The 243,531-nt window shown below is 34.6% G+C and overlaps 5 protein-coding genes and 1 pseudogene across 8 annotated transcripts; 2 read left to right on the top strand and 4 right to left on the bottom strand.

Annotated features, from left to right (window-relative positions):
- The first annotated feature begins 2,955 nt into the window (after positions 1 to 2,955).
- On the top strand, positions 2,956 to 75,054 carry LOC136034037 (sorbitol dehydrogenase-like). 4 transcript variants are annotated; one of them, XM_065715103.1, is made up of 9 exons: positions 2,956 to 3,086; positions 24,135 to 24,276; positions 28,597 to 28,630; positions 35,840 to 36,004; positions 51,262 to 51,421; positions 55,553 to 55,737; positions 68,043 to 68,218; positions 68,924 to 69,045; positions 74,804 to 75,054. In XM_065715103.1, the coding sequence occupies exons 2-9, from the start codon at positions 24,229 to 24,231 to the stop codon at positions 74,958 to 74,960; spliced, it is 1,047 nt and encodes a 348-aa protein (XP_065571175.1). In that variant the 5' UTR covers positions 2,956 to 3,086; positions 24,135 to 24,228; the 3' UTR covers positions 74,961 to 75,054. The 4 variants fall into 4 exon arrangements, with proteins under 4 accessions (XP_065571175.1, XP_065571176.1, XP_065571177.1 ...); XM_065715104.1 differs by having other exon boundaries at positions 3,009 to 3,028; XM_065715105.1 differs by lacking the exon at positions 24,135 to 24,276 and having other exon boundaries at positions 3,030 to 3,086.
- A 21,497-nt stretch (positions 75,055 to 96,551) lies between these two features.
- Positions 96,552 to 173,054, bottom strand: LOC136034035 (uncharacterized). Its single transcript, XM_065715096.1, has 5 exons — positions 172,987 to 173,054; positions 161,716 to 162,159; positions 153,441 to 153,635; positions 119,414 to 119,548; positions 96,552 to 99,365 (listed from the first exon to the last, which is right to left on the bottom strand). Exons 2-5 carry the CDS (start codon positions 162,103 to 162,105, stop codon positions 99,057 to 99,059), a joined length of 1,029 nt encoding a protein of 342 aa, XP_065571168.1. The 5' UTR covers positions 162,106 to 162,159; positions 172,987 to 173,054; the 3' UTR covers positions 96,552 to 99,056.
- Positions 173,055 to 182,667: 9,613 nt separating this feature from the next.
- LOC136033516 (zinc finger protein ZFP2-like) lies at positions 182,668 to 194,611 on the bottom strand. The gene is made up of 3 exons (XM_065714263.1): positions 194,545 to 194,611; positions 187,454 to 188,188; positions 182,668 to 183,407 (listed from the first exon to the last, which is right to left on the bottom strand). The coding sequence occupies exons 1-3, from the start codon at positions 194,609 to 194,611 to the stop codon at positions 182,668 to 182,670; spliced, it is 1,542 nt and encodes a 513-aa protein (XP_065570335.1).
- A 4,049-nt stretch (positions 194,612 to 198,660) lies between these two features.
- On the bottom strand, positions 198,661 to 225,941 carry LOC136034032 (zinc finger protein 436-like; annotated as a pseudogene).
- LOC136033515 (uncharacterized) lies at positions 223,697 to 230,866 on the top strand. Its single transcript, XM_065714262.1, has 3 exons — positions 223,697 to 223,761; positions 226,814 to 227,078; positions 229,343 to 230,866. Exons 1-3 carry the CDS (start codon positions 223,697 to 223,699, stop codon positions 230,552 to 230,554), a joined length of 1,542 nt encoding a protein of 513 aa, XP_065570334.1. The 3' UTR covers positions 230,555 to 230,866.
- Positions 230,867 to 231,136: 270 nt separating this feature from the next.
- On the bottom strand, positions 231,137 to 236,805 carry LOC136034033 (uncharacterized). The gene is made up of 3 exons (XM_065715095.1): positions 236,657 to 236,805; positions 233,337 to 233,530; positions 231,137 to 231,603 (listed from the first exon to the last, which is right to left on the bottom strand). The coding sequence occupies exons 1-3, from the start codon at positions 236,793 to 236,795 to the stop codon at positions 231,208 to 231,210; spliced, it is 729 nt and encodes a 242-aa protein (XP_065571167.1). The 5' UTR covers positions 236,796 to 236,805; the 3' UTR covers positions 231,137 to 231,207.
- Between the last annotated feature and the right edge of the window lie 6,726 nt (positions 236,806 to 243,531).

The raw sequence follows: 243,531 nt of genomic DNA, 5'->3' as shown, positions 1-243,531 counted from the left end.
CGCTTGTCCCCCCTTGCACTTCTTTTGACTAGTTTATCCAGATCTCTGTACAGTTGGTTCTTTAGGACTGTGTCGTTGTATTCACCACCATTAAGAAGCTGCTGTTTTAGGTTGCGTCGGTCACCAATCAGGTTCCATGTCCTCTCGGATAGCCATTGGTCTTTGGGCCTCTTGGCATACCCAACCGTAGCAGCAGCCGTTTGGCTGTAAACCTCCTTGATGGTGTTCTAGGTCGACTCCAGACTGGTGTCAGTGTCATCATCAAGGGCGAGGGCTTCGAACTTGTTAGAGAGTGTAAGGGCAAACACATTTCGTATTTCCGGAGTGGAAAGCTTTGCAGAGTCGAAGGCGGGGCTTGCCTTGGGACTGGTCTTCGGTGCAGCCTTTAACTTCAATGATATCCTGGCTATTGGATTTCAAAAAGCGTGTCTGGGGGCGGTCCAAGGTCGTCGTCGTAGGGGTGTCCGGGGATGGTCCATGGTCGGTATCACGTTGGGCAATCATATCACACAAATTGGGAAAAAAACTTTGGCTCATTTTGGATGTTTCTATAGCATAGCTTTCTTCTAGGGGCAGGCTGCTTGGCCACCGCCAAACCCTCCTCCTTTATCCAGGCTTGGGACTATTCGACAGTTGTCATTCCAATGGGGCTCTTTCAATTTGTAATTGGTGCCAATTTCGAGAGTGTTCCTGTTTTTTTCCAATTTTTATCAGTCTGTTTTCCTTAGAAGCTTTTACTGTTTATGTAAACCAAAATAATAGTTTCTTTAGCCTTGTGTTACCAATCAACTTGAAAAGGTAAATTACTCTGACTACACAGTTTTTTTTTTCAAATACAAGTTAAGTTTTTAAAGCCATATACCCCCACGGACTCTTTTCCTCAAATATATTGGAACCAAATTTGAAATTTTTGAAAAATGGCCATTTCCAAAATAAACTTTCCTTTCCCCTAAAAATTTCAAAAATTTTATTCTTTTTTTCCATCGCACATTGTATCAAAAGAGATGTCGCAACAACTTCAAAATGAGCTCATTTGATGAGAAATTGAAAGCTTTAGCTCTGTATTTAAAGCTCAAAGTTATCAACGGGCAGTCAGCTCCCAACCCATCCCCCCAAACCCACACCATTTTACCCCATATGTTTCCGACCGAAACTATGAGACAGTCTAAAAAGTTAAATTATGGAAACATTTGGAAACGAAGGTTCAGTTAGCCATGGGTCACTTTTTATTTTAGACAATTTACTTAAATACTACAGGCGCGTTTAGTGTAATTTTTAGGCTCCTTAAATTGTTTTTCAATTATTTATTACTTTGTTCAAATTGGAAGATTAAAAATTGCAGTACTGAGCATATGTTTATAAGATGACAATAGCAAACGGATCGTTTCATTTGAGGTGGTATCGTATGATAATAAACACCCAATTATTTTTCATGTATAAACAATGCATCATTCTGGCTCTGAGTATGTCGGGGTCCATTTTTTCTTTCTAACTTGATAATATACTTCTTAAGGCTTAAGAATATTCCTTCATATGTAAAAAATGACGTGGACACAGCGTATCATTGATTTTTTGTTTTTTTTTACAAAAGTATTTTGTACAGAAAGTTTTTCAAGGAAACTTTTCTTCGAATGAAGATCAAAAGCTCTAGTTTCCTATTGTAATGTAAAAAAAATGATCGGAGCGCAACCTTCCCCTCGCTCTTCTTCTATTAAGATAGGCTAGACTGAACTAACCAAGTACTTTATTATTTCTAATAAAATTTAATGACCCCTCTCATCCAATGCACCAGAAATCATCTGTGAGTCGGAAATAATTATTCTATTCTGCATAAATATAATATGTTTTAATTGTAGTACTTTATTTTATCTGCTGATGATATACATTGATCTATATGATCAAAATATTCAGTATTTTTGTCTAGTTCCTCACTTTTTAATAAGAAGATTTTTATTTGTTTGTCATAGCAAGGCAGTCCAGTTTTTTGTAAAAAATACCTAGGGCATATAAACGGGGATGATAGATCAAGAAAAAACGAAATTCTACGGAGGTGCCATAACTTTTTGAAAGTATTGGCCCCTGATGCACCTAAAAGTTTACCCCATAACCTCACACGCTTAAAGAAAATTAAAGTATTCTCTTCTCAAATTTTCATGAATACTGCTATAAAGCCATACTTTCAACAGCTGCCTCTTTTTCTTTTTAAAGAACATGGCCTTAGTGAACTAAAAAATCGGTTGCGAAACTTGCTTCAGGTGGACGGGGTGAAAGAATTCTAAAACGAGGTCCCAGGGAATGTAGAATCATTATGGTTTGGCGTTAGCAATTGAAAGGGATGCTAAATCACAGACCTTGTTAGACAAAACTCGAGCAGTTCCTTAAGTCTTAAGCGTATAGATCAGCCACGCCTTCATTGAAAGAGTGTTTTCTGTTATGAATGTTGTCGAGTGCAAAATTCGAAACGGGATCCAGCTGAAAATGCTTAACTCTACTGTGGGCATCCAACTTTGGCTAAATTGCCCTTGAAAGTATTGTTGGGACCTCGATCTTACGCCGGCTATGCTAAATAGATTTGGTAATGACATGTATAATGACATAAAGAAAAACAACCAATGAGAATGAAAATGAAGAAAACATTACTAGGAATAATAATTTCTATAGGACTAAATAAAACATCTTAGGATTAAATTTCTTAGAAAATGTATATTTTCTTTCTTTGTCGCCGAAATTTTATAATGATCTTGAATACTAGTCAAAAATGAATACTATATTTGATTAAAAAGTGTGCAAAACTAATTAAAATTTCATTATAAGGGAAAATAAAATAAAATAATAATTTTCAAGGTTGATAACCTTGCCAAGCTGATTGTTGCTTCATTTGTATGTTTTCGGCTTCTGTTTCTTAGTCCTAAAAAAAAATCTAAGAACATCGTTTCTGGCCTGCAATTTTATAGATATTTTATTAATAACGGCAAATCTGATTTCTTATTTTTTTGTTATGTAAATGACATTTTTGAATTTGAATAATGTGAGTAATTAAAAATATGTTTAATCTTGGAGTGTTATTGACGCCAACAAATTCATCAGTAAGTTGTTTATGTTTGCGTTACAAAGAAATGAACGATTCAGGTTGCTACCAATGAGTAATGAGTAAAAATGAGTAATGAGTAAAAATGTAATGTAAAAATGAGTAATGAAAGTTGGTTGCACTTGCATCTAGCTTTGTTTTTAGTAATTCTCATTTGGTTTTTGTTTACTCTTTAGATAAATTTCGAAAATAGTTCTCATGCTTGGTAAAATTTTAGATGAGAACTTTTGGTTGATATAGACTATTGGAAAGTTTGCCATTAGTATACCCTACAATTAGGCCTACTCAAAAGAAAACACTATAATATCTCCAAGACAACTTTCAGAATTCCCAAACTACTTACTTAGGCATATAGTATTCATGAAATTGCAAAATTTTACAAAATTTCACACTCCCTTCCCTCCCTAACATTCCTCTATATAGGCCTAGCACAAATTAGCCTATATATTTCTCTGGTGTTTGTCTGTTTCAAAATTTTGTTGGTGTTACGTTTTTGCTGTCAAATCTTTTTGAACAAAAAAGTAGCCTATTGCATCACAAATTGAAACAAAGTAGAGGAAATAGACCTAGCCTATGTAATGTTGACTGTATATCCACATTGGCCTATTTGGGTTAGGGTAAAGGGTAAAATTCTAGTTAATTGACTTCTTGCTATCTCGGAAAGGGTTTAGGTTAGGAAAATGAAACTTTCAGAGATGAGTCTACAGGCTAAAGTATGTCCCAGGAAGATATTTTGAAGTAGCCCCCTCCACTCCTTCTCCCTCTAGAGGGCCCTGAAATGTGCCTACATGACAGGTCTATACCTATTGAAATTTTGACAAAACAACATTTTACCTTAATTTTCAGTTACTAGTTGCTTTTTCTCTGCCTTTAGTTCTGAAAATGCAATTCCTGTTATTTGAGTAGAATTATGAGCCTTATCAATGTTTTTTTTTCAAAATTTAGGAAATGTATTTGTATATCTTTAAAACCTTATAAAATGGAATTGAGCAAAGTTATGAAGCTGAAAACAATTTTGTTGCACTTCAATTAAGCAGAAGATCTATTTTTAAAGGTTTCACTTTTATAACACACATATTTTAAAGGTCATCAAAGGTCAGGGCCCTCTAGAGGGAGAAGGAGTGGAGGTAGTTGCTTCAAAATACCTTCCTGGGACATACTTTAGTTTGTAGATCCATCCCTGAAAGTTTCATTTTCCTAACTTAAACCCTTTCTGAGATAGCAAGAAGCCTATTAACTAGAATTTTACCAGGCAAAGTAATGTGATGTGCTTTTAGAAGCAATAGAATTAAGTATTTAGGACATTTTGAAGTTGTTTTCAGAAGACTATATTGTTTCCTTTGAATAGTCTAGTTATAACTATCAAGCAATTTACAGTAACAAACTGTAGTAAGAAGCAACTCAGCTTGATAGTAACCAATACTCTAAACTGAATTTGGATACCAATAGTTCCATCAAAAGAATTGCATTTTAATGCTGATTTTAAATGTATAAGTTTCATCAAAGTTTAGTCTTATCCATCAAAAGTTACAAGCTTGAGAACATTTGCCTTATTTTATAAAATACAGGGAAACACCCCCTAAAAGTCATTGAATCTTATCAAAAATCACACCATCAGATTCAGCATATCAGAGAATCCTACCATAGAAGTTTGAAGCTCCTATCTACAAAAATGTGGAATTATGAATTTTTTGCCAGAAGACATATCACAGATGCATGTTTATTTGTTTTCTTGTTTTGTTTTTTTTCCCAGGGCTGATTGCATCAACCCAGTGGTCATAGAGTATCATGAGTGGGCTCATTCTAATGAAAATTAAAAGTTCTAGTGTCCTTTTTAAGTGACCAAAAAATTGGAGGGCACCTAGGCCTCATTTTATTCAGTATAGTTGAAACACCTAATAACTATGTCTTTGGGGATGACTTACTCCCCCACAGTCCTGGTTGGAGGGGCTGCAAGTTTCATATTTTGACCAGTGTTTACATATAGTAATGGTTATTGGGAATTATACAGACATTTTCAGGGGGATTTTTTCTGGTTGGGGAAAGGAGAGACTGAAGGGAGGGGACTTTGTGGAGTGATCTTTCCATAGAGGAATTTGTCATGGGGGAAGAGAATTTCCAATGATGGAAGTGTAGGATTTTCTAGCATTATTTAAAAAAAAACAATGAAAAATAAATATGAGAAAGTTTTTTCAACTGAAAATAAGGAGCAGCATTAAGATTGAAAACAAACAGAAATTATTATGCATATAGGGTTCACCTCCTCCTAACACCTTGCTCTTTACACTAAAGTATTTTTAGTAATCTCAATTATTTATTCTATGGCCATTGTGATTCAGGGTTTAATCTTGAGGAATTGGGACAAAATTTTAGCTTTAATGTAAAGAGCAAGGTATTGACGAGGGGGCAAACCCCTCGTATATGTAATAAAAACATATTACTATACAAGTTCATTACATAAGTTAATTCATAAGTTATGTATATTTTTTTACTAATAAAAAAGTTTGTAAAAAATCAAAAGTTCTAGTTACCTAAATAAGTAACCAAAACATTGGAGGGCAATTTGGCGTCCTCCTCTGCTCCTTTTTTCTCAAAATCATCCAATCAAAACTATTAGAAAGCCATTTAGCCAAACAAAAAAAAAGTGCATATTTTGTTGCAATTATTCATGTGCAGAGAGCCAAAAATAAAACTTGTATTAATTCAAAAACGTTTAGAAATCAAATAAAAAAAACAAGTTTTTTTAACTGAAAGTAAGGAGCAATATTAAAACTTAAAACAAGCAGAAATTAATACATATATGAAAGGGGCTGTTCCCTCCTCAATGCCCCACTCTTTATGCTAAAGTTATTTTTTATGTTTTAAAAAGTAGAGTTGAGAGAAAAAGTGAAACTTTAGTAAAAAGAGCAGGGCATTGAGGATGGAACAGCTTCTTTCATATATGGATGAATTTTTGTTCATTTTAAGTTTTAGTGTCACTCCTTACTTTCAGTTAAAAAACTTTTTTTTTATTGAATCAATGGCCTACCTCAGATCCTGTAACTGACATGAGACAAGGAGAACACACTACTTGATTTCTTGTTTTTTCTCTTTCTAAACAACCTATAATAATTGATTCATTTTAAATGCACCCCCCACCCTAACCGCAAACAGTTTCATATATAGAACTAATAACATACATCTCTTTTACATCAATCAGTAATATATTATAGCCTTTTTATATTAAACCAATTATATTCTTAGTCTTGAATTTGATTATGTGCATAATATTGTGTTGACATATCTGAAATGCTTTTGTTATGGGGTGGTTTAGTTGAATAATAAGTTTGGGTTGTGATTTTATCTTAAGGGAGGGTTTGCGTTGAGGTGCTTGAGACTTTTCTAAGTCTTAATAGCTTAACGTGGATATGGGAGCTAAATTATTAATAAAATAAAAAGGCTTCGTATATAATCCCCAGTAACCTGGGAGACAGAACCATCTCAGTGTTGTTCGAGGTCTCCTGAAGCAAGTATAGATTCCCTTGGGACCGTACCTGAAGGCTAGAGGAACTGTACCTGATGCCCTAATACATAGACAGAAGATGATTAAATACAATAAGGTTTATTTACTTACAATATACAACTATTGACAAAATAGCTTCAATGACTTATTGCATGAAAAGGTGAACATGAGCAATTGATCTAATGCATTCGAATCTCTACTTAAAACTGACTATTCGCCCTTGCGTTGGGCTCATATATCCAACGCGCGATTTCTCTAAAAAACACTCGCCGGACAGGCTTGGTGACCTGTGGAAGTTGACCTCCACTACTATTGGTAATATTTAATCATGTGACTAGTCCTGCATCCAAAAGTTGTTTGAATGGCAAGGATTTCCCTTTTGGTTTTGAGTTGAAAAACCCAGGGGTCAGAATAACTGGTTACTTAACTTGTTAAGTAACATTTAACTTATCTAAATGCACGTAGTCCAACTGCGTTGGACTATGCAGACTGTTAAATTTAGCAACTGTTAAATTCTAAATGATTTTATTCAAACCTTTTTCTAATTGAAATTTACTAAAGGGGTGTGACTGAGAAATTTAGTCTGAATTTAAGAGTTCCTAGAAGAGTATGGATGAGAGATTTGGTCCTATATTTGAGGATTTCTAAGGGGGGTGTGAATGAGGGATTTGGTCCTGAATTTTATAGAGGGGAGGGGGCTGGTCTATATGTTACATATCCCCTTTCCCGTTGTAGAATGATGTCCCCATCAATCAGTCTAATCTCTTTCTTTAAATATTGCATTTATTCCTTATTGTCTATAAAAATTTTATTATAATTCCACAACCTTGTAAATGATGATTAAAATTTAAGAAATATTTTCCTACACCTTATATATATATGTCCTGCACCTTGCACTAAAAAAATTATTTAACCACAACACTTGACATTAACTGTTATTACACACGAATACCTGGTTCCAATTGTTTATTTTTACTTGAAGTTTTAATTGTTATATTTGAATTTTAATTGATCCCAGGTATTTTAACAATAAAAATAAAAATACACAACGTAATATAAAAAGATTTCCACTGGCACTTTTATTTACTTAAATTTATAATTCACTATTTGGCACTTTTTAAATGTTCATCACTTATTAGTTCTGGATATTAGTTTCACACCAATCACAATTTTCGTGTCCTTGCCCTATTTACTGATTGAACAAATATAATGTCATTTTCTAATTTATCACCATTTAGCAAAAGTAAAGACTTTTTGTTTTTACGCTTCTACAAAATGGGAAGCACGGGACCAAGGATCACCTATCCCCAGCAGTTTAAGTACAAAGGTACGGCCGGTACTACGGTTCTTCTGTCCTGCTCCCGCTCTCTCCTGCATTTAAGCGTTATCTTAATTGTCTTTGGTGTTATCTTAATTTAATTCAATAGACTGAAGTACTATCTAAGACCTTACTTGGTAGTTGATTCCTAAGTTAAAAAATTAGGGTTTAGGATCTCCTGTTCTAAATCTTCATTAGGTCTGTGAGGGTTTCCATGTTGAATTGGGTTCACTAATGGTGTTTTTGTGGTGGGTATGTTGTGGTTGTACCCGCTGGCTGGATGTTTCGTCTTCTCTAGTCTACATTATTCAGTCAGAAATGAAAGATGATAGTAAGTAGTTGGTTTTATTTGGGATGTCGCTTGGGTGATAGTTGTACGGTTGAATCAGACGTGTCTTGGGCATTCTTCGGTGGTTGATAAATCATGATAGGTGTTTTGTAGTCTTTGACCATGACGTTTGTTGGCCAATGTTAGTAGTATGCCAAATTCTGTAATAAAAATTTCCCAGCAGAATCAAGTTGTTAACATATAAAATGGTACTAGTGATACGATAATATAAAGCATTATTGTAATATGAAATTGCATAATAATAGCACATAATTGCATAACAGTAATATTATTTTTTTTCAAACATTCAAAGGGAAATTGAATGTACGATTTCTTAAAAGAAGTTTAAAATTCTAATAATTTTCAGGTACATTTGAAGTAACGTGAGGTATATTTGGCCATATAGTAATTAAAAATAGTTTTATTGGTACTACACTATTACTATATTATTATGATTACATGTAAATATAAAAAACACGGCACTAAAGAGGGTTATATATATATAAGATTATATAGAGGTCTTAATGTTCTGGATCATACTTTAAACCAAAAAATTTTGAACCTCCAATGCGTGATTAGTCGAAAAGTAATACGTTTTGCATCATAGCCTTTCAATTATCACGCCTTGGAACGTTTTTGTCTTGGAATAGATCAGCAAAATTACAAGAGATGACCTCTTAAATCTCTTGCACATAAAAAGATAGGAACGAATTTTTTTCGTGCTTGTTAGAGGTCTATATTTACATAAAGATTTTCTGCCAAGAGTATTTTCGATGTATATGCTAAAAAGTAATACAGTATTTTGTATCATAGCCTTTTAGCTGTTATACACCAACAACACTTCCTACAGTAGGGAAAGGATGTTAACGTACGGGGAAAGACCTCTCAATTTCCCCGGATTATTATATCCTCCCTGTTAAAATGGCTTAAATATCATCAGGAGCAGTAGGGTTCAATTGATGCATCTCTTGTGCCTCAATTGCATCAGTATTTATCTTTTTCTCTTCAGTAGTTTCCCATAGTTAATTGTTAGTAGCGCTCTTATTGAAATAAGAAATACCATGAATATTGTGATTATAATATTATACCATGAGTTTGGTGAGAACAAACCGTATTGGCTCTCCAAGTATTTCAATCTTTGGTCTTCGTCAGTGAATAAGGGTATTTGCATATCTAACGCTTCCTTTATTTTTGTTAATTGCATTGTACCTTTAATCTTTTCTATTTTTGGCCATATGGATGTTTTAGATTCTTCATCATTTATATTCGGAATCGTGAAGGACAAGTTTATTCCTTGAAAATTTATTATCTTTGGGCTCATGACGTTAGTGCTGGTTGTGATTAGAGGTGTTTGGACGGTTGTTTCTTTAGTTACAAGTCTGCAACCTTGTTTGATTGTAATAGTCCCAACGTCCTGTAATAATATTTCGGTTCGATAGCTGGGGTCAATTTTTTCTGTATTGTTATAGCAGGATAGGGTTCCTACCGTCTTCTTAGGTACTGTAAATAACCATAAGTCGTTCCGTAAATTAATGAAAGTTTCTCTTTTGGTATTTCCTATTAAGGCTTCACAAGAATCAGGAATATTTTGTTGCTGCGATTCCTTTAGGAATTGATCTAGCATGCATGATCCTATCTTTACGTTATATATAGGTAATGTTAGTTGGCAGACCAAGTTTTTGCTTGCTTGTAGTCCCTTGTCTGATCTTAAGAATTGAGAAATTGATTGTTTCAGGTCAAATGTATTTTTCTCCAGTCTTATAACTTGTTGGAATAATGTTTCAAATGGCTAAGGGTCTAGCTTTATGAATATTTTCCAAGCGTTGTTAATAGTTAGAAGTGAATTTTCGTGTTTGAATATTATCCCATGCTTTACGACATCTTGTGTATGGGCACCTATACACATGGTCATAAAAAATGTTAAGATCATCATTCTTATCTGTAATTAACATTTAATAAATTATTTCTGAAAAAGTATGATAGAAAGAAAAAACGGATTGCGTGACGCTGAGATTTATTAAGTATTAATAGAGTTGTTGAGGATAGATTTAAGGGGCTAATACGCTATTGTCATTAAGAAATAGTATTAAAAAAATCAATTTAAAAAATATCAATAATTCTAAATTGGAGCTGAGAAAGGAAGTTATTTTTTTTATAGAGTCAATTAATACTTAAGTAGTTTGTGGTAACAAACTGTGATTAAGAGCGATTTGGCTCAATAGTAACGAAATTTTAATGTCTAATAGCAAATATTTTAGTAGCCTCGAGAGTAATTAATATATATATTATCCGTGTACAGACGTTGGCATGGGTTAGGACAATTTGGCTTTAAGAAAGACCTCTTGATGGATACATTGCCAAACAGTAGGTGTATATACTGCCTTGTTGGTTACAGGGCGGTAGGCAAAATTTTCAGATGCATAGTTGAGCAAAAATAATTAAAGAATTTAATAGTATGTGTTTTTTACAGCGAATAATGTTGGCTAAAAAAAAATTAGTTGTTCAATAAACCTTAATTTTTTTGTTTAAATTGGGGATATGTAGTTTTCAGAATCGTAATGGTCATATTACTATTAAACAAAAGAAATGAAATAAAACCTTAAATGATAACAAGTTATTAGCAATCTTGGTTGAAATTTCGTTTTGAGGTCTGGTAGAGGATTAACTTTTATTTCTGTTAGTTCTTCATTTCCATCTGTTAGCTAATATAAGGAATTAGGGCAAAGCGAGTAAACGTTACCATATCAGTTCATAAAAAAATTATTATATATATTATTTTTTAATTTAATAAAATATTGGGTATGTCAGTGGTAAATGCTATTAGGGTTATACTACTTGATAATTTAGTATTTTAGTTAAAAGTAGTATTCTTTTTTTTTTTTTTTAATATCAGATAAAAGTATGAAATGATTATTTGTTTATTATGGCCTAAAGCTTAAGTTACTAATTTGTTATGGAGTAGAAATTTATTAGCCTATGTTGTTACAAAAATTTTTGATTTATGGTTTAAATTTGAATTTAGTTTAAATCCAATTATAGATGTCTTAATATAGTCTAAAGCTTAAAATGAGGGTTTGTTATTACATAATAAGATTATAAGGCCCAGTAACTATATCTCAAAGAAATAGATCACAGCTTTCCTGGTATGCACTTTGGGAGATAATTATAGCTATGCCAAACTGGCACAAATTGGCTGAGGGTGTTATATTGAGGTATAAGGGTTTGAATTCCGACATGTTAGCGTTGTTTTATTCTTGAACTCCTTTCCGTTGAAAATTAAGTAGCCTAATTGGTAGAAATAAAAAAAAACTTTTAACCACTAATTTAAATTCGGTCGAATTTTAGCCTACTTTAATTGAAAAGTCGTAGGTTATTAGTTGCTTTGTATACATAAACTTATATTGTCTCATAATTAAGAAGAGATTGTATCATAATCATTTAAGAAGAGTTAAATTATTAGAAAAATTTTCAATTTTTTTTTTTTTATTTACAACTTTCCCCCTTTTTTCGTTTTGCTTTCAAAAAATATTTGTTATAAATCACACTTTCCAAACCGAGTTTTAGACAAAGAGTTTTTTTAAACTATTCTGGCTTCTAAAGTTTTGAAGGCGAAGAAAAATTATATATATATTAATAAGCATACATACATGTTGTTCATTATGGCCTATAGTTTAAAATAATAGCATTTTTCTTCATTTAGGTTTCCTAAAGACAATTTTTGGGCTATAATTTAAAGGAGAATTTCGTTTTAGGCACTCAGGAAAGTGGTGTTGAATCAATAATGTTGAAGGAAATATGTATCCGACCATGAATTAAGTTCCCTAGGCCATTTATTTTCAAATGATAAAAATGTACTTTTCGAAAAAACATACAAAATATGCTAAATTATAGCATATAAAAATTTGTACGTCGGTTTAATTTCTAACCACAAGTCATATTTCCTCAAATAAGACCTCTGCTAATGGGGTCTGCCCTTACGGGGTAACATCCGCTCCGTTGAATATTATTGAGAAGCATTATTGTATCAATTTGTTTAGGTTAAAAGGAAACCAAATTACCTTATTACTATATGCACAGTTTTTCAGCGCATAGTGTATTTTGGTAAACACAAATTTATTAAAAAAAACTCTTTTTTTTTGCAGCGCATCTAATTTTAGTCTTATGCGGCACATAGCGCAGCGCGTAGCGGCACATTCTTATCTTAGTTAAGTTTTACTAACTAACATAGCGCAATATGGCGTAATTTTATACGGTTTATTAAATGTTTCTCATTAAGTTTTTCCTTATATAAAACCTTCAGTTTAGTTAGGAAATAGATAAGTGTGTTATTTTCAACTTGATTGAATAAAGAAAAAAATAAGCATTTTTCATTAGGTAGAAATACATTCCTATCTCAATTATCTAGTCGGTTGAAGATGTCTAGTTGGTTGAAGATAAATACGGCATCTTCGATAAACCTTTATTTTTAAAGTGCTTCCTATTTAGATAAGATCTGAACATTACTCAAGTTTGTTCTTTTTTTTGTTAATTACGTGGATGCCAAGCTATAGGCAAATAAGGAAGCTACTTTGTCTTCCGGGTTCTTTTTTTTGTCGTTGTTGGCAATGACTTATATAAGAAAACTGGAATTTAAGCCTTGATTGTTCGTATAAATATTTTGAATGCTCGCGTTTAAATATCAGATGCAAGTTTGACAATTTTTTGTCAAATATGGATGCTACTTTGTCTTCCGGGTTTTTTATTTATTTTTTTTTTATTATTTTTTTTTTTTTAAATACAATAAGGAATAAATGCAATATTTAAAGAAAGAGATTAGACTGATTGATGGGGACATCAATCTACAACGGGAAAGGGGATATGTAACATATAGACCAGCCCCCTCCCCTCTATAAAATTCAGGACCAAATCCCTCATTCACACCCCCTTAGAAATCCTCAAATATAGGACCAAATCTCTCATCTATACTCTTCTAGGAACTCTTAAATTCAGGACTAAATTTATCAGTCACACCCCTTTAGTAAATTTCAATTAGAAAAAGGTTTGAATAAAATCATTTAGAATTTAACAGTTGCTAAATTTAACAGTCTGCATAGTCCAACGCAGTTGGACTACGTGCATTTAGATAAGTTAAATGTTACTTAACAAGTTAAGTAACCAGTTATTCTGACCCCTGGGTTTTTCAACTCAAAACCAAAAGGGAAATCCTTGCCATAAAAACAACTTTTGGATGCAGGACTAGTCACATGATTAAATATTACCAATAGTAGTGGAGGTCAACTTCCACAGGTCACCAAGCCTGTCCGGCGAGTGTTTTTTAGAGAAATCGCGCGTTGGATATATGAGCCCAACGCAAGGGCGAATAGTCAGTTTTAAGGAGAGATTCGAATGCATTAGATCAATTGCTCATGTTCACCTTTTCATGCAATAAGTCATTGAAGCTATTTTGTCAATAGTTGTATATTGTAAGTAAGTAAACCTTATTGTATTTAATCATCTTCTGTCTATGTATTAGGGCATCAGGTACAGTTCCTCTAGCCTTCAGGTACGGTCCCAAGGGAATCTATACTTGCTTCAGGAGACCTCGAACAACACTGAGATGGTTCGGTCTCCCAGGTTACTGGGGATTATATACGAAACCTTTTTATTTTATTAATAATTTAGTCCTACCGATAATTATATCCTACCGACCGCGCCATATGTTACGGGGTGGTTTAGTTGAATAATAAGTTTGGGTTGTGATTTTATCTTAAGGGAGGGTTTGCGTTGAGGTGCTTGAGACTTTTCTTAAAAGTCTTAATAGCTTATCGTGGATATGGGAGCTAAATTATTAATAAAATAAAAAGGCTTCGTATATAATCCCCAGTAACCTGGGAGACAGAACCATCTCAGTGTTGTTCGAGGTCTCCTGAAGCAAGTATAGATTCCCTTGGGACCGTACCTGAAGGCTAGAGGAACTGTACCTGATGCCCTAATACATAGATAGAAGATGATTAAATACAATAAGGTTTATTTACTTACAATATACAACTATTGACAAAATAGCTTCAATGACTTATTGCATGAAAAGGTGAACATGAGCAATTGATCTAATGCATTCGAATCTCTCCTTAAAACTGACTAATCGCCCTTGCGTTGGGCTCATATATCCAACGCGCGATTTCTCTAAAAAACACTCGTCGGACAGGCTTGGTGACCTCTGGAAGTTGACCTCCACTACTATTGGTAATATTTAATCATGTGACTAGTCCTGCATCCAAAAGTTGTTTTTATGGCAAGGATTTCCCTTTTGGTTTTGAGTTGAAAAACCCAGGGGTCAGAATAACTGGTTACTTAACTTGTTAAGTAACATTTAACTTATCTAAATGCACGTAGTCCAACTGCGTTGGACTAAGCAGACTGTTAAATTTAGCAACTGTTAAATTCTAAATGATTTTATTCAAACCTTTTTCTAATTGAACTTTACTAAAGGGGTGTGACTGAGAAATTTAGTCCTGAATTTAAGAGTTCCTAGAAGAGTATGGATGAGAGATTTGGTCCTATATTTGAGGATTTCTAAGGGGGTGTGAATGAGGGATTTGGTCCTGAATTTTATAGAGGGGAGGGGGCTGGTCTATATGTTACACTTTTTAAAGGTAAATAATGATGGAAAGAAATACAGTAATCTGATTAATAGAGAAATCCTGCATCAAATAGATTAATTCATCCAATTGGTAACAAACTTTAAGTAAGGAGAAACACAGCTCAATAGTAACTAAAGCTCTAAAACATACAGTTTTGATAACAATAGATAAAGTTACAAGCTAGAGAAAATTTGCAACATCCCCAAAATGTCAAGAGATCTTACTTAAAATCACACCATCAGTCTTTTTAAGTAGTATTTTTAAGCAAAGTTTTCAAGTGCCCTTTGTAAGTAACCATATAGGTTGGAGGGCAGCTAGCCCTACTTTCATGCCCTCTTTTCCCCCAAATTTTGTCTGATCAAAATTTGAAGATTGGCATTTTATTCAGCATTGTTGAAAGTTCCATAAACTCTGTATTTAGAGATAACATGACCCACTGCAGGGCCTGGGGAAAGGGTAGCAAGTTAAACAATTTACATGTTGTTTACATGTAAAGGTAAAGGATACAACATTAGACTTTACATTCCCTACCAGCAGTGCTGATCTCCATTTCTTAGCCCTTCAGCCAGGAAGTGCAATGGGGGGTTGGGGGCCAGCCATCCTGTGCTTTCGCACACCCTTCCTGTTCACCTTCCCTAGATTTCTCCAGGCACCCATTTAGAGCTGGGCCGACTCTGGCTAAGCTTACAGAGTCACGCCACTGACCCCCATCCCAAACTGAAGAATTGGGTACACTGGGATTCGAACCCGCGTCCTCTCACACAAAGGATCCGGAATCCAGCACACCAACCCACTCTCAGCCAGGACGGCTTTTTTGGCCAGGACGGCTATTTGTTATTTGTTATACGGCTATTTGTATGCTATTTGTTATTCAAAAGTAGCCTGTACAGACCTCCTTTTTTCAGGGGAGGAGGGCTCAGAATTATTCTTGCTCATTAGAAAAGAGACTTAACAACCTGTCAAGGGACTTTTGGGGTTTGAAAAAGGAACCAAAGTGGGAAGGGATTTGGATTGTCATTCATGGTCAAATCATTCCTTTGCTCATGAACTAGAAGTTGTTGCCAGTTCACCCTAAGAATCACCATATTCATGAGCCTTGGAAGGAACTGATTTTCTTTGGAGATGGGTCAGTTGTCTTTGTTTTATCATTTTCTTCTTGTTCAAACTTTCAGTTATATTTACTTAAAAAAAGAAAAAGAAAAGCAACTTCAAGAGTAGAGACAAGTAAAAACAATCTGTAAGCCTTTAGCTTGCAAGCCAACTGAGTTACTTCTTGACATTCTTCAAGAGATTGGTGAACTTGCTTATCAGGTCTCACTTCCTCTTTTATATGTCCTTTTCAGTACAAACTTTTTTGTCTGTTTTTTTTTTTATCTTCTTGTGTTTTCATGGCACTCTCTTGAAGGGAATTCGCCAAGGCAATGTCCATGAAATCCTTTGAAGGAAAAGGACAAAATGAGAACTAAGTTTTTTAGATTAGCATGAAGCACATGCAGAAGAGGGGGGGGGGAGAGTAAAAAGCTCAGATTACGTTTCCAAGAATTCAAGTTCTGCAAGCATATATTTCTTTTTTAGATTGCTTACAGTCTTAAGGTACTTTGAAGATAATGTGGGATTCTTCGATTGTTTCTTTGATGGTGCATAATGCAAAAAATATTTCAGCAGTGCCAGCCACTGATCTGTTGCTCTGCAATCAGCAGGACCTAACATCAGCCATCTTGTTGAGATGTGATGAATGAAACTATTGCATGGGATGCCATTTGTTTTCTGGCATTCTAAAAAATCTTTGCATCATTCAGGCCAGCCAAGTAAGAAGGGCCTCAAGATAACAACAAAAATGAATGAATCCTCTCCAAATTCCTGGAGCCCATTCATGATTGCATTCTGTACAACATTGATGTTACACATTCCAATGCTCAAAAGCTCTTTTGAATACTCTTGAATACTTGCATCTTTCAGGCAAGCCAAGTAAGAAATGCCTCAAGATGACAACAAAGTGGAATGAATACTCTCCAAATTCCTGGAGCCCATTCATGATTGCGTTCTGGAAAAACATTGTTGTTACACATTCTAATGTTCACAAGCTCTTTTGAATACTTTTTCTTCTTCAATGCTTTCGTTTGCAAACATACTTATTGACATTAGGCCCATTTCTGCCTATCATTATTAGTGTTTCAAGAGGTAAATTCTTTCTCCCAATGCATGACATCAGTTTTTTTTTACTATGTCCTCACCAGTTGCATGTCATGAAATACCTCACCTGACAGCAACTCACAAATTTATCTCTTACAGAGGACCAAAAGCATACTCTAATCTGTAGCTCATTTTTTTTTACCAGGATTTACTTAACTTGCTTCCTCTGTTTTTCTGTCAGTCTGTTTGAGACCAAAATTTGAGATGTTTATTTCAACCCCTTTCTCTGATTTGGGTCATTTTTGTATATAGCTTTGCTTCTCCTAAAATTTTAATATTCTGATATATTTTAATCTCAGAAATACTTAATTATCCTACAATTTAGTCTATTGCTCCAGAAGAAACATGATTCACCGTGCGTTTCTTAGTTCTATTTGTTATCCAAGAGTGGCTTGGCCCAGCAGAAGCACACTGGGCCCATAACCCACAGATTGATAGGTCAAGACCACTAGTTGCTATTTCTTTTGTTTTTAAGAAATTAAGACCAAAAAGAGTCAAATAAATACTTTATAAAAAAAAAACTTAAAAAACCACTTTCTATAAATGGATTAGAAAGGGGAAGATAAATTTTTTGGTTCTAAAAAACACTTCTGTCATACATACACTTCAAAATTTTATGAATATTTGGAATGCAGTGAACTCTTTTACTCAAACTTGTAATAAAAAATCAAATGTGGTGTGTATTTTATAATAGATACATTTTCAAAAGGTAGTTGACTGAAAATACACATAACATATAAGTTTTTACAAGTTTGAGTAAAAGAGTTTATAACATTCAAAAATTAAGAAAATTTTGAAGTATGTATATCAAAATTATTCTTTCGAACCAAAAATTTTATTTTCCCCTTTTTAGTCCATTTGTAAAATGTGCTAAAAAAAATAAAAAAAATAAATTTTAAAGTATTCATTTCCTTCACTGTTTGTTGTTTTGTCATATTCAAGAACAAAGTGAGCTTCACCCATGTCCTGTATAAGATTCTGTTTACAGTCTTGGTGAAGTGCATCAGTCACAAGTGAATAACTTTCTTTACACTCATGCTCATCCTGTATGGTAGCTTACCATGGAACATGGCCTCAAAGATATGAATGATTCCATCACACAAAGCTGCAGACATCAAAGGTTGCAAGGACATAAGTACCCAGTTGATCTCTGATTTTTATGCAGTATCTTTGTTGAAAAACTCTTCATGAGGTTGAGATGGTTTGCAGCCTGTTTCTTGTGCTTGTCCTGTGAATTATTGTTGATTCAATAATTGAATCAACGCCTTTGTGATAACAAAGGTTTTTCTACATATTTTGTAGTAAAAAGAACACTCATCATCACCAATTCTACACTATTTGTCTTTCTCTCTGCCAGTAATGCCTGCTTTACTTAACAAGGAGCAACAAAATTTTCTGTTGTCCATGATATTTCCTAAATAAATTCGGAAAGACAAGTAGGTCTAAACACAGCAAAAAAACAATTGATGCAAGATTTTTGCTGTCTGAATATCCTCTCACAGTAGCATCTTCTCAGTTAACCCGCTATCACTCTATTAACCCATATTTCGAGGGGAAGAATATATACTTTGAACAATTCAAATACAAATTAATTCAAAAAAATTCATGCTGGTGTGGAGTCATTTTATGGAGCTGCAGGAAATTATCAATCCTTGAACGTTACCATGATGTGACCAATCCATCCCAACCACCCTATTGGCCAATATTACTTTCTTTCCTTATTTGGTACATCAATGGAACCCATTTAGTCCACCCACCATTTAGGCCAATTTTTTGCTGTTGTTAGCTGCCAATGTTAACGACAGTTAATAGACACCTTGGCCAAAGACATACCCCCCACTGTTTTCTTTCTTCTTACTGGACAGTAACAGCATAACAAAGAAACCAGTACAGCCATATTTCTGGAGAAGCTATCTTATCTGAAGTAAGTGTTTAAAATATATTTTGCTACAGTGTTCAAATATACCATTCTGCAAAATAGGGAATTTTAGGGACTTCTTGGTGAGTTAATTGAATTTCTGCTAAAAAAGGCATTGGAAGGGACTTTAGCCCAAAAAGGGACTAATTCCGAGCCCTGGGGGAAAGGCGTGAATCTTCTGCTTTTTGGGATTACCTATGGTGAAAATTTTCCAGGGGTGAGCTTTCCAGGAGAAAGTTTACACTGGGAGAATTTGTTAGAATTCCTGTACAAAGTTCTTTTTATTTGTCTTACTTTGTCTTTGCTTTACCATATTTGACTTGCAGAAATGTTTCAGAGGAATATTTCACCAGGGTTGGGGTTGTCTAGAGGAGTTTTCACAGGAGGGGGGAGTTGCTGAAGGAGAAATTCTACTTTCTGCAGAAGGAACATTCCACTTGGGGTGATGGAATATCTGGGTAAAATTTCCATGGAAGGGAGATATCCAACAGGATTGAAAAAAGATTAGAAAATCTATTTTTTTTTCTAACAGGAGTATGCTAAGAAGGACTTTTTCGGTAGAATTGCCTGTAAAAAATTTCTCTAGGGATTTTCAGCAAAGGTGGATTTGTCCAGTAAGACCTCTTGTCAAAGTAGACCTCTCAAAATTTTGACTTGATGTTTGTCTTAGAAAATGATGGTCGTCGGAGGGGGGGAGCTGGTTGCCCTGAATTTACGTATGACTCTCAAAAAGAACACTTAAACACTCAATTTCCAGTCAAATGAGACCTATCCAAAGTTTATGCAACCACCCATTCCACAAAAACCTTTTGTACCTCTTGGGCATAACTGAAAATCTTTTCCCCCAGGTTTTAAGGGGCTATTTCAAATGATGTTTCAAATGATCTTCAGACATATTTTGAACAAAATGGATATCTCAAAATTTTTTGTCCTGTGCACTTGGTGAAGCAAAGATGTGGGGTGGGGCTAGTTGCCTATCACTTTTTGCTCTTGAAAAGGACAATAGAACTTCTGATTCCCAATTGAATGAACCATATCTGAAGCTTATATGACCACCCTTTCCAAAAAAACTACCACTGGGCAACTAATATAACCTATAGCCCTTGCCCAGAGGGCTGTGGGGGGAGGTTCTGATCTCCAAAGACATAATTACTGGATCTTTCAAATATCCTTCATAAAATGGCTATCCCAAAATGTTGATCTTTCAACTTTGCTGAACAAAATAGCTGCCTCAAAATTTTGGTTGGGTGTATTTGGGAAATTATGAGGAGGTTGTGATATCCAAAGACATAATTACTGGATCTTTCAAATGTGCTTAATAAAATGACTATCCCAAAATTTTCCTGTATATGATTGGGGAAATGATGGGTGAGGGAGGGGGCTTCCTCCAATCCCTTTATACTATTAAAAAAGGCACTAGAACTTTGAATTTCCAATACAATGAGCCGTCTCCGAAGTTTGTGTAACCATCCTTTCCATAGAAACAATATATGCCCCTGGGGTATAACCTATAAACTTTGCCCTGAGGGCTCTGGGGAGGGGGTTAATCTTCTGAGTCACAATTACTGGACCTTTCAACTTTGCTGAACAAAATAGCTGCCTCAAAATTTTGATTGGGTGTATTTGGGAAATTATGGGCGGGGGGGGGGAGGCTGGTTGGCCTCCAGTCACTTTTGACTATTAAAAATGGCAATAGAACTTGCGATTTTCAATTGAACGGGGCCTTTTGAAATTTCTACAACAAGTCTTTCTATACTAAGCTCCCTGGGGAAAAAAAAAAAAAAAATACATTGTGCCCACATTGCTCTTTACTTATGCAGTCTGGTTGTGCTGTATATGACCTTCAGACTAATTTTTGAACGAATGGCTCTCAAAATTTCTATTAGATGCATTTCGGGAAAATACGACGTGGGGGGGGGGGGCTAGCTGCCCTCTCATCACTTTGATTCTGATAAAGGGTACTAGAACCTCTGACTACCAATCCAATGAGTCCCCTCTGAGGTTTATGCGACCACCCTTTCTATAAAAACTTTATATGCCTCCAGGGAATTACTTACAATCTTTGATCTGAGGGCTGTGGGAGGGGGGCTGTCATCATCAAAGACATAATTTACAGACTTTTCAACTACTCTGAACAAAATGACTAGCTCAATATTTTGATTGGGTGTGTTTTGGGAAATGATGGGTGTGGGGAAGGGCAACTGGTTGCCCTCCAATCAGTTTTGAATGTTAAAAAGAGCAGTAGCCCTTTCAGTTTTCAATGAAATGAGCCTCTTTCGAAGTTTCTATAATAACTGCTTGTATACAAAGTGACCAAGTTTTAAAAAACAGATTGTGCCCACGTCACTCTTTACTTAGGCTTTATCGTGCTGCTTATGATAATTAGGCCTGCGTCTGAGTGAATATTTTGAAATTGGTAATTTGTTGTTATTGGTTTAATTAAACAGAATGAAATTGTACTTTTTGACAGAATTCTTGTCGGCATACCTTATTTGTTACTTTTTTATTTCCTTTTACTGTGAATCAAAAACTATTTTGACAAAACACTTACTACCCTGAATTTTTGAAAAAAAACAAAGAAAATCTTTTGACATAACTCCAGACCGATTTACCGATGTGGTCTGCACATGTTGTCATGCATTACACATAGACCACACATCAAATTTATCATCTGTTTTCGAAACAGGCATTAGAACCTACAGTTTCCAATCAAATTAGCCCCTTCAAAAGCTTAAATGAACTTGGTAGCTATTTTGAAGGGATGTTGTCTACAATACTGCTTATATGCCCTATTGAAATCCTGCATGAATATAGTTTTTTAAGTTTAATTGAAGCTCCCCCTAAGCGTTTCCTAAAAGTCTCACCTTAATACCCTTAGCGTCATTAGTTACGGTAGCTATAGTAGTAATATTAATAGTATAAAAGTAGTGATAGTAGTAGCACTAGAACTAATTATAGCAGTAGTATTAATGTGTTGCTTTCTGGTCATTTGATTATCACTCCCATTAAGTCCTGGAAGTTTTAATTTAATATAATCAACCGTTGCTATGATATTGTTCATATATCCTTTTGATAACCCGTATACTCTAAATTTCTTGTAATTTTCATCTTAATGCTCTTAGTCTTACAAGTAGTTGCAATATAGGTAGCACTTGAAGTAGCAGTTGTAGTTGTATTAAATTCAATGAATTGTAGCAACGGTTGTAGCATTAGCAGCTGCATAAATAGAGCTTTTGCTCTTATAATATTCTCTTTTAAGCATTCTCTGAAAGTTCTGACTTAATGCTCCAATTCAATCTTGAGATATGCTCTTTTGACAATGTGCCTGCATATAGTGTCTTTTGATGAAGTTCAAATTTCACCTCAATATGTTAAATGTTGTACAGTGGTTTTAATAGTAGTAGTGGGAGCAGTAGTAAGTGTAGTAGTAGTGCGCAATTATTGCATTTTTGTTCAATTGACCATTCCCTTATCATTTTCTGAAAGTTTCAAATTAATATACTTTGTCATTTCTGAGTTAAGCCGTTTTGACAACCCTTATACACAATACGTGTTTTAGTTTAGTTCAACACTCCCCAAGACCATTTCTGAAAGGCTCACGTGAATGTCCTGTGCCTTTTGGAAAGAAAGGTCAAAGATGCATACCTTTCTCAATAACATATATTATGTATTAACAGTGAGCGAATTGCATAGCTTACAACCCTTGTCCTGGGGGCTGTGAGGGGGTTGACATCCCCAAAGGCATAGTTACTGGATCTTTTAACGATAAGGAAGAAAATAGATGTCTGAATATTTTAATTAGATGTTTGTTTTGCAAATTGATGGGCATGGGGAGAAGGGGAGTGGATGAAAACCTTGCATGCATCCAGGGTATAACTAACAACCCTTTGCCCCAGGGCTCTGGTGGGTTATATCAACCCTGGTGTCTTTGTTATATGTTCTTTGGACTGTTTTTAACAAAACGACTATCTCACATTTTCGATCAATGTCGTTTGGGAAAAACAGGGTGTCAGGGAGGACTAGTTGCCCTCTATCACTTTTTACTCTTAAAAAGGAATATAGTATTTCCAATTTCTTATTAAATGAGCCTCCTCCTTAGTTTATATGACCACATTCCATGAAAACCTTGTATGCCTTTGCGGCGTAGCTTACAACCCTTGCCCCTAGGTTCCTAGGGGCTGTTTCAACCCCGAAGGCCTTGTTATATGATGTTTAGACTATTTTGATTCTCAATTTTTATCGGATTTATTTGGGGAAAAGAAGACGAAGGAAGAGGTGCTAATGGTCCTACCTTCACTTTTGACTTCTAAAAAGGACACTACGACTTCTGATTTTCAATCGAATTAGCAACATCCCAATTTTATGCTTTTATTTCAATTTTGGTCTAAAGCATTCGGGGAAATAAGGGCATGGAGCAGAAGAGCTGGTTACCCTTTCATCACCCTTGACGTTTAAAAAGGGAGATGGAATTTTCGAATGGTTGGCAGGGGGGCTGGTTGCCCTCTCATCACTTTTGACTCTCAAAAAGGGCGCTAGAATTTGCAATTTCCAATCAAAACAAATCCTTTTTTATAAGACAAATCCTTCTATACGAAGTGCCCTGATCTTAGAGAAAAAACATTGTGCCCAATAGCTCTTTAGTTACGCTATATATATAATAATATATATATAATATATATATATATATAATATATATATATATATATATATATATATATATATATATATATATATATATATATATATATATATATATATATATATATATATATATATATATATATATATATATATATATATATATATATATATATATATATATATATATATATATATATATATATATATATATATATATATAATACCTATTACGCTACCTATGACTGGCATTTACTTCATATCCCATCTAATTTTTTTTCCATCAAGTTATTACTACCCCTCTTATGATGCCTTAGTAACCATATTTTCAACCTTAGTAGCCGTAGTTAAATAGCTTTCTTTCTTTGAAGTCTCCCCTTCCCATGGGAAAAAATTTAAACATACAATTCTGAGCATTTGTCTAGGTAGGATTCCATTACTTGTATGTATTCCAAATGAAATTTAAGGCAATCAGTTTTTTTTATGACTCTTATCTCTAGCTAAAAATAAAAAAAAATATTATTTTCAGAGGACTTTATCTCTATTTCGGTGATGTTTTCAATGTAAGATCAGACTTAGAAAATTGGTCAGTATTTACAGGACATTGAAAGGTTTATCAAGCCATGGAAAATATTGCAGCAGTTTTATATGGAAATAACGACATTAGGCTGGTTTGTAGTTTACTTTAATGTATTTTTGCCTTTCATTTTAATCATTATTAAGTTTTATCTCCGTTTCATTTGTTTAGCGTTGTTTATTTACATTCCGCTATTTCATTTTATTTTGCTCCTGTTCCATGGTTCTCTTATTATTTTATTTAAATTGATGGAGATCCCTTTTACAGCAGATCAATATTGAATTGCTGTAAAGGTCTCTTTTTTGTACAGTTATAAATCTCAATCAGCCTACCCCAATTGTCAAATATTTAAATAATCCTTTGTAAAAGTGATAACGTGTTTAGCTGCAAAGGTCTTTGCGTTGACCTTACGCAGTTGAGATCGAACTCAGGTGCTGTAGTACCAAACAGGGTTGCCAATAGCGGTACAATTGTACCATTTTTGTACATTTCACCTCTAAAGGTACATTCTGGTACAATCACAAATTTTCTGGTACATTTTACAAAATGTGGTACAATATGGTACAATAAGATTTGACTGGGCGTCAGGACGCAGCGAGCGGAAGGAATTGTAGTTTTTATATATAGGTGAGCCGCTATTTGGAGGAGTGACGCCAAAATAGTCTTTGCAGGAGAAAGGAGGTCTCCCAAATATCTTTGAAAGAAGATACCTGATACTTTGTTCTCTTTATTGTAATGTAAATTTCCGACCGCCCACGTGTTGTGCGTAGCAAAAAAAATATTTTCGTCTTGCCCGTAGCACAACACGAAAAAAAAAATAGATATGGTACAATTTTTGATCAGTGGTACAATTTTAGGGCGTTTTGCGGTACTTTTTCTTCCAAAGCGTTGGCAACACTGGTACCAAATAGATCAATTCATTGCGCCATCACAGACACTGTTTGCGAGAGATACAGGGGAAAGGGGGAGGTAGAAATAGAATAAAAAAAAGAAATGTATATTAAAAGATATATTTAAGGTGATAATATTCGGAATCTCATCTGTTCGAAGTGTTTTCTCGAAACTATATTTAAATAATATGAAAATATTATAACAGGTAAAACTGACCTTGTTTGTAAATATGGAGTTGGGGTAGGGTGAATTATTAAGCCTAAATGTTATGCTATTGGTTTGTTTGATCCCATTTCTTCTGCTATTGCAGCCTCTGAATTCCTCGACGCTATGACTTGGACCTATATGCCCGTTAATAGCTTCACAAGTGTCTGCAGGTTGACTTAGAAAATGGCGGAATGCTTCCATTATTGGTCTGAAAGACCAACCTCCATAAATATTTAAAGTATTTAGGCCTACAGATTAAATTATCTTCTCTTTTTCCATAGCCAAGCAGGGGCACTGATTCACAATTTTCTTTTTTTTGGTGGGGGGGGGGTGAATATATTTATCAAAATTTAAGGGGGGTATTTTGTTGATTCTTAATTTTTTTAAATGAGAGCACCAGTAAAGCCATTTTTCAATGAAAATACCGGAAAAAGTATTAAAAATCTAGGGAGGGGCAAAAATATGAGGGCAATTAACCCCTAAGCCTCATCCTTGCTCCCTGCCCTTTTCCCTAAAAAGAAGAGAAACATAACCCTTAATTCGTTTCTACTATTTTACTGATTGTTTATAATTTTGACTGACGCTTTTATCTAAGAACATTGAATTTGTCAACTCAGCAACAACAACAACACCTAAATGTTTAAATGAAAATGACCAATGAATATCAAATTTAGGAATTTTTTCTTAATCTGTGGTATCAGCATTCTTAAAGGAGGTAAGAATAATTAACTTTTCCCCCAAATTGCGCTTCAGGAACAATAGCGGGAGCGAAAAATGCAATAAACGCGTATGATGAAGAAAAACGTAAGAGTTTTTGAAGTCTCAGAGTTGAAGAAAGTTAGAATTAAAAATAACTGTGTCAAGACCTAACGATACGCCTTCAAAGCCAGCTACAGAGAGAAAGAAATGTAATCTAAGCCTGCTAGATAACTATGACCAAAAATGAGAGGTTTGAACGAAAGATCATTCATTACAGATTTTAAGTAGTACTGCCCCAAAACTCTGCCCCAAATACCTGTTAAGTTGATTAGAGATGAAGGTCAAGTTTGACATCAGTAGACCAATTTTTTTTTGCTATGGCGGGGAAAAAATAGTGGAAGGTATGCCTCCTTCCTCTTAAGTAACTTAGTAAGCATCCCTATGAGTATCCTCAATGATACTCATAGGGAGGGTAGCAAAGAGGGTGTGTAACGAGCGCTAATTGACTCGGGTACTACAATAATTGTTCAATTTTAATGTGTTTGTGTAATTTCACCACCGGTGTAACTTGGTTTGAATCCTTTTTTTCAGTGGGTTCCTTCTTTTGCTGTAATTTAGGGAAATTCTAATTGTAAAAGTTACCGCTGATCGTGATGGAAAATTCAGTTTCAGAATAAGTAATTGAATTCCTTCGCAAAGTCTTTTTTGTCGCTTCCAATGGAAGATTCCTATTCTTTGTCAACAGTTAATTAACTCGAGTACAACAATAAGCATTCACTTTTAATATATCTTGTAATATGCTTACTGTAATTTACATCAAAATTAAAGCAGTTGTTTGTTTGAGGAACAGTATGAAGCTGAATACGTTTGTTGAGCTGAAATTACACGAAAAATTATGAAATTTAACTAAAGCTTGAGAAAAAAAAAAGAGTTCCAAGTCCTCTGCATCCCGTAGAAACAAACAAAAAGTAGAAACAATAGGGAATTTTTTCCTAAGACAGTAGAATTCAATTCAGTGGATATTTCAGCCCTATGTTGTGTAGTGTATATAGTGGATATATACAGCCGTCTTCAGCACAACACAAGATATATATATATATATATATATATATATATATATATATATATATATATATATATATATATATATATATATTTATATATATATACATGTATATATATATATATATATATATATATATATATATATATATATATATATATATATATATATATATATATATATATATATATATATATATATATAAATATATATATATATGTAAATATAAAAATATACACCAAATATATATATATATATATATATATATATATATATATATATATATATATATATATATATATATATATATATATATATATATATATATATATAAACTTACATTAAAATGTGAGAATTAAAACTAGTAATGTTTTCAAAAACTTTTCAAAAGTCGTGGTTGAACTTTGTTGAAGCAAGAATGCTAGGGCTGTTTTTAAACATTATTAGTTTTAATTCTCACAGTTTAATGTAAGTATATATATATATATATATATATATATATATATATATATATATATATATATATATATATATATATATATATATATATATATATATATATATATATATATATATATATATATATATATATATATTTCTGGTGTTGTGCTGAAGACGTCCCTTAGATTTAGGGTCGAAATATCTACTGAATTGAATTCCACTGTCCTATAAATAAAATCCCTATTGTTTCTGCTTAGTGTTTGTTTGATATGGAAAGGTAGTGTGGTCTTCGTTGCTATTTTCATGTAGCTTGCTGACTTTAAACATCTAAAGTTTGAATAGCCCTAATTAATTTGCTGTAAGCATATTTTGTTTCTTTTGTCCTTTTCTAGGGTTAAGATCCCCTCAATCTTTCTGCAAGCTCCTCCTTTTAAGTAAAGCTATTGTGAAAAATGCTTAGAAAATAACTTCTGTCGTAATGAAAGTTATATATTCAGATATGCAGCAATGGAAGCTACAAACTCCATTGACCTAGCTAGAGTTTTAGAAGTATGATAACAGCAAAAAAAATATTCAATACCGGGATATAATGATATATATTCACTTTCAATGTATTTATGTAATTTTGTCCATGTTTAAATGTTTTTGTTTGTTTTAGGAAAAGTATGAAGTTGAAGAACCAAAGGAAAACGGTAAATTCCAGTGACTTTTTATTATTTTATTTAAGTATTAACGACGCTTCTTGACTACTAAGGTCCCTGCGTCGGCCCTGCAGTGCATTACTGTAGCGTGATAGTAACTATTTATTTTTTATGTCTATAAGATAGTTTAAAACTAGTGGGTCTTTGAGAGACCCACTATCAATAGGTATATAACGTCATCAATTACGTTATCAATGACGTAATATATTTATACGTCATCAATGACGTAATGTATTATACGTTACTATTCAGAAATGCAGCAGTGAAAGCTAAAATCTCCATTGACCTAGCTATAGTTTAAAGGTATGATAACAGCAAAAAAAATATTCAATACCGGGATATAATGATATATATTCACTTTCAATGTATTTATGTAATTTTGTCCATGTTTAAATGTTTTTGTTTGTTTTAGGAAAAGTATGAAGTTGAAGAACCAAAGGAAAACGGTAAACTGCAGTGACTTTTTATTTTTTATGTCTATAAGATAATTTAAAATTAGTGGCACTCAAAAACATTAATAAAACCCCTAATAACATTGCTTCAAGCGATTCCCATGCGTCTTCTCTTTGTGGGCAGAATAAAACTTTATATATAGACCATAGAAGAGGGAAGAACAGAAAAATACCCATATATCCCAATGAAAAGGTGATCGGAATTCTGGAAAGTATTCAACTCGAGGAGAACCTAAATCAGTCTTGCTTTCATAATACTGACTTTACCCGTTATTTTTCCTATATTTTAGCCCTGTATTTTTCAGATATATTCACTTTCTTCGCATTTTTTTAAAACTGAATTGATGGATTCTGGATTTTAGTGGGCAGTCTCTCTTTAAATGCAAACAGACTTACAAGTACGTCCGTTTGTACGTTTCTGTTGCCGTTAAGTTGAGTAAATATCAGCTCAAATTTATACGATATTTTTGTATGTTATAGAACAGTAAGTTTGACCATAAGCTCTTTAATAATCCGCAAAAATGGCCAGTTTGAAGGGAAAACGTAAGCCAAAGTTTTGGTCTGAAATTGCCTTAAGATTTATTAGCCTAATTCCCACTGAACTGGAGTATGTTTAAGTTAAGACCTAGTTACTTTGGAATTAGATTGATGATCTAGTTTTAAGTGTATTTGAGTTACCTCATTCAATCTTTTAAGTTGTAAATATTGTATATGATTCAAATAACTACGGCGATTGTTCTTAAAATGGGATTCATTTTTGCATATAATTTTGGGATTCATTATTTTGCATTTAATTTGCCTGTTTTGCTTTCATACATAATTTAACTAATTTAAACACACCATAACGTGACTTATCAATGTAAAAGTTTTATTTATCGAAAATATGGAAATACATATTACCATGAGGCGTACGTAAAATGTTCGTATATTGTCATTGTCAATCAAGCGTGCACTAAATAGATAAGCAATACCGCAATAAAAACTGATCTAAAATTAGTAGTAGATAAGCCCTAAATAGATAAGCCAAATTACTAAATTGTCTTTTTGAAAGTATTTTCAAAATCACTTCAGTCTGAACAAAAGTCACATACTAAGAATTAGAGAGAGGTTTTTTTTCCCCGTCTCTCTCAAATGTCAATTTTAAGATGTTGCATCATCAAGGGAATATGTGAAATTACCAAAAAAGAGGAAACATTTTTCTTAATCAAACAGTTCGTGGTAACGAACTGTAGTAAGGAGCGACCCGGCTCAATAGTAACCAAAATTCTAAAAAATGGAATTTTGATACCAATAGCTACATCAAAAGAATTGCATTTTAATGCTGATTATAAATATATAAGTTTCATCAAGTTTAGTCTTGTCCATCAAAAGTTACGAGCCTGAGAAAATTTGCCTTATTTTAGAAAATAAGGGGAACACCCCCTAAAAGTCATAGAATCTTAACAAAAATCACACCATCAGATTCAGCGTATCAGAGAACCCTATTGTAGAAGTTTCAAGCTCCTATCTACAAAAATGTGGAATTTTGTATTTTTTGCCAGAAGGCAGATCACGGATGCGCGTTTCTTTGTTTGTTTATTTTTTAATTTCTTTTTTGTTTTTTCCCCAGGGGCGATCGTATCAACTCAGTGGTCCTAGAATGTTGCGAAAGGGCTCATTCTAACGGAAATGAAAAGTTGTAGTGCCCTTTTTAAGTGACCAAAAAAATTGAAGGGCACCTAGGCCCCCTCCCATGCTAATTATTTTCCAAAGTCAACGGATTAAAATTATGAGATAGCCATTTTATTCAGCGTAGTCGAAAAACCTTGTAACCATGTCTTTGGGGACGACTTACTCCCTCACAGTCCCCGTGGGAGGGGCTACAAGTTACGAACTTTGACCAGTGCTTACTTATAGTAATGGGTATTGGGAAGTGTACAGACGTTTTCAGGGGGAGTTTTTGGTTGGGGAAGGGTTGAGAAGAGGGGGATATGCTGGGGGAACTTTCCATCGAGGAATTTGTTATGGGGGAAGGAAATTTCCATGAAGGGAGCGCAGGATTTTCTAGCATTATTGAAAAAAAACAATGAAAAAATAAATCTGAAAAAGTTTTTTCATCTGGAAGTAACGGGCAGCATCAAAACTTAAAACGAACAGAAATTATTACACATATAAGGGACTCAACTCCTCCTAATACCTCGCTCTTTACGCTAAAGTATTTTTACTAATTTCAACTATTTATTCTACGGCTTTTGTGATTCAGGGGTCATTCTTAATGAAGTAGGACAAAATTTAAGCTTTATTGTAAAGAGCGAGGTACTGACGAGGGGGTGAACCCCCTCATACATGTAATAAAAACATGAGAATACAAAAGTTCGTTACGTAAGCTAATTTATAAGTTAAGTATATCTTTTACTAGTAAAAACATTCGTAAAAAATTAAAAGTTCTATTTGCCTTTTTAAGTAACCAAAAAATCGGAGGGCAACTAGGCTTCCTCTCCCGCTCCCTTTTTTCTCAAAATCATTCGATCAAAACTATGGGAAAGTCATTTAGCCAAAAAAATTAATATGCAAATTTTGTTTTAATCATTCCTCTGCGGAGAGCCAAAATCAAAACATGCATTGATTCAAAAACGTCCAAAAGTCAAATTAAAAAAAAACAATTTTTTTTTTTAACTGAAAGTAAGGAGCGACATTAAAACTTAAAACGAACAGAAATTACTTCGTATATGAAAGGGGCTGCTTCCTCATCAACCCCCACTCGTTACGCTAAAGTTTTTTACTGTTTCATAAAGTAGAGTTGAGAGAAAGAGTCAAGCTTTAGCGTAAAGAGCGGGACGTTGATGAGGAAGCTGTCCCTTTCATATACGAAGTAATTTCTGTTCGTTTTAGGTTTTAATGTCGCTCCTTACTTTCAGTTAAAAAAACTTGTTTTTTGTTATTTAATCAGGTGCCATAAGATGAAAGTTTATTTAAAAAAAAAAAAAAAAATTAGTAAAAACTCTGAATAAAGTATTATGGAAAGAATTAAATGGGTAAAGAAACGCTATAATTAATGATGTTTAAGCTAATTATGTATAGTTTATTATCATAATTGATAAATACATCATTGTAATTAGACAGGTTGATAAAACTAATTGATTCATAACACTTATAAAAAAGAGTAACTAGAGTCAAGCAAGGAATAAGATCGGTATGTTTACAGATAAAGAGCATACAGATACAGCGGTAAAAAGCAGGGATATGCAAAAGTCGTCGAACACGATTCGGAAGCGGCCAGACTTATGCAACAAGCTTTGGAAAGAAGAAATCCAAGGAGAAAGAAATACTGTCAAAAATGAAAATTAATTTAGAAAGAAACATTTCTTTAACCTGTAATTAAATGGAGATAAACATGGGCGAAAAACGGAACTTAGACTGTAAATGAAAATAAGGTTCTAAATAAAAGACAACTGAAACTGGACAACTATTGACATGCTCATTGATATACTGAACCCAACTATTTCGATACCTCCCTGTCCAGTTATGGATTGGGGAATAAATAGGGACTTAGGGGGAAGTTTAGTCCAGGATATCTGAGTTTATCAGGATTATGGGAGCATACTATTAATAATAATAATCTTTACTTAGGCAGTGCTATTGCGTTGCCTATGACAATAATAATAACTCACTGAAGCACCAAGCCACCTGAGGGGAAAAAGTTACGCATGCTCTTCCTCCCTCTTTACACCCTCCCAAGAAGTTCAAATTTCCCTTAAGTCTTTATTTACGAAATACATTCGGGGGCATTCTACTTTCGTTTCATCCTAGATGGATGGCTGACAAGAGCGATCTTTGGCAATCGGTTATCCTTCATGGATAACATATTAACATAGATAAAAGTTTTTTTCTATGGCTTCTTACTCCCCTTGCAATATTAAAGCTCTAATCTATGATTAGAAATATTCTTCAGATAATACCTCTACTTTTTTTGTCTGCCTTTGCCTCTTCCCCGTTCCCTTGACATGTTTCATCTCTCCAAAATAAATTTCTACGTACGTGTCTTAGCTGACGATTCTCATACCCAAGCTTGTTTATCACGAGATAAGTCTTAAGGGTTGGTTCAGTATGGTTGGATCAACCTTGTTCATAAATTTCAACACATAATTTTCCCGGCCATTGCTTGCAAACTCACTGAAATGCTGAATATTAGCAACAAGTGTTTATTTTTGTTTTGTTTAAAACAAAGGGGATAGTTTCTGCTTTAGCCCTGGCATACATGATCAAGATTATTGTCATATTTTATTTGTTTTTATTTTATTCGTAATTTTATCCAAAGAACGTAATGTGGGACATCTAGGTGCTATTTTCAGAAAAGTTTGTAAGGGGGATGGGGAGCGGCTCCTTTCCCAGGAGTCTCAAAATTTGTACGAATACTCAAAATTTGCAATGCTCCTGCGCGTATTGATCTTTTTTAATTTGTTTTATTTTATCCTTAGATTTTGTTTTTTTGTTATGCCGAAAATCGATTTACTATTTTCGAAAATAGATGTTAAGTCGTTAAGTCAAAAAATGATATTAAGTCGGAATTCATTATGTTCGTTATTGCTAATACTACCAGCTACCAGCATTACCTCAAATAGACTGTCAGACCGGCTAACACTCCTCTTTCATCACTTTCTATAGGGGGTAAAGGTAAGGTAAAGGTAAAGGATACGGCATTAGACTTTACAGTCCGTACCGGCGGTGCTGATCTCCGTTTCTTGGCCCTTCAGCCAGGAAGTGCAATGGGGGGTTGGGGGCCAGCCATCCTGTGCTTTCGCACACCCTTCCTGTGTACCTTCCCCAGATTTTTCCAGGTACCCATTTAGAGCTGGGTCGACTCTGGCTAAGCTTACATAGTCACGCCACTGACCCCCATCCCAAACTGAAGAATTGGTACACTGGGATTCGAACCCGCGTCCTCTCAGACAAAGGATCCCGAATCCAGCGCAACAACCCACTCGGCCAGGACGGCTATAGGGGATATCTACTATTCCCACCTCCTAATAACTTATCAAAATATCAAATCGATTTAAACGCTTTTATTGAAGTTGATAGTTTGTCTATGTAGGTTAAAAAAGCGTGAGGATCAGATTTTATCATTATTCCATCGATTTCCCAAGGTCTGGCTGAGTGATAGATTGTGTATGGTTTGAGAACACAGGACAGTGGGCAAATGGTTCTTCCAACACTCCTCCTTGTACCCCAAATATCTGTGGTTAGATTGAGACCTGTGTACCGCGAAAATGTGTCTAGTAATTTAATAACGGTTCTTATTGCAGCTTTTGTGTTATTACTTTATGATTGGCTGTCTTCAAATTGGCTGTCTCCAGGTACCCATTTAGAGCTGGGTCGACTCTGGCTAAGCTTACAGAGTCACGCCACTGACCCCCATCCCAAACTGAAGAATTGGTACACTGGGATTCGAACCCGCGTCCTCTCAGACAAAGGATCCCGAATCCAGCGCAACAACCCACTCGGCCAGGACGGCTATAGGGGATATCTACTATTCCCACCTCCTAATAACTTATCAAAATATCAAATCGATTTAAACGCTTTTATTGAAGTTGATAGTTTGTCTATGTAGGTTAAAAAAGCGTGAGGATCAGATTTTATCATTATTCCATCGATTTCCCAAGGTCTGGCTGAGTGATAGATTGTGTATGGTTTGAGAACACAGGACAGTGGGCAAATGGTTCTTCCAACACTCCTCCTTGTACCCCAAATATCTGTGGTTAGATTGAGACCTGTGTACCGCGAAAATGTGTCTAGTAATTTAATAACGGTTCTTATTGCAGCTTTTGTGTTATTACTTTATGATTGGCCGTTACATTGTGCTTTGTGTTGTTACTTTATGATTGGCTGTCTTCAAAAAGAGTAGCCTATGCGCGGTTAGTTCAAGCTCTTTAACTGTTCAACAGTGTAACTGTTGAAAAGTTAACTAAAGTCTAAAAGATAAACTTTTAAAGATAAAGTCCCCAGGAAGATCGTTGAAGCATAACGTCAAGTGAAGCTGTTCTTCAAGTACTCTGTTCTCGGTGTATTAACTTTTATTTGTCTCAGCTGTGTTCCTTGATGTCATAATTGTCGGTTGGACAGTGAAAGGTACAAAAAGAGGAAAATAGTGAATGATGTGAGTTTATGTACTTATAGAAAAGTCATTGACGCTACATTGAACTTTTCTCCTACAGACCGGAGAGAGACCCAAGGAACGGCTGAACCTGCCATGTTAATCATGTTCTGGATCTTTGGAAGTGGTGCCAAAAATGTTTTTGAAGCACCAGCCAAACACAGTGGGCATCCATGCTAGGCAATGAGTCTGATGGAAGAGTTGTTAAGTGGGATAATCGTATTGGGCAGATGAAGTCTTTTGGAACGAAGAGGGGTCTCCAGCTTTCTTGCACAGTAGGTTCTCATCCACTCGAGGTGAGGTTTTTGAGAGATATCTATGGAGAAGTGGATTTAAATCTCAGTGTTAAATTTTTTTTTATTTTTCTCCTAGTAGGAAGAGAACAAAATTGGGGTTTTAGCATATTCCAAAATAAAAGTGAATATTTTATATATTTCAGTTTTTTATCTTATCTCATCCTAATCTTGGGTGCCTGTTTTTTTATGCCTATGCAAGCTAATTTTAATCTTTGAATATGGGCAAAATTTTGCGTGGACACAGTATTTTTGTTCATCCCGAGCATTACTCAGATCTCCTAAGCTACTGTTCCGGGGGCAGCGTTTGGAAGCACCAAGTGTTTCTGTCGGAACACCATTGGTGAATTTCGAAATTTTAGCAGAAAGTGGGAGAGCTGCTGAAGACCTGGTACAAGATCGCGACAAATGGGAGTCAGTCATACAGAGTCTTCTAGATGCCAGGTAATTCCCTTATTTAAGCGTGATCTCCTGCTTTATTATTGCAAAGACAAGAAAAGGACCTAATAAAAGGGAAAATATGACAAGAGGAGGGGAAATCAGTATTGATTGTATACATCCTGATGCGTTTATGTATGTTTGACACAATATACAGCACTAAGGCCCAAAAAGTTATTGATGTTCAAAAAATTGCCAATAAAGCAAAATATTTTGTTAAAAAACGCAAACATTTTGTATAGGATATTCATTTCAATGACTATATAATACGCTAGTCCCATATAAGTAATTAGTTAATTAATTTGTTTTTATTAATTTTTTCTTTCTTTTCATATTTTACAGAAGTCTTAATACAGATGGCTTCTGTTGGAATTTGTGGATCAGACGTTCATTATTGGACTAAGGGTAAAATTGGCGATTTCATTGTAAAGGAGCCCATGATTCTTGGTCACGAATCTGGTGGCATTGTTGCCAGATGTGGTCCTGGGGTAAAGAACCTTCAAGTAGGTGGGTCACTTTGATAAGTAATATTATTTTATATATTTGTATATTTCTGAGTGTAGACCAAGGATATAGACCATATTGTTCCCGCAAGAATTAATGGTATTTTTTATCTTTTTTTCTCAAATTTCCAATATTTCATACTCCAGTCCTATTTTAAACTTTTGGCGAAATCTTGTTTATATTTTTGGACTATATTTTGGACAAAAAAAAAAATTGTGAAAATGGAAACAGATTTGTCTGATTCTCCTCTCTAATCGCCTTCAATTCAGCGTCCTTAATTGCCATGAATGACTCCAATCTACACTTTTGAAAGTAGCAGATTTTTCTGTTTTGTGTTACTTTTGTGTTTTTTTTTTATATTTGGCTCTGCTTAAGTTAAAGGCTTAAAAAAGGAGAAAAAACGTACAGCTAATATTTTTGGCTAGGTTTTTATATAACTTTGTAACGCCCGTGAGTTTTCTTTTTTAATATTATTATTTTCCCTATTTTTACGTGAATATTTTCCCTCTCTTAAGTTTTTACGTCAAATTTTTGCTTTAATCTCTAGAAACAAAGATAAAAAAATGTTTTTCTTAAGGCCAACGAAAATTCTGAATGAAAAGAGTGAAGAGTGAACAAAATGCGAACAAAACAGCTTGATATAAGTAGACTAATAAAATGAAACAACGCGGAATGCCAGCAAAAAAAAATGAAAGAATTAAAAGTCTAAACAGCAGCATTCTCTCTTTTCGTCCAATATTTTCATTGACCTAAAAAAAACATTATTGATCTTTATTTCTTCAAATCTGTTTTTGCGGTGGCAGGGTAATGTGGTTAACAAAATTATCGTTCCTTAATTGCAGATTGTTTTGATTGGTTTGCTGCAATTTCGTTTAAATGTGTAGTATTCCCATTCCGTTTTACCGCGATTCCCGTTTCAAAAGTCTGTATCATTTCTTGCCCAAAAATTTGCATACTTTCTTAAATTTGTGTTTCATGGTTTGTCATTAAATACTTGTCAAGATTTCGGTTTCGATTTTAGTTTTGTAATTATTAAAACTTTTCACTTTATATAATTATTACAATAAAGGTATAACAATAAGTATTACAATAAGGTATTACAATAAGGTAAGGTATTTTATATGCATGTAAAATTTGTTTTGTGAGGGATTTTTGGCAAAAAGCATGAAATAATCAATACTTTTTTGTCCGCTCTTAAAAATATTGACAAAAGGGAGTAATGGAAAAGAAGAAAAGCGAAACAAGAACATTTCAACAATAGAGAATAAAACAAATATTTAACTTCATTTATTCATACTCGAAGATAAGTTGTAAAGGCAAAAAGTAACATCAATTGTCCTTTTCTTGGTATTTCTTTCAGAGGACGGCACAATGTTAATCGGGTCCACCATATTCCGGAATTTTATAACAAATCTGTTTCCTTCAGGGATTGGTTTTTATGGCACTTGGTATTAACCAAGTAACATTAGCGATCGCAAATTCTGTCGGTCGGTCTGTCTGTCCTGGTTTTGCTACTTTAGGGACTTCCAGGTAAGCTAGGACGATGAAATTTGGCAGGCGTACCAGGAACCAGGCCAGATTAAATTAGAAGTTGAATCGTTTCCCCGATTCGACCATCTGGGAGGGGGGAATGGTGGGGGGACCGTTAAATCGGAAAAATTAGAAAAAAGGAGATATTTATAACTTACGAATGGGTGATCAGATCTTAGTGAAACCTGATGTTTGGAAGGAAATCGTGTCTCAGAGGTCTTATTTTAAATCCCGACCGGATCCGGTGACATTGGGGGGACTTGGGGGGACGTAAAATTTTGGAAAACGCTTAGAGTGGAGAGATCGGGATGAAACTTGGTGGGAAAAATAAGCACAAGTCCTACATACGTGATTGACATAACCGGAATGGATCTGCTCTCTTTTGGGGGAGTTTGGGGGGAAGGGTTAATTCTAAAATAAAAAAAATGAGATATTTTTAACTTACGAAGAAATGATCGGATCTTTATGAAATTTCATATTTAGAAGGACCCTGTATTTCAGGTCTCTTATTTTAAATCCCTACGGATCCAGAGTCATTGGGGGGGGGGGTGGAAATCTTGGAAAACGCTTAAAGCGGAGAGATCAGGATGAAACTTGGTGGGAAGAATAAACACAAGTCCAAGATAAATGACTGACATAACCGGAACGTATCCGCTCTCTTTAGTGGAGTTCGAGGGGGGGGGGGGTAATTTGGAAAAATTAGAAAAGTGAGGTATTTGTAACTTACCAAACGAGTGTTAAGATCTTAATGAAATTTGATATTTTGAAGGATCTTGTGCTTTAGAACTCTCTAAAAGAGTTGAGATTGGGGAGTTGGAGGGGTAAACTGGAAATCTTGGAAAACTCTTATAAATGTCGTAGATTCGTTATTGGCGTGACCGGACTGGATCCGCTCTCTTTGGGGGATTTAAGAGGGATTCAGTGCTTTGGCGAGTTTGGTGCTTCTGGACGTGCTAGAACGATGAAAATTGGTAGGTGTGTCAGGGAGCTGCACAAATTGACTTCATAAAGTCGTTTTCCCTGATTCGACCACCTGGGGGCCATAAGGGAGAGAAAAAAATTAGAAAAATTGAGGTGTTTCTAACTTACGAATGTGTGAACGGATCTTAATGGATTTTGACATTTAGAAGGACCTCGTGACTCAGAGTTCTTATTTTTAATCCCGACCTTCATTAAGCCTCTGATTTTCCTTTTAAAGCAATCTATTCATTCCTAAAATTTTGCTAGAGCTCATTCCATATGAGTTCTTGGCTCTTCCGACCTCGTCACAAGTGCCATATGAGCTCTTAGCTCTTTTTTTTAAGTAAAACCTTCAAATGCTTGCTGTAAACAGAACAGAGTTTAAGTTTCTCAGTTTCAATGAACCAATCCAATATCGACGACATACGCAGCCAATGAGGAAGAGCAACAGCTTCGTAAAGCTTTTAAAGAATCTTCCAATAAAATTTCAAAGAGACAAGGTTGCCGTAAGTTGATCGTATACTTTTGGTTATATCCTGGTAAGGAGTAAATTCTAAAAGCTCATTGTTTAGCGCGTTAACTCGTATCCTCTTTCATATCCAGCAATCAGACGCTATTCTAAAAAAGTAAGATAGCAGCTTGATATTAGTAATTCGTCCGGATAGCAGACTAAAAGATGCTCCCTAAATCCTTCGTCAATATTTTCAGTTATACCAGATGTCCGGGTGTCTAACAGGATGTGGTTCAATTCAAATCCTTGTCGGAAACCTCGGAAAGGTCTGTTGGGGGATAAGTGATATATGAGGTTGATTTTGGGATGCTAAAATAAAATTTGAAAAGGGCGAATGGTGAATCGTTTCTAGTTTTCAATCTAATTTTGTTTAAATTAGAAAGTATATCCCCAGTAAAAATTTGTGATTATATAGTTACCACTCTCAGCAAGAATCTGAAAAACTCCAAATACAATTTTCCCCGGTTGCGACTCTTATTAGCTGTCTATTAGACATTGTCGGTTATGTTTCAAACCTAAGTCTAGGTCGCCCACCTGCGATTCCAACGGACTTAATCAGTAGACTAATCCTAGACAATATAAAAATGTAAGTTGTCCTGTCACCATTAAGTCCAATGGATGTTGTCGGTCATGAATTTTTGAATTGTTAGTTTGTTTCCAATTGCCTTCAAGCGGCTCGGAGAACCGATGTACTATCTGATTTACCCTTACTACTCGTCTATCTTCCTTAATTCTGCTTTAAGGCTATAAACTATCATGAAGAAGTGTAAATAAACATTTTTCATAGCACTATGAAACAAGAGCTAAGAGCTCATCACTTGTGACGAGGTCGGAAGAGCCAAGAGCTCGTATGGCATGAGCTCTAGCAAAATTTTAAGAATCCTTCAATCCCCCCCCCCCCCCGCAGATGGTCGAATCAGGGAGAACGACTTTATCAAGTCGATTTGTGCAGCTCCCTGACACACCTGTCAATTTGCATCGTCCTAGCACGTCGAGAAGCACCAAACTCGCCAAAGCACTGAATCCAATACCCTTAACTTCCCCAAAGAAAGTGAATCCAGTCCGGTTTCGTCAATCACGAATCAAGGACATTTATAAGCGTTTTCCAAGATTTCCGGTTTCCCCCTTCAATTTCCCCCAATCTCAACACATCTAATCGGTATTTGAAATAAAAGCTCTGAGACATGAGTTCCTTCTAAATATTAAATTTCATTAAGATCTGGTCACTCGTTCTTAAGTTAAAAATACGTCAATTTTTCCAGTTTTTCTCAAATTAATAACCCACAGCTCCCCCATAGAGAACGAATCCCTTCCAATTATGTCAATCATGTATCTATAGCTTGTGCTTATTCTTCCCATCAAATTTTGTCCCGATCCCTCCACTCTAAGCATTTTTCAAGATTTCTGGTTTCCCCCTCCAACTCCCCCCAATGTCACTGGATCTGGTCGGGATTTAAATTGAGAGTTCTAAAGCACAAGATCCTTCTAAATATGAAATTTCATTAAGATCTAATTACCCGTTAGTAAATTACAAATACCTCATTTTTTCTATTTTTTCCAAATTAGCCCCCCCCCCGACTCCACTGAAGAGAGCGGATACGGTCCGGTTATGTCAGTCACTTATCTTGAGTTGTGCTTATTCTTCCCACAAAGTTTCATCCTGATCCCTCCGCTTTCAGTGTTTTCCAAGATTTCCGGTCCCCCCCCCAATGACACTGGATCCAGTAAAGATTTAAAATAAGAGATGTGAGTTACGAGGTCCTTCTACATATAAAATTTCATAAAGATCCGATCATTTCTTCGTAAGTTAAAAATACCTCATTTTTCTTATGTTTTAGAATTCACCCTTCCCCCCCCACTCCCCCAAAGAGAGCGTATCCGTTCCGGTTATGTCAATCACGTATCTAGGACTTTTGATTGTTTTTCCCACCAAGTGTCATCCCGATCCTTCCACTCTAAGGGTTTTCCAAAAATTTAGGTTCCCCCCAACTCTCCCCAGTTTCACCGGATCCAGTCGGGATTTAAAATAAGAGCTCTGAGACACGATTTCCTTCCAAACATCAAATTTCATTAAGATCTGGATTACTACTTCGTAAGTTAAAAATATCCCCCTTTTTCTAATTTTTCAAAATTAACCCTCCCCCAACTTTCCCAAAGAGAGCGGATCCGTTTCGGTTATGTCAATCGCGTATCTAGGACTTGTGATTATTTTTCCCACCAAGTTTCATCCCAATCCCTCGACTCTAAGCGTTTTCCAAGATTTTAGCCCCCCTCCCCTAACTCCCCCTAATGTCACCGGATACGGTCGGGATATAAATAAGAGCTTTAAGACACTATAACATTCGAAACATGAAATTTCAATAAGATCCGATTACTCCTTCATAAGTTAAAAATACCTCATTTTTCAGAATTAACCCTCTCCCCAACTCCCCCAAAGAGAGCGAATCCGTTCCGGTTATGTCAATCACGTACCTAGGAATTGTGCTTATTTTTCCCACCAAGCTTCATCCCGATTCCTCCACTCTAAGCGTTTTCCAAGATTTTAGGTTCCCCACCCCAACTCCCCCCAGTGTCACCTGATGTGGTCGGGATTTAAAATAAGAGCTCTGGGACACGATATCCTTCCATACATCAAATTTCATTAAGATCCGATCACCCGTTCGTAAGTGAAAAATAACTCTTTTTTCTAATTTTTCCGATTTAACCGTCCCCCATCCCCGTCCCCCAATTTTTCCGCGTTCATTTTGTACAGGCTATATTAACGTTTATCAGCAAATTTGCCAATATGTTGTTGGTTTTAAACTAGGATCTTTATAGACAATTTTTTCATAATTCTAAACCGTTGGGCTATCTCAGAAGTTTGGGTTTGCATTATTTTAGCCTTCTATGGGGCCTAAAAATTTGTCTTACAGCACACAAAAATATTTTGCAACACAGATTGGCCCATTCTGCGGCGCCACTGAAATTTTGGGGGATATCCCCTACCTTCTATACCAATCACTACTACTTTTTATCTTACAAATTTTGATGAATAGATATTTTTTGGCAAGTTCGTCCCAGTCTAATTAGAAATTCTTGTGGTTATCTTCTTCTTTACGAGTCACAGTAATTACGTGTTATAGCGACCACACCAAAGAAGTGAAGTTAGGTTAATCCCAATGAAACATACCAAAATATGATGAAAATATTTTATCTCGCTTCGGCTATGCTGATTATCTCCGAGTTGAGACAGAAAACCGGTTTATCGCTATAAGTGGCCGCAAAGTGTGGTCGCTATAACAGTAAGTACTTGAATTACTAATAAAGCTATGTTAGGGAGTCTGCCTTAGTCACCTAGATCCCCCCTTGTTTCCTAATGCATAGGTAGTGCTTCCTGAAGATGGGAGGATTGGGAAGCGTGTCATGAAATTACCTCTGAAACCGATCTAAACTCCCCCCACCCCCTCGCCAACAAAGAAACAGTGGTAATACAATATTTTTATGTTTTCGGTCTTCAACCAAGGGAACATTACTTGCCCCTCTCCACTGAAGAAGTAAAACTCGTTGGCACCTATGCAGATAAGGATATTTGATTGAATAATGCTGAAGTCAATCAAAGCTATTAAGTTTATTGGTCTATCTTCTTTTTATCCAGTTCAAAACATAAAAAGTCACGTCTAATGAATTAGATGGGAAACAAGATGCTTCTAAATCCCAAATTTCATTAAGATCTGACCACCCATTCGTAAGTTACAAATACCTCACTTTTTCTAATTTTTCCGAATTAATCCCCCCTCCCCCCAGCTCCACCAAAGAGAGCGGATCAGCTCCGGTTATTTCAGACAGGTATCTTCGACTTGTGTTTATTCTTCCCACTAAGTTTCATCCTGATCTCTCCACTTTAAGCGTTTTCCAAGATTTCTGATTCCCCCTCCCCCCAATGACACTTGATCCAATCGGGATTTGAAACAAGATATCTAAGCTATGAGGTCCTTCTGAATATAAAATTTCATTATGATATGATTACTCCTTCGTAAGTTATAAATACCTAAATTTTTCATTTTTCAAAATAAATCCTAGCCCCCCCCCAACTCCCCCAAGGAGAGCGGATCCGTTCCGGTTATGTCAATCACGTGCTAGGACTTGTGCTTATTTTTTCCATCAAGTTTCATCCTGATCTCTCTGCTTTAAGTGTTTTCCAAGATTTCCTTCTAAATATCAAATTTCTAAGATCCAATTATCTATTCGTAAGATAAAAATACCCCATTTTTCCCGTTTTCCAAGAATTCCGATTTCCCGTCCAACTCCCCCCCAATGACACAGGATCTGGTCGGAATTTAAAATTAGAGCTTTAAAGCACAAGATCCTTCTAAATACCAAATTTCATTAAGATCTGGTCACCCTTTCGTAAGTTACAAATGCCTGAATTTTCAAAATTACCCCCTCCCCCCAACTCCACCAAAGAGATCAGATCCGGTACGGTTATGTCAGTCACGTATCTTAGACAGGTTTTTATTCTTCCCATCCAGTTTCATCCTGATCTCACCACTTTAAGTATTTTCTAAGATTTCCGGTCCCCCCCAACTGCCCCTCCCCCCAATTATGCTGGATCCGGTTGAGATTTAAAATAAAAGATCTGAGTTACGAGGTCCTTCTAAATATGAAGTTTCATGAAGATCCGATCACTTCTTCGTAAGTTAAAAATAAGTAATTTTTTCTAATTTTTCAGAATTAACCCCCCCCCCCCAATAGAGGGGATCCGTTCCAATTATGTTAATCACGTATCTAAGACTTCTGTTTATTTTTCCCACTAAGTTTCATCCCGATCCCTCCAATCTAAGCGTGTTCCATGATTTTAGGTTCCCCCACCCCAAACTCCTCCCAATGTCACCAGATCCGGTCGGGATTTAAAATAAGAGCTTTGAGACACGATATCCTTCTAAATATCAAATTTCATTGAGATCCTATCACCCGTTCGTAAGTTAAAAATACCTCATTTTTTCTAATTTTTCAGAATTACCCCCCCCCCACAATACCCCAAAGAGAGCGGATCCGTTCCGGTTATGTCAATTATGTATCTAGGACTTGTACTTATTTTCCCCACCAAGTTTCATCCCGATCGCTGCACTCTAAGTGTTTTCCAAGTTTTAGGTTTCCCCCTCCTAACTCCTCCCAATGTCACCAGATCCGGTCAGGATTTAAAATAAGGCCTCTGAGACACGATATCTTTCTAAACATCAAATTTCATTGAGATCCGATGACCCGTTCGTAAGTTGAAAATACCTCATTTTTCTAATTTTTCAGAATTACCCCCCCCCCAACTATCCCAAAGAGAGCGGATCCATTCTGGTTATGTCAATCATGTATCTAGGACTTGTGCTTATTTTCCCCATCAAGTTTCACCCCGATCCCTCCACTCTAAGTGTTTTACAAGTTTTAGGTCTCCCCCTCCCAACTCCCCCCCCAATGTCACCAGATCCAATCGGGATTTGAAATAACAGCTCTGAGACACGATATCCTTCCAAACATCAAATTTCATTAAGATCCCATCACCCTTTCGTAAGTTAAAAATACTTCATTTTTTCTATTTTTTCCGAATTAACTGGCCCCCCCCCCAGATGGTCAAATCGGGAAAACAAATGTTTCTAATTTAATCTGGTTCGGTCCCCGATACGCCTGCCAAATTTCATCGTCTTAGCTTACCTGGAAGTGCCTAAAGTAGCAAAACCGGGACCGACAGACAGACCGACAAACCGAGAGAATTTGCGATCCCTATATGGCACTTGGTTAATATCAAGGGCCATTAAAACCTATGCCAGCTTTGCCTCTCACAGAGACTATCTGTCTTGGCTATACACTAATCAGGCTTTTAAGCCTTTGATCACTCTGACCAAATTTTTTACTTGGACTGGACCGGACCGAGCTTGAGCTTTTCAAATGTCTAGTCACTTATTTGTCTCACAATTTTCGTAGTTTTTATTTAAATAGTTTACCAACAATAATTTAGCATAAATGTTTTTAATTACAGTTAAGTTTTAAAACTGAGTCAAGACTAAGTTTTGAGATGCATTTTTTAAGAAAAGAATACTTTTTCATTTAACTATATTCAATTAAAGATGTTAATTACCCTTTATGATCTGTGTAATAAACTTGCTGCTAGCTATTGATCTTCAGCTGTGAAAACAATCGTAAGACGTTATGCAACATGTACCCAAAGCCTGTAGCAAGCATTATATAGTATAATAGTATATAGTATACCATATATATATATATATATATATAGCATACTATATATAGTATATAGTATAATAGTATAATTATATAGGAAATAATAAAATTTAATCTCATTATATAGTAAAATAGAAATGCAGTATGGTCTAAAAAATAATTCATTATGCAGCTATTAGATTTCCCTAGATTGGTGACGAATCTTTTGTGTAGTTTTAGAAAGTCTAAAACTTGCTAAAACTGCAATCCGCGCAGGGTTGCAGTGCCTGTTGAGAGACTTTGGCCGGTACGCTGTGCCCACCAGGGGTTAGCGAAGAGCTTTATTCCTAGTTTTGTAAAAATGTATAACGAAAGTCAGGAGGATTGATTAGTGTTTTTGTGAGCTGGGGGAGGGGGGCTTCAACTTATAACTAATTTCAACAAGAAACATGGAAACGAAGATTAGAAAACTAACCTTAATAAAGTAGATAGTAGTTGGAGAATTTTTTTTACAACTAGAAATTGTTCATGTGACCAAAATTTTTCCTGCTTTAAAAATATGTTCTAAAAATTTAGTTGGTTCTTTCCTAGAACTCTTGGTTTTAATTCATTAGAACATAGCTTAAGTTTCAATTAATTTTTTTCGGAAAAACATAGACTCAACCTCATATTACTTCAAATATAAGAAAATGAAGCAATTGTATTTTGATTACTCCTTCTCAGACACGTATCAGTTACAATTGTAGGGAGCCCAGCTTCGATTGATCTACCTTTCCCAAAAATCTCAGAATTACTGCCACATTGCAACTGCATTCCCTCAAGTGCTTGTTTATCCTTAGATTCCCTATGCACGCTCCCTGCTTGAGAAAGCTTAAAATAAGAACAAGGGTTTTTGAAAATTTAGTTGCCCGCTCGAAGTCAGCCTTGAGACTTAACACGCTGCCTCTTACATCCCGATCACCCATTGTCAAAACTGGTTTGCAAGCTTTCAAATCTCAAGGTGATTACCGAAGGGACTCACTCCGCCTGTGTAAAGATGATAGTAGTAGTAGTAGTAGTAGTAGTAGTAGTAGTAGTAGTAGTAGTAGTAGTAGTAGTAGTAGTAGTAGTAGTAGTAGTAGTAGTAGTAGTAGTAGTAGTAGTAGTAGTAGTAGTAGTAGTAGTAGTAGTAGTAGTAGTAGTAGTAGTAGTAGTAGTAGTAGTAGAACAATTTTATTAGAAATAAACATTTCTTAATCAATAGCACAACATAAGCGAAGCTTTCGAGGCTGTGCTAAATTCAAGGAAAATAAAGAGAGAATATGGACAATGAGACCACATACCGAAATCAACAAAAAAAATATAAACAATAAATTACCTTGCGTGACCAATTTGATATTAAACTCTATTAATATATCTCATTTATCCCCTTTCATGAGCTTAGGTCTGTGCTTTCTGAGTTGCCCTTTCTGACTTGATTTGCCCTAAATGGCTTGGACAGTTTCTGTTGAGGTTGTCATTGTTTCTTACTGTTGTGAGTATTGTATTAATTTTTTGAATTTTGCATCTGAAGGGGATTTCTTATATTGAAAATGAGACATAAAAGTGTTTTTTGTTATGGCACTTGGTATTAACCAAGTCACATATAGCAATCTTAAGTTCTGTCGGTCTGTCGGTCTGTCTGTCGGTCCCGGTTTTGCTACTTTAGTCACTTTCAGGTAAGCTAGGACGATGAAATTTGGCAGGCGTATCAGGGACCGGACCAGATTAAATTTGAAATAGTGGTTTTCCCGATTTGACCATCTGGGGGGGAGTGGGGGCCGGTTAGGTCGGAAAAATAGAAAAAATGAAGTATTTTTAACTTACGAACGGTTGATCAGATCTTAATGAAATTTGATGTTTGGAAGGATATCGTGTCTCAAAGCTCTTATTTTCAATCCCGGCCGGATCTGGTGACACTGGGGGGAGTTGGGTGGGGGAAACCTAAAATCTTGGAAAACACTTAGAGTGGAGGGATCAGGATGAAACTTGGTGGGAAAAATAAGCACACGTCCTAGATACATGATTGACATAACCGGAACGGATCCGCTCTGTTTGGGGGAATTGGAGGCGGGAGGAGAGTTAATTCTGAAAAATTAGAAAAATGAAGTATTTTTAACTTACGAAGGAGTAATCGGATCTTCATGAAACTTCATATTTAGAAGGAAATCGTAGCTCAGATCTCTTATTTTAAATCTCAACCGGATCCAGCGTCATTTGGGGGGGGGAGGGGCGGAAATCTTAGAAAATACTTAAAGCGGAGAGATCAGGATGAAACTGGATGGGAAGAATAAAAACAAGTCAAAAGATACGTGACTAACATAACCGGATCGGATCAGCTCTCTTTGGTGGAGTTGGGGGGGGGGAGTGTTAATTCGGAAAAATGAGGTATTTGTAACTTACGAACGGGTGATCAGATCTTAATGAAATTTGATATTTAGAAGGATATTGTGCTTTAAAAGTCTTATTTTAAATTCTGACCAGATCCTGTGACATTGGGGGGAGTTGAAGGGGGAAACCAGAATTCTTGGAAAACGTGAAAATTTGAGGTATTTTTATCTTACGAATAGGTGATCAGATGTTAATGAAACTTGATATATAGAAGGATCTTATGTCTCAGATGCTCCATTTCAACTCGAATTGGATCCGGGGATATAGGAGATTGGAGGAGGGAAACAGAAATCTTGGAAAACGCTTAGAGGAGAGAGATCGGGGTGAAACTTGATGGGAAGAATAAGGACAAGTTCTAGATACGTGATTGACATAATTGGAACGGATCCATTTCTTTTTGGAGAAGCTGGGGGGTGTTAATTTAGAAAAATTAGAAAAATTGAGGCATTTTTAACTTAAGAACGGGTGACCAGATCTTAATGAAATTTGATATATAGAAGTAATTGAGGTCTCAGAGCTCTTATCTCAAATCCCGACCAGATCTGTTGACATTGGGGGGAGTTGGAGGGGGAAATCGGAAACCTTGGAAAAGGTAGAGTGGAGGAATCGGGATGAAGCTTGGTGGATAGAATAAGCAAATGTCGTAGATACGTGATTGACGTAACCGTACTGGATTCGCTCTCTTTGGGGGAGTTGGGGGAGGGGTTAAGTGGTTTGGCGAGTTTGGTGATTCTGGACGTGCTAGGACGAGGAAAATTGGTAGGCGTGTCAGGGAGCTGCACAAATTGACTTGATAAAGTCCTTGGGGGAGGGGTTAAGTGGTTTGGCGAGTTTGGTGATTCTGGACGTGCTAGGACGAGGAAAATTGGTAGGCGTGTTAGGGAGCTGCACAAATTGACTTGATAAAGTCCTTTTCCCAGATTCGACCATCTGGGGGGCTAAAGGGAGAGGAAAAATTAGAAAAAATGAGGTATTTATAACTTACGAGTTCGTGATCGGATTTTAATGAATTTTCTGAATTTAATGAATCGCGACCGGCACTTAGCCTCTGATTTTCCTTCTAAATCAATCTATTGATTCTTAGAATTTTGTTAGAGCTCATACCATGTGAGCTCTTGGCTCTTAGCTCTTCTGGCCTCGTCACAAGTGCCATATGAGCTCTTAGCTCTTGTTTTTTGAATGAGTCAGTCTTAGAATACTGTTTGATACTGTGTTTGTTTTACTGGAATTCCAATTGAACTTTAGTTATATTAACACATGTTGCCTCTACCATTTCATAACCTCATAAGTGTGACATGTGTCTAAACGTAGTAGATTTTTAAATGCGTTCTTTCTTTCGTAGTGAGGTTACCCTGTTTATCCTCAATAATAAAAAGAAAATAAGTGAATAAATAAAAAAAAACATCCAAATTTGAAAATGCTCCTTTCTGATGTTTTAGCCTTGATTTTTACCTAATCATAAGGAAACAAAAGGTATAACCTTTTGGGTTTTGGGTATGAACCAAATACAATTAAGTTTCATGAAGTTATATTCTCTTTGTATTGGCTTTCAAATAACTTTAATCAATTCTAGGTGACAGAGTGGCCATCGAACCAGGAGCTCCTCGGATCTGGTGACATTGGGGGGAGTTGGGAGGGGGAAACCTAAAATCTTGGAAAACACTTAGAGTGGAGGGATCGGGATGAAACTTGGTGGGAAAAACAAGCACAAGTCCTAGATACATAATTGACATAACTGGAACGGATCCGCTCTGTTTGGGGGAATTGGAGGCGGGGGGAGAGTTAATTCTGAAAAATTAGAAAAAATGAAGTATTTTTAACTTACGAAGGAGTAATCGGATCCTCATGAAACTTCATATTTAGAAGGAACTCGTAGCTCAGATCTCTTATTTTAAATCTCAACCTGATCCAGCGTCATTGGGGGGGGGAGTTGGGGGTGGGTGGAAATCTTAGAAAATACTTAAAGCGGAGAGATCAGGATGAAACTGGATGAGAAGAATAAAAACAAGTCTAAGATACGTGTCTGACATAACCGGACCGGATCAGTTCTCTTTGGTGGAGTTGGGGGGGAGGGGTACTTCGGAAAAATGAGGTATTTGTAACTTACGAACGGGTCATCAGATCTTAATGAAATTTGATATTTAGAAGGATCTTGTGCTTTAAAGGTCTTATTTTAAATTCTGTCCAGATCCTGTGACATTGGGGGGAGTTGGAGGGGGAAACCAGAATTCTTGGAAAACGTGAAAATTGAGGTATTTTTATCTTACGAATAGGTAATCAGATGTTAATGATTGGTATATAGAAGGATCTTATGTCTCAGATGCTCCATTTCAACTCGAATTGGATCCGGGGACATAGGAGGTTGGAGGAGGGAAACAGAAATCTTGGAAAACGCTTAGAGGGGAGAGATCGGGATGAAACTTGATGGGAAGAATAAGCACAAGTTCTAGATACGTGATTGACATAATTGGAACGGATCCATTCTCTTTGGAGAAGCTGGGGGGTTTTAATTTAGAAAAATTAGAAAAATTGAGGTATTTTTAACTTAAGAACGGGTGATCGGATTTTAATGAAATTTAATATATAGAAGTAATTGAGGTCTCAGAGCTCTTATCTCAAATCCCGACCAGATCTGTTGACATTGGGGGGAGTTGGAGGGGGAAATTGGAAACCTTGGAAAAGGTAGAGTGGAGGAATCGGGATGAAGCTTGGTGGATAGAATAAGCAAATGTCGTAGATACGTGATTGACGTAACCGTACTGGATTTGCTCTCTTTGGGGGAGTTGGGGGAGGGGTTAAGTGGTTTGGCGAGCTTGGTGATTCTGGACGTGCTAGGACGAGGAAAATTGGTAGGCGTGTCAGGGAGCTGCACAAATTGACTTGATAAAGTCCTTGGGGGAGGGGTTAAGTGGTTTGGCGAGTTTGGTGATTCTGGACGTGCTAGGACGAGGAAAATTGGTAGGCGTGTTAGGGAGCTGCACAAATTGACTTGATAAAGTCCTTTTCCCAGATTCGACCATCTGGGGGGCTAAAGGAAGAGGAAAAATTAGAAAAAATGAGGTATTTATAACTTACGAGTGCGTGATCGGATTTTAATGAATTTTCTGATTTTAATGAATCGCGACCGGCACTTAGCCTCTGATTTTCCTTCTAAATCAATCTATTGATTCTTAGAATTTTGTTAGAGCTCATACCATATGAGCTCTTGGCTCTTAGCTCTTCTGGCCTCGTCACAAGTGCCATATGAGCTCTTGGCTCTTGTTTTTTGAATGAGTCAGTCTTAGAATACTGTTTGATACTGTGTTTATTTTACTGGAATTCCAATTGAACTTTAGTTATATTAACACATGTTGCTTCTACCATTTCATAACCTCATAAGTGTGACATGTGTCTAAACGTAGTAGATTTTTAAAATGCGTTCTTTCTTTCGTAGTGGGGTTACCCTGTTTATCCTCAATAATAAAAAGAAAATAAGTGAATAAATAAAAAAAAACATCCAAATTTGAAAATGCTCCTTTCTGATGTTTTAGCCTTGATTTTTACCTAATCATAAGTAAACAAAAGGTATAACCTTTTGGGTTTTGGGTATGAACCAAATACAATTAAGTTTCATGAAGTTATATTCTCTTTGTATTGGCTTTCAAATAACTTTAATCAATTCTAGGTGACAGAGTGGCCATCGAACCAGGAGTTCCTTGTAGAGTCTGCGAGTATTGCAAGTCTGGACGATATAATTTGTGCCTGGACATAATCTTTTGCGCCACCCCTCCAATTCATGGAAGTTTAAGAAATTATTATACTCATCCAAGTGATTTTTGCTACAAGTAAGTCACATGTCCATACTCTATTGGAATAATAGTATTTATAAGATAAATATAAAGGCAAGTTTTATTAGTTTACTTAGGTTACGGTTTTGCTAATTATACTTCTATACCAACCTTCCAATACAGTCTTTTTTCAGTAAGGTAAAGCTAATGCAGTGGATTACGAACAGTAACTGACGACCTTGTTTTAATATTATATCTCAGTTACGAGATCAGGTGCATAACTCTTCAACTAGACCAGCTTCATCGACGAAGCTGTCTCGTCCTATTGCTCCGTTGAAATGATGTACTTTTTCTTTTTGTTACATAGGACCGAATTGTAAGTCAGATGTACCCGAAGATATAAAACATATCAAAGAATTGTCCGAGTTGGTGATTAGAGTTAAAGGACTTTGCTTTACTATATCTGGGTAAAGGTTAGACAAGCTTCACCGACGGAGCTTGTCTAGTCCTATTGCTCCATTGACGTGATGTACTTTTTATTTTCGTTATGTAGGACTGAATTGTTGGTAAGATGTACCCGAAGATATAAAACATGTTAAAGCATTGTCCGAGTTTGTGATTAGAGTTAAAGGACTTTGCTTTACTATATCTGGGTAAAGGTTAGACAAGCTTCACCGACGGAGCTTGTCTAGTCCTATTGCTCCATTGACGTGATGTACTTTTTATTTTCGTTATGTAGGACTGAATTGTTGGTAAGATGTACCCGAAGATATAAAACATGTTAAAGCATTGTCCGAGTTTGTGATTAGAGTTAAAGGACTTTGCTTTACTATATCTGGGTAAAGGTTAGACAAGCTTCATCGACGGAGCTTTTCTAGTCCTATTGCTCCATTGACGTGATGTACTTTTTATTTTCGTTATGTAGGACTGAATTGTTGGTAAGATGTACCCGAAGATATAAAACATGTTAAAGCATTGTCCGAGTTTGTGATTAGAGTTAAAGGACTTTGCTTTACTATATCTGGGTAAAGGTTAGACAAGCTTCACCGACGGAGCTTGTCTAGTTCTATTGCTCCATTGACGTGATGTACTTTTTATTTTCGTTATGTAGGACTGAATTGTTGGTAAGATGTACCCGAAGATATAAAACATGTTAAAGCATTGTCCGAATTTGTGATTAGAGTTAAAGGACTTTGCTTTACTATATCTGGGTAAAGGTTAGACAAGCTTCACCGACGGAGCTTGTCTAGTTCTATTGCTCCATTGACGTGATGTACTTTTTATTTTCGTTATGTAGGACTGAATTGTTGGTAAGATGTACCCGAAGATATAAAACATGTTAAAGCATTGTCCGAGTTTGTGATTAGAGTTAAAGGACTTTGCTTTACTATATCTGGGTAAAGGTTAGACAAGCTTCATCGACGGAGCTTGTCTAGTCCTATTGCTCCATTGACGTGATGTACTTTTTCTTTTTGTTATGTAGGACTGAATTGTTGGTAAGATGTACCCGAAGATATAAAACATATCAAAGAATTGTCCGAGTTGGTGATTAGAGTTAAAGGACTTTGCTTTACTATATCTGGGTAAAGGTTAGACAAGCTTCACCGACGGAGCTTGTCTAGTCCTATTGCTCCATTGACGTGATGTACTTTTTATTTTCGTTATGTAGGACTGAATTGTTGGTAAGATGTACCCGAAGATATAAAACATGTTAAAGCATTGTCCGAATTTGTGATTAGAGTTAAAGGACTTTGCTTTACTATATCTGGGTAAAGGTTAGACAAGCTTCATCGACGGAGCTTGTCTAGTCCTATTGCTCCATTGACGTGATGTACTTTTTATTTTCGTTATGTAGGACTGAATTGTTGGTAAGATGTACCCGAAGATATAAAACATGTTAAAGCATTGTCCGAGTTGGTGATTAGAGTTAAAGGACTTTGCTTTACTATATCTGGGTAAAGGTTAGACAAGCTTCATCGACGGAGCTTGTCTAGTTCTATTGCTCCATTGACGTGATGTACTTTTTATTTTCGTTATGTAGGACTGAATTGTTGGTAAGATGTACCCGAAGATATAAAACATGTTAAAGCATTGTCCGAGTTTGTGATTAGAGTTAAAGGACTTTGCTTTACTATATCTGGGTAAAGGTTAGACAAGCTTCACCGACGGAGCTTGTCTAGTTCTATTGCTCCATTGACGTGATGTACTTTTTATTTTCGTTATGTAGGACTGAATTGTTGGTAAGATGTACCCGAAGATATAAAACATGTTAAAGCATTGTCCGAGTTGGTGATTAGAGTTAAAGGACTTTGCTTTACTATATCTGGGTAAAGGTTAGACAAGCTTCATCGACGGAGCTTGTCTAGTCCTATTGCTCCATTGACGTGATGTACTTTTTCTTTTTGTTATGTAGGACTGAATTGTTGGTAAGATGTACCCGAAGATATAAAACATATCAAAGAATTGTCCGAGTTGGTGATTAGAGTTAAAGGACTTTGCTTTACTATATCTGGGTAAAGGTTAGACAAGCTTCATCGACGGAGCTTGTCTAGTCCTATTGCTCCATTGATGCGATGTACTTTTTCTTTTTGTTACATAGGACTGAATTGTAAGTCAGATGTACCCGAAGCTATAAAACATATCAAAGAATTGTCCGAGTTGGTGATTAGAGTTAAAGGACTTTGCTTTAGTATATCTGGGTAAAGGTTAGACAAGCTTCATCGACGGAGCTTGTCTAGTCCTATTGCTCCATTGATGCGATGTACTTTTTCTTTTTGTTATGTAGGACTGAATTGTTGGTAAGATGTACCCGAAGATATAAAACATATCAAAGAATTGTCCGAGTTGGTGATTAGAGTTAAAAGACTTTTGCTTTACTATTACAGGGTAAATAGTGATGTTAGCCGTGCCCTTGATTGGGGACTAATGCATTGGACTTAGGCACTGGCCTGGATAATAAACTGATACTCTTTTTCGGCCAGATCGTTTAGTATACTTTTATATAAATATAGGGAAAAGAAAGAAGCAGAAAAGAAACGAAAATGCATCGAATGATGATGGCCCATGGAACCACTCCATATTTGATATTTCGGATGCATCAAGTGGTTGAAATTCGAGGTTTTGAATGCTAATGATGAGTGATCTTTAAAATCTTTGGCTGATAATTTCACTCAGATGTTAGAAATTGTAAAAGATAATAAGAAGGTTTTGGAGCCAATTGGTGGTAGATTAAAAACTTTGGAATGCCGTATTTCAAAAGTAGAACCTGGAGACACAAATTTAAACACAAAAGTTAATCTTGTTGATGCTGAAGTTACTAGTGTGAAAAGGGAAGTTCATGAGCTCAAGAAACATTTCTGTGTTGTCTTGGAAGAGGCTCGTTTCTTCAGAGATTCTACCTGTAATTTATCAAACCGCATAATGTCCCTTGAATATAGATCTAATGACAGCAACCTTATTGCGTGGAATGCTCCGTGTGAAAGCCAAAATGAAGCTAAAGTCATTTTTGAAATAATTGTGAGGACGGTCTATAGATGTCTGAAATACAGGAGTTCTCTATTCTGAGGTAAAGAAGGAGAAAAAATTCTTTAAGGTTAATGTTTGGTCATCTGATGCTAAGGTGGATATATTAAAAGGAGGTAGAAGGCTGAAAGGCGAGTCAGTAGCCAATCACATTAACATTCATTTGAGTGATGATGCACCTATTGCTATTCATCTTGCTGGAAAAAAGTTATTTGAAATGAAAGATAAATTTGCTGCTCTGGGTATATCGTCTAGGTTTTCATTAAAAGTTTTTTTTAACAACAAATTTGTTTTAATTCTGAAGAAAATTACTTAAGATAATTCACCAAATTCAACCACATAAACCAACATAAAAAACTTCTGAATTGGTATATCATCATAGTATATAAATTGGTATAGCGTAATAAAAATAAATATTTTATTTTTGAAGGCATTCATATGGCAGTATATATATATATATATATATATATATATATATATATATATATATATATATATATATATATATGTATATATATATATATATATATATATATATATATATATATATATATATATATATATATATATATATATATATATATATATATATATATATAATATGTGAGTGCATGTTTGTAAGTGGAATTTCATTTTATTTCGAAACACATTAAATTTTTTTTAAAGATTGCCAGAGCATGTGTCTCTTGAAGAGGCTGCACTGTTGGAGCCACTTTCAGTTGCAGTTCATGCCTGTAGGCGAAGTGGAGTAACCGCTGGGTGTTGTGTTCTAGTCCTTGGCGCTGGTCCAATCGGTCTGTTAAACATGATGGTCGCCAAAGCATTTGGAGCCACCAAAGTATTTATAACTGGTTGGTTCTTCATTTTATTCAATGTTATATTGAGTATTTCTTCTGTGTATTTCTGTTCATGATGCTTATTATTGATGTTTAATATCCTTGTCGGTGAGAAATTGTTCCAAGCTTTGCATGCAATCTCAGACGCATTGGTAATGCCGTCAGTTTGTATTTAAAATAAAATAATAGGAAAAGATAGATTTACACGTGCAATCATAGGCAATGCAAACCGTGCTGGGCTAATTACCCCCCCCCCCCCGCCGGAATATTGCCTCCGTGGCAAATCCCCTCCCCCTTAGAAAATTCTCCACTGGGTAATTCCCCCTTTGATACTTACTCCCACAGACACAATTGAGTAGCCACAAAGAAAGCACTATAAATAAAAATGACGAAGAAACGAAGGAATTTGGGAATACTCTGCCAATATTCCAAAATATAGGCAGAATATGGGGTGTAGAATTTCTTATAGTATTTATTTTTAAATTTAAATTTTATCTTAATTCTTTTGTGTTTCTGGGGGTTGAGTTATCAGAGCAAGGTAAGACAAAGTTTTACAATGGGGCTATGGGTTTTGATATTAACCACGAAGGCAAACTTTTTAGACATATCAAAGTTTTTGAACAAAATAGTTATGTAAGATTCGGTTCGGTATCATAAGGGTTAAAGGAGGCCGGGATAGCAAACAAGAAACTGCGAGGGAAGCTGATTGCCCTCCAGTAGCTTTTGGCCTTTAAAACAGATACAAGAACTTCCAATTTTCAGTCAAATAATTCTCTTCCCAAGTTTAAAACAGCCCCTCCCCCATTTAAAGTGAACGGAAAATAGACATATGACACTTTTCTGGCTCTTTTTCAGGCTAAATTTTGATGGGAATTGATATTTATTGTATTTTTGCATTTTTGGGAATTATATTTTTGTAGAAATTGCCAGAAACGATTGTTTCTCTTTTATTAAATACACTCTTGCTATTTCACAAGCAATAGGAGATCAAAAAATTCATATAATATTCTTTTATTATTCCAATTTACTAACTATAAGCTAAAAATGTTTGTACAACAAAATTTCTGTGTGTGTGTATTATAGACCAGTAAATGTAGCTCTTTTCAAAGTAAAAATATATTTAGCTTCTACTTCTTCCTTTATAATTCCAATAACTGATGTGAATGCCTATTGAGCATTTTATTTTAAATGCCACCATATTCGAACTTAAAATGGTATTAAAAATTTTCTATCTGCTATTGAAATCCCAACCATTTTGATGTAATAAAACCTATTTACGTTGAGCATTACATTTTTTCTATTGAAAAGTATATAAATCATAATAATATCAATAATCTGTTGGACGTCAAACACGAATCATTGTTTAAAAAATGTTTTTTCTTGCTGGTTAAATTCCAGCAAAAAATTTCGATGGAAATCGAATTTGTTTACAGTTTTGGGCCCCTAACCTCTTCCCCCTTCGTACAGAAAAATCTTCGTGATGTTTTTGAACAAGAAAATAATCCCTGAAAGCTTCACACCACTGGAATCGCAATACTAAATATACCCCCTCTTTTCTTGCTCTATACATTAGTGAAACATATTTTCTTCCTCTTATCTTACATCTATAAAACATTTACAATTCGCATGATTTACAACCATCATTCCAGGGGCTCTGATCATCCTCTGATATATATTTATTGATACGTTGAACTGTTGTGAACAAAATGGGCACCTGCAATTATTGATCATATGTCCAAAGCTCTTATGAAAGACCCAGATACCAAAAAAGATTGTTGCAAGTAGTGAGGGGGTTCCAGTTTCCATGACACAGGTATCCCTTTGAACCCCGATCCTGACACTTTTTTTTAAAGTTTCTTCAGAACGCAGGTGCTTCTTATGTATTAGGGTGTTTGTTACATAATAATGTTTTTTCACTGACTGATTAAGGACCTAGATTGTTGGAGAAAACCTTCAGGTTGGTGCATAGTGATGGCACACACATGGGTTATACGTAATGACTGCATACGTGAATGTTACGTAATGATGGTGCAAATGTGGGTGTTACATAATACTTTGGGGTATGCTTTTCCTAAAGATTGTTATTTATTTTAAGATTTATTTTCTTCAAGACATTTTCTTCAAGATTTTTCACTCGGGGAACCTTTATAATCATGCACCAAAAATTTTTGTCTGGTGTAGGAATCGAATTTAAGACCAGAAACTTCCCGATGGAATGTTGCCTTAACCACCTGTAGCAAAAAATTTCCTAAAATTATGTTCCGGGGAATACACTCAATGCAAATGCTGTCATTGTTTCCGGGAATTTCTTAGTGCCATCCCGACGATGCACATAGCGTAATGATTTTTGCTTGAGTCAATATGATTCTCTATTGCCGTTCTCAGTGAGCTATGGATTGCGTGTTCATTATCAATGGAAATAGCTCACATGGAAGGAGGAAAATCGATTGCTGGAATAAGGTTTAGATTATATTATTGTTTTACATTTGGCACACAAGTGAATGTTACATCATAGTATTTTCATAATTTTCCGAGCAAAACTACAGTTTGAAACGTTGAATGCATATTTTCTTCGATTTTCGAACATCAACGTCTTTACTGGCCGATCTTTAAAAAACGAATTTTTTGTTAAATAAATCTTTCTTTTATCTTTTCAAAGAGCTCTAAGCGGTTTGAGAGACTCTTTTGCCTGATTCCTTGTGTTTTTTATTTACTTGGCGCTCATAAAAAAAGCGAAGATTTTGTTAAATAAATGATTCTTGTATCTTTTAAATTGGCTTTAAGGGGCCAAGATTTTTTGTTAAAAAAATAATTCTTGTATCTTTTAAAAGAGCCTTACGGGGTTTGAAAGACTGTTGCCTGATTCTGTTCGGTTTTGTCTTTACTTGGCACTCATTAAAAAGCGAAGATTTTTTGTTAAATAACTGATTCTTGCATCTTTTAAGAGCTTTACGGGGGTGTTTTAATAAGCGCAGCCTCGGCTGGGGCTACACAATCTTCCCCACCTAATGTCTCAAACACATCTACCAACTGTATGGTATTATCATTCCTAAGGCTTTTTAAGATATTGTCATGGTAGAAAATGCTTTATATCCATTGGTTCGTGTTTTGTAAGCCATCCCGACGTGATACACCACATGGTAGAAAATGCTTTATATCCATTGGTTCCTGTTTTGTAAGCCATCCCGACGTGATACACCAGGTTGCCCGGGCAAACTGGTGTGGCACTACGTCTATTTTTGAAAATCGAAGAAAATATGCAATTAACATTTCAAACTGTGGTTTTGCTCGATACATTATGAAAATACTATGATGTAACATTCACTTGTGTGTCAAATGTATAACAATAATACCCTCTAACCCTCATTCCAGCAATCGATTTGCCTCCTTCCATATTTGTTATTTCCAAGGATAAGAAACACACAAACCGTAGCTCACGAAGAGCGGGATAAGAGAATGATATAGATTCCAGCAAAAATCATCACGCTACGCGCAATGTCGGGATGGCGCTAAGAAATCCCCGGAAACAGTGATAGCACTTGCATTGAATGTATTACACGAAAAATAATATTAGGAAAGGTTTCGTGGCACAGGTGGTTAAGGCTGCATTCCATTGCGGAAATCTCTGGTTTCACATTTGAATCCTACATCAGACAAAAATCTCTGATAACGGATTATCAAGGCTATCTGAGGAAAAAATCTTGAAGAAAATGTCTTGAAGAAAAAATATCTTAGAAAATAAAAAAATGTTGAAGAAAATGAAATCTCGAAGAAAAAAAAAATCTTGAAAGAAAACGCCATGAGAAAAAGAAAAACATCTAAAGTATTTCGTGAGACCCACATGTGCACTGTCATTACGTAACACTTACGTGTCCACCGTCATTACGTAACATTCACGTGTGCGCTGTTATTACTTAAAACCTAATTTCTCGCATCCTCAGTTACAACCTGGGGTTCCCCACTTGACTAGCGGGCTCTTAGCTCTAACGGGTCACGCGAGATTATGTCATCCTCAGTAACAAACGGTAGTTCCTCAAGGGCCGTTAGCTCTAACATGTCTCGCGAGATTACTTCATCCTCAGATATAACCAGGGGTTCCCCACTTGACTAGCGGGCCCCTTGGAGTCTTGCCAGGGGCTCGATGAAACTGGATGCTACGGTCCCGCTGGAATTGACTGCTAGAGACCCCGTTGGAATTGGTTGCTAGGACCCTAGTTGAAATGGGTAGCTAGGACCTTAGCTGGAATTGGTCACTATGGCCCTGGTAGAATTCCTCGCTAGGGCCCCCGATGGAATTGACTACTCGAAATTGGATGCTAGGGTCTCGGTGGAATTGATTTCTAGGTCCCCGTCAGAATTGTCTGCTAGGGCCCCCGTTGGAATTGGTTTCTAGGGCCGGCGTCTTGAAGGTTACCCACTGGTGGTTTTTGAAGGTTTTTCCAAAGGTCCTTAGGTTTTTGAATTACCAAAGAAAAAACTATTACTTAACGTCTACGTTTAAATCTTGACTAATGGGCCCTGAAGGTTATCTTCTATATTCTTAGGTTTTAAGTTATCAATGAAAAAACACCACTAAGCAACAAACACCAACATCTTGAAGAAAACATCCCCTATTACGTTACAAGCACCTGCGTCTTGAAGAAAATTTGAAACAAGTGTTTGGATCGGGGTTCGAAGGAATACTTGGGTCATGGAAACTGGAACCACTTCACTTCTCTTGGATAGGGGGTGGCTGCTCTCTAATCAATTTTTCTGGCTCATTTTAGGGCCCCTAACTGCCCCTCCTTCAAACAGCAAATCTTCATCATCTTTTTGAACTAGAAAATAATCCGTTAAAGCTTCATCCCACTGGACTCCCAATATCAAATTTGCCCCTCTCCCTTTTCTTCCACCATAAAATATACTTGTAAAGAAATGACAATTCGCATAATTTATTTCCCTTATCCCAGGGGCTCTGATCATTCTTGGATGCAAATCTATTGATATTTTCAACTACATTGAATAAAATGGGTACGTCCACTATTGATTAGAGGTCTTAGGGGACCAAATATCGAAAAAGGCTCTTGAACAGGGACTGCTTCGCTCTCCAATAACTTTTGACTTTGAAAAAGGGTACTGTAACTCAGAAAAAGGGCACTAGCGCATCCTCTGAAGTTTTAATGACCACAAAAGAAGAGGGTTGAATAGAGAGCAGCCCTCCTCCTAAATGGAATAAATTCTGCTTGTTTTAGGGTTTAATGCTACTCTTTACTTCCATAATAAAGGCATAGACAAGAAGTATTACGAGAAATCAAGAGTAATTAGTTACCAATTTCCATCTCCCTTTCCCTAGAACTAGTTTACCTAAAGGCTCAATGAGAGCTAGAATGTTCTGCCGTTAAAATACACTCTTTAAGGCATCTGTCACACCCCCGCCATCAAAATGATCCACCACCCCTCCTTCATAATAGCTGATGCGCATCTATGCTCTATTACATGCAATTTTGTGAAATATGAGGCGAATTAGTTCAGTTACATGAATAAACGTTAAAATATACGTCAGAAACATTTTTCTCCAACAAAAAGGAAGGCATCTCCCAGCATTATTCTGATCCAAGGTTAGTCTATATGAATGGAGATAAGAGGTAAATTCCTATCTTCTCTGCATAACCCTTCCTATATTTATATGAATGTTCCTAGAGATTTAGACAATCTGGGCATTGAAGTGTGGTCTTTTAGGCATCTGTCATTCTTTCTCTCCCTCCGCCTACACATCGACTCATCTCCCCTCCTCATAATAGCTAATTTACAATTATACACTTTTATTTGTTCTTTTTATTTTTCATAATTTCCCCTTGGGTGCTCAATTTTATACTTGGGGAAGATAGGAGAAGGTGAACTTTATAGGGGGATTTTCTGTGGGAGGTTAAATTAAAATAGAATAGTTGTGGGAATCAAATCATGGCTAATGCTAGAAAAAGCCAAGACAGATAGTCCAATTGAGTGAAAAGCAAAGTTGGCATTAATTCCCCCCCCCCCTTATTAAGATTGTATCAGAAAGAGGTTAGTTCATTTGTTAATAGATATATCTATCTATTATCCGTCCATGCGTCATTGCTAGGACAGTAGAAACAAGGAGCTAAGATAGTGATAGAACCTATAGTTTTCCAAGTGTTTGGTTAATTTGGCACGGATAAACGGCGGGAGTACGCGGGTGCCTCTCTTTTTGGACTAATACACGGTTTGTTATCTTTTAGCAAGTCATGCCTGCCTAGAGTCTCAGGCAGGTTGATCAAGAATTTAAAATTGACAATGGACCATTAGATTGCCTGAAATGAGAGATAAATAAGGGGCGCTTACCTTATGGTGTTAGACAGGTTGAACCAAGAATTTAGAATTGAAACATGAGACTAGAATCATGATTTGCCTTCAATTAGAGGAAAACAAGCGTCTTAGTTCAAATGGGGGTCATTCCACAATGAGTGTCAGGTTAAATAACATTAATTTAATGTTAGTTGAACAACAAGTTAGCAGAAATTGCACAGGGGCATAAGCGTTCAAAGCCTACAAGGGCCTCATCTCTGCCTCGAATGTTTTTCTAATGGAATCTTCCGCGGAAGGGGGAAATATTCCAGGGGTAAAATTTCTATCAAACAATCGAAAGTCCAAAACAGTGTATCCCCATGAGCAACTTGATACATTCAGCTCCATAGACAAGGGCTCTAAAGTATGAAGCCTGCTTAAATTTGAAGCTTTTGGGTCTATTTTAGTAGACAATGGATAAGTTACACCTTTTAAAAATCAGAACTATCTGAGGACTTTTATTCAGAATTATTGGATGGCCCAAAGCGGTGCCGTTGGGCCCATCAGAACTATTTTTGCATATTTCGGCAGGTCGTACCTCTTTCAGTTCATCATCTTTGCTGTTAAGGGTATGATTCTGTATGATCAAATTGGGTCAGGATGACTGTTCTAAATCAAGAGATACTTACTACATGTTTTACAGATGAAGTTTTATTCCCACCAAAGCCGATATTTAAGAGTTTATGAGACTATTGATTACAAATCGGAGACTAATGTTAATGTCCATATATCTGGAATCAAATTATGGTAAGTACGCATTTCACAAGTGGTTTTTGAGTTTGACCAAAGTTGCTATTCAAATTTCGGAACACACTAATTGCAAACAAGAGTCTGTAATTGGAATTTGAGAGCTGTACAAGAAAAGGTAGTTTGTAACACAAGGGCACAGAGATCAGGTCCTGTAGGGGAAGGGGCTATTATTTTGCCTAGAGAGGCTGGCACGTACGCAGGGGTGGGGGCTTTCGGCCCCGCCCCCCCTAAATTTTGTGAAATGTTTTATTTTCCCGTGGTTTCTTGGAATTTCTGGCAAAAATAGGACATTTATTAAGAATCTAGATACATGTGAAGCCTTTTTGGGGGGATTTTACAGCACGCAATTATCCGGTCAAGTCACTGCCTAATTATTAATTCATTGTCTGTCTAACTTTTTACCGTCTTTGAAGTAATTAGAAATTGTACTGATATTTTTTTTGTAAAGAGTTTGCTTTCCACAGCAAAATAGAATTATCCTTGATATTAGGGCGTTTATCTCCCCCCTTTTTCAGGATAAAGTACAGCGTTTAATGGAAACTATCATTTTTCATTAAAATCTACGTTTTTGCAATAGAAGAACTACCCCCCGCAGCACCCACATTGCACTGTTAACCCTATCATTTCCCTTTCAGTGGGATATAATAGATTAACAAATAGTTTTAAGTCGCTATGAACAAAACCTGAGCCTAAAACGTACTTTTGAGGCCTCTGTCTTCTTTCCCCCATCCGCTACAATACTACAGATTAAAGTTAATCTGTATTTTCCGATATACGTTCTTTTTGCATTACTAAATAAAAAAAAGTGCTACTTTATATCTGCTGTTTCGAAGGTTTCCCCCCCCCGAAAAAAATTCCTGCGTACGTGCCTGTAGAGAGGTCAATAAAATAAGAAAAAGTGGCATATTTTGGCCAGGTATTCTTTGTAATTCCATCAATGCAGGTTTTGTTATGAGATGTAAGTCCAATTTTTATCACAGTAGCCTATGTTTTGAAGTACTACTGAGCTTTTGAAGTATTCTGCAAATATTACAATAAGAAGGGTGTTTGAAGTCGCTGTTGATGGATGTCAGGCTACTTTTGTATTATGAGTGTCCTAAATTATAATCAAGTATGTACCTTCCATGTTTAAAAGGGTTCCTATTCTCACCAAGTGGTAGTCTCATCATACACATGCCTGAACACCTCCTACTGGGTAGCGAGTCAATTACCGTTTCATCTCATGTCGTGTATCTGGGTTTACCCATAGGCCGTAACCTTAATGAAACTCGTCTACTGCTCGCGGTGCGGAGAAAAAACTCCGCACCGCGTATGGGTCTATCGTCGCCAGCAGACTCCTCTTATGCCGAAAGTATCTCGCCAATATGTATAACGCTGTCGCACTCCCGCATATTTTATATATCGCGTCATTTTGGAATTTATTAACTGACACCCAAAAACGCAAGCTCCGGTCCCTTTATTTCAGGTTCGCGAAGTTCCTGCTGCAATGCCCCTTGTGGACGAGAAATACTTATATGATTGATAAACATAGGATTGCAGACCCCAGTATCGCGGTAAACCGGTTGCTTTCTAATTTCCAGGCAAAATGGAACCACCCCTGGCTTAGACATTTCTACAGTTCTTGATTATGTATTTTTCCATGTTGTGTCTTAAATTTCTCTCCGTTTTTCTTCTCTTTTTTTCTTTTCTTTTATTTGTTTTTTCATTGTACTCCGTTTTGTTCCATGTGAAAAATACGGGTAATAAATATTTTACTTACTTACTTACTTACACAACGTTATACGTGTTTCACGTTTCGCGTTTGATTTACAAACACTAAGTTTGTTTGATTTGTTTGACACAAAATAAACATCTTTGTTCTATTTCGATCAATATTGGGAGATAATTAATTATTAAGTTACCAATTACAAGTGTAAAATTCAAATTGGAGCATTAGCCTCCTATAACAAAACCCAGGTGTGCATTCGAAAATTGGACAAGTGGCTTACGATCTCTACCATAATTTGTTTATAAGAATTTCCTAGGTTATTCATTAGAAAAATCAGAGGCTAATAATCGTCATGAAAGTTTTAAACGCTGTAATATTTCACTAATGATACTCGATTTTCAAAACAACAAAAATAGTTACAACTGCTCCTACCATGACCACCATATTACTGTCAAATACGATACATGTTTTTAAACATAGAGGACCACGTACTGTGAAAAGTAGATCTCGGGTATTTGGTCGTACATTAAATAGAACTAACACGTATAAATACAAAATGTAAAAATATACTAACGCATAAAATGGAAGGTTAGATGTGAGGTCGGGGAGTAGTGGCACCTGACGAACGTGGACAAACGGGAAGAAATAGAAAGAATGGCTAGTCTATAGATTACTTGTGTGTAGATCAACTATCTCCTCTGTTGTCTTTTCATAAAGATGAGGACATGATTGATGGATGAGAGCATAAAACATGAGAAACATGAGTTTGATCTTAGGAAGCTTAGGGAGCAGTAGCCTTATTCCTGTTTGTGCTTATTTCTGTTCGTTTCGATTTTTAATTGATTATTCAGTTTAATTTCTGTTTGTTTTACTTATCATTGATTTGATCTATAACAGTTTCAGCTGTCTTTATGCTTGATGTAATTATTTATTTCATCTCCTGCTAGTTTTGCTTTTCATTCCCTACTATAGCAATTTCTGTCCGTTTTACGTTTGAATTGTTATGACGCTTTATTTCTGTTCGGGATTGGTTTGATATTGGCATTTTACTTTTATTTCGACTTTCGAAAGTGTGTTTTTCAATTAATGAGATGACATAACCATATTTTTGCTTGTATCAGAGATGGGTTGTTTTGCTACAATTTACTCAACTTAGTTTTATTGAAACAAATTTCGTTTTTTAGTTTTTCTTATTTTGCTTTACTCATTAATTTCTAAATTTCTCATATATTTTAGCAATTTTTCAACCTGTATTACTCCATAATTAATTAATTACCAATTTTTTATTTAAGTGGCGAGTACTTTACGGATTTTTACGATACCTTTTTTATTTTCCATAAGATTTTCCTTTTTCGAAGTTGATTCGAATGGCATGATTTAGTTCAGGCTTTTATGATCGATTGTAATTTAACTAACGGCGACTTGATGATTTTTTCCCATAATATTTTTTACTTCTATGTAATTCAAACACATCCGTTTTTTTTCAACCTTATCACTAACTTCCTGCTTTTATGACCAAGCTCTTATGGAACAAGTCCAGAAAAAAAAATATTATCAACGGATTTTTTTTTACAAACAAAAACAAAAAAGTTAAAACGTTAAAACCAACAAGACAGTTATATTCCCTGTGTCCCGGTCGTCATTTGTGTCCCGGTGTCCCAGTTTGTAATTTCTCTTTGAGTGTCCCGGTCGTCATTTATATTCCCCGTGTCCCGGTGTCCCGGTCGTCATTTGTGTCCCGGTGTCCCGGTCTGTAATTTCTATTCGAACAATCCCTGTGTCCCGGTCGTCATTTATATATCCCGCCTGTGCCCCCGGCGTCGCCGTTGTAGTTGTGTCCCTGTGTCCCGGTCGTCATTTATATTCCCTGTGTCCCGGTCGTGATTTGTATCCGGGTGTCCCAGTCTGTAATTTCTCTTTGAGGTTCCCGGTCGTCACTTATATTCCCTCTGTCTCGGTCGTCATTTGTGTCCCGGTCTGTAATTTCTCTTTGAGTGTTTTTTCTTTTTAGTTTTTTTTTAGTTTTTTACCTTTTTTCTTTTTTCAGTTTTCTTTTTCTTCTTTATTTTTCTGCGTCACTATGAAGTACATATTGACGAACCTTTGTTTTTTTAACTTAAATCTGGTAGGCATTGATGACCTTATCCAAGTCAAAATCCCAAACCCAATCATCATCGCTATCATTTTCAGTTTTGATATGTTTTGACTCTCGCTATCCAGGTGGATTTTCATCTAACTGCGCGGTTTTGCGTTCTTTAGCCGCAAGCCTGTTTTCTTGCTGTTGTTGTGATTCCCCGGCACGCTTTCTTTTCTTACTTTCTCTATCAGCTGCAAGTTTTTTGGCATAAACTCTTTGAGCAGCTTCCTCGGCTGTTGCCATTGTAGGTTCTTCGGTCATTTTACAATTAAACATTTTTCCGTGAACAAATGTCTTAAATACCGTTAATGACGTCACCGTCATAGCAAAAATGACGACAACTAACTTCATGACGTCAGTCGACACAGAAACATGACGTCACCTGACAGACAGACACACAGACAGACAACTTATTTTTATATATATAGGTATATACATATATATATATATATATATATATATATATATATATATATATATATATATATATATATATATGTATATGTTTACATTTTTTATTGTTCTATGTTTTATTTCACTTATTTTACGTTCATATTTTAATTCGATTATATTTAAAATGTCTGCGTGGTCTAAAAGACTATTCAGTTAATGATACTCTACAGTTTATCCTAGAATTCTTTCCTTTTGGTTTCATTTCACCTCATTTGTGTTTCATTCCACCTGTTTCTGGAATTTTTCTAACTTTACGACTAAGTCCGGATGAATGATGATAGATTATCAAAAATTTTGCGCTTTATCAATCTATATGGTGCCAAATAAAGCAGGATGTATTTGAACGCAGTGAGAAGAGACTGCAAGAGCATGTTTATAGGAAATTGGAACTTGCATTGATTCAATAAAGTTCAACTTTCCAAGTTAGGTCATAAATCAGATTAATGTCCTAAAATAATTATTATTTTTGATTTTGCTGCCAGGTTATTTTTTTAATTTTTTTGCTTTGATTTCGAAGATATCTTAGATGATCCACTTAACACGGCCTGTTTTTTTTTAGCGCAGATTTTGATCGGAAATACAAACATAGTGATTCAGATAGCCAAAAATCCTGTATTAATAAAATAGTCATATTGACTATATAACATATTATACGTCTATATAACATATTTAGACATATTAACATATTAATAGTCATATTAAGTAATACAACAAATTGGTATTTCCGAAGCGTATCGGGAATACACAAATAATGAGGAACGCCAAAAATCATTGCTAGTGAAATCTAGAAATCTTTTTCCATCAATTTTTTTTTGGGGATGTACTTAAAAATGATTAGTCAGTTTCTATTTCATATAGTTCAGTTAAAAGTCAGTGTCTAGAATTTTTACTGATGAAATGATGTTATGAACAACTGTTTTTGTTTCGCAGATATATCAGACAGTCGACTTGATACTGCTCGTTCTCTTGGTGCAGACTATGCTGTAAATATTAAGAATCATACGGAACTTGAGATGATAAAAGAAATTGTTCAAGCGACAAATGGTGGACCCAATATTACAATTGAATGTTGCGGTGCAGAGGCTAGCGTGCGATTAGGAATATTGGTATTTTTATGCTTTCTTATTTTGTTTCCATTCTCTTTTATGGAGGTGCGGTGGGGAGGGGGGTGATTTGCGATACGAGTCGTATAATTGTTAAGGTCATTTATCTATAAGTGTATTAAAGGGGGGGAGGCAGTGTTTCACTATAGACATTCGTTTTGGTATTTTCTTAGGTTTTTTAACATCAGTGTTGGAAGTTTGTTTATAATGTGAGTTTCTTATTTATTTATTGTTATTATATTTTTTTTTCTTCTTCGTGTGTTTTGTAGTGTTTTTTTTTGTGTGTGTTGTGTTTTTAAAAACATTTTTTTCTTTTTGTCGTACTTTTTTTTCTTTTGAGAAATGGCTCCCGGATGTGGGACCGAAATATATACGCTCCCTATTTTATGTTCTGATAAATACAATTTATGTATTATTTGCATAATATTACATATTATACAGTATTTGCATATTATTCGATTTATATATTATCATTATTGAAATTTTATTTGATTGTATATTATTAAATTATACATTCTTATTTCTAAAATTTTATATGGATTATTTTATAAAAGCTTTTGTAAAATATAATAATTTTATAAAAGAGTTGTAGATTTTACATAAAAGTTCAATAATTTAATTTAAATAGTAAGCCCTAAAAATCAACTATAGTTGTTGCTTTTGATCAAACAGTTTTTATAAACTTCTTTTGTTGATCTTTTTCTTCAGTCTACAAAGTCTGGTGGTGTTATATGCCTAGTTGGCTGTGGTCCAGATGAAGTGAAAATTCCCATTATAAATGCATCGGCAAGAGAAGTTGACATTCGTGGGATTTTCAGATATGCGAATTGGTAAGCTCTTACACACTATATCCATTACGCTCATTTTTATTGAATTAAGGACTAACAAAATTGGTAATATCGAATTTTCAACAAGGTCCAGGGGTATAAAGGTGTAGAAATCTGACTATTCTCTGTCAAGTCTCAAAAAGTGAGTTTTTATTCTCTATTTGGGATGGGGTTGGGGATCTTCCTGGTGTATATAGGGACACCTTAGATTTAAGATGAGCATTAATTTTTAGCAAGATTGTAAGGTTATGGATTATTATGTTATTTTTATATGACTGTTAGGTTATGTTATGGATCAAACTATGGAAAACTGTTAAGAGCAGTATCTTGGGTCAAATTCTTATAGAAAAATTTCAATATTATCAGTTAATACCGGCTTGACTATAGTACTTCTATTGCTGCTACTGCCAACTCACTGCAACACAAAGCCGCCTGAGGTCAACACAGCTACGTACGATCCTCCTCCCTCCCAATTTATTCAAAACTTCCCTCTTTGCACCCTTCCAAGGAGTTTCAATGTCCCTTAAATCATTCTCTAGAACTTCTCCAACTCAATTCGGGGAATTCAAGCTTCTCGTATGGTCTGAGATGGATGGCTGAAAAGGATGATCTATGGTAATCTGTCATCTTCCATCCGCAGAAAGGGTCCTAGCGTTCTTAAACTTTGTCTCATTATAGCCCTAGGAATTGGTATAGCACCGCATATTTCGTACAGCTTAGTGTTGAAGTACTTTAAGCTGACATTAAATCTAACAAATCCCCCTCCGTCTTTTCTAGTGCCCCTGCTTCAGAGCCATCTTTGACCACTGTCATCAGTGTAGCTTCCAATATTCTAATCTTGGTTCGCACGCTTATCTTCCTATTCTCCCGAATTGTTTTCAACTGTTAAAAATACCCTTGGTCTTAACCATTCTGCTTTTAATATCTTTACTGAATTCACCATCCTTACTAATAATATTACCAAGGCAAGTGAAGCTTACCTTGGTAAGCTTCACTTGATTGAAGCTGTCCACTTGATTGATCTTCTTGTTACTCAACATCAGTTCTTCATCTTCACCAATTCCCAGTCTTTATGATTTAGTCTTCACAACATTAATTTTCAAGTCTACTCTTGCACACTTGATTCTCAAAACCTCTAAAAGCGAATTCATTTTGCATACATTTTCATTTAGGACGCTCAAATTATCTACATAATTTGTATATTATATTTTAAATGTATTTAAATATATTTAAATGAATATATTTATATTTTAAATTTTAATTTGTATATTATATATCAAATTATCAACATAATTTGCATAATCAAAATTATCAACATAATCAATAAATTATCAACATAATTTGCATAATCAACAAATTATCTAAGTCTAGCAGAGTTTTGCTTTCCGATTTAACTCCATGCTCTCCCATATCCTTTGTCACGTTCTCTACGATAAAGTCGAGCAAATTAATACATATAAAAGGGGGGTAGTATGCATCCCTGCCTAACTCCTGATTCAGTACAAACCCAGCTACCAACCTCATTTCCTACCTTAACCATTGCAATGCTATTCTCGTACATAACACTAATCACGTTAATGTATTTATCTGTTATCAAACAGTTCCTGGTAACGAACTTAACGAAAGTCACACCATCCGATTCAGCGTATCAGAGAACCCTACTGTAGAAGTTTCAAGCTCCTATCTACAAAAATGTGGAATTTTGTATTTTTTGCCAGAAGGCAGATCACGGATGCGTGTTTATTTGTTATTGTTTTTTTCCCAGGGGTGATCGTATCGACCCAGTTGTCCTAGAATGTAGCAAGAGGGCTAATTCTAACGGAAATGAAAAGTTCTAGTGCCCTTTTTAAGTGACCAAAAAAATTGGAGGGCACCTAGGCCCCCTCCCACGCTAATTATTTTACCAAAGTCAACGGATCAAAATTCTGAGATAGCCATTTTATTCAGCGTAGTCGAAAAACCTTTTAACTATGTCTTTGGGGACGACTTACTCCCCCACAGTCCCCGTGGGAGGGGCAACAAGTTACAAACTTTGACCAGTGCTTACATATAGTAATGATTACTGGGAAGTGTACAGGCGTTTTCAGTAGGATTTTTTTGGTTGGGGGGAGGGTTTGAGAAGAGGGGGATATGCTGGGGGAATTTTCCATCGATAATTTGTCATGGGGGAAGAAAATCTCCATGAAGGGAGCGCAGGATTTACTAGCATTATTTAAAAAAAAACAATGAAAAAATAAATATGAAAAAGTTCTTTCAGCTGGAAGTAAGGAGGAGCATTAAAACTTAAAACAAACAGAAATTATTACCCATATGAAGGGCTCACCTCCTCCTAATACCTCGCTCTTTACGCTAAAGTATTTTTAGTAATTTCAACTATTTATTCTACGGCTTTTGTGATTCAGGGGTCATTCTTAATGAATTGGGACAAAATTTAAGCTTTAGTGTAAAGAGCGAGGTACTGACGAGGGGGCGAACCCCCTCATATATGAAATAAAAATATGAGAATACAAAAGTTCTTTACGCAAGCTAATTTATAAGTTACGTAAATCTTTTACTAATAAAAAGATTCGTAAAAAATTAAATGTTCGAGTTGCCTTTTTAATTAACCAAAAAATCGGAGGGCAACTAGGCTTCCTCCCCCGCTCTTTTTTTCTCAAAATCATTCGATCAAAATTATGAAAAAGCCATTTAGCCAAAAATAAAAATATGCAAATTTCGTTTTAATTATTCCTCTGCGGAGAGCCAAAATCAAAACATGCATTGATTCAAAAACGTTCAGAAATTAAATAAAAAAAACAAGTTTTTTTAACTGAAAGTAAGGAGCGACATTAAAACTTAAAACGAACAGAAATTACTTCGTATATGAAAGAGGCTGCTTCCTCATCAACGCCCCGCTCTTTACGCTAAAGTTTTTTACTGTTTTAAAAAGAAGAATTGAGAGAAAGAGTCAAACTTTAGCGTAAAGAGCGGGGCGTTGATGAAGAAGCAGCCTCTTTCATATACGAAGTAATTTCTGTTCGTTTTAAGTTTTAATGTCGCTCCTTACTTTCAGTTAAAAAAATTTGTTTTTTTTATTTAATACTCTACATAGATAAAACCTCTGCTAAAGTTCTTCTATTTGCTGAACCAAACGCTTGCTCATAATCTATAAAATTAAGGACTAAAGGGTTATGGTGACTCGAGCACTTCTTAATTATTAATCTAAGAGTGAAAATTTGGTGTACACATCCTTTCCCTTTTCAAAAACACACTATTTTTCTCTTTAAATTTCATATTGAGCATCTAAGTATAAAAAATGTTGACATACTAAGTGATTTGCTTCCTACAGAAAACAAGCTAATCCCACTTTAATTACCACATTCACTCTTATCACCTTTCTTATAAGGGGGTCTAATAAGTTGGCGAGAATAGTGAATTTCTTAAATAACGTTTTACTCTCGTATTTGTGACGATTTTTTGTAGTGGCCTTAAATGATGAATATTTTGAAAATTACGTTTAAATTTTCTGTTTTCTTTTCTTACCCTGAAGTTTAGATATTATTTATAAAAATAATGCTGCATTAATCTTGACTTAAAATAACTTTTTTTAAAAGAAAATTTCGGATATTTGTCAAAATAAACAGTTTTAATTTCATTTTTTAACTCTCGAAAATGTTATTTTTAGCGCTATATTTTGAGGTATGCCAGTAACGTGAACTTTAAGCATATACTATACTAGACGTCTGTTTGATACTATGATAGGTTAATGACATGTTTTGCTTGCTTTTTATTTACATGGCTGTATTTTTGTGACGCAAGATGGCCTTGCATGGCACATTTAGTAAAAAAGGACGCAGAGGTATTGCCATTGAATCGGTTCATAGAGATGCAAATGACTTAAATTGAAATATTCTATTGGGAAGAAACCAGAATAGAAAATTTGGAAGCAAATGATTTCTGGAATGTTCTGTATCTTGCTTATGCATAATAGAGGTGGTTTTAGGAGAGGGACAAATGCTGCTTTTGTGTCGGGTGCAGAAATTTTAGGGTGTAAAATTTCAATTTTGATTTTCAAAATTGATTTTCATTTTGTTTTGAAATGTTAATTTTATTAAAATAAAGAAGATGGCACAGTTAATAAATGAAAATAATTAATGAATTATTGATTAATTAATAAAATAAGATAAAAATAACTTTACAAAGATAACTAAATAATTTTAATTTAAATAATTATTAATAACGAAAAATTTTCTGTTGTATGCATTTGTAAAACGTATATGCTTTTCAACAGCCTGATTCTCAAATTTCAATGTAGCTGGGTAACCGACAAGGCACTAACGGTGAATTTGATGATCTTAATGATCATGATGATGATCGAGCTGATTTTGATCATCACATGATCAAAGAGTAGACATAACTTACCTTTTAAAAAAAGCAAAAATTTAGAAATATTTTAACGAAACAACATGGATAAGAAGACACAGAAAAAAACATAACGAAGATACGGGTAATAGGATTGAACCAATAGATCGAGTGTGTTGATTTTAGTGGGGGTATAAATCTAAGCAAGATGAATATAATATCATATTATGCCTTCATAACCAACTTTTTGATATATAGTTTATATTCAATTCAGTTACGCTCAGTGTATAAAATTTTAATGATCGCGATTTTTTCCGCTCCAAAATTAGAAATTTTCGATTTTCCAGGTCTTTACACAAATAAACATATTTAAACAAGTAACTATGGATTTTACCTGATAATTTTAACGTTTTATCATCCCAGGATAGCGTCACCCATCCGAATGATTTTCCTATTAATTCTTTTTTATTACCACTATTACTAACAACTCACCGCAGCACCAACCTGCATGAGGCCAACACAGCTAAGCACGCTCCTCTTCCATCCCAGTCTATTCAAAGCCTCCCTCTTTACTCCCTCCCAGGAAGTTCCTATTTCCTTACAATTTTTCTTTATGAAATCCTCCCAACCCAACCGCGGACGACCTGCTTTCCATTTAGCCCTAAAGGGTGGGTGAAAAGGATCACCTTTGGTAATCTGTCATTCTTCATCTGCAGAACGTGCCCTAGCCATCTCAACTTTTCTCTCATTATAGCCCTAGAAAGAGGGATTGAACCATACCTTTTGTACAGCCTACTGTTTGAAATATGCTCAGTCAGCCGGGCACCCAGAACAATTCTTTATATTTATATATATGTCAAAACGTGTAAGATTTTTTGATTGTCAGAACGTGATCATATCTTTTAAAGATTGTATACGTCCTCAGCGTTGAAAAGCAAAAGAACTTAAAAACGCTGACGACGCTTTACACACGCGAAGAACTGGTTGGATTACTTTTCTTCTCTGTTTTCCTTCTGCTGGCCAGAGACCCGTTGTTTTCAAAATTCACTTCTTCGGTTTTGTCATGGTAGACCTTCCATGAAAGTTTCAAGCAGGTATAGCAGAGGGAGCTCACAATTAGTAACGTTGCTTGGTTGCTATCGGCTGCCAATATTTTTTGATTGTCAAAACGCGGCAATATCTTTTAAAAGCTTCCTAGTAATCAAAATATCAGTTGGAAGAGGTCAGTATGTACATTTGTCTAAATAATTTTCTGTTTAAAAAGCTATATTAAATTTAAATTTTTTTTATTTAACTTATAGTTTTATATTTACTTTCAGTTACCCAATTGCTTTGGATATTAAATTTATATTATATATTAAATTAATATATTAATTTTTATTTTTTTTTATTTAACTTATAGTTTTATATTTACTTTCAGTTACCCAATTGCTTTGGATCTTGTCGCAACAGGACGAGTGAACGTAAAACCATTAGTTACTCATCGATTTAGTCTCTCAGAAACAGTAAAAGCCTTTGAAACAGCCAAAGAAGGGAAAGGAATAAAGATCATGATTAAGTGCTCCAATGCTGCATAGTCGTCTCTATACCAAGCCGTGTACGAAATAGAAAAATTATGTGTCATTTTTAATCTGGGAGCGTTATAGATATTAATAAACGTTAAATTAAGAACCAATGGGTAAACTAACGCACTTAGGTTCTGGTTTTCCAACTCCGGAAGCATAACGCTATTTTGGCGTTATCTATATCTGATGTTATGGATATTAACAAACATTATACCAGGAATCAATTAGTACACTAACGCGCTTAGATTCTGGTCTTCCCGCTCTGGATCAAAAACAACGCTATTTTGGCGTTGTTTAGATCTGGCGTTATGGATATTATTACACGAAGAACCAATGAAATAGAATGCCGTATGTCTGCTTTGAGTGTTTTCTTTATCAAAACGTTCTGCTTATTTCATTATTGGTTTCATTCCTTAGTCATGAATATAATTTGAAAAATGTGATACGCACGAATAAAGAAGAAATGAGATTCTCTAATGATTAGTAGATAGTACATGGCGAGCTGGAAAAGAATTGGTGATTAGACTTCACAGCAGTTGACTTCACAGGAATAAAAAATGTTAGCTAGAGCTATGATGCATTGCCGTATAAGTAAGCTGAAGAGAATTTTCAGCTATGGATGGCTACGTTAGGTTAGGCTGAGTTAGTTAAGTTGAGTTGAAGTTAGTTAAGTTAAGCTGAAGAATAGTTAAGCTGAAGAGAATTTTTCAGCTATGGATGGCTACGTTAGGTTAGGTTAGGCTAAGTTAGTTGATTTGAAGTTAAGTTAGCTAAGTTAAGCTGAAGAATAGTTAAGCTGAAGACTATTTTCAGCTATGGATGGCTACGTTAGGTTAGGCTGAGTTAGTTAAGTTAGGTTGAAGTTAAGTTAGTTAAATTAAGCTGAAGAGAATTTTCAGGTATGGATGGCTACTTAATCTGCAAAATTAGCTAATATTTGGGACTATGATGGTGTTTACAGAGATTAAATAAAAAAACAAGGTATTTCAAATGCAAATAAGGAGCAGGATTCAATCTTGAAAAGAATAGAAATTATTCTGTACATGAGAGGGGCTGCCCCTTCCTTAACCCTTAATCTTTACGCTAAAGTCTTAGAGTTCTTAAAAATACTTCCCATTCAAAACCAATGGGCCTTGTGTTTGAATAGTCTTTCCTATAGAATCATGACAAAATGTCAAACATTAGGGAAAAGAGCGAGGATTGAGGAAGCGGTAGGCGCCTTCATATACGAAATATTTTTTATTATTTTTAATTTCTAATCTGGCTCCTTAATTCCTGTTGGAAAAAACTTGTTTTATTTTATTTAGTCTCTGACCAATTTTCAGACCATACCAGGAAATCACTTCCCCTTCCCTCCTCTCGACGTGTGAAAAAATTTCCTTCCTCCCCGCAGAAACTTCAACCGGTGGACCTTCCCTACCCGTAGAAAATCACTTGAATATTTTCTGCATATTTCTCAACAACAAACACTATATGAACAAAATAGGCATGGTAGGGGGCTAATTGCCCTCCAAATTTTTCGGTCAATTGAAAAGGGCACTAGAATCTTTTGATTTTCGTTCGGACTATCTTCTAATTTCTTAGTACCACTGGTTCAATGATCACCCCTGAGAAAAAGATAAAAAAAAACAACAAAATAAAAGATCTGTGATCTTTATTCTGGCAAAAAAAATTAAAAAATTCCACATTTTTGTACATAGGAGCTTGATAGCTTAATAGTAGGCTTCTTTAATATAATGAATCTGATAGTATTGTTTTCATTAGGATTGCTTGACTTGGGGATGTTTCCTCTCTTTTTCAAAATCAGACAAATATTCTGCGGCTCGTAGCTTTTAATTGGTAACATTAAATTGAATAGATTTTACATACTTGGAATCAGCACAAAAAGCCAAGTGTTTTGAGATATTTATTAAGATTAAAATTCCGGTTTTAGAGTTTTAGTTACTATTGGGCCAAGCTGCTCCTTACTTACAGTTTGTTACCACGAATTGTGAAACCAGATGAATGAAAACAGATGAATGATGCCCGTTTATAGATTTCAAACCATTTCAAGAGATAGATATAAATCTTCATTGGTACCAAATCCTTCTTACAAACATCCTATGAACAAGCAACAAGTCCTGTATCCAAACACCAAAATTTAGTCGTGGTTAAAAAAAATGGGATATTTAGTAAAAAAAACAAAAAAAAAACAGTATATGGATTTCGCGTTAATTCAGAAGATGTTTTGCGTTCTCCGTTCTGTCACAAGCTCCTCCCTCCATCCCTGTTCCTGAAAGGGAATCCCTGGTGACATGCCCTCATAGTGAAGAAGGGTGGACCTATTTTGACAATATCTCTTTGACCTGTCGACCTATTTTCATAATATCCAAATATCTATTTTTATAATTCAAATATCTAATTTGAAGATTTCTTTACCTTCATATATTTGATGTAAGAGCTTGATTCGAGAGGTTTACATAGAACTAGGACTATGGTTTTAGCTTGAGCCAAACTAGAGATTAGGGTCCAACCGGTATTATGGGGTCAATATGAGGGTTAGTGTCATTATCGGATATCGGGAAAAGATATCGGTCGATATATATGTATATAATTTTTCACGCTCAACTTGCCCAGAAGATGGCACCAAATTTCCTCAGGTATTTTTTGCTTGTCCAGTCCTTGGGTGTGGAGCCACCAGCTATGTCTGACCATGGCGGAGAGTGCAGTAGAGGTGAATCAACTAAAGTCTAAGTATATTTGTAGTCAATTCTTGTCAAACACATGATTCAGCAATGTTCTAGATGTCTGGTGACTCCAAGAGCGTACATCTACTAAACAAACGAAACAGAATACAATAAACAAGGCCTTCTCAAACTATGGGTCACGACCCCAAATGGGGCTACGTAGCAAAATAATGGGGCTGCGAGAGATTTTGATATCAGATATTTAAATACATTATTGTATAACATCTAGATGTTTATTTGTGGAGTTACACTTACACACCTGCACAAAAACAAAGGTTGGAGTGCGTGCAAACACCCGCGGTGAGACAATGATTTAATAACAGTGACTGTAATGTGAACTATTGTAGTATTGATGCTCTTCTCAGTGTGGCCATGTTGGCTTATTTCCTGCCATATTGGCTTATTTTAATGGTGACTGGCGGGAAAATTTTTAGAATCTACCCACCAGCTTAAATCTTCGCTAATTTTATTGTGATCTGACTTATTTTTTGGCATTAACTACTATTTCGGCAAAAAATTATTTTCTTCAGCAATCTATACATTATTTCAATCCAAAAAATTTCACGTCATGTAACGAAGCTGTAATCTCTGAGCAAGAAAAGCTGGCGAGGACGAACTAAAAGTTCTTCGTTTGTCAATTCTTCCAGTATGTCCAGGATTATGTTCTTGGAGATTGGGTTGTGCGCTGTAAAGATTGTATTTCAAGGCTCTGGCTTGTTTTTTGGTTCACCTCCTGGCAACACTGGGTTTTCTGCTTTCTGGTGTTCTGCTTTTCTGCTTTCAGATGATAATGCAACAAAGTCTCCTTGGGCAGGACAAAGTTTAGAGAAATAGGCTTCTAATGTGCGAAAAAGATAAAAATATGATGGTTCTTTTCTTTAATTACATAAAAAAACTAGTTTTTTTAACTGAAAGTAAGGAGCGACATTAAAACTTAAAACGAACAGAAATTACTCCGTATATGAAATGGATTGTCCCCTCCGCAATCCCTCGCTCTTTACGCTAAAGCTTTTAATTGTTTTAAAAAGCAGAATTGTGGCAAAGAGTCAAACTTTAGCGTAAAGAGCGAGGGATTGCGGAGGGGACAATCCATTTCATATACGGAGTAATTTCTGTTCGTTTTAAGTTTTAATGTCGCTCCTTACTTTCAGTTAAAAAAACTAGTTTTTTATGTAATTTCTGAACGTTTTTGAATTAATGCATGTTTGATTTTGACTCTCCACACGTAAACTATTCAAATGAAATTTGCATATTAATTCCTTTTTTGGCTAAATGGCTTTCTCTTAGTTTTGATCATACGATTTTGAGAAATATGGGAGGGGGAAGGAGGCCTAGTTGCCATGCAATTTTTCGGTTACATAAAACGGCAACTATTAATTTTAATTTTAACGAATTTTTTTATTAGCAAAAAATATACGTAACTTTAGAATTAACTTACGTAACAAACTTTTATATTCTTTAATTTTTATTATGTATATGAGGGGGTTTGTACCTTCGTTAATACCTCGTTCTTTACACTAAATCGTAAGTTTTGTCCCAATTCCTTAAGAATAACCCCTGAATCAGAAAGGCCGTAGAATAAATAGTTGAAATTACTAAAAATACTTTAGCATAAAGAGCAAGGTATTTATCTCCTCCTAAATACCACGCTCTTTATGCTAAAGTATTTTTAGAACCCCTCATGTGCGTAATAATCTCTGTTCGTTTTAAGTTTCAATGCTACTTCTTCCTTTCATTTGAAAAAAACGTTTTCATGTTTATTTTTCATTGTTTTCTTATAGTAATGCTAGAGAATCTTGCGCCCTTTTCATTGAATTTTTCTTCCCCCATGACAGATTCCTCCAAGGAAAGATCCTCCAACATAGCCCCCTCTCCTCAGCCCCACCCCCAAACAAAAAAGATCCCCCTGAAAACGTCTGTACACTTCCCAATAACCATTACTATATGTAAACACTGGTCAAAGTTTGTAACTTGCAGCCCCTCCCCCAGGGATCGTGGGGGAGTAAGTCATCCCCAAAGACATAGTTATTATGGTTTTCGACTATGCTGAACAAAATGGCTATCTCAAAATTTTGATCCGTTGACTTTGGGAAAAAAATGAGCGTGGGAGGGGGCCTAGATGTCCTCCAATTTTTTGGTCACTTAAAAAGGGCACTAGAACTTTTCATTTCCGTTAGAATGAGCCCTCTTACGACATTCTAGGACCACTTGGTCGATACGATGACCCCTGGGAAAAAGAAAAAAAAACAAAAACAAACAAACAAATAAACACGCACCCGTGATTTGTCTTCTGGCAAAAAATACAAAATTCCACATTTTTGTAGATAGGAGCTTGAAACTTCTACAGTAGGGTTCTCTGATACGCTGAATCTGATGATGTCATTTTCGCTAAGATCCTACTACTTTTAGGGGGTGTTTCCCCTGGTTTCCTAAATAAGGCAAATTTCTCAGGCTCGTAACTTTTGATGGGTAAAACTAAACTTGATGAAACTTATATATTTAAATCAGCATTAAAATGCGATTCTTTTGATGTAGCTATTGATATCAAAATTCAATTTTTTAGAGTTTTGGTTACTATTGAGCCGGGTCGCTCCTTACTACAGTTCGTTACCACGAACTGTTTGATTTGGCTTTACATTACAAAACTGTAAGGGTTAGGAACAACCACTTTGTTTGAACTACACTAAATTATTGGCTCTGGAGACTATGAAACCATTAAAATTAAAAAGACATCTTGAATCAAAGCATGTTTCGAATATCAGTAAAACCAAAATAATATTTTGAAAGACTGTATAAATCTTTAAATAAAAAGAAAATTAATGAAAAATATTTACTAGGGGCATATGGATTGTCATACTGCTTTGGTAAAAATAAAAAGCCTTTCACCATTGGAGAAGATCTTGTACTGCCTGCTGCTATTAAAATTGCAGAAATACTACATGGAAGTAAATATGGTGATGATTTTCAAAATATTCCTTTGTCGAATGACACTGTCTCAAGTAGAATTTCTGATATTAACTTTACTGTTACATGCAGAAGTAAGGTTGATGACAAAAGGTCAAAGTTTAAGAAGATTATTGTCATTAAGGAATGAAATGAAAATATTTGCAGCCAAAGGAAAGTATTTACTTGTGTTTTTTTTTCAAAATGGCTTATGGCTATCCAACCTGCGTTATTTGTCAGAGTTCTTTGCAAAATTAAACATTGTCAACTATCCTCTTCAAGGAAAGAAATTGCGATATATTTGCTTCGAATGGCAAAATTGAAAGTTATAATTTAAAAATCAATACTTTGAAATTAGGATAGAAAACTATTCGTTCAAAATGTGTCGATAACTTCATAATTGAGAGAAATCCTTGTAAAATTTTATTAGAAATATTATTTTAGATGAGTTAAAAGCGCTAAAAACACAGTTCCGTACATTTTTTTTCTTAAGTATTGATTTCAAAAAGGTAGCTTGGATCGAAAAGCTGTCTTGGATTGTCTGAGGTGAGATTGGCCACCGTTCACTTAAAGCTCAAAAGGAGTTTGCTAAGCTTTCGAGCGACTCAAGCTCAAATTATAATTAAAAAAAAGCATTCACTGAATTCCGGATCAGAACCGATCAGAATCAATTCTCCCACAATGCTGATATGGTGTTAAACAATCTTTTGCCATTCTACATAACATATTTATGTTAAGTTACTTTCTCAGCTTAACATGTATTAAATCCCAATTTCGTTCATCGCTAAAAAATGTTGAAGATGTCTTTTGTCCAGCAGTCTCATACATTCCACCAAGAACTAATTTTTTATGCAATAAAAAAAACAGGCACATCCATGTCATTAGATTTTTTCTTTGATTTTAAATTCATACTTGCCACTCAACGATCGCGTTCGAATATATTCCAGTGAACAAAGACGTTCATAAAATTCCCTTTTATTGATTTTTTTGCAAAAAAAAAATTCAATTTTTATGAAAAATAGGGCATATAATTTTTTTTATAACTATAATGAATCTAATTTTACAACTTTTTGTGCAGTTTTTACTTTAGATTTTTGTATATTTCTAAACGGATTCTAAAGCTGCACATTTTCATGTCTATATGTACATTGTTACCTAATAAATGACAACCATTAAAATATATTTATTTATCTTTCTTTTGTATCTATATGGGGTCACCAGGAAACTCAGAATCACAAATGGGATCGTGAATGAAAAAGTTTGAGAAGCCCCTCTCTATATCAGCTATTATTAACGCTTGAAACTGATTTTGGAGATTAAACTTCACAACAAGTTACACCTTACTAACAAAAGTTATAAATTTAAACATTTTGTACAGTAAAAAAAAGTTATATATTTTACTTTAAATACATCTACAAAGACACAAAACCTGACCATACTCGCTACCACAGAAAAACTACTAATATTCTTATATCGTTACACACTACGTGTATACCCAAGGCTACTTAAGTGTAAACACGATATTAAAAAATAAACAAATAAAGTATAACAAATAAAGAAAATGTCTCCTTTATTCTGACTTCCCCGAAATTTATCAGTGTTTTTCTCATAAATTTATATATATCTTAGCACCATTCCGGGTTTGAAAATTTTCCAACTTTTGCTTGAAATAGTTAAAAAACCATGGAGACTTTGACACCATTTTGGGTTTAATGTTACAGCATGGTACTGACACTTATTTGATGTTACGTGGTTGTGATTTGACCTTTCTATATTCTGATGAGGAAAACAATATCTTTATATTGCAAAAAACTATCACTGACTTTCGATCAAGAGATCATGGGTTTTAGAAAGAGGCCCCGAAGGCGTTGTCTGGTTTAAACTCTTGCGAAAAATAACATGAACAATCATGGCATTTCACTTGAGTTGCTGAATTTAGCCCAAGGTAGAGATTATCACCATTAGGATTGCTTGCAAGATTTTTTTAGGGGAGAGGGATAAAAAATGATCTTACAGGGGGATATTCATTATAGGGGAGTCTATAGGAGATATTTAGGGGGCGGAGCATTTAAAAATAAAAAACCCTAAATACGCAAAAATTAAAAGAAACAATAGGAATAATCGTACATTTCTTAATCTTTCAAAACAGGGGTGGGCGTGTCTAGGTCAAAACCCTCACCCCTTCCATTTGTACGAGTCTACACATTATGCACGGAGCATTACCAGACATTATTAAAAATAGCAATTATTGGAAAGGCGAATAAAGAAAAGGGGGAATACAGAAAAAAAAAACAATAGAAACACAAATTTGGCACACTAAAACAGGATTATTTCGAAACAGAACAATAAATGAACCAAATTAGAAGATTCACCATGCCTCTTTTTTGAAGAAGCATTTATAAATTATCGTATCAAAATTCCCTATCTGACAACACGCAAATTAAGATCTGTTAAAATTTTGGCTTAATTTTGTAACAAAAAAGGAACTTGACTCACTGTTGACTTGTCTCAAATAAAAAATAACAAATCAGAATATATAGTACACTATTCAACACATCAAGAGAAAAGTTTTAAAATCCAAGATTAATTTTTATTTAGAGGAACAAATCAACTAGTTGATCTGTAAACACGTGTATATGATTCAAAACGTTAGTTGAGCTATTATGAAAAAAAGGTCACCACTCGCACAAGCAATAGTAAAGCCCATTTTTTGTTGTTATTCAAAAATTTTATTAGCAAAGCTTAAATAGAATATGGTTCGTGTGAACGGAATCGGAAACTTGCACCATGAATGTGTATTGACCCTTCGCTACAACAATTTCTAGGATAGGCAGATTATAGATGACATAAGAAGTGCCATGAAGTTTCTCGGTATGCCAAACCGCCTAAGAATAACTTTAGCTAGTTGCCGAAGGTACCTGGGCTCAACTCCCAAACCAGTGTGTATTCTTTGATAAAATTTTCTTTATTTGGCAGCACTCTTATGATGGGAAATACTATACCAAATACTATATGGGTTATGGGTAAGTACCTCTCTGCATATCAATACGTATTTGAGGTTGAACTATTTTTCCCCCAGTATACTATCCTTAAGACTTAACAGAACGGTTAGATTGGCAATAATATCAAAGTATAAACATTAGGTATGTTATTTTCCTATGTCGTTTGGGGTTTGCCAAACTTACGGAACGACGATGTAGATTCTTTCTAAATTAGTTTATTTTTTGCTGTTGTTCATATAGTTTAGTTCTTTACTGAAAACGGCTACCGAAATATTCATTTAAATTTTATTTAGTCGCTGTCTTCATAGCAGATTCCATTCTAAACAATTTCTAACATTTGTAGTTAGAAGTTAACATTGTACATTTGTAGCAAGAAACGGCATGCGTAAAATTACATTGATGATTTATTTTGTAGACTCTAGCGGCAGTTTTTTTCTTTTGTAAGTTACCCTTATTCTCTGCCCTATTCCAAAAATTCGTGTTTCAGCGCAACTCGAAGAAAGTAATAAAGGAAGATATAAAATTAAATATTCAACTTGATGATTATTTTTTTTTGTGAGATTAATGTCTTGTTTTTGGCCATTTTAAATTATCAACATTCCCTAAAGCATAATTTTCCATCTTCTACCAAAACACTGCAAGATAAACTAATCATTTCCTTCATCATAATATAGTTAACGTCGGTTTCAACTTCAATTGAGGCTTTTGTATTGACTCTATATTTGAAAATCATCTATACATACTCAATTATATTTACTTTAAGAGTTATATTTTATTTAAAGTCTATATCATCTAGATTCTGGGTCATACGCATGGCCATAGGATACTTCAGATGCCATTAAACATGATATTTTTCATCACATTCAGGCATCGTAAAAAAAACACCTGCTACTATTAATCGCTATGAATAATTCGGAGAAAATCCATAGTTACCAAACATCACAAATAATATATTTCCCGGGATATATTACCTCTTAACCAGGAGCATAATAATTTTGGTAAATTTTTAAAAACGAACGATTCAATATAACAGTTCATAGAGCTGGTGGTGCCTGGGGAAAATAAATTATAGCACCCCCTTTCCACTCAAATATAAACAACAAAAGCCGCGTCAAAATAAAAAATCTGAGAGAAGTAGGCAATCTCCCAACCACAGCTAGGATGCCCGGGGCACCTGACACAGTTCCCCCCCGGAACAACTCTTAATAGAACTGTTTTAAATAAGTCAATTTCATTTTAGTTATTAAGATACGACATTTGGTGGGCACTATATGAAAAGCTGTAAGCACCACGAGATATTGGCTATAAACTATGTGATTTAAAATTGTTGTTGTACAGAAACTCAAGATCTCAAACTCAAGAAACTCAAGGTCTAAGAAACTCAAGTTAGATTTTTACAACTGATGAGGCTTGAGTATCATCGATAGTGAAATCTGAATATTTTTCTTATTGACGAGATTCATTTTTGCACAATCTTACTTTTTAGTAAATCAAATCGTAAAAATGATAGGCCGTACATGCAAGGCCGTTTCTGGGGGGGGGGGGAGTGGTTACCAATTTTAATCGATCGCTCTCAAAATGTTTGTCCGAATAGTAGAAACAAAACAAAAACACATATAAACGAATTTTCGATGAGTTTTAAGCTATTTTTGTACCCCCCACCGAAAAAATCCTGGATACTGTCTTGCTTACATTAAACAGGATGTAGTGAACGGACTAGAAATATTTTTTAGAAGAATAAATTGCAACTACATTCTTTAACGAGGTGCAATTCGGGATTTAAAGCTGTAATATAATTTTTTGGTCAGATTTTTACCCCCCTCCCCAGAAAAAAAAAATAAAAATTCAGCCTAATTCTCCTTAGTATCAGCCTTTTTGTATTGGTGCCCCCCCCCCCCTCCATAATTTTACAGACATTTGCAGGTGACTATAAAAAAACAAAACAAAGATCGTTGACTATTTAAAAATAAACAATCCAATAGTATAGTCATTGTCTCACCAAATTACAAAACAACTATAAGCTTATGCAGTGCTTTTTCACAGACGTTCATAGCCTTTAATTTGATGGCAAGTTCATATAGCGAGGTAAGCCGGTTCTTTCCCCGTTTCAAAAACATACACGTTTGAACAATTAGGCCCAGAAAAGCTAGCATTTTCTTCGGAAATATTTTAAACTTGAAAAAGATGGACAATGAGAAAACACAACTCGTTACGTTCATGCTTCATGAAAACATATTAGATGAGATTCGAGCTTAAAATTTTCAACAAAAAAACGTCCTCCTCAAAACAAGCTTTTGAAATGTTTAAAAGTCAATCTTCCAAATTCAGAAAAGTCAGCTAAAACAATTACTTAAAATGAGTGTTCTAGCGGTGTTGTGACACTGAAAATAAGGTTCAAAATGAGCAATTCCAGAAATAAATAACTCTGAATTCAAATCTAATTAGTTCCATTTTTTGGATTTCAGCTTCAAAGTGTTTGACGTGCACATTATTTTGTGCAATTAAGAAAACAATTCAAGAAATCAATTTAGAAACAATGAATTGTAACAGAACTATAAACAAATTTGTCACCGAAAAAGTTGGCAAGAAACATTTTTTAGAAGCTAAAGTGCTACTTTTAATTTTCTCTTGCTTTATTAATATATTTTAATTAGAAATAATTAAAAGTAAAAATTATAATTAAAATTAAAAGTATTATAATTAAATACTTTTAATTTAGAAATAATGAACTGTAACAGAACTATAAACAAATTTGTCACCGAAAAAGTTGGCAAGAAAAATTTTTTAGAAGCTAAAGTGCTACTTTTAATTTTCTCTTGCTTTATTAATATATTTTAATTAGAAATAATTAAAAGTAAAAATTATAATTAAAAGAAATAATTAAAAGTATTATAATTAAATACTTTTAATTTAGAAATAATTAATTTTAACAGAACTATAAACAAATTTGTCGCCGAAAAAGTTGACGAGAAAATTTTTTTACAAGCTAAAGTGCTACTTTTAATTTTCTCTTGCTTTATTAATATATTTTGATTAGAAATAATTAAAAGTAAAAATTATAATTAAAATTAAAAGTATTAAAGTTAAATACTTCTAATTTAGAAATAATGAACTGTAACAGAACTATAAACAAATTTGTCACCGAAAAAGTTGGGAAGAAAAATTTTTTAGAAGCTAAAGTGCTACTTTTATTTTTCTCTTGCTTTATTAATATATTTTAATTAGAAATAATTAAAAGTAAAAATTATGATTAAAATTAAAAGTAATAATTAAAAGTATTATAATTAAATACTTTTAATTTAGAAATAATTAATTTTAACAGAACTATAAACAAATTTGTCACCGAAAAAGTTGACGAGAAAATTTTTTTACAAGCTAAAGTGCTACTTTTAATTTTCTCTTGCTTTATTAATATATTTTAATTAGAAATAATTAAAAGTAAAAATTAAAATTAAAAGTAATAATTAAAAGTATTATAATTAAATACTTTTAATTTAGAAATAATTAATTTTAACAGAACTATAAACAAATTTGTCACCGAAAAAGTTGGCAAGAAAATTTTTAGAAGCTAAAGTGCTACTTTTAATTTTTTTTTTGCTTTTAACTTAGCTGGAGTACCATTGATTGCCAAAGAAATTACACAAAATGATTTGAAAGGAAAACAGTTCTTTGAAATGAAGTTATAAGTTGCTTTGAGATTCTGTAGTATTCACTTGCTACAAATCGGTCACATTTTATATCAGCATCATTCATTTTGGCAAGTCTTGCGCTATAAGACTTATGAACTGACCATTCCCTACCCAGATTTTAATGGGTAGTGAATAACAGGCGGCACTATCTACGTAAAAATATGGTTATCCTTCTTAGTTAAGGTGGGGTTGGAGATTTGCAACCATGAGACTGAATAAGGAATTCATAATAATTGTAGCAAATAGAGAATAGAAGATGTCTGAAGATTTACCCTAGGATCTGGATAAACTTCGATCTTACTGGAATAGTTTGACGAGTCACGTAAGAAGTATTTGAGACTCCGTTATAGTTCAAAAAGAAAATTAAGGAACTGCTTTTTGTAGATTATGAATTTTGATTGATTCATTTATTTTATTTATTGTGGGGGTTATGATGATATGTATGTTCCCAGAGGAAAAGTAAAGTAATGATGGTTTTTTTTCATATTCATAGTTGAGTGTGCTGGTATTAGTGATGTTGGTGGCCTAATGTTCTTTTATTTTATGTATTTTGTTTTCTCTATCTCCCCCTCGGAAAAGCTTTGCCTTTTAGGAGAGGTAGTAACCAATTTTTGTTTGTTATCTGTTTAATGAATAAATCCTTCGCTCCCTCTCTCTCTCTCTCTACAAGGAAAAACAAGTAGATGGATAGACCTTTACCGAAATTGAGCTCTGAAGTTAAGAGTTTTCGACCGTTAATGTTCTGATAGCCAGTTAATGGCTTTTAATAAAAGCGACTTCGATGGTGCTTTTTGTAGATGGATAAACCTTTACCGGAATTGAGCTCTGAAGTTAAGAGTTTTCGACCGTTAATGTTCTGATAGCCAGTTAACGGCTTTTAATAAAAGCGACTTCGATGGTGCTTTTTGTAGATGGATAAACCTTTACCGGAATTGAGCTCTGAAGTTAAGAGTTTTCGACCGTTAATGTTCTGATAGCCAGTTAACGGCTTTTAATAAAAGCGACTTCGATGGTGCTTTTTGTAGATGGATAAACCTTTACCGAAATTGAGCTCTGAAGTTAAGAGTTTTCGACCTTTAATGTTCTGATAGCCAGTTAACGGCTTTTAATAAAAGCGACTTCGATGGTGCTTTTTGTAGATGGATAAACCTTTACCGGAATTGAGCTCTGAAGTTAAGAGTTTTCGACCGTTAACGTTCTGATAGCCAGTTAACGGCTTTTAATAAAAGCGACTTCGATGGTGCTTTTTGTTTCCTTTGGAAACCTTTTCGAGGATATTCAGTTTCTTCTCTTATAAAAACTGAAGTATTATTTTTATAAAACCGAAGTATTATTTCAGTTGAATTTGAATGAGAATTACTATTTTCAAAGTGTTAAGCGGGATAATTAGGGATTAATAGACTGTTACTGTAAAAACCCGTTTTTTCTTTTATTTGGGCTACAATGGACCATAGTTCAGTCTTTACTGCATTGAAGTTAATACTGGAACTATCATGGCTACTCAGTGAAAAAAAGAAGAAAATTCTAAAGAGTATAGCCAAAAACCAATGAAACTTCTTATAAGCTTTAGGCCCATATTAACTTATCGATTAAGTCTTTCTCTTTCAAATACTAGGACAAAAAAAGCAAATAGAGCAAAAAAAAAAAAAATGAATCACGATATCATTAGATCTTTTCTTTTATAGCACTAAAAAAATACAGTGGACATGAGCCTTATGAGAATCTTAAATTATTACAAGGTATTGTGACTTAATCAAAAGAAATACAACAGATACAAGACAAATATAGTTTTGACACTTTTTTCAGCCACTATTCAGTCTACACATTGTCAAAAACGAATCTTTAAAAAAAGGGTTACAAGACAAATCACAGTCCAAATCTCTAATCTAATAGATACTATCCTACAAGAATGGACGGCCTAGACCAAATGGAAACGTTTATAAACACAAATAATGAAAAACATTAAATATACACAAAACAATGAAATAAAAAGAAATGTCACTTCGATTAACATCATTTCCGATTCTTTTTTTCACACATAACCTCCTCCAAAGGCATCGTTTCGAGGGGGGGGGGAAGTCACCCCCCAGTAATTCGGAGAAAAATTATTTTTTATATAGCCTATGCCCCTTGACTCTCCGGATACGGACCAGTCTTGTCCTCCAATAAAATGCTGGAACTATGCCCCTGGGCTTGTCAACTCAATTTTAAATAGCAGAAAATAATAGGAATAATCCTCAAAAAGTCTTTATCCTATAGCTTTACGAAGGCAGGGATGGTAATTAGTTACATTTGGTGAATTAAACAAATTTGATTTATTAGTAAGATACGATATGCGATTCAATATAACCAGATTAACATACATAGGAGTCGATGTTTATGATTACTTTTTTCGATTTTGTCGATTCTTTTATGATGTTGTTATATGTTTATATATATAGTTATATAGTATATATTATAGTTTTTATGATGTCGGATAATGTTCATCAGAATTTTGCTTACAGTAGGACGGAGTATGTTTTAAAGTGTTTGAAGAAAAGTGAAAGTATTTTAAAGTACCAAAATGTATGTGCATTGCAAATTCGTATTTTAATGTTATATGTTACAGGCCAAATGAGTGGGAGCAGCCCCTTCCCGCCTTGGGTAGCTAGAATGAGAATTTTGAAACTGTTCTATGGTAATTTAATGGATGGAGAATCGTATGAATGGCGAAATTGTTAAAAAAAAAAAAATAGAAAAAGGTATATAAAATGTAATAGGAGAGAAAAAATTATGTATGTGAGGAATTAGAAAAGTGAAAAGCTATGAAGTGTCGAGTATGAAGTATGATAGATAGGTAGTAAATTGACGGAAATAATAGTGAAATAGCGGTGAATTAGATTACAAAAAAGCAGGGAGTCTTAGATAATAAAAAAAGAAGAAAAAAACAGGAATAATTTTTGTTTTATTTTCAAAAGTACGAAAAGAAAATTATAACTGGTTTGATTCAATCCATTACGTGAAGTATTACCAACCCATCATCAAGAAAACGAAAAAGAAGAGGAAACGAGGAAAGGAAGACTGAATACCTCTGGATAAAAGAAAGAAAAGAAGAAGAATTTAAAATATGCATTAGATAAGGATTTTATATATTTTCAATATTTTAGTTTATTTTTGAATATATATATATAAAAAAGACGGATTATAAATACAATTCATAGTTATAGAAGTTGGCCAAGTTTGCGCTAGCCTTACTGTTGCCCACCCTGGCATCAAACACAATATTATTTGCACCAACTTCGCAAAATTGCATATTGATTTTTTTATAACTAATTTTTTTTTGAGCCCACACATTAAAATTATTAACTTAATTTCGGTTTTGTCTTATAACTATACAAATTCTTTGGTCGCACATTCAAGCATGTCTTTAAATACAAGGTATTTCCTTTCTGACAGTTTATTAGCGCAGAGTAGTCAAGTGTTTCATTCAGATCAGAATCAAAATTGAATTGGAATAAAACCCAATATAAACCAAAGATAAAACAAACCAAAGACAAAACAAAATTCAGCGAAGCTGTTTTTGTTTAAAGTACTTGAGCAAACATTGGTAATTATTCAGAGCATTATGATGGCAACCCAGTAATTAATCACATATCAGCACCGACATAAATAATATAATCCTATTTATATAGCACAAAAGTAATTTCAAATAGGCCACAAAAACAATGTTGTCTCACTCTTTCTCTTGTTTTTTTTTTGCTGCTTTTTTGTAAAATTGTCATATTTGTCCAACCGAATATTTTATCAAACAATACGCTCTATAACAAATGGGGTTTTGTAACACTTTAAGGGGCTATGATGAAAGATAAAATCAAATTCTACAGAAGAATACAACTTTCCCAAATTTCTTTTTTGCCACCCATCAAAGGTCACACGAAAAGTAGAGCATCCTTGAAACCAGGGCGTCATAGGAGGGAGTTAAGAATGGAGTTTTGAATATATTAGAATGAGTAAGATGTCCTGTGGTGGCGCAGTGGATTTGACCTTAGCTTGGTAATACGGGACACAGAGATCGAATCATGCCGCAGCAACGCACTGCAGGGCCGACGCAGGGACCTTAGTAGTCAAGAAGCGTCGTTAATCTGATACAATATAGAATGAGTAGGAGCAAATCTGTTCGCAAAAGGCTGTTTTGTTAGAGAGTAGGAATCAAACTGACTTTATAAGAATCATCAGCGTATGTGGCAATGGGGAGAATTAAGAAAGTGAACTAAATAAACAATCGGAAGACTTTTTGCATGCGTCGGATCTCTGCTTTTTATTTAATGCTTTTATTGGAAGAGATTCAATTCACTTTTTAGTGCAACTGAACAAGCCTTGCTTTGACAACAATCGATCGGCTGACAAATTGGTGGTTTGCAATTAAATCGTGATTTGCAATTAAATCGTTTTTCGTCGTTAGCAAGTTTATTGTTTAATCTTGTTGCTATTTTTCTTCATCGCGTTCCCTTTTGCATCTACGACTTGTAAGGAGTTTATTAAAAGAAAAAAAAAGATAAAATGATTTCAAAAATTACAAAAAAAGTCCTATATTTGTCCGTTCAGAAAATGAATTACTGTACCAAAAGAATGTATTATTGGCATTGTGTTTTAAACAGATATTGAAAGGAATCTTTTTCTCTACAGATATTGACTAGGAAGATTCTAGCAGCATTAGTGTTGTGTTACAATACTAACTATAGCCCCGCCCTCCCCATAGGGTGCGTCATCGAAATTATGAATTATCGAAAAACGCCTTATTCAGATTCGCCTCTCACTCACACGGACTATCTGTCTTGGCTTTTTTTCTAAAATTAGCCATGACTTGATATCTGCAAAAATTTAGGGTTAAAATCAAAGTGGTTACAGCCATCAAACCATGGCCAATAGTGGAATAAGCCAAGTGATAGTCCGAGTGAGTGAGAGGTAAATCTTGGATAAACTCTTTTTAGGACTGTATAAAACGATTTCTTTTCATGACCTTATGCCAGATTCGCCTCTCACTCACTCGGACTATCTGTCTTGGCTTTTTTCTAAAATTGGCCATGGCTTGATGCCTGCAAAAATTTCGAGTTAAAACCAAGTAGTTGCAGGCATCAAGCCATGGCCAATAGTCGAATAAGCCAAGTGATAGTCGGAGTGAGTGAGAGGTAAATCTTGGATAAACTCTTTTTAGGACTGTATAAAATGGTTTCATTTCATGGCCTTATGCCAGATTCGCCTCTCACTCACTCGGACTATCTGCCTTGGCTTTTTTCTAAAATTGGCCATGGCTTGATGCCTGCACAAATTTCGAGTTAAAACCAAGTAGTTGCAGGCATCAAGCCATGGCCAATAGTGGAATAAGCCAAGTGATAGTCGGAGTGAATGAGAGGTAAATCTTGGATAAACTCTTTTTAGGACTGTATAAAATGATTTCATTTCATGACCTTGTGCCAGATTCGCCTCTCACTCACTCGGACTATCTGTCTTGGCTTTTTTCTAAAATTGGCCATGGCTTGATGCCTGCAAAAATTTCGAGTTAAAACCAAGCAGTTGCAGGCATCAAACCATGGCCAATAGTGGAATAAGCCAAGTGATAGTCGGAGTGAATGAGAGGTAAATCTTGGATAAACTCCTTTTAGGACTGTATAAAATGATTTCATTTCATGGCCTTATGCCAGATTCGCCTCTCACTCACTCGGACTATCTGTCTTGGCTTTTTTCTAAAATTGGCCATGGCTTGATGCCTGCAAAAATTTCGAGTTAAAACCAAGTAGTTGCAGGCATCAAGCCATGGCCAATAGTGGAATAAGCCAAGTGATAGTCGGAGTGAATGAGAGGTAAATCTTGGATAAATTCTTTTTAGGACTGTATAAAACGATGTCATTTCATTCATTGATAGATAAGTCTATCTATAATCTGTCCATACGTCATTCGTGGGGCAGTATAGAACTAAGGGATGAAAGATTGGATTGATTTTGGGTTGACGCGTGACGGACAATGTCCACTGGACTTGGATGCAAAGTCTGGGACGGCATTTGCTTGGACTCACAGGGGAACAAGTACAATAAAGCACAATATTTATTATTCTTAAAAATAATCTTTCGGAGGGGTAAACTTATAATGAGGATATATTAAAAGGTAAAACAATACAATGTTTACTTTTGTTTAGGCTAAAAATATTAAATTCTAGAGTTTAAGTATTTAGACAGACGTATATACAAATGAAGAGGCAAATCCTATTATGAATAGGCCTTCCGATATATCAACTAAAAATTCAAATTTAGTCATAGAACGAATTCTACAATTTTCCCCTTTATCTTGTAGTACTTTCATAAAATAAGTTTTTTTAATTACTGCTGTCTTGGCATTTTGGACCCTTTCCTCAAACCACATTACTGGTAATATACGTCTTTTGGTTAAATAGGGAGTTTCATTTTAGTTGAGTGGCAACCCTGAACATTCCTACATATTCTTACTTAGATACACCATGTAATAGGTTTAAATTAAATGGTTTTACAGTGAAAAACATATAGGTTTTAACAATTCTGTCTATTATTGGGTAGAATTTTCATGTAAATCACCTGCTCGTTTTTATTGCATTATCAAATTGAACACTACCCTATTAATAAAATTCCAAAAATATTGTTTTGTTGGTAGCATAGTGAGTTTCATGGAGCGACAACCCTGAACATACAATCGAGTAATTGACGACTTTATATAAAACTTTACAACAAGAAGAATAAGGTAGTAGATTTCTAACATTCTTGTTTAGCAGTGGCATAATTTTGTCAAAATCCTGGTTGGGCGGGGGGGTCAAAATTTCCCCAAATCAAGTGAAAAATTAAAAATGAGTCAGATAGTAGCATAAAGTAAATATATACTAAAGCTGACCCGTTTCTATGTATGCTTGAATTATGCAGGCTTATCTTAGTTTGGACAAGATTTTTGACGAAACTAAACTTCAGCGGGGGAGTCAAACTGGGGTCTGGAAAGGGAAGCCCCCTCACCCATAGCAAATTACGCCCCTATTGCTCAGATACTAGACTCAAATCCAGCAATTTTAACAACCAGAAAATTAATAAAAAGTATTGTTATGGCGCCATCGATAGACACATTATGATTTAATCAATTAACCTACATTTATCAAACAGTCCGATTAATTAGCAGTGTATATCTTTTAAAGAGTTTAAAAAGCAAAAACATAAATTATTATAATTATTTATTCATTACAACCAATAAAATGATATCTAAAATGCAGAGAGGTTACATGAAATGAGATCAGAGATAAATGAGATCAAAGATAGGAGATCATAAGTAGTGTGAAAGATCTAAAGCCGAACTGACAAGCACTGGAAAAAAAACAACTAAACTACCCGTTAAGTCGCTTCAGTGGTTTCATTGGAGTAACTCTATTTAGCTTCTGTGCTACTCAATCCCACCAGCAACAATTCATCTGCTGAGAGCGGTTTTGCCGAAAATAACACTTTTTGTCAAAACCCAGGTTCAAACGCTATGTTGAGTAAAAGAGGCTCGAATGGTCTAATTGACATGGCTGTAAGGCGTACAGTCGACTCTGAAATACAAATGTCAAAATTTTTAAAGTCGTTTTCCCAGAATTTTGGAAAAACAGTTTGGGCAAAACCACTCTCAGCTGAAGAAATATTAAATTTTATTTATTGCTTGGTTTCGGATTTTATTTGAATTTAGGCTAGTATTAGATTTTTTCTTTGTTTTTAGCGTAGAAGACACCTTGTTTAAATACAGGCAAATTATCCGCAGCGTTTTAGCTTGTCTTTTTTCTACTGGCTGGTTCCCAATAGTTTTCTTCTTCTTGAGATTTTTTTTTCTCTTTATTTTTTCCATTTTTACTTCAAGGTTATCAGAGGTAAAACAAAATAGTTGTTTTTTTGTATTTTTTTTTGCTCTCCTGAAAACTTACAATTGTGGAGATACATCCTTTCGATACCCGACTAACGATATATATACCCTATATCTACATAATTAAAACACTTAGTTAAACTCCATCAACTTAATTACATCTCAAAAAGAGCATAAAATCCTCCAAAAGACAAAACAGATCAATGAGATATAGCGTGAAAATACCCCCTTCATTTTTCAGAAGCTAACTTCGACCATTTAGTGTTTTATTTTTGAAATTGATTAAACCATATAGGTGGGTTTACGCGAGTTACCGGCAAACATACTCTTAAGAAACCTTAATACAGTCATAACTAAGTCCAGCCCTGCCAGGAATTATAAGCAAATTACAAAACTAGAAGATGGCAATAAACTTGGCACACTGAAGTCATTTCAGGACGCTAAACTAGCCTTTTGGACTAAAAATATTTACATAAATATGCCAACACGGTAAACAAAAATATTTGACAAGGAGGCTGCGTGAGGGCATTAGAGGTTGTCGGGGTGGGGGGGAAGAGCATATTTACTGAAACGCTGACTGATGTTGGAATAAAAATTAATTCTCTATTGTTGTTCTAATGTTATTATTATAAGATTGCAATCTTAAATGACCCAATTATGATACTGACTCGTTGATACAACTTAGATAAGAATTACAATGTCAAACAAAAAAAAACTTTCTATCTAACTTTCTTAGTCAGCAAGGCTGTATCCAGGATTTTTTTTCTAGGGGGGGACTAATTTTTTTTAAAACAAACCAAGTATTTGTTTATATTCATCTTTGTTACGATTTTTCACGAGTCAGACAGACATTTCAGGGGGGGGGGGTGAAACCTCCTAACCCCTCCTGGATACGAACTTGTTAGTCAGCATTTTAAATCTTCTGTATTTTGGACAATTGTTTTTTTTATTTATCTCATCTTGGTTTTTAGTTGCAAAAGATAATTTCTACACGGCTGTTTAAATATATAACTTAATAACTATGATAATAACTATAAATATATAACTATGATAACCTAGGGTACAACGACACCCTAAGTTTGTTACATATAGTGCCTAATTTTTTAGTGCTACTTAGGTGTGATTTTCGCTTGTTAACGTTCAGCCTTGTACACATATCTATTAGCTATTCATTATTAGAAAGTCTTTTGCAGGTAGTGCCCATTCAGACATTTTACGGTCCTCTTTTACCTCCTCACCGCCAAAATGGCAAAAACTGCATGATTCCAGCAAGGATATTATCCTCCATTTTGCTTTTTCTTCATCAATATTTCTCAGTTATTTATTTATTTGTTTGTCGTTTCTTTTCTGTTATTTTTTACATATTCGTTTAGAACAAAGAGTATTTATAATAGTTAATAATCAATGATAAAATAAAAATATCATTTAAAATTAATTTAATAAAGTTAGTACCATAAAATAAAAAGATACAAATAAATTAATAAAATAAAAATTATTGAACTGAACCGAAATATGAATTCTGACTAATACAAAATTGGAATTGTGTTGCGAGAGCAACACTTTGGTTTTGTCCCGTTTTTTTTTGTTTTTTTTTTTTTTCCTATGCCGCCGATCTCAGCTTATTCCTGGAAACTGGTAAGGGTCTAACCTGTGCGGTTTTCACGGAAAGTGTGGACCTCAGGCCGGATTGATGAATATGACATTACATTTTGGAAAGCTCCGTAGAACTCTTGCCTGGGGCCAAAAAGGATGGTTTTTGCTTGTCCTCGAGCCAGAGCCTATGGTGTTCGAAGTGAAGTGGAGTTATATAGCCTATGTCAGAGAGGAGTATCTGAAGTTGTGCAGCCAAGCTTTCGTTTCATCAAACCATGTTTCTGCTTTCGAGTGGAAAGCTCCGTTCTAGCAGGCAAGCAGGCAGGCACCAGTTTCAAATTGAAGATGGACTAAAATCTATAAGTGTTAAAAATATGCGGTAGTTCCCCGGCCCCACAGCCAATATATCTTCTTTGAGTGATAAATAGAAAAATTTACAGAAACAAAAAAGTGCGATTTTCCCACGGGTCCGAAAGTGCTGCCATCTATTGTTTCTAGCCATTTCTGTTCGTGATTTCAGTTGACTTTACCATTCTTTTTTTTTTTTCTACTTGGGATTGCAATAGAGAAATGGTATCAGATATACCTCTTAAACTTTAAAAGTTCTCTCATTGCTAAAGAAATTAGAGCTTATCCTTTGCTCCTTTCTAAGTGGTGGTGTTAGAAAGTTGGCCTCCGGCAAAAAAGTCAACTTTTGAACTAAGACAGATAGAATTTTTTTTTTCAATGACAATCGATAGACCTTGATGAGCTGATCAAAGTATATGTCATCCATTTTTTGTTACAAAAATTCCTTCATGACATACACCAGTTTGAAAGTTTCAAGGGGTTGACAACTTCAGTGGTAAGGTACACACTTGAACCAAAAAAAAAAATTGTGAGATATGTAGGGGACTTCCAAGCAACAGTCGATTATTAGCTTATAATCATCTTTGGCAATGAGGGGTTTGCAACTTTTGCTGATTGGTGTACCTATTATCTGTTTCTGGTGTAATTGATGGTAAGAACAACTTGGTTCCCGATTGTAAGACATGTAGGGGAGTTGTAAGTAATAATCGGCTGTTAGGCTACAATGACTTCAGCGACAAGGGGTTTGCAACTTTTACTAGTTGGTGTACCCATTATTTGTTTCCGGTGAACTTGGATGTATATCACGGGAGAGAGACTTGTAAGTAAGAATCGGTTGCTAGAGGAGGTTCATCAGAGGCTAAAAATTTGTGCAAATTGGTGCGCATCTATGGTATTTGATCCTGAAAAGTCACGAATAGCTTTATAATACCAACTAGATTATATAAGATAATGTTCCAAGTTTCCATCGGTCACGATGTCTACGATTGAAAAGGATAAAGTTCAACTGGCTGCAAACTCAATTTAGTCCCTTCTTCCGATATTCTTTTGCTGTTCTTTTTTCAACGCTGAAGAACTTGATCATGTGATTACTGATTGTGTTCTGCTTTGAATATGCCGTTTTGAATGCTTTGAAAGTTTTGACAACTTCAGAATTTAACCGATAGCGAAGAAACAAAACCAAAGTGTTGCTCTCGCAACACTTTTATCGGCGAAGCCGACAAAGGTTGCCGCAACACTTCACGTTGCCCAGGCAACGTAGGTCTAGTTTCTATTCAAGTTAGGCTAGAGATGAAGCGCTTCAGTATCATTGTAATTTAACAAGTCCATTAATAATAGGCTAGTAAAAATCTCCTTGGGAGGTAAAGGGTCAGAGGTATAATTTTAATCGAAATGGGTCAGGGGGAATAAAAACCTGTAATATTTAATTTTCTATTTTGATAAACTAGTTCTATTCTTAAAGAATATTGAATATAATTTTTCCTTTGAGACAATATACCATTGATAGAAATAGTGACGTAAAACACATTGCTTTCTCGTAAGTAAATAAAATTCGATGACATAATGAAAATAAATTAAAATTAAATAACGTAGCGGCGTGAAACACAGCTTTCTTGTCAATAAAAAAAAAGAAAAAATCAACCCATCTCACAATTGTAAACTTTGTTCACCTGACTGGCAAAACATTGGTTTTCTTCATATTAGGAAGAAAATATCTTATCAGAACTCATCTTCTCATTGGGACATTGGGACTAACGAACAAATGTCATTTCACATATTATAACCAAACACGAGATGTTATTTCCATAATCCACAAGATACAACTCTTTCAGCCCGATTATTCTTTTTAGCTCTTCATCATTTTCAACACCTTAACCCAAGATGGTATATACGGCAGCATAAGAATCACAAGTCACAACGTCAACCCTAACGTTGTATTGGTAATCCACGACCAAAATATGACGGATGACCATCGCTCCAAGATACCGAGTGTCGAACGAGCGGTTGTGTTGTTGGTCTATAAGGGTTCCTATTTTGGATAGCCATTGCAAATTCGGAAGGACTTTGCAGTTCTATAGGAGCTTCACCTTGCTGTTCATTAGGTGCAGTCTCATGATTATTTATAAGAGTTTCGTTTACAGGGAGTGAAGTGGGTCTAGTTGGACGACGTAGATGGCAGGAAGAGTTTGAGACAGCAACGACGAATGAAGTTATTGCACATATGAAACCAAGAATCTAAAAAAAGAATAAACAGTCCGTCTATTATTTGCTAAACAAATCGTGGTACAAAATTAACATTATAGATTGTATATAGATATATAGATTGATATATAGATAGATATATAGATATATACATCTATATAGATATATAGATGTATATAGATATATAGATTGTATAAAACACAATAATCTATCTGGAGTCTATATGGGATAGACTGAACAAAAAAAGAAATACAATTTCTTTGGTATGGAACCTTAAAGAACAACGAAAAATTTCTCCGGATTCTCTTTATCCCACCCAAATTAAATATTAAAATTAAAAATCATCAACACAAATTAATTACCAATAAACTATACAAGAAGAGGTGATGATAGGCCTACAGAGCGGCATGCGAACAAACAAACAGCTATTAGGTTAGAAGGTTGATATATAAAACGGGCAGTTTTGTCAAGTTTTTTGGCGTCATGGTGGATAAATGACTAAGTCAAAGAATATGGCTAACTTCTGAGAATGGGAACTGGCGCTAGTGTCAACAAAAAGAACCCGTCGGCACCATCTTGCCATCTAGCGTTTGGCTACACTTGACATTTTTTTCAAGCTATGTAGACGTTTTTACGCTATACTCCTTACGCTAGATGACGTTGACAGTTTTTCAAAAATGGCAGCACTTTACTCTTATAATTATCACACTTTTTGAACTAAGTGTCAGTGGTCATTTTGAATGTAAACGCTCTAAAATAACAACGTATGTTGGATTTCTGCAGAAATCAAAGATTTTAATTTTATAAAAAAGTTATTAGGATCTTATGTCTTCCTTATTTCATTGATACTTGTTATTACAGTATAGTTATCAACGTTCACAAGCCATTAAAAAACACCCCTCCCTAAAAGTTATTCTTAAACTTTTGCATTTGGTCCATGGATTATTTCTGAACTCAAGCCTTGACATGCACATTAGTAGAATACGTACTATGAGAACAACAGGGTCCATCTCTTCATTAAAAGTTTGTTTCTGGTTGTGAACAAGAAATGGATAGACATAGTATTGTAATGGACATGACAGGGCTCTATACCCGTCGGAGGGAGGGAGGGTCAAATATTCAGGAGGGGCATCTTTTTTTTACTTGATTTTTTTTTAACTTGAATTATTCAACCTTTTTCTATTTCTTAAAATCACATTAAATATACTTATAACAAAAAATCACTTATGATATTATAATAAAATAGAAAATGAGAATTATTTTTTCAATTTAGAACTTATAACTAAGTTTTCAGGAACTTCAGTGAGAAATTAAACTCCTTTGGAGTTCCCGAGAATTTCCACGGTCCAAAAGGTGGATATGTGAGAGTTACATCTCTAGAGATGATAATCCTCAAAGAGAATGCAAGCCTGAAACTAATAATTTACCACAAGGGTCAACTTCTTGCTACTACTGCTAGAAAAAAGTTGCCCGTTGAAAGACCTTATCACCAAATATCTGGTATTAGCATTCAAAAGAAGATAAGATGAAGATAGGCGTACTTTCCTCCCAATGTCCTAAGGCATATTATATCTATGTGCCGAAACTATAATCTATGTAAAAATAATATTACAATAGACTTTAAATCGTAAATAAATGCTCGTAAAAAATTAGCAGATAATATTACTAAGGAACATAAAGACATCCCAATGAATAGCAAAGCATCGCCTTGGATTTTTTTGGAACTTAGAATTTTTTAAAATCTCTTAAAGTGATAACACCTCGGACAAACGCTAATAAATAGTTAATGAAAATCGTGAACTAATCTATATTTCAAGGAAATCGCAACCAGGAAGAGGCTCCTCCGACATTTCGGATAGAAAATGGTATACATTCTAACACGGACAGGAGTCTGACTTTTCTTCTTCAATAATGCGAGTTTTACGAGTATATCAGGGACAATATTGAACAAGTGTACCTTAGGACAACTGATACACACAGACTACAAGACACTTTAAATGCAACTGTGAAATATATTAATGATAACAATTTGAACCAATATTTTAAAATAGTGTGATAAGTGTATTATCATTGTTTTTTGAAAATATAAATTTTCTGATATAATAAATGAAATAGAGTCTGAGGTAGGTTACCATGGCTCTAACATAGTCTGAAAGAGATGAACAGGGTTTTCCCCCAAAGTCCACATACAGACGCACACACAGATACATACAAACAAGCACAGACACACACACATACGGATTATTTTCTATGCTGCTGCCTCAGTGGTGCTCTCTGGCTGATCATCAACAGTACCTAGTTTACAACATGTTTTTAATCAGTCTTATTCGTACATTGAAAGGATAAACCCATGACTGGAATACATGACACTAAATTTATTGACTTAAAATCATCAGCTTGTGGAGTTATATTATAATGCGCACTTTTGATATTGACTGATGAACACGAAGAAATCAACTGTTATCACTAGAAAGTAAATAATATATTTGACTATGATAAAAGCTTGTGGAGTACTACATTCCAATACTTGAACAGACTAGGATTCTATGACCAATTGATTACACCTTATAATAACAAGAGCCAAAGCTCATATGGCACTTGTGACGAGGTTGGAACATAAATTTAGACTCGGTACTAGAGTTATCAATCTTGCTGTTCGTCGGAAAGCAAGGAACTCACCAAAACACTGGAAATCTCCCCCAAACTCACCCAAAAAGATCGGATCCGGTCCAGTAATGTCAACAACGTATCTAGAACTTGTGCTTATTCCTCCCATCAAGTGTCATTCTGATCTCTACACTCTAAGCGTTTTCCAAGATTTCAAGTTTCCAACATTTCAGCTTCCACCCTCCAATGTTTCCGAATAGAAAAAGGAACATGAGATCTTCCTATATATCAAGTTTCATTAAGATCCCATAACTCATTCGTAAAAATAAACATACCTCAATTGTCACGATTTCCCATTCCTCCAGACCGCCCCCAGATGGTCAAATCGGGGAAGACTGTTATCAAGTCAATTGGTACGGGTCTCTGACATGCCTACCAATTTTCATCGTCCTAGCACGTCAGGAAGCACCGAACACGCCAAACCCCAGTAAATCATCCCTCCCAACTTTCCCAAAGAGAGCGGATCCGGTCCGGTTATATCAATCATGTATCTAAGACTTGTACTTAGTCTTCCCACCCAGTTTCATCCCAATCTTTCCACTCTAGGCAGTTTCCAAGATTTCCGGTTCTCCCCTCCTACTCCCCCCGATGTCACCAGATCCAGTCGGGATTTAAAATAAGAGCTCTAAGAAACGAGGCCCTTCTAAATATCAAATTTAATTAAGGTCCAATCACTAATTCGTAAGTTAAAAATACCTCTTTTTATAATTTTCCGAATTAACCGTCCCTCCACTCCCCCCCGTAGATGATGGAATCGGGGAAACAACTATTTTTAATTAAATCTGGTCCGTTCCCTGATTCGCCTGTCAACTTTCAGCGATAGCTATGTCGACCACGTATCTAGTTTCGGATCTTCTTCATGTAAAATTGGGGTCGTCGGGGATTCGAACCCGGGAAATCTCACACCCTAAGCGATAATTATACCCCTAGAACAACGAGCAACACCTAGGAACAACAAAAATTTGTTTTATTGCAAATAAAAATTCTTCTCAACTATCTCGTTCGCTTGCTCCTCCTCTCAGATGGTCGGATCGGGAGAAGGTATATTTCTAGTTTAATCTGGTCCGGTGCCTTTTTACAAGAAGCAATCACACAGCTAGTTTAAAATTAAGCTATGATGGATGAAAATATTGAAAGAGAAATTTCTTTTTACTGTGATTGCATCATCTGCAAAGGCCATTATCCTGATTTTATCAATTCTCCTAAGCAATCAATTTAAAACATGTGGACATTAGAGTACACGAGGTGAATCTGGATGAAATGAGGAGAAAATTTTTGAAGGAAATGAATTCGGTTAGACGGAAGAGAAACTCAGTTTCAGATTAGTCAAGTATTAAAATAGTGGAAGAAAGAACGTCATTACCGCCCCATGAAAGCTCAAAATCACAACGATGGTCTTGAAAAAGGAGTTACGACATACTAGAAAGACCTCACAAAGAGAAAAATAAAAGATAAAGAAAAGCAGGGTGACCTTACTGGAAATCTTTACATTGCTTAAGAAATAACAGAGAAGAATTGTATAAAAGAAATATGGCATACAAGAATTGATTATCATTCTGGAAGAACTCCCATTTATCAATTTATGTTAAATGTCGTTACTGATGGCTCTTATATAAAATGTTTTGGCCTTTATATTTACAATAAATATTTTTCACCATATTGATCGTTATACATTCATGAAAGAGGTCATACGACAATAAATTGTTGAATTGGAAACATTTTAGATTTAATTCAAGAATTTGTCTTGCAACTGGCCTGTTTTAGGTAAATATTTGACGCGATATGTTAGAAAAAAGCTTGAATCAGGAACAAACCATCATTAATTTTGAAAATTAACGGAATTTTTAACAAATTCATATTAGAAACCGGCTTGTTTTAAAGAAAAGTTTAACGTCGCATTTAAGAAAATTAGGTTTACATAGACTACTAGAAATGATTTATGTTTAAATTTGACTGGTTGTTAGCAAATGGTTCTGTCAAGTGAATATTTTTGGAAGGGTGCCATACGAGAACAGGTTGTTAAATTGGTACAAATTTCGGATTTAAATCATGGATTTGTCTTAAAATGGTGTTTTTTTTTTTTTTTTTTTTGCAAAATACTTGACGTTGCACGCTAGAAAAAGCTTGAAGCAGGGAATGTACCCCCAGAAACCTTTATTGAATTTGAAAATTAAATGGATTTATAAAGAAGGGTGCCAAAAACTATAAAGAATACTTGATGTTAAATGATAGAAAAATGCTTAAATCAGGGAATCTAACCTAAGATACCTTCATTGATTTTGAAAATGAAATGGATTTTTAACGGTTCATATTCACAGACAATTTGAAATGATTTCTGCGTAAATTGGACAGGTCATCAACAAATGGTTCTGTCATGTGAATATTTTCAGAAGGAGGTTGTTAAATCAAGGATTTTTCTCGCAATTGGCTCGTTTCAAGCAACAGTTTGACGTCACACGCAAGAAAATGAGGTTGACATAGAAAACTTGAAATCATTTCTATGTAAATTTGACACGTTATTACCAAATGGTTCTGTCAAGTGATTATTTTTGGAAGGGTGCCATAGGACAATAATTTGTTAAAATGGTACAAATTTCGGATTTAACTCAGGGATTTGTTCTGCAACTTGCCTGTTGCTTGATTTTACATGTTAGAAAAAGCTTGAACTAGGGAATGTATCCTGAGAAACCTTCATTGATCTTAAAATTAATTGGGTTTTTAACACGTTCACATATTAGTAGAAGGGTGCCATAGGACAGATGGCGGTTAAATTGGTATAAATTTCGGATTAGATCAAGAATTTGTCTTGCAACTGACCTGTTTCGGGAAACTCCTTGATGTTACATGTTAGAAAAAAGCTTGAATCAGGGAATGTACCCCAAGAAACCTTCATTAATTTTAAAAATTAAATAAATTTAGACGGGTTAATGTATTTTTGGAAGGGTGCCATAGGACAGCAGGCTGTTAATTTGGTACAAATTTCAGACTTAAATCAAGGATTTGTTTTAACAGGTTCACATTAGAATTGGGCATGTTACGCTGAAAATGAGGTTGACATCGACAATTTGAAATGAATTATTCGTAAATTTGACTGGTTATTAACAAATGGTTCTGTGAAGTGAATATTTTTGAAGCGAGACATAGGTCGATACTTTTTTTCGCAACATAAAATACTTTGGTCAAATACCTACTAACAACATCTATAAATTTGTTCAAAGATGGAGATGTTTTATTTTCCTGTCCAAGTACTGCCATCTTTGTTTTCACTTCAGTTATTGATGGCCTAAAAAGTGATTTTTCACTTAGGTTACATTATATTAGCTGATTTTGAGTTAGTCTCACTTGGGCTCAGTATGCGTGTGAACAAGCTTACTGAGCCAAATTCTAATATCAACCAGTTAAGAATCCCTTTAATTTTCAAAATCAATGAATGTTTCTCAGGGTACATTCCCTAATTTAAGTTTTCTAAACATGTAAAATCAACCATTCATCTAAAACTGGCCAGTTGCAAGACCAACTCTTGATTTAATTTGTAATCTTTACCATTTTAACAACCCATTGTCCTACAGTACCTTTCCAAAAATATTCACTGTACAGAACCATTTGCTAATGACCTGTCAAATTTACATGGAAATATTTCAAATTGTCTATATCAACCCAATTATCAACATACGATGCCCAATTCAAAAATGAATCGTCAAAGATCTATTTCATTTTCAATATCAATGAAGGTTTCTCAGGGTAGATTCCTGGTTTAAGCTTTTTTCTAACATATAGTAAACCAAGTATTTCACTAAAAACAAGGCCAGTTGTGACAAATCCTCGATTTAAATCCAAAATTTGTACCAATTTAACAACCTGTTGTCCTACGATACACTTCCAAAAATATTCACTTGATAGAACCATTTGCTAATAACCTGTCAAATTTAAGTACAAATCATTTCAAGTTGTCTAGGTAAACCTAATTTTCTATAATGCGACGTCAAACTGTTCCTTAAAACAAGCCGGTTGCAAAAACATGTCAAAAGTTACGCAGAACTCATTTCAAATTGTCTATAATAATTTCATTTTCTAGTATAAAACGTCAAACATTTCCTTATAACATGCCAATTGCAAGAAAAATCCATAATTTAACAACCTATTGTCCTATAGCCCCTTCCAAAAATATTCACTTGACAGAGACACTTACTAATAACCAGTCAAACTTACGCAATTTTTTTTTTCAAATTTTCTATGTCAACCTTACGTCCGATTCTAATATAAATTTGTTAATAACCCTTTAATTTCAAAATCAATGATGGTTTCTAAGTGTATATTCCATGATTCAAGCTTGTTTCTAGCATGTAACGTCCAACATTCACCTAAAACAGGCCAGTTTCAAGACAAATCCTTGATTTATATCTGTAATTTTTACCAATTTAACAACCTATTCTCCTACGGGACTATTCCAAAAAATATTCACTTCACAGAATCATTTGCTAAACATTTCAAATCGTCAATGTCAACGTCATTATCCTCAAACCCTGTCCAATTCTAATACGATCCTGTTGAAAATCCCTTTAATTTTCAAAATTAATGACGGTTTCTCAATGTACATTCCCTGATTCAAGCTTTTTTCTAACATGTAACATCAAACATTTAACTTAAACAGGCCAGTTGCAAGGAAAATCCGTGATCCAAGTTTTAAAAATTTTGCAGCCTATTGTCATATGACCCCTTCAAGAATATTTAATAGACAATATGGTAAAAATATTCATTGAAAATATAAAGGCCAAAATATTCATTTAAGAGCCATCGGTAACGGGATTTATCATAAATCGATAAATGAGAGTTCTTCTAGAACGAAGATCAATTTTTGTATGCTATATTTCTTTTATATATAAAAATAAGTTGTCTGTGCGTCGAGTGACGCCATGTTTGTCGACTGACGATATTACAGACCGGGACATCGGGACACAAATGACGACCGGGACACCGGGACATAGGGAATATAAATGACGACCGGGACACTCAAAGAGAAAGCGACCAGGACACAAGGAATGTTCGATTAGCAATCACCATCAACAAAGCACCGGGACACAAATGACGACCGGGACACAGGGAATATAAATAACGACCAGGACACTCAAAGAGAAATTACAGACTGGGACACCGGAACACAAATGACGACCGGGACACCGGGACACAGGGAATATAAATGACAACTGCGACACTCAAAGAGAACTTACAGACTGGGACACCGGGACACATATGACGACCGGGACACAGGGAAACAACAACAACGGGGACGCCGAGGGCAAAGGAGGATAAATAAATGACGACGGGGACACAGGGAATGCTCGATTAGCAATCACCATCAACAAAGGTCAAGGGCAATCATTAGAATAATGAGGTATAGATCTGAATACAGATTGTTTTTCCTATGGACAATTACATGTTGCATGTTCAAGAGTCGGTAGACCTGACAATCTATTTATATGCACAGACAATGGGACAGCCAAGAATGTTGTATATTCGCAAGTTTTACGTAGTTATATATATATATATATATATATATATATATATATATATATATATATATATATATATATATATATATATATATATATATATATATATATATTCACAGGTGGGACACAAGGACACAATTACAATGGCGCGTTACTAATATGGCACGTAACGACTTACGCGCGCAGGGGGGCTTGGGGGGAGGCGAAGCGCCCCCACCAACTAGGTGTTGGGGTGGCGCGAAGCGCCACCCCAACAGCTAGTTTCTTTTATAAGAATCTCCTCTGTTATTTCTTAAGAAATTTAAGGATTGCCTATAGGGATACCCTGCTTTTCTTGATCTTTTATTTTTCTCTTGGTGATCTCTTTCTAGTATACTGTACCTCCTTTTCCAAGACCATCGTCGTGATTTTGAGCTTTCAAGGTGCTGTAATGGCACTCTGTCTTCCCCTAGTTTCTTGCTTAACCTATGTGAAAATGATTTTCTCTCCACTCTAATTGAATTCATTTCATTCAATATTTTTCTCATCTCTTTCAGATTCACTTCATCTATTCGAATGTCTGTATGTTCAAAATTGATTGCATTAGACTTACAAGAAGTGGTATAATCATGATAATGGTTTTTACATATGATATAATCGCATCAAAAAGATATTTCTAGTACAATATTTACATCGATTATAGCTTAATTTGAGTCTAGCTGTGTGATTACTTCTGGTAACAGGCCTAAAAATAAGGAAAGATTGAGCCTAAAGATGTTTGTTACTTAAAGTTCACTAGGTTCACTATTATACATCCATAAAACGAGGTGATACGATATACCATGCTTTTTAATGTGTCGGATGCACATATCTCAATCAGGTATGACCCTTGGTATCAACTGTGCAAAGAAATCAACCTCATCTTTAGGACAGTGATGAACCTCTTCAAATTTGGGGCATTTAAATTCTTCTTAATTGAAAAGTTGAGTTCTGGAGTCAAAATCTTGGATCGAAAGTTTATCCGTAGGCACAATATCAATTGCATACAGCGCTTCAATTCCGTAGAATTGCATATTTCTCAGACTCCTTCCTGAACAGTACCCAGTTCTTTATCCTTTTTAATATAAGGTGTAATCAATCCGTCATAAAATGGCAGTTAGTTTAAATATTGTAATGCAGTACTCCACATGCTTTTATCATAGTCAAACATACTATAGTTCACTTTCCAGTGGTAACAGTTAAGTTCTTTATGTTCTTCAGTCAGTATCAAAAGTACACATTCAAATATAACTCCACAAGCTGATGATTTCAAACCAATAAATTCAGTGTTATATATTTCAATTATGAGTTTTCATTAAAATGTACAAATAATACTGATTGAAAACACGTAATAAATTATGTACTGCCGATGATCAGCCACAGTGCCACTGAGGCAGCCACATAGAAAAAATCCATGTCTGTGTGTGTGTTTTTGTATGTCTGTGTGTTTATCAATCCGTGTCTCTGTATGTGGACTTTGGGAAAAATCCCGTTTATCTGTTTTAGACTATGTTAAAACCCTGTTAACCTATCTCAGACTCTATGCTTTATTATTTCAAAACATTTTTATTAAAAAAAAGTAATAACATACTTATCACACAATTTTGACATTTTGGTTCAAATTATTGTCAAATATATTTCATATTTCCATTTAAACTATCTTGTAGTCTGTGTATATCAGATGTCACAAAGTACTCTTGTTCAATATTGTCTCTGATATGATTGTAAAATCAACAGTATCGAACAGGAAAAGTAAGATTTAGGCCCGTGTATGTATACCATATTCTATCCAAAATGTTGGAGGAACCTCTTTCTGGTTGGAGTTTCCCTGAAATATAATTTAGTTCCCAATTTTCATTAAATTGTTATTAATATTTTCTTTAGTAATTGTCCAAATGTTTTCACTTATAAAAGATTATTTTATTTACGATCTTAGAGTCTATTATGAAATTATTTTTATAAAAAGAGTGCAGTTTCGACACAGAGATAACATATGGCTTATAATATTGGGAGATTACGCCTGTCTTCTTCTTGTCTTTTTTGAATACTAATACCAGAAAGATGGCAATAAGGTCTATAAACGGGTAACGTGTTACCGGCAGTAGTAACACGAAGTTGGCCCTCATCGCCAACTATTAGTTTTAGGGTTGCATACTCTTTGAGTAGCATCATCTCTGAAAATTCAACATATCCACCTTCTTGACGATGGAGATTCTTGGGCACTCCAAAGGAATTTAATTTTTCACTTTCATGAAAATACACGCATACATTTCCAACAAGATCCCTATTAATGCTACGTTTAACTTTATTATGAATGCAAACTTTTTTGATATTTTCTAAAAGGAAAAATCATAGTTAACACACATATATCATTTTCATGAGGTTATAAAAAAGAACTTTAAAAAATTTGGACTTTGACAGAAAAATTAAAAAGCTAATTAGACTAGAATAAAAAAAATTCATTATTTCTGTTAGTTTCTGAAAATTAAGCTCAAATTTCTAACTCCAAGCAAAATTATAAGTTAAAAAATAATTCTGAACCCCCCCCCTTTCTAATAGAAAAATCACGACTGACACATTTATATCATCCTCATTTTGTAAATTTTAAAATATCGCATGTGATTTTTTTTACTATAAGTATGTCAATTGTGATTTTAAGATATAGAAAAAAGGTTAAAACAATTTCCGTAAAAACAATTCAATTAAAAAATATATGTCAAAAAAGTTGCTCCCCTTAATATTTGACCACTCCCCTCCCTTCAAGGGGTATGAAACCCTGTCATGTTCATTATGACGCTATGTTTATCCATTTCTCGTTCACAACCAGAAGAATTATTTTAATGGGAGACGGATCCTGTCGTTCTCATAATACGTATTCTACTATTGTTCATGAGAAAGCTTGGGTTCAAAAATAATCCATGGACGGAATACAAAAGTTTAAGAATAACAAGTAGGGAGTAGTTTTTTATAAACTAATGTTTATATATGATGTACAAACACACACAATTCAGTAAATATTCTTTGTTTTAGGTTTGATATTACTCTTTACCGTCGCCTAAAGGTCCAGGTTCAAAATGTTCCATGGACTGAATCCAATAGCTCAAGAACAGCTAGTAGGGAGGAGTGATTTTAAAACTATACATAGAATTCAGTAACTAAAGGGGACTGTAAGTGTCATTTGATAAACCGAAACTTCATAAAAAACAATGCCCATCCACTAGACATACAAGAGAAATATGTAGATCACAAATCTCTTGTATATTAGAGTCCTTGTCAGGATTCCTTTTATTAGACATCCTCTTAGATTATTTCAGTTCATCTAATGAAAATAACATGGAAGGTCATTCTTTTATATCAAAATATTTGACTGAGATGATGGGGCACTGAGCACTAGAAATGAGGGGCATTGTTTCAGAAAGAGTATCTGACAGGCATTTCCAAGAATTTTCTGATCGCCCGAAAGTTTAGATAACACCATGTGTATCGTAGGAAAGATGGGGTACGTTACGATTAAAGTAACGGGGGTACTGGGCACTTTAAGTCACAGACCCCATACTACTCCAGTCGTAGACCATTTTATATTATAATGTTGAGCAGCTTGCGGTACGAAATCGCAGTGTCTGAACAAAAAAGAATAATGTAAAACAGATTATGGCCAGGGCGTATACAGATTTAATTTTATTGTTGGGGGGGGGGATAAAACTTTGGGCACGCCTTGTACATCAGGTGCTGGAATGAACCGGATGTACATAATGTAAGAGAAAGTGGACACCCTTCAGCTTTATCCACCTATGAAATAACATTTCTGAGAAGTACTTTCCTTTTTTTAGATACAAAAATAAGCTAATAACCTTCTAACTCCTACTATAAAAACAGGATAACCTCCTTAGCACTTAAACCTTGGGTGCGCCGCTTCTCCACCGTCTGGTGTACATCTTATAACGCCACGTATGCCACGCAGTTCTGCCACCCTTGAAACGTGTCCGTCACATTTGGTACACGCCACCTGTTGTGCATGCATTCTGAAAGTGGGCACCACCTCGATTTAAACAAGTCTAGACTACATAAAGTCAAAGTAATATTATAATTCCAACATGATGAAAGAATAAATAAGAAACTAATGAATCCAGTGACATAAGTATCATCTCCTTCGGGAGCAATTTATAGCTGTATCCTTGGGAAGCCGTACATTTCACAGGGAATTTATACTTCACAGTAATACTTCACAGTTTATATTTCACAGGGAATATAAACCTTATGCTTAAGAGAAAATTTCCATATTGTCGACAGGACAAGTGGAAACCGGCAGCGTTACTAGTCTTAATTATTTGCATCTTAGGTCTTGGATAAGGGAACTCTATAGCAACTTTCCAGAATAAACTGTAAATTAGACTAAGAGAGATTAACATTGCGGGATGACACAATTTTTGGAGATATATTTGATATTTTATCACTTTAAAAAATTACGAAAATCAGAAAAGTTAAGCAAAGAAACTATGCAGGCTGAACTGGAAAACTAAATTACAAACGTGTTTGTATACAAAACTTTTTACAAGTGTGTAAAACGACGTTTTATAAGCAGAAAAAAAAAAAAAAAAAAAAAAAAAAAAAAAAAAAAAAAAAAAAAAAAAAAAAAAAAAAAAAAAAAAAAAAAAAGAAGCTTGAAACTTCCGTCGCCAAGCAATCATTTTCAACACCTTATATTTGTTCAAAGAACAGCACAAATAATCGCATCTCGGGCGCGACCGTATTCATGAAGTTAGACAAATTGAGACTATGGCTGAGTTTGACACGGAAGAATTGGTAAAAGCCATATTTGGCTAATAAAGGCCTTAAATCATGTCATTTTATGGATTTAAAGACCATAGTACTGAGGGTTTCTTTATTTACTCTCTCTTGCTTACAAAAAGAGTTTGCTTGAATATAAAAAACAAGAGCTAAGAGCTCATATAGCACTTGTGACGAGGATGGCTTAATGCCGGTCGAGATTTAAAATAAGAGCTCTCTGAGACACGAGATCCTTCTAAATATCAAAATTCATTAAGGTCTCACCACCCACTCCTTAGGTCAAAAATACCTCATTTTTCTAATTTTTCCTCTCCCTTGGGCCCCCCAGATAGTCGAATCTGGGAAAACGACTTTATCAAGTCAATTTGTGCAGGTCCCTGATACACCTACCAATTTTCATCGTTCTAGCACGTCCAGAAGCACCGAAATCGCAAAAGCACTGAACCCCCCAACTCCCCCAAAGAGAGCGGATCCAGTACGGTTACGTCAATCACGTATCTACGACATTTGCTTATTCTACTCACCAAGTTTCATCCCGATTTCTCCACTCTAAGCGTTTTCCAAGATTTCCCGTTTCCGCCTCCATCTTCCCCAATATCACCGGATACGGTCGGGAATTAAAATAAGAGCTCTGAGACACGAGATCCTTCTAAATATCAAATTTCATTAAGATCCAACCAACCATTCGTAAGTTAAAAATACCTCATTTTTTCAATTTTTCCTCTCCCTCCAGCCCCCCAGATGGTCGAATCGGGGAAACGACTGTTATCAAGTCAATTTGTGGTGGTCCCTGACACGTCTACCAATTTTCGTCGTCCTATCACGTCCAGAAGCACCGAACTTGCCAAAGCACTGGAAATCCCACCACCCCCCAACTCCCCTAAAGAGAGGGGATCCGTTCCAATTATGTCAATCACGTATTTAGAACTTATGCTTGTTCTTCCCATCAAGTTTCATCCCTATCTCCACACTCTAAGCGTCTCCAAGATTTCAGGTTTCCAAGATTTCTGTTTTCCCCCTCCAGCCTCCTATGTCCCCGGATCCAGTTCGAATTGAAAATGGAGCATCTGAGACATTAGATCTTTCTATATATCAAGTTTCATTAAGATCCGATCACCTATTCGCAAGATAAAGATACCTCAATTTTCACATTTTCCAAAATTTCCAGTTCCCCCCTCCAGCTCCCCCAACGTCACCGGATCTGGTCGGGATTTAAAATAAGAGCTATGAAGTAAAAGATCCTTCTAAATATCAAATTTCACTAGGATCTGATCACTCCTTCGTAAGATAAAAATACCTGATTTTTTTCTATTTTTTCAGAATTATCCCACCCCCTAACTCCCCCAAAGAGAGCAGATGCATTCCGGTTATGTCAATCAAGTACCTAGGACTTGTGCTTACTTTTCCCACCAGGTTTCATCCCGATCCCTCCACTCTAAGCGTTTTCCCAGATTTTAGGTTTCCCCCTCCAACTCCCCCCAATGTCACCGGATCCGGTCGGGATTTAAAATAAGAGCTCTGATATACGATATCTTTCTAAATATCAAATTTCATTAAGATCCGATCACCCGTTCGTAAGTCAAAAATACCTCATTTTTTTCTATTTTTTTCCGAATTAGCCGTCCCCCATTCCCCCCCCCCCCAGATGATCGAATCGAGGAAACGACTATTTCTAATCTGATCTGGTCCCTGATATGCCTGCCAAATTCCATTGTCCTAGCTTATCTGGAAGTGCCTAAACTAGCAAAACCAGGACAAACAGACCGACAGAATTTGCGATCGCTATATGTCACTTGGTAAATACCAAGTGCCACAAAAAGCACATAAGCGATTATTTATCATAGAATATCCTTAAAAGAAGGAGCTTAAAAGAGAAAAAACGGGCTTGATTTAAATAAAGCAGTGAGAGGCGTACTAAAACGTACTAAAAAAACAAAACATTAACTAATAGAAAAATTCCGAATATCTTAAAACCCACATCTTAATAATACTTCCAGAGTACGGCACAACTGTAATCAGAGATAACACACCAAAAATCTTTTAGTTTAACATCAATCGGATCTTATAGAGGAAAATTATCTAAAGATTTTGGTGTCTTATCTGTGATTATAGTTGTGATGTACTTTGGAAGTTATATTAAGATGTGTTTTATTTATTTGTTTTGTCTTTTGTTTCTTTTTTCCTCTTTTGTTAATGTGTTTTTCTTTTTTTTAGATGATTAACTAAGTTTTTTTTTCTTTTTTTCCGCTGATAAAGGATCTAGGATGTGGATTCAAAGTATTTGCAATTCTTAATTAATTGATGTTTTGTTGTTTCTTTTGTTTTTAGTAGGTTTTAGTACACCTGTCACTGCTTTATTTAAATTAAACCCTTTTTTTCCCTTTAAAAATCCCTCTTGCAGGCTAAATGGATAAGAAGTGTGGTCTAATAAAATATTTACAGAATTCTCGTACCAATTGTGCTATTTTTTTCAGTCATTATTTTTCTTTCACCTTAAAAATCCCAAGCGAACTGACAATATTCCTAAAAAAAAGAAAAAAAAGAAAAAAAAGAAAAAAAAAAGGTACCGTTCTTGAAACAAAGAAAATCTCAGAAACCACATTTGGCCGCCATGACATAAACAAAAAGGGATGAAGATGCAGAACAAGGTTATATAAGGCCAACAAAACACTGGACGAACAAAGGAAACCTGACGAATTTAGATGTTTGGCTTTTAAAATTTTAATTCTTCTAATTTTGGACTTGATTTTTTTTTTCATTCTTGTTGATTGGCTTTTAGACGTAAATACCGGTTTTAGAACGGCTGGTTTTCGTTTCTTATTTCTCCCAGCTTTGTTTAATCTTCTGACTTGTATCTTTTTATTATCCCAATTGCTTCTTCTTGTATTTTCTTGTATTTCGTTCAAGTCTTCTTGTATTTTCTTCTAAATTTGCTTACAGTACTGAAGAAGGGAGGTTGTTGTCCACAAAAAATATTCACTTTATTCGTTAAGTATTTTCGTTGGTTTTAAAAACCCTATTCTCGTTTCTTCACTCCTTAAAAAAAAAAAAAAAAAAAAAAAAAAAAAAAAAAAAAAAAAAAAAAAAAAAAAAAAAAAAAAAAAAAAAAAAAAAAAGAGTTACATACAACTAGTTTTAATGGATCTTATTATTTTTATCTGAATCCGCTTGACCTTATCCCTGAATAGAGGGGGAATATAATCGATAAATGATAGGTATTGTTAGACATAACAGACACTTACACTAAGGACCTTATACAGAATTCTTTGGGGGGGGAGGGGCAAACAAACTTCTAAAAAACCATTAAAAATTTGTTCATATCCATTTTTCGTTACGTTTTTACGAGTCGAACAAAAATTTCGGGGGGAGGGGTTCAAAACCCCTAATCCCTCCTTGGATACGGCCTTGCTTACACTGGTCTTAATATTTCCTAGTTTGGCAACTACAGCAACAGCAGGGTTTTAATCAACCAAATTCAAAAACAGAAAAATCATATCAAACATTTCTCGGTAAAAAACAAAAAAACAAAAAAAACTATCAATAAAGAGCGAATCAGCTTAATAGTAACCGAACCTCCAAGAAAATGAATCTTGATTCAATTTCATTCCATTCAGATCGGTTTTAATACATACAAAAATTAATAAAAATAAAGATCAATACATACAAAGAATTGTGTTTTTATGCTTATCCCAAATATACAAAAGTTATTCAAATTTATTGTTACTCATAAGCTAAGAGACAGAGAACATTTGCCTCATTTTCTAAAAAGGGGCGAAACACTCACGCGATGTCAACAAAATCATAACAAAAGACCACACCAAAAAAATTCACCTTATCAAAGAGCTGTGTTGTAGATATTTCAAGTTTCTATCTGCAAAAATAGCCTATGCAATTTCTTATTTTTTGCCAAAAGAAAGATCACAGATACGTATTTATTTATTTCTTTTTCCTTGGGTATCATATCGATCCAATGGTCCTAGAATATTCGAGGAGGAACCATTGGAACCGAAATTAAAAGTTCTAATGTCTTTTTTAAGCGACCAAATATATCGGAGGGTAAATAGCCCTACACACGCCCCCTTTTTCTCCAAAGAAATTTAATTAACATTTTTAGATAGCGATTTCGTTCAAAATAGTTGAAAGGTCCAATAACTACGCTTCTGGGGACAAAATGTCTCCCCACAAACCTTTGGGAGAAGGCTGTAAGTTATGCAGTTTGCCCATTGGTTACTTTGAGGATTCATTTTGCAAAATATACGGACACATTTCGGGGACGAATTTTCTGCAGGGGGCGGGAATTTTTCACAGGAAAGGAGAAGATCTCCGGATGGGATTGCAAGACGGTCGAAACTTAAATTTATTTTATAATTTTAATTTTTCAACTGAAAGCAAGGAGCAACATTAAAACCTAAAAAAAAAACAGGAATTATTCCATACATAAGAAGGACTGTATTCTCTTCGATCCACCACTCTTTACGCTAAAGTTTGAATTTTTGTCATAATTTTTTTTGAACAAGTCCTGAAATACAAATCTGAACTAGAAACATTTTATAACAGCTGTAAGACTTTAGCGTATAAACAGATGGATTGAAGGGGGGAACCCCAATCATATACGGAATAATTTATGTTCATTTTAAATATGAATAGTACTTCTTACTTTCAGCTGATAAAATTCGTTTTTTTCATCATTTAATGTCGCTAAGATGGGCAGTCACACTAATTTTAAATCCAAAAGCCAGCCATTAATCAAACAGTTCTTGGTAACGAACCGTAAGTAGGGAGCGACCCTGTTCATTAGTAACCGAAGCTCTAAAAAACGGAATTTTGATACTAATACATATTTCAAAGAATCGGATTTTTATGTTGATTTCATACATATATCAGTCATCATATCGATTTTCGATCATCGATTTTCATCATACATCAGTAAGTTTAGTCTTGCCTATCAAAGGGTACGAGCCTGAGAAGATTTGCCTTATTTTCGAAAAAAGGGAGAAACACCTCTTAAAGTCATAAAGTCTTAATGAAAATTACACCATCAGATTCAACGTATCCGAGAGCCCTACTGTAGAGGTTTGAAGCTCCTATCTGCAAAAATGTGAAATTTAGTATTTTTTGCCAGAAGAAACATCACGGTTGTGTGTTTATTTATTTTTTCCCCCAGGGGTGATCGTATATCGAACCAGGGGTCCTAGAATATCGGGAGAGGGTTCACTCGAACGGAAGTTAAAGGTTCTATTGCCCTTTTTCAGTGACCAAAAAGATTGGAGGTTAACTGGACGCCCTCCCATGCCCATTTCCCCCAAAATTATCTGATCATTTTTTTTTTCATTTTCCAAAGCCATTTTGTTCAGTATTGTTGACAGATCAAATAATTATACCTTTAGTTGTAAAATGACCCTCCACGGTCCGTGGTGAGTGGCCTGTAAGTTATGGAATTCGTCCAATGTTTCTGTAGTATTTCTATGGAGAGAATCTTCCTTGTTGATAAAAATTTCGGAGGGGGGGGGGGGTGAATATTTCAGGGGATAAGTTACACTAGGGTGACAGAATTACTATCCGAAATACGTTTTAATTGTCTTATATTCTCTTTGCCAAAGTTTCGGGGGAATAATCCAGGGGCTTTTTTTCGCGAGTTCTGTTTTTAGGGAAATAATTTCCACGGAAGGAGGCATATCTGGAGTGATGGAGAAAACGATTAGTGGTTAAAGTCTTATTCAAATGAAAGAAGGCTAAGGTAAATATCCACAGAACTAATTTCCCCTGTCTTGAAAAGATTTTCCCTATTGTCTCTACTTTGTATTTGTTTATTATTAGAAAGGAAAACTTGAATCGGATCCAATTCTTATACGTGTTTTGTTACAAATTAAACAATTTTTTTCTAACTGAAAGTAAGGAACGATGTTAAAGCTTAAAACGAACGGAAATTATTCCGTATATGAAAGGGGCTGTCCCCTCATCAACGCCTCGCTCTTTGAGCTCAAGTTTTTATTGTTTTAAAAAGTAGAGTTTTGACAGAGTCAAACTTTAGCGTAAAGAGCGAGGCCTTGAAGAGAGGACAGCCCCTTTCATATACGGAATAATTTCCGTTCGGTTTAAGCTTTAACATTGTTCATTACTTTCACTTAAAAATTTTATTTTTTAATTTGTAACAAAAGACGTATAAGAATTGGATCCGATTCAAATTTTCCTTTGCAATAATAACAAGTAAATTTTTGTCAGAATGTTTATCTGCTTTTAAGTGTTTTGCCTGGCAACATTGGGAAATGAAGCTTCTGATCGTGTAAATTCTTAGAAGTATTGGTTCGATTTTAGTCATGGTTTCTTCTTAATCAATAATTCTGCTTAAAAAAAAAATGGAATGAAGATACTGTAAGGCTCAAAGATCTTTAAACTTCAAAACTGTATTAGATTTTTTTTTCTTTTCTTTTACATCTTAAATTTCACTAGAAACGTTTGATCTACCCGATCCACAGCTTCATCTGATAGTTTCACTTCATGAAACCCCACTCCCTCCCATATTGCCCTTTTATAGGCACATGGAGGGTCCTTGTCAAAATTATTCCCAAATAGCAAAGTCAACGTTTTCACTGAAGCCAATCACTTAGGATCTATCAGGGACTCTCTCAGAGCAATTTTCAGGCTTGGAAGCCATCTGTGGCGAAATTCATAAAAGTACATTTACAACTATATAGTTTTCGCTGTCCTTCCCTCAAAAATAATAAAAACTACTCCAATAACCTATTAAGATACAACTTTAAAAAAAATTCCACTCCTACGGATAAATAACAGACTAACAATTCCTAAACACAGTTTGGAGGGGGAAGTCTTGGTGATCACTATCCCCCATGAAAAAAAATACAAAAATAGTGGATTTTGACCCCGTACACAAAATACTCCGATACCTTCCTCCGCTCTCAAGGGCTGAAAAAGTCTTCACTTATGGCTGGAAAACAATTTTGAGAATGGATAAGAATGGTAAGTTTTTTTTATATATTACTAATCATTACCTCCTTTAAAATAAAGATAAAAATCTTGTCATATGATTTTTAAAATAAAATTATGTCATTTGACATGTTCAAAAACTAGAGAGCTTACCGCTGTAACCAAAAATTCATGTTTGGCTTGCTCTGGCAGCCAATAATACCCGTCCATTTTGTAAATCGTGAAACAAATAATGAGAGTTGAAATCAAAATGAAACAGCCACTCAGAGACGTGAAAACCAGGCAATTCTGAAAAGCAAAACGAAGAGGGTAAACAAGAGTCACATAAACAAATAAATTATAATAATGGGACATAATTTAAATATAATCGACTAAAAGACGCACAACGCGCCGAAATACTTGTTCCCTCAAAGAAATAAATCGAGGTATTTTTGAATACCCTATAGTGTTTTTGTTTGGATGGAAGCATCAAAAACCTCTTGACTAGAGTAGTTCGAAATTTGTAAGACAAAATCTTACAAGAAAGCGACAAAGCTGATAAACTATTTTCGGTTTAAACTAGGCTGTTTTTAGAGCGTAGCCTACACACATGGAAATAAAAATTGATACTAAACAATTTTCGTTAAATTTCACCACGTCAAATCAATATGAAAATATTTATGTTACAATACAGAATCCCTTCTTCAATCATCAATATTTTTATTTTTCATTTTGAATTTTTGATTTCAATCATTTAGATTTCCGTAGTTTTTGACTTGGATTGCAAATTCGGCTTTTTTTCTTTCTTTAAGCCCGTGATAGTTGGTTGTCATAAAATATTATCAAGTATTATTTTACCCCCCACCCCCTTCCTGTTATTTTTGCCATAATTAGTAAAAAGTTAATTTTAGTTTTTGGACACGGATTTTTATTCTAATGCTAAGGTAAACTAATTTGTGCTAGATTTTTTTTTTACTATGTTTATGCTTGTTTGATTTTTTAACTTTTGCCTTGCTGTCTAGGGTGTTTCTCTGTTTTCCTTAGTTTTACTGGAAATATAGCTAGTTTAGCTCTATCAGAGCTTTCGATAGTCTTATTGAAAATAAATACTATCTTATCCTATGCCTGTTAATTTGGCCTAAACCCCCGTCAATGTTCCTGAGTCAACCTAAGCCGTACACTTGTCGGAACAAGTTCTGCTTTTTACGTTTTGGTTACCGTTTGGCCAAGTCACTCCTTACTCACAATTCGTCACCACTTGACTTGACTTTATTAAACAAGAAACGATATACATAAATCTTATACAAAGGAACTGTTATACCACATATGTTTGCTACTATGTTACATATGTTTTTTTTACTACGTTTGCCCAAAGCTCGATGAATGTACGTTTCTTTGAATCAAATGTGTGGCTCAAATTGTCTGGCAACTCTCGGATAATTGTCGGATAACTCTCTTTGCTGGCAATACGATTGCGTTTTAATGCAGTGCAAAAAAGTAAAACAGTTCAAAATAGGGCTGAAACCTTTTGATTGACAATGAACAGATATAAAAAATTTTAACTGGATATTTCGAACACATATACAGTGTTCATCATCGGCAGTAAAACATGTTCATCATCAGCAGTTTACTGCTGATGATGAACACTGTTTATGTGATCGAAATATCCAGTTAAAATTTTTTATATCTGTTCACTGTCAATTAAAGGGTTTCAGCCCTATTTTGAACTGTTTTACTTTCGTCATGGAAAGGCAGTGTGGTCTTCGAAGTTATCTACGCAGTGCAAAAAAAGATCAACTCCGACTCCGAGTCGCAAACTATTTGGGCACACACAAACCAAAAGATAACTCCGAGTCACTAATCGCTACAAAGCGCCATCAATGCTGGAAAGCCGAGAAACGAGGTAGATTTAACAGAAACAAAACAGCTAGTAATAGTTTTTTCAAAATCCGCAAGTATGTTTCGAACGTATTTAAACCGACTTAGAGACCATCTAAAAAAATAAAGAAGTAAATACAAATAACGAGTAGAAATAACTATAGCGAATACTGTAACTCAAAATAAAAGTCCAAAAAAGCATCACTTTAAAATAAAACAAATAAATGCAAAGGAGCTGGAAGATTTATTTCGAAGAGTATGTTTCGAACGTATTTAAGCCCACTTAGAGACCATCTACATAAAGAAGTAAGTACAAATAACGAGCAGAAATAACTATAGCGAATACAGAAACTCCAAATAAGAGTGCAAATAGGGATCACTTTAAAATAAAACAAATAAGTGTAAAGGAGCTGGAAGATTTATTTCGAAGTGTATGATAATCTACATAAAGAAGTAAATGCAAATGAACAAACAATGAGCAGAAATAACATGAATTAAAAGATACATGGGCCTAAAGAAAAAATATAACAAGATAGCAGGTGATAGTGCTACATTAGCAAGTAGTAGTAAGTTCAGTTCAATTTGGAGATCTTCTACATAAAGAAGTAGATGTAAAACTGATTTTACCGAGACAGCGTCTTTCTGGGAAAATATTTCGTTCCACTGTCTTAAAGAACTACCAGTATTTGAAACAAATAATTGAGTTTTAGAGTCAATTAAGTAGCGCTAAATACGTGCAGAGTGGCGTTTATCCAACGCATTATTTTTTTTTTAGTCACCTTGTATAAAAGCAATAGCTGTAGAAACTTAACATGGTACTTATTAGATCAGAGGTTGAAACTTCCAAAGTCTAAACTTCTAAAGTTTTTTTATTGTTTAAAAAAGTAGAGTTCTGACAGAGTCAAACTTTAGCGGAAAGAGCGAGGCATTGCGGAGGGGGCAACCCCTCTTTCATATACAGAGTAATTTCTGTTCGTTTTAAAGTTTAATGTCGATCCTTACTTGCAGTTAAAAAAATATCTGTTTAATAAAAGGTAAAAGCCATTGGAGGGCTTACCCAGGTTCTCCTCCTACCCCCTCCCCCCGCCCGCCACTGAATCGTATCGACCTTTTTTAAGATGGACATTTCACTCACAAGAGGCGAATGTTCAAATAAAATGACTTCTGAGGGAGGAGGAAATAACCAAAGTAACCTCAGTGGCAACCCTCCATAACTTTTTTATACCACTTTGGGTGGCTGTCTTCCGTTTGTGGCTGTCTTAATTACCAATCAATATATTTCTTTTTGAATTATCGGGAAGACAAAACCACCTCAAACCCTATTGTTTCTTTTTTTAGCTTAATCTCTATATATATATATATATATATATATATATATATATATATATATATATATATATATATATATATATATATATATATTAATATTGCATTTCCATCGCTGTTCCTTTGATGAATCATATTCTTTTCTTTTGAGGAAAATCCAATTATTCGCACTAAGCCCCTTAACAATAACATGAAATCTGGAACAAAGTACCCCTCCTTTGTCACCTTCCCCTCCTCTTTCCTGAAATAAATGAGAGCGAGACGAGTTAATTCTTGCAAACGACTGAACATAAATCTCATCCCTATTCCAATATGAGCCTTTTTTTTCTTTTCTTTCTTAAGTCATCAGAGTAAAGTGCTTCTAAGCATGTTGTTGTCACTTGTATTAAGAGAAAACTCTAATATCTTATAAATCTTCTCTTAAAAATATCCTTTAGCTGCTAGAATAGATAGACAAAGATTTGCGGATAGGTTAAACACGTATATTCTCTCTCTCTCAAGAAAGTTTTAGGGGTTATCACGTTTATTATATGCATGCAAACTAAAGAAGCGCTGAAATTTGAAGAGTTAAGATATGCCATTTCGGTGATCCTGAAAGCCATACTACAGACACAGATGCACAAGAAAACAACACTTCCAGAGTGAACGGAATCAGATTAGATACTTATCGGTTATATAGTAAACACTCGGGAAGTGAAGTTTGATTGATGCTAATAAAATCAAATAAAATATGTGAAAATAAAATATGATGAAAATAAAATAGTTTAGACAAATTTGGGCTATATATTTGAACATTAGGGGAGGGGAGCATAGCATATATTATACTAACCTAACCAACCAAAATTCTAACTAAATACTTAAATAAGATATAGCTACAATTTATTTTCCAACCAAGCCAAAGCTAATTGTGTGGTATAAAGAAGTTGCTTGACCAGTTTCTTGTGTCATGTTCGCATCATCCGCGATCAAAATTCTATTTCGATATTATTTTATTATATAATTATTTTAAGAGGTCATTTAGAGAATAGTCGAAGGGATTTTTTGAATCTTGGATTTTTTGTTTGTATATGTTGATCCAGGGTAGCAGAGTCTAGCCTCTGCTATTTTTTGCAAATGAAAATTTTCAAAAATAAATCAACCACAAAATACTAGCTCTTTATGAACACAGTACAAACACTTAAAATTAATAAAATTACTAAATTTACGCAGTTGATTATTCCTGCGGAGACCTGTTAGAAATCGAATCAAAATTATTATCGGAAAATAAACCAATGCAAGTTACAATGTAAAATTCAATCGTTTTGACAAAAAAAAATATTGCAACGTAATACAGCTACGTCAAATAAAGTAGAAGAAATTAAATAATACTAAAATCACTAAATTTTCCAGCGAAAATTAAAATGCAATATTGAAGCTTAAAACAAGCAAAAGTGAACTCATATAAGACGTCAAGGTACTTGTCTGTTAAACAGAACACACCCAAGAGGTAAAGTTAGGTTAATCCTAATGAAATATACCAAAACATGACTATAATATTAGAAAAAAATTCTGAAAACTACGACAAAGAATTGTGGAAAGCAGGCCACCCATAACCTAACCTATCCTAACTTAACCTAGCCCTTAGCCACCTCTAAATATTATATAGTTAATTAAAATATCCCTACATCGTAATTTTCTTACTAAAAATAAGCGAATGATAACCGATTCCAGAGAGGCAAACCGGTTTTTGTTAGATTTTAGACACGTAAATTCCTGAGTGTCTTCCGTTTTAGATACAATCCAAAGTTAATTTTTTTTATAAAATAAATTCTATAAAAATTTATAAAATTTTAATTTATAAAATTTAAATTATTTAATTTAATCTATAAAATTTTAATTTATAAAATTTAATATTAAAATTTTTTAATAAATTTTAATAAAATAATTTTTTAATAATTTAAATTTTTTAATAAAGTTAGTGCTGCTACTCTCCACCTGATGACAAGTTCTTGGTTTCAATTTATTCTCAACTATGAGCACCCATTTAGCGGCTTCCTAAAGCAATTCATTTTATAATGGCAACAAGTTGACTACTTATATATATTAAAACTGAAAACTGAAAGATATAAGAAAGCTATTTCAAGGAAAGGTTGAGTCAAACAGCTACGTCAAGAAAAAAACACTTCTGAGGGAGGAGGAAATAACCAAAGCCACCTCAGTGGCAACCCCCCATAACTTTTTTATACCACTTTGGGTGGCTGTCTTCCGTTTGTGGCTGTCTTAATTACCAATCAATCTATTTCTTTTTGAATTATCGGGAAGACAAAACCACTTCAAACCCTATTGTTTCTTTTTTGAGCTTAATCTTTTATATATATATATATATATATATATATATATATATATATATATATATATATATATATATATATATATATATATATATATATTAATATTGCATTTCCATCGCTGTTCCTTTGATGAATCATATTCTTTTCTTTTGGGGAAAATCCAATTATTCGCACTAAGCCCCTTAACGATAACATGAAATCTGGAACAAAGTACCCCTCCTTTGTCACCTTCCCCTCCTCTTTCCTGAAATAAATGAGAGCGAGACGAGTTAATTCTTGCAAACGACTGAACATAAATCTCATCCCTATTCCAATATGAGCATTTTTTTTCTTTTCTTTCTTAAGTCATCAGAGTAAAGTGCTTCTAAGCATGCTGTTGTCACTTGTATTAAGAGAAAACTCTAATATCTTATAAATCTTCTCTTAAAAAGATCCTTTTGCTGCTAGAATAGATAGACAGAGATTTGCGGATAGGTTAAACACGTATATTATCTCTCTCTCAAGAAAGTTTTAGGGGTTATCACGTTTATTATATGCATGCAAACTAAAGAAGTGCTGAAATTTGAAGAGTTAAGATATGCCATCTCGGTGATCCTGAAAGCCATACTACAGACAAATGCACAAAAAACAACACTTCCAGAGTGAACAGAATCAGATTAGATACTTATCGGTTATATAGTAAACACTCGGGAAGTGAAGTTTGATTGATGCTAATAAAATCAAATAAAATATGATGAAAATAAAATAGTTTAGAAACAAATTTGGGCTATATATTTGAGCATTGGGGGGGGGGGGGCATAGGATATATTATACTAATCTAATCAACCGAAATTCTAACTAAATACCTAAATAAGATACAGCTACAATTTATTTTCCAACCAAGCCAAAGCTAATTGCGTGGTACAAAGAAGTTGCTTGACCAGTTTCTTGTGTCATGTTCGCATCATCCGCGATCGAAATTCTAGTGTTACCGACAAGTATCTCAGATTATTTTTCTAAAAGAGGGGGGGGGGCTATGGACGAATTTCGAAAGGGAATACACTTTATATTTTCCTATTTCCTTTATATTTTCCTTAATACTTTCATTAAAAAAAAATTTTGGTCACTTAAAAAGGGCACTAGAACTTTTAATTTCCGTTAGAATGAGCCCTTTCGCGACATTCTAGGACCACTGAGTCGATGCGATCACCCCTGAAAAAACAACAACAAATAAACACGCATCCGTGATTTGTCTTCTGGCAAAAAAAAATACGAAATTCCACATTTTTGTAGATAGGGGCTTGAAACTTCCACAATAAGGTTCTCTGATATGCTGAATCTGATGGTGTGATTTTCGTTAAGATCGTATAACTTTTAGGGGTATTTCCCCCTATTTTCTAAAATGAGGCAAATCTTCTCAGGCTCGGAAGTTTTGATGAGTAAGACTAATCTTGATGAAACTTATATATTTAAAACCAGCATTAAAATGCCATTCTTTTGATGTAACTATTGATATCAAAATTCCAGAGTTTCGGTTATTATTGAGCCTGGTCGCTCCTTACTACAGTTCGTTACCACGAACTGTTTGACACAGCACAAACACTTAAAATTAATCAAATTACTAAATTTACGCAGTTGATTATTCCTGCGGAGACCTGTTAGCAATCGAATCAAAATTATTATCGGAAAATAAACCAATGCAAGTTACAATGTAAAATTCAATCGTTTTGACAAAAAAAAAATATTGCAACGTAATACAGCTACGTCAAATAAAGTAGAAGAAATTAAATAATACTAAAAACACTAAACTTTCCAGCGAAAATTAAAATGCAATATTGGAGCTTAAAACAAGCAAAAGTGAACTCATATAAGACGTCAAGGTACTTGTCTGTTAAACAGAACACACCCAAGGGTAAAGCTAGGTTAATCCTAATGAAATATACCAAAACATGACTATAATATTAAAAAAAATTCTGAAAACTACGACAAAGAATTGTGGAAAGCAGGCCACCCACAACCTAACCTATCCTAACTTAACCTAGCCCCTAGCCACCTCTAAATATTATTTAGTTAATTAAAAATATCCCTACATCGTAATTTTCTTATTCAAAATAAGCGAATCATAACCGATTCCAGAGAGGCAAACCGGTTTTTGTCACATTTTAGACACGTTAATTCCTGAGCGGCTTCCGTTTAAGATACAATCCAAAGTTAGATTTTTTTTTTTAATTACCACTAATAAAGTTAGTGCTGCTACCCTCCATCAGTGCTGCCCCCATGGCAAGTTCTTCGTTTTAATTTATTCTCAACAATGAGCACACATTTACCGGCTTCCTAAAGCAATTCATTTTATAATGGCAACAAAACTGGACTACTTAAATATCTTAAAACTGAAAGATATAAGAAAGGGATTTCAAGGAAAGGTTGAGTCAAACAGCTACGTCAAGAAAAAAGCAATATAAACTTTTCAATCTTAGCTCAGAAATCGATTAGCGTTTCCCAGCTACTAGGCTAGCTCTCCGCTTACTTAGATGCATTCTTACTTTTAAAGATAATTTTGAAGAAAACTAAAAAAAAAAATCTCAATAGCCGATCTAGGCCAGTAAAAATTAAAATCAAGCACATACATTTCACCATTTTCAGCTTAGCGTTTCAGCCAGTGACGTCTGAAAACAATAATCTTCGACTTTTAAAACCCCCCCCCCCTAAGTTTTTTACGACTCGTAAAATTGTGATAAAATGCTTTATAGCAAATTTTTATGCGCTTTTTTGTAGCCCCCCCCCCCCCCGAACAAAAATCCCAAATCCTGGCTACAGCCTTACCAGCGATACTGATCTCCTTTGTTGACCCCTCAGCCAGGAAATGCAACGGATGTTGGGGGTCAACCATTGTACTTTCAAATGCCATTCCAGTTTAACTTTCGAACCCCTCCCCCCACCTAAGTTTTTACGACTCGTAAAATCGTGATAAAATACTTTATAGCACATTTTTATGCGCTTTTAAAGCTTTTTTGTACCCCCCCCCCCCCGAACAAAAATCCCAAATCCTGGCTACAGCCTTACCAGCGATTAAATAAAAAAAACTAGTTTTTTTAACTGAAAGTAAGGAGCGACATTAAAACTTAAAACGAACAGAAATTACTCCGTATATGAAATGGGTTGTCCCCTCCGCAGTCCCACGCTCTTTACGCTAAAGTTTGACTCTTTGCCACAATTCTACTTTTTAAAACAACTAAAAACTTTAGCGTAAAGAGCGTGGGACTGCGGAGGGGACAACCCATTTCATATACGGAGTAATTTCTGTTCGTTTTAAGTTTTAATGTCGCTCCTTACTTTCAGTTAAAAAAACTAGTTTTTTTTATTTAATTTCTGAACGTTTTTGAATTAATGCATGTTTGATTTTGGCTCTCCGCACATAAATTATTGAAATGAAAATAGTATATTAATTTTTTTTTTGGCTAAATGGCTTTCTCTTAGTTTTGATCAGACGATTTTGAGAAATAAGGGGTGGGGAAGGAGGCCTAGTTGCCCTCCAATTTTTCGGTTACTTAAAAAGGCTACTAGAACTTTTAATATTCAACGAACGTTTTTATTAGTAAAAAATATACGCAACTTAAGAATTAACTTACGTAACAAACTTTTATATTCTTATTTTTTTATTATGTGTACGAGGGGGTTTGTACCCTCGTTAATACCTCGCTCTTTACAGTAAATCGTAAGTTTTGTTCCAATTCTTTAAGAATGACCCCTGAATCAAATAGGCCGTAGAATAAATAGTTGAAATCACTAAAAATATTTTAGCATAAAGAGCGAGGTATTTATCTCCTCCTAAATACCTCGCTCTTTATGCTAAAGTATTTTTAGAACCCTTCATATGCGTAATAATCTCTGTTTGTTTTAAATTTTAATGCTATTCCTTACTTTCATTTGAAAAAACGTTTTCATGTTTATTTTTTCATTGTTTTTTTTTTTATAGTAATGCTAGAAAATCCTGCGCCCTTTTCATTGAATTTTTTTCCCCCATGGCATATTTCTCCAAGGAAAGCTTCTCCCACATAGCCCCCTCCCTCAACCCTACCCCCAAAACCAAAAAAATCCCCCTGAAAACGTCTGTACACTTCCCAATAACCATTATTATATGTAAACACTGGTTGAAGTTTGTAACTTGCAACCCCTCCCCCAGAGACTATGGGAGAGTAAGTCATCCCCAAAAACATAGTTATTAAGATTTTTGACTATGCCAAACAAAATGGCTATCTCAAAATTTTGATCCATTGACTTTGGGAAAAAAATGAGCGTGGGAGGGGGCCTAGATGCCCTCCAATTTTTTTGGTCACTTAAAAAGGGCACTAGAACTTTTCATTTCCGTTAGAATAAGCCCTCTTGCGACATTCTAGGACCACTTGGTCGATACGATGACCCCTGGGGAAAAAAAAAAACAAACAAATAAACACGCACCCGTGATTTATCTTCTGGCAAAAAATGCAAAATTCCACATTTTTGTAGATAGGAGCTTGAGACTTCTACAGTAGGATTCTCTGATACGCTGAATCTGATGGTGTCATTTTCGTTAAGATCCTACGACTTTTAGGGGGTGTTTCCCCCTATTTTCCTAAATAAGGCAAATTTTCTCAGGCTCGTAACTTTTGATGGCTAAGACTAAACTTGATGAAACTTATATATTTAAAATCAGCATTAAAATGCGATTCTTTTGATGTAGCTATTTATATCAAAATTCAATTTTTTAGAGTTTTGGTTACTATTGTTGACCCTTCAGCCAGGAAATGCAACGGATGTTGGGGGTCAACCATTGTACTTTCAAATGCCATTCCAGTTTAACTTTCGAACCCCCCCCCCTAAGTTTTTTACGACTCGTAAAATCGTGATAAAATACTTTATAGCACATTTTTAGGCGCTTTTAAAGCTTTTTTGTACCCCCCCCCCCCCCGAACAAAAATCCCAAATCCTGGCTACAGCCTTACCAGCGATACTGATCTCCTTTGTTGACCCTTCAGCCAGGAAATGCAAAGGATGTTGGGGGGTCAACCATTGTACTTTCAAATGCCCTTCCAGTTTAACTTTCGAACCCCCCCCCCTAAGTTTTTACGACTCGTAAAATCGTGATAAAATACTTTATAGCACATTTTTAGGCACTTTTAAAGCTTTTTTGTACCCCCCCCCCCCGAACAAAAATCCCAAATCCTGGCTACAGCCTTACCAGCGATACTGATCTCCTTTGTTGACCCTTCAGCCAGGAAATGCAACGGATGTTGGGGGTCATCCGTTGAAAAGGCATTCAACTTTGAATGCCTTTTAAAAGTTTCATTTAAAAGGCCATGGGTCTTTTTTGGTTCTTTTTGTTGCATTGTCTAGGAGTATTTTTCTAAAATAGGACTGTGATATAGTTAAAGGAAATTATATACAAAAGAATAAAAAAGTTTTTTTTTACAAACTGGAAGTGGTAGAAGATTTCTTTTTCAAGGAGGAAATGTTCACACTACCTAAAGAACTGAAAAATAACAAGGCCTTATTTATGGATAGTGATGTAAAAGAATTTCTGAAGTATGGTGGTTGTGAATCAGGTAAATTACTGAAGGCTATGGTTTAAAAAAAGAGAACTTTAACCTTGAAGAGTCAAACCATTGACTCTCGTTCCAAACCAAATAATCGGTGACAGCAGGACCCGAATCCCCTTCCTGAAGGACAAGTCTAGCTTATTAGCCACTCAGCTAGATTGGCTTTAACAAAGCGCAGTAAGATGACTAGAATGTAGCAAAACGAACAAGTTTTCACTTCAAGCCTAACACATCAAATAGACATAAGCAGGAACGTTATTTTCCCGGCTTTTTTTTAACTTAGAGGAGCAAAAAAACATGGGCTAAAATCATTGCAAAAAAAAAGATATTAACGAGAAAAATTTGTAAAATAGCTTATTGTTGAAGGTAAAGTTATAAAGTAACAGTTATAAGTAAAATAATTAAACAGAAAAAAACGCTCAAATTTCATTGGTTTAAGTCTGAGATGAGTGAGTACATTGATTTACGATCAAATGAACCATCTCCCGATATTCTAGGATTACTGTTTCGATACGATCATTCCTGGGAAAACAGAAAATAAATATAAAAGCTAAGAGCTATAAACTATAAAAACTAAGACCTAATGAGCTAAGAGCTCATATGGCACTTGTGAAGAGACCGGAAGAGCCAAGAGCCAAGAGCTCATATACTATGAGCTCTAGCAAAATTCTAAGAATCGATAGATTGCTTTAAAAGGAAAATCAGAGGCTTAATGTCGGTCGGGATTTAAAATAAGAGCTGTGAGTCACAAGGTCCTTCTAAATATCAAAATTCATTAAGATCCTATCACCCACTCGTAAGTTATAAAAACATATTTTTTTCTAATTTTTCCTCTCCCTTCAGCCCCCCAGATGGTCGAATCGAGGGAAACAACTTTATCAAGTCAATTTGTGCAGCTCCCTGATACACATACCAATTTTCATTGTCTTAGCACGTCCAGAAGCACCAAACTCGCCAAAGCACTGAACCCCACCACCCAACTCCCCCAAAGAGAGGGGATCCAGTAGGCTACGGTTACGTTAATCACGTATCTACGACATTTGCTTATTCTACCCACCAAGTTTCATCCCGATTTCTCCACTCTAAGCGTTTTCCAAGATTTACCCCTCCAACTCCCCCCAATGTCAACAGATCTGGTCATGATTTGAAAAGAGAGCTCTGAGACATGAGTTCCTTCTAAATATCAAATTTCATTAAGATCCGGTCACCCGTTCTTAAGTTAAAAATACCTCAATTTTTCTAATTTTTCCAAATTAACACCACCCAGCTCCCCCAAAGAGAACGAAATCTGTTCTGATTATGTCAATCACGTATCCATAACCTGTATTTATTCTTCCCATCAAGTTTCATCCCGATCTCTCCACTCTAAGCGTTTTCCAAAATTTCCGGTTTCACATATTTCTGTTTCCGTCTTAAACCCCCTATGTCCCCAGATCCGATTCGAATTGAAAATGGAGCATCTAGAAATAAGATCTTTCTATATATCAAGTTTCATTAAGATCCGATCACCCATTCCTAAGATAAAGATACCTCAATTTTCACGTTTTCCAAAAATTCCAGCTTCCCACTCCAACTCCCTACAATTTCACCGGATCTGGCCGGACTTACAAATGTGGGCTGTAAAGCGCAAGATCCTGCTAAATATCAAATTTCATTAAGATCGTATCACCCATTCGTAAGTTACGAGTACCTAATTTTTTCTAATTTTTCCGAATTACTCCCCCCTAAAATCCACCCAAGAGAGCGGATCCGGTCCGATTATGTCAGTCACGTATCTTGGAATTGGGGGAGGGACCGGAAATCTTGGAAAACGCTTAAAGCGGAGAGATTAAGATAACACTTGGTGGGAAGAATAAAAACAAGTCCAAGATACGTGATTGACATAACCGGACCGGATCACAGATCCGGATCACATAACCGGAGCACAGAGTTGCTCATTTTGAATCTCGTTTTGACAAAGCACTAACTCCAATTCTTATTCGAATCCCATTTCAGATTAAACTTAAAAGAGTACAAATAACAGTTCAATATCCTTTTCTTTGAGATTTATCCTTTATTTTTCAAAAATTCATTTATAGAAAAATATTTATTTGGCAGTGAGACATTACAACAAAATATATTGATATATCAGTCCCATATAGGCTACAGTGACTGTCTTCACCAAATATACTCTGAAGACGGTTTATCTGCTGAAGATAGTCGCTATAGCGTACTTCACCGAAATATTCAGATTTTGTTGTTGTTTCACTGTCAAATAAAAGGATTTGTCCCAATTAAACTGTTATTTATACGTTATGGAAAGGCAGTGTGGTCTTCGAAAATACCTAAACCTTAAAGAGAATCTGGCTTTCAAAATGGCTAAACCTTTACTGCTTGACTTAAACATGGAGACCCATCCTCCTTGATTCAAGTTTAGAAATCAATTCTGTTGATTCAAATCTGAAAGTTACTTTAAAAATTAATCAGAAACGCAGAAAAACGCAGAAACGCAGAAAAACGCAGAAACGCAGAAATTTGTTGAAATGGAATTTCATACAAAAAGATGCACATAAAATAAGGCACCACTTAAAAATTTTGAATTTAAAGCAAAATAAGTTGCACATAAAATAAGGCAAGGTAGGAGGCATCAGTTTTCGTATTTAGAGGATTCTATATATTTTAATGAATGTTTCTTTTCTGTTTATGAGCTGTTATTTTTTTTCCAAAATGAACTCAAACTAAATTCAATATAGCTCCTGACTGCATTAGACTTGAGGTTTTTAGTGTTACAAAAAGCTGTATTACCTTTATACTTAATCAGAAAAAAAAATGGTAGAGGTAAAGTCTTAACTTGTCACGGCAGAATTAAAACTACTTTTCATCAGCTACTGGGCTCTGTGAACTACTAAATTTAATGCATTATTTATTTGCAAAATTATCTTGTTTAATTATACAATTTTATCTCGGGCATTTTTACCCTAGGGGTAAGCGAGCAGAGGAACTATCTAGTGCAATACTAAGGAAAAATGGGGAAATTATACGGGATAGGATTGACAGAAAAACTATTTACACATTTAAGGGACAGATAGAAATCCGATTCACTTTAGGTACCAAAAAATACATTAGTTGATTACTTGCGGCGTCCTCTAGCAAAAGGGTTTTAGGCATAGATATTCGCTTGAAGGCAAAGGAACTAAATGCTAAGGATATGAATTCCTGATGCTGAGTTAATGTAGTAATATCATTATTAGCAGCTTGTACTTGGGCAGTAAGAGTAGTATAGCAATAGGCACTCCTGGAGATACACCCACATTTGGGCTTCAAAGATTGCCTATATTAAACAAGAGTATTAACCTACTTACATTACCTACTTCACTGGGTCATTAGCATAATCCAGTCGGCATCTCATTTTCACATACCTCTCTTGGTATGATTAACATGGTAAATTCAATCGAATAAATTTTTTGTGTGGATTGAATAAAACTGGTTTACATTTTTATAGGAATCCTACTTTAAGCGAATATACAGCAGGATTTTAAACGTGTCACATTAAAGTAAAACAGTTCAAAATGGGGGAAACCTTTTTATTGACAGTGAATTATTCCTTGATGGTGTAGCAACTTGTGTCATCATAATCATGGGAATAAGTGGTTATATCAGCGCTTCTTTTAGAGGGGACTTATGGTCATTCATGTCCAACCTCCAGGGGCCCCACTCTCCAACTTTTTACCCCTCCCCCTCCCCACAAAATATGACATTAAAAATATTATTTTTCTAAAACAAAAATCAGCAGATATATATATATATATATATATATATATATATATATATATATATATATATATATATATATATATATATATATATATATATATGATATATGTATATATATATATATATATATATATATATATATATATATATATAAATATATATATATATATATATATATACCATCTTCATTTTGTATTTCAAAAATATCACAAGTGAAATATCATAAGTGAACACTGTTTTTGGCAAAGCTCGATGAAGATACGTTTTTTTGAACCAGAAATATGGTTCAAAAAGTTTTTTTTACTGTTTTGCACAACGCTCGATGAAGATACGCTTCTTCGAATCAAAAGTGTGGTTCAAAATGTTTGAAAATATGTTTTCCCCAAAGACCGATGAACATACGTTTCTTTGAATGAAATATGTGTTTCAAAGTGTTTTTTACTCGAAGAAGATACACTTCTTTGAACCAAAAGCGTGGTTTAAAATTTTTTTGTACAATGTTTTGCCCAAAGCTCGATGAAAATAAATTTCTTTAATAAAACGTGCAGTTCAAAATTTTTTTTTATTATGTTTTGTCCGAAGCTCAAAGAAGATACTTTCCTTTGAATCAAATGTGTGGTTAAAAATGTATTTTTATTATTTTTTGCCCAAAGATTGATGAAGACACGTTTCTTTGAATCAATTGTCTGGTTGGAAATGTTTTTTTTTACTATGCTTTTCCATAAACTCTATGAAGATAAGCTCCTTTGAATCAAATGCGTGGTCCAAAATGTGTGTTTTTTTTACTATGTATTGCCCAAGCCGCAATGAAGATACGTTCCTTTGAATCAAATGTGTCATTGAAAATGTTTTTTTTTACTATGTTTTCCCCTAAGCTCTCTGAAGATACGCTTCTTTGAATTAAATACGTGGTTTAAAATGTTGTTTTTACTATGTTTTGCCCAAAGCTCGATGAAGATACGTTTCTTTGAATCAAATGTAGGGGTGGAAATATCTAGTACTATCTTTTGCCCAAAGTTCGATGAAGATATGTTTCTTTGAATCGAAAATGTGGTTCAAAATGTTTTTTTTACTCTGTTTTGCACAAAACTCAATGAAGATACGCTTCTTCGAATCAAACGTACGGTTAAACTGTTTTATAATATTTTTATCCAAAGCTCAATGAAGAAACGTTTCTTTGAATCAAACGTGTGGTTCAAGATTTTTGTACTAGGTTTTCCCCAAAGCTCGATTAAGAGACATTTCTTTGAATGAAATATGTGTTTCAAAATGTTTTTTCACTCTGTTTTGTACAAGCTCGATTAAGATACGCTTCTTCGAATCAAATGTGTGGTTCAAAATGTTTTGTAAAATGTTTTTGCCCAAATCTCGATGAAGATACGTTTCTCTGCATCAAATGTGTGGTTCGAAATGTTTTGTACTCTGTTTTCCCAAAAGCTCAATGAAGAGATGTTTCTTTGAATGGAAAGTGTGGATAAAACTTTTTTACGCTGTTTTGCAAGAAGATCGATGAAGATACGCTTCTTCAAATCAAATGCGTGGTTCAAAATGTTTTGTACTACTTTTTGCCCAAAGGTCGACGAAGATAATTTTCATTGAGTCAAAAGTGTGGTTCAAAATATTTTTTTTCTTACTCTGTTTTGCATCGATGAACATACACTTCTTTGATGAAACGTATGGTTTAAAATATTTTGTAATATTTTTGCCCAAAGCTAGATGAAGATACGTTCCTTTGAATCAAATGTTTGGTTCGAAATGTTCTGTACTATATTTTCCCCAAAGCTCGATTAAGAGACGTTTCTTTGAATGAAATGTGTGGTTCGAAATGTTTTTTTTAACTGTTTCGCATAAAACTTGATTAAGATACGTTTCTTCGAATCAAATTCGTTGTTTAAAATGTTTTTTACTACGTTTTACCAAAGCTCGATGAAAATACGGTTCTTTAAATAAAATATGTAGTTTAAAATGTTTTTTTTTAATATGTTTTGTCTGAAGCTCGATGAAGATACGTTTCTTTGAATCAAATGTGTGGCTCGATATGTTCTGTACTATATTTTCCCCAAAGCTCGATGATGAGACGTTTCTTTGAATGAAATATGTAGTTCGAAAAGTTGTTTTCAACTGTTTTGCATAAAACCTCGATTAAGATACGCTTCTTTGAATCAAATTCATGGTTTAAAAGGTTCTGTACTATGTTACCAAAGCTCGATGAAAATACGGTTCTTTGAAAAAAAAAATATGTAGTTCAAAATGCTTTTTTTTTTACTATGTTTTGTCCGCAGCTCAATGAAGATACGATCCTTTGAATCAAATGTGTGGTTCAAAAATGCTTTTTTTTTTACTATGTTTTCCCCTAAGCTCTATGAAGATACGCTTCGTTGAATCATATGTGTGATTAAAATGTTGTTTTTTTTTACAATGTTTTGTCCGAAGCTCGATGAAGATACGTTTCTTTGAATCAAATGTGTGGTTCGAAATGTTCTGTACTAAATTTTCCCCAAAGCTTGATGAAGAAACGTTTCTTTGAATGAAATGTGTGATTCGAAATGTTTCTTTAACTGTTTTGCATAAACCTCGATTAAGAAACGCTTCTTTGAATCAAATGTGTGGTTTAAAATGTTTTATACTATGTTTTACCAAAGCTCGATGAAAATACGGTTCTTTGAATAAAACATGTGGTTCAAAATGTTTTTTTTACTATGTTTTGTCCGAAGCTCAATGAAGATAAGTTCCTTATAATCAAATGTGTGGTTCAAAAACGTTTTTTTTTTTACTATGTTTTCCCCTAAGCTCTATGAAGATACGCTTCTTTGAATCAAATGTGTGGTTTAAAATGTTTTTTTTTAATACAATCAAAAAAGGGATCACCAACGCAACTTGCACAAAAACAGAAATAAACATAAACCAAAAACAAAATAAAAACAAACTTAAACAAAAAAGAAAACGGAAGGAGAAAGGAAGACTGTGTTCCTACTTTCGTAATTAATATAGGTCATACTTGAATGAGGCCTTAACCCAACTCATCCATCCAATTATATAGGTCAAACGGCATAGCCATACACAATCAACCATAAAGAATAACCCATGGACATGCATCGTGTCGAAAGTAAGTATAAGTCGTCATTTAGCAAATATTAAAAACAATACAAAAAACAAATAATTCAGAGGCGACAACCCAACGCAAGGGATCATCAGGAGAATACACACTTGCCTACAGGGTTTCGGCACTAAATTTCCTACCCAGGCAAGTGGCGTGCCTACCATAAATGAATATACATTTCATTGTAACAAATGTGAGGTTCAAAATATCACTCTTTTTTGCCCAAAGCTCGATTAAGATGCGCTTCTTTGAATAAAGTTTGTCGTTCAAAATGTTTTGTACTATGTTTGTCCTAAAGCTTGATGAAGATACATTTCTATACATCAAATGTGTGGTTCAAAATGTTTTTTACTATGTTTTGCCCAAAACTCGATGAAGATGCATTTCTTTGAATAAAATGTGTAGTTCAAAATGTTTTATACTATTTTTTGCCCTAAGCTCGATGAAGATACGTTTCTTTGAAAAAAATGTGTGGTTAAAAATTTTTTACTCTGTTTTCACCAAATCTCAATGAAGATACGTTTCTTTTAATTAAATGCGTAGTTCAAAATATTTTGTACTATATTTTGCATAAGCCTCGGTGAATATACATTTCTTTGAATCAAATGTGTGGTTCAAAATGTGTTTTTTACTCTGTTTTGTCCCAAACTCGAAGAAGATATGTTTCTTTGAATCAAATATGTAGTTCAAAATGTTTCATAGTATGTTTGGCCAAAGCTCGATGAAGGTACGTTTTTTTGTTAATCAAATGTGTGGTTCAAAATATTTGTTGTAATGTTTTACCCAAAGCTCGACAAGATACGCTTCTGTGAATCAAATGTGTGGTTTAAAATGTTTTATACTATGTTTTGCCCATAGTTCGATGATGTTAAGTTTCTTTGAGACAAATGTGTGGTTCAAAATGTTTATTGACTATGTTTTGCTCAAAGCTCGATGAAGATACGCTTCTTTGATTCAAATGTATTGTTCAAAATGTTTTGTAATATGTTTTGCTCAAAGCTCGATGAAGATACATTTCTTTGAATCAATTTTTTTGGTTCAAAATGTTTTGTAATATGTTTTGCTCAAAGCTCGATGAAAATACGTTTCTTTCAATCAAATATGTGGTTCAAAATGTTTTGTAATATGTTTTGCCCAAAGCTCGATGAAGATACATTTCTTTGAATTAAATGTGTGGTTTAAAATGTGTTTTTACTCTGTTTTGCCCCAAGCTCGACGAAGATACGTTTCGTTGAATCAAATATGTGGTTCAAAATGTTTTTTATTCTGTATTGCCCAAAGCTCGATGAATATACGTTTATTTGAATCATATCTATGGTTCAGAATGTATTTTACTCTGTTTTGCGCGAAGCTCGATGAAGATATGTGTCTTTGAATCAAATGTGTGGTTCAACATGTTTTGTACTATGTTTTGACCAAAGGTCGATGAAGATACATTTGTCTGAATGAAATATATGGTTCAAAATGTTTTGTATCACGTTTTGCCCAGAGCTCGATGAAGGTACGTATTTTTTAATCAAATGTGTGGTTCAAGATGTTTTTTTTTTATTTTTTTTTGCCCAAAGCTCGGCGAAGATACATTTCCTTTAATAAATTGTGTGGTTCAAAATGTTTTGTAATATGTTTTGCCTAAAGCTCAATGAAGATACGTTTCTTTAAATCAAATGTGTAGTTCAAAATATTTTTTACTCTGTTTTGCGGAAATCCCAATGAAGATAAATTTCTTTGAATCAAATGTGTGGTTCAAAATGTTTTATAACTGTTTCACAACTACAGAAGAGAGAAAAATGAGGACTTTATTTTCTCAAGACAGTGAACCAACAAAATCTGTTTGAATATTTCGGCCCTATATCTAAGGGCCGTCTTCAGCAAAGAAAATAATAAACAATAAAATTCTTACAATAAAAGTTCTCGGTTAAAAATCCATTTTTTAAAAATAGCCTTGGCATCATTACTTCTTAAGGTACGTTCAGACCTTGGCTGAACATTTTTTTACTATCTTTTGCCCAAAGTTCGATGAAGATTGGTATTTGGTTTAGTTTTCATAAAAAAAAAGATCGCAGACGGTAAAAATTCATCTTATTTTTTTCAAAATTTGCACCTTTAAGAAACTTGGGTTTTAGTTCACAGAAATAAGAACAAGCACGTTTAAAAGACATCTGACATTTGATTAATGAATATTAAGTATGTGCCAGCTGGTATATGCAAATTATGTATCTCTTGTAGTATAGGCAATCTGGTTTCTAGGGAAGGTTCATGACCAGATCTGGTTGTTAGCTAGACCGGTTATACGAATTATAATCCTCTCGGCTTATGTAAATGAGGTTCAAATGACCTGAGGGATTGTTCCGTCCGGACCCATCTATAGCATACTACTGTCGATGACAGAAAGTGGTTATCATTTTTGGGTATTAAAGGTACATGATGTTAAAACCTAAAAAAATGTATATTAAATTGGCTAAACTAGCCATTGAAATGCATGTAAATAAGAATTAAACGAGAAAGGGGCGGCAAAAATAATTAAAAAGGCCTAAAAACGTAATAAATTGTTTACAATATACAATAAACTATTGGAAAACTTCAGATTCTCTACAAGGGTCAAGGGGAGGGGAACACCCAAAAGTATATATGCCAAGGCTCATGTGATGACAAACAAATTCAGTCCTTTTTTTATTTGTACTAATATCTTTCAAAATTCATTGAGCTTATTTATAGCACTCAAATTCGGTTCGGAATTCTTTCTAGAATTGAATTTATTTTTATTTTTCCGATTTTCTGTGAATCTGACTATGATATAATATTTCAATCGAATTAACGGATATCTATTTATCGAGTACATAAAGAAAGTCACATTGTATCTCAACTTGGAGTTCGGAAATCAATTAGCGTTTCCCAGATACTAAATTTTTTTTTCTAAGATTTCCGATTTTATTTCAAAGCGACACTTAAAAAAATTGCTTCCAAATCCGCTTCAGCGGCAAATTCAATTTTATATTGAGCTACTCTCTCATTCACAGCATTTGTGACCTCACTATGATACTAAGAAGAAATAAAAGGTTTTCTAAGCACACTCAAGAATTGATAAGACTGCAGGAGATGTTTCATGTCAAGGAGAAAAAAACAAATAAAAACGCATCCGTGATCTTTCTTCAGTAGAAAAACATTACAAAATTCCTCATTTTCGTAGCTAGGGCTTAAAACCTCTACACTAGGATTCTCTGATACATTCAACTTAATGGTGTAGTTTTCCTTGAATTGCTAGGGGTATTTCTCGATTTATTCGAACATCAGGCAAACTGTCTCAGGCTCGTATTGAACTTAAAATTTTCTATATATTTGGAATCAGCACAAAAAGCCAATTTTTCTGGTGTACTCTTCATTATCAAAATTAGTTTATTTATCGTTTCGGTAACTATTGGCTCGAATCACTCCTTACGTAAAATTCGTTATCACGGTGAACTTTTAATAAAAGAAAGGAAAATACACCAAAGAGCTCAAGTTACCTGTTAATGTAACTCAAGGAGCAAAACCAACAACTTGTTTTTACAAAACATTGATAAAAAAAAGAATCTAGAAATAACATTTTTCAAAGAAAAGTTTAAGAGTTAAAGTTTGAATCAAAATCAAATTGTTGTGGTCATCAAGTCATGGCTAATTGTAGTAAAAAAAACAAGACAACATTAAACCAAAAACTAGCCAAAATAAATATAAATAATAATCCAAACTTAAAACGAACAGCAATCATTATCAGTGAATAAATGAGACTCAAGGCAAATAGAAAATGCAACAGAAGACACCTAGAATAGACAAAGAGCGTCAATCATTTAGATCTTTTCGATCAGAATTTAAAAATATTAATCAACTAAAAAAAAATATCCAAAAGTGAAATGAGTTTTAGTAAATTTTTGGCGAATTGAGACGGTACGTTGAACATGTTTCACTTTTGTCCAGATTCTTTAGGAGAGAGTTCTCGAACACAAGTTTCGTTTATTTTGAATGACAAGTATTTTTAAAGAACTTTAAGACTTTAGCGTAAAGAGCGAGGATTGAGGAAGGGGTAGTCACCTTCGTCGACAGAATAGTTTCTGTTTCTTTAAGTTTCAGTGTTACTTTTTATTTTCAACTGAAAACTTTTTTTTGTATTTAATAGTGCATAGCGCACGATACCATAGCTCTTATCACTGGGATGTAAGCAATCTAACATACAAGTTTTTAAGGGGAACTTATAAGAAATCACTAGAGAAACGCTTCTACTAAAGACAAGAGCTTTCGATAGCATTACTTCGCCCCTTTGTATAAGCCTACTTTTAATATTTTAAGGTTCAGGCTCCCTGTAAAACTGGTCTCCCGCTCCCCCTGGTGTGCATCTCAGAGCGCCCCACGTGCCAAGCAATTCCGCCGCGCGTGACACAGCTCCACTTCGTATGGCCCAGTTCCTGCAATCACTTGAGTGGGAGCCCCCTCGTGTCAAAAATACTATTTCTTTGACAAGTTCTATAGCTATAACTCGCGCCACAAGAAACAGATAATTATATCATTGGATTCATTATTTTCAGATCTATTGATTAATCATGGCATTTCTTAGGCTTTTCCTAGAGAGGGTTAAAAAACGGTTAGTGTATTCATTTACCCTACATTTTGCACACGCTTTTCGATGTAGTTCTCCATCTAAAAAAAAGAAAAGAAATTTTCAAGATGGAATTCAATCAATAGACGAAGCTGAAATTCAGTAAAAAATTTTCAGTAAAAATTTGCTGAAAAGTACTGAAAAAATTTACTGAAGACAGTAAAAATTTTCAACTTGTGTTGAGGCTAAGTGCAGGAGTGTAATCGTAGGGGTGCAGGAAAATAACATACCAAAACATTGCAGAGGGAATGTATACTTTAAGCAATACTTTAAAAAAAATTATTGGATCTGTCTTGGAAATGAGAAAAAGGCCCACCCCAGAAATTCCAAGATGACACGAATGCTAGTTTTAATAAATCAAATATAGATAACTTAGAACTGTCATTTTTTCTCCTCTCAAATTTTTCAAATTTAAGTGTCAACTGACTCTACCAAAGAGTCAACAGAGAAATAGATAACCACAAGAAGAATCCCAGGGATAGAGAATATCGATCCCATTAGGAGTGAAGAGGGAACAAATCCTAAAGCAGGAAGTACCTTCTCTTTTGCCGGTCAACAGCAGAATCAAACTGTTGTAAGATAACAATTTAATGAGGATCTCCCTAGGGAGAAGACATCATTGTTATTACTTTGATTCAGGCAGAAAGCTTAGGAATCATGAGTGTCACGGTAATTATAATTTATTACATGCTATCTTTGTTCATGACAAGCAAAATAAAGAAAAAACAATGTTTTTTAAACAAGACAAAAATCTATAATAAAAAAAGTTTTCATTTGGTAGTCATATTGGTTACACAAAAGTTTGGTCATGAACTATTTTCAATATCATCTCAAGGTCCAAAATTGATGCTGATAATGAATTTTGATGTTTTAAGGTGTATGTTCCCTGTGCCAGTTTTGGTGTGCAATTCTTCTGCTTTCCTGCGGCCAAGGCTGTATCCAGGAAGGGGTTACAGGGTTTAAACCTCATCCGGAATATTTGTACACCTCGTAAAAAACGTAACAAAACTGCATAAAAAGAAAATTTTAATGCATTTTGAAGTTCTTTCTGTAGCCCCCCCCCCCGAACAAAATCCTTGATATGACCTAAACTACGGTTTTAGTGTGTCAACGAGAGACGAAAACTTTATCATCATTCTATAGCTAAGACTCAATTCTATCTGTCTACCAAATTTATATTTTCGATTAAAAATACACCAGAAATTGGTTCAAAATCGATAAAAATAAAAAACGATTTTCTCGTTTTTTTAAGCAAGTTTAAATCCTTCTCCAAAGAAAAATATAGGTAATATCATAATTCTGTCTCAGTGAATGGATGGATCTGAGATTCACAAGTCCAATGATGCAAGTATCTTAATTTTTTGGTGTAAGATACAGCCGCAAGCTTATCGCAAAAACTTTTCAGTTTTTTCAGAGGGAATATATACCTTAATTAATGAATAAATATGCCAAATAAATTGTTTTGAAAATCAGGGACGAGTTTTTAAAAAATGTAAAAAAAAAATTGGGTATTTAAACGCCACCGCGGTTTTTCGCCACCGTATGTTTTCCGCCACCCAGGAAATCTTGCATCACCAAGAGGATTAGTTGGGTCAGAATAGACAGGTTAGGTTAGTCTACATCTATGTCTATGTCTATATCGATGCCTATGTTGGTTCTTATGTCTATATCTATGTCTTTTCTGACATACCAGAACCAAAAGGTGGCGGAAAACCGCGGTGGTGTTAAAACACTGCTACGAAAAAAATCTACAAGAACAGTTCCTTCGTTTTTCACAAATTACGCAAAGCCTTAGACATTTTTCGACACTGGCTACTTCGAAAAAATCTCATTGTTAAGTTTGAAAAGGGCATAACCTGCCCAGATAAGCCTAACAACCTTTCATATTTCAAGCTTTTTATAATTATCCTAATAGTTTCCAGTATGTTTCATATATTTATCTAGTTTCTTGTGTTTCTGTTTATTCCTCCCCCCTCCCTCACAATCACCAGGGCAGTCACAGAGGCTTTAACCATACCATGAGGTTCACTTGCAAAACAATCTAAGGTTGAAAAATATTCCAAGATGTTGAATAATGGTAATATGGTAATAATACCATATATTACCAATTGTAATACATTACAGTTCGTAATAATGGACAGCAAATAAGGAGCGACTCGACCCAAAATAAAAAAAAAAAAAATACTAACAATTTGACTTTTTACACTGATTCCAAAAATAAATCAATTAAGTTTAATATTACGCATTAAAAACCACAAATCCGACAAATCTACATGATCGTCAACATACACACCTAGAAAATCAAGATGTGTATCCTAGGGGATACACACCTAGAAAATCAAGCAATCTAAATGACGATCACACCATCAGATTTAGCATACCAGAGAACCTTACTGCAAAGGCTCCTATCTAAAAACAAATTTTGTATTTTTTACCAGAAGAAAAAGAGCTAAGAGCTCATATGGCACTTGTGACGATGCGAGAAGAGCTAAGAGCCAAGATCTCATATGGTGTGAGCTCTAACAAAATTCTAAGAATCAATAGACTGATTTAAAAAGGAAAATATGAGGCTTAATGCCGGTCAGGATTTAAAATAAGAGCTCTGAGTCACGATGTCCTTCTAAATATCAAAATTCATTAAGATCCGATCACCCATTCGTAAGTTATAAATACCTAATTATTCTAATTTTTCCTCTTCCTTTACCCCCCCCCCCTCCAGATGGTCGAATCTGGGAAAACGACTTTAATAAGTCGATTTGTGCAGCTCCCTGACACGCCTACCAGTTTTCATCGTCCTAGCACGTCCAGAAGCACCAAACTCGCCAAATCACAGAACCCCTCCCCCAACTCCCCCAAAGAGAGCAAATCCAGTACGGTACCGTCCATCACGTATCAAGGACATTTGCTTATTCTATCCACCAAGCTTCATCCCGATTCCTCTACTCCCGACGTTTTCCAAGATTTCCCCCTCCAACTCCCCCAATGTCAACAGATCTGGTCGGGATTTGAAATAAAATCTCTGAGACATGAATTCCTTCTAAATATCAAATTTCATTAAAATCCGATCACCTATCCGTAAGATAAAAATATCTCAATTTTTCTAATTTTTTCAAATTAACATCCCCCCTCAGCTCCTCCAAAGAGAACGGTTCCGTTCCGATTATGCCAATCACGTATATAGAGCTTGTGCTTATTCTTCCCATCAAGTTTCATCCCGATCTCTCCGCTCTCAGCGTTTTCCAAGATTTCTGTTTCCCTCCTCCAACCACTGTGTCCGCGGATCCAATTCGAGTCCAAAATGGAGCATCTGAGACATAAGATCCTATATATATATATATATATATATATATATATATATATATATATATATATATATATATATATATATATATATATATATATATATATATATATATATATATATATATATATATATATATATATATATATATATATATATATAAGTTTCATTAAGATCCGATCACCTATTCGTAAGCTAAACATACCCCAATTTTCACGTTTTCCTAGAATTCTGGTTTCCCCCTCCAAGTCCCCCCAATGTCACATGATCTGGTCGGAATTCAAAATTAGAGCTTTAAAGCACAAGGTCCTTCTAAAAACCAAATTTCATTAGGATCTGGTCACCCTTTCGTAAGTTACAAATGCCTCAATTTTCAAAATTACCCCCCCCCCCCCCCAACTCCACAAAAGAGATCAGAACCGGTCCGGTTATGTCAGTCACGTATCTTAGACAGGTTTTTATTCTTCCCATCTAGTTTCATCCTGATCTTTCCGCTTTAAGTATTTTCTAAGATTTCCGGTCCCCCCCCAACTGCCCCCCCAATGACGCTGGATCTGGTTGAGATTTAAAATAAGAGATCTGAGTTATGACGTCCTTTAAAATATGAAATTTCATGAAGATCCGATCACTCCTTCGTAAGTTAAAAATGCGTCATTTTTTCTAATTTTTCAGAATTAACCCCCCCCCCAATAGAGTGGATCCGTTCCCATTATGTAAATCACATATCTCAGACTTCTGCTTGTTTTTTTCCACCAAATTTCATCCCGATCCCTCCAATCTAATCGTTTTCCAAAATTTTAGGCTCCCCCACCCCAACCCCCCCCCCAATGTCACCACATCCGGTCGGGATTTAAAATAAGAGCTTTGAGACACGATATCCTTCTAAATATCAAATTTCATTGAGATCCTAAAGTTAAAATACCTCATTTTTGTAACTTTTCAAAATACCCCCCCCCCCACTTCTCCAAAGAGAGCAGATCCGTTCCGGTTATGTCAATCATGTATCTAGGACTTGTGCTTATTTTTCCCACCAAGTTTCATCCCGATCCCTCCACTCTAAGTGTTTTCCAAGATTTTAGGTTTCCCTCTTCCAACTCCCCCCCAATGTCATCAGATTCTGTCGGGATTTAAAATGACAGCTCTGAGACACGATATCCTTCCAAACATCGAATTTCATTAAGATCTGATCAACCGTTCTGAAGTTAAACATACTTCATTTTTCTATTTTTTCCGAATTAACCGACTTGGTATTAACCCTTGGTTAATACCAAGTGCCATAAAAATCACGTATGCTTTCTTGTTTTGTGTTACTCCGGGCCGATCATTTATAACCAATGGACCTAAAAGATCGGGAGAACTCTCATTCGAACATAAATTAGCACTCCTATCGCCTTTTCTAATGACCCAAAAGATTGGTTGGCAACTAATCTAAGCCACCAGTCCCCTCATAAACGGAATAATTTATGGTCGTTTTAAGTTTTAACATTGCTCTTCAATATGAGTTAAAAATCTTATATTTTTTTTACTAGGCACTATTCCCAAGATCTCTACCTTAGAGACTGATATCCCCAAACTTAGATAAAAATCCCAAAGTTTGGGAGCCCGAGGCGCATATTTTGATTTTGGGAACACCACAGTCTTTACCCTTGCATGTACGCTAACGCCTGATTTAGGTTTAGAAGGGATTTGCTGCAATAATAAGTAAGTAAACATTTCTTACGACTTTCCCTCAGTGATATCTGGGATTTGAGTAAGTTGAATACAGCATTGCTGAAAAAAACGGATTAATTTTTTATAAGCCTACCATTGGATCAACATTCAAATAGGTAATTTCAGAGACTAATGGGGGAAAGACATAAGGATTCAGCAAAGCCCTGAAACAAAATTTTATATATATATATATATATATATATATATATATATATATATATATATATATATATATATATATATATATATATATATATATATATATATATATATATATATATATATATATATATGATGCATATGGTGCGGTGGGACCAAAATACGCCCTTGTGGCCTGAGCTTAGGATTGTTTCGACTCACCGATAGGAATAGGCTAGCGACGTAGTTTCAAATTTGTAGTTATGAAATCAGCAGAGGTGACTTCGATTCACGAAAATGTGGGGGAGGGGATCATTTTTTAAAGTGTAAGGGTAAAAGACATGTTGTATTTCAGTTTTACTGACAATTCAGGTACAGTGAAGGGGTAGCTACCCCTTTCAAACCCCCTCCCCATATTGACAGCCCTGATATTCAGAAGTAGAATAGTAAAATCAAGTGTATATTTCTGGTAGTATTGTTTGAAGTATTATTTTTCTACTTTTTTTGTGTTCGTTTTATTTATGGTTTTGTCTCTGCTGAAGACACCTTGTTTTTTGCTCGGATATTCACTTTTGTCTTTCTGTTTTCTTGCCATCCTGCCTTGCTTTACACTCATATTCTTTGAAAATCCGGTTTTAAATTTTTATTTCCCTCTTCCTTTTTCTCCCTTGCAAGAACAAACATTTGGATTTGTGTTTGCTTAAGAAAAAAAAATTAAATGGGTTCCCTTAAAAATGGAGTTATAATGTCTTATTCAAGCTGTATGCTTGTTCGCAGGGTGATAAATCAGATTTGTAAATATGCTTTGAAAGGATTTGTAAATATGCTTTATAAGGATTCGGAAATAAAAGGCTTAGATTACTTTCAGATAGCCTAATTATTTCCAAGCACCAACTTTATGAAAATGATTATAATCTGAAAAATCGATTTCTATTATATCCCCCTAGTTTTACAATTAATCCCAGTTGATTGAATCCTACTACTTAGCCCCGTAAAATCTCATTGTAGGGATTCTCTGAATCCCTATCCATTTCTCTTATTCGCCTTTAAAATTGTCAATTTGTTTTCTAATGTAGTCTAACTGTATTGAAAATTTAATATCCCTTCTTCAACGAGAGTTCATTCTGCTTACTCAAATGGGAGGTAAAATTGAATGGGAATCTGTCCAAAATCCATACCTATATAATAGAAGTAATATAATATAGGTATTCTTTAACTTTTAAATTTACCCAACTAGAATAGAGGCTCTATTCTAATTTTGTAAGTTAAAAGTTAAAGAATGTCGAGTTGTTCAATGCCTCTCTTATATGCTCCAAATGTGAATTCCCCTTAGGGAAGAATTTTTAGAACTTTTATCTATTGATAAATTCGTTTCGAAGGGCCTTGTGAAATCTTTATTCCTTTCTTCCATTTGTTTCTAAAAATAAACAGTTCGAAACCTCATCCAATGGTAATATAAACTTAATCTGCTTCTTCAACAAGACTACTCAACTTCCTCAAATTTTTAATGACTGGCTACTGCAAAGAATTTTTTCTAATCCAATATTTAAGGATTACGGCTAGGAAGAGCGGTCTAACCAATCTACCCAAGACCGGGACTCCTGTTCAAGTGAGAAATATTGGTTAAAAAGCTAAATTTCGATTTATTAATGTCGCTTGGTTGTTTCGGGACTCATTGGGACATTTTTTCTCAAAGCCCTAGGTAACAGCGTTTCCACTTCTACCGATTTATCGGTAGACCTACCGATTTTTGGACCTTTCTACCGAATAAATTTCAAGCTTACCGAAATACCGATTTTCTACCGACTTTTGGCGATTTTTTGCCGATTTTTTTTTCTTTTTAATTGGACATAATAGGCGTGGCTGCGAACAGCGCCATTTAGTGAAATCCCAGAGCCATTCACAGCCATTTCAGTCACAGTGCAAAACATCTTGCGTACTACATGCGGGACGAAGAGGTGAATATGCATTCTTCATTGCTGTTAGTTGATCATGATTTAGAGAAACAGCTAAAGGAAGTACGAGCATCTGCGACCGTTGAAGAGTGTACATGAGTGATCAAAGTTAGTCTATAATAGCAAAAGTTTCTGTTTTGTGTTGCATTAGATATTTGAAACAACCACTGTTCCTGAATTTTTGTTTGAAGACCAAATTGTGCTTTATTAATTTGTTGTGATGAAAAATACCTAATTAAGTAGATTAGGATTCAATCAACGTATTCTACCAATGCGATCTTCGTTAGCAGTTGCGTATCAGTTGCTTTAATCATTTGAATCCAGTATCTGATTTTTTGTTTGAAGTCCAATATTAAGTGCTTTATGATGAACAGTACCTGATTAAGTAGAAAAGGATTCCATTAATAATAACTGATGATATTGAAAGTGCATTTTTTAAGCCCCGTTCTCATCCGTGTCTAGTTAAGCATCTGTGTACGCGCATGTCAGGCAATATATTCGTGTCTACATATCTTGTTCCCGCGTAGGCATAAACACCAAATGCCAGTTTAATTAATACATAAAAATCGTTCTTTCCGAATTCGGAAATTCACATTCGGATTCACTGGCGCTGCAGATTTGCAGCAACCACTGCCAATGCCGCGTTTGCAACATTTTAAATTCACCGCTAGCTCAAGAGTATACCATATTAGTATACTAGCGATTTACAAGAACCACTGCAAGCGCTGCATTTGCAGCGACTACAGCATTTCGTAACCGTCGTTATTGCAATGAGATCAAACAACGCCCCATTACCCTTTTGCAGTTTTAAAGAAAACATTGCTTTAAATCGTCGTATGATCAATCGTAAGTCGATAGACCGTTGTAGAATGGTCTAATTTTGAATTGATCTGGGACTTCAGGCAAAAATTGAGCATTTTTGCCAACTTTCGGCATGTATAAAAATTCCCTACCGATTTTATATCGATAGTGTGTCGCCATCTACCGATTTTCTACCGAATTTTAGGCACGCCATACCGATTTTCAAAGCATGCGAAGTGGAAACACTCAAATAACGAATCTTACGTCGCTCGTTCAACAAAGTTTATTCAACTTTTTCAAATGATTGGTAAATGTTTATCTCCAAATGTGTATCGAGGACAGATTCACACCTTATTTCCACGGACGTCAAAATCTGAGGGAGTGGTTTTTTTTTGTTTCCTTTTTTAACGAAAATATGAACAAAAGGTATTCTTCAATAAAAGTACAAAAAAAAATTATCCTAAGGTGAGGCCTAAAACCTAAGGAGTCCAACACAGAAAGAAAAAGTGTAAAAAGGGGTGGAAATAGCTATTGACAAACTCACTATTGCTTCACATTATTGTCTCTGTGCTATTGTCTAACATAGGCGAAACGCTGTTTTTCTCTTTTCTGTCTGTTTCACTGGTTTGCATGTAAATTCTACAAACAAAAGTTACAGTAGGTGATAATATTTACGAATCGCATCAATGAGGTATTTTAGAAGCCATTATGTTCACACTGGACTGTCTCTTTCGTGGATGTTGATGCCATTGAAAAAGAGCTATCAATATAGAGGGCTGTCACTGCTACATAGAAAAATCACCCAGTTGCCAAGTAAAATTTGAATATTCAAACCAATAAATTACTTAACAAAGCTCATATAATTTTATAATTTAGCAACTAAATTGTCACAATAAACAAATATTGCTTCTGTGAAAATCTAGACCAATGTAGTTTTGCAAAGTAAATAATTTCTTAGACAACCGTGCCTTTCCATTTGCAAATAAAACAAAGACAGATGGGCATAATATTTCAAATAAGACAGTGAAAGAAACTTTTAATCAAACAGTTCGCGGTTACAAACTATAAGTAAGGAGCGACTCTGTTCAATAGTAACCGGAACTCCAAAAAATAGAATTTTGATAACAACAGATAATCAAAAGAATAGATTTTCGTTTTACGATGATTCCAATACATAAGGTTTATTAAGTTTAATTATACCCATCATAAACTATATGGCTCAGAAAATGTGCCTCATTTCTGAAAAAGGAAGGAAACATCCCACAAGAGTCGAAAATCTTATTTAAAACCCAAATATAGCGTATCAGGGAACCCTACTATAGAGGTAATTTGCAAGAAGCTGTCATGGATACGTGTTTGTTTGTTGTTGTTGTTTCTGTGTTCTTCCCAAGGGTGATTTTGTCGAGCAAATAGTTCCAGATGATCCAAAGGGGGGTCGCTTGAACGGAAATTAGAAGTCTCAGTATTTAAATAGCCAAAAAGATTAGAGGGCCACTAGCCTCCCTTCCGAGCCCATTTTCCGCAAAGTCATCCAATCAATTTTTGAGATAGCCATTTTCTACAGCGTAGTTGAAAGGTCCAATAACTATACCTTTGGGGATGATAGGACCCCCAAAATTTGCCCATTGTTTGCATACGTGGTGGTATTTGAAATATAGACTACGGAACTTTACGGAACTACGGAACTATAGACTTGGGGAGGAGGAAATTTCCCAGGGAAAATTTGCACCAGGAGGGGGAGGGAGTATTTCTTGTTATGATTTGAAAAACAGTCATAAACTTAATAAAAATAAAAGTTGTCTCGACTGAAAGTAAAAAGCGAGATAATAACTTAGAACATACAAAAATTATTCACTATATAAGAGCGACTGCCCCTTCCTCAACTCTCGCTCTTTACCCTAAGGTCTTAGAGCTCATTAAAAGTACTTCTACTTCAAATTCAACAGCCCTTGTGTTTGAGCAGTCTTTCTTAAAGAATTGTGACAAAAAGTCAAATTTAAGCACGAAGATTAAGGGTTGACGAAGGGGCAGCAACTCTCGATTCTGTTTGCTTCAAGCTTTAATACCGATCTTTACTTTCAGTTAAAAAAAACTTTTTTGTCGTTGAATAACAATATAGGTGCAAATATTTCAACTTCGCATCAGGAAATATACATATACTATACACAAAACATAATAACCTTAATATATAAAGACAAAGGAAAATTATATAACAGCAGAATTTTCACCAATTCATATAGCCAAATATCCAACCTAAATCAGAGAAATTATATTTAATGAAAATTTTAAGAGAAATTAGAAATTTTTCAAACGTGCATCTTCTGATTGACAAATTTATGAAACAAATTTTTGATTTTTTTTTTTTTTTAAGTTGTAGGCATCAAGCCATAACTGATTGCAGAAAAGGCTAAGATAGATAGTTCGACTGAGTGAGAGGCGAATCTGGCATAAGCCCTTATTAGGATGGTATAAAATGATGTCAGTTTATTTGTTAATATATCATTTGTTAATATCAGTTCGAATTGCCAAATATCCAACCTAAATCAGAGAACTTATATTTAATCTCTAGCATACCAAAATAAAGCTATGGCAGGAGTACGGCTTGTTCTTTATTTATTAATAGAATATTCTAACAATGTCCTACATGACAAATGTTTACCAACTCCAATAGCCAAATATAAAACAAAATCAGATAAGCTAGGTTTTTTCTCTGGTACTTTACAACAAAGCTTCAGTAGGGACGCTGTTCGTTGTTCGTTGCTTATTGACAAACAAACAACAAGAGCTAAGAGCTCATATGGCCCTTGTGACGTGGTTGGAAGAGCCAAGACCGACAGACCGACAGAATTTGTGATCGCTATATGTCACTTGGTTAATACCAGATGCCATAACAAACCATGTCGCTTTGTTGCTTTATTATAATATACCAGAGAAAACATAGTTTTCCGTATTTTGTTTGATTTGCAGCTATTTGAATTGGCGAACATTTGAAATACTGATTTGTAAGATTTGAATTCTTTTGTTTTTTGTTTTTTTTTCTTTATGTTTTCTGTTTAAATTTATTTCGTTTTTTATTGATAAAGACTGGCGGAAAAGAAGCCGAAGTTTTCCGAACTTTAATATTAAAACTTTTTTCTGCTGTCTTATTTGAAATATTATATTAAATGCACGATAAACAAATGAATGATTATAAATTATACATGAAACATATACCAAACATATGAAATATTATTCAAAACACATGAAATATTGTATATCCAATTTTTATCTTTCTATTTTTTTTTTTAAGCGAAATAATAGACAAAAGCCGAATAGGAGAGATTTCAGGCCGAAAAATGTGATTTTTCCAAATCTTAGGATACCTTCCTACCTTTTCTTTTCCTTCCAACTGATTTTACCTTCCTGCTTTTGTTTTCTAGCTTTTGGTGGCTATACCTTCCTGCTTTTGGTTGCTATACCTTCCTGCTTTTGTTTTCTAGATATTTACTCCATCAGCCATAATTGTTGTCAAGCAGGTCCTGCTTACCTTCCTGCTTTTGTTTTCTAGCTTTTGGTTGCTATACCTTCTTGATTTTGTTTTCTATATATTTACTCCATCAGCCATAATTTCTGTCAAGCAGGTCCACTGACGCTAAGGCTTCCAAATTGACATCCACCATCTGCTAAGATTTTATTTACATTTTTAGGTGCCCTGCCAATAGCAAGTAAAAAAAGGAGAGTTACTTACCGCTGACCCCCAGTCCACTTCGAGGTATAATGACAACCGAGAAAGATCTGATAGTAAATATAAAATGACCAGAAATATGGAGTATATACAGAAGATGGCGAACCATCTGAAAATCATCCCAAACGGCAAGTTAAATATATGACCACTTTCTACTTCCAAGCTGCAGCAGTAAGTCAGTGAGACGACAGAAAAGAACTGCAATGAAACATCATAATTAGAGGTGGCATTGCAACCTTAGCCATTATAAAATAAATCTTATCTATTATTTGAATTTATTTTTGTATAAAATTTTTATCCATTCAAGAATAAGATGATTTAAAGTGGAGGTAGGAAGGCAGGGTGGGGGAGCTGATTATTGAAGAGCGGTGGAGACTGGATTTGTTTTTATTAATTTTCTTTTATATTTTTATGTATCATTAATCATTTTTAATTCTGTTATTTTTATTTTTAATATAAAGGTCATAGTTTATTTACTTTTGGTTTATTTAGAATAGAATTATTTAAATAGCGGATCTTTTTTTTAATAGTTGTGTCAATAGGTAAGTAGTTACGAGGACTTTCATGTGATAGCAAACCTTCATAGGTGTTCTCCTGTGTGTAAGTGTTGTTTGTTTATTTATTTATTTGTGAATTTGAAAACAAAAAATCTTAATTTTCAGTAGTAAACAACAGTAAACATTAAAGTTCTTCCCAAAAAATCAACACTTGCAAAGAGTAACCTAATTTCCTATAGATGGAAAAACCTGCAATTAGTTCATTGCAGATTTTTTTGCTCTTTATTTTCCTTTTTTGCTGTTTTCCTTTTTTTTCATTTTCCTTTTTTGTCTGTGCGATCCGGTGTTGCCAGATCGCATTTTGTCCAGGCACGTACACAGGAATTTTTTTCTGGGGGAGGGGGACAAAACCTTCGAAACAGCAGATATAAAGAAGCACTTTTTTATTTAGTAATGCAAAAAGCAAGTATATCGGAAAATACAGATTAACTTTAATCTGTAGTATTGCAGCGGATGGGGGGAAGAAGACTGAAGCCTCAAAAGTACGTTTTAGGCTCGGGTTATGTTCATAGCGATTTAGAACCAGCGATTAATTTATTATATCCCACTGAAAGGAAAATTTTAGGGTTAACAGTGTAATATGGGTGCTGTGGGGAGTAGTTATTCTATTGCAAAAACGTAGATTTTAATGAAAAATGATAGTATCCAAAATTGATCCATTAAAAGCTGTACTTTATCCTGAAAAGGGGGGATAAACGCCCTAATATCAAGGATAATTTTATTTTGCTGTGGAAAGCAAACTCTATTTACAAAAAAAATAACAGTACAATTGCTAATTATTTAAAATAGGGTAAAAAGTTAGACAGAAAATGGGTTAATAATTGGGCAGTGACTTGACCGGATAATTGCATACTGTAAAATCCCTGTAAAATGTATCTAGATTCTTAATAAATGTCCTACTTTTGCCAGAAATCCCAGGAAACCATGGGGAAATTAAACATTTCACAAAAGTTCGGGGGGAGGGCCGAAGGCCCCCCCTTGCGTACGTGCCAGATTTTGTCGTATATGAACGAACTCTCTTTCCTTTCTTCTTCTTTTTGGTTGTTTTTCTCTTTTTTCTTCCTTTTCTGTCTCTCTATTTTGTGAGTAGATATTTGCTCCTTTACGGGGCCCACAACGGGGCTCTGTGATTGTATTATCAAGTTACTTTTGTTTTGTTTGTTAAATAGCCTATCGGCCATATCTTATGTTGAAATACTTTTGCCAAATTTAAGATTGCAGTATATCTTTAGAAGCAAAGATTTCCTTATAAATTAGCTAATGAAAAATCGTCACTTTAAATGTCAAGATACGCCAAGATATAGCATATAATTGACATTTGGCCCCATTTGCATTTTGCACTGTTTTTGTCTATAACAACTCTTCATAGATATAAAATTAAATGAAAAACAAGAGTTAAGACCTCATATGGCACATGTTACGAGGCTAGAAGTGCCAAGAGCCAAGAGCTCATATGGTATGAGCTCTAGCAAAATTCTAAGAGTCAATACATTGCTTTAAAAGGAAAATCAGAGGCTTAATGCCGGTCGGGATTTAAAATAAGAGCTCTGAGTCACGAGTTCCCTCTAAATATCAAAATTCATCAAGATCCGAACACCCACTCGTAAGTTATAAATACCTCGTTTTACTAATTTTTCCTCTTCCTTAAGCCCCCCAGATGGTCGAATCGGAGAAAACAACTTTATCAAGTCAATTTGTGCAGATCTCTGACACGCCTACCACTTTTCATCGTCCTAGCACGTCAGAAGCACAAAACACATCAAAGCACTGATCCCCACCCTCTAACTCCCCCAAAGAGAGCGGATCCAGTACGGTTACTTCAATCACGTATCTACGATATTTGCTTATTCTACCTAACAAGTTTCATCCTGATTTCTCCACTCTATGGGTTTTCCAAGATTTCCGGTATTCCCCTCCAAATCCCCCCAATGTTAACAGATCCGGTCGAGATTTGAAATGAGAGCTATAAGACATGAGTTCCTTCTATATATCAAATTTCATTAAGATCTGGTCATCCGTTCTTAAGTTAAAAATACCTCAATTTTTCTAATTTTTTCAAATTAACACTCCCCAAAGTGAACGAATCCGTTGCAATTATGTCAATCACGTATCTATGACTTGTGCTTATTCTTTCCATCAAGTTTCATACCGTTCTCTCCACTCTAAGCGTTTTCCAAGATTTCTGTTTCTCCTGTCCAGCCCCCTATGTCTCCGGATCCGACTAGAATTGAAAATGGAGCGTCTGAGACTTGACGTCTTTCTATATATCAAGTTTCATTAAGATCTGATCACCCATTCATAAGATAAAGATACCTCAATTTTCACGTTTTCCAAGAATTCCGGTTTCCACCTCCAACTCCCCCCAATGTCACCGGATCTGGTCAGAATTTAAAAAGAAAACTCTAAAGGACACGATTCTTCTAAATATCAAATTTCAATAAGATTTGATCGCCCGTTCGTAAAATACAAATACCTCATTTTTTCTAATTGTTCCGAATTACCCCACCCCCTCCCCCAACTCCACCAAAGAGAGCGGATCAGTCCGGTTATGTCATTCACGTATCTTGGACTTTAGCTTGGTTTTTATTCTTCCCACCAAGTTTCATCATGATCTCTCCGCTTTAAGTGTTTTACAAGGTTTCCAGACCCCCCTCCCTATGACGTTGGATCCGGTTAGGGTTTAAAATAAGAGATCTCAGTTACGAAGTCCTTCTAAATATGAAATTTCATTGAGATCCGATCCCTCCTTCATAAGTTAAAAATACCTCATTTTTTCTAATTTTTCAGAATTACCCCCCCCCCAAATAGAGAAGACCCGTTCCGGTTATGTCAATCACGTATCTAGGACCACTGCTTATTTTTCCCACCCAGTTTCATCCCGGTCCCTCCACTCTAAGCGTTTTTCAAGATTTTTGGTAACCCCCCCAACTCCCCCCGATTTCACCGGATCTGGTCAGGATTTAAACAAGAGCTCTGAGACGCTATATTCTTCTAAATATCAAATTTCATTAGGATCCAATCACCCGTTCGTAAGTAAAAAATACCTCATTTTTTCTAATTTTTCCGATTTAACTGTCCCCACACTCCGCTCTCCAGATGATCAAATCAGGGAAAAAACAATTTCTAATTTAATCTGGTCTGGTTCCTGATACGACTGCCAAATTCCATCGTCCTAGCTCACCTGGAGGTGCCTAAACTAGCAAAACCGGGACCGACAGACTCAAAGTGGCTATATGCCACTTGATAGACCAGGACCGACAGACTGACCGACATAATTTACGATCGCTATATGCCACTTTATAAGATACCAACTGCCATAAAAAAAACAAGTTTTATTTTAACTGAAAGTAAGGAGCACCATTAAAAATCAAAACGAACAGAAATTATCCAATATATGAAGGGTCGTCCCTTCTTAATACCTGGTTTTTTTACGCTAAAGCTGTTAGAACTTTTAAAAAAGCTTTCTATTCTAATTAATCGGCCCCTGTGATTCAGTAGTCGTTCTTTAAAAAAAATAGTGAAACTTTAACGTTAAAAGCAAGGTATTGAAGAGAAGGCAACCCTTCATATATGGTATAGTTCCTGTTCATTTTCAGCCTTAATGTTGTTTCATACTTTCAGCTTCAAAAACTTGTTTTTTTTATAATTTCAGATCATTTTCAAATAATGCCAGTGAATCTAGCTCACCCTCCATGAAATATACCCCCCTTTTTTCCTCACGGAAAACTTCTCCGTGGAAATTTCATCCAACGTAAAGTCTACCCCCCTTCAAATTCTTTCCAGACAGATCCATCCTCGCTGATCCCCCACCCCCGTAAAATTTCTTGCGGAAGATTCAGCCTGGAAAATTCTCCTAAACCTATTTTCATTTGAAAAAGACTAATTTCTAATCGGTTTCTCAATCACTCGGGAAATGCATCCTTCCTTAGAATTTCCCCCCAGAAATCAAAACACACGGAAATAACCCCCAGATAATTCCCCTGGAAAATAACTGAGTTAGCAAAGAGAATGTAAGACAATTAAAAAGAATTTCGTAAAACAATTCTGTCAAATTCCCCCAGTATAATATTTCTCCAGTTAAATTCCCTCCCCAAAGAAGATTATCCCTATGGAAATGCACCACAAGCAAAAAGACCCCCCTCCCCAAAAAATGATTGTAGACTCCCCAATAACAAATATTATATGCAAACAATGGGCAAAATTCATAGCTTACAGGCCTCTCCTCGCGGGCTGTGGGGGTCATTTTACCCTAGTATACATAATTGTTTGATCTTTCAACTATACTGGACAAAATGGCTATCTCAAAATTACGATCAAATAACCATAACATCGGGGAAAAAGGGACGTAGAAGAAGGGCCAGTTGTCCTCAAATCTTTTTGGTCACTTAAAAAGAGAACTAAAGCTTTTAATTTACATTCGAATCCACTCTCTCTTGATCTTCTAGGTCCATTATTTCGATACAATCATCCATGAAAAAACAAAAATGAACACGCATCCATGATTTTTCTTCTGGCTAAAATAGCAAACTTCCAGATTGTCGTATATAGGAGCTTGAAACTTCTACACTAAGGATCTCTGATACACTGAATCTGATCATGTGTAATTTTCATTAAAATTCCTTGACTTTTAGGTTTTTTCCCCTACTTAAAAAATCAGGCAAATTTTTTAAGGCTCGTAACTTTTGATGGGTAATACTAAAATTGATGAATTTCATATACCTGGAATCAGCATAACAAGCTGAATCTTTTGATCATCTATTTATATCAAAATTCCTTTTTTAGTTTTGGTTACTATTGAGCCCAGTTGCTCCTTACTTATAGATCAGTACCACGAACTGTTTGATCAAGTGAGGAATTAGGAATTAAGCAGATTACAGGAAGTAGTTTATATTAATAACAAAAACATAATCAGAAGAAAAGTAAATACTTGTGTGTTACACAAACACGCCCAAAAAGTTTACTTTGTTTGACCAGAGTAAAACCGGTTTTTTCTCTCGCATTCGGTTAGTAATTACCTTGTTCTTTCGTGAAATAAACTATGATGCAGACATATTTTAATAAGTACCAAAAAGTAAGATATTAGGCCTACCGATCTATTGACGGAAGGTAATTTACCTTAGGCATAAACACCTCGACATAAGAAAGTATTAAATAAAAAAAAAACAGTTTTTTTAACTTTAAAAGTAAGGTGTTCCTTACACATTAAAACTTAAAACTAACAGAAATAACTCCGTATATAAAAGGGGATGTTCCCTCCTCAACACCTCACTCTTTGCACTAAAGATTGACTCTTTCTCTCAAACCTACTTTATAAAACAGTGAAAAACTTTAGCGTAAAGAGTGGGGGGTTGAGGAGGGAACATCCCCTTTCATATACGGAGCAATTTCTGTTCGTTTTAAGTTTTAATGTCGCTCTTTACTTTCAGTTTAAAAAAACTTTTTTTTATTTGATTCCTGACCGTTTTTGAAATTATGCATGTTTTGATTTTGGCTCCCCGCACATGAATACTTAGACCGAAATTTGCATATTTTTTTGGCTAAATGGTTTTTTCTTAGTTTTGACCTGACGATTTTGAGAAAAAAGGAGTGAGAGAGGGGCTTAGTTGCCCTTCAATCTTTTGATTACTTAAAAAGACAACTAGAACTTTTAATTTCTTACGAAAGTTTTTATTAATAAAAAATATACGTAACTTCCGAATTAACTGTCGTAACGAACTTCAATATTCGTATATTTTTATTACGTATATGAGGGGGGTTGCCCCCTCTTTAATACCTTGCTCTTTACACTAAAGCTTAAATTTTGTCCCAATTCTTTAAGAATTACCTCTGAATCACAAAGGCCGTAGAAGAAACAGTTTAAATTACTATAAATACTTTAGCGTAAAGAGCCGGTATTTAGGAGGAGGTGAACCCCTCATATACGTAATAATTTCCGTTCGTTTTCTTTTAATGCTGCTCCTTACTTTCAGTCGAAAAAACTTTTCATATTTATCTTTTCATTGTTTTTGTTTCAAATAATATTAGAAAACCCTGCACCCCCTTAATGGAAATTCTTTCCTCCCATGACAATTTCTTCCATGGAAAAATCCTCCCATGTAACCCCCTCCCCTCATCCCCCTCCCTATTCAAGAAAAAAATCCCCTGAAAACGTCTGTACACTTCCCAATAACCACTACTATATGTAAACACTAGTCAAAGTTTGTAACTTGTAGCCCCTCCCCTGGGGACTGTGAGGGAGTAAGTCGTTTCCAAAAACATAATTATTAGGTTTTTCGACTATGCTGAACAAAATGAATATCTCAAAATTTTGACCTGTTGACTTTGGGGGGAAATAAGCGTGGGAGGAGGTCTAGGTGCCCTCTAATATTTGTGGTTACTTAAAAAGGGCATTAGAACTTTTAAGTTCCGTTAGAATGAACCCTCTCGCATAATACTGGGTCGAAACGATCACCCGTGAAAAAAAAAATGCACCCGTGATTGGTCTTCTGGTCAATAATACGAAATTCCACATTTTTGTAGATAGGAGATTGAAAATTCTACAGTAGGGTTCTCTGATACGCTGAATGTGATGGTGTGATTTTCGTTAAGATTCTATGACTGTTAGGGGGTGTTTCGCCCTATTTTCCAAAATAAGACAAATTTTCTCAGGCTCGTAACTATTGATAAGTAAGACTAAATTTGATGAAACTTATATATTTTAATTCAGGATAAAAATTTAATTCTTTTGATGTATCTATAAGTATCAAAATTAAATTTTTTAAAGTTTCGTTTAGTATTGAGCTGGATCACTCCTTACTACAGTTCGTTATCATGAAGTGTTCGACTTACAACACTTTCATTAATAAGAAGAGAGAACTCTTTAAAAAAAAGAAGATTTACCTCATAGCTTATTTACACATACATCATTAACCAAAAAAATATTTTAGGATAAAAAATAGAGCATCAAAAAGTGTACCCCAGTCTCCACCACAATTTTTGCTAAATATACACATGATTCTAATACTGACATAGGGACAAGGTGACTACACCAATTACTGTTTTTTTTTCTTATTCTCTTGCTAAAACAGAATAATTGTTTCACTCACAAATGCACCCCCCCCTTTATGGTCTGATGTATAGCCCTTGCATATAGGTCTGTACAAGACAGAAAAACTAAAAACAACATAAATTCTTGCTTTATGGTGTGCAGCTTGTTTGTATTAATCGTTACATTATGTTTACTTCAATTACCATTCACATTCATGAATTATATTTAAGTTTTGAGGTTTTAAGAATGATACATGAATTTTACAACCGTGATTCTTAAATTTAAGTGTCTTCAGTCGCCTTGTTGTAATTTTGTTGTTAATTTCTAAAAAGGAAGTAGTAGTAGTACTAGTAGAACAATTTTACTGAAAACAATCATTTTTTCAACAAAAGCGGAAAGACAAAAATATATTCTTCTTTTCAAGAAAGGCAATATGGCAGTCCTTTCGTGACTAAAAACATGATTTAGGCTGATTTTAGTTACCAGAGGTGAGCTTGCCAAGAAAAAAAAATGACTTTTTCTGACATTTCTCAAAATTTCAGACCTTTTTTAGAAAATCTGAGTTGATGATAGCCCTAAGTTTAAAGTAAACTTCTGTTTATTTTAAAATGAAGGCCAGAAAAAAGGAGAAGAGATGAAATAGTGCAGAAAATCAAAGCAAAAATATGAATCGAAATCACAGTAAATGACTTACAAGTAAGAGTAGTCTCAGGTATCCATGAGTATTTTTCACTGATCCCACATCACACACCAAATGTAATTTTTTAACACCTTGCTCATGATCATACCTATCCTCATCTCCTCTATACACAGCATGAGAGTCCCAGGATGGAAGAGAACCCATAGAATGTTGAGGTAGTTCATTCTGTTCTCCACCAATATTCTGGGACCCTGCTATATTAAACTCACTAATTCCTTCCATATAATAATTGGCTTGTAGCTTCAATATATCCTCTAATAAGTCGTCTATTTCGTCTTTCACACATAGCTCTGACACAGAATGTAAAGACCTATGATTTTTTACTGGTTCTTTATTAGAATTTACATGATTTCCTGCAGGAAATGCAACAAAATCCTTAGACATTCTCTTGTCATTCTCTTAATAGTTTATGTCCTTGAACAGTAACACCATACTCTTCTGAAATGAAAAGAAAATGAGTTTGTAGATAGTGGTACACTTGAAAATATTCATGCCTAGATACTATCATTTAACAACGCATCATTCACTGTGTAAACATGTAAGTAAGTAAGAAACCAAGCATGGTGGCACTAGACCCTTAATGTCCAAACCGGAAGTACTGACCTCCATTTCGTGGTCCAGCCAGAAAGTGCAATCGGAAGGGGGGGGCAGCCACCTGTACTTTCACATACCTTTCCTACTTACCTTCCCCAGATTTCTCTGGGTAACAATTTAGAGTTGGGTCGACTCTGCCTGAGCTAAGAGAGTCACGCCACTGTCCCCTATTCGAAACAACCAACCACGCCAAGAACCGAACCTGTGCCTTTGGGACAAAGGATTCCCAGCACACCAACCACATAGCCAGGACTGTGCAAAAATGCCCTGATAGTAATTCCTGACCAAGATGTCAACAACAACAAAAACTTTGGTTTTTTAATTAATTTAATAATTTTTTATTATATTAATTTGATTAATTAAAAAAAATTAATTAATACTTTTTTTAATTAATGCAAATTTTAATTAATTAAAACAAAACTTTGTTTTTTGGATTTTTCTATTGGAGGGAAATCTCCATTGTTTACAAAAAACTTTCCTCTTTAGTTACCTGATTTACTTAAAAATTGAAACAACACGTATTGATAGACAAGAAATTTTAAATACAAAATTGTAATAATGACCAAAAGCTTTTGTTTTATCACACTCATTCTCCCCAAGAAAAGTCCTCAAATCTTCTAAAAAAGACCACTGCAGAGAGAGCAACAATTCTGTTGCTAGAAGGTCCATAAAAGATAATTATGTTAAATACGTTTTATGGCCATTCTGGCTACACAAGAAGTTCGACAAAAATAAAAGAGAAAAAAATATAAAACATATAATTAAGTAAAAAATCATACAAAAATAAAATAAACAAAATTTCTCTCTTTTTCCTTTGTTTTTTTTTCTACAAGCCCAAAACTACCACCTTATTCTTTTTTTGTACTTATAAATTTTCCAATTTTCTGCCAAATGCCAAATTATGCTAACTATTCAAAATTATTCAATTTTGAATATTTTGAAAATTGCAACCAATTTCTATTTCAACTATAACACATTTTTTCATCTTTGGCTAGATGCCTTTGGATCCTAGCCCCTCTAAGTTTTTTTTTGCTTCCATAAATGTTGCAAGATAGCTCACTTTGTTTAATTCGCAGCTATTAGCAAATCTTGGTTACAGCACTTGTTCCAACCTATATTAAGCAACAAATTCTAGCCCTTGGTAACAAAAAAATAAAGATTTTTGGAAACAACGCAAATACCAAGTGACAAAAAAAAAAACATTTGAAGCAGATTCACTGTAGCTATGATTTCAATCAATTCTTAAGGTAAGTCTATTCAAAAACAAATCTTTTGAAAAATCAAAAGATTTTTTGAAATCCCTCAAAACTGATTTCAGATCAAAAATTCTAAAATAGAGCTAAGAACTGCTGAAAATAGATAATCATTTCCTGAATTATGAACATGAAAAAGACAATTAACATTTGACAGAGTGGTGAGGTATTGGATGATTGAAGAATATGTTAGGAGCTGGAGTTGGAGCAATAATGTTTAAGGATCCACGAGTTGAAATGAGAGTTGGAATAGGTAGTTAAGTGAACCAACTACTCCTTCTGGGTATCTACAACTGTACATACCCATGTATGGTATGTACAACCGCCCCTTCTAATTAAATTGGGTCGGAGATCTGAACCAACAGTCAATTCCTGTTTTTATTAAATTCATGTTGTATGTTTCAACAATAATACATTTTATTGCTGCATATAAGTAATTGTAACATTGTTTTTGAGAGTTGTTCCTCTAAGGGGAGTGAAATACCTATTTCCAAAATTATCTAAATTTCTGCATGCTAATAGAATTGAAGAACAAATTTTAAATTAATACATGTTTCTTTTTAATTAATTAATTTTAAATTAATGCATTTAAATTAATCAATAAAATAAGAAATGATATAGCTATAAAAAGATATTCAGAAAATGACCTGAAGGATTTATTATTTTGAAAGGTGACGATACTGAACATAAATAGGCCTACTGCACTTGGGATGCCTAAAGCAATCTGAAACAGATTACAAAATGTTGAAGCAGCCAATAGATAAATCCATTTTATACTTTATAACTTTCAAATTTTGACTTCAGGGAAAGACACCTTTGAGCCAGTGTCTGTCACAAATTTTTTTTACTATTTTCGATCATGAACGTCCCTATAACCCCCTATGCCCCACAATCTTGGGGTATTTTACTTCATTCTAAAACATCAAAAGATTTTACAATTATGCATTTAGGGTAGAAAAGTGATTTCCTTCAAATCATACAATGATGCAATTCTTCAGACACAACATGTTGTATATTCTTATAACCTAAATACTTCAAGAGTTTAATTCTTTCTAACTAAACAAATGATTTGGAAGTGTGAGCCATCCTCCACAATCATTAAATTTTAAGGAGATACTGAATCTCGGTGCAAAGTGTGACTAGGTCCAGAACAAAGAGAGGTCCTTGATGAGTGTCATGAGGAACTGAAAAGTATATATATATATATATATATATATATATATATATATATATATATATATATATATATATATATATATATATATATATATATATATATATATATATATATATATATATATATATAAAGCATGTCCAGATTTTCCTAAAAATTAAGCTTTATGCAAAAGCAAGTTGAGTCTTGACTCACAGCTAAACCAAACTAAATTATGAGTCAGTGTAAAAAATATTGTAAACCAGTTTTACCCTGTTATACTAACTTAGAGCAGAAACAAGCTCAACCTTAGCCTTGACTATAACCTCATTTACAAAATTGAAGTGCTGGCTAAAGGAAGACTTTATAATATCTTCTAAATTTTGCAATATAGAAACAAATGTTTACTTCACTAAATTTAGTTAGCATTATAATACATATGTTGCCAATGTTTCTATTGATCTCTTCTCAGTGAGACTTGCCCTCACTGGATATAGGGAATAACCTTATAGTCTAAAATTTCCATCCCATTACTCCTAACTCATTCAACCAATTGGCAAAGTAGTTTCTGTAAACTTAAAATCGAGCTTGATCTTTGATGCAGTTTATGAATTGATAAAGCTCGTGAATTAGCAATACATTAGCTTTGTTTCCACAGTAACTAAAAATGAATTGTCTTCTTCATTTCCTCTATGTGGATGAACTTCTAGCAGAGTCTTTTCTCAAGCTAAGATTCTAATATTAATATAATTTCAGCAATGCCTACTCCAGTTAAGTGAATACTGGTGAAGAAGACCAAAATAAATTTTATCCCTGCCATTTAAAAGACTTATTGCAATCTGGAAACCCAATAAACAAGGGAAACAAGGAAGAACCAAGGGAAGAATAAACAAGGGAAACAAGGGTGAGAAGAAAAGAAATTTTAATGATTATACTAATAGTGAACATGCTGGGAAACTAAAAACAGCTCATAGACTTTTTCTGTTGTCCAATTGATAGCTGTTTTACTAAGACAGCAAAAACAAAAATTCTTAGCTAATAGGTCACTGCAACAATTAGGCGGAATATTCAAATAAATGTTTAAGTATGGCTACCAGAATTTCAGGGATTGTTTGTGTCTTTAAGGGACTCTCAAGGAAGCAAAGGAAAATCAGTTGACACATTGATCAAGTTAGAGTGGCTGAAAACGTTACTGTTTCTAATTTGCTTGATTAAGTTCTGTCTTGTTTTTTAAAGTAATTTTAGCAGTCCTAATTTTTTTTTAATGATAGGAACTAGCCACCTTAAGATTTTCCGAAATTTTTTTTGAACAATGCCCCAATTTGTTTGAGAAATTTTTACCAATGTTAGTTAACAGGAAATTAAGTGGTGGGAATTCAATTCTTGGAGCAAACACTTTTTGTTTGGATGACAAAAAAAGGATGTATATGGCTGCTAGCATCAAAAATAATTCAACAAACATAATTGTAGAATGTTGAATAATTCAACAAACATATAGTAGGGACTGATATAAATGAATAAATAAATCTTAAAACGAGTGAAACTTAAATTGAATATGCAAATCAACATTAAAACTAACAAAAATAACTAAAAATAAAATATTGGCTTAATTTCAAACAATTTTTAAAGATTCTTACTTGGTTCTTGGACAAACTATATAACTACAATTTTGTTGGTTCCTATACCATGCAAAAGAGTTTCCAAAAAGGGGGACATTACTTCATGTGAGAAATAAATAGCAAACTTGCTTGCAGTTACAAAAAAAGCACTGATGAAGGGTAGAGAAACTATACAATTACTTAGGCTAATCCTATTTCCTAGCAGATAAAGAGAAAAATGAACAAGTTAGGAAGCAGCATATACAAAGAAGCAATGAAAACTCCCATTTGCAGTAAACATCATTGCACCTATTGTGGAAATAGTTTAATAATCTACTCAGATCATCTTCAGCTTAACTGGACTTAAGGGCATTGATGAAGCAATGCAGAATCATGAAGTCCATGAAACCCTAAATGACATTTTTTTTTTTTTTTGCAGAGATAGTAAGGGAGCCAATTTGTTAAGACATATCAAGACCCAAAATGTATTTGACTCAGTCCAGACAAGTTCAAGTCCAACAAGTTGGCTTGTTGGACTTGTCCATAGTGTTGTGGACTGTTGGGGTGTATATATAACTAGACATCACAACTAAATACAACTAGGGAAGCCAAAGGACTCAGTTCACTATACCTAATGTAACTATTATCAATGGCAGATACAAAGAGCTTGCTGGTTGCATATGGCACAGAGATCATACAGATACAGATCATACAGGATCATGTATGGTCATATGGTATCCATCATATGGATACAGATCATGTATGATCATATCATACAGAGCATATGGCAAAGAGAAAAATTATGTTGTGACATATCAAGAAGGAGAAGCCAAAGAAGCACTACCTTTAAGCAAACATAGCAGGAAAAAATACTCTGCAAATGAATAGAAAAATGTAAAATTTCATTAACCATTAAAGGATTCTAATTTAAAAATGCAAAAAAAATTAAATCAGAACTCAATAAGAACCTATATTATAAATTAGTAATAAACTCTCAGGTAGAATGTTAAAAGCTGAAAAAGCAACAAGGGAAACATCAGGCATTTCAAGCAAAAACGGCTCCTAAGAACTTCTGGATGTGTGTAAACTCAAAATTGTCAAGTTGTTCAGGAGTATCTGAACTTGCCAAACCTAATGGAGGAATATTATTAACACCAACAGAGAAGGTAGAGATCCTCAGTAAATTTTCTAACACATCAACTTCTTCAATTCAACAACCTACACAAGCAACAAAACATTGCTTTAACTCTAATGGGATATCAGACATTAAGTTTTTTAAGTTTGCAAAAATACAAACATATATGTCATCCTTGTCCTGATGGATTAGAAGCTAAACAGATAAAAATAGGACAGAAGGCTACTTTCTCATTTATTCAATACTTCAATAACAGAAAGAACAATGCCCCCCTCATGGAAGATGGCTAAGGTAGTGCCAATTTTCAAAAAGGCTGATAAAAGCATCTGATTAAACTACAGACAAGTTAGCCTAACATACCCAATTAGCAGATTTATAAAGAGACTGGTATGCAACAAAATTATGTAGTAAAATATTGAAGACAAGCTGCTCAGCCATATACAACTTGGATTTCTTCCAAAAAACAACTATGCAAGCCAGCAAATATGGTCTTGGGGTATACCTGGCCTTACCACCTTTATCTATAAACATATGACCTTTCTTATGTACTAATAACTTGGATGTTTAACTTATAATTAACAAATACATATTTGGAACCTCCATAAAGATCTGACTCTTTGATTTAATGTTATCAATATTCAGGTTCTTATGCTTTTACTATTGACAAAGATGGATATTTACTTAGCATTCATTTTTTTTATAACTCTAACCATATCATTATGAGAAAAGTATGCAGTAAACCAGAAAGATGTCATTCACTCTCAAATTAGAAATTATATTGCCTCTGTCAAGAATCAAAACCTATTGAAAGGCAGAAAACCATGGGCCAATACACATGTTTTCCATGGTTTTTACTCTGCCATCAAGGAGGCACACTCGTGCCTCCTTAAAGAGGCGAACCACAACAATGTCAAGCAATCTTTGGTTCCAGTGGTCACAGAGGGATGTGGAGGGTTGCATTTCGTAGCCTGAGCTCCAACTAAGAAACCTGCCAAATTTCATCCCCCTCCGACTTTTCCTTCATGGGGAAAATCTGGCCAAAAGTTTCGACACCCCAACCTCAACCCCCCTTTAACGTTGTCCGATCGGGCTGAAATTCACAAGTTAAGGTCCCCTAGGGCCCAGAAGCTTATCCGCGAAATTTCAGCTCGATCCGATAACTCCTTCCCTGTTTTCCAGAAACCACGCATAAAAAGAGAGAGAAGTACTAAGAAATTGCTGTGAGAAGGCATTTAGTGCATTCACAATGCGTTCTGTTCTGGGACATCACACGTCTCCTCCTTGGGCTAAAAAACTAAGCACAAACCTATTAGGCAGATTTGTTAAGACTACTGGTTTGGTTCATTCCCTATAATTTTTTTTTTTTTTTTTTTTTTTTTTTTTTTTTTTTTTTTTTTTTTTTTTATTATTATTATTATTATTATTACCTGTTCAATAGGATTTTTAGAATTGCCCCATTTATCATTTTAGGTATACTTTATTGACATTTGGTTGTATTGTTATTGGTTATAATGTGTAAAACTTGTATTACTTTTTATTATTGTGTTGTACATGCATTTTAATTGATGTTTGACAATGTATAGTTGCAGTATTTTGATTCCCGTTTTTCAATACAGGCAGTTGCTGCAGGCAAATAACCCCCCTCCATTAGCAAGTCAAGCGATACTGTTCTGGCTCAGTGAATAATGACTAAGTGACACCCAAGCAAGCTAGTGATCATAGAAGGCACAGAACAACTGAGTGATACAAATGCATATGACCTATTGGTTGAACACATCAAACCCAAAACAACAACAACCACGCATAGCCACTTAATGTTCATGTTCTCCTTTTGTTTGTTTTTCGCCACGCCTACAGGTCACAGCCGACATTGGATCTGGGTGTACGAAGACTCATTCAATGTGGAATTTGTCGGAAATTTTTTTCCGATGAGATTTTTGTTGGAAATTTTTTTCCGATGAGATTTTTGTCGGAAAATCTTAACCCCCCAATTTTCTAGCTTAGAAAAACCCATTTCCCCATAAGAGCCCATGTTAATTTTTGAAATTCTTAAAAGTTAATTAAAAGTTATATTTATACACATGCAGGTATTTTGACTTCAAACATGCCCGATTAGCTTATTCGGTAGAGCATGGGACTTTTCATCCTAAGGTCAAGGGTTCAAGTTCCTTATCGGGCAGTTTTTTTTCCACAAAATATGAAAAAAAACTTTGTTTTCTTAAAGAGTTAAAGAGGCTGCGTCCCAAAGTTGAACCTTAAAACGTACAGGAATTAGGAGAGGCAGTCCTAATTCCTGTACGAAGAGTACAGGAATTATTAAATTACATCCACCATGGATTGTAGAAAAACGTACAGAAATAATATGAAAAAAACTTCGTTTTCTTAAAGAGTTAAAGAGGCTGCATCCCAAAGTTGAACCTTAAAACATACAGGAATTAGGAGAGGCAGTTGGGGGGCTGCCGCCCCCCAAACCCCGGCTTTTAAAGACTCTTTTGTACAGGTTTTTGGTTTTGTTAATTAAAAGAGGGCCTTTCCGAAACCAAGAGCAGGGGGTTAGGGGGGCAGCAGCCCCCCACAACAAGAAACCTGTACAAAAGAGTCTTTAAAAGCGGGGGGTTTGGGGGGGGGCAGCCCCCCAACTGCCTCTTCTAATTCCTGTACGTTTTAAGGTTCGACTTTGGGACACAGCCTCTTTAACTCTTTAAGAAAACGAAGTTTTTTTCATATTATCATTCCTATGGTTCCTCATAATTACTTTGTAGTCCCTGATTTCAATGGAGAAACGTCCTCTCCCCCTATGGGCACACCCAAAACTCCAAGCCAATTTGGAGATATTTCTATACTGAACTATTAGTTAAATGAACATACCACTCAATGCCCTCCAAGTAGAATAATTACTCTAATTATTTTTCTTTTATGTTGAAAAGAGTTATAATATTGGTTAAAAAACTTACTATTTTATTATAATTCCAATTTGTTTAAGTTATATTATCTGTAGACAATAATTCATCATAATCCAATTGAATAAGCAATTTATAAATCTTTTAAAAATTGCTGTGTTTACTTTAAGTTGTTAGTACCACTCTTGTTTTAAACCATGTCCCTATAAATTAAACCAACTGTGACAAAATACAAGACCCAGAAAACACATGAAACATACAGTTTAGGATATATATTTGCATACTAAATAAAGGGGTTGAGGGTAAACTATTGTGGAGCTGCATTTAAAAAGTATTAACTAAATTATTCTGTATTTAATGAAGTAAGAATTGTTGTTTTTAACCCTTTTATATAGACAAACAGCAGGGGGAATGTATAATTCTTTAAGAATCCAATAAGCGCTTAAAATTGGATTTACAAGGAGCCTGATGTTATCACTATAATCAGAACAAGCAAGAAAAAAAAGACATAGTGTTGTATATTTATCCAATTTGTTGCAGACAGTCTAGGTAGTCACAAAAGACTCATTCAAAGGTCAGGTCAACAAAGATTAGGCCAATGTCAACTGGAGACTCAATTGGGACTCAAATAACAACTTAAGTAGTCATACAACCAGCAAGAAATCTACAGAAAGTCATCACTACCTTATCTTGTTGGAAATTGTTATACAAGGCAATTCTGAGCAGAAATAGCCCTGGGCTAGGATATGAGAGAAACAAAAGTTGATTCTTTTTTTAATGGTTTTATGAATTAACTAGACCTATATCTTCTCTATATGTTTTTCTTTTTTTGAATTTCATCAATACTAGTACTGATTCTTTACTGTTAAATCTATTCAACAGTATGGTAGGCTTAAAGAAACTAAATTTCATCTGGGGGGAGGGGGCAAACCAAGGTCTGGGGGAGTATTAAACCAAGCTCTGGGAGATAGAGTTGATAGTAAATATCCATATTAAGAGTATTCAGGTAACAAAGAAATAAATCAACCTCTAAAATGAGAATTTCATCCTGAATCCAAATACAGCTATTGTTTCCAAGACAAATTCAATTTGATTCAACAGAAGTTATTCTACCTCACCCTTTCTAACATACCCAAACATGTAGCCTTTATTATATATTTCCCCTGCATTTATTGACTCTTGATTGTGTAACCATTGATTCAATTTATGGGTAAACCAGTTTGAACAAGATTGACAATAAAACAGGTATACAAGCCATATCTAAAGTTGGAGAAAAGCTTATCATCTTTTAGGGTCTGTGAAAGGCCTAAAATTGAAGTTTGAAACAGAAATGAATGTCATTTAATATTTAGATTCATGATGAAATTTTGATTCCAGGGGTAAGTATGTTTCTTAGCTATATGAATACTTTGATAATATGGGTAACTTCCCAGTTGCCAGTGCTCCATTCCCACAACAAATTATGCTTCAGCTTATAAGCTAGGCTTTTATTTAAATATTAGGCAGGAAATGATTAAAAATAAAGCACTGGCCTACAAGGAATGATAACTGTAAGCCAATAAGAAAATTGACATAAATGGATGGATAAAAGCCTAACAAAGTGCATTGCTGCACTTTGGGATAACCAGGATAACCAGCTTCTAGGGTCAAAAACCAGTATCCAATTAAGCAAAGCTATGTAAAACTCAAACCTTCAGATCTTCATTACAAAATTGGAATTAAGAGGAATTGTATATTTTAATGAATAGCTAAAAATCTAATCTATGCATCAATGTGGTTATTATTAAAATTCTTTAAGGTAAATGTTTAGTTTCATCACAAGCTGTCTAAAGTGCATATAGCAAGATTCTGATGATTGCATATTCTTTCTTTGTCATTAATAGAGAAGTGCATCCATTTCTGGTTAACCTTCCTCCTCTATGGGGCAAGCTAAAAATGCATAAAATGGGCTTGCTTACAGGTAACATAACCTATAGAGCAAAGTATATTAGTCCACGAGCCCTACAGCCAGCAGGGCAAGGTCTGTATTCTATATTTATTCAACAGTGATAAACAGTTTTTTTGGCATATTAACAAAAAGCTGAAAATCTTCTGATTCCAAAAATGCAGCTTTTATTGATTGATATTATTTTATATTATCTTTAAAAAAAAAATTTTCTTTTGGTAAAATCCTAGTTCAACTTTTTGCTATAGGCCTATTGGAAAGTGGTAAGGTTAAGAAAATAAACTTTCAAGCATGGGTCTTAAGACTAAAGTAGAACTACAAAATAGAATAAACTAGAATTTTAAATTTCTTTCTATTTAATTGTCAAAACAGAAACCACATTCATAATTTATGATGAATAAATTACTCCCAATAGGATGGCTCCAGTGAGAGGCAATTGGCTCTACACTTGCACTGTGCCATGCTTAAGTAAAATAGGAGTATTCCAAAAACCTATCTCTATTTTTCTGAAATGCCAAAAAAAGTAGTCTTTCTCAAAAAGAGGTTTTTACTCAAAGCATATCTACCAAACTCTGTCTAAAACAAAAATATTACAATAGAATCTCAGAGCAGCACTATCAAAATAGAACAGTACTATGAAATAGAACAAATAAGATTACTTTTGCAATAAAAAGTAGAATAGCCCACCTTAACTAAAAATTCAGCAGAGCTTCAATGATTTGTTTTTACTGGACACTGATAGTGATGAGTGCTAAGCAGTGTTGCGCAAAGATATACCCTATATATATAATAACTAGAAGAAAATACTAAATAAGCGAAAAACGCGACTTTCGACATTTGATGGTTATTCTTCTTGACAGCGTTATGAAAAGCGGTTTTTGATAATTTACGAATGTAGAAAACAGTTTTAATCAATGCTTTTTTTTACAAATTATGAAATATTCTGCCTAGAACCTAAAAGATCTAGTGCTTGTTGATAAAGGTGTTGTATATATTTTTAAAGCATTTTCATCCGACAGGGAAACAAAAGAAGGTACAATCATTACCTTAGTAGGGACCACGGTTTAGATACATATACAGCTATAAAAACTGTTGTTTTGCCCATGAGAAGCTTTTGGTACAGAGGTATGAACTTGGCACTTCCTCCAAGCCCGCGCTCCGACGCGTGGATCGTATTACAACACCATAGGTGGGGACGCAATTTCGTTTTGTTGCATACACAGCTTAGATACCAGTTTCCTGTTACCAATTAGACACTAATACCAGTTTCCCATCTCCAGCCGCTAGCACCGCTAACGTGCACTGTGTCCCAAAAATAAATCGACTTTTCATTACTGTATATTGGGATCTAAGCTGTGGTAGGGACAATGTTGGTGGTATTAGAGCTTTATATAGGTTGCCATTAGCCAAGATCTTGTTTGGGGTTGTGGGAGATTGATTTTAACCGTTTAGTGAATATATTCACAGAAGTTTTTAATTTAATCGAAGCTCGAATAATGCTCATCAATGCCACTCATCAAATCAATTAAATTTACCCGATTTCAATCGAATTTGCACCCTTTTAAATGAAAATCTGCAACATTTTAACAATTTACACCATAACTTTCAATATCAAAATAGGCCTTGTTAAATTACATTTTGATACATATCTTTACTTATGCTTCAATATTTTATATTATATACTGTTATCTATATATATATATATATAAAAATAAGTTGTCTGTGTGTGTGTCTGTCTGTCAGGTGACGTCATGTTTCAGTATCGACTGACGTCATGTTTGTCGACTGACGTCATTTTAAGGATTGAGCTTTATGCGTCATGAAGTTGTTTGTCGACTGACGTTATGTTTGTCAACTGATGAAATTATATACCGGGGCACCGGGGAACAAATGACGACCGGGACACAGGGAATATAAATGACGACCGGGACACAGGGACACAACTACAACGGGGACGCCGGGGGCACAGGCAGGATATATAAATGACGACCGGGACACAGGGATTGTTCGAATAGAAATTACAGACGGGGACACAAATGACGACCGGGACACCGGGACACAGGGAATATAAATGCCGACCGGGACACTCAAAGAGAAATTACAAACTGGGACACCGGGACACAAATGACGACCGGGACACAGGGAATATAAATGACGACCAGGACACAGGGACACACCATTAGAATAATGAGGTATAGATCTGAATACGGACTGTTTTTCCCATGGACAATTATATGTTGCATGTTCAAGAGTCAGTAAACCTGACAATCTATTTATATGCATAGACAATGGGACAGCGAAGAATGTTGTATATTCGCATGTTTTACGTAGTTAAAAAAAATATATATATATATATATATATATATATATATATACATTGTATATATATATACAATGGCGCGTAACTAATATGGCGCGTAACGACTTACGCGCGCGGGGGGGCTTGGGGGGCGCGAAGCGCCCCATCAACTAGGTGTTGGGGTGGCGCGAAGCGCCACCCCAACAGCTAGTATTTTATATTACAGGTATAATTTAATGTTAAAGGAGTTGCTACACTATATTAATATCGATATCTGAATGTTTTTTTTTTCTTTCAAGAAACTTTAAAATCATACCTTTAGCTGATTTTTTAAATTTGTTTTCAAAATCAGCTGCCGTAGAATCAAATCGTTCTGGTGCAAAGATATCAACCACTTCACCTTTAAAATCAATAGTAATAACGATTTCATTTCCGTTTTATTTTTTTATACACTTCAATGCTTTGATTTTAGATTCCGTTCCAATGTATAAATCTTCTTTAGTCTAAATGTCCAATATTTTAACGAATCACACGTGTAGGTCACTTGCATCATGACTGCGCTATTAAAGAAGTTCGTTTCATGAGTCTGTCACCGAGTCAAACTTAGATACTTGATAAGGAGAGAGCGGATATTGCATCAAAATTACAATGTAAGTAATAAGAATGATTTGTTCATTTTATTTTGTTTCAGAATGGTTCTATGGCATGAGTATGAATCTAAACAGATTCGAAAGGTAAGAAAATTAACAAAAAACTAATGACATTTTGAAGATTTTTTCTTTAAAAGTTTTTTTTGTCGCTTAGACCCTGGTATAAAATAATGGTATAAAGCATTTCCAATATAATTCACTCATTTAAAATTTCAAGAGATCAAATCTATTTATTTCTTTCAACAGATATTTTACTTTTAAGACTTGTAATAGTCACGATATGAATTATTCTATTAAAGTATTAGATATCCATCTGAATTGTCTGAAAGTACATTGTTTGGAAGTAGAGTTATCTATTATTTATGAAAACACTTATCCACACGTCCTCCAAAAATCTTCTCTAGGATTTTGGATGCCAAGTAGGAAGAGTTTTTATTCTACGATGTTTTATGTGTAACGTCTGCTTCCAGACGTCCTCCAATAATTTTCTGCAGGATTTTGGAGGCCAAGTAGGAGAAGTTTTCATCCTAGAGCCATTGATAATTTTTTTCTTTCAGATGAACAGCAAGATTTCGAAAAATAGGGACCTCAATAAATACATGAGCATGATCTTGAACTCGGAAAAGTCAGAACAACAGAGCTTTTTGATGCTGTGGAGCAAAATAGTTGAATAGACTGATGAAAATAATGAAGATCCTGGTATCAAGAACCCACTGAATAAAAAAGACGAGAAAAAGAAAAAAGTAATTAACAGTTTATTACTGAAATTCCAGCTAATTTAGAAAAAGGTATGGATGTATCCAGGTGCACATAAAAGCTATACAATTATTAGAAAAGAAAATAAAAGAATGCGATTGGGAGAAGCTGTTGATTTAATCACAAAAATAAACAAATTAAGTTTATATTTAGATTATTTAACCCTACAAATGAAAGCTGAAAAAGAAGAAGTTTACGCATGCCTACAGATTCTTTTCAAGAGTGATTCTCAACATAAGGAAAAGTGTTACCTTGATTATATATTTCGTATGTTCGGTGAACTCAAAACAAACGGGAACAGATAGATAAGTTTATATTAATTAGTGCATTATTTTCCTGGACGAGCAATCTGCAGAAAAACCATTATAGCATCTTCAAAATCGATACAGCTATAAGAAAAGCTTTAGAAGAGGATTGTGCTATACATGTTAGCTGTGGAGCCCTCCCAACGAAATTTAAATTTCAAATAATGTTTTTGTTGCTTTTGAAGGGATGAATATTTAATTCTTGTATAATATACAATTCCAGCAGAATATAAGACTTCTTTCGGATCATGCACTCAGGAAACCAGTTTCAGGATGGGCGTATATAACAGGAGTCTTATTTATATGTTAAACATTTAAGACTTTGTGCAATTGATAGGCTATACCCATTAAATTTTACCTGTTTCATATATTATTTACGGGGAAAAACTGTAATGTTTTCCATAATTCATTTTCTTTTTTAATTATTTCTTCTTTAGTCAATTCAACCAATTTATACATAGCAAGCAATTCTAAATATAATGAATAAGCAGTTTTACACTCAGCCTTTTTTCTTGCTATTCCTAGATATATTTCAAGTATTTCAATCAGAGCTGCCACAAGAATTAAAGAGGCAAGGGGTAGCATAGCGAAAGCAGATAAACCTGAAGCACTAAATATATATTAAGATACTAAGAAAGCATTAAAAACATTTCCATACTATTTAAAGCTTTTAAGATAAACAAATAACCTCTTTTCTATTTCTTATTCCTTAAATATTTGAAAATAAACTTTAAATAAAATTCTGTGGATCTGTTGATCATTTCTGTGGATATGTGGATCAGGTGCTTATTCTCTAAGAAATAAATCAGAGTAATACTTAGAGAGGTTATGCACTACAGTAGGGATAAGTTTAGGAATTCTGAAGTTTTTAGTACATTTTGCATGAGTAAATCCACGTATAGTACCAGTCATATGGTCGTGACCTAAATGAAAATTAATATCTACTATTTTTTTTTCTTTTATGACAGCTTTTAGTAGTTTTATTATTCCATTTTTATCTTACTTTTTCTTGTGCAAAACCATGATCTCTCTGTCTATTTTCACGCTCATTGGCTATTTCTGTACGCACTTCTGTTATGGTGGTTACAAAATGCCCACTAGCATCTTCGCCAAAGTATTCGTAACATTTTTTTTGTGTTGTATCGAAAGGAAAACATACTTGGAATCCATAAGCAAATGACTTTTGCTCTGCTACTTTAATTGTGTTTTTACCTTTCTTTTGATTAAAATCTTTGTTATACAATTCAAAATCAGCTATTATGCATTAGGTACTTTCATTCGTTTAGCTGTATTTCTAAATACGATTTCAGGTCCTGGTTTTGGTATATTTATGTGAGGATCTTCATAATTTTCGTTTTTATTATGTTTTTAAAAAATTTCTTGTTCATTAATGTGTCTTCCACGGATTGTACATAGACGAATTTTATGCCTTTTTTTTGTTATTTGAAATGCAAATAATTCACTCAAATCTTTAATAAAAACATAATGATGATTAAATTAGAATAAATTAATCACATACGTAGCAGTTTTTCCGTTAATCTTAATTTTTAGGAATATGAGCTCTAATCACTTTACTTTTACTTATTTCTAATAAACTATATTTATATTATATTTGTTTTCAATTTATAAATATCTTGAACATCCACTCATAAATTAGTAATCCCTTTAAAGTTGAATTCATTTTCATGTTTTTAATAGTTTGGTAGTTTATTTTATTTGTTTTCAAATTTATAGTAGCCAAAAAAGCAAGATTAGCATTAAAAACGTGTTTTTACATAATTTTCTTTCACTTAAATGAATAGCCTCATTCCATCACAATTTATTTATCAGGTTGTAAGTTTTTTCTTCCTATATATTTTCTTCCTATATGTCTTGCTGAGGACGGCCCTTGGACATAGGGCCAAAATATTCGTTCTAATTTGTTTCCCATTGTCTTTCGAAACTCCCTATTGTTCTTCTTGTGTTTGGTGTTTGTGATGGAAAGGCAGTGTGGTCTTCGTCGCTATATAACAATTGTAGACGTGTTTTTTCTGTAGCTTAGAAATTTTTTCAAGGAATATGAAATGAAAATAGTGTGATGTGGTGCTCCGCGTCAACCTACCCTAAACTTCTTCCTTTAGGCCCTATCATTACTCTTTTTACTTGCCCTACGCTTTTTAGGCATTGTGAAATTACTTAGAACGCCTTTTGCAAATAGACTAATTAACTTAGTATTTTAAATCATCGTACAATCTTTTTAAGCATATTTAATTATTGAAGCCCAATTTCTAAAACCGATTATCTATTAAGCTTAAAACTTTTGGTTTCATTTTAAGGTTTTTGAATTGTAGTAATCCCTTGTTAAAATTAAATTAAAAAAAACAAGTTCTTTTAACTGCAAGTAAGGAGCAACATTAAAACTTAAGACGAACAGAAATTATTCCGTATATGAAAGGGGTTGTCTCCTCCTCAACGCCTCGCTCTTTACGCTAAAGTTTGACTCTTTCTCACAACTCTACTTTTTAAAACAATTAAAAACTTTAGCATAAAGAGGGAGGTGTTGAAGAACATTTAAAAATACGTCTTTTCTTCACATGGTTCTATTCAAAAATTGTGGATCAAAATTACAAGAAGTCGAGCCTCCCGCAATTTCTTATGTTAACTCTAGGTTTTAATACTTTCACCCAAATGGATCCGATAGAAATTTTAATATTGTCAATTGTTCCGAAAACAGTCTAAAGGTCGCATAATAAGGTTTTGAGGTTGATGCAGCCTTGGGGGAAGGGTTTGAAGTTATAAAAAAAAATGTTGGTCTTTAAGCCAAAGTGGCTAAATTTCCATTATTTAAGTGGTGATAAAAGGAGGATCCCCAAAAAACTTCTTTGGTCAAAAATTAATAATTAAAAAGCAGGAGATGTGGCCTTGATGGGTAAGACTAAAAGAAAGTTTGTTTTTTTATCGTCTTAGTTTGTCTTTTCCTTCTGTTGGCTTTATTTCTGTTTTTTCTTATGCTCTCTTTCTTTTTGTTTCGGAAATAGAGCATTCACTTAAAAAGGGTTCTTGGATTTAGCCTTTTCTTACCATAGATGTAATTTAGAAGTGGAAAAATGTGGCAAATATTATACCGCAGTGTATGCAGCATTTTCTTTTACTAATTTCTTATGGTGAAACCCTGGAGTTTCCAAGGATACTATGGATGGCTTTAAAAAAGATAATCTTTAAGATTGGTAAATATAAAGAAAAGAGAAAGAAAAAAAGTATAATGATCTGGTAAAGAAAGGAGAGTAGTCAGACGTTCTATTGGGGGGGCAGGGGGGGGGAGCGAATGCCCACCCTAGATTTTCCAGGGGGCCCAAGCTTCCACCACAAAGGGCCCTTTGCCGGCCATAATAATTGCGCTGTTTGCTATTAACCATTGTAAACTTTGAAAGTAGGTTAGGTAAATAATTAGATTCTCAAGTTCTGTCAAATGCCCATTTCCTAGATGATTATATTAATATTATAAATTCTGAGTATTTACAGTAATTCCTCTAAGTTGACAGATTAAAATAGGTCAGTTCCTGGCAAATGTTGCAAAGTTTATTTCCTTGTTTTAGTGAATATAAGCCATCGTTTTAGATCACTCAAGTCAGTTCTTATTCTGTTTCTGTCCTCGTCTTATGTACATTTACTGTATCATATGTGTAAATAAACATTTCTATACATGACACATAAACCTTATGAAAGTTAGAGACGCTTGACATCCTCATTGCAATTGCCATCGCTGAAAATAATAGTTTCTTGAGGATTATGGATATGTATAGACTGGGTCCGACCTTGTCGTTCCCCCGGCTGATAAAAATTGTGTCTCACCTATTGTTGAATTTTTTGGATAGTCGTAACTGATGTTCTGTATGAACGCGTAAAAAAAAACTTTTCTTAGGTTTACTGCGTAAATTTTATTTGAGTTAACCCCGTGGTTGTACCATTGTAATTGTTGTTGAATTTTGTTGAACTGATTGATTGAATTGAATTATTGATTGAATTACGATGCTAATAAACCGTTTCACAAAATGTTGGTGGGTTTGGCCAATGTAAAAATTTTCCGCACGGGCAAGGATTTACATAGATGCTACTCCCTAAATTCCCACGAGTGTAATCTCGTGGTCTAAAATGGTCTAATTGATTGGAAGTATCAATGTTTTATTTACGTAACTTTGTTTAAGTTTTTCACATATATACGGTATAAATGGTAAAAAGATATATGTATTAGTCATTCTTTACTCAGAAGACTGTGGAATTGTATAGTGGCCAATTAGAAAAAAGCCAAGACAGATTCGTATCGCTTTTCGAGAAGGCTAAAGAGTTTGCGACAGATCTTGAAATTGAACTACCTGCTGTGAATGAACCCGCGACTAGTCCCGCCTCTGTTGGTCAGAAAGGACGACCTCGAAAAACTCAAAAGATCACCAAGCATCTGAAACAATTTGTGACAACTTTGACGGAAAGAATTTCATCGAAATACTACTTTAGCGGATGAAATGAAGCGAAAATACTTCGAAACTTTTAACCATCTACTAGCCAAATTTGATAGAAGGTTCACAGATAACTTGCCAGTGCTGAGTACACTCGAAGCCTTGGATCCAAGCTCAACCAAGTTTACGGACACAGAGCTGCTCAAGCGTATCTCTGCTCTTTACGGCGAGCTGGATATCGACGCCATTCTTATCGAATCTCAAGCTGGTATTGCCAAGCGTTTCTTGCCCGATGAGGAGAAAAAGCCAGAAAACTTCCTAGACATTGTCGACCATCTTCAGGCATTACCAGTGGCTTACTCAGAAGTAATTAAAGTACTTCGTATGGCTGCCATACTTCCTGTGACAACAGCGAGCAATGAGCGTTTTCTTTCTAGCCTAGAAATAGTGAAAAACTACCTGCGGTCCACAACAGCAGATGATCGTCTCAGTAACCTCCTTTTGATATTTGTAGAGAAGGATGGTTTAGTAAAAAATTTGGAGTACGACCAGCTTGTTGACGCTTTTGCAAACATGAAACCTCGGCGGTTCCCCTTGTTACCTTGAGTGTTGTAATATTTTTTTTTATCTTGTTATGTTTTTCCTTTTTGTAAATATATTTGATCTGGAAGATTCCTGCTGAAGGAAAACCGAAATTTTGGTTACAACCCTCAGCACAGCAATGAAGATTACTTTCACCAACATATTGTTTACTTAAATAAGAAAGTTTCTCGCTAAGGAATGCCAGCCTGTGGTCTGGTTGAATTTTCCACTTTCAATTTAATCACTTAACCTCGTTATGATTAATCTTAGAGGTCAGTGTGGCTGATTTCCACATTCGGTTACATTACATTTCCAAGCAACACACGGGTGCTGAAAATGCGTTTTTACTTAGAATATTCGATCGATGTGCAGTCAAAACCCGCGTTTTTCTTACCCGACACGAAGTGTCGGGGGGGGGGGGGACAGATGGAGTCCATGCCACCCCAAGATTTGGCCCAAATGGTGAATCTGAGAGTAGTCCAAGTTTGTGTTTTTTCTCCTGCTGTTTTTTGGAAAGTGATGAGATGATTCTTTTTTAAGTTCAGATATTGCGATATGTTCTTTATAATGCAGCTTAGTATGGCCTTATTTAGATAATCACAAAACTTATTATTAATATTAAGATAATTTTGTATTAGCTTATCACAGTTTAGTTTGGACGCCACGTAGATCTTCAAACACCATCTTCATTCTTTCTCATTAAAGCATAGAGAAAGGCACTGAATAAACAAAACCTAAGTTGAATTTAAAAAACTAAAATTTACGGACTTTTATTTTGCAAGTCCCATGAGAAAAGACAGATGTAAACAACTCTTCAAAAACACATCAAACTTCAAATAATTCAAACAAAATCGTGGTTAAAAACACAAATTCTTTTAAAACAAAAATTAGGTATAGATCCCAAGGATAAATCAGAAATGAAATTAAAGAAAAAAATTGTGGGAAACAACATAATTTAGAGAAAATAGTTTGTAGGCGTCATCTAGTCTCGGGTAAGCTGTAATATTCAACTCCAGTTATCTTGTGCTCTAATGCGCGATTTCACGCGAATGGTAGACTTCTTGTGTAATTTTACCTATACTTTAGAAAAAAAAAATCTTCAAGAAAATAGCACTATATTTGATAAAACTGTTTGAAAAAAAGGCAAATCTTTTACAAATGTAATTAGAAACATGTTAAAAAGCTGATAATTATGCATTGCTGACATTTAAAAAAGTGTTTTCACATATATTGTTGACAAAATTTTCCAGATGAAACAAAATTGTATATATACAAAAAAGTTTTGCTCTACCCTGAATTCTTTGATAATTTTATTATAAAAGTTTCCTGAACATACAAAACCCTTACAAATTGACATAAAAAAAGGGTTTTGCCACAGTGTGAGTTCTTTGATGATTAGATAGGTTGGATATTCGGGTGAATTTTTTCTCACATTTATCACATTCAAAAGGTTTTTCTCCAGTATGAGTTCTCCGATGACGAGACAAAGCGGAACTATGAGAAAACCATCTTTTACATATTTCACATTCAAAATGTTTTCCACCATCATGAGTTCTTTGATGACGATATAGGATGGATCCAAGGCTGAATTTTTTCTCACATCTATCACATTGGAAAGGTTTTTCTCCAGTGTGAGTCCTTTGATGATTAGATAGGTGGGATCTTCGGCTAAATCTTTTGTCACATCTATCACATTTGAAAGGTTTTTCCCCAGTGTGAGTCTTTTGATGACGAGATAGGGTGGATCTTAGGCTGAATTTTTGCTCACATATATCACATTCAAAAGGTTTTTCTCCAGTGTGAGTCCTTTGATGATTAGACAGGTCAGATCTTCTGCTGAATTTTTTGTTACATCTATCACATTCGAAACATTTTTTCTTAGCATGAGAAACCTCGTGTTTTTCCACATCATTTTCGGTAAATAAATAAGCGCTGTTTGGCCTCTGATGCTGACAATTCCAATTCATTTCTTCATTTAAACACTTAGACATTTCTTCATTTCTTCTTTTAAGACCTGATATGCTGGATAATTCACAACCTTCTTTATTGACACCATTATCATATAGCGTTGTAACTGGGAAAACTAAAATAATATAAGATTCATAAAAAATAAATCACCAATTCTTATACTTTTTTAGCCATTATTTTATATGGTATGAAACTCGGCTTTTAACAGTTCAAACCTTACACGGCTACTAAAAATTTAATTTTAATTACTCTTACCTTGGTTACAAAATTATAAAATCCAATTTGAGGCATAATTCCTATTACAGTACAAATTCTTTATTCATTTTTTCATTTGGTATTTATAAATTCCTAAAAATGAAGATTTTAACAAATCTTCAACTTTATGATGATAAAAAAGCTAATAAAAAATACTTTATTAGTAGCCGAAAAAAACAAATGAACTCTCAAAGATTTTTTTCGAACTAATAAAGTCAAGATAGTAATCCGCTTTCAATTTTGAAAAAGTTAAAATTTATGAACAATGCGTGTTTAATTTATTTCTAAAATTATCGTTGCAGCAAAAAGGCTGATTGCACTCCATATACAGTATCCATTTATTTGGTGACATCATTTCCATAAAAGTAAGTGAAATCAAAGCCTTGTTTGAAAAAAATTGCAATGAGTGGGAAAAAACATACTGGCATATTATTTTTATCTCTCACACTCCTTGTACACATAGCTAAATCACTGCATCTTAAACAACAGAAAATATTTCATATGTTTTAAATTTTCAAATAGTTCTGGAATTATAAAAGCTAGAAAAAAGCTCAAAATAAAATTTAGTATATCGCTTTATAGAGGGGCTTCAATGGGTGGATAGTTTTATGCCCTATTTGAAACAAACCTTGTCTATTATTTACATTTTTTTTTAATGCAACCAGCACATCCAGATTTAACAAAGACACAATTTTACTCCCCAAACAGATGCAAAAGAAAAACTATGATAAATTTTTTCATTTGGAAAAACAGAAATACACAAGATCTTCAAATCTGAAGCATACCTTTATCCTCATCAATTCATCTCACCCTCATTAGAGTATAACTGTAGCCCTTCCTGCTAATTCTCAGGATGCGAGGGAAATAAGATTTAGCGAAATTTTTATAGAAGTTGTGAATATTATGGATTTTAAATGATTGATTTTTCTGTGTACCAGTTACATTGTTTGTGAAAATAGAAGGGCAAAGTTTCTGAAAAGTTTGGTACTTCAAATCCATCAGATAATATATCTCCGCATACATATAGCAATTTGAGAACCTACCTCAAGTCACACAAAACAATACAGGATTATGAAAACACTAAAAAATATATGTACGGTAAATGTAAAGTATTTAACGACACTTTTGTTGTAATGTAAAGTATTTAACGACACTTCGCTTATGTTGTGCTATTGATTAAGAAATGTTTTTTTCTAATAAAATTGTTCTACAACTACTACTACTTTTAACAGTGCAAAAGCAGATCATCAAATCTGAAGCATACCAGCAATTTTATTATTGTTTTAAAAAGTAGAGTTTAGACAAAGAGTCAAACTTTAGCGTAAAGAGCGAGGCGTTGAAGAGGGGACAATCCCTTTCATATACGGAATATTTTCTGTTCGTTTAAAGTTTAATGTTGCTCCTTACTTGCAGTTAAAAAAAAACTTTTTTTTATTTAATTTGCGAACGTTTTTTAATTAATGCATGTTTTGAATTTTGCAATAATTAAACGAAATTTGCATATTAATGTTTTTTTAAGGCAAAATGGCTTTCTCATAGTTTTGACCTGGGGATTTTGATAAAAAAAGAGGTTGGGGAGGAAGCCTAGTTGAACTTCAATTTTTGGTTACTTAAAAAGGCAACTAGAACATATTTTTTTACGAACGATTTTATTAGTAATAAATACACGTAACATACGAATTAACTTACATAACAAAATTCTATATTTGTATATTTTTATTACGTATATGAGGGGGTTCTCCCCCTCGTCAATACCCCGCTCTTTACACTAAAGCTTCAACTTAGTCCTAATTCTTTAAGAATGACCCCTGAATCACAATGGCCTTAGAATAAATACTTGAAATTACTAAAAATACTTTAGCGAAAAGAGTGAGGTACTGTAGATTAGACGAACCCACTCATATACATAATAAATTTCTGTTCGTTTTAGGTTCTAATGCTGCTCCTTACTTCCACCAAAAGAAACTTTTTTCATTTATTTTCTCATTTTTTTAAAAAATAATGCTAGAAATTCCTGCAGCCCCTTCATTGAAATTTTCTTCCCTCATGATAAATTATTCAATGGAAAGATTCTCCCATGTAACCCCCGACCCCCCATTAACGAGTAAAATTCCCCCTGAAAACCTCTTCACACGTCCCAATAACCATTACTATATGTAAACAATGGTCAAAGTCTGTAACTTGCAGCCCCTCCCTCGGGGACTGTGGAGATAAAGTCGTCCTGGAAGGCATAATTATGATTTTTTCGACTATGCTGAACAAAATGGCTATTTCAAAATTTTGATTCAGTGACTTTGGGGAAAATGAGCGGGGAGGGGGCCTAGGTGCCCTCCAATATTTTTGGTCACTTGAAAAGGGCACCAGAACTTTTAATTTCTGTTAGAATGAGCCTTCTCACGACATTCTAGGACCATTGGGTCAATATGATGACCTCTGGGAAAAAGATATAAATAAATAAACACACATTCGTCATCTACATTCTGGAAAAAAAAATTCCACATTTTTCTAGATAGGAGCTTGATACGCTGAATCTGATGGTGTGATTTTCGTTAAGATACTTTGACTTTTAGGAGGCATTTCTCCCTATTTTCTAAAATAAGGTTAATTTTCTCAAGCTCGTAACCTTTGATGGGAAAAACTAAACTTGATAAAACTTATATATTTAGAATCAGCGTAAAAATTCAATTTTTTTTATCGAACCATTGGTAAAATTCCATTTCTTAGAGTTTCGGTTACTATTGAGCCGGGTTGCTCCTTACTGCAGTTCGTTACCAACTCTTTGATCACAAAACTTATTTTTATATTAAAATAACTTTTTATAAGCATATCACATTTTATTTTGGACACCACGTAGATCTTCAGACACCATCTTCATTCTTTCTCAATAAAGCATAGAGCTACACACTGAATAAACAATACCTAAGTTGAATTTAAAAAATTAAAATATATGGAATTTTATTCTGCAAGCCGCATGGAAAAGACAGGTGTAAACAACATGGAAAAGACAGATGTCAAATATAATCTTGGTTAAAAACACAAATTCTTTTAAAACAAGGATTAGGTATAGTTTCTAAGGAGATAAAAAAAGCAAATAAACATGCATCCGTAATTTTTCAAAAAATCAAAAAATTAAAAAAATTCCACATTTTGGTGGATAAGAGCTGAAAACTTCTACTATATGGTTCTCTGAAACGCTGAATGTGATGATTTGTCGTGAATCTTCTTTTTTTATGATTGAATTATTGATGTGACAAAAAATTCAGCAGAAGATCTAACCTATCTAATCATCAAAGGACTCACTCAGGAGAAAAACCTTTGGAATGTGATATATGTGAGAAAAAATTAACATATAACCTTTTACATTGGGTTCTTTACCACGAACTGTTTGATTAGAAATGAAATTAAAGAAAAAATTATGGAAAACAAGATAATTTAGAGAAAATAGCTTGTAGGCGTCATCTTGTCTTGAATATGCTGTGAAATTCAACTCTGGTTATTTTGTGCTCTAACGTGCGATTTCACGCGAATGTTAGACTTCATGTGTAATTTTCCCTATACTTTAGAAAAGAAATCTTCAAGAAAATAGCACTATATTTGACAAAACTGTTTAAAAAAGGCAAATCTATTGCAAATGTTATTAGAAACATGTTAAAAAGCTGATAATTATGAATTGCTGACATTCAAAAAAGTTTTTTCAAATATATTGTTGACAAAATTTTCCAGATGAAACAAAATTGTACATACACAAAAAAATTTTGCAATAAACTGAATTCTTTGATAATTCTTATTAAGAAAGTTTCCTCAACATACAAAACCCTTACACACTGACATACAAAAACGGTTTTGCCACAGTGTGAGTTCTTTGATGATTAGATAAGTTGGATCTTCGGGTGAATATTTTCTCACATCTATCACATTCGAAAGGTTTTTCTCCAGTGTGAGTCTTTTGATGACGAGATAGGGTGTATCTTTGGCTAAATTTTTGCTCACATATATCACACTCGAAAGGTTTTTCTCCGGTATGAATTCTTTGGTGACTGGATAGGTGCAGCTTTTCTCTGAATTTTCGCTCGCATATATCACATTCGAAAGGTTTTTCTCCAGTATGAGTTCTTTGGTGATTAGATAGGTTAGATCTTCGGCTGAATTTTTTCTCACATCTATCACATTCGAAAGGTTTTTCTCCAGTGTGAGTCTTTTGATGACGAGATAGGGTGTATCTTAAGCTAAATTTTTGCTCACATATATCACACTCGAAAGGTTTTTCTCCGGTATGAATTCTTTGGTGACTGGATAGGTGCTGCTTTTCTCTGAATTTTCGCTCACATATATCACATTCGAAAGGTTTTTCTCCAGTATGAGTTCTTTGGTGATTAGATAGGTTAGATCTTCTGCTGAATTTTTTATCACATCTATCACATTCGAAACATTTATTCTTAGTATGAAAATCCTCCTGTTTTTCCACATTATTTTCAGTAAATACACAAGTGCTGTTTGGCCCCTGATGTTGACAATTCAAATTTGTTTCGTCATTTAGACACTTAGACATTGCTTCATTTTTTCTTTTAAGAACTGTCATGCTATATAATTCACAACCTTCTTTGTTGATACCATTATCATAGAGCGTTGTAGCTGGGAACACTAAAATAATATAAAATTCACAAAAATAAATCACCAATTCTTATACTTTTTTTTAGCCATTATTTTATATGGTATGAAACTCAGCTTTTAACAGTTCAAATTACACGGCTACTAAAAATTTTATTTTATACTCTTACCTTGGTTACAGATTTATAAAATAGAATTTGAGGCATCATTCCTATTACAGTACAAATTCTTTATTCCTTTTTTCATTTGATATTTATAAATTTTTAAAAAAGAAGATTTTAACAAATCTTCAACTTTATGATGGTAAAAAAGCTAATAAGAAATACAATATTAGAAGCAAAAAAACGAATAAAATCTCAAAGAATTTTACCTAACTAATAAAGAGCCATAAAGATCGTAATCAGCTTTCAATTTTGAAAAAGTTAAAATTTATGAAAAATCCGCGTTTTATTTATTTCTAAAATCATCCTTGTAACAAAAAGGCTGATTGCACTCCATATACAGTATCCACTTATTTGGTGACAATATTATCATAAAAGTAAGTGAAACCAAAGCCTTGTTTCAAAAGAATGCTGTGAATAGGGAAAGACATACTGGCATATTATTTTTAAATCTCACACTCCTTGTACACATAGCTAAATCACTGCACCTTAAACAATAGAAAATATTTCATATGTTTTAAATTTTCAAATAGTTCTGGAATTATAAAAGCTAGAAAAAAGCTCAAAATAAAATTTAGTATATCGTTTTATCGAAGGGGTTTCCTTGGGATGGATAGTTTTATGTCCTAGTTAAAACCAACCTTGTCTATTATTTACTTAATGTTCTATTTTAATGCAACCAGTGCTCCCAGATTTAACAAAGACACATTTTTACGCCCCAAATAGATGCAAAAGAAAAAGTATGATACATCTTTTCACTTGGAAAAACAGAAATACAGAAGATCATCAAATCTGAAGCATACGTTTATCCTCATCAATTCATCTCACCCTCATTAGAGGTATAACTATAGCCCTTCCTGCTAATTCTCAGGATGTGAGGGAAATAAGATATAGCGAAATTTGTATGGAAGTTGTGAATATTATGGATTTTAAATGACTGATTTTCCTGTGTACCAGTTACATTGTTTGTGAAAGTAGTAGGGCAAAGTTCCTGAAAAGTTCGGTTCTTTAAATCCAGTAGATAATATCTCTCCGCATATACATATAGCAATTTGAGAACCTACCTCAAGTCACACTAAACAATATAGGATTATGAAAACACTAAACAATATAGGTACGGTAAATGTAAACTATTTAACGACACTTTTAACAGTACAAAAGCAGATCATTAAATCTGAAGCATATCAGCAATTTTCTTATTTTTTTAAAAAGTAGACTTGAGACAAAGAGTCAAACTTTAGCATAAAGAACGAGGCGTTGAAGAGGGGACAACCCCTTTCATATACGGAATAAAATCTGTTCGTTTTAAGTTTTTAATGCCACTCCTTACTTGCAGTTAAAAAAAACTTTTAATTTAATTTAGTTTTATTTAATTTAATTTCTGACCGTTGTTTAATTAATGCTTTTTTTGAATTTGGCTCGCAGCACATGAATAATTAAAACGAAATTTGCATATTAATGTTTTTTAAGGCTAAATGGCTTTCTAATAGTTTTGACCGGGCGATTTTGATAAAAAAGAGGTTGGGGAGGAATCCTAGTTTTTTTTTTTTAACGAACGATTTTATTAGTGATAAATATACGTAGCATACGAATTAACTTACGTGACGAAATTCTATATTCGTATATTTTTATTACGTATATGAGGGGATTGTCCCCCTCGACAATACCTCGCTATCAAACAGTTCGTGGTAACGAACAGTAGTAAGGAGCAACCTGGCTCAATAGTAACCGAAACTCTAAAAAACGAAATGTTTATAACAATAGCTACATCAAAAGAATTGAATTTTAATGCTGATTTTACATGCATAAGTTTCATTAAGTTTAGACTTACCCATCAAAAGTTACGAACCTGAGAAAATTTGCCTTATTTTAGTTAATAGGGGGAGAAACACCCCTTAAAAGACATAGAATCTACACCATCAGATTCAGCGTATCAGAGAACCCTTCTGTCGAAGTTTCAAGCTCCTATCTACAAAAATGTAGAATTTTGCATTTTTGCCACAAGATAGAATGTCGTGAGAGGGCTCATTCTAACGGAAATTCAAAGTTCTAGTGCCCTTTTTAAGTGACCAAAAAAATTGGAGGGCACCTAGGCCCCCTTCCACACTCATCTTTTTCCCAAAGTCACCGGATCAACATTCCGAGATAGCCATTTTGTTCAGTATAGTCGAAAAGCCCAATAACTATTTCTTTGGGGACGACTTACTCCCCCCAAGTCCCCGTGGGAGGGGCTACAAGTTACAAGCTTTGACCAGTATATCCATATAGTAATGGTTATTGGGAAGTGTACATACGCTTTACGCTTTCAGGGGGATTTTTTGGTTGGGGGAGAGGTTGAGGGAACAGGGTTACGCGGGGGGAACTTTCCACGGAGGAATTTTTCACGGGGGAAAAAATTTCCATGAAGGGGGCGCAGGATTTTTTAGCATTTTTTTAAGGACAATGAAAAATAGAATATGAAAAAGTTTTCCCACTGAAAGTAAGGAGCAGCATTAAAACTTAAAATGAACAGAAATTATTACGCATATGAGGAGTTCACCTCCTCTTAATACCTCGCTCTTTACGCTAAAGTAATTTATTAATTTCAACTATTTATTCTACGGCCTTGTTGATTCAGCGGTCATTTTTAAGGAATTGGGACACAATTTAAGCTTTAGTGTAAAGAGCGAGGGGATGATCCCCCTCATACACGTAATAAAAACATACGAATATAGAAGTTCGCTGCGTAAGTTAATTCGTAAGTTAAGTATATTTTTACTAATAAAAACTTTCGTAAAAATTAAAAGTTCTAGTTGCCTTTTTAAATAACCAACAAATTGCAGGGTAACTAGGCCTACTCCCCGGTCCCTTTTTCCCAAAATCGTCCGATCAAAACTATGAGGAAGTCATTTAGCCAAAAAAATTAATTAATATACAAATTATGTTTTAATTATTCATGTGAAGAGAGCCAAAATCAAAACATGCATTAATTCAAAAACGTTCAGAAATTAAATAAAAAAATAAGTTTTTTTTTAACTGAAAGTAAGGAGCGATATTAAAACTTAAACGAACAGAAATTACTCCGTACATGAAAGGGACTGTTCCCTCCTCTACGCCCCATTCTTTACACTAAAGTTTTTTACTGTTTTTAAAAGTAAAGTTGAGAGAAAGAGTCAAAATTTAGCGTAAAGAGCGGGGCGTTGAGGAGGGAACAGTCCCTTTCATATACGGAGTAATTTCTGTTCGTTTTAAGTTTTAATATCACTCCTTACTTTCAGTTAAAAAAACTTATTTATTATTAAAAACTTATTTAATTTACACTAAAGCTTCAATTTGGTCCTAATTCTTTAAGAATGACCCCTGAATCACAAAGGCCGCAGAATAAATAGTTGAAATTACTAAAAATACTTTAGCATAAAGAGTGAGGTACTGGGGAGGAGACGAACCCACTTATATACGTAATAATTTCTGTTCGTTTTAGCTTCTAATGCTGCTCCTTACTTCCACCAAAAGAAACTTTTTTTTTAATTTATTTTCTCATTGTTTTTTTTTAAAATAATACTAGAAATTCCTGCAGCCCCTTCATGGAAATTTTCTTCCCTAATGATAAATTGTTCCAAGGAAAGATCCTCCCATGTAACCCCCGACACCCCTTTAACGAGAAAAGTCCCCCTGAAAACCTCTGTAAACGTCCCAATAACCATTACTATATGTAAACAATGATCAAAGTTCGTAGCTTGCAGCCCCTCCCCCGGGGACTGGGGATAAAGTCGTCCCGGAAGGCATAATTATTAGATTTTTTCGACTATGCTGAACAAAATGGCTATCTCAAAATTTTGATCCAGTGACTTGGAAAAATGAGCGGAGGAGGGGGCCTAGGTGCCCTCCAATTTTTAGTCACTTAAAAACAACACTAGAACTTTTAATTTCCGTTAGAATGAGCGTTCTCGCGACATTTTAGGACCACTGGGTCAATATGAGATATATAATAGATACATAATATAAATACGATATATATATATATATATATATATATATATATATATATATATATATATATACTAGCTGTTGGGGTGGCGCTTCGCGCCACCCCAACACCTAGTTGGTGGGGGCGCTTCGCGCCCCCCCCAAGCCCCCCCGCGCGCGTAAGTCGTTACGCGCCATAATAGTTACGCGCCATTGTAGTTGTGTCCCTATGTCCCACCTGTGAATATAGATATATATATATATATATGGTTTTAACTACGTAAAACTTGCGAATATACAACATTCTTTGCTGTCCCATTGTCTTTGCATATAAATAGATTGTCAGGTTATCCCCCTGTTTCCCCCGGTGTCCCCGTTGTAGTTGTGTCCCTGTGTCCCGGTCGTCATTTATATTCCCTGTGTCCCGGGTCCCGGTCATCATTTGTATCCCGGTGTCCCGGTCTGTATATACATTCGTTTTTTAGTTTTGTTTTTCTCCTTTATTTTTTTCCTTTTTTTTTCTTTTTTAGCTTATTTAGATTTTTAGATTTTTTAGTTTTTTTTATTAGTTTTTAGTTTTTATTTCTTTTTAGTTTTTTTGTCCCGGTCGTCATTTATATCCCCCTGTTTCCCCCGGTGTCCCCGTTGTAGTTGTGTCCCTGTGTCCCGGTCGTTATTTATATTCCCTGTGTCCCGGTCGTCATTTGTATCCCGGTGTACCGGTCTGTATATACATTCGTTTTTTAGTTTTGTTTTTCTCCTTTATTTTTTTCCTTTTTTTTTCTTTTTTAGTTTATTTAGATTTTTAGATTTTTTAGTTTTTTTATTAGTTTTTAGTTTTTTTTTCTTTTTAGTTTTTTTGTAGTTTTTACCTTCTTTTTAGTTTTGTTAATTTTTTTTTTTACTTGTGTCCTGGTCGTCATTTATACTCCCTGTGTCCCGGTGCTTTGTTGATTGCTAATTGAACATTCCTTTTGTCCTGGTCGCTTTCTCTTTGAGTGTCGTCATTTATTTTTTTCTTTTTTAGTTCTTTTAGTTTTTACCTTTTTTAGTTTTTTTTTAGTTTTTAGTTTTTTTAGTTTTTTACCTTTTTTTAGTTTTTTTAGTTTTTTAGCTTTTTTATTTTTTTTATTAGTTTTTAGTTTTTTTGTAGTTTTTGCCTTTTTTTTTAGTTTTTTGTCCTGGTCGCTTTCTCTTTGAGTGTCGTCATTTATTAGTTTTTTCCTTTTTTTTTTTAGTTTTTTATTGGTTTTTACCTTTATTTTAGCTTATTTTTCAGTTTTTTCCTTTTTTTTATTTTTTTTTTATTTTTTATTTTTTTTAGTTTTTTACCTTTTTTTAGTTTTTTTAGTTTTTTTAGTTTTTTAGCTTTTTTACTTTTTTTATTAGTTTTTAGTTTTTTTTTGTAGTTTTTGCCTTTTTTTAGTTTTTTCAGTTTTTTTTTTAGTTTTTTATTGGTTTTTACCTTTATAGTTTTTTTAGTTTTTTAGCTTTTTTATTTTTTTTATTAGTTTTTAGTTTTTTTTGTAGTTTTTGCCTTTTTTTAGTTTTTTCAGTTTTGACGTCACCTAATCCAGTTTTTTCAGGTGACGTCACCTGACACATCCATCCACACATCCATCCACACATCCACAGACAGACAACTTATTTTTATATATATAGATATATAATAGAAATATAATAATAAAGATAAATAATGTAGCTCTGGAGGATTTATCTCAGTTCACAAACATAGTTTTCTTGCAGTAAACGTTGAGAAGACTATTTATATGATATTTAGTCGTATTGGTTAAGTTGTAAATAATTGTCATAGTATTCTTTTACAAGGTGTTTCCATTAGTCAGGCGTTTCAATGTAGATATCTAGGATTTTATTTTGATGTAAATTTTAGTTGGATTCATCGTCGAAAAGTTTTATCTTCAAAACTGGCTCGCCAAGTTGGTATTTTAAGAAGATTTCGTAATTTTTTTCCTCTACATGTCCTGAAAGCAATTTATCATTCAATTGTCCACCCTTATTTAGTGTATGGTTGTTCATTGTATGCAAGCAATTTTTCTAGTCATGTGAAAAGGGTCAAGATTATGAATAAGACAATTAGAAGTTTGAGTGAATATCTTGCGTGTGGTAGTACTAGAGCTTGTTTTAGAGATTTAGATATTTTGAATATTAATTTTATTAAGTCTCAGCAGATTTTAATTTTGTATGCCATGTTTTAAATGGATTGTCTCCTCAGTATTTTAGAAGTTTTTATCGATATAATTCAAATTATCACGATTATTCTACTAGCAGCTCTGATCAGTTGACTAGTGAAATCAGGCATACAACGCGACCTGGGTTTATGATGATACATGTAGGTGTCTTTATTTGGAACCCAATTACAGAGAGTGTTAGGTGGTCTAAAAACCTTATGTTATTTAAAGTAAGAATAAAAAAATATTTTTGAATAAATTGAAAATTATATTGGTTAAAAATTTATCCCTTTTTTTCTTTTTTTTATGATGGAAGATGGCTGTTTAGAGATTGCATAGTGTTTCGTCTTTTTTTTCCGTATTTCTTTTATTTTGAATGAATAGTTATCATTTATTTGTTGTAGTTTTGCTGCTGAACAGGGACATTTTAGGTCTCTAAATTGAGCAGCATATTATTGATTGTAAGTGCAATTTTGTAATTTTATTTGATGAAATAAACGCATACCTACCTACCTACGATCACTCCTGCGAAAAAAAGAAAGAAATAAATAAACACACAGTCGCGATCTGTCTTCTGGGAAAAAAAAAATTCCACATTTTTGTAAATAAGAGCTTGATACACTGAATCTGATGGTGTGCTTTTCGTTAAGATACTTTGACTTTTAGGGTGCATTTCCCCCTATTTTCTAAAATAAGGTAAATTTTCTCATGCTCGTAACTTTTGATGGGAAAAACTAAACTTGATGAAACTTATATATTTAGAATCAGCGTAAAAATGCAATGTTTTTTTCTAACCACTGGTATCAAAATTCCATTTCTTAGAGTTTCGGTTACTATTGAGCCGGGTTGCTCCTTACTACAGTTCGTTACCACGAACTGTTTGATCACAAAACTTATTATTAATATTAAAATAACTTTTTATTGGCATATAACATTTTATTTTGGATGCCACGTAGATCTTCAAACACCATCTTCATTCTTTCTCATTAAAGCATAGAGCCAGACACTGAATAAACAAAACCTAAGTTGAATTTAAAAAAACTAAAATTTGCAAACTTTTATTCTACAAGCCGCATGGAAAAGACAGATGTAAACAACTCTTCAAAACACATCAAACTTCAAATGTGTCAAAAATAATCTTGGTTAAAAACACAAATTCTTTTAAAACAAGGATTAGGTATAGATTCCAAGGAGATAAAAACAAGAGCTAAGAGCTCATATGGCACTTGTGGCGAGGCATGAAGAGCTAAGAGCCAAGAGATCATATGGTATGAGCTCTAACAAAATTCTATGAATCACTAGATTGATTTAAAAGGAAAATAAGAGGCTTAATGCCGGTCAGGATTTAAAATAAGAGCTCTGAGTCACGATGTCCTTCTAAATATCAAAATTCATTAAGATCCGATCACCCACTCGTATATTATAAATACCTAATTTTTTCTGATTTTTCCTCTCCCTTTAGTCCCCCAGATGGTCGAATCTGGGAAAACGACTTTATCAAGTCAATTTGTGCAGCTCCCTGACACGCCTACAATTTTCATCGTCCTAGCACGTCCAGAAGCACCAAACTCGCCAAATCACTGAACCCCTCCCCCAAGTCCCGCAAAGAGAGCGAATCCAGTACGGTTCCGTCAATCACGCATCAAGAACATTTGCTTATTCTATCCACCAAGCTTCATCCCGATTCCTCCACTAAAAGTGTTTTCCAAGATTTACCTCTCCAACTCCCCCCAATTTCAAAAGATCTGGTCGGGATTTGAAATAAGAGGTCTGAGACATGAATTGTTTCTAAATATCTAATTTCATTAAGATCCGATCATCTATTCGTAAGATAATAATACCCCAATTTTCACGTTTTCCAAGAATTCCGGTTTCCCCCTCCAATCCCCCAAATGTCACAGGATCTGGTCAAAATTTAAAATTAGAGCTTTAAAGCACAAGATCCTTCTAAATATCAAATTTCATTAAGATCTGGTCATCCTTTCGTAAGTTACAAATACATCAATTTTCCAAATCCCCCCCCCCAGCTCCACCAAAGAGAGCAGATCCGGCCCGGTTATGTCATTCACGTATCTTAGACAGGTTTTTATTCTTCCTATCCAGTTTCATCCTGATCTCACCGCTTTAAGTATTATCAAAGATTTCTGGTACCCCCTAACTGCCCCCCCCATTGCACTGGATCCGGTTGAGATTTAAAATGAGAGATCTGAGTTACGAGGTCCTTCAAAATATGAAATTTCAAGATCCGATCGCTCCTTGGTAAGTTGAAAATACGTCATTTTTTATAATTTTTCAGGATTACCCCCCCCCCCCAATAGAGCGGATCCGCTCCAATTATGTAAATCACGTATCTAAGACTTCTCCTTATTTCCCCCCCCCCCAAGTTTCATCCTGATCCCTCCAATCTAAGCATTTTCAATCATTTTAGGTTCCCCCACCCCAACTCCCCCCAATGTCACCAGATCCGGTCGGGACTTGTAATAAGAGCTTTGAGACACGATATCCTTCTAAATATCAAATTTCATTGAGATCCGATCACCCGTTCGTAAGTTAAAAATACCTCATTTTTTCTAATTTTTAAGAATTAACCCCCCTCCCAACTACCCCAAAGAGAGCGGATCCATTCCGGTTATGTCAATCATGTATCTAGGACTTGTGCTTATTTTTCCCACCAAGTTTCATCCCGATCCCTCCACTCTAAGTGTTTCCCCCTTCCAACTCCCCCCCCCCAAATGTCACTAGATCCAGTCAGATTTATAATAAGAGCTCTGAGACACGATATCCTTCTAAATATCAAATTTCATTCAGATCCGATCACCCGTTCGTAAGTTAAAAATACCTCATTTTTTCTAATTTTTCAGAATTAACCCCCCACCCCAACTACCCCAAAGAGAGCAGATCCGGTCCGGTTATGTCAGTCACGTATCTTAGACAGGTTTTTATTCTTCCCATCCAGTTTCATCCTGATCTCACCGCTTTAAGTATTTTCTAAGATTTCCGGTTTCCCCCAACTGCCCCCCCCCCAATCACGCTGGATCCGGTTGAGATTTAAAATAAGAGATCTGAGATACGAGGTCCTTCTAAATATGAAATTTCAAGATCCGATCACTCCTTGGTAAGTTGAAAATACGTCATTTTTTATAATTTTTCAGGATTACCCCCCCCCCCCAATAGAGCGGATCCGTTCCAATTATGTAAATCACGTATCTAAGACTTGTGCTTATTTTTCCCACCAAGTTTCATCCCGATTCCTCCAATCTAAGTATTTTCCATCATTTTTGGTTCCCCCACCCCAAACTTCCCCCAATGTCACCAGATCCGGTCGGGACTTAAAATAAGAGCTCTGAGACACGATATCCTTCTAAATATCAAATTTCATTGAGATCCGATCACCCGTTCGTAAGTTAAATATACCTCATTTTTCGGAATTAACCCCCCCTCCCCCAACTACCCCAAAGAGAGCGGATCCATTCCGGTTATGTCAATTATGTATCTATGACTTGTGCTTATTTTTCCCACCAAGTTTCATCCCGATCCCTCCACTCTAAGTGTTTTCCAAGATTTTAGGTTTCCCCCTCCCATCTCCCCCCAATATCACCAGATCCGGTCGGGATTTAAAATAACAGCTCTGAGACACGATATCCTTCCAAACATCAAATTTCATTGAGATCTGATCAACCGTTCGTAAGTTAAAAATACTTCAATTTTTCTTTCCGAATTAACGGGCCCCCCTCTCCCCCCCCCCCAGATCGTCAAATCGGGAAAACGACTATTTCTAATTTAATCTGGTCCGGTCCCTGATACGCGCTGCCAAATTTCATCGTCCTAGCTTACCTGGAAGTGCCTAAAGTAGCAAAACCGGGACCGACAAACCAGCAGAATTTGCGAATGCTATATGTCACTCGGTTAATGCCAAGTGACATAAAAAACAAAAAAACAAATAAACACGCATCCGTGATCTGTTGAAAAATGAAAAAATAAAAAAAATCCACATTTTGGTAGATAACAGCTAGAAACGCTGAATCTGATGGTGTGATTTGTCGTTAATCTAATTTTTTAATGATTGAATTACTGATGTGACAAAAAATTCAGCAGAAGATCTAACATATCAAATCATCAAAGGACTCACTCAGGCGAAAAAAATTTTGGAATGTGATATATGTGAGCAAAAATTCACATATAACCTTTTGAATTGGGTTCGTTACCACAAACTGTTTGATCAGAAATGAAATTAAAGAAAAAATTATGGAAAACAAGATAATTTAGAGAAAATAGCTTGTAGGCGTCATCTAGTCTTGAGTATGCTACGAAATTCAACTCCGGTTATTTTGTGCTCTAACGTGCGATTTCACATGAATGGTAGAATTCTTGTGGAGTTTTCCCTATACTTTAGAAAAGAAATTTTCGAGATAATAGCACTATATTTAATAAAACTCTTTAAAAAAAGCCAAATATTTTACAAATGTAATTAGAAACATGTTGAAAAGCTGATAATTATGCATTGCTGACATTTAAAAAAGCGTTTTCACAATTATTGTTGACAAAATTTCCAGATGAAACAAAATTGTAAATATACAAAAGTTTTGCTCTAGCCTGAATTGTTTGATACTTTTATTAAGAAAGTTTCCTGAACATACAAAACCCTTACACATTGACGTACAAAAAGGGTCTTGCCACAGTGTGAGTTCTTTGATGATTAGATAGGTCGGATCCACGGTTGAATTTTTTCTCACATCCATCATATTCGAGAGGTTTTTGTACAATGTGAGTCCTTTGATGACGAGATAGGGTGGATCTTTGGCTGAATCTTTTGTCACATCTATCACATTCGAAAGGTTTTTCTCCAGTGTGAGTCTTTTGATGACGAGACAGGGTGGATCTTTGGCTGAATTTTTGCTCACATTTATCACATTCGAAAGGTTTTTCTCCAGTATGAGTTCTTTGGTGACTGGATAGGTGCTGCTTTTCTCTGAATCTTTGCTCACATATATCACATTCGAAAGGTTTTTTCTCCAGTGTGAGTTCTTTGGTGATTGGGTAGGTGCTGCTTTTGGCTGAATTTTTGCTCACATATATCACATTCGAAAGGTTTTTCTCCAGTATGAGTCTTTTGATGACGAGATAGATTCTGCTTTTTGCTCAATTTTTTCTCACATCAGTCACATTCAAAAGGTTTATCTCCGGTGTGAGTCCTTTGATGACGAGATAGGGTGGATCTTAGGCTGAATTTTTGCTCACATTTATCACATTCGAAAGGTTTTTCTCCAGTATGAGTTCTTTGGTGATTGGATAGGTGCTGCTTTTCTCTGAATTTTTGCTCACATATATCACATTCGAAAGGTTTTTCTCCAGTATGAGTTCTTTGGTGATTGGATAGGTGCTGCTTTTCTCTGAATTTTTTCTCACATCTATCACATTCGAAAGGTTTATCTCCGGTGTGAGTCCTTTGATGACGAGATAGGGTGGATCTTAGGCTGAATTTTTGCTCACATCTATCACATTCGAAAGGTTTTTCTCCAGTATGAGTTCTTTGGTGATTGGATAGGTGCTGCTTTTCTCTGAATTTTTTCTCACATCTATCACATTCGAAAGGTTTATCTCCGGTGTGAGTCCTTTGATGACGAGATAGGGTGGATCTTAGGCTGAATTTTTGCTCACATATATCCTCCTGTTTTTCCACATTATTTTCAGTAAATACACAAGTGCTGTTTGGCCCCTGATATTGACAATTCGAATTCGTTTCGTCATTTAGACACTTAGACATTTCTGCATTTCTTCTTTTAAGACCTGGCATGCTGGATAATTCACAACCTTCTTTGTTGATACCATTATCATAGAGCGTTGTAGCTGGGAGAACTAAAATAATATAAAATTCACAAAAATAAATCTCCAATTCTTATACTTTTTAGCCATTATTTTATATGGTATAGAACTCAGGTTTTAACAGTTCAAACCTTACACGGCTACTAAAAATTTTATTTTAATTACTCTTACCTTGGTTACAAATTTATAAAATCCAATTTGAGGCATCATTCCTATTACAGTACAAATTCTTTACTCCTTTTTTTTGTTTGGTATTTATAAATTCTTAAAAATGAAGATTTTAACAAATCTTCAACTTATGATGATAAAAAAGATACTATATTAGTAGCAAAAAAAAAAAACGAGTAAAATCTCAAAGAATTTTATCCAACTAATAAAGATCGTAATCCACTTTCAATTTTGAAAAAGTTAAAATTTATAAACAACCCGCGTTTTATTTATTTCTAAAATTATCCTTGCAGCAAAATGGCTGATTTCATTCCATATACATTATCCACTTATTTTTGTGACATTATTACCACAAAAGTAAGCGAAACCAAAGCCATGTTTCAAAAGAATGCTGTGAGCGGGGAAAGACATACTGGCAAATAATTTTTATCGCTCACACTCCTTGTACACATAGCTTAATCACTGCACCTTAAACAACAGAAAATACCTCATAAGTTTTAAATTTTCAAATAGTTCTGGAATTATAAAAGCTAGAAAAAAGCTCAAAATAAAATTTAGTATATCGTGTTATAGAGAGGTTTCATTGGGATGGAAAGTTTTATGCCCTAGTTGAAACCAACCTTGTCTATTATTTACTAAATGTTTTTTTTAATGCAACCAGAACGCCCAGATTCAACAAAGACACTTTTTTACGCCCCAAAATAGATACAAAAGAAAAGTAAGATACACCTTTTCATTTGGAAAAATAGAAATACATAAGATCATCATATCTGAAGCATACCTTTATCCTCGTCAATATTCGTTTCTCGTTTAAGTTGGTCAGCACTAAGTTTACAATCAGTAGAAATGTCAGGGGCAACAGCAAAAAGACTGGTTTCATGTTTCATTAATAACATAGAATATGTGCTTCCAAAAATATCTTTGTCATCATTTGAGGATGCATCTTCAGCTTCTACAAAAAAATCAGAGTAAACACAATACAAAAACACATAACAAGTTTGTTTCTTATAATGCGTTGAAATGCATTGTAAATATTTAATATACCCCAATTTTAATAGGGTACTCTATGGATGAGTAAAGATGAACTTTACTAAAACTTTACAAGTAAAGGGCCTCCTGGTATCTAAAGACCTTGTAAATATAAGAACAAGAAGGGCTGCAAAGAGAAGAAAACTTAAAACTAAAAAAAATTACGAAAATAACGGCCGATTATAGTAAGTTCTGTTGAACGTTTCTTCACTATACTTGAAGTAATAGCTACCCATAAAAAAGAGGTAAGAGCTCATATGGCACTTGTGACGAAGCCAGAAGAGCCAAGAACTCATATGGCAAGAGCTCTAGCAAAATTCTAAGAATCAATGGATTGATTTAAATGGGAAATCAGAGGCTTAATGCCGGTCGAGATTTAAAATAAGGGCTCTGAGATACGAGGTCCTTCTAAATATCAAAATTCATTAAAATCCGATCACCCACTCGTAAGTTAAAATAGCTCAGTTTTTCCTCTCCCTTCAGTCCCCCAGATGGTCAAACCGGGGGGGGGGGGGGGACGACTCTATCAAGTCAATTTGTGTAGCTCCCAGACATACCTACCAATTTTCATCTTCCTAACACGTACAGAAGCACCGAACTCCCCAAAGCACTGGACTCGCCCCTAATTCCCCCAAAGAGAGCGGATCCAGTCCGGTTACCTTAATCACGCATCTACGACATTTGCTTATTCTACCCACCAAGTTTCATCCCGAACTATCCACTCTAAGCGTTTTCCAAGATTTCCGGTTTCCAACTCCCCCCAATGTCAACAGATCTGGTCGGGACTTAAAATAAGAGCTCTGAAACATGAGTTTCTTCTAAATACTAAATTTCATTAAGATCCGGTCACCTAATACTGACTGAACTAGTTCAGAGCTAGTACCAGAGCTAGTTCAGTAGCTAGCTTTCATGGTGTCAACATCTAAACTAATCGGATTATTTTTCATTTTCATATACCTGATAGTCTGAGGTATGAATTTTAATCCCACTTGCTAGATCTCGCAGTATTTGGCAAAATACCAGTTTTAATTAAAACTTGTGTGACGGTTTATCAAGGTGTCAACATCTATTGATTTCACATATTTGATATTCTGTGGACTTAAATTGAATGTAAGGAGAGAGGAAAGAAAAGGAAAAGAGAGGGAAAGTGGAGTAAAGGAGTGAGGCAGGTTGGTAAAATTAAAGCAAACAGTATTACTGGCTTTCGAATAAAGTGAATATACCACTCGATGCCTTTTTTTATGCTCTTTACAAATATAATAACCGCTTCTACCGGAAATTCAGATTTAAGCACTTTTTAACCTCTTAAAAATGACCTAAATATGGGGTATAAAAAAGGCTTAAAACATTGGTCTCAAACTTTATAACATTGGACTTAAACTTACTGTTTCATGATAAATCCGTTTTTTAATGTTATATTATCCACAAGCACTGATTTTTCAGAATTAAATTGGATAAATATATTTTATCAATGTTATGGCGTTTTCTTCTTCCTTGTCGCCGAAACTTCAATTAAAGCATGCGTTTTCGGTCGTTTTTTACAAAATAACAGGATATTTGAAATCGTATGTCTGTAATAGTTTCGAAACAAATTTGGGCTATATATTTGCACATCAGGGGGGTGGGGGTAAAGCATAGCATATATTAAATATGTAAACTAACCATTGCTGTATTTAATATAGTTAAATTTATAGCAAACAGTATAACTGGCATTCATAATAGCCGGCTTTCATATTTTCGACCAAAAAAGCATGCTTTTATTTAAAATTCGATGTCAAGGAAGAAGAAAACGTCATAGCATTGGAAAAATTAATTTATACAAATTAATATTGGAAAATAAGTGCTTGTGGATTATATGATATTAAAAAAATTGATTTATAATGAAACAGTAAGTTTGAGATCAATATTATAAGATATTTAAGGTTTGAGACCAATTTTCTTAGCCTTTTTTATACCCCATATTTAAGTCATTTTTAAGAGGTCAAAAAGTGCTTAAATCTGAATTTCCGGTAGAAGCGATTATTATATTTGTAAAGAGCATAAAAAAAGGCATCGAGTGGTATATTCACTTTATGCGAAAGCCAGTAATACTGTTTGCTATAAATTTACCGGCAGGTTAATTTCAGAAAGCATTTGATCAGTGTAAAATGGAAGACAAATTAATTTTGAATCCTGTTTTGAACTTTTTAAGCCGATCTCTAACTGATGGAGTTAAGCAAGAGTTAATCCTAAAGGCAGCTATCGCTTATTTTGATCGCGATACCATCATCCAAGCAAAGAAAGTTCTTTATGCCGAACTAAGTGTTACAACCCGAATGGTGACTCACTTTAAAGATGAAGATAATATTCTTAACATGTGTGAAACTTTAGTTGCTGCTGCCAAGCAAAGCCTAAAAATCCCAAAATTTGTTATTCTTAGTCCATGTGAAGTCCCAACTATAGGAGAGGCCGTAAATGCCACAGTTGTATCGAAGATTAATGAGTTTTAGCGTAAATTGGACAGCGTTCTGGCAAAAATATCTCACCCTTCAAGTAGCCTCTCTGACCAGTCACTGGTCTTGCCCCAAAGTCATGACTCAATGCCTAAAACCTCGTATGCTGTAATACTAAAAAACCCTCCAAAAGAGCTAAAAGGCCCAACTGAGCGCCAAGCATTTATAGAGTCTTTGTCCTAGCCCTGGCAGCGATGTATCTGAGCTACGCCGTGGCAAGAATGAATGGAAACTTGTCGTCTCGTCTAAAGAAACCGCTAGTCAAATTGTTGAACAGGCAAAGCGTTCTGACCCCACTCTAAATGCTACACTTAAGGAGCCTGCTTTTGTTGCTGTTATTAAACAAGTACCGGACGAACTAGTCGACTCGTCACTGAAGGAATTAATCCCAAAATGTATCAAAACAGCTAAGTGTGGTGCGTCACGCACATTCAAAGTGTATTTCAAATCAAGAAAAGACTTAGATTAGTTCCTTAAGAATCAGTGAAAATCGGCTATGAGCGACTTGTCACCCAGGAGTTTGTGTTTTTGCTTCGTCGATGCTTTAACTGCCATATGACTGGCCACCTTGCAGCCAACTGCACAAGCACTACCCTGTGCTCAAAATACGGAGCTAGTCTGAATCCCCGTATAAGAACAGTCCTTTTTGTGTTAGTTGTAAAGCTCCAGGCCATACGTACTAGAGCATTAAATGCCCTAAAAACCGTGAGCCAATGACTCCTGTGATAAATTACATATCTTGGCATATATATGGTTCTTTCGCGATTAAATTACCAATGCTGATTATTTGTTTATTTCTTGGTTTTTCCTTGTTTCTTTTTCCTTCTCTTTCCCTGCTTTTTCTTATTTATCCTTGCCTCGATTATACTATTTTTTACTGTTTTTCCGTATACCTTTGGTCTGGTGGGTTTGGTCATGGAGCGGATCTGCCATCCACCATGAGTAAATCGGCGATTTCTATTGGTGACCAGGTTGGTATCAACTCTTTGGGGGAACGTTTAATTGAATTACAAAATAATCCTTTTTATATATTATATTTTTCATATTGAAAATATAATTAATAATTCAACTGGAAGTAGAAATCTGAAGAATATTGATTCTAATTCGGCTAACTAAAGTAAGTATGTTTCACATTTAAATGGTTCTGCCTTCTCTAAACGTGATGTTATTTTCTCTGTGCTTCATCTTAACATTCAAGGACTTTGCTCGTCTTTTGATGAGCTGCAATTGATCGTCAGTGGTGGAACTCCTGATGTTACAGGATTATGTGAAACTTTCCTAGATTCAAAAAAGGACATCCTTTTAGATATTCCGGGATATAGGACGGAGAGGCTGAATAGGAAACAGATGGCGAGAGGTGGCCTTGTCCTTTATATTGCTGATCGTCTTACATATAATGTCAGAAGTGATTTGAGCAGAAATGAGGAAGGAATCTTTGAATCCTTTTTTATTGTGCATCTCCTTGAACGGTTTTACCATCGAGTATAAGCATCGATGGAACTGAAGGCAGAGGAGGAGTAGGTCTAAGTACTAAATTAATTAAATACCATGTCTTCTTAACATCCTTCCCACATTCAGAAAATTTCCTATGATAATACTGAGACTTTGCCTTCCGATAGAGAGAATTAAATATACTCCTATAGGTCTTGAGACGTTTGTGATGAGCGACAGATGATGAAGCTTCGTAAAACTTCCACAAATAATTTTTCCTTTTCAAGCTTTTATGAAGACCTGAACTCATCTTTGGATTCAGTGGTGCTATCCTTTTCGAAGTATGGGGCGATGGACCCTGATTGCAAATTTCCAGGATTCCTTCTTTCACTAAATCATAAAAGGAATCAAAAGAGCGGTTAAAATCTGAATCAGAAACCAAACTCTCCCATGGTAGATCAGCCAGACGAGAATTAAGTAGACTTAGCTCAGTATCACCATAACGGAATAATGGGAGAGAAGATGGTGATGCTATACGCTGCGCTTGATCATTATTCTTATATTGGGAAATAGAGGGAAAATGATCAGAAATATCACTAACCAGCACCAAATTATCCAAGACATCTAGTGACGAAAAAATATTATCAATAAGAGACGCATGCGTGTCAGCAACTCGGATTGGTATACAAACTGAAGGTAGAGTTCCCGAAGAGAGCATCATCGACAAAAAATCAATAGCTGAAGCAGAATTTTGATCGAGCAGGTTGAGGTTAAAATCACCCATAAGGATTAGTTCATGGGGATGTTTTTGGACTGAGTCCAAACTTCTACCAGAATTTTCAAAAAGGAATGAATAGATCCACTGGGGACTTTTAAAAGACGTACAAGTTTGTGTTGCTTCGATTCATATCGCTAGTCAAGGTATCCCCACCAGGAATTTTGGTTTACAATTTCACCGCTAGGGGATTTGTAGCACTAATTTTGATATATTAGGCGCTTCCTTGGGGATTTCCTATGTAACCCTAGACAAACTTTGATTCGGTTTAAAAAAAAAGTCTGCTTCGCGTTAACATGGATGAACATATTTAGTTAGAAATATCTTTTTATTGCGACTGTTCTATATATAAAGGGCATTATCAGGATTTCAGCAATTCTTAAGAGGCTAGTACAACAAATTCAGATATCGTAGACTCTAGAATAGAAGAGAAGAATCTGGAAGAAATGAGGAGAAGATATGAAGAGAAATTTTCACAGGGCATAAGAAAGGTCACGCAAAAAGAGGTTCGTGTCGAAAAAAAAGAAACATCAAAATAAAACGGTAAGAAAAGAGGGATTTCTCTAAAGAGTATCTCAAAATACACTAGAGAAGAAAGTGATGAAACTCCAAAGAAAAATGTGTAAAAGGCAAGATGTAACAAGGAATATGAACTAACAGAATTGAAAAAGTGCCCCTTCAAGAGAGAACAAAAGGGATCCTTCTAGGGAATAGATTTTAAACATCCGAATACGTCCTGTAAGAGCTCCCATATGTAATTTTACGATATCTCATTATAGATATTCTTAATAGGTTTTGTACTATAATCTTATAATAAATTTAGTCTTACACCTTAGATAAACCTAGGTTAAGGATACAAGCAGGAATTCCTCTAAACAAATAGCTCGGGATCTTCAACATATACTGGAAAACCCAGCCTCTAGAGGATTCGAGGCTCTAGTCTTGCTTCTCTTCAATTCATCTATTGCACTTTCGGGACAAAGGGTTTGAGAAATGCTCCTAGGGACAAGAAATCTATAAAAAGCACCTGTTATATTGACACTAGCTCCTCAAGCCCCCTGGCGGCCGTGTTGTCTAGTATATATTGAAGATCCTGAGCAATTTGTATAGGGAAATGCATGCTTGTATCCTTAACCTAGGTTTACTGAAGGTGTAAAACAAAATCAATATACATAACTATTTGAAAAGTACTGCTTGGGGTTAGTGTATGCATAAAGTCGAAATGTAACGTTGGCTTTCAAAGAAAAGATGTGTGCTCCAACTTGAAGAAACGGTCTTAAGAGGAATATTAAGAAAAAAATTGTTCTGAAATGATATAACAAAGCCTTTAGAAAAGTATTGCTCGGTGTTGGGTATGCATAAAGTCAAAAAATAACGTTGGGAGTGAAAAAAAAATGGTACTTCAACCTGAAAATTATGGGATTAGGAGGAATATTAAGAAAAGAACTTGTTAAGAAATAATATAACATAGCCTTTTGAAAGGTATTGCTCTGTGTTAGGGTATGCATAAAGTTGAAAAGGAATCTTTGGGAGTGAAAAAAGAGTAGTACTCCAACTTGAAATTATGGGATTAGGAGGAATATTAAGAAAAGAACTTTGCATAAAGTAATGTTGGGGGGTGAAAAAAGATTAATACTCCAACTTGAAATAATGGGATTAGGAGGAACATTAAGAAAAGAACTTCGCATAAAGTAATGTTGGGGGTGAAAAAAGATGTGTACTCTAATTTGATAAAAATAGGTTAGGAGGAATATTAAGAAAAGAACTTGTCCTGAAATGATACAATAAAGCCTATTGAAAAATATCGCTTGGTTTTAAAGTATGCATAATGTCGAAAAGAAACGTTTGGAGTGAAAATAGATGTGTACTCAAACTTGAAAAAGGTTTTAGGAAGAATATTAAGAAAAGCACTTGTTCTGGAACGAAATTATAAAGCCCTTTGAAAAGTATTGCTCTGTGTTGGGGTATGCTTAAAGCCGAAAAGTAATGTTAGGTGTGAAAAAAGGTGTGTATTCTAACTCAAAAACTGGTTAGGAGAAATATTAGGAAAATCACTCGTTCATAAATGAAATAAGGAAGCCTTTTGAAAGGAATTATCCTGTGTTGGGGTTTGCATAAAGTCGAAAAGTGATGTTGGGAGTAAAAAAAAAATGTGTACCCCAACTTGAAAAAAGGCGTTAGGAGGAATATTAAGAAAAGAACTTGTTTTAAAATGATATAATAAAGCCTTTTGAAAAGTATTGCTGGGTGTTAGGGTATGCATAAAGTCAAAAAGTAATACGGGGGGTTAAAAAAAGACGTGTACCCATCTTGAAATAATAGGATTAGGAGTAAAAGTAAGAAAAGAACTTGTTCCGAAATAATATAATAAGGCCTTTTGAAAAGTATTGCTCTATGTTGAGGTATGTATGAAGCCGAAAGTAATGTTAGTAGTGAAAAAATGTTTGGAGTGAAAAAAGGTGTGTACTCCAACTTGAAAAAACGATTTTAGGAAGAATATCAAGAAAAGAACTTGTTCCGAAATGATTCTTTCTTTAGGAAAGTTCAGTTCCTTATATGTCTCCTAAACCCGTTCTTTTTAGTTGGAATACACACCTTTTTTCACTACTAACATTACTTTCGGCTTCATACATACCCCAACATAGAGCAATACTTTTCGAAAGGCTTTATTATATTATTTCGGAACAAGTTCTTTTCTTACTTTTCCTCCTAATCCCATTATTTCAAGATGGGTATTACTTTTTGACTTTATGCATACCCTAACACCAAGCAATACTTTTCAAAAGGCTTTATTATATCATTTCAAAACAAGTTCTTTTCTTAATATTCCTCCTAACGCCTTTTTTCAAGTTGGGGTACACATTTTTTTTTACTCCCAACATTACTTTTCGACTTTATGCAAACCCCAACACAGGGTAATTCCTTTCAAAAGGCTTATTTATGAACGAGTGATTTTCCTAATATTTCTCCTAACCAGTTTTTAAGTTAGAATACTCACCTTTTTTCACACTTAACATTACTTTTTGGCTTTAAGCATACCCCAACACAGAGCAATACTTTTCAAAGGGCTTTATAAATTCGTTCCAGAACAAGTGCTTTTCTTAATATTCTTCCTAAAACCTTTTTCAAGTTTGAGTACACATCTATTTTCACTCCAAACGTTTCTTTTCGACATTATGCATACTTTAAAACCAAGCGATATTTTTCAATAGGCTTTATTATATCATTTCAGAACAAGTTCTTTTCTTAATATTCCTCCTAACCTATTTTTTTTTCAAATTAGAGTACACATCTTTTTTCACCCCCCAACATTACCTTATGCGAAGTTCTTTTCTTAATGTTCCTCCTAATCCCATTATTTCAAGTTGGAGTATTAATCTTTTTTCACCCCCCAACATTACTTTATGCAAAGTTATTTTCTTAATATTCCTCCTAATCCCATAATTTCAAGTTGGAGTACTAATCTTTTTTCACTCCCAAAGATTCCTTTTCAACTTTTTGCATACCCTAACACAGAGCAATACCTTTCAAAAGGCTATGTTATATTATTTCGGAACAAGTTCTTTTCTTAATATTCCTCCTAATCCCATAATTTTCAGGTTGACGTACCATTTTTTTTCACTCCAAACATTATTTTTTGACTTTATGCATACCCCAACACCGAGCAATACTTTTCAGAAGGCTTTGTTATATCATTTCAGAACAATTTTTTTCTTAATATTCCTCTTAAGACCGTTTCTTCAAGTTGGAGCACACATCTTTTCTTTGAAAGCCAACGTTACATTTCGACTTTATGCATACACTAACCCCAAGCAGTACTTTTCAAATAGTTATGTATATTGATTTTGCTTTACACCTTCAGTAAACCTAGGTTAAGGATACAAGCATGCATTTCCCTATACAAATTGCTCAGGATCTTCAATATATACTAGACAACACGGCCGCCAGGGGACTTGAGGAGCTAGTGTCAATATAACAGGTGCTTTTTATAGATTTCTTGTCCCTAGGAGCATTTCTCAAACCCTTTGTCCCGAAAGTGCAATAGATGAATTGAAGAGAAGCAAGACTAGAGCCTCGAATCCTCTAGAGGCTGTGTTTTCCAGTATATGTTGAAGATCCCGATCTATTTGTTTAGAGGAATTCCTGCTTGTATCCTTAACCTAGGTTTATCTAAGGTGTAAGACTAAATTTATTATAAGATTATAGTACAAAACCTATTAAGAATATCTATAATGAGATATCGTAAAATTACATATGGGAGCTCTTACAGGACGTATTCGGATGTTTAAAATCTCTTCCCTAGAAGGATCCCTTTTGTTCTCTCTTGAAGGGGCACTTTTTCAATTCTCTTAGTTCATATTCCTTGTTACATCTTGCCTTTTACACATTTTTCTTTGGAGTTTCATCACTTTCTTCTCTAGTGTATTTTTAGATATCTCTTTAGAGAAATCCCTCTTTTCTTAACGTTTAATTTGATGTTTCTTTTTTTTCGACACGAAGCTCTTTTTGCGTGACCTTTCTTATGCCCTGTGAAAATTTCTCTTCATATCTTCTCCTCATTTCTTCCAGATTCTTCTCTTCTATTCTAGAGTCTACGATATCTGAATTTGTTGTACTAGCCTCTTAAGAATTGCTGAAATCCTGATAATGCCCTTTATATATAGAACAGTCGCAATAAAAAGATATTTCTAACTAAATATGTTCATCCATGTTAACGCGAAGCAGACTTTTTTTTAAACTGAATCAAAGTTTGTCTAGGGTTACATAGGAAATCCCCCAGGAAGGGCCTAATATATCAAAATTAGTGCTACAAATCCCCTAGCGGTGAAATTGTAAACCAAAATTCCTGGTGGGGATACCTTGACTAGCGATATGAATCGAAGCAACACAAACTTGTACATCTTTTAAAAGTCCCCAGTGGATCTATTCCTTCCTTTTTGAAAATTCTGGTAGAAGTTTGGACTCAGTCCAAAAACATCCGTATGAACTAATCCTTATGGGTGATTTTAACCTCAACCTGCTGGATCAAAATTCTGCTTCATCTGTTGATTTTTTGTCGATGATGCTTTCTTCTGGAACTCTACCTTCAGTTTGTATACCAATCCGAGTTACTGACACGCATGCGTCTCTTATTGATAATATTTTTTCGTCACTAGATGTCTTAGATAATTTGGTGCTGGTTAGTGATATTTCTGATCATTTTCCCGCTATTTCCCAATATAAGAATGATGATCAAGCGCAGCGTATAGCATCACCATCTACTCTCCCATTTTTCCGTTATGGTGATACTGAGCTAAGTCTACTTAATTCTCGTCTGGCTGATCTCCCATGGGACAGTTTGGTTTCTGATTCAGATTTTAACCGCTCTTTTGATTCCTTTTATGATTTAGTGAAAGAAGGAATCCTGGAAATTTGCAATCAGGGTCCAGCGCCCCATACTTCGAAAAGGATAGCACCACCGAATCCAAAGATGAGTTCAGGTCTTCATAAAAGCTGGAAAAGGAAAAATTATTTGTGGAAATTTTACAAAGCTTCATCATCTGTAGCAGATCACAAACGTCTCAAGACCTATAGGAGTATATTTAATTCTCTCTATCGGAAGGCAAAGTCTCAGTATTATCATAGGAAATTTTCTGAATGTGGGAAGGATGTTAGGAAGACATGGTATTTAATTAATTTAGTACTTAGACCTACTCCTCCTCTGCCTTCAGTTCTATCGATGCTTATACTCGATGGTAAAACCGTTCAAGGAGATGCACAATAAAAAGGGATTCAAAGATTCCTTCCTCATTTCTGCTCAAATCACTTCGGACATTATATGTAAGACGATCAGCAATATAAAGGACAAGGCCACCTCTCGCCATCTGTTTCCTATTCAGCCTCTCCATCCTATATCCCGGAATATCAAAAAGAAATGTTGGAAATGAAAATAGCTGTGTATTCCAACTTGAAAAAGGGGGTTAGGAGGAATATTAAGAGAAGAACTTGTTCTGGAATGATATAATAAAGCCTTTTGAAAAGTAATTGGTGTTAGGATATGCATAAAGTCGAAAATTGATGTTGGAAGTGAAAAAAGATTTGTTCTACAACTTGAAAAAAAGGGTTAGGAGGAATATTAAGAAAAGAACTTGTTCTGAAATGATATAATAAAGCCTTTTGAAAAGTATTGCTCTGTGCTAGGGTATGCATAAATTCGAAAAGTAATGTTGGGAGTGAAAAAAGATGTGTAATCCAACTTAAAAAAGGGGGTTAGGAGGAATAATAAGAAAATAACTTGTTCTGGAATGATAGGCTATAATAAAGCCTTTTGAAAATTATTGCTCTCTGTTGGGGTATGCTTAAAGCCGAAAAGTAATGTTGGGAGTGAAAAAAGGTGTGTATTCCAACTTAAAAAACGGGTTTTGATAAATATTAGGAAAATAAATTTTTCCGAAATAATATAATAAACCCTTTTGAAAAGTATTGCACTGTGTTGGGGCATGCATAAAGTCAAAAAGTAATGTCGGGAGTCAAAATAAGTGTGTAATCCAACTTAAAAACGGATTTAAGAGGAATATTAGGAAAACAACTTGTTCTGAAAAGATAAAATAAAGTCTTTTGAAAAGTAATGCTTGGTGTTAGGTTATGCGTAGTCAAAAAGTTATGATGGGAGTGAAAAAAGATGTATACTCCAACTTGAAATAACGGAACTAGAAGGAATATAGAGAAAAGAACTTGTTCCGAAATAACATAATGTAACCTTTTGAAAAGTATTTTTCTGTGTTGGGGTATGCATAAAGTCAAAACTAATGTTTGGAGTGAAAAAAGGTGTGTACTCCAACTTGAAAAAACCATTTTAGGAAGAATATCAAGAAAAGAACTTGTTCCGAAATGATTCTTTCTTTAGGAAAGTTCAGTTCCTTATATGTCTCCTAAACCCGTTCTTTTTAGTTGGAATACACACCTTTTTTCACTTTATGCAAACCCAAACACTGAAAAATACTTTTCAAAAGGTTACATTATGTTATTTCGGAACAAGTTCTTTTCTTACTTATCCTTCTAGTTCCATTATTTCAAGTTGGAGTACACATCTTTTTTCACCCATCATAACTTTTTGACTACGCATAACCTAACACCAAGCATTACTTTTCAAAAGACTTTATTTTATCTTTTCAGAACAAGTTGTTTTCCTAATATTCCTCTTAAATCCGTTTTTAAGTTGGATTACACACTTATTTTGACTCCCGACATTACTTTTTGACTTTATGCATGCCCCAACACAGTGCAATACTTTTCAAAAGGGTTTATTATATTATTTCGGAAAAAATTATTTTCCTAATATTTATCAAAACCCGTTTTTTAAGTTGGAATACACACCTTTTTTCACTCCCAACATTACTTTTTGGCTTTAAGCATACCCCAACAGAGAGCAATAATTTTCAAAAGGCTTTATTATAGCCTATCATTCCAGAAATAGTTCTTTTCTTATTATTCCTCCTAACCTCCTTTTTTAAGTTGCATTACACATCTTTTTTCACTCCCAACATTACTTTTCGAATTTATGCATACCCCAGCACAGAGCGATACTTTTCAAAAGGCTTTATTATATCATTTCAGAACAAGTTCTTTTCTTAATATTCCTCCTAACCCCTTTTTTCAAGTTGTAGAACAAATCTTTTTTCACTTCCAACATTAATTTTCGACTTTATGCATATCCTAACACCAATTACTTTTCAAAAGGCTTTATTATATCATTCCAGAACAAGTTCTTTTCTTAATATTCCTCCTAACCCCTTTTTTCAAGTTGGAATACACACCTATTTTCATTTCCAACATTTCTTTTTGACTTTATGCATATCCTAATACCATGCAGTACTTTTAAAAAGGCTTTATTTTATCATTTCAAAACAAGTTTTTTTTTCTTAGAAAGATTTTAGGAGCTTCCTGGGAGAGTAAAAATAGGAAGGTTTTGAGTAGGAGAGGATAGAGGAGGAGCATGGTTAGCTCTGTAGTCCCAGACGGCTTGGGGTTGCAGTAGGTTATAATTACCAGCAGTATTATTGAATTGTCTAGAGAATCTTTTTGTGTCGAGGGATTTTTCCACGAAGATGGAGCCAGATTCTCAGGCATTGTTTAAAAAACGATCAGAAATTAAGTTTTAAGTTAATTTTAAGTTTTAATGGTGTTCCCTACTTTCAGTTGAAAAATCATTACTTTTATTTAATTTTTATAAAGTTGAGGATGTAAGCAAGAACTTTATCTCCCTTTACATATATCCGGGTTCCAGCGGTAGCTAGCAGCCTAGTAGAGACAATCACGTCCAATAATAAGAGATATAATAACCTATATCTCCTAAAAATGGTCAGATAAAAACAAGAAGTACAATATTAGAACCAACTTATGCGAAACCCTTGTACAGAAAACTTACCGTCCCTTGGCTTGAATTAAATAAAAAAAACAAGTTTTTTTAACTGAAAGTAAGGAGCGACATTAAAACTTGAAACGACCAGAAATTACTTCGTGTATGAAAGAGGCGGCTTCCTCATCAGCGCCCCGCTCTTTACGCTAAAGTTTGACTCTTTCTCTCAGTTCTTCTTTTTAAAACAGTAAAAAACTTTAGCGTAAAGAGCGAGGCGTTGATGAGGAAGCAGCCTCTTTCATATACGAAGTAATTTCTGGTCGTTTTAAGTTTTAATGTCGCTCCTTACTTTCAGTTACAAAAACTTGTTTTTTTTATTTAATTTCTGGACGTTTTTGAATCAATGCATGGTTTGATTTTGGCTCTCTGCAGAGGAATAATTAAAACAAAATTTGTATTTTTTTTTTTTTGGCTAAATGGCTTTCTCATAATTTTGATCGAATGATTTTGAGAAAAAAAGAGCCGGGGAGGAAGCCTAGTTGCCCTCCAATTTTTTGGTTAATTATAAAGGCAACTAGAATTTTTAATTTTTTACGAATATTTTTATTAGTAAAAGATTTACGTAACTTATAAATTAGCTTACGTAAAGAACTTTTGTATTCTCATATTTTTATTACATATATGAGGGGGTTCGCCCCCTTGTCAGATCCTCGCTCTTTACACTAAAGCTTAAATTTTGTCCCAATTCATTAAGAATGACCCCAGAATCACAAAAGCCGTAGAATAAATAGTTGAAATTACTAAAAATACTTTATCGTAAAGAGCGAGGTATTAGGAGGAGGTGAGCCCCTCAAATGGGTAACAATTTATGTTTGTTTAAAGTTTTAATGCTGCTCCTTACTTCCAGCTGAAAGAACTTTTTCATATTTATTTTTTCATTGTTTTTTTTTTAAATAATGCTAGTAAATACTGCGCTCCCTTCATGGAGATTTTCTTCCCCCATGACAAACTATTGATGGAAAGTTCCCCCAGCATATCCCCCTCTTCTCAACCCCTGCCCCAACCAAAAAAATCCTCCTGAAAACGCCTGCACACTTCCCAATAACCATTACTATATGTAAGCACTGGTCAAAGTTTGTAACTTGTTGCCCCTCCCACGGGGACTGTGGGGGAGTAAGTCGTCCCCAAAGACATAGTTATAAGGTTTTTCAACTATGCTGAATAAAATGGCTATCTCAGAATTTTGATCTGTTGACTCTGGTAAAATAATTAGCGCGGGAGGGGGCCTAGGTGCCCTCCAATTTTTTGGTCACTTAAAAAGGGCACTAGAATTTTTCATTTCCGTTATAATGAGCACTCTTGCAACATTCTAGGACAACTGGGACGATACGATCACCCCTGGAAAAAAAAAAAAAAAAAAAAAAAAAAAAAAAAAAAACACGCATCCGTGATCTGCCTTCTGGCAAAAAATACAAAATTCCACATTTTTGTAGATAGGAGCTTGAAACTTCTACAGTATTGTTCTCTGATACGCTGAATCTGATGGTGTGATTTTCGTCAAGATTCTATGACTTCTAGGGGGCGTTTCCCCCTATTTTCTAAAATAACGCAAATTTTCTCAGGCTCGTAACTTTTGATGGGTAAGACTAAACTTGATGAAACTTATATATTTAAAATCAGCATTAAAATGTGATTCTTTTGATGTAGGTATTGGTATCAAAATTCCATTTTTTAGAGTTTTGGTTACTATTGAGCCGGGACGCTCCTTACTACAGTTCGTTACCACGAACTGTTTGACAACAAGGGAAATATAAATAATAAAAATGTAAATAATATAAATAATAAAATATAAATAATAATATAAATATAAATAATATATAATATAAATAATAAATATAGGAAATATAAATAATAATAATAAATAATAAAAATAATAAAAGGCTTGAAAATCAAGAAAAGTGTCTGCAAAAACAATATTCTGCATATATGGCATCTTTTCTTTTCTTTCTTTTTTTTCTTTTCCACGAATAGCGGGGCACTGGAACATCTTAGAGAGCTGTTTAGTGGCTCATTTTAAGGAAATTGATGGGGTTAAAAACGCTTTGTAATTAAAAAAATGATGTTTTAAATATTATCAATTTTTTACGACCTCTACGTGCTTTTGTAATAAAAAAAAATCAATATTTTTACAAAGAACTGTATTTTCATATACTAGATAATGAATGTCGTCATAATTTTATTAGAGCTATGATGCAAACAGAAAAACGTTATATTAAAACGTTAGCTCTGATGATTATAGTAAAGAATTTACTCTAGCCCGTAGCTAAAACAAGGATCGATATATTATATCATAAACAGGGACTATGTAAGTTTCATCGGATGCAGCTGAAACCTAATAAAGAACAAACCTGGGCATATAGTAACAGTAAGTTAAGATAATACGACCATCTTTTGGGAAGTTACTTCTCTGGGGTATAGTGCAATACTAAGTAATACTATAGTAGCAGTAATATTACTTTTTACTATCTCAACTCAGAAAAATCTATAGGCTTTTTACTGTCAGTAATTTCAGAGTAATGATATACCAGGTCTGTAAGCGAAAATTTGGGTAACGGTCTTGATTATGGGCTATTAACAAGGAAAAGTGAAAAAAAAACTTATATTTCATAATATATATATAATAGTTGTAACTGACATATTTTGCATGCAGTACTAGAATACTTTACCCCCCCTCAATAAAAAACCTCTCCCTTATGTGAAAATATACAGCCCGAATTATATAGTTCCCAAAAATTCTGCCAATATGCCTCTCTTGTTTCAACCCATGCACCCATAAATTGAATCAACTATGACGAAACAACTACCAGAAAACAAAGAAATAAGTTTTGAAGTTTATTTTTACAAAATAGTTGTCATAAAATTAGGCATTGTCAAAGCACTGAGAAATTACACTAGGAACAAAATTACCAAGGGTAATCTGTTAATTAAACTAATAAAACCCTAGGGGTATTACCATGTAAGCGTAGAAAAATAAAAATTATTAAAAAAATTTCAGTGAAAGCTGAAAAAATGATAAACGAAATGAAAATGCTCAACTGGTCTTCTAGCTACAGGGCAACTCTAAAACAGCCGTGTTATCCTTTATTTCCCAGTGATTACCTTATTTTACACAATTTTACCAATTTTATTTACTAGGATTCTGTTTTATTAGTGGAGGAAAGATACGGAAAAAAAATGGTCAAACCTCGGGGAAATTGCAACAGAATTTTTTTTTTACACCAAAATGTTCAGAAAAATCATTTTAATCACACAAAAAAATCCCCCCGAATCCCTTTTGCACAAGTATCCCAAATTTGCCCTTAAAGGGGAAAAATGAGGGGGAAAATCCCACTTTTGTGTTTATAAATATTTTTGAGTTTAAATAGTCGTTTTCTATCTAATCAAGTATGCCGACTCCAAATCTGAACTCAGATTTTCCTTTTTTCGTACCCTAATGCCCATTTCCACCCTTAAAGGGCAGGGGCGGGCAAAACTCGAAATTAAGAGGCTGTTGCATTATTTGGCCGTTTCCTTTGGAATCAATGGCGGTGAATTCAAAAATGAAGTTAAAAACTTGATGTTACGTGGTCAAGTACCTCATCGTACCTAAATCGGTTGTGAAAGTTGACCTACGTGAACTAGTTATTTTAATCATTTGTCGGTTGATTCACCATTTCCTATCAAGCTAGAAATGGCGCCTTAGAATATGAGTCTCGAACAGTCTAATTTCAAACTAGCATTCCAGACTCCCCCTCCAGTTTGCGGTTTCCATTCCTTAGTGTCATTCTTTAGGTGATCTAATCAGTGGAGCCATCTACCATAGTACTTTCTAGATGATTGGCGTGTTCAAGGCTATATACAAGGTTTGTGCCATTTTATTTACTTCCGCAAAGAAAAGACAAAATAACAAACTGGGATCCGCGAGCGTTGATTAGAAGTATTTAGTGAGATAGTGTTTAAGATTATGCTTCTGATTTTGGAAAAGATCGGATATTAATTTCTGCTTTTCAACTTCATTTGTGCAATGCCATCTACTGTGTATCGTTCAAGCTGAATTTGTTCTTCTAGGTGGCGATGGTTTGAATTCCGATTGAATTGTGCCTGGATTTACTGAACAAACAAGTTGTATGAAATAATCAGTCTCTTTTTCTTCTAGAACCGTCAATGAAGACAACATGGTCTGTCCAATATGCCAAAGCAGCATCAAACCTGGTGAAAACACTGCCATATTATCCGAGAAAGGAGCCGATGCCGTGAATAACGCAAGCAAAGGAAGAGGTACAAGCATAGCTGTGAAGACTGGAAATGAAGTCCACACCGCGTGTCGTCGTAACTTCTGAGACAGACGTCGGATCGACAGAGAAAAGAACGCTCAAAGGAAACTTGAGCAGAAAGAACCAGTTGCAGCCCCCCCCCCCCCGCTACCAGATCTTCAGCTCCACGCTTTGATTTTTCGAAGAACTGCCTATTCTGTGGTCAAGCAGTGAAATTATGCAAGATCACAAGTCGTGAATTCGCTGAAGCTTATACAGTACGAACTTATAGCTTCGACTACTCGATTAGTGAAATGTGTAAGAGCAGGAACAATCAGTGGGCCATGACAGTGCTTGGTCGAATAAATTCGAAGACTTCTGACCTTCATGCAGAGGATGCCGTTTATCATCAAATATGCTCAGTGAACTTCAGAACAGGAAAAGAGATTCCACAAAAATTCTGTGGTCAAGAAGAAGTTAGTGACATGTCTCCATCAAAGAAACGGAAGGGAAGACCGTGTGATAGTGAAAGGAAAGCCGCTCTCGAAGAGGCGCTTCGGTGCTATGTCAACAGTGAAGAACCTGTACCTACGATATCATGATATCCTTCCAAACATCAAATTTCATTAGGATCTGATCAACTGTTCGTAAGCTAAAAATACTTCATTTTTTTCTATTTTCTCCGAATTAACCGCGCCCCCCCCCCAGATGGTCAAATCGGGAAAACGACTATTTCTAATTTAATCTGGTCCGGTCCCTGATACGCCTGCCAAACTTCATTATCCTACCTTACCTGGAAGTGCCTAAAGTAGCAAAACCAGGACCAACAGACAGACAGACCGACAGAATTTGTGATTGCTATATGTCACTTGGTTAATACCAAGTGCCATAAAAATGGTGGCGTCAGAAAAATTATGGCACTGTGCACCATGATTATACCAACTCATTTTTTAACCAGTATAAATAAAAATATTGCCCCCAATTTAATCTTAACTTAGGCGGCATTTTTTCACTAATTTGCAGATAATCATACATCAATTTAGACAATTAAGCACATGCTAATCAGAACATTAGTTTGAACAATTTTGTTGTTGAAAGTTTTTCTTAAATAAAAATATATAGGTTTCATAGTTTGTTTAATCCTTTTTTTACATAAAAGTAGCAGAAATCATTGGAGAATGAAAATATGGAATAGACTAGCTTCTCCAATTTAATGTAGGAAAGTGCTGTGTATTACACCTTGGACCCAATAACCCAATGGCACACTACACGATCTACAACCCCACACCCAAAGTAAGAGAGCAACTAGAGAACAGAGCAGAAGAAAGGGATCTTGGTGTAATTATTGATGATAAACTTAAATTTCACAGTCATGTCCAGCATGTTGTTTCCCGTGCAAGCTCCAGTCTTGGACTACTAAAACGAACCATCAACAGCAGACAGGCATCTATATTTATAAAACTATATAAGGCTCTCGTCAGACCCCATCTCGATTTTGGCATGTGTTTTGCTAGTCCTTCTTATCAACAAGATGTGAGGCTCATTGAAAATGTACAGAGACATTAGATTAGATTAGATTAATTTATTTCAAAAACATGTATACAAAACATTTTGCTGCACCTGCTAAGAAAGCCCCTTTGGGCTTGTTGGCAGCAGGTGGCAGTCATCTCTACTCTACATATTACTACATACAAAGATTCTACTTATGACACTCACGCATTATTACTATACTTTTGCATCATTACCATACTATTCTTTTGCAAGGAAGAATCTCTTAACAACAGCTTTGAAGGAAGCCAAATGACTCGAATTTCTTATTTCAATTGGAATAATATCCCATACAGAGGGGGCAAAATTTCTAATCACGAAAGAAGCTCTAGCCGTATTTCTAAATGGGTGTACCAGATTTGATGCCCCTCGTGTATTGTGGCTATGAAGATCACAATTAATGGAGAAAAAATTTTCGAAAAAGAGGGAAGTATATTATTAATAAATTTATATGTGAAAATACTAACTTGGTAGTCTCTTGTTTTTGAAATATCAAAAAGTTGATTCTTAGTATAAAGTTCATTAATATTATGAGTAAATAAAGTTTTAGGTGATAAAAGTTTAACGGCTTTATTTTGGATTTTTTTATAACATGATACAAAATTACTAGCCCATAAAGAGTAACCATAGCAAATATACGGGTAAAAAATAGCAAAATAAAGTAACCGAAGAATTTTATAGGATACTAGGTTTTTAACTCGGCGAAGCACACCCAGAGATCTGGACAACTTTGAAGCTATAATATTTGAATGTGTTTTCCATGATAGATTTTCATCAATCATAAAACCTAAATACTTTGTTACCTTTACTCTTTTTATTTGATTTCCGTTTATTATTAATTCTAAATTAGTTTCAATACTAGATATCCGAGAAAATAGAATGTAGTTAGTTTTATTATAATTTAATGTCAAAAGATTGAAATTTGCCCACTCAATAAACTCGGTCATTGCCTTTATCATTTTATCAAAAAGTAGATCAACTGATGGAGCAGCTACAAGTAAAAGAGTATCGTCTGCAAAAAAGATTATACCAGCCTCTGACAAATAATACTTAATCCGATCAATAAATATTAAAAATAAAAGAGGACCTAGTATAGAGCCCTGGGGTACTTCGCAAGTTATCGTACTAGCTTCAGAAGTAAAACACCCATTCACCACAACCTGCTTTCAGTCACTTAAATAAGATTCAAACCAAGACAAACTCTTTCCGGTAACACCGATTTTTTCCAGCTCAAGTAATAACTGTTTATGGTCAATCGTATCAAAAGCCTTTTTCAAATCCAGGAATAAGGCACTCTGGTTTACCAACGCTTGCGCAGCGATATGATGCTTACTTACAAGTTGCAGAACGAAAAGTCAGCAATCTTTGGCGGCAATCTCAGTACCAGCCGGAACGACACAAGAGGACACTCTAAGAAGCTACCAAAGTCAAGCTCCCAATCTGAAACTTGCCAAACATTCTTTTCGAGAAGAGTCCTAAACCAATGGAATCAACTGAAAGATTCAACTGTCAGTGCTCCCTCCATCCAGTCCTTCAAAAACCAACTTGACAAAGAGTGGGAGAAGAAGCAGTGGAGGTTCGACTGGTAGTCATCAACTCAAGAGCACTACAGGTCTGGAAGACCTTAAAGCTCTCAGATGGATTAAGGTGAATATATGTTCTTTTTTTTAAGCTAAATCATCACAAATAAGCACCATTTAGCTGAACCACTAATAATACCAATTACCTTTTTTAACAGCAGTAATACCAAAGAGCTTGGATGTTTCCATGTTTCCTGAACTCAGTCAAATACAGTCACCTTCTCTTGACTACTCTAGGCGATTAGAAATTTCTAGAATATAAATAATTGATTATTTACAATATCATATTTTCAAAAGAAAAGTGCAGTTCATCTGCTTTATTAAGAGTATAACTAGTATCTTGAGTACTTTGATACTTTAGAATAAAGAGATCAAGGGTTTGGGGAAATCAGGCTTTTTGTAGATCCAACTTCAATAAGGGAGCAATAGGAAAGGAATGACCAAAGCAGAGGTGTTAGATACAGTTTCAAACATTTTGCTTTTTTTATTCACTTTTATAATTTCTCTTTTTCAATGACCCCATCTTAACATTAAAGTTTAGAAAAACTGTCTTAAAAAAAGGATAAAGATCCAGCTGAGCCATTGCTGGCACATGGGCATTGAGTCTAAGTTTCAGTTGCTGGGTGTTTTTTTACAGGGACAAGTAGCAAGCTTGTCACCAAGCCTTGCTGCAGTGGGGATTGACCCTGGGTGCTCTGTATTATCTGATGCTCTTCTACAAGAAGAGTATCAATGCACTGTGCTACAACAGGTTTGAAAAAGTGTTTATAAGATGTTTCTTTTTAAATTACCTTATGTTAACAACAACAATTCTATTGTTTTAAACAAGAATGCCAAAAAGTGGAGTGCTTCCTTACACCCTCCTTGTCTTAGGCAAAGAGCATGCAGGTTATGCTCTTTCAATGATTAGAACCTGAAGGAATATTTCCAGAGAAATGAACATACAAGATAAGAATTATATTTGTTATTAGGTATAAATATCCTTGCCTAATACAGGGTTGAATATTATTCATAGCTTCTACAACCTGATTTTCTGGAGCTTCTAGAATATTATTCTTGGCTTCTAGAACTTGATTTAGCCTATTTCTTATACATTTACTGTTTAAACATATCATTTTACTTTTTTGTGTTTCAATGGCAGCAGGGAACTCTCTCTATGAATATTTTTGTGATTTTCTATCTTCTTCTAGCAGTGAATGGTTTGGCATTAAATAAAAATAATGCATCAGTGGGAATCAAGGGAAAGAGACTAAAAACTAAAATTAAGGTACTAAATTGTTGTTGTTTTTTAAATACAATAGTCATAGACCAGTCAAGGTGGCAAATTTCAAAGACTTAAAAATCAGAAAAGAGTAGACATAGTAGCTTGGGAATACCTTCCTAGAGTATATGTATGACCTTGTATTAACTACAAAAACATTCACTTCTCTAGGTCCACTACATTTCAAGATAGCAAGATACACTCTAAACTAGATTTTTTTTTAATTTTTTTTAAACTAGAACTAGAAAATAACTACAATTAGTTATTTGTCTATGAAGGGACTAACCTAGGTCTCTGTAGCCTAGTTATAACACTCATTTCCTTTGTGTTTCCTTTCTGCTTTGCCAAGACTGCTGGCATTATGGGAAGGCTTAAACCTTCTTTATTTAAGTTTTTGACTGAGTTATTCAGGCTAGAGACAACATTTTGGAGCTAACTTAGAAGGCAGTTTGCAAATAGATGCTATAGCCTGAGCTAGATCAGAGATCTGCTTTGCAACACCTTCAATCATGGTCATATACTTCATGTTGAATTCCTCTACTGAAGGTTCATTAGGAGTCAGTGGAGGGAAAGAGTATGTATGCACCATGGGGACATGTTCTGTATGAGTTGCAAGTCCTTTCTTCAATACCTCAGCAGCAGTTTTCTTGGGGAAATTATTGGTGAATGAGTAAGTATCAATAGCTTTCTTTTCCAAGAATATTGGACACTCCTTGGAGTTAGCAGCATGCTTTCCATTACAATTTGGGCACTTAAGTACCTGCTCTTCCTTTACTATCTTTGGTTGGGAACATGTGAGTTGGGGCTGGAGTTAGAACCAAACACCAACTTTACCTTACAACCATTTACTGCTATATCTAACACAGGAAATTTAGCTACAGCTGCTGATTAGTTCATGGCTATTATGATAATAGAGCCATCTGGTCAAAGTCTTTTAGCATTGAGCTATAATGGAAGTGTTCAAACAGGTTTTCACTCATCTTTTTGGAGGTGATCAAACAGTTTTTTCTAATAACTGTTCTGGTCCAGTCATGACAAATAAAATACCCATAGGTTAAAAATAAACAACAAAGTCAAACAAATAATACAAATATAAGAAGAGAGGGGACCCTCAGTCAATGCTAGGCAAGCCCATCTAAAGCATGCAAAATAAATCTGAAGCAGGCACTGTACTAAGTGACCAAACAGGGTAGAAATAGGTTGAAAAGCACTCTCAAGCAAGCACAGTCAAAATAAGCTAAAATTGAACTGCACACCAAGCATACAGGTGTCATGGACCCCAAGGGGAAAGCCCCTGGTAATTTAATCAACAAATTGTGCCACAGAGCTAAACCAACTAGGATCACAGCAATATTAAATATATTTAGAATATTTGAAATTCAATTCATCTTTTCTTCCACAGAAGCAGAGTGGGAGCCCTGCATTTCAGTTTTCATCTAACATCTAACATGTGAGCATCTTAGTCGTTACCCAGTGAGCCAAGTTTATTGGAAGTAAACATTCAAGTGGCTTAGCAAGAAGCTATGTTTTTGGATTTTGAAGTTAAACATCATTACAACATTAAAAACTCGGATTTGTACCAAACAAAGCTAAAAAAATGTACTAGACACAAAAATCTTAATGTTTTGTGCTTTCCACAACACAAGCATCTTCCTTCAAACAGTATTCTCTGAAAAACATAAAATCTCTCCCTTTCTCTATTTCCTCCTCTTTTCCTTTTTATCATTGTTATTATTAATTCCCTTTACAATCAAGGAATATCTGAAATGAAAAAGTTGTTGTCAATGTAACAAACTGTTCAATTTTTTTTCTATCATAAAAATTGTTGGATTGTCTCTGCAAACAAGAACACATAATCTAAAGCTAGGGCTGCAGCTAATGGAAGTTCCAGATTTTGGGCTTTCTGGATAGTAAAGCCAGTTCAAAAAAAAGCTCCCAGATGGTTTGTTCACTAATACTTTCCCACACTTTTCAGAACATCTAGGCCTATTAAATCAGAGAGGAAGTGATTAAAAGTAAAGCACAAGCTACAAGGAATGAACTGACTAGCTACAAGGAAAGAACTTCTAGGCCTGATATTTAATCAGAGAGGAAGTGATTAAAAGTAAAGCACAAGCTACAAGGAATGATAGCTGTAAGCCAATGAGAAAATTAACATAGAAGGAGGGATACCTTATTTAAGATCAAACACTTGAAATTATTAGTTTATTGACTTACCTAGAAGGACCTCTTTTTGGAAATACCAATTATACTATTTTGATGTGGGTCTATATATCTTTTCAGTGTTTCAGTTTTTTGGTATATTAACAAAAAGCTGATAATATTCTGATTCTAGAAATGCAGCTTTGATTGATTGATATTCATTTTATATTAGTCTTAAATATCAAGTAATTTTTTTTCTTTCAGTAAAATTCTAGTTCAGCTACTTTTTGCTACATTGGAAAGCAGTAAGGTTAAGAAAAATGAAACTTTCAGGTATGGGTCTAAAGACTAAAGTATATTTCAGGAAGGTATTTTCAAGTACCTCCCCCCTTCTCCCTCTAGAGGGTAGTGACCTTTGATGACTTTTATAAATCTTTATGTTATAAAAGTGAAACCTCACAAAAGTACCTTTTATTTAAATAAAGTAGCTTACAAGAAAACTGTTTCCAGCTTTACAACTTTGTTTAATCTCAATTTATAAGGTTCAAAATACATCAGTAAAATTCTAGTTAATTGACTTCTTGCTATCTCAGAAAGGGTTTAGATTAGGAAAATGAAACTTTTAGGGATGAATCTACAGACTAGAGTATGTCCTGGGAAGGTATTTTGAAGCAACTACCTCCACTCCTTCTCCCTCTAGAAGGCCCTGACCTTTGATGACCTTTAAAAATATTTGTGTTATAAAAGTGAAACCTTGCAAAATAGATCTTCTACTTAATTGAAGTACACAAAAATTGTTTTCAGCTTCACAACTTTGCTCAATTCCATTTTATAAGGTTTTAAAGATATGCAAATATATTTCCTAAATTTTGAAAAAAAAAACATTGAAATGGCACAAAATTCTACTCAAATAACAGAAATTGCATTTTCAGAACTAAAGGCAGAGAAAAAGGACTAGTAACTGAAAATTAAGGTAAAATATTGTTTTTTCAAAATTTCAATGGGTATAGACCTGTTATGTTGGCAAATTTCAGAGCCCTCTAGAGGGAGAAGGAGTGGAGATGGGTACTTTAAAATACCTTCCCGGGATACACTTTAGCCTGTAGACCCATTCCTGTAAGTTTCATTATCCTAATCTAAACCCTTTCCGAGATAGCAAGAAGTCAATGAACTAGAATTTTACCAATACATCTTCTAAATTTAGAGAGAAAAAAAACAATTGATATATACTGTATGAGCAGTGTTGCGCAAAGATATACAATAAAAAAGCACAAAATAAGCGGAAAACGCAAGTTTCAACATTTGGTGGCTTTTTCTTCTTGACATTGTTACAAAAAGCGACTTTTGATGATTTATGAATGTAGGAAACGGTTTTAACCATTACTTTTTTTGCAAATTATGAAAAATTCTGCCTAGAACCCAAGAGATCCAATGCTTGTTGATGAAGGTGATGTATCTACTTTTTAAGCATGTTCATCCCACAGGGGACCCTTAGTTCACACTACTGCGTCAATCCCGACACGATTTTTTGCCTGTCGGAAGAGACGTACGACAGAATCGGATGGAGTGTTCACACTGAAACGCAGACTTTTGCGTCGCTGCGACAAGCTCTATTCCATAGTTCCCACTGCTGCGTCAAATCGGACACGATTTTTCAAATCAGATTTTCAAACTGAAGCAATGAGAGCATTAAGCCAAATCCAGAAGAAGGCTATTGCAGCGTATCTTCTGAGTAAGCGAAGAAAGCAGGCAAGTTGTTGCTTTTAGGTTTACATAGGATGTATAGCTAAAGTTGGGTCACCAGTTTTTTGGAGAATCCTGTATGACAGGGATGACTGAAGCTGGAAAATAGAAATATTTCAGCTCTCGACAGTGGGGTCCACAAGTTTTTTTGAGTAACCACTCTCTTGACAGGCCATTATTCTAATGGTTGATGGCCTATTCTTAAAATCTGGGTGATCTCTCTATGGACTGATGACCTAGTTTGGAATGTGGGTGATCAGTCTATAGAGTGATTGCCTATTCTCTAAATCCTCTCTATGGACTGATGCCCCAGGTTGGGTTATCAGCTCACGGAGAGGTCACTTAGTCCAGGCCACCAGTTCTTAGAGAGGTCACCTTAGATTTGGACAATTGAAGGATGGGCTATCAGTCCCTGGAATTATTACCTATCAAAAAAGTGGTCATCGAGAAAGTTTTCCTTCCAAAATAAAATTATCCTAGACAGTAATTATTTAATCCTCTATGGATTTTCCCTGGGCAGACGAATCATCCAAAGAACCTGGTGCACAACTGTTGGTAGATGGATAAGTCAGTTTAACAAGCAAGAGAGAAAAAAAGTGCAGCTATGATCTTAATTCGCTAATATTACTTGCTGTATGCACTTAGTACTGTACTTGTAATTTTCATAGTTTCTTGTTAATCTTCTTCTCAGTTCTTTTTTACCTTAATTTTTGTAATTTTCTTGTTACTTTACCACTGCAATGGAATTCTATGAACCTGTTCTTTGTCTTTGTAATATGCCTTTACTGCATTTTGGATATACCTGTCAGCTTCTCTTTGATACTGTACAATAGCATCCTTATTCAGATCAGGTTGCATGTAGCTTTTTCTAAATGTTAGCAAGTCACTTATACCTTATGCTGTCTCTGCTAAAGCTGGGTCACCATTTTTTTTTGAGAATCTTGTATGACAGGGATGAATGAAGCTGGAAAATAGAAATATTTTTTCTAGACAGTGGGGTCCACAAGTTTTTCTGGGTAACCACTCATTTAACAGGTCATTATTTTAGGGATTGATGGCTCATTCTTGAAGTCTGGGTGATCTCTCTATAAAGTGTTGACCTAGTCTGGAATATGGGTGATCAGTCTATAGAGTGATGGCCTATTTTCTAAATCTGGGTAACATCTCTATGGACTGATGACCCTGTCTGGGTTATCAGTTCACAGTGAGGTCACCTAGAGCAGGCCATCAGCCCCTGGAATTATCACCTATCAAAAAAGTGGTCATCCAGAAAACCTTCTGGACCCCACTGGTTCTACAGACCTAAGAAAGTATTAACTTGATCAGTGACACCTCCCTGACCCTCTTATAGTTCAATAGAATAGGTAACAGGACTTACAGTTTTCTAGACAGAGATATTCAAAGGTTTTCCTTCCAAAATCAGATTCTCCTAGACAGTAATCATTTACTCCTCTATGGGATTTCCCTGGGCAGAAGAATCATCCAAAGAGCCTGGTGCACAACTGTTGCAAAATGGATGTGTTAGTTTAACAAGCATGAGAGAAAAAAAAAGTGCAGCTATGATCTCATTAATTTGCTAATATTACTTGCTCTATGTACTTAGTACTGTACTTGCAATTTTCAAAGTTTCTTTTTAATCTTCTTCTTAGTTCTTTATCTTAATTTTTGCAATTTTCTAGTTTCTTTACCACTCCAACGGTATACTATGAACCTGTTCCTGTAGGTTCTTGTTCTTTGTAATGTGCCTTTACTGCAATTGGGATATACTTGTAGGCTTCTCTTTGATACTCTACAATAGCATCTTTATTTAGATCAGGTTGCATGTAGTCTTGAAAGTAAGTTACTGCTTTACATCCCGGTATAAATAACTAAACAAAGCTGGGTACAGGCTACGCTAAATGTATGAAAGTCTCTTGAAAGTAAGTTACTGCTTTACATCCCGGTATAAATCACTAAACAAAGCTGGGTACAGGCTATGCTAAATGTATGAAAGTCTCTTAAGTCTTGAAAGTAAGTTACTGCTTTACACTAAACAAAGCTGGGTACAGGCTATGCTGCAAAAGGCTCATAATAACCTCATCTACAGAAAAACAGCTAAGAAAAATAATGGATTTAAAAAAAATTGTAGTTTGCCCTTTGCTATTTTGCAACAATTATAAGTGTTTCCTGTTTCACTATGCTTGTCAAGGGCTTGAAAATGTTCACTATCAAAGACCTATTCCAGCTTTCTTTTAATAGAGACCTATGTTTATATTCTTTGTTTCTTATAGGAGCAGCTATATGGAAGTGCAAAACAAGCTACACGGAGGTGGTGGGTCAGACCAGTCCTTAGAAAAAGAGAAACAGATGGTGCCTTCAGCAAATTGGTGCAGGATCTAGAAAAGGAAGATCCACAATGGTATTTCGAATACCTTAGAATGACTCCTACAAAATTCAAGGAACTCTTAGCAATTGTTAAAAGTAAGATTGAGAAGAAACATACCAATTGGAGGAGACCTATTTCAGCAGCTACGAGACTTGCACTGACGATCAGGCATCTTGCTACAGGAGAGTCAAAGAGGTCTTTGTCCTACCAGTATTTGATTGGCCGTTCGACAGTCACTCTTATAGTGGCAGAAACGACAGAGGCCATTTGGACTAGCATGAAAAGCCAATGTTTGAAGCCACCAACCCAATCCACGTTCCAGACAATCGCTGACAAGTTTATGAGGCGGTGGGACTTTCCAAATTGCATAGGAGCAATTGATGGAAAATATATCAGGTTGAGATGCCCAGAAAACAGTGGCTCTACGTATTTCTGCCACAAGAGATTCTTTAGTGTTGTACTGATGGCAGTTGTTGATGCTGACTATAAGTTTCAGTTTGTAGACGTTGGAGCAGAGGGTAGTGCTGGTGACTCAAGTATATTTGCCAGGTCATCGTTTGGGTGTGCCATTCTGAACGGAACAATTGAAACTCCTGAGCCTAAGCCCATCCCTAATGGGACCATCTTACCACATGTTTTCGTAGCTGACGAGGCATTCCCCTTGAAAATGAACATAATGAGACCATTTCCAGGTGGCTTGAGTGTAGCTGACAGGCAGAAAAGGGTCTACAATTACCGTTTGTCTCGAGCTCGCTTGGTTGTAGAAAACGCATTTGGAATCTTAGCTGCACGCTGGCGTATTTTTAACTCACCTATTAATTGCAAACTTGAAACAGTTGATTCAATAGTCAAAGCTTGCTGTTGCTTGCACAATTTCGTAATGAGCGAGAACTCGCAGTATTGTCCAATTAACTTCGTAGATGCCCAGAGTGGAAACAGGGAGATTATCCCTGGAGCCTGGAGAACCATGGTCTCTGATAACTGGCTTCAGCGGCAGCAACGTCAGGGAGCAAACAATTTCGCAGTTACTCCCATGACAATAAGGACGAAATTTCTGGAATACTTCAATTCAGGGCAGGGCGCCCTACCATGGCAGGAAGAGTACCTGTTTGGATAATATTCTCATGCTTAGTTTCTCCATTTTCAGTAGGCCTATTTATGTACATAGTTCTGTTCTTCGTTATATGCTAAGAGCATCATTTCTCCTCTTCCTTTCAGTGCATTCCTTCTTTTTTGTATAATACAAGTTGATCTGAAGCAGCAAAATATAAGCAAACAGCCGAGTCAAACTCTGGTTAATGGCGCAAAAATTTTGGTAGGTCAACCTTTTCAAGCTGCGCTTTTGCAGAAGCTATAGTTTTTGATATCACTCTAAAAGAACCTGCATTTTGTTCGTTCTAGAGTTAATATGGTATCTAATACAACATTTACTTTACCCAAAAGGTAATTGCCGAATCTATGTTATTTAGAAGTCACCCAAAAAGAAGTTCTTCTATTTACCCAAATCAATAGCCCCAAACTGCTTTCTACTCAATCTGACAAAATGATATGGTCCTTCGACTTTCTTAAGAAACTACAGTCAGGATACCAGGGAACGCAAATTGGCAAGATACTGAGTAGCTGCCAAAACGTGGTAACAGATACCATGATACATTGAAAACTCCAACTAATAAACCTGATATTTCTTGGTCCACTGAAATAAAAAAGAAGCTTTATATTCAAATACAGTAAAAAATTAACTTAAAAAGAATAACTGACAGAACACTGCCATCAGTCGAGAGAGATCTGATCAATAGACAATTTGAAAAGAAGCTCCTGAATTTTAAATTTGATGAAAGCTTTCTTTTTGTCACTTAGTTTTTTAATATCTGCAGCAAGAACAAGACAAAACATCTCGTCTGGGTCTTGCTCCTTTCCAACAATACCGATCAGATCTCTCTCGAATTCTGACTTTGAACACTCTCCCTTCGAAGCTTTCTTTCTCTTTGGGGTGGGGGACCTGGGCTGAGCGAATGAGCACGACGATGTCCTGCCATTTGGGGATTCAAACAAGATAGGATTCGTTTCTGCCACATAGTCTAACTGGACCTGGCCACTGTCTTCATATATGACATTTTCTTCGGGTTCCTCTGTCTCTTGGATCTCTCCGCCTGACCCAACTTCAACCTTAAAAAAGTAAAATTACATCCAAATGACCTATTTACCGATTAAGCTGATAACCGTTTTTCAGTCTGCTCTTAACTGTTCATGTTTGTCTTTAAAGTGGCAAAAAACGCAGTAGTACAGCAGACGCTAGCAAAAACATAAGACATAAAAAATACTTGAAAAAGATAAAGGCTTTCAATGACACAGCCACAAATACATTTAGGCTAATCCTGAAGTTTTTAGCCCCATTGATAACATCATTACGCGGTGTTGGAACGCGTGATATCATATTCCTTGTAGCATCAACAATCCCAAGAGAAGAAAGATCAAATCTTTAGAAGAGAGATCAGATCTTTAAGAAGAAAGATCAGATCTTTAGAATAAGAGATACGAGGTCCTCCTAAATATGAAGTTTCATGAAGATCCGATCACTCCTTTGTAAGTTAAAAATACGTCATTTGATCTAATTTTTCATAATTATCCCCCCCCCAATAGAGCGGGTCCGTTCCAATTATGTAAATCACGTATCTAAGACTTCTGCTTATTTTTCCTAACAATTTTTATCCCAATCCCTCCAATCTAAGTGTTTTCCATGATTTTAGGTTCCCCCAACCCCAACCTCCCTCCAATGTCACCAGATCCGGTCGGGATTTAAAATAAGAGCTTTGAGACACGCTATCCTTCTAAATATCAAATTTCATTGAGACCTGATCACCCATTCGTAAGATAAAAGTACCTAACTCCTCCCCCCAATGTCACCAGATCCGGTCGGGATTTAAAATAACAGCTCTGAGACACGATATATTTCCAAACATCCAATTTCATTAAGATCTGATCAACCATTAGTAAGTTAAAAATACTTCAATTTTTTCTATTTTTATGGCACCAAGTGCCATAAAAAGGCAAAGAGGAGGGAGTTTTAAGAGTTGAAATAAAAAGGAGTTTCTTGCTTGGTATACCTCTTAAAAGCGTTGGCAGATTTATTAGAAAATAAAACCAGATATGCCTTGCATTGTGACACATTCAGTTATGATATGAAGACTCTAGCTCAAGTAGGGCAAGGAAAAGTCGGATTTAAACATTGAAAAAGTTTAAATATTGATTTAGTTTATTCTAACTTATGGAGTTGTAACTTTGATCAAGAATTTGAGAAAATATGCCCAACATGACACATAATTCCAAGTTCTGAGATGAATAACTGAAATAGGGCGAGGGGAAGGGTGTTTAAAGAGTTAAAAAAGTTGAGTTTTTTGCTATGTTTAGAATAATTAACCAGTGGAGTGATGGCTTTGAATAAAATTTAGAACTACAACATATGCCTTATGCCATGATGTTCTGTGATTTAGATCCCAGGTCAAAAAGGGAGAGGGAGATATGGTTTTAAGTTTTGTTTGATAGCATAGTAGTGAATGGAGTGCCAGATTTAAATGAAACTTGAAACAAAGATGCCTGGCACCATTAATAATATTAAACTCTGATATGAAGACCTTAAGTAAAATCAGGCAAACGCTGAGTCTTTCAGTGTGTTTGCATTACTTTTGAAAGGAGTATCAGATTTGAATGAAAGTTGGAAGAAAAATTCCTAGCAAAATGCCACTCCACTGGGTCCAGCTAGAACTTGCCACACTCGTTTAATCAGAAATAACTAAAACAATTTCTCCATGTTTATTATCATGGTAAGAAGTGTAAAGTAGGGCATAATTTTCTACCTTCACATCATATTTACTAATTAACAAACCGCTGAATTTACTTACCCTAATTGGTAACTCAAAGTTTGACTGTGTTGGTCTAAATGAAATATGGTCACTCAGGAAGATCATGTGGTTGTACCATTTCCAGGGCTTCTTCTCCTTCACTGCTGCTGATCCACTCTTTGTCAGCATCTGAGAGCGTTTCTCTCTCATATATCCGTCTCTTAGGGAACGCCACATTTTTTGACATTCTTGCACTGAAACAAATGATAAAGAATGTCAACTTTAGCAAAAGAAAACCAGCCATACTGCCAGGGGTAAGCTGGCTTTTGTATCATCCATGACACTTATTATTTGAATTACTTACATCCTTGTTAAATATATTTAAATCTTACACTATAACAAACATTTTCCACTAGTTTTTGTGCTATAAGTGTTGTGTATGCAACTTTTTCCTTTCTGCTTTTCAGCAGTTTTCAAGACTTATGATGAAGCAGGAAAGTGTTTCCAGGAATCTTACAAAAACCTGCCTCATGTACAAGGCACAAAAAGAGTATTTTGGGCTAATTCTGTGTACAGGGCAAATAGTAGATAGAAAACAAGGAGCATGGGTAGGCCTACTTATAGGATAGAAATTAGATAAGGGAAAAATGAGATATTCTTTACATCTACTATTTAATTCCCTAAAATAGTAAGAAATAGAGCTAGGGCTCCTCTGAAGGAAACATATTAATACAAAAAAACTAGTGTCATAAAATTCCTTACTTTATGCTCCTTCCATATATCATAGCTACTTTTCTAACAATATACCTCACCCCCTGAAGGTTCCAGGTAAGTTTTGTATTTCCCTAAGAAATATACAACTAAAAGAAAACAGTAAAATAGCAAGATTCTTATTTATGATATGCAACAAATTTTCTATTAAATAAATTATAAAATTTCCTTCATTTATTTAAATCCAATATCCAATAGCCTACATAAAAAAAATAATAATATGCAATTCGATATAGGTCTAAAGGTTTTGATATGCCAAGAAACCCATTCACAAGAATAGAATTGATTTTGTAGATTTGCTACTTAAGGTTTACTATAGGGCAGAAATCAGTAGGAGAAAAATCATGTATATTATTAGATTATCTGTTCAGTTCTCTTTTCAAATAAAATAACCACTACCATTGCAATTAAACAACATACTATAGCATACCCTAGAATTTGCTACTAACATTGCTGACTTTTTCAATTTGCTAGCCAAGATTTAATATAGGGCAGAAATCAGATAGGAGGAAAAACATGTATATTATCACTTTATCTATTCTGTTCTCTTCTAAAATATAACAACAAATACCATTACAATTGAACAACAGCACCCTCTAAATGCAGCTAAGTATAGCTCCACACTAGGCATATACAAGGATTAACTGTTCATTTTACCAAATTAAGGCAATGTAACAAAGAAAAAAAAACATACACAAAACCTATGCATTTAATCTCTGGTTAGATCTGGCAGTTAGGGCCAGGGATGGATCTAGAAAAAAATCATGGGGGGGACTGGACCAAGTGCACCAATGTGATGGATATATCTTGCAATTGGAAAACCCTATGCCTAAGGAAAAATATGTTAACACAGAAAATTGACAATTTGAGTAACACTTGGAGACCAACTAATCAAAATAAATCTCTAGTGGAGTAGGTCAGGGTCCTGGTGCCAGAAGGCCATCAGCATTTGACATGGAGTATCTAAAGTTGGCAGTGGGGCCCACAACTTTCTTATGACAGCAATAGAGATCAAAGGTTGTCACTAGATTCAAGGGTTGAATTTTCTTTGACCATTAAATCTATAGCAAGACCTGGATGGCAGACCCTTTACTGGTATAGCCATTAAAAGCAGGTTAGGCTAGGAGCCGAATAGAAATGGTGGCAATCAACTGATGGTTTGAGGTTTCCTGGGACATCACTCCAAGATCCAGGTAAAGTTACAAATCTACCAATATCTAGTCTGAAGATGATCTGGTAAAATTCTAGTTGATTGACTTCTTGTTATTTCAGAAATTGGTTAGGTTAGGAAAATGAAACTTTTGGGGATGAATCTACAGACTAAAGTATGTCCCAGAAAGGTGTTTTGAAGTACCATGCTCTACTCCTTGTCACTCTAGAGAATTCACTTTCCTAACCTAATCACTTTCTAAGATAGCAAAAGTTATGTGAGATAAGCAAAAGTTTCTAAGATAGCAAAAGTTGTGAAGCTGAAAACACTTTTGTTGTACTTCATTCAAGCAGAAGATCTATTTTATAAGATTTCACTTTTATAACATACATATTTTCAAAGGTCAGGGCCCTCTAGAGGGAGAAGGAGTAGAGGTAGGTACTTCAAAATACCTTCCTGGGACATACTTTAGCCTGTAGACCCATCCCTGAAAGTTTCATTTTCCTAACCTAACTCATTTCCAAGATAGCAAGAAGTCAAATCAACTAGAATTCTACCAAATGTTGTTTTGTCAAATTTTCAATAGGCATAGAACTGTCATGTAAGCAAATTTAAGGGCTCTCTAGAGGGAGAAGGACTAGAGGTGGGTACTTTAAAATACCTTCTCCAGATATACATTAGCCTGTAGACCCATCCCTGAAAGTTTCATTTTCCTTACCTAACCCCTTTCTGAGATATCAAGAAGTCACTCAACTAGAATCTTACTAGTGTTTTGTACAAGAAAAGTAAAAGATGACTCACTTAGGGTTCCCCAATGATAATAGCCTACCAAGTATCTCAAGCTACGTATAATAGCAAGACTTGTTAAGGAAATAATTGTATCAATAACTAAGTGTTGATTATTGACTTACATGAATAAAGATAATGACTATACAAGAATATAACTAAAAGGTGGTAAAATATATGACAGATCTTATTGGTCTAAATATTCAAGACCTATAAACACAACTGCTTTCTAATCTCAATTCTTTGTGTTTCTGATTCTTAGCAGCAGCTTGGCAATGGAAAATCTCAGTTCTATTGGCCTACTAGATATGGTCTAGATAGGTCTGGAGACATTTAAATTTTATTTTCTCTACAGTTAGATTTAGATATAAAGGGATATACATTATGTTACAAATCTAGTGATCCCCCAATTTGCATGATCACTAGATTTTCAAAGGTCAAAGAAAATTTGATCCTTGAATCTAGTGAAGACCTTTGATCTTGATTGCCATCATAAGAAAGTCATGGACCCAACTTATTGTTAGGCATAGGCCTACCAAAGAGTATAGTAAATGCTAGATAAACCCTGTGTCTGACCTAGGCCATCCAAAATCAGGGTTTTGTTGTAGATTGCTAGTGACCCTTAGAAATTTGAACTAAATATAGCCTACAAAAAGTTAGTAGACATGCTTACCACTAACACCAACTTCCCCTGAGACCATTTCCCAGGCCTTTAACACAAGGTGTTTTTTGGAGTGATCACTCATATTTTTTGAAAATAATATGGGCTGGCACCTAACAGCCATAATTAGTTTCTCAGTCACCACCTCCATTATTTTTTTTTTCTTTTTTAAATAAGAACAAGGCATGCGACTTGTCGCAAAATTTGAAATTATTGAACTCATGCGATTTGTCGTAGGATTCAAAATTATGAACGCATTTTTCATTGCAGCAAAACGTATGGTTTTGCTTCGTATGTCGCATGATTTTTGTCATTATCATCAATATCACACGATTTTGCGCACAACCGCAGCAGTGTGAACTAAGGGAAAGAGAAGGTACAATAATCATCACCATAGTAAGGACTGTGTTGGTGGCGTCAGAGCCCTAAATAGGGTGTTATTAGCCAAAATCTTGCTTAGTGGTGTGGAGGATTGATTTTATTCGTTTATTAAAAACATTCAAAGACTTGTTTGATTTACTCGAAGCTCGGATAATGTCCTTTCTTTTATTTCTTTTTACCGTTAATAAACATTAATCGCATCATTTTATCGCAAAAGGAATTGTGGCGTTATTAAGTAACCTAAAAAAGGAGGTAGGTATAGTTATGGACAGTTTCAGATGTTTTGGTCAAATCAGATAAAAAAGCCATTAATTTTGCGAAAAATGGGTGGGATTAGGTAATTGTAATACTTGTTAATTCCCATAAGTTTGGGTCTAAGAAAATTTGTAATTTTTTTACTATAATCAAAATTTATGATTTATAAAGGATCAAAAATCTTTTTAGGAAACTGCAAAGAAAATTGTGAGAAATTTAAAAAGAATATTTAAAGCTATTTGATCTTGCGACCAAAATAAGGTGAAAGAGTTGTTTAAAAACAAACCAAAAAAATATTTAGAGCAAAATGATAGTTACTCTAATTTAATTTTTTGAACCCAGTTTTTTTTAAATTGTGATTAACAGTAAGTCTAAAAAATTTCCTCCCATATCAAAACTTGCCGATGACCTTAATTAAAGAAATTTAATGGGCAAATCTTTGATCATCTTCAATATTATTTCAGTAGAACATCCCAGCTTGAAAATGAGAGTAAACCCTTAAAAATACCAATTTTTTCCTTAAATCTCTGTTCTTTTTCATTCACAGGCAGACTCTGCTATAAAATAACGATATAAAGCATTTCCAATGTAATTCACTCATTTATGTTTCAAGAGATCAATTCTATTTATTTCTTTGAACAGATATTTTATTTTTATAGACTTATTTTAGTCACGATATGACTTATTCTATTAAAGTTCTATTAAAAAATTAAAAAAAACTAATGTCATTTTGACAAATTTTTCTAAAAAAGCCCTTTGTGTTGCTTAAACTCTGCTATAAAATAATGGTATAAAGCATTTCCAATATAATTCACTCATTTATATTTCAATTCTATTTATTTCTTTTAATAGATATTTTTCTGTTATAGACTTATATTAGTCACGGTATGACTTATTTTTTTAAAGTATTAGATATCCTTGTGATTTTTTTAAGTGCTAATGTTTTATTTGTGAAAATACTTTTCCAAATGTCCTCCAAAAATCTTCTGCAGGATTTAGGATGACAAGTAGGAGGAGTTTTTTATTCTACGATATTTTATATGTGACGTCTGCTTCCAGACGTCCTCCAAAAATCTTCGGCAGGATTTTGGAGGCCAAATAGGAGGAGCTTTCGTTCTAGAGCAATTAATAGTTTTTTTTTTCTTTCAGATGAAAAACAAGATTTTCAGCAATAGGGACCTTAATAAATACATGATCGTGATCTTGAACTCAGGAAAGTCAGAACAGCAGAGCTTATTGATGCTGTGGAGCAAAATAGTTGAATCAACTGATGAAAATAATTAAGCTCCTTGCACCAAGAACCCACTGAATAAAAAAGACGAGAAAAAGAAGACAGTAATTAACAGTTTATAACTGAAATTCAAGCTAATCTACAATTTACAAAAAGCTATGGATGTATCCAGCTGGACATAAAAGTTAAACAAGCATTAGCAAAGAAAATAGAAGAAAGTGATTCGGAAAAGATGTTGATTTAATCATAAAACATAAACATATTAAGTGTAAATTTAATATTATTTAACCCTACTAATGAAAGCTAAAAAAGAAAAAGTTTACGCACACCTACAAGATCTTTTCAAGAGTTATCCTCAAAATAAGAAAAAGTGTTATTTTGATTATATATTTCGTAATTTTGGTGAAGCCAAAACAAACGGTAAAAGATAGATAAGTTTATATTAATTAGTGTGTGATTTTCCTGGACTAGCATTCTGAACGGGGAACTATAATAGCATCGTCAAAACCGATACAGTTATAAGAAAAGCTTTAGAAGATAATAAGCTATAAATGTTAGCTGTGAAGCACCCCAGTGAAATTTTAATTTCGAATAATGTTTTTGTTGCTTTTGAAGGGATGAATATTTAATTCTTGAAAAATGTACAATTGTAGCAGAATAAAAGACTTCTTTCAGATCATGCACTCAGGAAACCTGTTTCAGAATGAGTGTATATAACACGAGTCTTATTTATGTGTTAAATATTTAAGACTTTGTGCCATATATATATACCCATTTAATTTTACCTGTTTCATATATTTTTCACAGGAAAAAACTGTAATATTTTCCAAAATTCATTTTTTCGTTGAATTATTCCTTTTTTAGTCAATTCACCCAATTTATACATAGCAAGCAATTCTAAATACAATGAATAAACAGTTTTACATTCAGCCCTTTTTCCTAGTATTCCTAGATGTTTTTTAAGTATTTCAATCAGAACTCTCCCAAGAATAAAAAAAGCAAGGGGTTGCTTGCCAAATTGAAACGGAAACTGAACTGAATCTGAAACTAATAATTGAGCTCTTGCAATCAAAACGATTTCAAAGCAACAGTAAAGGTCAAAAGATATTTTCTAAGAAAAAACCAATAGAAATTCAAAAGGCAAATTTTAATCTTCATTTAGTCTTCAACCTGTTAAGACTTATTTTCTCTGTGAAAAGGATTAATCTCAGTTTTAACCAGTAGTGAAAAAAAGGATTATTTTCCAAATTAATTAGAGACTGAATCTGAACCAGTGTGGAAAAAAGATCATATATCTAATTAATTAGAGACTGAATTTATTTAACAGCTACAAATTTATTTTTTGGTGCAACCCCTTGGATTTTTCACCCCTCCAAAAGATAAGTCATTAACCTTATTTTTGGACTATAATCAAACTTAGAGTTTCGAGAAATGGAGTTGCGTATTTTTATTGAATTATGTGAATTAAGTCTGATGCAGACAGCAATCGGTGAGTGACAGGAAACTGGTTTACTCGCCCCTGCTAAATTTCATACAGACTAATTTCGAATCTGGAATAGACGATGAAGTGATAATTAAGTGTGCCGTTGATTTTTTTGACGGATCAGTCATTTCTTCTGCTAAGCTGGAATTTTGGAATACAGTAAACAATGATATCAAGCCAACAAAGCGTATTGGTGCTAAGGCAGCGTCAAATAATGTTAAGAATATTCTCGATCCTCTGTAAAGCTCTGTTTTATGGATGTCAGGTCACTCGACCATGCTTTGAAAGATGGTATTCGGATTGAGTATGAATCAATTCGAGTATCTGTTTTAACGATCTTCCACGATGCTATAACAAGTGCCGTTCACCCAACCACCTGCAGGTGGCGTATGAAAGTTCTTTCCCGAAATGCTTTCGATGTGCCGGTCCTCATGAGGCAGCATGTGTTTCGCCCTGTCAAATGCAGCCCAAATGCACTAACTGTGATTTATCTCATGTTTCTTATTGCCTACGGTGCCCTATTCTACGTGATATTGTTAACAGCAGAAAGAAAACCCCAAACCTTAAATGAATGAATTGGACTGCACAAGTACTATACAAGATTTTACGTTTCTCACGAGTTTATCATTGTGCAATAATGTTGTTTTTAACTATTACGATGACCAAAATAATTTGCCCACCAGCCCCTTTGCTAGCCCCGATAGCCCTTTAATCCAAATTAGCTATGAATATCCCGACACTTTTGATTTTGTGAAAAATGTGAAACCTAAGCTAATGGAAGAAATCAAACTTAATGTAATTTGCTTTAACATCAGAAGTTTACGGGATAAGTGGGCTAATTTTAAAGATTTAGTTTTAATCAATGGTTACTGCCCTTTCGAAATAATTGGAGTAACGGAGATGTGGCTTTCAGAAATTGATGATACTAATGAATTTCCCCTCCCTGACTTTCAAGCTATTCATATTGAAAGAAAATTAACCAAGTCCTCTGGCGGCATTTCTCTTTACACCCGGTCGTCTAAAATTCACCAGGCTATTAGACTGTGAATCCTTATTCTCACAACCTATAAATAATAGATGCATTTATTCAATAATCGTAGACATAAGTGTAGACTGGAATTCTTTTATTTTTTCATTATTTTATAAACCACCCTCATTTCCGACACCTTTCTTTTGTAATTTGTTTGATGATTTTTCTAGTTTTATTAATTTACCACAAAAGAAGGCAATAGTTTTTGGGGACTTGAATTGCAATTTATTAAATGTTACCAATAATAATGACTGCGATACCTTCTTTGAAACATTTACCTCCATAAATCAAACCAAAAAACTACCCATATCTGCCCCTGGATGTCCAATAGTCAGATAATCTCTTCATACCGAAAAAATGACCTAAATAAGTTAGCTTGCAAAACCAGTAGCATTATTGACCTGACTAATTATAAAAAATACAAAAATGTATATACCAAACTCGTTCGGGAAGATAAAGAAAAATTGTTATTAATCAAAAATCTCTCATTGCAAAGGGAGCTTGCAAAAAATTTGGTCCACAATAAATAAAATTGTTTAAAAAAAAGGAATTCAAGATCTGTACCTATTAACATTAAGGACATCAGTGAAGGATTATTTGACCCAATTTCAGTACCGGATGCTTTTAATAATAATTTCACTAATATTCCAAATGCTAGCTCCTGTTCCTTCTCCCAGTCAGTACATCCTAGCAAGAATCCCAGATCCATGTTTTTCTCTCCAACTGATCGTAAAGAGGTGCTTCAAGTTATCGAATCTCTCTAATAGTAGTACACCTGACTTCTTTGGCATAAGTAATAAGCTTTTTAGGACCGTATCTTCCTATGTTTGTGAACCCATTGTGCACATAGCAAACCTGTCTATGACCAATGGAGTCTTCCCAGAAATATTTAAATCAGCAATTGTTATCCCAATTCATAAAAAGGGCGATCCATCTGAGATAAGCAATTATCGTCCAATCTCAATTCTCCCAGTTATATCTGAAGTGCTCGAGAAAATTATATTCCGACATCTTTTTCCCTTTTTATTTGGGATTCATTCTTCAGATTCTTTTATTTCTCCTCATCAATATGGCTTCCGTGCCAAATTTTCAACTGCTCATGTACTAATAGATGCCACACAGTTTATAAATTCCCAACTTGACCTTAAAAATACTGTATTGGGCTTATTTCTGGATTTTTCAAAGGCCTTTGAAATGGTTGATCACAGTGTTTATTAAGAAAACTCAGCAACCTAGGGATTCGTGGCGTCCCACAGGGCTCTATTCTTGGGCCAATACTTTTTCTCCTTGATATCAATGATTTGGTAATGGACCTGGGTCCATCAGTGCACCCAGTACTTTTATTGACGATAGCAACTTTTTCATCACTGGTCCTCACCTCTTCTCAAACCTTTCTGAATAGAGTGCATGAGTGGTATCTCGTTAACTACGTGACCATTAACAGCAAGAAAAGTTGGGTTGTATTATTTCGAACCCCTTACAAGAAATGAAGCTCATTAAGCACTTGGCCTAAAATATTCTACCAATCTAATCCCGCAGGTCGTAGTTGCCAAGTTTCTTGGTGTCCACATAGACTCCTTCCTATCATTTGCAACACATGGGTCCTATATCAGAGCCATAATCTCGCGACAGGTAAGTATGATTAATCGTGTGAATTATTTTCTTCCTCCTGATATCCTTGTCACCCTTTATTTCTCTTTCATTTACCCATATATCTCATACTGCGGATCTGTTTGGGGTAATACTTATCCTTCAGTTACCAATAAATTAAAATCTGCCCAAAACCGTGCCGTCAAAGCAGTTTTTCGGTTGCCCCGACTATATCTCACCCAGGACTTGTTCTCCGATTTTGGTATTATTCCTTTTGAACAAATCATCAAAAAATTAAATCCATCCCTTACATACTCCGCTTACCATAAAAATCTTTCTCCCCATTATTATCTTGTTCCCAGGACTGGTTCTCCGATTTTGGTATTATCCCTTTTGGACAAATCATCAAAAAATTAAATCCATACCTTACATACTCCGCTTACCATAAAAATCTTTCTCCCCATTTATTATCTTATTTTAATGGTTATAATACTGAAGGCCACTGTCTCCGTTCATCCAACCGTTCCTTCATTGTCCCCAAGTGTGTCTCTAGTTCCGCCCAGCGATCACCCATTTATAAATCTATACTTCAATGGAATTTAATACTCTCCAGTGTTGAGCTATCCACAAGTTTTCGCATGCTATATAACAATGTACTAGAATTTTGACATTATAATTTTCTAAATGTTTATTCAATTTGCTTACCCATATTTGCTCTTTTCTTTTTTCTTCTCTCCTCTTCATTTTCAATTTTGTTTTTGTTATGGTCCTTAACAAGTTCACTTCTAGGATCTTCATTATTATTGGTGTTATGTGTGTTTTTTTTTGTAATCTAAGAAATTGAATAAATAACATAGCGAAAGTAGATAAACCTGAAGCACTAAATGTAAATTTAGATACTAACGAATTATTACTAA

Source organism: Artemia franciscana, chromosome 12 (genome assembly GCF_032884065.1).
Source record: "Artemia franciscana chromosome 12, ASM3288406v1, whole genome shotgun sequence".
NCBI classification, from domain to species: domain Eukaryota; kingdom Metazoa; phylum Arthropoda; class Branchiopoda; order Anostraca; family Artemiidae; genus Artemia; species Artemia franciscana.
Note: the sequence above shows the minus strand (reverse complement) of the source record. Positions and strands in the feature narration are given on the sequence as shown.

What these genes read in the sequence shown, in the direction of transcription:
- LOC136034035 (XM_065715096.1), bottom strand. Translation starts at nt 162,105, where the DNA reads ATGTCTAAGGATTTTGTTGCATTTCCTGCAGGAAATCATGTAAATTCT. An exon ending in AAGTGGACTGGGGGTCAGCG is followed by an intron (nt 119,549 to 153,440) that starts GTAAGTAACTCT and finishes TTTGCTTTTCAG; the next exon opens with AATTGCCTGGTTTTCACGTC. An exon ending in ATGAATTTTTGGTTACAGCG is followed by an intron (nt 99,366 to 119,413) that starts GTAAGCTCTCTA and finishes TTCTTTTTTTAG; the next exon opens with ATTCTTGGTTTCATATGTGC.
- LOC136033515 (XM_065714262.1), top strand. Translation starts at nt 223,697, where the DNA reads ATGGTCATATACTTCATGTTGAATTCCTCTACTGAAGGTTCATTAGGA. An exon ending in GGAGTCAGTGGAGGGAAAGA is followed by an intron (nt 223,762 to 226,813) that starts GTATGTATGCAC and finishes TTCATCCCACAG; the next exon opens with GGGACCCTTAGTTCACACTA. An exon ending in TGAGTAAGCGAAGAAAGCAG is followed by an intron (nt 227,079 to 229,342) that starts GCAAGTTGTTGC and finishes TGTTTCTTATAG; the next exon opens with GAGCAGCTATATGGAAGTGC.
- LOC136034037 (XM_065715103.1), top strand. Translation starts at nt 24,229, where the DNA reads ATGGAAAATATTGCAGCAGTTTTATATGGAAATAACGACATTAGGCTG. An exon ending in CCAAGTGATTTTTGCTACAA is followed by an intron (nt 51,422 to 55,552) that starts GTAAGTCACATG and finishes TTTTTTTTAAAG; the next exon opens with ATTGCCAGAGCATGTGTCTC. An exon ending in CACCAAAGTATTTATAACTG is followed by an intron (nt 55,738 to 68,042) that starts GTTGGTTCTTCA and finishes TTTGTTTCGCAG; the next exon opens with ATATATCAGACAGTCGACTT.
- LOC136034033 (XM_065715095.1), bottom strand. Translation starts at nt 236,795, where the DNA reads ATGGAGGTGGTGACTGAGAAACTAATTATGGCTGTTAGGTGCCAGCCC. An exon ending in AGGGGAAGTTGGTGTTAGTG is followed by an intron (nt 233,531 to 236,656) that starts GTAAGCATGTCT and finishes CATTTGTTTCAG; the next exon opens with TGCAAGAATGTCAAAAAATG. An exon ending in ACTTTGAGTTACCAATTAGG is followed by an intron (nt 231,604 to 233,336) that starts GTAAGTAAATTC and finishes TACTTTTTTAAG; the next exon opens with GTTGAAGTTGGGTCAGGCGG.
- LOC136033516 (XM_065714263.1), bottom strand. Translation starts at nt 194,611, where the DNA reads ATGTATCATCATAAACCCAGGTCGCGTTGTATGCCTGATTTCACTAGT. An exon ending in TCAACTGATCAGAGCTGCTA is followed by an intron (nt 188,189 to 194,544) that starts GTAGAATAATCG and finishes ATATTATTTTAG; the next exon opens with TGTTCCCAGCTACAACGCTC. An exon ending in ACCTTTCGAATGTGATAGAT is followed by an intron (nt 183,408 to 187,453) that starts GTGAGAAAATAT and finishes ATATTATTTTAG; the next exon opens with TTTTCCCAGTTACAACGCTA.